This window comes from Phalacrocorax carbo, chromosome 2 (assembly GCF_963921805.1).
Source record: "Phalacrocorax carbo chromosome 2, bPhaCar2.1, whole genome shotgun sequence".
In the NCBI taxonomy this organism is placed as follows: Eukaryota; Metazoa; Chordata; class Aves; order Suliformes; family Phalacrocoracidae; genus Phalacrocorax; species Phalacrocorax carbo.
Genome location: NC_087514.1, coordinates 8,369,118 through 8,657,475, shown reverse-complemented (window position 1 = coordinate 8,657,475; position 288,358 = coordinate 8,369,118). Strand labels below are relative to the sequence as shown.

General features: G+C 41.5%; 1 protein-coding gene and 2 long non-coding RNA genes across 10 annotated transcripts; all 3 read right to left on the bottom strand.

Moving 5' to 3' along the window:
- Positions 1–134,226: 134,226 nt before the first annotated feature.
- Positions 134,227–230,304, bottom strand: ZFAT (zinc finger and AT-hook domain containing). 5 transcript variants are annotated; one of them, XM_064442047.1, is made up of 17 exons: positions 230,214–230,304; positions 229,987–230,089; positions 215,231–215,401; positions 209,289–209,537; positions 198,137–198,310; positions 187,856–188,006; positions 186,116–187,584; positions 184,733–184,965; positions 174,478–174,565; positions 170,433–170,582; positions 168,349–168,522; positions 163,857–163,945; positions 160,910–161,048; positions 152,376–152,494; positions 150,546–150,672; positions 148,288–148,418; positions 134,227–135,458 (listed from the first exon to the last, which is right to left on the bottom strand). In XM_064442047.1, the coding sequence occupies exons 2-17, from the start codon at positions 230,003–230,005 to the stop codon at positions 135,219–135,221; spliced, it is 3,723 nt and encodes a 1,240-aa protein (XP_064298117.1). In that variant the 5' UTR covers positions 230,006–230,089; positions 230,214–230,304; the 3' UTR covers positions 134,227–135,218. The 5 variants fall into 5 exon arrangements, with proteins under 5 accessions (XP_064298117.1, XP_064298116.1, XP_064298120.1 ...); XM_064442046.1 differs by having other exon boundaries at positions 229,987–230,295; XM_064442050.1 differs by lacking the exons at positions 229,987–230,089; positions 230,214–230,304 and adding an exon at positions 229,754–229,846.
- A 3,968-nt stretch (positions 230,305–234,272) lies between these two features.
- LOC135311844 (uncharacterized) lies at positions 234,273–275,239 on the bottom strand. Of its 4 annotated transcripts, none has more exons than XR_010371368.1 (5): positions 274,964–275,239; positions 258,099–258,274; positions 246,341–246,461; positions 239,200–239,350; positions 234,273–237,628 (listed from the first exon to the last, which is right to left on the bottom strand). It is a non-coding gene; the product is annotated as an uncharacterized LOC135311844 (long non-coding RNA). The 4 variants fall into 4 exon arrangements; XR_010371371.1 differs by having other exon boundaries at positions 234,292–236,046; XR_010371369.1 differs by lacking the exon at positions 246,341–246,461 and having other exon boundaries at positions 234,274–237,628.
- LOC135312278 (uncharacterized) lies at positions 265,649–272,376 on the bottom strand. The gene is made up of 3 exons (XR_010371844.1): positions 271,206–272,376; positions 268,416–268,503; positions 265,649–268,046 (listed from the first exon to the last, which is right to left on the bottom strand). It is a non-coding gene; the product is annotated as an uncharacterized LOC135312278 (long non-coding RNA).
- Positions 275,240–288,358: the final 13,119 nt, after the last annotated feature.

The window sequence follows — 288,358 nt, the reverse complement described above, 5'->3', positions numbered from 1 at the left end:
AGGACAGGAAAGTACATACCATTTCAAAACCAGCAAATGTTCTGATTTTAATACCTCTCCTTCAAGTCCCCTCTTTCCCTGAGGTCTGTGTACAAGTACACTGAATTCCTTTCCCTCATCAGGCTTTTATTGCTGAGTCTTACTTCATCTTAAGAGGATGAAAACCTTCCTCCCACCTCCATTAGCAAAATATTTGCTTCCTTTTTGTATGACTTTTCAGCTCTCTCTCCTCTAAGATTTCCTGACTCTGAAAATTATCACAGGCTCTTACATCTGATAAACCCACTTTCCAGGAAAAGAGCCAACCTAATAGTGCTATTGCATTACTGTATTTATGCATTTAAATCTTTTCTTAGCCTTTTTGTTACAAGCTTTCAAAGTTGCAGTCTAATATCACCAAAAAAGAAGTAATTAGAAAAAGAAATAAGAGGAGAAAAGATAAAAAGGAGAGAAATTCATATCTGAAATGAATACTGTAGTTGATGCCAGACTTAATAATCAGTGGATAGTCAAGACGGTCAGAAGCTGCACTTGTCATGCTCACCAGCAGGAAAAGCTCCTCTACAGTCTATAACTCAAGGAAGTAGATCATAAAATCATAGAATCATAGGATCATTAAGGTTGGAAAAGACCTCTAAGATCATCAAGTCCAACTGTCAACCCAACACTACCATGCCTCCTAAACCATGCCCTGAAGTCCCGCGTCTACACATCTTTTAAATACTTCCAGGGATAGTGACTCCACCACCTCTCTGGGCAGCCTGTTCCAATGCCTGACTACTCTTTCAGTGAAGATATTTTTCCTAATATCCCGTCTAAACCTCCCCTGGTGTAACTTAAGGCCATTTTCTCTTGTCCTATTGCTTGTTGCTTGGGAGAAGAGACCAACACCCACCTCGCTACAACCTCCTTTCAGGTAGTTGTAGAAAGCAATAATGTCTCTTGTCAGCCTCCTCTTTTCCAGGCTAAACAACCCCAGGTCCCTCAGGCCCTCCTCATAAGACTTGTGCTCCAGACCCTTCACCAGCTTCGTTGCCCTTCTCTGGACACGCTCCAGCAACTCTATGTCCCTGTTGCAGTGAGGGGCCCAAAACCGAACACAGTATTTGAGGTGCGGCCTCACCGGTGCCGAGTACAGAGGCACGATCACTGCCCTGCTCCTGCTGGCCTCGCTATTCCTGATACCAGCAAGATACGGGAGATCCTGGCTGGAAAGGTTACTGCCATGAGAATATTCTCTGCTACCCATGATTGGCAGGTCTGGCTTTGCCTCCAAACTGCAAAAAAGTTGAATTTTCCACTACAGACTGGGAATATTTAATTTTTAAAGACAAAACCCCTGCAGGTAAGTAGCCCCCAAACCATGAGCCATGTCATGATGCTGACTCTCAAGGCCTGCAGGTCTCCATACACCACCATGTTTTATAGCTTGGTGGAAATGTCACTTTGGATGAATGCAGCTGTGCCTTGAATTCCTTTAATAAAGGAGTTATCACACATGGCACCAACAAAGAGTGTGCGGTTTGAAGGGACAAGTCTAGGAGAACATACAAGGATTAAATACTTTTGCCCTCCTTCTTGTTTCTTATCTCACAGAATGGAAACACAGGAGTACTTAAGTAGTGCTTCCTTTATGATCGTATCAAGACTTGAACATATATGCAGCAATACTCTTGAACACAACAGGGTACCCACCTCTTCTCTCCCCTTTCTCCACTCAAACCATTTGACAAGGTCCAGTTTGGAGCAGGACTCCAGGTAGAATTCAAGGCAGATCCTACTGCAGGAGACTAGATGATCCCTTCCAGAGCTTCTCAGGACAGTCATTCCCACAGATCCCTGTTGGGTACCTGATGGGGCTAGTTCTCACCCAAGGTTTTTGTCTTGTTCCATAGCCCCCATCTCCTGGCTGGAGTATTCCATGCAGTTCTGCCTCTGCTTCCAGTGCTTCCAGTCTTCTGTTCTTGTGGACTCTGAAGGTCTGCAGGACCAGGGGGTTTATGGAGTGGAGAGCTCGCAGTTATTCCTGTTTCCACTATGATTCTCATGTCTGACTTAGAGACCTCCTTTATGTCTTCATTCTTTATTCCACAATTTATGCCCTTTAACAAAAAAAAAAAAAAAAAAAAAGCTGTAACTAGAAGACAATACATGTCAAACAGAAGCCTCGCAAACTGTTGGGGATATGTCACAGTGCATCTCTAAATCACTCCTAGCATACAGCATAACAAAGACAAAACCCCATGAAGCACTTAATGTCTCTGAGTTTCTGTAGACTTCACTACTTTGAAGGATTAAGCCTGGGATGGGCATGTAGCCATGTATCACTCATGCACCATTACTTGTGTTCTGAACTGGAGGTGGCAAGTGGAGACAATAGCCAGGCACCAGTTTGCTTTCAGGCATGCAATGGAAAACTCCATTCCAGTTCCAAATAATGTTCACTTTAAGTTTCACATAGTAATTTCTCATCATAACTTTGCAGCTCATTAGCAGAAGCATTTTCTTTCAAACTTCACTGTATTGTTCTTTTATCATGGTACTGTAATATACAATGTCATGGAGAAAATGGAAACAGAGACATGGTGTAGTTATATAGGGCTACCCAACATAGAAAGTGGTTTTTCTGAATGTTACATCTATAATTAAGCCATCAACCCACCTAAGAGAAATAAAACTGAGTCTTTTAATTAGCTTCTTGAATGGGAACAAATGCTTCATTATTCTTGACCATATCAGGCTGAGAACATTATTAAAGTGTGAAGGCATAATGAACAACACGACAGGAAACACATTAGAGCACATGCAGGAATACATTTGCCTACTAAGCGATCTGCCTAAATATGCCTATCATTGCTATCTAGGAAGGCAAAAATATCAAAGGAAAGAATGAAAACAAAAGGGCAGTATAGGCAAAGCCATAAAGAAAATTATATGAAGTCAGAGGTAGGCAATATATTTTTTGGCATTCCATGCTGTTGAACACTCCAAAAATCAGCTATTCTGCCAAAACTTGTCTAAGCTGTCTAAGAAGATTGGTCTGTGTTTGCACTCAGTACATTTTTTTTAAACTTCATTGTGTCTGCTTTGGCTTCTAGGTTTTGCCTATCTGAGGTATTTAGAAGGAGAACAAGCCTTTCCAGAGGCTGTAGAACAAAACAGCTCAGAGAGGAATTTTGGACAAATTTCTCTGCTCTGAGTCTGTAGGGAGGATGAGTAATCTTTACAGGCTTTCAGAAATCCCTTGGCTAAAGGGAGGTGTTATTCGCTCTCTTTAGAAATAATGGCAAGAGCACAGAAACACTTTCACAGCAGGGAAAACTGGCGGTGCATATCTGATCATTCCTAGCTGGATATGTTACCCCACAATCCCAGACAAAAATGATCTGAAACTCAGACCCAGCAAAACCTGTATTCCTGTCTTTGAATTAAAGCTCATCCATAAGCCATTTCTACTCACCAAAGCTCATTAATTTCAACTGTAATCAAACATATGCTTAGAGAGCTGCATTGCCATGGACTGGAGCACCTGTTAGAAGAAATTCACTGGATCATAGAATTGCCATGAGATCCAGACTCCAGGGTCTCAACTGTGTTGCTGGAGCAGGTAGACAGTGAGAATTTCACACAACTTTCCTTGTTCTGACATTGCTCTGAAACTGCTGGATCCAACAGACAGATCTGCTGTCAAGAGGAGAGGAGGAAAGGATGGTGGGTTGCCTTCTCCCCACCCAGCTCCTCTCCCCTCCCCTCCTCTCTGTCCTGTTCTTTGTCAAACTCCTGCACAGCAGTGTTCTGTGCCATTTGGGTGGACCTGAATTTGTCCCCTGGACATCCAATGCCATAAAATCACACCTGTGCAAACACCTAGGCACCTCTGCATGGGCACAAGCAGAAACAGAGGCAGGGAGAAAGGGTGTTAATTTGTCTCTCAGAACAGTGTTATAGGCCTCTTGCAACCTTCTCTTTTTAATAGAGGTGGTGTAATATTTTGAAACTGAAAGGACTGAGAACTAAAACTTTTAAAGATATAGAGGAAGTGTCCTATTTTCCATTCACAGAGCCATTGAATTCTGATAAAAACATCTCCTGGAAGAAACACAATCAACATTTCACTCCTCAATGTGGTGTTTGTCAGCCTTTGCTCTGGATTTGACGCTACTTCTAATCAGACCAATAACATACACTACCTTCTAACTACAGGAAATCATATCTGCTCTTTCAAGTTGAGAAGGGGAGCATTTTGGTTTTTACCCTTGGTATTTTTACCTATGTAACAAAGACAACTGAAGACAATAATTTTAGAGTAATTATCTCTGCTCCAGTCATGATAGTTTGATTTCTAGCATTCTCTGTTTCTCCTATGTGCTTATTTTTTGTTTGAGAACTTCTGCAATTGTATATATTTAAAATGCAGTGATTTCAATAAATGCTTCATAAAGTTCAAGCAATTTCTCTAAACATGATCTTCATTCCTAATTAATGTAATGGGATAGAACAGTTAATGTATCAAATTTCATGCTTTTGATCCCAAAGGGGATCAGGAGATAAGGAGCTCTTGAAACAAAGATGTGATTTATTATGTGAAGCAGAAAATGGAAATAATCAGATTCATGGAAATGAATTGTGAAGATGATATATGCTGAAAAACAAATAAGATGGGATGAAAAGCTTGAAATGTGCCTGTAATTAGCAGAAAGGAGGGGCTGAAGATTGGAAAAAATATAGTGCCTGGTGTTAGTGTTATTTATTAGCCTTCAGCAACTGCTATCCTGAGATGTGATGAGAAACTGGAAAAGAAAAAATACTCATAACGCAATTCCATTTGAAATGAGCTGGGAAACACTTGTGTTACTGTTATTTTAGTTATTTTTTTCTCCTTGAATTTTAAGTGTGCTGTCTTTCTCTTTTCGCCATCGTCAGATGAAACAAACAACAATATCCTTATGTTCTACAGAAGAAATTTGCCATAAGGAAATTAATCTCTCCTGCATTCTCAGAATTTTGCATTCCATTTACCAATGACTGTGTTGCATTTTCTCTTCTGCCATATGCTGGACCAACTTTAGTATCTCTAGCTGAACTACTGCCCTCCTTAGAAAGTCTGCCTTTTCCAAGTCTTTTCATTGCTGCTCTTCTACTCTTTGTTTCCCCATTCTTTATCAGGTGTCCTTCTTTACTGCCTTTCTTTAACTGTGGTGTAAAAAATCCCAAAGTCAGAATTACACCTTTCTTGTAGGACATGGACAATAGCATGGTATTTCTTGAGTAACAAAACATGGAGGCATGGATAAGGGTCTCAGCACTTTCCCCTCACTGTCATTCAGAATAAGAGTGAAGTAGTCCCTTAGGAGGAATCTCTTCATACTTTCTTACAGGACTTCCTAGCTAAGCTTTTCAAGGTAATTATTGTTTTTAAGGACAGAAATTAAATACCTTAAAGACAAGAAGAGAGAGTGTGATTTCTAAAATGACGTAGTATTTGTCTTTGTCAGTCACAGGCAATCAAAGCATCTAAAACTGGGCATCGAAGATGAATGGCCTTGACTCTTTGGATCCCTGAACTGGTAAAACCCTTAACTGTTCAGATCCTTTTCTCTCTCCAGGCTTTTTACCCAACTCTGATGGGCAGGTAAGGTTAATGGGATTCCTGCACAACATAATTTTTTGCCACTGCAATCTTTTTTGCTGAAAGAATTACAACTCTGTCTCATTTCTGGATCAGGCACTGACAAAGTGTTTGTGGTTGGATTCCAGTGTCCTGTATTTCCTTGCTCCCTCTCTCTCACCCCTAGTGAGGGGAGAACTAATACTTAACTCCTTGGCTCAAAATGAATAAACACCATCTTAAACATATAAATTGGATTTGCTTTATTACTTCTTTAGGAAATTTATCCCAGAACTTCATTCCGATGGTTGGAAAGTTTTTCCTCACCAAATGCTTAAAGCCTGATAGAGAGTATTTGATATAGTGCCAGCACTAGACTTTAGCTTAAACAGCTCATCTCCTTTCCCGGTGCTTATCTCCTGCATTTATAGTCAGCAATCAGATATCCTCCTAGTCTTAGTTTCTGAAATGCTTGAGCTCATTATTCTCCTGTCTTTAGCTAGTTTTCCCATTTCCATGATGACTCAAGAATGCTCTCTGCATGGCTTCCAGTCTGAGTTCACCTTTTTTGACCTGAATGTTGCACAGTACTGCAGATAAGGTTTCATCAGTGCCTTGGACTATAGAATTATTAATTCCCTTATATTAAAGGAAATATCTCACCTGAAGTCATATATTCTTTTTTCTATGGCAGCTTTAGTAAATGATCCTGATCCACAGTTTGTTTCTGTTAACACTTTGCTGTAAGGTCTTTGCTATTGTGGTGGGTTGGAAGCCAGGTACCCATCAAAGCTGCTCTATCACTCCCCTCCTCAGCTGGACAGGGGGGAGAAAACATAACTAAAAGCTCTTGGGTCAAGATAAGGACAGGGAGAGATCACTCACCAATTACTGTCACAGGCACAACAAACTTGACTTGAGGAAATTAGTTTAATTTATTACCAATCAAAGGTCAGGGTAGGATAATGAGAAATAAAAACAAATTAAAACAACTTCCCCCCCCACCCCTCCCTTCTTTCCAGGCTCAACTTTGCTCCCAATTTTCTCTACCTCCTCCCTGCAGTGGCACAGGGGGACAGGGAATGGCCTCCAAAAACGTACATTTATATTAAGTAATATTCCCATCATTTTGCTTAACTTTGTGCTTTTGTGGAATAGCTCATAACCTTCAATATCTGCAGTCCAGCTGTAATTTCTATTCCACCTTCTCTGTGTAACCACAGCCATATTATTATACACCACTATCAGTAAATCTATATCTTTTGTTGCCTGGGCTTCGCATACAGACATCTCATTTCCTTCACTCTCTTCAGCATTGCCAGCTTAGGTATTGCTGTTTCACTGAGTCTGTCACTTTGCAATGATTGCTTATATCAACATTAGTATTTCCTCTTCTTTCAGTCCATCCACACATTGGATTCTTTGGTCCATCCACCAACTGGACTTTTTTCAGTGCATCCACCTCTGTTCACTACTGTATCCTTGTTCACCTGAGTTTCCTCTTCCTTATGACTTACAATGCTGTATGAAGATTACATGAACTTCTTAATCTCTTTCATTGATTTCTTACTTTGAAGGTCTTTGATTTAAGATTATTTCATCGTCAAAGCTCAGTCCTGCCAGCCACCATCCCAGGAGATTGTTTTCTCTATTCCTTCTGCAGACTCCATCATCTGAGAAGATCCTTCTTTCTCTAAATACATCCCAGTGCTCTGACATCTTGTAATATTCATTATTTTAAATATAAATTTATTCTCTGTTTCCTGGAACTGGGGGAAATGCATTGAAGAATGCAAGAAGAGAAGACCTTGCACTTCTTAGATGGTCTTACCCAGGCAGACATTTTCGATCTATTCTCATGTGTATTCAGCAGTAAAATGTGTCCCAATGTTTCCGGAATTTTTCCAGTGTCATGGGAATGTTTTTGTGCCTCAGGTCCTCACCTCATACTGTGGGTTTGACAAACTCTGACTACCAGTCTCACCTGTGAAGAAGAATTTATATTATACTCCTCCTCTGTTTTATTTTTCAGCAGTACATCAGTGTGGGGGAAAAAAAGTAATGAGTAAAAAAGTTCTCTAACATAGCCAGAAAAATACTTTTTTTTTAAGAGTCAATGGACTATAAGAATTAACACTGCAAAGAAACATAAGTTGAAAGATCAGGCAGCAAGACAGAAACATTATGTTCAAACACTTTTTGAATTAGAATTGCACATTATCTGTCTGAATGTGGCTGTGCAGTGTAGCAAGATGTGTTATCTGTTAGAGAGCTATCAGAGATTACTTGAGTCAGCACTGCATCCACCAGCAGTTCTTTGTTTCTGTCATTGATTTTTTTAAAAAACCCAATGCATTATGAAAAATGAGGGGAAAAGAGTTTTGGTGTTTGGATTGGAAAAGGAAATCTAATAGTCAGTGTGCATTTGAAATATGTAAACTCTTTTATAGCTTGAACAGTGCTCAGAGATTTAGATTTCTGGAGGTGATTATGGTGGAAAAACCCTGTACATTTTCTGGACGGTTTTTTTTCCAGGCTGTTAAAATTTGACACATGTATCTTTTCAAGCCTTTAACCTAATGAGTTAAAACCCAACAAAATGGACTTATCTTCAAACCAAAAGTACTGTTCTTACAGATTTTTAGGAACAAGTACTACAGCAAATCTCATGTGAAATGTTCTTATTCATTAATGAATTATTAGGGTGATTCCTAGGAGCTCCCATTGTGCAAGGTGCCATTATCATATTTCCCAGCTGCACTCTGCCACATATCATTTTAACATGCCTTTTATTTCTCCACACTGAATAAAGGTACTTGCTAATGTGTCTAAAAGTATTTTGCAAGAACAGGTACGATGCTGTTTTCCATGCTTTGAGCTAGATAGAAGCTATGTGAATATGTTTACTTAATTTCTGTGCCAGACTTATACATCTCATCTCTGTACTGGCCACAGCTGGTGATAACAGAATTCAGAAAAAAACCCACCTTGTTGACTTCTAATTTAGTGAGTGGCAAAGTTGACACACCAGAAGGATGGGATTTCATCCAAAGAGACCTGGACAAGCTGGAGAGGTGGGCCTGTGAGGACCTCATGAGGTTCAACAAGGGCAAGTGCAAGGTCCTGCACCTCGATAGGGGCAACCCCCAATATCAATACAGGCTGGGGGATGGAGGGATTGAGAGCAGCCCTGCCGAGAAAGACTATGGGGTACTGGGGGATGAAAAGCTGGACATGAGCCAGCAGTGTGTGCTGCAGCCCAAAAGGCCAACTGTATCCTGGGGTGCATCAAAAGCAGCGTGGCCAGCAGGGCGAGGGAGGGGATTCTGCCCCTCTGCTCCACTCTGGTGAGACCCCAACTGTGGTGCTGCATCCAGCTCTGGAGCCCTCAGCACAGGAAGGACATGGACCTCTTGGAGCAGGTCCAGAGGAGGCCACAAAAATGATCCGAGGGCTGGAGCACCTCTCCTGTGAGGACAGGCTGAGAGAGTTGGGGTTGTTCAGCCTGGAGAAGAGAAGGCTGCGGGGAGACCTTATTGTGTATAAGGGGACTAAAGGAAAGATGGGGACAGTCTCTTTAGCAAGGCCTGTTGTGACAGGACAAGGGGTAATGGTTTTAAACTAAAGGAGGGTAGATTTAGACTGGATATAAGGAAGAAATTTTTTTAGAATTAGGGAGGTGAGGCACTGGCACAGGTTGCCCAGAGAGGTGGTGGATGCCCCATCCCTGAAAACCCTCAAGGTCAGGTTGGACGGGGCTCTGAGCAACCTGATCTAGTTGAAGCTGTCCCTGCTCACTGCAGGGGGGTTGGGCTAGGTGACCTAGAGGTCCCTTCCAGCCCAAACCATGCTACGATTCTATAATTCTATGACATACTCCTCTGCTATAGGATGCTGCATTAAAGGTTTTGCAGATTTCAGGTGAAAGAATTATTGAATTTCTTTACACATATTTGAGGGATACTGGTCTCACTCCAACAGTTATTTGGTTTACCCACATATAAAATCTGGGCAAACAAGAAGAACATCCAGTTTCTATGTTTTATCTCCAGGAGTACAATTTACATACTTGTTATTCAGCTTCAAGCAGGAAATTTGTCCTCATAATTGTGGCCTCAGTGAAACTGTTGCATATTTTCACTGAAAAGAATAAATCCTATTCTCAGTGGTAACAAAGTAAATCTTCTGGGAAATTTCACAGACTTGTCAGGTTTTATGGATGGATAATAGATAGAATCTTGTATTTTTCTCTAGAGAAAGAAATGTCTAAAAAAATCTTTAAAGAAAAATGCTCTCTCTTAGATAACTAAAAGCAGCTGAAAAATTAAAACCCTGATGTGATCTTCTCCTCAGGAAAAAAAAATATATTTGATGTGTCTACATTTTATTGCCATAGATATATGATTTACTGTACAATGAGCCTTGTGTGCCACCTTTGCATTCAGCTCCGCTGTTCAAGAAAATAAATTAGATTCCAGAATCTTTGTGCCCATGATAATGGCTCAGTGTAAGGAGCCATTAATACTGTAAATTATACTCACAGCTGTTAGCAGCATGTAAGTATCTTGTTTCCCTTCTTTTGCTTCGGATGAACCTCAATTACCTCAGTAATATTTACACTAATATTTTACTTACTGGGTGCAATTGTCCATCTGTTTCAGTAACAACTGAAGTTAAAATGATTCTGCTGAAAGTAAAGGAATTAGATTTACTTACAGTTAACCTTTCCCAGGAGGTAAGAGAAACCATGTTCATAGTTCTCCTACATAAAAGCAATACAAAAAAAGGATTGTGGGTTGGATGAGGGGACAGTGAGGTGGACAGAGAACTGGCTCAACAACAGAACTCAAAGGGTCTTGATCAATGGAGCAGAGTCTGGTTGGAGGCCTGTCACTAGTGGTGTTCCCCAGGGGTCTGTGCTGGGTTCAGTCCTGTTCAACATATTCATCGATGACCTGGATGCAGGGACAGAGCATCCCCTCAGCAAGTTTGCTGATGATCCCAAGCTGGGAGGAGTGGCTGATACACCAGCAGGCTGTGCTGCCATACAGCGAGACCTGGACAGGCTGGAGAGCTGGGCTGAGGGGAACCTCATGAAATTCAACAGGAGTGCAAGGTCTGTCGTGGTTTAGCCCCAGTCAGCAACCAAGCACCACGCAGCCACTCGCTCACTGTCCCCCTGGTGGGACGGAGGGGAGAATCGGAAGAGTTAAAGTGAGGTAACTCATGGTTTGAGATAAAGACAACTTAATAGGTAAAGCAAAAGCTGCATGCAGAAGCAAAGCAAAACAAGGAACTCATTCACTACTTCCCATGGGCAGGCAGGTGTTCAGCCATCTCCAGAAAAGCAGGGCTCCATCACACATAACGGTTACTTGGGAAGACAAAAGCCATCACTCCCAACGTGTATCCCCTTCCTTCTTCTTCCCCCAGCTTTATATACTGGGCATGACGTCATACGGTATGGAATATCCCGTTGGTCAGTTTGGGTCAGCTGTCCCGCTGTGTCCCTTCCCAGCTTCTTGTGCACCTGGCAGAGCACGGGGAGCTGGAAAAGTCCTTGACCAGTGTAAGCACTACTTAGCAACAACTAAAACATCTCCACATTATCAACACTGTTTCCAGCAAAACTCCAAAACATTGTCCCATACTAGCTACTACGAAGAAATTTAACTCTATCCCAGCTGAAACCAGGACAAGGTCCTGCACCTGGGGAGGAACAACCCCAGGCACCAGGACAGGTTGGTGGTTGACCTACTGGAAAGCAGTTCTGCTGAAAAGGATCTGGGAGTGCTGGAGGGCAGTGAGGTCACCATAAGCCAAGTCTTGTAGCCAAGAAGGCCAACAGTATCCTGGGATGCATTAAAAGGAGTGTGGCCAGCAGATCAAGGGAGGTTATCCTCCCCCTCTGCTCTGCCCTAGTGAGACCACATCTGGAGCGCTGTGTCCAGTTTTGGGCCCCCCAGTTTAAGAAGGATGTGGAACTGCTTGAGCAAGTCCAGCGGAAAGCTATGAAGATGATCAGGGGACTGGAGCATCTCCCTTATGAGGAAAGGCTGAGAGACCTGGGTTTGTTCAGCCTGGAGAAGAGAAGTCTGAGGGGGGATTTCATAAATGCCTCTACATATCTGAAGGGTGGGTGTCAGGATGATGGGACTGGGCTCTTTTCAATAGTGCCCAACAACAGGCCAAGGGGCAATGGGCACAAGCTGGATCACAGGAAGTTCCACCTAAACATGAGAAAAAACTTCTTTCCTGTGCGGGTGCCAGAGCAGGGGCACAGGCTGCCCAGGGAGGCTGTGGAGTCCCTTCCCTGGAGACATTCAAACCCCGCCTGGATGCGTTCCTGTGCCCCCTGCTCTGGGTGTGCCTGCTCAAGCAGGGGGGTTGGACGAGATGATCTCCAGAGGTCCCTTCCAACCCCTGCCATTCTGTGATTCTGTCATTCCGTGAATGTGGCATCTCTAAGAGGTATGAGAAATAATTCCAAGCAAGGGGAAAATAATCCTGTGCTTTACATGTGAATGCACCAGCTAGAAATAGCATTAAAAATAACAAAATCATTATAAAATTATCAACATTACAACTGATTTAAGTGCACTGAGTAATGCTGAGCTGAACTCAGTTTTGTGACATCTAGTTTTATTGGGGGAGGGGAGGGCGGGGGGAAGAGAGAGAGAAAAACACCTTAATTTTTGATCACCCAGACAGGGTACTTGCCATTCTACTGGACTTAAAGTTAGCCTGGGCAAATCAGAACCTTTAAGTTTCCTGCCCTGCTCTTTCACTTGTTAAAAATCCACCAAGGTGCCATGACCTCAGGGGTCAATTTGATACTTCAGTTTTGTTTCATATTTCTCTACCTAAGTGTGCCCATATTTTTTCATGTCCTTTTCAGATATGCTCTTTTTCTTGCATCTCCAACACTGACAGACCCCTGCAAAAGCATCAGCCTCTTCTGAAGACTCTTCCATTCTGATGCATACAGTATTTATTCAAGTCAATGATATCTGATATTTATGTTCTGCTCAGATTAATCTATTGCGTATAAGCTGTCCCTCAGTCACAGGGGGTATCTTCCCTCTCTACTTTACAAACTCTTGGTGAAATCATCAGGCATATCTCCAAGCCATGAACTTCTCAACTCTAGGTGAACAGTTAAGGTAACAGAGTTCATTTCAAGTTACAGGTTTATGGTTTAGCCTCGCGTCACTTTATATTTTGAAGCTTTTATAAATAGAAATTTAACACCTACTGGGGAATTACATATTAAAGGAGGACTGATATGGGTCCCATCAACACTTCGCAAAACATGAATTTTCCCTTTTAAAATTGCTTTTAAGGGTTCTCACCTTAGGAGTTGTGGAAAATGTGAACTGTCCTAGTTTGAGAGGGTTTTGTACATAGTAGTCTGGTAAAGATCTCTCTAATAAAGAAAGGCTTAAAGAAGTGTGATCTTTATTGTTGATTAATTGAAATGAATGAGGTGTTCATGTCTGGCTCTTTCTTCAGGAGTTATAAATTAACTGGAAGGTAACTAATTATGAGTAAATATTCTTTAAATGTATATTATTTCTAAAACGTGACTTCTTTTTTATGGAACAAAGCCCGAGCAAACTTGATCTACGCTTTCCTATGGATGTGTCATTTACTGTTAGGCTAATATAATGTGTTTTCTTTTCATACAACTGCATTGATCCGGAAAATAAATTGGGTCCAAGAGTTACCGGTTTTGTTCTCCCTTAAGATAATGGCTCACTATGAGAAATCATTAACATAGTAAATCATAGTCAGGAATGTTGACACCACAAAAGCATCTTATGTGCTTCTTTTTGATGCAGCTGAGCATCATTAGTTCAGTGATATTTGCATAAATACCTTTATTTTGTGGGTGGAACTGTCCATCTGTTTCACTAAGAACTTAATTACAATGATTTTTCTGAGAAAGACAAAATTAATCTTTCTGAATGTTAACCTTTTCTACAAGACAAAGCAGTCATGTTCACTAGATAAGAGCAACTAAATAGGATCTGATGAAATATTTTGTCTTGGAAAATAAGATGTTCATTAATGAAAACAAAAGCTATTTCCAAAATACAACAAAGGATCAGCATTAGATTTTTAGACCATAATTCTTGTTACATTATCACAGCTTGGTGTTAGTGCCTTCCTTCTTAAGAATAATGCCAGGAGTTGTGATTTTGTTTTGTCATTTAAAGCACATTTAGTGCTAACAGGTATCTTGTTGAGAGTCTCAGGAGGAACCAAGGGCAACAGCTGGTCAGTCACCTGCAAGAGCAGCTCCACCATCTCATCAGAATTGAGGCACATTGATAAGATGACAGATCACCTGTTCTGCCCTTGTCTGAGCTAGATTTTACTGAAAACTCACAGAAATAGTTTGCACAAGTTTTCTTGTGGTATTCCAAGATCATTTTTTCTCTTGAGCGTTCTGTCCTCCCTCTGACTTTCCGCATCACTCACAATTCCTCCTTTTCATATGAACGTTACTCCATGAACAGCTGAGGAAACTGCCATTTTTCGAACTTATCCCTAGATGAATCAGTTGCTGTCAAATACTAGCTCTGGAGGTGTTAGCATCCACCTTCCAGTAACTGACCTGTAATGATGAGAAGGGACCTGTTGCCAAGAATACTTATAAGATAGCTCCTTTTACCCAGGAGATAAAGGCCTTCGTTCTTGGAACTGACAAGTCAGAGTTATAGTTTCATTTCCTTGTGTGTCATCCATTCTGTAATTGTGAAACATTTGGCTTTAACACATGGATTTATTCCATCTCCAATCAAGCTTTGATCCATAACATGCCCTGAGAGCTTGAGTTGCCTCTTGTGTCCAGAACTATTAAATCAAGAGTAACTTTGTTAAAGTTGGTGGGCAGTCAGTGTGGTTGTTCCAGTGCAAAGCAAGTGCATGTGAAGAAGCAAGACAGACATCTAATCCACACCAATTCTGAAAATGTCCTGCTTTAGCTTACTAGCTAAATTTTTTGCATAACTGACATTGTGCAGATTGCTTGAAAGTTCAGTGTTTTCACAGCTGTCCTTTTCCATGTCTTCCACACATCAAAATGTGATAAAATAGATAAAACAAGTAAATAAATAAGTGCATCTAAATTAAGCAGTCTTGCCCCTTTTCCTCTGCCTCAGTACAATGAGGTATATTACACCATGATTTTGCTGATAGTCCTGTCTCTTGTCCAAATCCTCACCAGCGAAGTCTGTTCAGCCTGGAAATCTGGTTTAACTACATCGCACATACCAGAAAGGAAATTTCCCCATAACGCTGTGTTGGGAAGGGGAACATCAATTCAGAAGGCCACGGATGCAGAATACTTGAGGACAACATAACAAAAAGTCTTTAAGTTCCTCTCGTGTTAGTTTATATCAATAAGAAATGTATTCAGGAGAAATAAAAAAATAAAACCTCACCACATTTTCTTCTTGCACATTCCCGTTCCTACACAAAAGTACAGACATGGGAGATTAATGGAGGAGGAGATACTACACTAATGAAAGGCTAGGATGAAATACTAGAGAATAACAAAAGCTCATACAGGACATAATTTATTTTTCAGTGTAATATATTGACACTGCTGCAGATAAAGTGTTTGTTCTGATTTCCATTATAATCTGTTTGCTAATATAATTCAGTTGTAAAAAGGGAAAAAAATATTTTTAATTGTTGCCAGAAGACCCAGCTCAGGAAACCACCTCAAAAAATCCAAGTTTCACCAGTTTAAACCTGGCCCTATGGGCCTACTGGACTCTTCTTGCTCCATACCAGCGTAACCCAAAGCTGAATTCCTTCCTCTGATGTGAAATTGAATTGCTTAGTATGGTAGCATAGATCCCTACCCCAGTTTCTTCTGCAATGTATATATACCCAATCCTAAACTAGCCTCTAAGGACAAAATCGAGGAAGGACCTAACTATTTCCAATTGCCTCTGGACTTCTTGACTCCAAGCAAACACATTATATGCCTTCTGTGACACCTTCCCTTTTTGCTTAGAGAATAATTTCTGTTCTCAGAAGCCACAGTTCTTCAAAATTATTCTGCTCTGAAGATTTTATATTTACAAAATTAGGTTTTGCTCTTTCTTCCTGGTGTTTTAGAGCTTGTATCCTGTCCTAATGCATCTATTTCCACATGTGCTAGCCCCATGTACATTTAGCAATCAACAAAAGTGCTTCAGAAACAGACCAAAATGGGTTTCATATGTCTTTATTTCATAGTCCTTAGCTTCCTGGAAATGTTAGCATTTAACATACCTCTCTATATTCTTGCAATATCTTTATTTCTGCAGTCTTTAAAGTACCTTGGCATCTTCCCCTGGGAAGAGCACAACCTGCCTTGCCCAGCAAGCAGCACCCTAAGAAGCAGTTAGCATTCAGATAGGCCAGGCACTTTTATACTTCTGGATACAGAAAGGTTTCTTTCAGGCGAGTGAAGATTTAACAGTATTTTTTTCCTAGCCTTAAGCAAAAAACATTGAAATTAGTCATAATATCAGTATGTCATTAGGAGAGGAATTGATTAATTGGCTAGTGATAGTAAAGCACTATGAAAATGGGAAGTGCTATACACTTGGTGTTATTGTTATAATTAAGACTGATTCTTTTCACATTCTTTTCTCAAGGCTTACACCCACTGTTAAATTAGCTTAATTTAAGGAGTTACCAAGCATTAACAGAGTTGCATTCGCTGCCCTTATGTGCACCCGTATCCCGTAACAGCAGTCTGATAATTACATTTCATGTAGACTGTAGTAAAATTAGGCTTCCTACATTGCTATTTGGGTTGTTACTGCAAGACAATATCAAGTAACACTGAAAGAAACTGCCCTTTACTCTCCCCATTGCTATTCAGTCTCCACACTCCCTTTTCTTTACTGGTTGAAACATCTATACAACTGTGTGATAAAGCAAATTAGGGAATTGATCTGGTTGGAAAACAATTGTTGTTATTGTTGTTGTTGTTGTTTTTATCCTGAAGACTGGTTAGTTTTCAGCTCTATCTTTGCTCTAAGCTCATGTAAGTTTTGGATATGATCAGCCCAGGAAAGAGGAGAGGTAGCACTTCTAGTACTGGTGGCAGCTTAAAACATATGTTGAACCGCACTGTGGCTCACCTTAACCTGAACTTGCTGTAGGCGAGGAGAACACAAAGCACAGGATAGACACTTTCTTGAAGCTTCCTAGCCTTAGTAACTTCATAGTAATGTTAATCCCTCACCATTCATGATGATTTGGAGGGAGCTGAACGAAAGGTCTCTTATTTTATGCCACAAATTTCTTTAATTATAAACAGTGAGCTCATGAACTCAATATTTTACAGATATTTATTTGAAAATTCATGTTCTTTCTATCTTATGGCATTTGGGAAGCAAAGGCAAAAAAGGATTTACATGAAATCACTGCAGCTTTTCATTGGCTATAAAACCCCTTATTTTAGGTTGTCTTTCATCTTTTAAAAATCAATTATAACTAACAAAAAATTATCCTGCTTATTTTATATATTTAAAAATAAAGGTTCTTTGAGTGAACTTTTTGCATCTTCCATCTGAATTGCTTTAAAATCAAGATTCACCTTCTCATACCGCAAAGCCTGTAGTCATAGGATTCGTGGCTTAAATGATTTAAACCACAAAATGGGGAATTGTATTTGTGGTTTGTCTGAGAAAATGCCAATGACTTTTTAAAAGTTAAAACTCACTTTGGGGCTCTCTTCATTGATTTTAGAGAGATATGGCCTGAAAACTTTGAGCACTCCTAAGTGTCAGACTTACAAGCAAGCTAATTGGTAGAGACCAAGGTATCAGTAGATTATATATACTTCAAAATATTTATTTACACAATGTTTGTATGTTCCTTCCAGTTTCAGATTGTTAATTATGTAAATATAAAACTCCAAGTCTCATCACCACCCTACTGGAATGAATTTAATGTATCCAGTTAAGACACAAATAGACCAGAATCCATATAGTTTTGTTGTAGCTGCCATGATTGTTTCCTGTGAATGCTGAAAGGAATAACTACAAAAAGGTTGAGAAACAGGCTTAGAAAGGTTTAGAAAACCAAAGAGCAATAGCATGGTGGAGGCTGTATATTGACTTACAGCAGGCTTTGCATGAAGAAGGAAGCTCAAAAACATCCTTCCTGTAGGAACAGTAGTGACAGCCCTATCACGAGGTTTCAAAAAGCTGCTGGGTCAATTCTATGGGGTCAGATGGGATCCACACAACAGTACTGAGGGAGCTGGTGGAGGAGGTCACCAAGACACTCTCCATCATTTATCAGCAGTCCTGGTTAACAAGGGAGGTGCCAGATGACTGGAGGCTTGCCGATGTGATGCCCATCTACAAGAAGGGCTGGAAGGAGGATCCAGGGAGTCAGACTGACTTCGGTACCGGGGAAGGTTACGGTTTAGTTCACCTTGAGTGAGCTCACCAGGCATGTGCAGGACAACCTGAGGATCAGGCCCAGCCAGCATGGGTTTATGAAAAGCAAGTCCTGCCTGACCAGCTTGATCTTCTATGACCAGGTGACCTGCTTAGTGGATGAGGGAAAGGCCGCGGATGTTGCCTACCTGGACTTTAGTAAAGCTTTTGATACTGTTTCCCACAGCATCCTCCTAGAGCACCTGGCTGCTCATGGCTTTGAGAGGGGTACTCTTGGCTGGGTAAGAAACTGGCTGGATGGCCGAGCCCAGAGAGTTGTGGTGAATGGAATTAAATCCAGGACGGTCACAAGTGGGGCTACCCAGGGCTCAGTGTTGGGGCCAGTCTTGTTTAATATCTTTATCAATGATCTGGATGAGGGGATCAAGTGCACCCTCAGTAAGTCTGCAGGTGCCACCAAGTTGGGTGGGAGTGTTGATTTGCTTGAGGGTAGGAAGGGTCTGCAGAGGGACCTGGACAGGCTGGATTGATGGGCCAAGGCCCATTGTATGAGGTTCAACAAGACCAAGTGCCGGGTCCTGCACTTGGGTCACAACAACGCCTTGTAACACTACAGGACCAGGGAAGAGTGGCTGGAAAACTGTGTGATGGAGAAGGACGTAGGGGTGCTGGTTGACAGCCACCTGAACATGAGCCAGCAGTGTGCCCAGGTGGCCAAGAAGACCAACAGCATCCTGGCTTGTATCAGGAATAGTGTGGCCAGCAGGAGCAGGAGTAGGGATGGTGCCCCTGTGCTCAGCACTGGTGAGGCGGCACCTCAAATACTGTGTTCGGTTTTGGGCCCCTCACTGCAACAGGGACATAAAGTTGCTGGAGCATGTCCAGAGATAGGGCAATGAAGCTGGTGAAGGGTCTGGAGCACAAGTCTTATGAGGAGAGGTTGATGGAACTGGAGGTGTTTAGCCTGGAGAAGAGGATGCTGAGGGGACATCTTATCACTCTCTACAACTACCTGAAAGGAGGTCGTAGTGAGGTGGTCTCTTCTCCCAAGTAACAAGTGATAAGACAAGAGAAAATGGCCTTAAGTTACACCAGGGGAGGTTTAGACTGGATATTAGGAAAAATATCTTCACTGAAAGAGTGGTCAGGCATTGGAACAGGCTGCCCAGAGAGGTGGTGGATTCACCATCCCTGGAAGTATTTAAAAGATGTGTAGACACGGGACTTCAGGGCATGTTTTAGGAGACATGGTGGTGTTGGGTTGACAGTTGGACTTGATGATCCTAGAGGTCTTTTCCAACCTTAACGATTCTATGATACTAAGATTAACAAACGTATGCGTGCTACCAGGACCTGATTTTCTGCACTGGCAGAAAATTATATGACTAGATAACTTTTACGGGTGGACACTTAAGTTGCATGAGGACTTCAAGTTTCTCAACAACTGGCAACAGCTTTTGAGTATTTAAATTTTGGACATGTGCCCCAAAGCAGTAGGAATAAATCCCTGTGTCAGTACGTCTTTTCTGTGCATTCATCTGCCACATGAGAGTAATTTTGAAACAAATCTCTGGTCACAGGTCAGTTGTTCTTGACTGTGTCTGCAAGAATGCTAAATATTTTGAAGATGTCTTATCAATTTGCTTTGCACAGTGTTTCTTTTATCATGAGTTCACTGGTTTCTCTTTTTTCTTGTGATCTATTGACAACCAAAATGGCTTTACACCTTGTAAAGTGCTGTGAATTAGTATGTGTGAACAACGTGCTATAATTCTGCAGTGCTGAAATGTGTAATATCTTCACTGTCTGGATCCTGTGGGGGGAAAAAATGCCACACTATCTCATTCAAGGCTAAATATACTGAACTTTTAAATGCCATGCCTTCCCATAAAGTGGCAGTATTCCGCTGAAGTTAATAGATCATAGACCATAGAATCACAAATAGTTTAAGTTGGAAGGGACCTTTAGAGGTCATCTAGTCCAACCGCCCTTGCAGAGAGCAGGGACAGCTTCAGCTAGATCAGGTTGCTCAGAGCCCCATCCAACCTGACCTTGAAGGTTTTCAGGGATGGGGCATCCACCACCTCTCTGGGCAACCTGTGCCAGTGCCTCACCTCCCTAATTCTAAAAAAATTTCTTCCTTATATCCAGGCTAAATCTACCCTCCTTTAGTTTAAAACCATTACCCCTTGTCCTGTCACAACAGGCCTTGCTAAAGAGACTGTCCCCATCTACCCTATAGCCCCCCTTTAAGTACTGGAAGGCTGCAATAAGGTCTCCCCACAGCCTTCTCTTCTCCAGGCTGAACAACCCCAACTCTCTCAGCCTGTCCTCACAGGAGAGGTGCTCCAGCCCTCGGATCATTTTTGTGCCCTCCTCTGGACCCGCTCCAACAGGTCCATGTCCTTCCTGTGCTGAGGGCTCCAGAGCTGGACACAGCCCTGCAGGTGGGGTCTCACCAGAGTGGAGCAGAGGGGCAGAATCCCCTCCCTCGCCCTGCTGGCCGCGCTGCTTTTGGTGCACCCCAGGATACAGTTGGCTTATCCTGTGATAGGCTAGGCTAGGCTAGGCTAGGCTAGGCTAGGCTAGGCTAGGCTAGGATAGGATAGGATAGGATAGATCTGTACCAACTTGTAATAGCCAAGTATCTGGTTCTTGGTATGGAGAGTTCATTAATATACACAATTTTAGGCTCTTCATGTATCATAACCTTGATTCTGTTATTTCTCTTTTGGTTATCAGTGTTCATGGTTTAAACTTGGTTGAGTGAAAAAGATCTAGACCCTTCCTCTGATTTTCTTTTTCAGGGCTGTGAACTCCCAAAGCATGTGCAGAAAAGGCTGAGGCACTCTTAAGCAGTATATGCACTACAGTGCTAAGGCAAGTGCATATTGAACATCCACTAAAATCCAACCAGCAATATGGTGACCCCATGGACCTGGTATCCAAACCATGTATTCAGGGCCATTATGACACAGAACACACTGTAGACTCCGGCCTTTCCAAAACTTCAGCTGGAGGCCAGGTGGGATACCTGAAGGTATCTCAGATGGCATTGGATGCCTGTGTACAGAAAACAGAAACAAGCCTTATGCCTGTAATTCAGTGGATGCAGAACTGTTCAGTTCCCTCTGCAGTAGATACCCATTGGTTGGCCAGATGGTGGTCATTGTTGGCCAGATGGTTGGTTGGCCATTGGTGCTCGCTGGGCACCACTGCCTTTGTGGGCCAAGGACTCTGATCTTTTGCCCACATACAGATATCTGAGATGGCCTACCCCACTTGGCCTCCAGACACCCCTGAGAAGGGTGCCGGTCTCCCAGTGCTCCTGTGTAATGTCTTCCTGCCCTTGGTAATGTCTTGGGCATACTAAGGCACCTCAGACAACACCAAACATCTATATTTAGTGGTTATGTGACAATAGTGAAAACTTAAATAGAATCATTCTTTTTATGACTTCTGGCAAGTGAATCCAAGTCAGTTTTATCAGGTGTTTAAAGCCATTGTTTTCTTTGCAGGATTCACAGCTTAATTACTAAATTCTCCAAGGAAGAACGCCGCAGATATAGGGTATTCACTGAGTAAATTATGTCAATGAACATTAATACCTGCTATCTGAACTGGATGCAAGACCTTCCCCTCGTTGCTTACCACTGGAACTGTAAGAGGATGACACATCTGGATCACAGAAAAAAAGCAGACTGGACTCACACCCTTCCAAGTTCAAAGTTCTTAGGAGAGGGGGATACAGTCCTGCCAGATCCCAGCAATGAACATACATACACTAGCTACTGTTTTCCAAAGACAAACATTTTTCCATAGCTGTCATCCTTCCTCTGCTTGCCAGGGCCAGATTTGGTGACAGTAGGTTCTGCATCCTCCTCTTGCTTTTAGCTGTAACCCAGTGGGAAAAAAAACCAAAGTTGTCTGCTTGGGTTAGGTTTGCATCTTTTTTGTCAGGAAGAATACTCAATTATTTTCCTTGTGCTGTGTTTGGTACACAGGTGGTATAAAGAAGCTACATCAATGAAAATTAATGCAAAACCTGAGATGGATAAAAACGCTTTTTATTCCCTACAATTTACTGTAAAATATTATATTTCCCTTTAAGTATTGATCGGGCAAGGTAAAATATTTGCCCATCTTTATTTCCTTTGATACAGTTTCTAAATGACTGTTTAAAACCTCTAAATGATTGTGGCTCTTGACTGAATTCCCAGGCTTGTAATTGCCTGTTTCTAGCATCAGTATTCAGGAATGGGATGGTGTGACCTGGGCAGTCTGGCCTATGCCAAATAGCTCTGAGGTTATACCTATATTGCAGGATAAAGACAAGCCTTAAGAATCAGCTCAAACACAAGAAGTCTCAAGTACTGTGCAATTTCCCTCTGCCTTGCTGTCTATTTGCCTCATTGTTAATGGTGAAACATCCAGGATCTGCTTAGGAGATGCTGAGTTCAAAGATCAACTGTTGGACCCAAGTTTTCCTGCCCCAGGGCATTCAGTTGCTCAGCCTAAATTTGCATTTGAGCATGGGATCGTGGTGGTGTGATAAGTGAGCCTGGACTCATGTGCCATCTTGGAGCTTGGATCTCTGTTGGCATAATCAGAGCATCTTGTACAGAGCAGTTCGGCATCTCTGTGTCTGAGCTGTGATGCTCATGAAAGCCCCTAAAAGCGGCAGTAGACAGCCCTAGTCCAATGTAGCTGTGTGCTCATATGTCATATAGACGTATGTCCTATATAGAACAACATTTCGCCTAAAGGCAATTTTATATCCTAAACCTGCAGGCTTGATTCACCTGTCGTTTATGCCAGGGTGGGTTGACTGATTTCAGCAAACCTTACTCAGAAAATGAGGAGTGAATCAGACCCTCATTCTCTCACTAAAACTGGCAAATCTTTTGGTTGGGCATTTAGTGAATGGTTAGAAGGAAGAAGAGGAACACATGATAGTGTTAATGTAGATTTATAATCTGTTTTATGGTGTTGGTAGATTTTCATGCTTTTTTTAATGCAATGTTATTACCTTTACACATTCTGACACCTGAGTCAGGGAAAGTACATAATTATGAGGCTTTTATATGCATTACCCTTATCTAAAGATAACCAGCTATGCATTATCAAAATTACCATTCTACTACCTTCTTTGGAATACTAAAGATCTTATACCAACAGACACAGTGGAGGGGGAAAAGCAGCTATTTTGCTGTATTTTCTTATTATACCCAGGTTTGGTGCCATTTGAAAGAGCTTATTCAGATAAGAAAATCACACAAAATTGATATGATAAAACAAAGTCTGACATAATCAGAAATATTTGCACTTCCAGCATTTTCTTTCATCTTGATTTATTTCTAAAAAAGAATTCCAACCACATGGAGGGACCTCAAGCATCAGGCTGTGAAAAGCCACTCACGTGCTCTCTTCAGAAAAACCCAGGACACTGTGGTAGCTTACATTGCCTCCAAAGCTTCTCCAGTTATCTTCACTTCCCCACACTATGCCCACCTGACTGAAAAGCCTGCATGGTGAAGCCAGGTGTGCACACCACTGCAGAGAGGCATCTGCTTTTATATAGAGTCATAGAATCATAGAATGTCCTGAGTTGGAATCATCGAGTCCAACGCCTGTCCCTTCACAGGGGACAAATTCACACCATGTCTCTGAGGGCCGTGTCCAAGTGCTTCCTGAATATCGCCAGGCTGGTGCAGTGATGCCTCCCTGGGGAGCCTGTTCCAGGGCTCCACCATCTTCTGGGTGAAGAATCTTTTCCTAATATCCAACCTAAACCTAGCTTGTTTTCCAAAATCCTTCACTCTGCCAGCACTGTTCATGAATGACAGAGGTGAAGCAAAGCCATGTCATCCAGCCAGGGTAAATGTGCCACCTATCCCTGAGTTCCAAAAGTGATAACTTCAACTTGCTGTGTGACAGTTCGTAGGGACATAACTCCTATTTGCTGAATTATGCCTAAGTCTTCTCCATACCAGCAGTGTGTGGCCATGAAACAAGGTGACTGGGGGGGGACTGGAAAAACACAGGTTTGGCTGACAGCTTTGACACATGAACCCAAATAGCGGAGGTGATGAGGATGGGACCCCCCTTCAACAGCAGTGAAATCTTGGATTAGCTGAATGTAGCCATGGACCACTGCTAGAAACTGATTTCAAGTGCTTTCGCCTCTAAGAAATGACAATCTGGAGAAAGGGGAATTGGGGATGGGAGATGAAAGTTAGTGAGTCATTCTCAAAAAGGTTTGTCATCAGTTCGCAGCTATGTTTTGCCTTGACTGTAAGTACGAAATGCACAGCCTTGCTTGCATTTCTGCTGCGCTTTTAAGATCAGGCATTTGATTAAAGTCATTACAGGGTACTACACTCTTTGTGTGGAAAAGCCTGAAGACCTCCCGCAGGAACAAGCCTTCACTCATCTCCTCCCGGTGTCCCAGCATGACAATTATTCCACTGTTGTGCTCTCTACAGAAGACAAATATGTAATGACTTTTGATAGACACTTCAGACAGTATCTCTTTGACGCATGTTCGTGATTCAGTCTTGTCTCCTTCCTTTCACACTTTATTACCAAAGGGGAAAAACTGCTTCCTGGCAGGTTTGTATGTTCTAATAAGACCCTCAATTCTCCTGCACCAGGACTCATGGCAGTAGCAACAAAAGTGATTGCTTTTTCTGATTTTTGTTTTTTATTTTTCAGTACGTCTGGCCTGTCTGAGGCAGGGCTTCAAGGGCACTTCAGGACAGCTGGAAGTCTTAATAAGCCAGAGTATAAAAGATAAATCAAATGCAAAAAGCATTTTTTAATTGCATGCTTGTTTTTGCAATTCCTACTTCCCCCATCAGTCTGACAACATACAAAGCTTTCTTATGGCCCCCCAGATTCCTCAGAGGGAAATAAACATCCTGTTAAGTGTCTTTATCCATGGGTCTGCTGCCACCAGATATTGTCTCATACCATCTTCTAAATTGGAAAAGAGTTAAATCCAGCCTCTTTTTGTGCAGTTGCCCAGCAGGAGCCAGTGTGAAGCAGAGGTGCCATGAAGGGGATGGGAGAGTACATCGGTGTCACTGGAGGGATCGCTGGTCTTCTGGGGACAAAGCTGCAAAGCATCTTCTTGTGGATGGGATGCAGTCAGGCAGTAATACCTTCTCTCTGCTCTGCGAGTGGCCAGGGATTAGAGCTGATGTGCGCTGGTTCAGTGGGTTTCAGCTGTGCAGCGTGTTCAGTAAAATTTGCCATGATAAATCTGTAGCTTCCTTTAGCAATGAGATGTGGTGACTGGGTTTTGTCAGGGCAAAAGCACTTGAAATATACACAGCCACCTCTCTGCATTATATATTCTGTTAAGCAAGTATAAAATTTATGTGCTTGCTGGCATAACCAGATGTGGAAATATGATTGATATTACTTATCTGAGGAAATGCGCTGGAACTGGAGGTGCAGCTGTGTTAGCAATCGCTCTAACAGCTCTAAATTCCAGATCATTTTTCAGATAAGACTGGAGACTTTTATTACTATTTTCCCTTGAGGAATCTGTTTCAATTTAGTTATTCAGTCCGTTCTTTTCAATTTGCCATCTCTTTTCTGGCAGTTTCAAGAACATGGAAGAACATTGCCATGCGTACCATGGCAGCTTGATGTCTGAGGACTCTACTCTTGCCCTGTCTCAGGCAAACAGCTTAGGCTTTGCTCCTGCAGCTTACATGGATGATGTGACCTACATAATTTTGTATGGCACTACCATATGTGTAAAATCTCTCCATGACTGACAAGTGTCTGCGCCTTTTGTTGATGATGATGATATTTTGATCCATTCAGACCACTTCCTTTAAGAATTAGATCTGAGGTGCAAAATCTAGATCTGGATATATAAAATGTCTGCTCTGAGACATACCTCTATGATTGATATGTCGTCTTTGACATGAAAGGGTTTTTCTTCATGTCCTAGACCCAGTCCCACTCAGATTTTGAAGCCTTTTCACTGCCTTCTCCAGATCTTCTATCAGCAATTTACCTGAATGGGCTGGGATTAAATGTCTATTAAAATTACTGTTCCCTGTCTCCAAACAAATGAATAAGGACAATTTTTATGTTGCCCTCATTTAATCAAGGAGTTCAGATTTGGTACACTGGCACTAGGGGTGTCTTCCTGGGGGAGGAAGGACATGCCATGAGCAATAGCTCTATTTTTACAGTTTTTTCCTACCCTGTTAGGGTTCACAGAAGGTGCCAGCCCAGCAGCTCTAAAGTCTTCTCTAAAGACCTGCAGAGCAAAGGTAATTTAATTGCCACAGCATGCCTGTGTACAAGCCACAAGCATCCTCAGCACAGCAGCAAATCACACCTTCAGCACACCCTGGGGACAGGCTGACCTCAGGCTTAGGCAAAGGGACTTTCTGTACCATATTTCAGTGCAGGTGCAGCCAGAACAAGGGGATTTTCCACTATAGCCTGTGTCTTGTGTGATGTCCCTGGCCCTCCTTCAGCTTGCTGGAAGAGAACCTTTGACTTAGTCCTCCCTGCTCCCAGTGAGCTGAGACAGTGTGCCTCAACATCCACCTTCTTTTTAGGCAGAAAACCTATAAAATCGTTGGTTCTTATGTCTGTGTCTCATCTGTGCTGCTGTATTCTATTCTACTCCCAGCACACTAATTTCCTCCTCTTAATCCTTTCAGGTTTTGGCAGCTACAATGCAGTCTTTTCGCAATGCTCTGGCTGCATCTTTGGTACCTTGCTGAGCTCTCTGTCCCACTTTTATGAGGTCCCTGCTCCTCTATCCCTTCTTAACCATTCTGCTTAGCTTTTTCTGCTCCCTTGTCCTCCTTCTTATTTCTATGCCTTTTTTCTCTCTCTTTTCTGGAATTTTTCTTGCTACTCTCTTGCACTGGAATAGCATCATCATTTTGAACAACTTTATTCCCCTCTTTCAAGCCTCCTCCCACCTCCTCATCCAACTCCTCATTTTCAGCCTTACACTAACCAGTCCTCTCCTCCCTGACCTTCTCTCAGGTAAAAAATGGTGTTCCTATTCAAGAAACAGCATTCCTCTGAAAAAAACTATGAAGGAATAAAGAAGATTTATTGCATTAAAAAAAAATCTACAATGCTTTGGAGGATTATGTATTACACCTCCATTTCCAGCCACTTGTTTACCCCTTCTCTTTGGTATTGAAAAGTGGAAACATTTCATTTTTTTCTGGCAACTTGGATTGACATGGTTTTTAAAGGGTGGAAAAACGTGATGGTAGGTTTGTCATAGAAAAAAAAACCTACAAAATGTCATCTGAACGATTTGTTTGTCATGACAATTTCCATTTGGATAAAATACACGCACAAAGGTACATAAAGGTACAGATACAATAAAGGAAAAAGAAACAACCCTCAATTATATTTTTTTGTTCAAGTTTTTACAAATATGGTTCATTCTGACAGCAGTATGGCCCAAGGTATTTTTATGCAGTTTATCACCCCTTTCCTTAACACCTTTTTGTTCATCAGCTCAGATTTTATATTTGTCTTATTTAGACTGTTACAGTAAAGGAGCATGAACTCTCTTTCTCAGTCTCCACAAACTGAAAGATGGTATCTGGATGCTCAAGAATATATGACAATAAACATATTTATTATGTTACATATACACACAAATGACAAATAATAAAGGAGTAGTTTGTTTGTAAATGACTTAGCTTGTCCATCCAGAACACCAGCAAGAGTCCAAATATTTCACATTACATGGGCTGTGAAGCCCTCTGGTGCGACCCTGCACTTGAATATGTGCTTAATCTTATAAGAAATATAAGTGGAAGTCAAGGTACATAAAATGCAGTGGAAGTTAAACATGTGCCTAATTGCTTTCCTGAAATATGATCTCTAATTTAAAAACAGCAGACTAGAAGTAGAAACCACAGTAACCCCTATGCACAGTCGTCAGCCATGTCATTTTAAAAAAGGAAAAAAAACAATTTATAAAACATCTGTATTTTTTCACAGCTACTTGGTGAGCAAAGTGTAGGAAATTCCCAAACATGTGACTGGACTTGCAGGAAGTGATTATCCAAAGCAATAGTGAGTCATCTCAAACGATTAGGCAGAGGCAGCATGTATATTCATGTATCTGTGGTTGATATGATGGAAACAGTACATCTAAGAAAGCACATCTAATATGTTTTTGACTTGGCAGCTGAAGCTTTTCTTTAGCCTCTGGTGATTCATTCAATAACAGGCTGTTGGACTCAGATAAAAAAAAGAATATGAAAATAAAGTGTCTCAAGAAAGGTCAGAGGATCACTAAACAGCAGAGGTAATACAGTGTCAAAGTTACTTGGCTGGAGGCAAATCCACTGATCTATGGTTTCATTTGTTTGATTCCCAAGAGACGTGACCTCTCCTTCCCTCCTCATCCTAATGATGTTCAGTCAGGTTAATTTGTCAAAGTTCTGCCTCATCTGATTCTCCAGAAATAAGCTCTGCATTTAGAAAAGCAGATTCTTCTTCCTCAAAGTCCTGAGCCTGGGTCAAAAAAAAAAAAAAAAATCAGCTTTTTGGTGTTTTCTTAAACATTTCCTTAGGAGCAAAGACTCTGTGAACCACTTAGAAATTAAGTCAATTCATAAAGCCCTAAAAAAGCATGTTTATTTGTGCACAACTCAATGTACTCATGGTACAGACTGTGTGACGTGGTAAAATCAAGTTTTCCAAAACACAGGGACTGTGTAGCTCCATCTGGGTTGTCTTTCAGAGAGGGCACAACCCAGCCCAGAACCAGGAGCTGTAATCCCAGCTGAGGTCTGCAATTATTGCTGATGGTGACACTTGACAAAAGAAGTTTGTAACTCTCTGATGTAAGAAAAGACACCACAACCTTGAGAAAAATGGACTGAAATGTACATCTATTGCTATTTCTGTTGGATGGGCTGGTGGTTTGACCCATTGCTTATTGGGCTGTGTCATTCACTTTAGCCCCATCACTCCATGCTCCTAACAGACCTAGAAGGGTCTTTATCCAAGCAGTATAACCAAGTTGTCTTCCTTGGACCTTCCCTGTCTGTTACAAATTAGATCAATGGAGGAACAAAGGATGCAGAAGAAGGGAAGAAGGACAAACATCAGAGAGAAGAAAAGCAAGAACAGGAGAAAACACAGGAATATGAAGAACTGTAGGATCTCAGCAGCTAAAGGCCTGCCTAAAAATGAGGTAGGACTGGGAGTATGTATCAGGTATTTAAGGGCTAGACAAAACCATTACAAGACATTTTTCCAAACCCCTGACACACTGAACACAGGAAATAGAATTATTTCACTGAAGAGAAATCCACTCACACACAATAAAACCCTTGAACAATGTTAATTACATCCTGTAGAATGATGCCTTTAGGAGTATGATTTAAGCATTCTATACTAAGTTGGCTTTTACCCTTTAAGATATTTTTTACCTTGGGTTTCTTTCCCATTATATGTTCCTAAGAAAAAGAAGGCAAAACTTTCTCATTGTGTTATGAAAAAATAAGATCCTTATTTTTTCACAAGGAGGCAAAGGAGAAGGCAAGAGGAGGACATAGGTGACTCTTGTTTCATTTGAACCAAAAATAAACTTTGTTTGGGGTGTAGATTTTCTTTGCCAGTTGCTTTATGAAACTATACTAACAAAATGATGGGTCATGGGCTCCAGGCTGTTGGGGATGATAGTCCGCATTAATGGGAATAACAATACAGCATGGTTGATTCAGGAGATGCCTTATTAATGTCCAGCAACATTAATAGTCCAAAGTGAAAGACCATTCACTTAAATTCGCTGGTAGGAGAAGGTATAAAGAGAAATTCTTTTGACCTTGAACCAGCAAACGTTTGGTCTGAGTGCAAAGAGAATTTTTAACTGAAGTACATGAAATATATGCACTGTGCTGTGACAGCTGTGTATGTTTAAATAAAAGGAGAAAAAATATTTTTATTGTAAAATAATCAACAGGAAGAGTTAAGACCAAGGCACAGGTTGTGAGGGGTGTGATCAGTGACTAAAGTCTGTTAGGATATGGCTACACTATATGTTTTTCACTTGCTGAAGCAAACCACTGGGCTGAAACAGCAGGTGCCAAAATGCCTGCGTTTCTCCAGAGGGCACCTGAGAGGCCTTATTCAGCATGAAACACTGCAGGATGAGAACCTGCCTCTGCCATGTCTTGCTGTTCACAAGTTCCTGTGTTTATATGCAACCTTGGCCTCTAACAGGTACCAGTCTCCAGCTGTCTTTCTCCTGTGAATAATATCACAAGGCAGAGAGTAAACCAGGCCCTGCTGGGCTGTTGATTGGTATGTAGACTCATATAATATCATCAAAAGTATTAACCAAAACAGCTCTCACAGAAGCTGTGCCCAATAGATCAACTCTCTACACATTGGACATGTTTACAAGGCCGAAAGAGAGGTACAAAATGGACAGTCCTGCCAAATGAAAAAGGGAAAAAAAAAAAGATTAAGGGCAACATATTTAGTGAACATAAAAGTAATATTTACATAATAATAGCATAATATGTCAATGCCATATGACAGGATTTTGAACATCCAGCAAGATCATAGAATCACAGAATCCCAGGTTGGAAGGATCCTCAGGGATCATCTAGTCCAACCTTTCTGGGAGCAGCGCAGTCTAGACAAGATGGCCCAGCACCCTGTCCAGATGACTCTTGAAGGTGTCCAATGTGGCCGAGTCAACCACTTCCCTGGGGAGATTATTCCAATGGTGACTGTCCTCAATGTGAAAACTTTTCCTCTTGTGTCCAGTCGGAATCTCCCCAAGAGCAACTTGTGTCCATTCCCCCTTGTCCTCTGCATGTGACTCCTTGTAAAAAGGGATTCTCCATCTTCTTTGTAGCTACCCCTTAAGTACTGGTACACGGTGATGAGATCCCCTCTGAGCCTCCTTTTCTCAAGTCTGAACAAGCCCAGTTCTCCCAGTCTGTCCTCATATGGCAGCTTCCCAGTCCTTTGATCATCTTGGTGGCCCTTCTCTGGACCCCTTCCAGCCTGTCCCCATCCTTTTTGCATAGCGGGGACCGGAACTGTACACAGTACTCCAAGTGTGGCCTGACAAGAGTTGAATAGAGCGGGATAATGACTTCTTTATCTCTGCTGGTGATGCCCTTTTTGATGTAACCAAGCATCCTGTTGGCCTTCTTGGCCGCAGCAGCACACTGTTCGCTCATGTTGAGCTTCCTGCCCACCAGGACCCCCAGGTCCATTTCCACGGAGCTGCTCTCCAGCCAGGTGGATCCCAGTCTGTGCTGCACTCCCGGATTATGTTTTCCGAGGAGCATGATCTTACACTTCTCCTTGTTGAACTTCATCATAAGGTTCTTGCTGGCCCACTCTTCCAGCCTATCCAGATCTCCCTGCAGAGCAGCTCTCCCTTCTGGAGTGTCTACTTCCCCACTCAATTTGCTGTATAATTTTGTAGTAGTGCCTTGTCACAGGAATCCATGCACATTAACACCTTATATAAGCTCATTTTGGGGCCATCATTCTGAGACAATAAACCACTCTGAATATTTGCCACCAAATAAAAATTTGGTCATGCTTTATGAGACAAGGCTTGGACAGCAGATATGCTAGCACTGACATCTGCAGAATTATAAGCCAACAGCACTCACACATAAAAAGTAAACAACAGCTAACAAGGACAGTATGGGTGACCCACCTGAGGGATGGGATGCCATTCAGAAGGACCTGGAAAAGCTCAAGAAGGGGGCCATGTCAAGGCCAAGTGCAAGGTCCTGCACCTGGATAGGGGCAACCTGCGATATCAATACAGGCTGGGTGATGGAGGGATTGAGAGCAGCCCTGCCGAGAAAGACTATGGGGTACTGGGGGATGAAAAGCTGGACATGAGCCAGCAGTGTGTGCTGCCGCCCAAAAGGCCAACTGTATCCTGGGCTGCATCAAAAGCATCACGGCCAGCAGGGCGAGGGAGGGGATTCTGCCCCTCTGCTCCACTCTGGTGAGACCCCACCTGCAGGGCTGCGTCCAGCTCTGGAGCCCTCAGCACAGGAAGGACATGGACCTGTTGGAGCGGGTCCAGAGGAGGGCACAAAAATGATCCGAGGGCTGGAGCACCTCTCCTATGAGGCCAGACTGAGAGAGTTGGGGTTGTTCAGCCTGGAGAAGAGAAGGCTGCGGGGAGACCTTATTGCAGCCTTTCAGTACTTAAAGGGGGGCTATAGGGTAGATGGGGACAGTCTTTTTAGCAAGGCCTGTTGTGACAGGACAAGGGGTAATGGTTTTAAACTAAAGGAGGGTAGATTTAGACTGGATGTAAGGAAGAAATTTTTAGAATTAGGGAGGTGAGGCACTGGCACAGGTTGCCCAGAGAGGTGGTGGATGCCCCATCCCTGAAAACCTTCAAGGTCAGGTTGGACGGGGCTCTGAGCAACCTGATCTAGTTGAAGCTGTCCCTGCTCTCTGCAAGGGGGTTTGGCTAGATGACATTTAAAGGTCCCTTCAGCCCAAACTATTTTACAGTTCTGTGATTCTGTAACCCCAGGCAACAGTAAACACCTATATAATGAGGACAATGACATAGAGGTACCATCCTCTTTTCCTTTTTTCTAGCATTTAGATTTGGAAGGTGGTTGATTTTTTTTTCAATAGTTCTGGCAAACCAAAGGCAGAATGAACCCTCTGCTAGAACTGCTGCATTGTCATACCTGTCAGCTTTAATGACTGATGACATGGTTAATTTCTGCTGGGTTTCTTTCAGGATTTTCCTGCATCCCTTTCCCTCCCGCTGGCAGACTCCTAGCAAGCTGTCAGAAGACCATTTCTTTGGAGCTTCTTGGGTTCAGCCCAGGTACAGATGCACTAGGAACCACTTTGGATTCCTTGCTCAGAATCAGCAAGCAATCCTTCAGAGTCAAGGTGGTTCAATAAAGCTTTTCACACACTCAGCCTGCTCTCTTTTCTTTGCTTTCAGGGAAACTTGGATTCTTATAAGATCTGCAGTAGTATCTATTCCGTTTTTTTGCAGGAGCAATAACATTTTCTCTTTCTGAACTACAACAGTCCCTAATTTTTGCAGGAAGTATTCTTGCAAAAGCTGGTGGTTTTGCTTCAGCTTCAGCAGTTTTATACTGCTGAAGATGATCTAGGTGGATTTTCTTAATGAAACTTTTTAAAAATGAGAAAGTATACATATATTTTAAATAAAACACCCTTTGACAGAGAGCAGCTGAATAAAACTTCCCTTGATGGAAATTTCCTGATGTAAGTGAGCATATCTAGTCAAAGAAATGAGTGGTCTGTCCCAAGACACCCAATTGCCCACAGGATGCAAGCAATCCCATCTCAAACCCTCACCCACCAAACCATTGGTTGCTCTGGGATACATCTTCTTATGGTTTTCATAAAACTTCTAAACTTTCATCCAGATACATTATGGTTAAATTTCCAAACCAGCAAAGTCTTGTGTTGGGTCAGGGGTTTCCAGACCAGTTTCATTAAGCCGAACTGTAATATACTTGGTCTCCCATGAAGGTGAAGATGCTTGATTACAGATTGTCACAGCTGCAAGCAAATACTCATTTGATGATTAGTCCCTGGCCTGAGATTAAACTAACTGAACAGGGCATGAGAAATCAATGGGCATGATGGGGCTAGGGTACAAGGGGTCCTGGTCAGGCAGCCCTGCACCTGATCACTGTAGTTTTTAGTATGTGTGAACGATCTCCTTCTATGATCAGGAGGGACTTGGCATCTGTCTTGGCATTGGTGGATGAAGCTTGGGAGCTTTCCTCCTGACACCCATGGGGGCCTCCTGCAATACAAAAAGCTGCATTTTCAGTTTGCATTTGCAGGAGCAAATACACATAACACCCGTAAAATTACCCAGGGTGTGAGTGCTTTCCATTTTCCTGCATGTGGTGGATGGAAATTACATATTTGAGGGTGCAGTGTTCTGTCAGATATGAGAGGCTTAAATGTGGTTCAAGTAGAACATGGTGTGCAAGAGATTGCAGACTTGGTGATGAAACTCTTCTGAAATAACAATGAAAGACCATCATGCAAGTCCCTTGATCCCTTATAGCAAATAAGATATGCTTCCACTGTCCCAGGCAGAGCACAACAGCCCTCCCACATGCACCAGATCCCTTTTGTTCTCTTTGAGCGTACTCTTAATAACACATGGCCGTGACATCTGTAACTCTGCATGGATGCCCCATTAAAATACTTGTCTGTAAGGTACAATATATTGAGAAAATAATGCTTTGTCCTTCCCCCTGAAAGTGTAGACAACCTGTGATTCCACTTAAGAAAATATATTTGAGTTGATTGGTACCATTCCCAGCCCCCAGACAGTTTCACTCCATTTTTCTCTGATTGCTTTTACAAGTTTTCAGGCCCTCTGGACACCCACGGTCGTTGAGGAGGGTGATTTTCTTCCTGGCTGATTGATAAGTATTTCTCAGGGTCTCCTGAAAGACGGATCCCCTTGTATTTGTGAAATCTGATTAACAGAGCACTAAATTTCAACTAAAATCAAATCAGCAACACCTGGTGTGAGGTCTGCTTTCTCTTTACATCTGCATAGGTTAAGCTTGATCTGTTGGTCTATTTTACTCCATGGTTTGTTCATTTGTTCCTTTTTATGTACTTTTGCCTGTGCTAGTGACTTTAAAATGATAAATCGACTCCCCTGTCTCCCCACCCCCAATTTTTTTCTTATCTTCTTGTCCTTTTGTAAATATAACTGCATGCACTTTCTTTATCTCTCTGTGGGGCCAAATCTCTTGTCACATAATTTACATTCTTCAGGAGACAGCATTGGTAATGCTCTAATAGTTTATCACCAGACTGATAGTTAACAGCTCCGGCTTTCTTGTCAGAATAAGCCCCTTTTTTTCTCCGTTGTGCCTTTTCTTTGGTTTCCACTTGCCTATTTGCTTGCCTTATTAAATGCAGAGCACTCAATTTCTGTAATATGTTATATTTTCTTCTGAAGAAATCTTGCCTCCTACTGCTTTTTCTTCACTATGTGCTCAATCCCCTTCAATTGTTCTCCCAATTACTATCTCAAATATAGAAAGACCTGAAATGTCTGGGGTACTTCCAAAACAAAAAACACTGTAGGAAAGAAAAGCAGCCAGTGCACTTACTTCATCTTTAATAAATATACACATCTCTCTGTACAAGTGTTTTTGTCAGGCTAAATGCCATAGCAAACCCTTCCCTTTTGTTGTCATTGATGGTAGAGACATTAGCCCAACCTTTTACTGACCTGTGAAGGCTGACCCTGTCCTGAAAAATTCACATTTAATAAACCAGATGGACAAAGGGTAGAAGAGGAAATAAGAAGCAAAAAAAAATTCTGAAGTTCCTGGTTTAGTGGTGGAGCAGGGAATATAAATTATCCACCAAGCCATGCAGTAGAAGTGGCCTTGAATGAGTTCAGGGCTGCCTACATAATATTCTTGGTTTGGACTCTGCATAATCGGAGTGGACGTCTGCATGACCAAAGCCTTTCTGGGTTTTACAAAGGCTGTCAAAATCACCGAGCAACTGAAGTTGAAACGGACCTGAAGATCATTTGGTGCAAACCCCTGCTCAGAGTAGATCCAGTTAAAGCAGGCTGCTCAGAGCCTTGTCAGTTGTTTTACATATCTCAATGGATGCAAACTGGCCTCTATTCCAGTTTTTGATCACCCTCATGGTAAAAACTATTTTCATTATATCTGAATGCAGTTTCCCAAGTCATAATTTGTTTCCAAATTGTAACCTGTGTGCATTCAGAAACTTCTTGTCCTTTCCCTGTGGTCCTCCAAGAGGAGTCTGGCTCTACCTTCTCTACTTCCTTCCACCAGGCAGTTGAAGTCAACAATAAGGACATTGGCTTCCTCTTAACTTTGAATAGGCCCAGTTCTCTCACCATCTCATGAAATGTCATCTTCAGTGATCTTGGTGACCATCCCTTTGATTCACCTTTGTTCCTCGATGTCTTCCTTGTACCAGGTGTCCCAAAAGCTGACACGGGACTACAGATCTCTCACAAGTGCCTTCTTCGGTGCAAGGCCATACTGGTGACTCTTGTTGAATTTGTCATTCACTCTGCTGCAGCTCAGCTCCGTTTCACGAGTGCAGTGAGAACATTTGAAACACACAATGGCTTGTAAGAGAGTATATGTTACTTGCCATTTGATAACCCCATTATAAGCTATAGCCTGTCCTCTCAGTGGCAGAATGCATGTGATCCCACCCAAAACCTGTCCCAGGGCATAGGCCAGTATGTAAGCAGTTTGATTGACTGTGTCATCCAGGGACCCCCACGATTAGGCATCAGATAAACAGAGGATAGCTTAGACACTTTGACACAGGCTAGGTGGTGGGAAAACTTACCTGGGACTTTGAGTTTACTCTTCTGAATGTAGTCCTTATTTTCTGTGTGTTTGAAAGTCTGGATATTGGAGGGAATAGGTAAAATGGACAGAAGAGAAGAAAGACAGTAGGAGACAGGTGAGTAGGTGGGGACAAATCTTGGGGAAAGGTCAAATTTTGATGCATCAAAAGACCAAGCACTGATCCTCCCATCCAGCTGAAAGTGTCCTCAGGCTGTACCCATGCCTAAGACCTATTAATGTAACACACTTTACACTCATCACATGTGAAATATACCACACTGCAACTAACAGAGAAATCTATACTCCTCAGGAGGTTACTGGACTCCAGCTAAGAAACAAAATGGAGTTGGACTGAGCCTACTCAGCATGGGAACAACCAAGATTATGATTGATGTGTTTTCCCCTTTTACTGGGGTCTATCTTCTTTCCAGTTGTTTACCTTGTGAGTAATCACCTTGGGCCGACTGACTGAGCACACTTCATAATAAAATGTTTCTTAAATGGAAAACCATGTCTGAATCATATGTTTAATATTCCTTTCCCAAATTGGCTTTCATTGTAATTTAGTACTCAAACCGCATAAATCAACTGAACATAACAGAAGACATCCATAACAGGAATTTTACTTGTCTGAGTTCTTCTCTTAATCATTTCTGTACAACTTCACTGACTACAGTCAATAACCTCTCATTTTATGTCATGCTTCTTTACGTGTCCTAAAACAATAATTTACAATTTTTACTTCATGTTAAAATAATGATGTTGCTTGGGGTGAGGTCAGGGACCACTGGAATTTTTATTTTGTTTTGTTTTTCTGGAAAAGACACCTGGTTGCATGCTGTGATTGCAAATACTGTCAAGCACAACAAGCCAGTCCAACCAAGTCACTTAAGTACAGCTTCTCAGAATCCTCAGTGAAGTAGAGCCTTCTATAAGTACAGTGCAGTGGAGGTCATGCATGGCATCAATGTGAAACATAAGCACCACAGGAATGTAAAATATGAGTAACTATAAGAAAGCACACAATGACAATACACTTTAAAGACTGAGAAATACACGTTTTACAGGATCTGAAATGTTCTTAAAGAAGGCACTGCTCTCTAGGCTGTATCTTAAACACTGATACATTTGGTAGAAATACCATATATTTCTAGTGGTCCAAATGTGAAGTTATTACATTTCAGTGTGGTGATTTCATGGCTATGTCTGGTGTCCAAGGTTTCCTCTACATTGTCTGAGTACAGAAACACTGCTGACCGAGGAACTGGCTGGAGGGGATCTCTGTGCATGCAGAAGACATGGCGGCAGAGCTCAGGCTGACTGCTAGAAGAGTTGGATGGGGATGTCTCACAAGCTTGTACAGACTTCAGAAAGGTGGAGTCTGCTTGGTGGTGGCCAAAGGGCTCACAGTGTGATGTGACCAGGGTACTCCAGCCCCTGGGAGTTACCTAGCAGAGCAGTGCAGGCATGGCCAAATAGTCTAAGTGACTCAGACTTGCTTTTCAAGGCTGTGAACAACCACACCCAGAAACAGGAAACTCAGAGTAGAAACTTGAACAATTCATAGAATTACAGAATGTCCTGAGTTGGAAGGGACCCACAAGGATCGTCAAGTCCAACTCCTGTCCCTGCACAGGACAACCCCAAATTCACACCATGTCTCTGAGGGCCGTGTCCAAGTGCTTCCTGAATATCGCCAGGCTGGTGCCGTGATGCCTCCCTGGGGAGCCTGTTCCAGGGCTCCACCACCCTCTGGGGGAAGAACCTTTCCCTAATACCCAACCTAAACCTCCCCTGGCACATCTTCCTGCCATTCCCTCAGGTCCTGTCATTGGTCATCAGAGAGAAGAGATCAGCACTTGCCCCTCCTCCTCCCCTTGAGAGGAAGCTGTGGGCTGCTGTTTCTCCAGGAAAAGTCTCCTGGGGGTCATTTAAGCTCTAGTGTCCAAGAACATTCCAAGGGGAGAAAAAGAGATTAAAACACCTAAATAAGGCAAGCGTAGCTTTACCAAAAGCAAGCAGTAGAAGTTCCAATCAAACAGTTGATGTATTCACTTGGGGAACCAACCTATTGTGAGCCTCCTATACAGGCAAACAGTATTTTGACTTCATAATGAAATGATGGAGTAGCAGAAAGTGGTTCTTCAATTGACAGGGAGCATGACAGCTAATTGGTGCAGAAACAGTCAGCAAAAGTAATGTTTCTGTATGATGTAAGATCACTTTGGAGCTACTAAATTAATATGTATTGCTCTTCCTTCAGTGCCTGAGTCGTATGCATCACGTACTTGGTCTTTACCATGAGAATTTTAGTGAATCTAATAACTTCAGCCTTATAAATAAAAATAATCCAATGCCTGAAGGTTATAAATAAGATAGATCAGTATATGCATAAAATTCTATATTAAAAGGCGGATAGGAGAAAATAAGATATGTCTGGAAAAGACTGAGAGACTGAATTTGGGCCTAATATGGAAGGGTACAAGAATAATTCAACCCTGCAGAAAGATATTACATATGTAGTACTACAAAAGACAGAGAGACTGCCAGGTTCAGCTGCAAACAGTTACATGAAACTCCAGCTGGGAATAGGCTTCAAATGAAATTCTGAAGGCAAATGGATCATCCCAACATTTTTGCTCAGAGCCTGTTTTCCCATTGATTTCAGCTGCATTTGGATCAAGTATTTAGAGAAGAATGAAGGAAATTCCAGTTCCTCGGGACAACATGTTGGGTTTGGGGGTGCGACCTGGAGTGTTGCTGTGCTAGAGATAGTGCTCTTCACATCTGTCATCCTCCCAGTTGTAGGGAGGTTGAACTCCTCTAAAACTGAGATCTTAGTGTATTCTTTTGAAAAAAAGAAAAAAGTATGATGTAAGGCTTATCTTACGAGCAGCTGCAGTGGACTTGAACCCTTGTGATAGTATGGCGAACAAGGTGCAGTATTCATGGGAAGCCTGCTGACAGTGTGCCACTCATATTCAAAATAGGGAGTGTTTTGAGTTCCCCCCATCCTTGTTCTTTTCAAAGCCTTTTATACGCAGCAGCCCACTTTTTCCCAAGCATTTCCTTGATCAGGGTTGGGGTGGGGTGTCACATGCACAGATTCTGTCGCTGCTCCTCATCACTGGCCCCTCTGGTAAAGCAAGGTCATTGTCTGGGATATTAGCTGGAAGTCCACTCACTGAGGCAACCTTGGGTGGACCCCTTCCTGGAAGAATTAATAAGCCTTGGATAACACTGTCTTTATATGAACAGATCCATTGGATACTCACTGGTATCTAATATTTTGTGTAGACTTTGTCATAACTTCAGACCCACATCCTGCATCTTCAGAGAAGGCCCAATTTACCCTGAGAAGAAACCTCCATGTGAGGAGTTACTCTTCAGTGAGGACAGTGGGCACCAGTGTGCCAAAGCCCTACCCCGCATGTCAGGCTGACAGAGACTGCCCAGGGCCCCTGCTAGGTAGGACTTGAACAGCCCTTGCTCATCTGGACCAGGAGCTCAGCAAGACATGTCCCAGGGAGGCTGTCATCTCAGAGCAGCCTCCATGGCAGCTGTGACTTAAACAGCACCACAACCTCAGACACAGCACTGGGACTGTTCCTGGTCTCTACTGGTCTGTGCATCTGAGGGGGTCAAAAGAGTATCTATAACACATGGGCACCCAGAGACCTGAGCTCTACTTACTGCTGGGATCTACCCTGCTTCTGGATAGTCATTGGCAGCTCCCTCTGCTTCCTTTTTTTCTTTCTGTTTGATTTATTAACTTCTCAGAGCAGTGTCTGATAGACAATTTCTGGTCTTCAGCAGCCTCAGTAAATCCCTGTGAGAAATCAAGAAGAGCTTTAGCATTATGCACACAACACTTATACAACTCCTCCTCTAGAAGCTTTAAATCATTAAGGCTAATTTAATTATTTCACCAAGTAGTGGGCTTGTCTCTCTTTATGCAAAACCCCCTGAACATTATAAAGACTCCAAGTTATCTGGCCACCTTCCAGTTAATTAACTTAACACTGAAAGAAGTACTGAAAAACAAAATTAAAAGCCATCCAATTTCTAGCCATCCCAATTCCTCACAAAAAGTAATGGCATTACATCTGTCTTCACTCAGAATATGAAAGCTACTTTCATATGACCCTAACTCTGCTTTTTTATTCCACTTTCTCAATCACTACTTGATTAAAAAAAAAAAAAAAGAAGAAGCACAAACCCACACACAACTGGTTTCAGTTAGACAGAGAAATAATACAGGCATTTAATCTGTGGAAATTCAAAGGAAATAATCTGCCCCAGCAGATTCTATCAAAGCTGTCAGACAATAGAGTCCCTGAGCAACCAAATGAAAGGTATGATCAGAAAAACAAGGTGCGCATATTCCCTGAGTGGTCACCTACGTGCCTGAATCCTTGTTGGATCTAGGGGTGCAGGGAATTCGGGCAGCCATGCAGGTACATAGCAGTTTCTTTCCCACGTGGCTGTGAGGCAACTGAGGGGGTGGGCTGGGTGGCATCTATTTCTGTTGGCACCTTGATCATGCTTCTGTTCATGTGTTTCTTGCAGTGGATTTGGCCATATGTGTAAAAATAAGAATACATAAACACCTTTGCAAGGTGGCCATCTCAGCTTTGTTCCTGTACACCTGGTAAGACTGCTAAACTTTATTTCTCAAACTATACTTCTATTTTCAGTAAGATCATGTCCTTTTTGGTAGTATTTTTTTCCAGGATCATGTTTAATAAACATGGGCTTAGTACAGGTAACATAAGAATATAATATCCAAGCTGCCAGCATTATTTCTCCCACAATACCATGGAGCTGGGAGAAAATTGGCAAGTCGAAGAGTAAAAAGAATTATACCTGCTAAAGCTGATATAAGTCAGACTTCCCTTCTCCTGTCCTGGGACCCTCACAGCTAAACTTGATAAAAAGCCAGGGGAATGAAAACTAGACTTAGACCAAGGACAGTGTGTAACGGGCTGCTGAATCCCTCCCCCTCCAGCCACTGGGCTCTGGGTCTTGCTCTGTTCAAGGAATGCAATTTGACAAGTTCAGATTTTAAGAACAGTCTCTCTCTTGTTTTTTAGAAATATCTGCTCCCTCCTGTCCTAGACCACATCCTTGGAGCAATGCAGGACGTGAGTCTCAGTCAGAAAACCCTGCTCTGCCACCAGTTTATTGCAGCTTGCTTTCTGTATGTTGACACCCTCTCCTCAACCTGTGAAGTGTGCACAGACCTTCCTTCTCTCCCTGGGGCTTGGAGAGTGAAAATGGGAATTTGTGCAGCCCCAGGGAGATGTGAAATGGGACACAACCACGCTTGTGAGCAAGGCGCTGGTTTAGTTCTGGCTACATTTCAGTGCAGTTCTGTGCTATGCACACAACAGCGTGGAGGACAATAAAGTGTTAATGCCAGTGAACAGAAAAACCTCCATTTTGCCATTGCACTTGCTTATCTTAGGACAGCTTACAAATAATAAAACTCACATAGGAAAAATCAATATTACATCAAATGACATATGTAAAGAGCTCTCCACAGTCAACACCAAGTGAGGCTAATGAATCATAGAATCATAGAATTGTTTAGGTTGGAAAAGACCCTTAAGATCATCAAATCCAACCGTTAATCTAATATTTCCAAGTCCACCACTAAACCATGTCCCTAAGTGCCACATCTACAAGTCTTTTGAATACCTCCAAGGATGGTGAATCCACCACCTCTCTGGGCAGCCTGTGGCAATGCCTGACAACCCTTTCAGTGAAGAAGTTTTTCCTAATATCCCATCTAAACCTCCCCTGGTGCAACTTAAGGCCATTTCCTCTTGTCCTATCACTTGTTACTTGGGAGAAGAGACCAACACCCACCTCGCTACAACCTCCTTTCAGGTAGTTGTAGAGAGTGATAAGGTCCCCTCACTCTCCTTTTCTCCAGGCTAAACAACACCAGGTCCCTCAGCTGCCCCTCATAAGACTTGTTCTCTAGACCCTTCACCAGCTTCATTGCCCTTCTCTGGACACGCTCCAGCACCTCAATGTCCTTCTTGTAGTGAGGGGCCCAAAACCGAACACAGTATTTGAGGTGCCGCCTCACCAGTGCTGAGCACAGGGGCACGATCACTGCCCTGCTCCTGCTGGCCACACTATTCCTGACACAAGCCAGGATGCTGTTGGCCTTCTTGGACACCTGGGCACACTCCTGGCTCATGTTCAGGTGGCTGTCAACCAGCACCCCCACGTCCTTCTCCACCAGGCAGCTCTCCAGCCACTCCTCGCCAGGCCTGCAGCGTTGCATGGAGTTGTTGTGACCCAAGTGCAGGACCCGGCACTTGGTCTTGTTGAACCTCATACAATGGGCCTTGGCCCATCGATCCAGCCTGTCCAGGTCCCTCTGCAGACCCTTCCTACCCTCCAGCAGATTAACATTTCCACCCAACTTGGTGGCACCTGCAGACTTACTGAGGGTGCACTTGATCCCCTCATCCAGATCATTGATAAAGATATTAAACAGAACTGGCTGCTAATGAGCTACAGGACAGTCTTCCTGCACTATTTGATGCACTCTGAAATGTTATTCTATATGCACAAGTCTGGAATATTATGTCTTTTCATTATTTCTTTTATGCTTTTATCTTTAATTCTCATTTATTCCCTTTCACACCTGAGACTATTCTTTTCTGCAGGAAAAATAAGAACATCTCTTGCTGTCTTTTCACATCTTCTTAAGGAGATACATGTAAGGGCGTGATCCTGAACCACTGAAACCAGGAGAGTGCTGCTGTTGAATGAATGCACAGACACATCAAGCTCGTGCTGCTGAAAGATATATGTGCATTTACCTCTCAGTGATCTTTGCGTTCCATACCCTGAGGCACTCAGCACCCTCCATTGCTCCCAAGTTCAGCTAGAGTTGAAGAAGAATGCCTTTTCACAGATTATTCCTCAACACCGCATACAACTGCAGACACACATGTGTGAAGGACATGGAAACTTTAACCTTCATACAATGCACAACAGAACAAAGATGGGTCTGTAAAGGGTTTGGTCCTCAGAAGTATTTCAGCATCTGAATTCCCACACGTTTAAAATGAGCTCTGTTTTTTTAACTTCATTTTGAAGACTGGTGCCCTGGACAGGACTTAGATCACTGCCACTTTCTGTACTTCTACATGTAGATTCATCAGCCTTCTCTGTGCCTGCTGCTGAACTTTGGGGACACCTGAAACCCAGCAGATGCTTATGTTTTTACACTAACAGACTCTAAAGATATGTTTTGAATATCTTAGGAGACACCTGTTAAAGCACTAAACATGAACCTCACGTCTAAACCCCTCAAGCTTCCCAAAATGTTCCTACACCTCTCCCACCTCTGAGGCTCAGACTGAAAAGTACTCTCACAACAAGTTTATTACTTCAGGTCCCATGTGAAATTAGGACGGACCCACTGTCTCTTTCATCTGGCTGTTTGTTACTTAGAGACTTAATCAAAACATGAGAGACCCACATGCAAATCCTTGTCCTTCTTAAATCCACAGTCTAACCCTGGGTAACAGGAAGATGAGCATAGCTAGGCAATACATACAAGATCAGAGGTCAGGGCAGGGATTTATGTGTAATCCTGGAAGGGAGATCAGCCTATGCTTTCCTAGGGGGAAACGTGGCAGTAAGGTCTAGCAGGCATCTAGGTTCTGAGGTGAGGTTCTGCATGCATTTCTGGAAATAACAAGGGAATTCCAAGGAAGACAGCAAGGCTTGAACTAGACCCAGATCAATGTCTGGGCTTCCCACAGCACAGTGGTGATTTTGTGTACTTAGCCTTGGTGAAAACGGCCTGGAAAATGCAAACTATCCTGAAAGTCAAGAGTCTCTGGGCAGCCTCCAAAACAAAATGTGTTGGTGGATCTGAGCAAGGTAGAACAGTGTTAAATCATTTGCTCTGCATCGATTCCTCTACCATGACATTTACCCACTGCTGAAACAGATCCCAGGACTCCGTATATCACTTTTGCCTAAGGCAAAACCTGCCTCCACAGTGGATGAGCTATTACTGTACACAGTGGTACCAAGCCTAAAGTGATTAGGGATTGTCTGTCCCACTGAAAAAATAAAATCAATGTTTAATGACTAGTTCAGTGTTCCACCAGAGGAAGCCAGGTTCACTCCGTATACAGCAGCTCATACGATGACCCCAGGGCATAAGCAGTATCCTGCTTAGTCTTATTATTGTACCACCCTGTGCCAAACACCTTTCAGCTCAGCTCTCATCTGTCTTTTCTCACTAAATTTCTTAATGTCAGAGTATAAAGACGTGATGACCCTAGGGACCTGTGTGGGGTACACATGAGTTTCAAAGAGAGCTTTGTGGGTCCTAGGGGAAAACACTTCTATTTATTCTTTTTCTGTTCATGAGAAGATCTATCTGTACCCACTGCCCATACTACATTTCCTTTTATTCAGCATCACAGCTCAAAACCAGCTGGGGAACAACAGCATCATTTCTTTATCAGTGCTGCAGAAACGTTCTCAGAGACGAGTGGTTTTGTAAGGGTATCCATTTCTGCTAAAAGGGCCCACAACCCTACCCAGGGAGGCACCTTTCACAGTGGATAAAGTGAACATTAATACTCGATCACACTCACACAGTGGCACACTGCTAGGATTACACCCTGTTCCTCATGGTATGTTATAACTTCCCAGACATTTCAAAGGACGATTTGCAGCTCTGATAATAGTGGGATGTCTGGGTAGAGCACTTTTACAACACAACTAGCAGTTTTTTCTGCTAGTATAATCATCTCTCAGTTGCAATTTTACCAGATTGCATTGATTCCTAGGAAATGTCAATTAACACCCATTTGTACAGAAAAAGCCACAAATTGAAGGGTGCATTTACAAGTGTCTGCTATTCATATTCATTTCCAGAATGTAAGATAAGATGCGCTGTCCTTATGGGGTAGAATGTTCTTTAGTGTTAACTCATAATCCCTGCTGCTTGAATAGAAACAATAACGGAGACCTAAATAACTTCATTTTATGAACTGGCTTCTTTGGCTCCTTAGGGTGCCTTCTTTACCTGCATGGAGACAATGTAAAATGCTACAACCAGGGTGAATGAACAGATATTTTGGCTCTAACAGTCTTGAACACAGTGTGCATTAGGTGTGAGGTGGTAAAATGTCAACAGGGTCTGTGTCTTTTTCCTCGTTTGTTATTGTGATTCAGATTGCTTGTCTCTAAAATATGTGATACAGTTACAGAAAGAGGAAACGTTTTCTGAGAAACTCAAAAATGAGTTTCCCTATTGATGTAGAACCCAGTAAGCCATCATAATTTACATCAGCTGAGGATATAACCCCAAATCTCCTGTAATTTTCGAAGATGTCAGTTTATTCCCCCAGTTTTGTGAGCAGAAGGGAAAATAAAGGAGTGGAGGACAAAGGAGAAAAGCAGGAGGAAAAACTATCTGTTATTTGTAATAAATTGACAGAGGACCTACATGTTTCAGTTTCTCCGCAGGCTTCGGTGTCATGTGTTGGACATAAATGTATTGCAGGTACAGGAATTTAAGACAAATTGCTCCAGTAAAATATTACAAGCAAACACAAGATGGAGAGCAGGCATGAGATCAGAAGACATCTCATCAGAAGTCAGAAGACTCCATAGACATCCAGGGACTGCAAAGTCCATATGCTGTATGTAGGGGAGCTGAAATGGAATGTAAACCAATACAAGAAAAGGAATTTGGTACGATTTTACCACTGTGCTGTTCTTTCTGACTTAGATGGTTCTCTGTTCACAACAGCTCTCACAAAACTAAAAAAAAAAAAAAACTGAAAAAAATTATGCTTTCTTGGTGTTTCTTCCCAGTTGGGCTCATAAAATATCTCTGACTTTCCCCAGTGTATGTAGAGTTGGTTTTCATGTCTGCAATATATTGCATGAAACAAGGGCCAAATGTGGGGAAACAATATAATTATCAGCAGAGGAAACATCCCCTTTCAATGCAAAGTCAACATTTTACAGCAACTAGGAAAAAAGCACCCTTCTCCCTAGCAAGACCAAAAGGGGATAATGCAGAGAGGCATACTGAGCTACCTGCTACTTTGGCCACGAGACCTCAGTTAACCTCTCGACAGTGAGTTTGAGGCTTCACAGCTGCAGTGACGATGGTGCAGAGAGAAAGGCACTCACAGACAGCTGTGGAAAAAAGATCTTTAAAAGAAACTGTGGTCTGTTTATAGGTATGTCTGTTGCTGTAGTAAGGTTTCAGTGTAAGACTTTCAAAATGTGTAATAGCTGCCATCAAGTGCTGGGTATTGTCTAGGATTTTGAAAGTTGTGGGACTTATGGCTATTTTAATTACTAACTGTTAATATGTATTTATGTATTTTATTGTTATTATCTGTCAAATTTTCCTTCTACTTGGTAAAAAACATGTTATCATGTATAACATTAAATGAAAGTTTGTTATCTATATAGTCAATGAATTTTAATATAAAAATGAAATATGCCTCTTCTATCAAAAACTTTCTCCATCCACTGACTTAGACACAGCAGGGAGAGACACCATATTCTCCATAATATTGCTTTTCCAGAGGGTTTTTTTTCCTTGTTTCACATAGCCTCCAAATTAACATGTAAAAGTATATATTTATTTGTCCCCATTACCAGTACTAAAATGCCCAATGGATGTCCATTTAGTGAGTTCCCACTTTTCTCCTGAACTAGGGAAGTCCAAACTCTGCTAAAATAAGATACAAGCATGCCCATTTTCCTCATTCTTCCACAGCTCAGTTCACTTAAGGACTAATGGATAACAATAGCCATGAAAAAATGTGGCTATTAAACCTATCTTCCCTGGAGATGTGGCCATTCTCACATGCCTTCTTGTCACTATTTATTTATTTGAATGTAAAAGGCTCCCTGTACCAAGAACCCAGCAATTCAGATAAAGGATTATTTCTGTAGAAACAGTTTCAGTAGAGGTTTGTGGGGGCTGTTACGCTCAAATGTGCTTAAAAAGTCATAAAATTAAGCAATACATTGACATACTTGATAGTGATGTGTGGGGAAAATAAATTTGGAACTGATACTTTTCCTTGCCTTCAACTCCTCCTATGTTTTGCATTTCTAAAGAAAGAGATTTTACTGGATGAGGACAGAGATTTTCTTTGCCCAGAGACCTATCTCTTGGCACCGCTATGCTAAAAGAAAGGGATTTCTTTTAACTGGTTTTCCACACCCCACAAAGCAGTGTATACATGAATGGTATTTAGAGATTGTTCTATTCATTCTTTAAACTCTTACAGTGGAGTCCTATAACATCTCAGTTAAGTCTCCATATTGATTTCTTGGGTATATCAGGTACCAAAGAAAGCACTACCAAAACCGAACAGTCTGATAACTTGTTGGTTCTCAGCACTCTTTTCATCAGATCACAGAATTAAGAATCACAGAATCCCAGGTTGGAAGGGACCTCAGGGATCATCCAGTCCAACCTTTCTAGGAAGAGCACAGTCTAGACAAGATGGCCCAGCACCCTGTCCAGACAACACTTAAAGGTGTCCAACATGACCAACTCAACCACTTCCCTGGGGAGATTATTCCAATGGTGACTGTCCTCAATGTGAAAAATTTTCCTCTCGTGTCCAATCGGAATCTCCCCAAGAGCAACTTGTGTCCATTTCCCCTTGTCCTCTCCATATGACTCCTTGTAAAAAGGAAGTCTCCGTCTTTTTTGTAGCTACCCCTTAAGTACTGGTACACAGATGCATGAGATGATAAAAGAAAAGTAAATAACAGCACAACAGGAGGGAAAGGAGGTGAACTCCAAAACTGTTGTGAGATTAAATCCACTATTCAAGAAAACAGTTCAGTATCTAACAGGACACTTATCAGTGATGCACAAGAGCGTAACCACTGTTATTTGGCCCAGTCGCTGCTCCATGGGAGCCCTCCATGGCTTCTCCTACCAACCAACAATACAATTCCATCTCCAGCATGAGAGATCATGTAGATGTTCTTTGCCCCATGGAAGTTCTGAAATCCTGGCCTGAAATCGTGCCTGTTGTGGGCATGTTCTCAGTATTTGCTAGGAACGTCCTGTGGCAGACAGCAGAAGGTGTTTAAGCTTCTGGTTGCAATGTCCAAGGGCCTTACTGTACAGAAAAAGCTACTGATCGGTTTCATACAGTAGCTGTAGTCAATGCTGACAAGCTGTTTCTGCAACAGAAGATTGATTAACATGCCTCTATGTAAAAACACCAGTTCTTATCTTCCCAACATTCCTTTTCTCAGCCCCCATTTCAAACACTAACAGGAAAAGAAAAGTAATACATGGATAAAATGAAGATGTTGCATCTTCACCTAAGTATATGCAGATTAAGCAATAAATTGTAGAAAAAATTCCATAGTATAAACACAACAGCCAGGTTTTCTCAGCTTTTCTAGGAATCTTTATCAAGAAATAAATTTGATCTAAATATTCAGAGCTGCTTTGCCAGCAGGGGTCTTTATGCCATTATGGTTGCCTTTAACAAAATCAATTTGTACACTGTACACATTTTAATTTAAAATTGTTATTGTCCTCTAATTGCTTTGAGATTCATTTTGCATCTAGGCAATGACAGTATTACCAATGTTTTTCTTACGCCTTGAAATGCAATGAATGTTTTCTGTAATATTTTCCTCCATCCTTAGGACGGTCTTAATGCACTAAAGAAAAAGCAAACAAAGAAATGAAAAATCTCTAACTAAAGTTGCAGAATCAACATGCGGCACTCATTTCTCATGCAGATGCCTCTGTATTAATTCAGCCCTGAAAAGGTTGGGTTTATGGATAATATTGTGGCCTGTCACTGAGACAAATACAGAGCAATTTCTGGCTGTGCTACAGACGTCTTATGAAATCTCAGGCATGTCTCGTGGTGTGACTCTCTGTTCAATGGTGGAAGATACCATTTTCTTTTTACCACTCCCATTCCTGTATACTGCAGATTTCTCATAGGAAGGCAAAACATTAACTGGGCACAGAGCATGTGAATAGATGCTACATTGCTCTCACTGGGGATTCAGTTGCTACAGAAAATAGTAAGAATAAAAAGTTCTTTTTTTTTATTTTCCTGTCCAATTGCTGAGCCCAAGGGGACACTTGATCTATGCAAGTTATTCATGCAGTTCCATGGGATTTTGTCCCCTTTTAGGGACAGTGTTGCTGTAACTGTTATAGTTCAATCCCACAAGCAAAGACAGACTTGCAGGGAGATTATATCAGACAGCATGATACAGTTGGAAAAAAATATCTGTGTTTCTGAGCACTTTAAGCTTCTCAGATATGTAATAGAAGCAGTCATCTCTAAAACTAGTTACAGGCTACAAAACTTGTAAATTTTTTTGTTGTTCCAATAATCATGGAAAAGGCAAGTGTTTTGTTTTAACAGGGCAGCTGAACCTAGGCATGTGTGTTCTTCTTCCCAGCCTTTTGGAAACACAGTCAGTAGAGGAAGCTCTCCCTTTTTGGGCTATAAATATTGTTTTACTAATAAAGATACATTTCTGTCCTGGCCTCCTGGCTCACAGATTTGTTTCATCCTGTTCGGTATACTTTACCAAACAATTTACCCTCCCTTAGTAGTTCACTTGTCACTGACATTTCAAAATATCAACAATTGCCTGAAGTATACACATTAAAAACCTAGGCATCACCAGACTTTGGACTGAACTCATGTACCAACAGCATTTTAGAACCCAGGGTCCCCTCAGTCAAGAAGGATGACACTTGCATCATACAGTGGAGCATTAAAGAGACACCTACACCAAGCAAACTTTGAAAGCAGAAAACACAGATCCATGTCAGGGCAACTGTGCATCAGCAGGAAAATAGCTCAGGAAAGGACCTCATAATTCATATTACACATTTTACTTAGCTCTGGTAAATTATTGAATAAATATGAAAACCTTTGCAAATTAGACTAAAAAGAAGTGCTGTTTACAATGACATTTCTGATCTCGGCAAGAACGGATCTTAGAGAAGCTGAAGTGGGGACTGCTTTCTCTTGCAAAGCTCACTCATAAAAAATACCTCCTTAGAATGCTAAACAGACGTTTTCCGTCATCACCCAGTATTTAAGTGATTCAAGGCAACTTTCTTAGCAAAAATTATCATTGCGGGAAAGTGGCGATAAATTCAAGGTAATGTTAAAGTTTGCTAGATGGTTGACAACTAGATTAAATTTGCAAACATATACTAAAATAAGTTATTTCTCTTGTTTGTTTTTAACTTGATGCTTAGTGTTCTAGAATATTGCTACCTGTTGTGGCCTGGAGTTTTCTCTTCTTCCTGGAGCCTGATTAGGGATGAATAACAAATGGTCCTTCGAACTCTAACAAAAGACTTATGCGATGCTTAAATGCTAAACTGAAAAACTATGGCCAAAGATGCATGTTCAAACTCACATAAATTTGTAGACACCTAAACATCTGTTAATGGGTTTGTATATGGTAGAAATCCTTTCCCTGCATCCTTTCAATAGGCAATTCAGTGGTGTGCTTGAGGAATATTTAATGTCCATCAATAAGACAAAGCTCTTCACAAAACACTTCAGTATGTTTCCACCAACAAACTGCAGAAAGAGATTACTTAATGTCAAAACCCATGAGGAACAGATAGAACCTGAGTAGCCAATGAGGCCAGGTGTTTGGAAATGGCTTCCTTTTATTCTTAGTGCAACTAACATTCACTAGAAGGCTTTGGTGATCATAGAGAAGATTAGCATTGGGCTTTACCCAATGATTTTATCAGCTCTAAAGGAATCTTATCCAGAAGAAAACACTGTATTAGGAATTGTTGTAAATCTCTCCAATTCTTTTTTTATATATATTATTAATATGATTATTCTTTTATGTGCAGAAAATGAGTCCTATGTGAGTGTTCTCTGAGAAGTAGAATCAAATTATCATCACGAGTTATTCTGGGTTCATGAGACAAAAAAAGAAAACTCCTGCATGGTGGAGGACATTTTCCCCCAAAATATGTATTTTACATTTACAGGAGAGGGATTCGTACTATAGAAGAGGTGGTACTTGATGACAGCATCAGCCAGAAGGAAATCTCAGGGAACACAGCTGTTTCTGTTATGGGATGTCTGGTGACGTTTGACTAGAAGAAAATGGCTCAGTAAAGCAATTAATGCTGAACTTGGTTACTGATGGATTCGGAACATTTATTTCTTAGGTACATGTAGGTTATACATCACTGTCCAGTATTCTAGGCAAAGGACTATATACTAACAGATTTATAATTGCATCAAAGTGGATATTGTTTTGGTGTATCTGAACTCAGCCATTAAATCCTGGGTTTTTTTACTTTGATTTCATTTTTCTATTTTTCTACAATTTATTGCTACAGAAAGATTTCCCTAAACAGGTCATTCTGCAAAAGGATCTGAAATGAGCTGACTAGTTTATTTCATGATTATTATAGAGGGTCATAGATTAGGACTTCTCTCTCTGGGTCCCACAAACATCTCTCTAGACGATAGCAGGTCCACCTCCAACAAGAGCCCTTGTCTCTCAGTGTCACAGCGATGAGCATCGCTCATGCTTCAAGGCATGAGTCTACCCGTACCCAAATGAGCACCTCAAAGATGATTTACTTGTTGCATTCAGACTAGATTCAAGTCAATACTTCAAGGTACATGTGGGCTGTGATTGTGAGATTTTAGGTCTGTTGGGTACACCACAGGGTCTGAGAACAAGCATCCACTGCCAGAATTGTTCTTCTCACAAGCAGTTGTGCATGTAATAGCACTCTCTTGCATGACATGAGCTTAAGGTGTGAGTGACAGTTCCTGTGGGCATCAGTACCATCTATCATGAACCAAATATTGAGTCCATCTAACGGGGAGTCACTAGTGTGCTGTGATTTCTCTACAGTAGCTCTTCTGGGAAATCAGATTGGAGAACAGCTTGCAGGCTTGGTTTTGCTATTTTATGCACGTGTTTTTATGGCAGATTTTCGTCATGGAACCCTGAAACCCATGGGTTTTTTTTAAAGTTCTCAGAGGTTAGGATGTGTAAAATACCAGGGCTTGAGTTTGTTAAGTAACAGAAAATTTAAACAGAATGTGTTTCCATGGAAAGAAGAATCTAAGGAAGATAGTGAAAACTCCATAAAAAGGAGTATGATTTACTTTGAGACTTCTCCTTCTCACAGGGTCATCAGATACATCTTGGACTCTAAGAGGAAATTATATCTTTTCAAAGGACCAAGAAAAGATTCCAAAATTCCAAAACATGAATTCGCTTCTTATACCCTGCTTAACCCACAAGGAAGCTGTAGATGCATGAAGTTAGTTGCATGAGGCTGGATTGCTGGTTCAAGCTTAGCTCAGCTAAGATGGAGAAGAGAGTGACAGCAAAAGACAAAAATTTCAATAGGGAGAATTCAGACATTGCTTTCATATGGTCCTTTCTCATAAATGCAGGAATCCCACTTCTGTTTAAATTAGATTCTCATCCCTTTTTTAGAAGTTGCATCAATGACAGTAGGACATTGTCAGTAAATAAGGCCACAGGGATAAGGACCTAATCTTTAACGTTCTGTTTCTTTTGAAATCAGCATTCAACAATGGTTTATATTCTCCTCTATCTTCCTCTTTTTCATGCTTCATTGCCATGTATCAGATGATCCACACCTAATACATGATCCAGTTTGAAGAGAGAGCATCTCTGACAACATACTGTGTGGTCTGATGATCAAAACCTGGTTTTGGCTTTTTACAGATGGGAAAATCTGATGTTAATAGTCATGACAACAATCGTCATATCAGCTTGGTTGCTACCCTAATTTAGGTAAGTGAACATGTTTGAGTTAGTTTCATATAGAAGAAGAAAACAGCTGAAGTACTGAAGTATTGTGATCCTGCCCCTCTCCTGCCTCTGCATCTTAACATCCAAAGAGAAATTCTGGGGCACTGGAAAATATGGAAAAAGGGGATGATGCCATGGAAACATGGAAACCGTTCCTCACATACACCGTCTAGATGGAACCAGATGGTCTTTTATATTTAAACATAAATAGTTGAACAGCTGCTTCGAAAGCCAAATGTGGACATTCCAAAGAGGAACTAGCAGAGATTACTCACCTCTCATACTCTCTGTACCTTTGTATTTTACTCAGAATATGTGATACTCTGTAGACCTGTTGGTGATTGAAAAAACCCCAAGCTGTTATTTGTATGTACCATCTATAAACTGTTTGGGGCTTATGCAGCGATCAATAGGTGTCTCTGGACCATCTTTGCACAGAGCATCAGACAAGATTAGTGCTCACCTTTGCAATCTGTGCAGTGAAGCAGTTGCCATCAGCAAAGTCAGCAGCGGGGTGGCTTAGAGCACACAGCTACACATCTGGTTGTGAGTAAGGAATATTCTGGCCTAGGACTATGTAGGTTTTAAGTCCTACACTTAAAAACATGTTCAATCACAACTTAAATATTTTGCCCCCTCAGTACAAGAAGAGCACAGACGAACTGGATCAAGGTCAGCTGAGGGTCACTGGGATGGAGCACTTGCCCGCTGAGCAGAAGCTGAGGAACAAGGGCTTGTTTAGCCTGGAGGAGGGAAGGCTTCGGGAGGATCTAACAGCAGCCCCCAGTATCTATGGGGAGGTCATCAAGGAGATGGAGACAGTGGTGCATGGGATGAGGATGAGAGACAATGGGCATAAATTGAAAGGAGAGAGATGGCTGGATATAAGGAGGAAAGCTAAGCAGTACAGCAGGTTGCTGAGAGAATTTTTATCTCCATCCTAAAAGATTTTTCAAGACTTGGCCAGATAAAGTTCCAAATAACCTGGTCTGAGCCATAACTGACCCCACCTTGAGCTGAAGGTTAGACAAGAGAGCTCCTGAGGTCCCTTCCAACCTAGATTATCCTACAACCCTATGATCCCTTTGATGATGCATTGCTACAGAGAGGTACCCAGTCCCAATGCTGTAATTGTCATCACAAACAGCAGAGTTTTGTTGGTTTTGTTGGTTTTGTGTTTTTTGGTTTTTGTTTTTTTTTTCTCAGTGAGATGGTCTTGCAGTGTTTCCACTGCAAAAGGTAACTTCCCCTGCATCCCCTGGTGGGAAGGCATCACACCTGTGTCCTATCACTGCCTTTCTCGAAGTCTCTCTCCCAGCTTAGAGAGGCTTCTAAACTAGTCAGCAGTACAAGGAAGCTTTCCATCTCCCCTAGATGAGGGAAAGTTAAAGAGAAACTCTACTTCATACTGTTTCAAATCACAAAACAGTAGTTTACTATTGTTTTCCCACTTAGTTTTGTAGATTTTTTAAGGGATTCATTCATCATGCACAGAATGGGCAATATTGACTATTTATGTCTCTGATAAAAGCAATTGAGATGAAAAGCAACAAATTAATTGGCTTCCATACAAGGTTTAATTCTCTTGACATGCCCATTATAGCTGTGTGGTCATTGTCCTGAAGAGTTGCGATGGAGTTTAACATTGTCAGGAGGACAGCAAATGAAAATAGCATTAATTTTGCTCAATGAAGCAAAAATGGGTTGTGTCCATTCTGAGGCTGAGTGTGGCTAGTGGTTACTGGTTTCTGAAACTCTTACCTCCCTGATCATTGCAGGTTAATTAGAACCTGGAGACTGGTGCTTCATCACACTCAAAGAGATTGCAAAAGCTGGAGGAGTATATTTAATAAACTGCACTGGAAGTTTATACATATTTATTTCTATCAGCTTCTGTTTGTATTAAAGAATAACACGGTTCAGCTCTGTCTAACCTCACCGAGGTAAGGGTTTGTCTGATGCTGGCACCATGCGCAATTATCAAGGATGAAAATTACTATTCCATTAATTACAGTATTATTTATTTTATTTTTCTTAGTGGAAGCTGCAACCATATTTTTTGTTGCCCCTGGCTGGACTCAGTGTAATTCACACTGTGCGCGTAACGACAAACTTCGCCGCCAGCCTTTCCGGTTCATTGGGAAAGATTTGAGTGTGGAGATAAGGGAACTCAGCTCAGGCGCTGCCTTCCACTGCAAATCTTCCAAGTCCTTGACACTTATTGACTAAAGATCCAAATAGGTAGATCCATTGCTGGTGGCTTATTAAAATAATAAGCTGAAAGGAAATCCCTGTCTCAGTGCTGAAGATTTGTGATCTATCAGCTCTGAGATCTGACAAGGAACTAGAAACAGGTGAGGTTAATATTCCCTACTGGATTTTTTTTTAATAGGAAAGTGTGTTTTCAGTGAACAGAACCAAAGAAAATTATAAAAACTTCCTGTGTTCTAGAGGAATACCACAAATCTTAAAAAAAAAAAAAAATCTATTGAAACATTTTTACTTTTTTTAATTGCTGGCTTTATTGATGGGAAGAAAACCATTTTCCAGCTGCTTTTCAGGGCTCAGGAAAAGAGCTTACAGTTCTGAACTCTGCACCTATTCACAGGATGACGTTGGAAAATTATTTTTCCTTTCAAATTCCCTATCCAAAAAAACGAGGAATGTTGGTCTTCATTGCTTATGGGCTGTTGAGTGATAGAAAACACTGCATGTCTATGAGAAGTGGTTGCTGTAAAACTGGGGAATGTGAAAACTGGATGGTTAAAACTCTTGCCAGACTTGTGTGGTTGTGAAGGATGGTATTGGGTTTTGTTTGTAGATCAGCTATTAAAAAAAAGATTCCAGGTGAACCGGATGTCTAGCCGTGCAGTCTGAAGTTTTCTGAGTACTAGGGCCTCCAGGCATCTCAGTTTTCAGGTTTACAGCCCTATAAGAGCAGCTAAGGAAAGCTCAGACTTCATATTCTTGACATTGTATTCATATTCTTGACATTGTATTCATTCTTTTCCTAATTGAGAGACAAAAACCCCATCTGCCCTTTGGAAAGCCCTCCAAAAGAAGAGGATTAGGATTTGCTTTATGGGTAGAGGAGATGACAATCCTGTCCATGCTGTGTGGTGGCCCATTGACTTATTCTTCTAGACTATGAAGGTTATCTTCCTTTGCATTAAAGAACATGACACTTTTTTTATCTCGAAATTCAAAAAGAGATTAAACTTGAGTGACTACAGCAGGAGCCTTTCCAACTCCAGCAATGTCAGAAAAGTCCATTTGCCTCTGATTTTAGGACTTCCCTAGGGCTGGTTAGTGCAGCTGACTTGCAGACAGGAATACAGAGAGGAGGGAGAGCAGTTCTTCTTCATTTCCTACATTTCTAAAGGCACCATTGCCACCTCCTATTCTAAGACTTTTTTTTAGCACATTATCTCCCCACTTCCTACCTTGACCTACATTCCCTGTCCCTTTTAGTGCACACCATGAAAGAGCTGCTGAAGGCTGCTGTCCATAGGGCATTTCTTATGCTGCTGTGGATTGAAAATAATGAAAAATAATTTTCATTTCTAAATATCAAAGGGAAACAAGTGAATTGTGCTTATGTCAGACTGATGCATTTTATTTTTGCTCCATCCTTGAAAAAAATACAAAGAGTTTATTAATTATAAATGTAGGGACATCTGGGAATGTATCTGATTTATTTTGGATAGCAAGTCTAAGGCACGAATGTTACATAACAAGATCCTGCAGACAAAATAAACTGTTTTGTTATCTTGACCAAAGGGCCCCTGAATTATGATGTTGAACTGCTTATCTTGAAAAGGCCTTTTCTCTCACTGTTCAGGTATGTGCCTCATGTATTGCCCAATTCAAGTATTCTGTGAACCAGAAGCTGTCTCAAGAGTGATGGTGGGAAGGCTTGGAGCTCAGTCTCTTATTTCCTTGTGAAGGCAGTTTATTAAAAGTTTCTTTTTCTTCATTATATTCCTTCTTTGGAATGGCACTGTATCTTATTATCTACACATGCATCACACTCTCCTCCTCTCTGCAGGTACATTGCTTCGTTTATAAGTCAGGGGCGGGGGGGGTTGACCTTTATTTTTTAAACAAGATTTTGCTTTATATTTTGTCCAGAGTAGCATTTTTTCTTAAATAACTTTCACTAAAAAGGAAAGAGAGAGGAAGAGAGGTAAATAAGTTCTTAAGGTGCTTTTACAACCTCAAAATAAAATTAAAGATTTTATTTAGAGTCAAATACAGTTTCATCAGCTTTCAAAATAATAGAATCTTAAAAAGCATATATAATCTAGCTTTAATTTGCCTAGAAACAATTTTTCTATAGGATTTTTCAATGTCCCAAATTGACTGAAGGGAATAATACTCTCCTTGTGAAGAATTACAGAGCTTGAAAGAGGGGAATCACCTGGCATATGTCTCCTTTCCACTCACACAGATGGGACCTGCTGCTCGCAAGTTCTTTCACCTTTCAGTCACATGCCACTATGAAAATATGGACTATGTTTAAAACATTAGTGCAGCTGATGGACACTTTAATGAAGGCTTTTTTAAAGCTTTGCCAAACTGCTTTTGAAGCAGTTGACTGAAATGTCAGAACTTCTCATTAAATCTCCCACTTCAGCTACATCTCTTGCACTTCAGAAAAACCTTTTTCACCACTTCCACTCAGATACCAAGAATAACTTCCTGAAAAAGGTAACTTTCCCTCATGAAGACCTGATTTGTGATATATTCCACAGAGACAGATAGTATTTCGGATTTATGTTTATTTTTTGTTTCTGGGCAGTAATGTTAAGTTACAAGCTATGAGTCGCTGTGTGTTTTTCTTCTTTCATTTTCACAGCCAAAAAATAATTAACTTAGTGAAACTTTTTCTTTGAAATCTTAAACTGCCTTGGTTTCTACTCATGGGCTTGACGACAGGGGCTTGTTGAATGTTTTCTCAGCTGTATTAGTCTTGGTTTTTTCTACCAGAGCTGGCTGCTGGGTGTTGAAGCCCCTGGTACCCATGCTAGATCTAGTTCTGCTCTGCTAGGGGTTGCGGGATGCCAGCAACCTCTGGGAAGAACCTCTGCATTCTTAAAGTTAGGCTGGTTGGCATCAAAATCTCTATCAAAAAGCACCATCACCACCCAGATTTAGGGATTTATGCTCCTCTCTTACTCAGAAATCATCCATTCCAGCAAAGCTTTGCTGATATGGACTTGACACAGAAGGAAAGTTTATAATGTGTGTGTCTATGGACTGCGTCTGAGACAGTTGTGCAATGGCTTTGGAGTTGCTGTTTTCTCCAGTTCTCCATCAAATTTGGGATAAAAATGTTCCATCACTGCTTCTTTCCTTCTCTTTCATCTGTTGACTTGTAATTTCATTTTCAAATATAAACTCATCACTCTCTCCATCCTGGTGACTCATATCCCAAAGTTATCAGATCTTATATTTTAATTAAGACTCCAATCAACAACACATAACCAAAATGAAACCCATTTCCAGCTCCCATGACTGCTAGCACTACATGACAAACAGATCCGTTTTCTGGCACTAGGCAAATAGGACTTTGCATATATATAGGGAGAAAACACGGTGACTAAGAAAGCCTGACTGCTACCTTCTCACTCTCAAGCAGAATTGCACTCTCAAGTCAGAGCCAAAAATTATTGAAAATACTTCAAAAATAAAAATAACACAGTATATTTCTTCCATTGAGCGTTTTGATAGGAAACTACTCTCCTTGTCTCTGAAGACACCATTTGATGACCTTTTATCAATATAAAGCTTCTTTTTTTTAATGCTGTAGAGAAAAAAATATTTATGTGGAGGCAAAGCAAAGGCAAAAACGTCCTGTTTCTTTCAGAGATGTTTTCCCAAACCTTTCCAGGGCAAATTTGCTAAGTTTGTCCATTTTTCAGCCTGTCAACACATCCTTTGTGTTCTAATTGTGCCATCTGTAGTTGTAGGTTTTTACAGTTGTCAGTATTCAAAAGGCTGAGTTTTGCAATTAATTCGGAGAAGGCAAGTACCCTGTAATACCTAAATTTAGGACTAGCACAGCTGAAGGGGAGAGAATACTTGGAATAAATGACATTCAGGAATTAATTCTAAAAGAAAAACATCTTACAGGTTCTTTTGTTTTTCTAAAAAAACATGTTAATGGGCAGTGTTTGGCTATAAAGATATCAAGATAAAACCAGCATAGTGAAGCGCTTGAAGCTGTGAGCCATGACTGTAAATTATTCTTTCCATTATAGACTCAAATGCAAGTGCTGCTATAGATTTGTAGTGTCTGCAAACAGTGAATCTAGTGCTGCATATGTAGGTACCCCAGTGTCCTTCTCACATAGGCTGTGGTGTGCCCATTTTATTCCTTTCTGGTTTAGCCCAACTTTGGAAAATACTAGTGGATCCTCTTGAGAATTATGAAGGCACTGCTTGAGTTTTAAAAGCTTAAAATACCTCTATGATCTGCCAACAAGACAAGATGCATTTATGATGCACTGGACCACTGGACCACGATTTCAAAGCTCAATGGACCCTGCTTATTTGCTTTTGCTTCTGGTTCCCAGGATTAATTATCCAAGGTAGATGGTTTCTCAAAATCGGGGTCCCTTCCTACCGCCAAACCCGGTAACACAATTAAGGTGGTTTTGGGAACCTGCTCTGAGGTCAGAGGAGGGACTGTTTTGGTGGCAGAGCCAATTTAGGCATATGCCAGGTTTGGACCATGGACCTAGCTGTGATGGCAACTGGTCATTTGTTCTCGTTTTATGAATCTCATATTTTGCAAATGCTGCACCTATTTTTGTACCAGGGACACTGTTCAATGTATGTTTGCCACATGCTCCTCTGCACATGGACAGCTGGGAGGTTATAGATTTTTTCTGTGTTTTCTAGTACCCAGGGTTTTTTACTCTGACTTTTGGTGACAAATAAAAGACTGTTTGTATGTGGAATATTTCATTTTCCCTTTTCAGTCCCAAATTAAGACACTGGTAAATATCCAGGAAGGAGACTTAAGTTACATCCACTATGCAGCCACTTCACCTCACACCTACTTTATCTGCTTTAAGGAAGAAATTAGAAGAAACCTCACCCCTCTTACTTGTGTGTGCACAAATGCAACTAATGATTGTCCCACCTAGAAGACAGGAGCCTTCTCTTGCATCAGGAATTCCATTAATTCATGCTGTGGTATCTAGAGTTGTGGACTTAAAAGATTAAACTCTCCTGATGATCTAGTTAGGGCACCCTGACATTGCATTGTACATTTTCTGTTTCTTCCATATATGGAATTATTTTTGTAAGCTGCTCTGGGTCTGAGAGGTGAAGATTTCAATATGTAAGACATGTTGGAATTAACTATTCATCCTTAATATGAAGGTCGGGTAATCCAGCATTTCGCCTGTAACTCCGTTCTTTCATTGTGTTGGATGCACTTAGAAATTTGGGACAGTTTTCTGGATGAAGCCAGCTATTGGCAGGGTGCTGTTATTGAACCACCATGCCCTGAGATGGAAAAGACTTCTCTGGTCATCTGTTCCTTCTCCTTGCCAAGCCTTCATTATTGCATGTCTGGCTTATGTTTTGTTCTGTTTGGGTTTTTTCCTGCCAGGCCACGAGTTCCGAGAATTCTTCCTGGGAGATGATTATTCAGGCTAATAAAACTGTAAAATTAAATTAAAACTGAAACTGTTTGATTATGAAACTTTATGTTTCTCATGGATGTTCATGTGCCTACTGGATTAAGCTGAGGGTCATCAATCTGGACACCACTTTGTGGGCTGAAATGAGAGCAGCACCAGGCGCCTACAGGCTTGTGCTGATCTCACAGGATTATCGCCACCTGGAAGAACAAACCAATGGTTCAGAGCCAGCTCACCAGGTCACCATTTCAAGCTCATCCAGAGAGGCTATAGGTATTATCACCTGATAGCTTTTTGGCAAGAAGATCCTCTACAAAATGAGCTGATGGACTCGGGCCATTCCAAAAAGGTGCTCACATTTTAGAAAAATATCCTCAGATAGCCCAAACCAGCACAAAAACACACACAAACCTAACTCACTGCGGATTACATCTGGCCAGCTATGCATGCCCAAAAACTGCCATCTCCTTATCCAACAGCTAAAGCTTCAACCATGCTGATATTCCCTTTCTTATTATAGACCGGCAAGCTCAGGGCAATGTGATAAAAAATGTGAAGACAGGGCATCATCCAAGGAAGAGGATGAGCTTGGAAGCTCACACTCATTACTGGAGAAGCCAGAAAGAACTTCTGTCACTGTTCAGCTCAGTTGCTTCAGAATCCCATCTTCTCCTAGAAACTGGAATAGGGCAGCCAAGGGTAAATCCTGCAGGTGGAGATAAACTAAGCAAAGATGGTTGTCATGGTATTTTTCTGCAGTCTGTATTCATAGTGTCAGGGACTCAGGGACAGATATGTGGAGGTAAGGACCTTCAGTTCTTTTCCATTTATTTCCCTGTTACAGCATTGCAGCTTCTCTCCAATCTCCCAGTGGATGCAGAGAATTGACAAAAGCTGTGGCATGGCATGGTAGAAAGAGACATCTCGTGGTTCCCCCCGTCGGAGTCCTGTGTCACTGACCCATGGGATCCCAAGGGACCCTTGCACACACATACCAGCACTGCTTCAGCTCTGTGGCTGTATTATTCTAATGTTGCATTAGATATATAAATCCATAATGGGAACCTTGTACACCACTCACTGCATCCTCTCAGGACAGAGATTAATCTGTGAGCATGTTCTGTGTTTCCAAAACCTTTAAAGCTGAGACTCTCATTCAGTTCCTTAGCTTTGGGTATCATACATATAACTTTGAGGCAAGATCCCAAGAGAAAGTAGTACCTGCGTCTCCTGCCGAGTCTGCAGTCTTTGGGGGAAATTAAGCAGAAGACATACTTCAGTCATGGTTCCTAATAATGCAGCCTCTTAACTTTGTCCTTTGATTAAACTGTAAAAAACTCTTCCAGGAAGGGTCTGCAACGCTCTTGTCTTAACAGACCCTGTGGCAGATGGAAAGTTGGGCCTCTCCTGCTAAGCTGAGGATGAACTTTCTAACACCTAACTGTACAATGAATAACATCAGATGCCATTTCTCTACAGCCTTGACAGGGAAGATAAAATTCATCAAAGGTGAGTTATTTGAAGCAGTCTTGTCTAAGCTAAAATAAATGAACTATTTAAGTAACAGAAGGACCAAAGGATTAGTGCAAAGAAACTGGGTGTTCTCTTACTGTGCCAGCAAAATGTGCTCCACAAAATGTCTCTGAGCTCACTGAACCAAGGGCACTCAGGACTTAAGTAGAGCACTCAACACATTGAAGGAACAGACTCTAGATGTGCTCTTTATTAAGACAATAGATTCCAAGGTACAGACGGGAGTATATTTTTTAAAATGAAGAATTCTGAAAATATGTTAATAGCTTCATCAACAAATCACATGAATATTAATATTCATATACTCATTTGTAAAACAATCACTAGTTAATCAAGTTGGTTATCTTCAGACCAGGATGCAAGGATGTTTTGTTTAATCATTTTTTTTAAACTGGTTTATTAATTAGGTTCCCCCAAAGCAAAGAAGCTCAGGTAGTGGCATTGGGATCTGAATGAGTCAGTTCTGAAAAGATCAAGTGATGCGATTTCTTTTTCTTTTTTTTTACCTGATGGTGGTGTTTTATGAGATTGGCTAAGATAGCTCCCTAACAGTAGTGAAAAGAAGGCAATACCTGCAGGGTTTAGGGTATAGACTGCAGGTCCTTGTACAAAACTTCTGAGGTTTGCTCATTACTACCTGATATGCCAAATTATGCCAAAATTAATATTAGTGCACTAGCTGCATATTCAGTGCAAAAAGATCAAGTGAATATTGAATCAAACAGATCAAATACAAAGGAGAATTGTACATGAAAACCGAGAGGCACTGCATTTAGTGAAAGTATCACAGGCTCCTACAGGAACATATCTCCATGTCTGTTTCAAATACATATATAAACAAAACAAATCCTTGTGCTGATATTTATACTTCACAGTATCTTGACACCAGGAACAATTCTGCTTTAAGCAATTTTCCAGGCTTTTTTCTTTCTTTTCTAAATCACTGAAACAGAAGCTTTTGAGTCATGTAAGCTTTACAACAAGGTTTTCACAATGGGTGAGTTGAAGAAAGATTCATTAATTCTTGCACAGGTATATAAACAAATTGTCAGATGTAAAAGTAAATGCTGAGTACATATGAAAGCTATTCCCCCAAATAAAGCTTTTGGGCCCTAATTTTTGGCTATGTACAAAAAGGAATCAAATGCCCAGATCCAGTTGTGAACATACAAACATCACATATGACTCAAACCAAGTGGAACTGAGGTGTCAGAACTAGGAAATCTACTTTGAGTTCACAGAATGATTAAGGTTGGAAAAGACCTCTAAGATCATCAAGTACAACTGTCAAACCAACACCACCATGCCTCCTAAACCATGCCCTGAAGTGCCACGTCTACATGTTTTTTTAACACCTCCAGGGATGGTGACTCCCCCACCTCTGTGTTCTTTCGTACTGGGGGGCCCAAAACTGAACACAGTATTTGAGGTGTGGCCTCACCAGTGCCGAGCACAGGGGCACCATCCCTACTCCTGCTCCTGTTGGCCACACTATTCCTGATACAAGCCAGGATGCTGTTGGTCTTCTTGGACACCTGGGCACACTGCTGGCTCATGTTCAGCTGGCTGTCAACCAGCACCCCCACGTCCTTCTCCACCAGGCAGTTTTCTAGCCACTCTTCCCTGGTCCTGTAGAGTTACAAGGGGCGTTGTTGTGACCCAAGTGCGGGACCCGGCACTTGGTCTTGCTGAACCTCATACAATGGGCCTTGGCCCATCAATCCAGCCTGTCCAGGTCCCTCTGCAGAGCCTTCCTACCCTCAAGCAAATCAATACTCCCACCCAACCTGATGCCACCTGCAAATTTTCTGAGCATCCACTCAATCCCCTCATCCAGATCATTGATAAAGACATTAAACAGGACCGGCCCCAGCACTGAACCCTGGAGAACACCACTTGTGACTGGCCGCCAACTGGATTTAGCTCTGTTCACCACAACCCTCTGGGCTCGGCCATCCAGCCAGTTTCTTACCCAGCCAAGAGTACCCCTCTCAAAGCCATGAGCAGCCAGGTGCTCTAGGAGGATGCTGTGGGAAACAGTATCAAAAGCTTTACTAAAGTCCAGGTAGGCAACATCCGCGGCCTTTCCCTCATCCACTAAGCAGGTCACCTGGTCATAGAAGATCAGGCTGGTCAGGCAGGACTTGCTTTTCATAAACCCATGCTGGCTGGGCCTGATCCTCAGGTTGTCCTGCACATGCCTGGTGAGCTCACTCAAGGTGAACTAAACCGTAACCTTCCCTGGTACCGAAGTCAGTCTGACTGTCCTGTAGTTCCCTGGATCCTCCTTCCAGCCCTTCTTGTAGATGGGCATCACATCGGCAAGCCTCCAGTCATCTGGCACCTCCCTTGTTAACCAGGACTGCTGATAAATGATGGAGAGTGGCTTGGCAAGCTCCTCCACCAGCTCCCTCAGTACTCCCAAGTGTATTCCTCCCAACCCCATAGACTTGTGAGTGTCCAGGTGCTGCAGCAGGTCATAAACTGCTTCCTCCTGGATTATGGGGGGTTTATTCTGCAATCCATCCCTGCCTTCCAGCTCAGGGGATAACTGATCTGACTGTTAAAGACTGAGGCAAAGAAGGGATTAAGTAACGTCAGCCTTCTCCCCATCCTTGGTAGCAATGTTCCCCACCACATCCAACAGAGGATGGAGATTCTCTTTGGCTCTCTTGTTGTTAATGTATTTGTAAAAACATTTTTTGTTATCCCTTACAACAGTGGCCAGATTGAGTTTTAACTGGGCTTTTGCCTTTCTAATTTTCTCTCTGCATGACCTAACAAGACCCCCGTACTCTTCCTGAGTTGCCTGACCCTTCTTCCAAAAGTGGTAAACTCACCTTTTTTCCTGAGTCCTAGCAAAAGTTCCATGTTCAGCCAGGCTGGTTGTCTTCTCCACCAGTTCGTCTTACAGCACATGGGGTCAGCCTGCTCCTGCTCCTTTATGACTTCCTTCTTGAAGAAAGCCCAGCCTTCCCGGGCCCCTTTGTGCTTCAGGTCTGCCTCCCAAGGGACTCTTTCAACCAGTGTCCTGAAGAGGCCAAAGTCTGCCCTCCAGAAGTCCATGGTAGTGGTTTTGCTGACTCCTCTCCTTACTTCCACAAGAATCGAGAACTCCATCATATCATAGTTGCTAAGCCCAAGACAGCCTCTGACCACCACATCTTACACCAGTCCTTCTGTGTACACAAAGGAGAGTTGCTGCTCTCAACCATCCTGGAGATCCCCAAGATAAAATACCAGCTGTCAGTTTGAACCGCTGCCTAAGATGGCCTCAAGCTGACAGATGGCCTAGGGACACGGTTCCACCCTCCACTGTGGTTCTGGCACATACAGAAGGGTGTCTCCATACCCAGAGGTTTACGTAGTCCCAGAAGTATGCTTAGACTTTGTCTACCAAACACTGTAAGAAGGTCCTCACAGAAGGTGACTAGAAAGGATAGTGTTATGCCTCCCATCTAAGTGTTATATAGTAGTTCACCAAGGATGAAGAAGACCATGGCCTGGGGGAATATGCATTCTTAACGTCACCTTCTGTGAAAGGAGCTTTCACTCAGTGGTCCTGGCCCCTGCTCCAAGGACTGCTTGCCTTTGGATATGGTGCTGGGAGCTGAAACTGGATCTGAAAGCTCCCTACTCCCCCCAGAGTAGAAAAGCAGTTTAACCATTAGAAGAGGAGCTAGGACACATAAAACATGCAAGAGCTATGGTCACACTTGTAATCTGCCTGATCTGAACCTTTATGTCATGTAAATGCTTAATGTAGCTGTACGCTTCTATGGGAGAACTTATCTTGGGCCGCATATCTCCGGGACACAGGGCTCTACCCACCCTGGGGACAGTGATGCACAGACATCAATATGATGGATACAAAATGCCCGTTTATTTAACTGCATCACATGCTTATATAGTTCTTGCGCTTCCTGTTCCTGCCACTCCTATGGGGAGGAGTCTATCTTTCCGTCAGAGCCCGTGATCTTCCGGTTGCCAATCCCTGTCTATTCCCCTACAGCTTAACCATTGTCGTGGTATAGCCCCAGTCGGCAACTAAACACCACGCAGCCGCTCGCTCACTCCCTCCAGCCGGTGGGACGGGGGAGAGAATTGAAAGAGTAAAAGTGAGGCAACCCATGGGTTGAGATAAAGACAGTTTAATAGGTAAAGCAAAAGCTGCGCATGGAAGCAAAGCAACACAAGGAATTCATTCACCACTTCCCATGGGCAGGCAGGTGTTCATCCATCTCCAGGAAAGCAGGGGTCCATCAAGCATAACAGTTACCTGGGAAGACAAACACCATCACTCCAAACATCCTCCTCTTCCTCCTTCTTCCCCCAGCTTTATACACTGAGCATGACGTCATATGGTATGGAATATCCCGTTGGTCAGCTGGGGTCATCTGTGGCAGCCGTGTCCCCTCCCAGTTTCTTGTGCACCCAGCAGAACATGGGGAGCTGAAAAAGTCTTTGACCAGTGTAAGCGCTATTTAGCAATAACTAAAATATCTCTGTGTTATCACCACTGTTTCCAGCAAAAAAATCCAAAACATAGTCCCATACTAGCTACTACAAAGAAATTTAACTCTGTCCCAGCTGAAACCAGGACAACCATGTAGTTCTTAGAGGTCTTCATGTTACCCCTGGCAAAACGGTAGAATTTTATCACCGAAGTACAACATGGGATGCAGGTTTTTTCTTTACCATGTGTTTAGTTTTTTTGCTTTGCTTTTGCCCCAATAATAGTTTTGTCCCTGAATCCTGACCAGGTGATTAGGGAGCATTGCAAGGCATGAATTCACAGAATAAACTCCGTTTAGGCTTGGTAAGAGGGCAAAGAGTTTAAGCCTTCCTTTAAAGCATCCTATTGGCTAAGTTTAAGAGCTCTCTGCTCAGCACATGGACCTTTGTGACTCCTGTTCCTGGATGTTTAACAATACCCACACCTTGTATGAAGCCTAAACATCATGAAATGCACTAATGACAGCAGTTTGTATGGAGCATACTATTGTCGCATGCAAACTCATTGGCAGTAATTATCTGGAAAGATGAAGAGGAACAGAGGGTGGATGAGTTAGCTGGCCAACTCCAGCAATATGAAGAAAGTCTCTCTTCGTCCCTGTGGGCCTCCTGCACGGCAGGTGAGAATTCTACCACTGAACAACCAGTGCCCTATAGATAGGTACCCAAAAATTCAGCACTGTGGTGATCATATTCCTCTTTCTGAACCCAGCCACCTTTTCCATAATCTTAGCTAGAACCAAGAGCTAGAACTCTTTCCTTCAGTAAGACAAAATAACTGTTGTGACTCGATAGGGCCCTAAGAAATTATGTTGTTCTCTTTCCAGACAGCCACCAAACTTGTATTTAAAGTCAGGGTGTGATGATGGGTAGAAAGCCACAGGCATGTAACCACTTTCATTTATAAAAGTAAGAAGGAGGTAGAATAATTGCTCTTGGTCACAGGTTGTGTCTCAAAGGCCTTGAAAAGTGACATGCGTATGTATTCGCAGCTCAAGAGGGTAGGAAGGTCTTTGTTTCACCTGAGTGTTTTAGTGATATCTAGGAAGAAAATATGAGCAAAGACAACTCTTGATTCTCAAATCAAGAGAGATTTGAGAGCATGGGCTTTATGGCAAGGTTGATTCGGAGTCGGAGTGAAGCACAGTCTCCAGGTCTTTATCTCTGACCTATACAATTTTGGGTTTCTCTTCCTCTCTTCTGCCTCACTGGAAGATGTCTATTCTGTAGCAGTCATGTAAATACCCTTTCTTTTGGCCCTTGCCCATGCTTAAGCTATTGAAGAGCAGAAGAATGAAGAGGTCTTGATCTAAGAGGTTTGAGAACAACCGAGTTGGATGCATCAGGTTTAATTAAAAGGTTTAATCAAAAATCACAAGGCATCACTCTATTGACTTCACTGGGCATGGGATCAGACCCTATCTGAAACAATGAACCAGAACTCCCAGGATAAATTGTCCTCTTATTTTTTCCAGAATTTTTGCAGGATTTTAAGAGCATTAAGGGAAGGTTACTCAGAAAGCATAGTAAAGAAAAGAACATTGTTGTGCAAGCAGAGATAAAACAGAAGCACATCCATCAATTGAGTATGGTTTAATTAGATGAAACCCAAGATGTATTGGCAATCATTTAAAAAATACTCTGTGCACTGGGGGATGAGGAGGTGATTTACAAACCCATTGTTTGCAAATGCAAATGCAAAGGAAAAAAAAGGCACATAAGCAAAGCTTTGTGCTGTATCCAGAAGCTTACAAGCAATCCAAATTTGGGTTAGAAATCATGATACTAAGATAATCCTTATATTTGAAAAATGCAATGCTTTTAGAAAAGGCTGAAATTTAAAGATCTATTATTTACTAATGAGAAGATAAAAGCTGTTGAATAATAAAGAGGCGAGAGAAGTTTGGGGAAGAAACAGATCTTAGTTGTATGAGAGGGGAAATATCTGTAAAAATAAATCACTATTATTATACCTTACATTTCTTGTGATATGATACAGGAACTGGGAAATAATTTCCCTAAAGGAAGCAGCATATAATTAGTAGAATATGGTAGGAAGTTTAATTCCACAGGGCTACAGTGACTTTCTTCCTCAGAAGGTGAAATTACTAGTGTGTTTTGTGAAAAGAATATAGAAACTTTTCTTAATTTCCTGAGCTAATTAACCAAAAAGGTTGGGGAAAGATTAAGAAAAAGACAGACTCTTCTCAGGAATTTACATTCAAGTTTTAGGTTCCGTCTGTTCCTGAGTTAGAAGAAATAGATGTTCAGAAAGAGCAAGGGAGACTTATTAAAAAGGATTAAGGTTTATTTCTGAAACTGAGTATATTAATGAAAGGTCATGACATCAGTATGAATAATTCACTCCGAAGAGATCTGCCATTTCATCTGGCATGAAAAGCCCCATTGCACAGCCAAGCCTCTCCCAAGTGTGCTCAACATACGGACAACAGTTGAAAATGTTCATAAAAATAATTCTACTGAAGAGATGCCCTTTTGGAAGAGCGATCTACCATCACCACTGTGATAGTGGGGTTTCATCACTTGTCTTGCACACATCAAATAGCCAGAACTTGTTAAGAAAAAGAATATCCTTCTAGACTCAGATATCTCAGTGCAATTAACATCTGAGTTTATATTTCAGTAGTGCAATTCAATTACAGAGAGATTTTATATAGTGTGATATGAAGGGTTTCTACCCACATTCTGGAGGGCTAGAAGGTCAGGACTGTATTATTAAAAAAAAAAACTATGACAAAAACTGATGTGAAGGTTGCAGCCAAGGCACCTACAATGGAGGTGTGAAGCCATCCTTGGGCCATCTCCCTTAGCTTTCCAGTTACAATGGAGAGCAATTTTTCATCCCTGGCTTTTCAGAAAAGAAAGGTCTCTGGCAGAGGCAGAAAAGGACTGAATGAAAGTAAATGAGACAGAGAGTGAACCGGAGCTCTGCAGGAAGACAGTTCAGCTCACGGAAATTTCTACAGGCAGAGCTCTTTAGGCTCCCTGCCTCCTTCACAATGTGAGTGTACTGTGCAGTGCCTCCTTTGTTCCCACTGTGATACAACGGCCGACTGTCAGCAGACAACTTTCCCTTTTGGCAGCATATGTTTTGCTTCAGTTGATTTTTCTGACTAGTAGCCTGCAAACATAGCGGATGCTTATGTTCACAGTGGGATTATAAACTTCCTACTTCCAATCCATTAAGGACAGTCTGTGACAATGAGTGCACCACATCTTATTATACAAATACGCGTAATCCATCAAACAATTCAAAAAAGTAGAACTCTTTAAAATTTGTATAACTGACTTATAAACCCTGTTCACTTTTTGGAATATGCACAGAAGGCGAGTTAACTGAACAGTTGAAAGCACACGATAAATTACACACGAACGAAAGCAGACATGGATGTACAAAACCAAACAGCCCCTCCCTTCCCCCAAAACAGGTATGGGGATTATGCTTGAAAGCTGTAGAGGATCCAACAGTATGTTGTGGGTTATGGCGCTGGATCTAAAGTATTGGAATGAATGTTCTTGGGGATAAAGGGGATTCAGCAATTTTTCATTATCATTAATCTCCCAAAAGCATGTCTTAAGAGAAAAAAATAGCAGCCAGTAGCTAATTAGACATCTGCTTAAAAAAAAAAAAAAAAAAAACAAAAAAAAAAAACAAATACAAAATTCATGTTGTGGGTTTTTTTTCTGTAGATTTAATACATGTGAAATGTGCCAGACAGCAGGGGCTGGAGATGAACGCTCTCTATTTGCAGAGCAAATGCAGCCCCATGCGCCTCTGTTCCAGGCTAGGACAGTTGTTTAACCTTCCCCCAATATGGCCCTTGTTAAAAAAAAATTTAAAATTATTCCTTTTAGGATCGTCTCTTAACAACAAAGTGTTGTCTTAAACCCTTTTAAGAAGAGCAGCCACATCTTGAGGTAGCATGTACGTGTATTACTGCCTTTATCTGCAAATGTAGAAGTAAACCGGCAGTGACATACTTTAGGGCCTGCTATTTCCCAAGCCTGCTAATTCCCATCCACATCATTTTCAAAAAGGCTGTTCCTTTTAAAGAAGCTAGCTCTCCTCCCTCCCAGGTGAATGAAGTCCCAAAGGTTTCAAAGCAAAACACCAGAAATCTTGAAATGTCTGGCAGATCAAGGTGCACATCAGCAAGTTTTTAACTGCAGATGCTGTGAAGTCAATATTGTTTCATGGAGCATGTTGTGGAGGTCTCACCTATCACAGCTACCACTGCTTGGGACCTCTGTAGCACCAAAAGAACTGATCCTAGATGGACACTTTCGAGGCCTCTGCATTCACAAGCAACCACTATACACCCACTACATTTCTTGGGAATGGCGCACCCCACCCTATCTCTGCCTATCCTACACACCAAAAGTCTTAAACTCTCCATCCTAACAATCACATGTGTAAGTAAGTGTTACTATAAAAGACAAAAAGCCCTACTTCTGTTCCTTTTTCGTACATACATAAGCACAAAACGGAACAGCTCTGTAAAGTCGACTTTTTCTACCACGTGAAAGGAGCACCACTGTTGCCTGCCCAGAGGAGTTTACTGTCTAAGGGTTGTACCTGAGATCTAAGGGCGACACCTCTGATGTAAGGGTGAGACATACATATCTAGGTAATATGTAAACTGTTTTGTTTAAGCTGTACTACACCAAGTTAATAATTATCTCCTTACTATATAAAAATGTCTGTATTTGTGTATATAATTTATTTATATATGTATTTCTAAACAAATTGGGAAACATATTTGAAAATCAGGGGTTTTTTTATTTGCTCAAGCCTGGACAATGTAGAAGAATCATTGGGTTAATTAGTATGCCCCAAAAGTCATTAGTATCACCTCCAATAAACTGTGAGGCATTCATATATCTGTATGCCAAAGTTATTTGATGACTTTATTTCAAGAGGCTGCAATGAGAAAAAGAGAAATTACTTATGAGATCAAAACTTGAAATATAAGCTTCGTACCCAGGAGGTAACACTAATCAAGGCCTGATAATTATCAGTTGATTCTGCAAAGTCTTAATTGTCCCCAAGTCCGTGTCAGTTCTGCAGCATCTGCTGAGCATCTTGCAGAGCTGAAATCCTCTTGAAAAGAGCGACTACCCAGGGACTGGTTTTGCCATCCTTGTTGCTGATTTCAGTGGCGCTGTTTGTGAAGTAAGGTGGTGGTGTGAATGAGCTACTTATGCTGCTTGTTTCAGATAAAGAAACTTCTGAGGGAGACTCGGGCATAATTTTGCATTAAGGTTGTTTGCACGTACTATGAAAACTACTCTAGCGAACGTCTCTAGAAGGCAATCTCATCTTTATAGAAACTGCTCGAAGGTATCTTCCTGCAATTCACACTGTAATTTTCTTTGATCTTTATTTTATTTTTCCCTAGAGTGGTTTGCCGAAGACAGATATACCTGTTAAAATATGCTAAGAAAAATGCAATTTGAATGAGGACACTTATCTCTCTGAATACAACGCTGGTAGGACAATGCATCGAAAACCACTGATTGTCCTATTTTCCCAATTCTTCAAAATGACTAAAAGCCTTGTCAATGACAAAATACTGAGCTTGACCTTAAAATTTGTTAGGTGAAAATAAGAAGCCCCCTTAAAAACCTTGCTCCATGATATTATTTTTCAAGCAATGGAAGGAAATCTTTTGCTACAAGTAGCATAAATATGATTGAACAATTTGCTGTGCTGGGGTTATACGTAAGATGAAGTTTGCTTTTAAAACCTTAGCACCAATTATCTTTAGCTATTAATCTTGAAATAATAATAATAATAATAATAAAGTAAATCCAGCATTGCATCACAAATTTAGTGGCTGCAAAAAGTTTTTCACAGTGATTCATAGATTCTCACAGATGAAGACTGGGCAGGACTGTTTGATCAGTTAGTTTGACCTTATCCCACTGTCAGGCACCTTTCACTATTTTACTTCTGTGCTGAGCTCAGTAAGTTGCCTAAATAGTAACTTCCAGAAAATTTCCCATTCTTGATTTGAAGACATCACAGCTGGAAAATCTTTGCAATTTGCTCCAGTGGCCAACTGGTTATGCCGATCAAATTTTATTTTCACTATGGATTTCCTTGTCATAGTTCCCAGCTATTAGGCTACCTGAGGGGAGCCAAAATTAAATTATGCTCTGTAGATGATGGGGGCAGAAATGCTACCATCATGCCGCCACTCTGCCGCATTAAAAACGGGGACATGAACCTAATATTCCTATTATGTAGGAAAATGCCTTACCCAGTAGGCAGCATCCAGAGGTGATGTAATGTTCCTTACTCAGGCTGTTGTTACAGGTATATCCACCTAAAGAAGGCACAAAAATTGCTTCCATTAGTATTCCATAATTTAGACCAAGTCTGCTAATTTCTAAGCCATCAGTACTGGACTGAGACCTTATCAGGCATTCTCTGTGGCCCTTATCTAAATAATCAGCTCAGAGCCACATAAGGACTGAAGTGCACAGGTGCCAAAGAGAGCATCACTGCTGGCCCTTGCTGGGGAGCATGCAGAAAAGTGCTCAAGGGCTGCTTAAGAGCAACAACAATCTGTTCAGGGACAGGAGTGGGTCCTTCTTCTGGGGGTGGGGCTCCATCGTTAGAAAGAGTGGTCCCTTATGAAAGTGTCCTGCTTTTGGCTGGGATAGAGTTAATATTTTTTCCAAGAAACAGAAAGTTTAAAGATGTTTTTAGAGTAGCTGTGCTATGGAGAACAGCAGCCTTTCAAGGGAAATATCACTGCAAAATCCATGGTCACTTCAACAGAGATGACAGAGAAGCAACCCAAGGTGGAGGCATAGAGTGTCAGAAAACTTCTCTGAAAACCAACATGAAATGAGATCAAACCTCACTCGGCTCCCTGAGATCGTTTGGGGCTCACTTTCAGTCCACTGATTTCAATTAGTAGCCTGGAACTAATTTCTCCTCTGATCTCCAGCGCACCTGAGCTGCCTTGCTGGTTTATTGGCCCCCTCTCCTTTGACCGTAATTTTCTCTGGCTGTGGTCCAGAGGGAACATTAAGCACGTGAATTTCCAAATTTAATTATAGTGTTTAAATAATGATACAGAGCATCGATTCCATTTGCTCACAATGGCACAAACCAGCTTTAAGTATTTAACACCTAGGGCACATCCTGTCTCGCCGCCCTCCGTTTAATCACCTTCTGTCAATTAGAAAAATCCCTAAGAGGCTGGTCTGCTTTATACCGTTAGAGAAATTGAATACCCCAGGCATTACAGCAGCTTTTATTTAGTGTTTTATGTCCTGGAGAGAAAGATTTGCTTGAAATGAAGTAGATCGTGTATTTGAATCTTTGTACTGCACACCTACAACTCTGAAACCTCTTGGGTACTGGCACAGTCTAACCTGAGTTTATAACTGGTGCTTTTGTAAACTCTTTTTACTGCTCTGGCTGCACAAAAGGACTCTGAGGTGGGGACACGTGGGTCTTTGCAGAGAAATTAATGACTAGAGGGCTCAGAGCATGTCTGATGCAGTCTGGTCATGTGTTTCACCGTGCCGGGGAAAAGCCCCATCAGGAGTGCCGGCTCCCGAGTGCGTTGCACCCTTGCAGCCCCAGGACACTGCCTGCAGATGTCTGCTCTTGGCCCCCAGGTCCTGCGAGGCCATGGGACTGCTGCGTCCTGGGCAGCTGCTCTGGGAGCTGAGCTAGGCTGGGATGAGCCGAGAGCTGCCCACTCTCCACTTTCGGAGCATTTCCATTTAACTGCAGCAAAAAGCCATCCCAGAGCTATAGACAACAGCAATGCTACAACACACCTATGCCACAGAGCTTGGAGCTTTCTGGTGTAATGAGGCTAAGCAGGATGTTTGCTACTGCACTCATGCTTTCCCCTAAGGCTCCAGCCAGCTTAAATTCACTTGTCCTTGTCATGTTTCTTCACGTCAGCAAATCCATCCCTCCCTCTCTGCCCTAGGACCAAATCACACTGCATGCAATGGCAGGTCCTCTACTCATTTTTCCTCCTCATCCCTGCCTGTTGCTTGTATATAGTCACTCCTAAAGATCACCCACAAAGAAGGTCTTTCTCTGCCGTACCTTTTCCCTGGCTGCTGTTGGCATCTTGCTTTCTGTGCCTTGTCAGTTGTCACACAGGGCACCCAGGGAAGGAGAAGGACCCTGCCTCAGGTCTGACCATGTGGGTAGCACAGAGGAAAGTTTGGTTTGACCCTTCTGCCTCTGAACTCTGTGGCAAAGGTCTCTGATATGGACGTGGCAGGGTTGTACTTGTATCTTCTCCATGTGCCAGTGCTGCCAATGAAAGGCTGGGATGAAAGTGAAGCTTGGGGACTAGGAGGGGAAGGCAGATACAATTGTATTTAAATTTATGGGCTTCCTTTCTTGGGACTGAAATCACAGGGTTTCTAGCCCGAGTTTCCCATACTGACTTGACCAAACAATCCTCTTCTTGTTCACTCTGCCACATTTGTTCAGCCGCTCTCCTAGGGGAGGCTAATTTTGCAGCTTCCTTGAACTGATTAAGAGCAGCTTTACATTAATAACAGTGACCTCTTGACAGCTCTTAATGCTGATTTGCTATGCTGCTGCGGCAGTGATCCCAACACCTTATCCAGCAGTCGTAAGCGGTGGAGCTGCAAATCCGTGCTGCCAACTACAGCCAAGAAACATCCCATCCCTGGTGCCCCGGCTGGTCCCACCAGCCCAGCAGAGGACAGGTCTCTTCCCTCATCATCTGCGGTTGCTAATAATGTCACATCCAGGCTGATGCTGCCCTGACAGCCCAGCGCAGGACTTGTTACACCCATCTGGGAGACAGTTTTCCTCCCTGCTTACTATTCTGTCCACCACCTGTAAGCATTTGCTGCCACAGAGCTTCACAATCAATCTGATTTGTTCATCTGCCCCCCAGGGAGAGATTTACTCACCGCAAACACCTCTTCTTTCTGGCCTTACCTCCTCCAAGATCCATTAGTGTCTCCCATCACTCAGCGAATGTGCCATCAAGCTGCAGACTGCTTAAGATCTGTTTGGCTTTCCTTGCAACTTCCTTCATGCTTTTATTGAATCCTTTTGAACCTGTGCAAGTTTGCTTTTAGCCTTAATGGTTCCTAATGGTTTCTTCTATCTAGCGAGTGCCCGGTGCTCCCTTTGACTCTGCAGTAGGAGCAGGGGGGGGGGCTGCAGAGCTGCTTGAATGTGGTCATGTCCCCTTTTTAGGAAGTTTTACTCCCCATGTGAGGGCAAGGAAATTCCTATCAGATCCAGCTGCTCATTTTTCTGCTGAAAAAGCCTTAGCAGACCCTCTCTGCAATATGTTCAGTTATATCAGTCTGGTGTAGGTTATTCAACCACCCCTATCCTTTTTCCTGAGTTTCTCTGTTATCTAAGACACCACTTACTGGAATTATAGTTTTATCTCTAAGATGAGACAGGTCTTCCGAGATCTGCCTTATTTGGGCCATCACATCTTCATTACAGCTCTGGAACAAGCCATGGAGTCTAAGTGCTGAAATCATGTCCAAATTCCATCTACCACATTATATCTTAGGCACCAAAAATACCTTCTTGCTGATGTGGTATTTTCCTCCTCTGAACCTGTACTCCCATATTCCTTTTTACTAGCTGGTCACTGGTTTTCATACCGGAAAGATTTGGAGGCAGTAAAGAGGTTTATAAGGAGATTTTTTTCCTATGTAACCACTTGCATTTGCAAAAAGATTTTTAATTCTCAAAAATAAATATTAGTAGAAAGGTGGTGGGGAAAGCCATGATCTCGGCTTGATTCATAGCCTTATTCACCTCCTTCCTAAGAATAACAACTCTCTTCCTTTAATACTTTTTATTTAAACTATAGCTTCATATTGATGCTGTCATTCTTACACAATTACTTTCAGAACAAGGGAGGTGTAAAATGTTCCGATTTCACTTGAGGGCATTTTGTATTCACTTACCACTCAGATGTGAATGGCCACACCAGGAGCACCAGCCAGAGAATCACGAGCAAATGCCCACTTCTCCTCCTGCTTCCCAGGGCAGCTTTCCAAGCTGAATTGATAGAGGGCTGTCACAGGGAGCCTGAGGTATGAACAAGCCCTTCATCTCAATGGAGCCTTAAATCTTTAGATTAATGTAGGTGGAGGAAAAAACTTTTCCCAAAAGGCTTAGGCGTGCTCACATCATTTGTAAATGCAATTACTGTAATGGTATGCTCCACTCGGGATAATGTAATTTGCATGAGCAAGTGGTCTATATTTAGTCTAACTATAGGCTATGGCTAAAAGTTGTAATTGTCCTTTTTCTCTGAGTGCATTTGGCACCTCTGCCTTACAAGGACCCATATCCTGCCTGGGCAAATAAAGAAAATAACAGGGCTCCAATTCCATGGGGCAACCTGCAGAGTGTGAGTTACAGCTGCATACCGCAATTTTTCACAAGGTTTTTGCTGGAAAACTTCTCCAGAATATAAAATAGTAGAAAACATCAGACTCGTCTATTACCTTTGAAAAATAGAAGGCACAGACACAGCAAATGAAAACTGGAATATGTGCATATGTGCAAGGCCTCCAGAGGAAAAGGCACGGAGGACTGCTGGGAATCAAATGAGGCTCAGGAAAGTTCTGATAGAAATTTGTGCTCTTGGGAGGAGGGGTAAGAGATGTATATTGAGGAAACCTGCATTTTATTCAGGGAAAATTATATTTTTCTCCTTCGGCCCTCTTCTTTCCTCCCAACCCCACGTGCATTCATTCCCCCTTGCCTGTGAGATTATATATTGAATAGGTGCTGTCATAAGAGGTCAGTTCTCCAGCTCTTTTCTCTTGCAGTGTCCTCCTTACATTGAAGGGGTGGTTTTAGCTGGAGCAGAAGCTTGCACATGTGGTCTCTGTACGGGCTTTCTCTGCTGGAGAAATATGCTGCTTTGGCTTGTTACAGAGACGGCTTCCCACTGAGGCAGAGGTGGGATTTTATCCTCTTTTATTTTTAAGATTTCTTTTTCTTTAACATTACAAAAAGGATGAACTGATTTGTTTTGAAATGCATGAAGCTTTTTATTATTGTTGTTATTTCATAGTCATTTTATGGAAGTTCACAAATTTCATATGAGGTTATTTTTATGTCCAGATAGAGCCCCTGAGTTTTACAGTGTAAGTGATGACACAACTAGCTACAGTAGCAGGCACTGCAACATGGAAAGCCAGAATAAAAACAAAAGGCTATGGAGGCTGCATTCATAAAACAAAATGAGGCAATAAAACAAAAGAAAGCATTCTCAGAAGTTGTTTATTTCATTTCTGATGGCATCAGCTCCCACAAAACAGCAAAAAATATAGACAGATGTAATCTTTTGCTACATAAGGTTTGTCACATAATAAATATAAATACTGCCACCCTCTCTGGAATTGTCTTTATTTGAGGGACCTGGAAAAAAATATCCTTCCTGGGAAATATTTAAAACAGAAGCAATTTTCTATTGTAGAGAAACTAGTAATAATCACTTTGTTTCTCAGTTTTTCAGGGCACTCTAGTGACTAGTGAATTTTGCTTTAATTCAGTAACAAAAAAATTCCTCATCTGAGAGGAGAAAAGACCCGAGACCAGGTATGAACGGTGTTCTACTGCGTGGTTTTGACATGGACCATTGCAGTTTGTCCAAACACAAAGTTCAGAACTAGATGCCCGGTTTTAACTGGTCATTTGTTAGTGCCATAGGTCACAACCTATGGATCTAGATCTAATGCTCCTCAAATTCTGAGTTGTTCAGAACAGTGATTAAACAATATCCCATTTTTGCTGCTGTATCACACACACACACAAAACCCAAAACAAAACCCTTTTTGAACTATTTACTTCGATGTCTGTCAGACCAACAGGTTGGAGGCAGATGCTTGCAACGATCCCACGGTATTCTGCTATGTTTGGGGTTTTTCTATTTATAATGCTTAGGCCACAGAAAAAGAAACTCACTAGAGATATTATGCCACCTTTAATGAAATAAAAAGTATCCTTTATGTGAATTTATGTTCTATATTAACCCAGATTCCTTAGAATGCTGAACAAGCTTCACAGAACAGCTTGAAAATAAATGGACTGTGAGGCACTTTGAAAAAAAAAATGTAGTGGGTGGCAGCGTTAGAAGCCACTAACTGGGACTGTGAAGTCACCGGCCTTTGCCTGCTTAACCAGGAGAACTGTAAAGCTCATAAAGAAAGACGAGGAACGAACTTACAAACTGCTAGGGCTGAAAGCTTTTCTTGTTTAATTACTTAAAACCACAACAGTGAATTGTTAATGGAATCTCAGTTTTGTTCTCTTCTGCAGAGGTGTCATATTAGGCCCGCACCACCACACCACTGAGCACCTCCTCACCTCCTGGCACTGCACTCACGTGCCTAGTCTGTCACCCACAGCTCATTTTTCTCTTGGTTTCCAGAGGTCAGAGTGAGAGTCTCAGTGCTATGTTTGCATGCTTTTAATGTCTGTTGTTCTTATAAAGAGTTATGAAAATGGAAGAAGTTAGAAAAATGGAAGAAATAGGTGTTGGAAATATCCCCTTGAGTCTTGGGGGAAATAGCTGCTTTTTGGGCTAACTCTGTTACGCCTGAGAGGAAGAACTGTTGATCGCATTTCTAGCATGGGAATGGTTTAAAACTGTAAGGGCACCACTCAGAAATGTTTGTGCAAGGCTGCTGCGTTCCTTGATGATGAGGACCAACACTTAGGAGTCAGAGAGGCTAGAAGAGGTCTGAGGGTGCCAGGGTAGCCCACCCTAGCACAGGAGTTTCCACAGGTTGGCAAGCAGACAGTGGTTATCTAAGTGGAAAGTAATGTAAGTGCGGTTAACGGGTTTCAGATCATCATATGTTAAGAAAGAATGGGGTCTTCTAGCCAGCCAAGATACTGTGGAAACTAAGATCAGTGATGGTCCTCAGGTAACACACTCTGCAAGGTGTAAGGTGCTCCTCCAGACACAGGTATCTGCCTTCTGCTGTTGTTTTCTAATTGTCATATAGGGGTCCCCCACATAACGCACAGATTGTCATACTCTGGAAGGTTGAATGTGTCGATATATGTCTGAAAAGAGCATCCAAGACACAGATGCATCTGAATTCTCTGACTGCATGGAGAGGGTTTGACTGTAAAGGGTTTGGAAAGGACAACCTGCCAAATGTTAATCTGTGTAAACCCCTAATTTAGACCGGCAAAGCCATCATTTGTTACAGGGAAAATTTGTTTTGTTTGGCATTAAAAGGAAAAAAATAAAAATACAGATGCTTTGTAGGTCACTGAAGTTCATAACTGCTGAACTGAGAGTTCAGACAACATCTATTACTAAAACACCTTCTCTGTTCATTCTGATTATGAGAAATGTCTTCTTCGGATTAAAGTTACTATTGCCTGGTGCCAGGAAAAGTTATTATGGTAAGAAGCGCACTGCCATCTAGGATGTCTTCATGAACCTATTCTACAACCAGAAGCCATCCAGACCTTCATTTCAGCAGATCAAACCTGAGAAGGCAGTAGGGTTATCTTTCTCCATGGATTAAAGGGTTAATTAGCAGGGTAAAATTTAGGCATTTAATATTTAATCCAGTAAACAGATATGACAGACAGTCAAGTTAGCAAGCACGTACAGCATAGTAATAGGAGAAGGACTGCAATGGAAGGTGTCTACACTATTCCAATCATGTCTTTATCTTGCAGCCTTTCTGACATAATTAAAATTTGTTGGACAATTTATAGGTAATATTAGGTCTGGATAAACACAAGTCTATTAATTATGGTTTCCCATCAGATAAGCTGTCCTCTGTGGTTTGTACTAGTTAACATCACAACATTGTTCCCCAGCAGCAGGCTGCAGCATGTAGACAGTCAACCACTACCCTTATCTGAAACAATTACTTCACATACCGGAGAGTAATGAAGGAATTGTGAAGTGTTTTCCCCTTTAGCTGTAACCAACAATATCAAGAAAGATCAAAGGAAGGCTTTCCCCCAGATGTCACACTCCATTTCCACTTCATTTCCCCTTGCTTGGTTTGATTGATGCTCCAAGCTAAGGAAAAGTGCCTTGTTTTATTCTGAGCTGATTTTCTTTCTCAAGTGTAAACAAGCAGAGATGTGTAGACTGGGTAGCACAGGAAGCAAACAAGCTAAAATCAAATGAAGGCTATCAGAATTAGGGTACACCCTGGAGTCCCATGGGAATGAGAAAAGCGTTATCTCCAAGACTGGCCACCCACACTGGTGGCCTGATAAATGCCCAAAGAGATGGACTATGTGTGACAACCCTATAGCACGTTACAAGTATAAACACCATATTGTGTGCTCCTTCCTGGTCAGGACTTGGAGCACAGCAGTGCCCAAGTCCAGTCCTAACCCTGAGGCACGGCTGTGCAAGCAGGGGGTGGGGAGGGTGCCTTGGAGCACAGCCTAAAAGAGGAGGGCACTGAGGAGTCACCAACTACTGGCATTTCTTTTTGGCCTGGGGATTTGAGGTATCCAAGTCCATGTACCCTTAGGTGCCATTAACACCAGTGGCACAGGACATCCCATGAACCTATAACGACATTTGAGTTTTGACGCAGCACATCCCTTCCTCCTTGATGCTCAGCTCCAACTACATATCTGATGGCAAACACAAGTAACTGTTTTTGTCAAATAACCTATTGCATGCTTTTAAATTATGGCTGGAGGAGGCAGGTGGCCTGCTGTTAACCCAATGATTAGTGCATGTCTCCAGGGACTGAAAATTCATCTTCACACCTGTCCCCAGCTGAGAAGACTCTGTCCTATGCTTCCTATGCTCCACACAGCCCTGCTGTTACTCCACCACAGCCCTCTTGCAGCTCCTATTGGCTCAGCTCAGGACACCGAGGCTTGTGACTGCTCAGAGGAAGAACAGGCAGAGCTGGATCTGTATCTCTTGTGGAGCCCATTGCAAGAGGCTCTTGTTGAGATAACAGTGCAGGACACTAATACCTCTCGGAAAAAAGATTTTCCCTTGTTGACAGCACCTAGTGTAGGTGCAAGAGCAACCACTAAATAATGTGGAATATAATATTAATAGCAGTTAACTAGGAAAAAACCATTAACATACTAGAATCCAATTTCCCTTTGTCATGGTTTAACCTTAGCCAGCAACTAAGCACCACGCAGCTGCCTGTTCACTTCCCTCACCCCAGTGGGATGGGGGAGAGAATCAGACGGGCAAGAGTAAGAAAACTCATGGGTTGAGATAAAACAGTATACTACTACTAATAATAATAACAACAACAACAACAATAACAGTAATGTTAATTATAATAATGATTATGATGATGATGATGATGTAATGAAAAGGAAAACAATGAGAGAGAGAGAGAGAGAGAGAGAGAGAGAGAGAGAGAGAGAAGCAAAACCCAGGGGATAAAAAAATGTGATGCAACCTCTCACCATCTGCTGAACGACAAGGCCAGTCCCTGAGCTGCAATCACTGCACCCTCAGCCACCTCCCCCAGTTTATATACTGGGCATGACATCGTATGGTATGGAATATCGCTTTGGCCCTATCTCTCGGCTTCTTTTGCACCCACCAGAGCATGGGAGGCTCGAAAAGTCCTTGACTAGTTTAAGCATTACTTAGCAACAACTAAAACATCAGTGTGTTATCAACTTTATTCTCATACTAAATCCAAAATACAGCACTCTACCAGCTACTAGAAAGGAAATTAACTCTATCCCAGCCAAAACCAGGACAACCTTATGTCCTACCTGGTGACTGAAGGGCATGAAAAGGGTAAACATGCTTTAGATCATAAAAATTATTATAGATTTCCCTAATAAAAAGCATTAGTGTCATCAGAATCACTTTATATATTTACAAACTAGTCTCCATTGTCCCTTTGCATCTGCTGTGATTTAATTATGATGGTAGCACCAGTCTGTTAATATTGTTTTGAGCTGGCTTAATTTGCCTTCCATAATTTAGGTAAATTACAGGAGGTGAGAAGGGCTGAACTAGTAACCTTATTAGCAAAGAGACCTTCTTCAGGATGCAGACTGAATGAAGGTTAAAGAAAATAAAATTACAACCAAAAAAAAGCTTAAAAAAAAAGAAAGCTAAGTAGTTCAGGGTGAAACTCCCCCGTGTTAGATGGCTCCTCTTATAATAAAAAGTTAATTTACTTGACCCCGTGTTAGAATCAATATTTTTATTAGGGCTTTTTTTTTTTCTTTTTCTTTTTTTGGTCTTCAGGTCAGTAGTTTATTGACAGTATAATATATGAACCTTGCTCAATGGCCATTATTTTTATTTATAGTATTGTAGATCATCCTTCCACAAAGGAAAAAAAAATGTTTCTGAGAATTACTATGTCCAAATTATAGCTTTTCCCCTATTAAAAAAGAAAAAAAATTACAGTATTTGTGGAAGCATTTTTTTGTGTCTCTTTCACTGGTGTAAATGCAAAGTGATCTCATTAAAATGTATGATATTACCTTGGCATAAAATTAATATGGGAGGAGATTTTGACCCATGTTTTTTTGCATAGATTCTGAAGCCTCTGCTACACCAAGAGCTGCATTCACGTAATTCAGGAAAGGATGGGGTCTAATGCACTCTGATTATTCCTTTATCAATTTTCACTGGCAGCGCTAGTCTATACTATTGAATAAGTTATTATGCCTTGATTGATTTTTCTTTCTTCAGACATGAATTTTATATTTGAGGCAATTCCTGTAAAAGAAAGAAAAGTGATGCCACAAAACATAAACCCCAACTTCTCAAAGCAAAAAAGTTATTTGGGTAATTCCACAAAAAAAAAAAAAATTGCGGTAATTTCTTCCTCTACGTTTGACACTTAAATAAAGTCCAGGGAATTTTTCAGTAGAAGGTTGATTTTTATTCCAATTTTCTTTGGTTTTTGTTCCGTCCTCCTCACAGCAGAGACTGATGATGGCTGCTCTCAAGAACAACTGATTCAAAACACACTGAAGCCTGTGACAACCTCACCATTGACCTCCATGAGTTCTGGATCAGGCCAAGCTGAGGTTTGCTTGGCTTCTAAGATTGCTGGGTTCTGTTTTCCTAGGTTTCAGCATGAGGTAGCCAGATGTGTTCAAAAATGAACAGACCCTCCTCTCTCAATGGATGTATGTTTAATTTGCGGCAGACAATTGACTATGAGCGTTTTAACTGAGAACCAAGACCACAATTTTTTAAAACTGCATATTTCAGCTTGTATTTGACAGTCCTCCAATGCTATCCTGGAATTCCTCAGTCTGTTCTGAACTTCCTCTCTCCCTCTGTCTTATCTCTGATTTTAGTAGTTGTGGGCAATATTTAACTCTGCCACCTCTATAGAAAATTGACTTGTTGGCCTAGCAAAATGAAAGCTTGGCAGAGACAAGGCAGCTCACCCACAAGAGGGCAATTACTAGGGAAGGAAAGAAGATGGAGAGCCATATTGTCATGAGAATAAACGAATCAAAGGGGGAAAAAATGGTCAAGACTGCCCTGAACTTAGCAATGACGGCAGCTGCTATCTTTGTTGCTATCACTAGGGAGGAATTCAAAGTACAGAGGCTGTTATACAGTGGGGACCCTTGCTGCAAGCACATGGTAGTAGGAAGAAAAACAGCATAAAAAGTAATTGAACTGCCTATGAACATCTAGAAGAGAATGAAGTGGCAGGTAACTACAGACTTGGATTTGCTATGTCACTTCAGAGCAACCTTACAATGTTTGTGAATGTCTGGACTGGGGAAGAAGTAGCAGGCACCATATATCCAGCCTTTACAGGGCTCTTTTTTTTTTTTTTTTGGACACTGCCTTGCACAGCATCTTCAAAAATTAGTTAGGGAAGCATGGGCCAGCATGATCCCTTCTAGTGTGGGCCTCAGCAGAACTACCCAACTGACGTTAAACAGTAGCTCAATATTTAACTGGGAGAAAGTATCTTGTTCCCACCACCCTCTGCCTTTTACTGGAGTCACCTCATTTTCCTCTCACATCTCTGCATTAGAGGGTGTTTCTGGTTAGTAAAAGAAACCATTTGTCAATTTAAAGCCAAGAAATAGGAGACTTCCATCATCCTTCCCCTCTCCACACAACACGCAACAACAAAATAATCCTATGTACTCTATTCTAGTCTAACAGCATCAAGGATTTTTATGTGGACTGCATTAAGGGAAGCATTATGGTTTATCCTTATCCATGTATTAACATCTTCATATGTAACAATTAACTTCCTCGGTAAAACTGTTTTTGATAGACTTGAATCTGCTTTTCTGACATCATGTCATGGTACTTATATCAATTTTTATATTGTGGAAATAAGAGGATAAGTTCCTTTTAGTTTTATTTTTTAAGTCCTTATTCTGTTTCAGAGAGGTATTTCACCATAAGATTTTAGAGTCCGTTTATTTGGGCCAGGCTGCGTATACCCATAATGGACACTTGTAATTTACTTGGTACCAGAGAGACAAACAAAGATATGCTGTATTTATTCAGGAATAAGACCTTTTTTTAATTATTCAATGCCTGTCCTGAATAAATAATCTCATATGTATCGTTTGCTTTAAGATGGACGAGCTATTGCACCAATATTAAAGATAGTTAAGAATAATTACCCTCCACAATATAAATCACCCTGTTGCTGTGAGGGATGTCACATTGTATGACAAAAATGGGAGCGTAGGAAATTAGAAAGATTAATGTCATGTTCTGATGCTCTTGCATAGAAATTATATATAGTTTGCATTTCTACTGCTTGATCTTTCCATACCTAAGGTAAATTGGTTTATGAAACATCCAGATGCACTTAATGAAAGATTAAATACAGTAAACATTTAAATTAATCTGTCTACTAAGGGCACCCGGAGTCAATACCAGGTTGAGATTTTTAGCATCTTGAGCTAAATTCCTTATTAACGAGAGTTTTATTTCTTCATTTAATGGAGCTCTTCTGAAAGGCATCTGCCATCTCATCTGGTCATAGCAAATGACCTTCCTCTTTGAGATAACTTGAGCTTATTGGATTTTAACTCAAAATCCTTTCCCAATAAGGATCACTGATAAACACTGAAGTTGTCTGGAAAAGGAGACCCCAGTGTGGCAGCCAGTGACTCCGCTCAGTGTATGGCTACACTACATACTATGTGAAGACGTGAAAATGCTCTGCCTGTGCTTTGAGCTGGCCAAACCCCCTTGACCATGTTAAGGTGGCACTAAGCAGACGGAGGTCAGGCCCAGCATTATGTTGGTAGTCACATGGCTTTTGCGTGGCACCTGGGCTGGATCCTGGGGCTCAGAGCACAGGCAGTTCATTGCTCTGAGGTGCTCACCATCATGTAGGCATGGTCACTTTCTGGGTGCATTATATAAATATATGCATCTATGGTTCCTTATCTGAAGTGCTAAAGCCAAGGAGGGCCAAGAAATCTGGCTGGTGTTTGGGATTAAAATGCTGTGTCAAAAGAAATCATCCGCTAAGCTTTGCCTCTGTAATTACAGCTTGCTTCTTAAATACGTATGAGCTGCATTCCAGCATGGCATATCACACCATCTGCCAGATGCTGCCCTTGGGAGAGAGAATAATCTGTAACATACAGGAAAGAGTTCATTTTCCATAATAGTTTTGCTTTTTAGTCCTCATATACATTTCAATTAAAATAAATTCAGCAAATTCCCATGAAGAACATATTGAGTCAAAAGTTTGCAAGTTGCCTCTCCCAGTTCCTTCACATTGAACTGGACTGGTCTGCTGAGTAAGCCTGATCATAATGGGACATGGGTTGATATGGCAGTCAATGCCTAGAAGCTGCTTTGAATTGGGAATTATTTTCGAATTAGGATGCTGCGGCCTTATCAGATCTGCTTGGATCTGTAGTTTAAAGTAAACTGGGTCATTAGAACATGTAGTGTGGTTAATGCTAATGAGCTGGTTGGTTTAATTACATAAGAAAACAACTCTAATCATTGGAGGGTGGAGTTTTTGTTGTGTTGTTTTGTTTTGTTTTTAAAACTGCTAACACCAATGACGCTAATGTTTTCTGTGCTAAACATCTTCTGATAACACGCTTACTATTTATCATGTCTGGTGATAAAACCTTGAAAGTGTTAAAGAGAAAAAAGTAAAACCACACTGAAAAGCTGTGCCTGATGCTGATTTTCTGAATAGAGATATGTTTTCTTACCTCTCTTCCTTGTCAGATGGCAAGTAGTACCCAAAGGCTTCCCAAGCTCAGAAAAGCCATAGAGATATAAACTAACACCCCTGGTCTAGTCTATTTTTAAATGGAGAGAGTGTTAAATGTCATCTGGGAGGGTGAAGTATACTTACAGCAGCAAGTCTAGGCTGTTCACCTTTTTCACTGCATACCCTGTGTAGTGAAGGTCCTTCAAGTTATAACTTACTGTCATCTGATTTTTAGAAAAGTAAGTAAGTAGAAATGATTACGATATTTAAAACTTTAATAATGGGCTATCTGATTCCCAGAAGACACCTTCGTCAGCTACCTGGTATCTTGTTGATGATGTTCATCAACTAGTACACCTGCACTGACACTGGTAATGTTTGTAAACCACATTCAGGCCAATGAAAAAGCTAGATCAGTCACATATAGTCACCTGTACCACTTAATAAATCAGGCCCGTGTGAGAAAACCCATGGAAGCATCTAACATAAGCCATACCTTGGGAATGGATTGGGAAAGTCCAACTAACCATGAGCCCTGCTGAGTCAAAATCAACATGTGGGCAGTTAGGAGGTGACCAGTGAACACAAGCAGAGAGGTGGTCTCACCTGGAAACAAGAAACTGTCACTAGGGATTTTCATCTAACACTGGTGTTCCCTGGAGAAGTCAAAGTATTTGACCTGTTTGATAGCCTAGTTTTCCTTTAAAAAGTGTATGAATCTATTAAAATACCTCAGCAAAAGTAATCTACCTTAGCAAAACCAGCTGCAGTTTGCAGGGTCAGTCTACCCGGTTCTCCTCCTGTGAGGGTGAGCTCTGCCTGGCAGTGCCTCCCTGAAGAGACATGGGCAAGTGCGTGGCACTGAATGCTCAGAGCCCAGATTATGGTCTGTGCCAGTCTGTATCACTGATATTCTCTGAAGACAACAACATTTGCAAAATCTGTGACAAGCTCGGCCTCAGCCGCCTCTCTACGTGACTGGTCTCATCTCTAAATGTAGCATCGTAAAAGTTGTTAAATGCTGCAGACTTCATAACTAAAAATATGAAGTATAAACAGTATGTGCCAAGCAGAATACACTGTATGGGAAGTGTTGGCCACATATGTCTCATAAGGCTTTCTGTCAGAAGGGCATTAGGTGAATGCTAAATACCTCAAGAACAGAGAGTTAAATATTGACCCTCATTTACATTTATTAGACCATATGCTTTGCTGTCAGGGAGCATGAACGTTGCATGCTCCAGAGCTGAGAGCAACAGTCCCATCTGCTAACGCAGCTTCACAGCTACTGACTTATATCTGTGATGTGGACTCAGTACTGAATGTCAACAAGATCTCCAGGACCTTATCAATTTAACAACTGAACCATCAGTGAGAGTCTCATTGTCTTCCAGGGCATAGGCTTTGATCCAGAGTGGGTTTTATAGCTATATAAAATAAATTTAAAGTATTCCACCTTTTCAGTAGATCAAGAGGCACAACAGAATAGATGGAATATTTTATGTAGTGTTTTGGTTTTAATACTTTGAAGGCAAGAGCAAGGGTTAGAAGCTGATCACTGAAGGAATTATGTGTTTTGAAAAATGTTTTCTGTACATCACATTTGCTGCATGCAGGATAGATGTAAGTATATTTTCACTGAAATAGAATGTGCAGTGATATATTTCTTCATTTCAGTCAAACGTAGATGTCTAGTCTGCCATTATAGATGATTAGATAGCTGTATTTACGGTCTGAAATTATTCTTAATAACACCATTGCTTTCAACCTGCTTCTTAAGCTCCAGAAGGGAAATTGGTATTGTGGCTAATTATTTTCAGCAATTCTGAATGCAACAAAACTGCCCACACTGGAATTACATGTATGTCTGTTCATAAAAGCACACACCCCACTGCTATAGAATAATAGGCATTTTTTAAAAATGAAAATCCCTCCTGTTTTATCCATATATCATAAATAATAAGTATATCTGTGATGGATGGTGTACGGAATAATGTCTTACTTTTCTCAGCAATTGCCTCACTCACTTATCTTTAGAATATAGCTCTTGCTAACAGCAAAGAAAGGGACACCTACTTTCCCCCCATGGCCATTTACAAGTAATAGCCTCACACTATTTGTCATTTTCATTGCACTGTGGTTAGTAAAGGAACAGATACTGAAGGCTTATTTCTTACTTGGCATTTGACCATGAAACTCCAAAACTGGAGGGGTAATGTTCAAAGTATCCAGCCTCATATGCTCCCTCTGCAAAGGGGCCTGGTCTGCAAAATCCCGTGGGCTGCACCCAAGGAAGAATGGGTCACCTGAAGTCAGACTTAATAGTCTTCTTCATTGTTTGGGTCTTGGAAGTCTCCAGTTTAGATACTGTTTAGCTTGTTGCCCATGTCCCAGAGATGAGGACAGGACGTAGCACTTCTCTTTCCCTAACCACAGACATGGGAGCTACACACACTGGCCCCTCATTATCCTCTCAGAGGAATGGCTAGAGGGGCTTGGTAAAGCATAACCCGCACTCCTATATTCATTCTGCTCTGTGCTAAGCCAAGAGGAGGATGCTGGGGAGTGCCCAAATTCCCTCATTTGTTACCATAAGAAGGAAAAACAGAAACAAAGAGGTACGGCCTGAAAAACAAAACAAAATAAAACAAAACAAAACACCCCCACCCTCACCCCTCTTCCCCCCCCAAAAAAAAAGCAACAACAAAAAAAACCCCACCAAACCCCACAACTTTATTTTACCTGAATCTGACATCTTTCTGTTAATCAAGTAAAGCTTAATAATGGATGGGTTTGAAAAAAAATGAGCCTCTTTGGCCTGAATTCATCCTTTCTAACATTAGGTGCCTCATATTTAGTTAATTTGTCTCAGGCTAGTTTCAGAGCTTTTTTGGTAATCAAAGGTGTTTCCTTTCCTAAGAGACATTTCCCTGAAGGGCAGTATGTTCCTCTAATTATTTTCCACTGAATGCAGCTAACTAGATGACGGTTTTTCAGAGAGAAAGACAGATGAGATGAGTCTTACCTTCGGGGCCCTGACCCACTGCAAATGAATCAGCAATGGACAAATCAATGCTATTAAAATAATTTGAATTTCCAGTCTTAATAGCTCTTGAAGGTGAGAGAGAAGAGCTGCATAAACTCAGAAATAACATTTCTGCTTGAAATTATGAAGATGCAAAAATGACATATTTCATCTAAGGCACTTGTTCTCATGGAGTTGCTCATTTCCTGTACCTTCCTAACAAAAATATTTCAAGCTCCAATCTCTCCTCAGCACTAAATGATAAGCTTGACAGTAGATATACTGTTATTTTGCACGAGTAGGTGCTGCATTCATTTATAAGGCTTTAAAATAATTCTGTTTAGCAGCTTGATCTAGGATGAAAGCATGTTCCCATTACTTATTCCTAGTCAACAAATACAAGGTATATAATTTACACAAAGAGAGCAACATCTGGCACAATCCTTGCTGCTGGGAATAGTGGAAACTGCACAAGGTATCCCCATTATCCTATCAGCCTAATTTTCCTAAGCTCATTTTAATGAAGCGCAGAAATGTGACTGCCTATTCAGACTCTCATCCTGGGAACATATTGTAATTAACTGCCTGAGCAGCTGTACAGCGGTAGGAGAAGGCTTTAAATTATGTGACTGTGTTGATATTACTTGTGTTAAAATGATTTTGGAGATTGGAAAGGAAGATCTGATTGCCTTTTATGGCAGTGTCTAAAGCCTAAATGAGTTCTGACACCTGAAGGAAGAAGAAATAACCTGCAGATTCATGTCAGCAGTCTGTAAAATGCATTTGGAAGCTTGATCACCGTGACCTAACTTTTACAATTATTTCAGCCCCTCCAGTTATTGTCACATATTTGATTCTCAAATGTTGTTTAATTGATACTGTGAATGTTAGCATAAACTCGATGTCAAAGGAACAGCTATTCACTGTGAAAGCCAATATCTTCATTATCACAAGGAGCGAAGGAGCCACCAATGACTTTTGCCATGAGTAAACAGCAATAGTTCATTGAAAACCTGCGAAAAAAATGAACTTGGAGAAAATATTACAACACTTCATTAAATGAGAGCAAATGGAGTTAGTATGGCAGACAGCTACAGTCTGTAAGGCAAGGATGGGGCAGGCCTTGAATAATACATTTAAGGTGTTAATAGCAATGGTTAAAATACTGTCTTCTGTAGGATGACATAGTAGTTCTGCAAAGCTGAAAAATAGCTGCAAAGCTACCTTTGTTTCTATAAAGTGGACTAAGACATTAAGACAAATTATAGTATAAAGTCCATCATGGTGAATTATCATTAAATGCACTGTGAGCCAAAAGGCTACTCAAAGACTTCTGCACTTCGAGTCCTGTTCAAATCACTTATGTCAATAAAATGAGATTTGAACAGAGGAAGCCTTCCAGGTTACACTCCAACCAACTGACAGTCCACACTACTGAAATTTGACTGCAAAACAGTGACAGCAAATCACCGTGTAAAAACAAGACCTAGCAAGAAAATGTATCCTAGATTTTACATTATGTTTCTGATCTCAGAGTCCTAATCTCCACCAGTTGCCAGACTTCAGCAGTCTGCACCACTCTTCTAACAAAGCCCTCAGGAATGTATGTTAAGTTTTGAACTTGGGCTTCAATTTAGTTTTGTGGGAAAGTTTTATGTGTTCAGGATCAGGCTTCCCCTAGGAGGATGTCATGGTTTAACCCCAGCTGGCAACTAAGCACCACACAGCTGCTCGCTCACTCCACCCTGGTGGGATGGGGGAGAGAACTGGAAGGGTAAAAGTGAGAAAACTCATGAGTTCAGATAAAGACAGTCTAATAGGTAAAACAAAAGCCGCACATGCAAACAAAGCAAAGCAAGGAATTAATCATTACTTCCCATGGGCAGGCAGGTGTTCAGCCATCTCCAGGAAAGCAGGGCTCCATCACACATAACAGTTACTTAGAAAGACAAACACCATCACTCTGAATGTTCACCCCCTTCCTTCTTCTTGCCCCAGCTTTATATGCTGAGTGTGACATCACATGGTTTGGATACCCCTTTGGTCAGTTGGGGTCAGCTGTCCTGGCTGTGTCCCCTCCCAACTTCTTGCGCACCCCCAGCCCAGTTGCTGGTGGGGTGGGGTGAGGAGCAGAAAAGGCCTTGACTCTGTGTAAGCCCTGCTCAGCAGGAACGAAAAGGTCCCTGTGTTATCAACACTGTTTCCAGCACAAATCCAAAACGTAGCCCCACACTAGAAAATTAACTCTATCGCAGGCAAAACCAGCACAGAGGGGATGAGACATACTCCTTCATGTTACTGGAGACATGTGGTTTGCTCACACGTTTGGCCTGCAGAGAGGGTGAGTTGAGGGTGTCAGGAACATGCTTTCCAGTGCATGATCACGGGGAAGCTGTGGGAGCTCCAGGAAAGAGTATGGGAGAGAGCAATCCAGTTAGACATCTCATCTGCCTTTAAGAACCTCTACAGCTGTAAGCCTGCATCCATCTGGAGGCCTAATTCAGTGCAAAGGCTGCCAAGAGGACGTGTGTCTTTGATCCTGGAGCAGAAGCAAGCAAGTCTGTTGCTTAGTAAGGCCTGTGATCTCATGAACTTTTTTTGTTTGCTTCCATCTGTAAAAACAAGCCATTCTTGCAGCTCACATTTATGGATGGCCTTCATAACCACATATCTTGGCTAGATATGATTTCTTTCCATAACTGCTTGTTTGCAAAAATCACTTGATGCGTCTTGTTTAAGAACATAAGGTCTCCTGTGAAGAAAACATTTCTCACAAGCTAGTTGTGTATTGTTCAACGCAGAAGCTTCTGGGCCTTATTAGTGTTATTATTTGTATTTCAGAGAGCACCTCAGAGATTTGAGAACAGTTGTTCTTTGGCTGGAAGAATGGGTTTCCCTATGAAGAGTTGCTTCAGGGACGTTAAAATCGAAAGTGGAAATGCCACAGCACAAAGCACACAAAGCGGCATTCTGACATGATTATGAGAGAATATAAATTACAGCCACATTAGTACTAAGTACTAAATATCAACATAAATATTTGCCTATTCCAGCTGCAGATTCTAATAGAGATTTAGACACATAAGTGCCTAATAGTGGCAAAGCATTTGTTCTAAGAATATGGATTTTCATATTTGTGCTCTTATGAGCAGTATTAATTCTTCATTTGAAGTACATTTGTCTTCATTATTCAGAGTATCCCTTTTCATTAGCACTGGAAATTCAGTCAGAAACATGCTATATTCATTCCACTGATTATGAGCTAAACTACCCTCTTGGGTGAGAAATGCAAAATACATTTATTGTGCTTTAATTAGACCTCTAGCAAATCTTTGGCAAATGGCAATTTCAAGCAGAAGATGAGAGAGCTATTTCCTTTAGTCTCTTGCTACCACGATAGCAGGATGACAGAAGGAGCTAAGAGTTAATAGGAAACATTAACCAAAATTTGCCCTTGTAGCAGCTAGCAGTTCAGCTGCTGTTTCATATTTCTTCCATGACATCATACGCACTTCCAGACTTTCACATTCGTCCATGGCCTTCAGGGAGTGCACACCATGGTAATAAGATGAACTGCTTTTAAAAGATTGTGCTAATACCATCAGGGCTGACACAGCACGGATGCCAGTGGAGGTAAGGGAGAGTGCTGAACTCTTCACCTCTGTTCCTATCACAGGGAGGATGAAAAATGTACACTGTGATGCTGCCAGCATTGCAAGTGTCTCCAGCTGCCCACAACCAGCAACCAGGATCAAAGGCTGGAGAGTGCCAGGGCCCCAACATCCACAGTGCCCAAGGTTTGAGTGCTGTGGTGGAGGAACAGCAATAGGGTCTACTGGGGCCGGGGGAAGAAGGGGTGATGAAATCGCTCCCTTGCTTTTTCCCAGGAAACCTAGGTCTGGCCATCAGCTCAAAAATGCAGTTGCGCTCTCCAGGGATACAGGTACACTGAAAGATTATTTGGCTGCATCGGACCACCCCAGTGGTCCTTTGTGAACTGGCTGGCCATTGATGGGTTAGAGAAACACCCAGCTTCTCAGCCACAATATTCTTTGTCCTAAAAAAGGACACTAGCTCATGGGAAAAGCAGTGACTAAGGCATCACTGAGGTATAAACTCCTTCCCAGGCCTGCCCTTTGCCTGCCCGCTGACTCGGGATGAGTCACTGTCATTTATCCTCTTTCATTTAGATGCTATATCCATTCAGTGCTAATCTTTTAGGGCAAAAGCACCTTCTTAAATGGGTTTGTCTAACACCAAAGATGACTGAGTTCCCTGAGTGCAACTGCAGTGAACAAATAGTATGAAGGAGGCCAGATGGCTGCAGAGTGTAAAAGGTTTGTGCGCTGCATTTTTTGGCCTTTCCAAATAGTATAAACTTACAAATACCAAAAGGAAACAACCCAAAGGCAAAGGAGGAAGGCATGAGGAGGCGGAGAAAGGAAGGGAAACTATGTACTAACAGTGTATGATAAAACACTTGGCAATTCGTCATCTGGCTTCTTTAAGATAAAAAGCCAATATAAAGATATCAAGAGCAATTATGTCCCAGTCTATGAAATACCTTGGGCTATGCTCTAGCCTTCATTTTTCAGCTTATGAAACATCTTGGGCTATGCTCAAGTCTTCATTTTTGATTCTATATATTTGGCATTTTGTATGTTTTGTCTCTTCTGCAAATAATGGATTCTATCATCATTATTAGTTATTATTTTCACTGTGGTATTTATTGTACTCTTGAAGGTATGAGATATGGCCGAAAAGTGACTGGACTGCAGTTGAATGTATTGGGTTTCAAGGAGTTTCCTTCACGTGCCTAATAAAGACATAATTGGAATAAGAGGGCTGAAACTTAAAAACTAAAAAAAAAAAAACCAACCAAAATTTAAAACAACAGCTGCAGAAATTTCTGCCAGAACCAAGAGAAATAGATGATAAATAGATGATAACTCTCTCTCTGGACATTTCGGGCCAATCTGAGTGTATTTCCCAACAACCCAGTGGCCTTGATGACATTCAACATAGCAGGGCAGTGTATTGCTATCTTGGTGTGGGTTGCAGCAAAGGTCAGGCCAACAGGGATCTTTTCTGGGCTTAAAAATAAAACATACACAGCAGGAGAAGTGCCAGGTCTGGAGAGCTGGGAGTCTAAGAAAGCTGTTGTAAAAATGTAGGCCTCTTTTAAGGATTAGGGTGAGGAAAAATACACGCCATGTAGCAATAAGGAGAGCATTCTGTTCATAGGGGAGAGCATGACAAATAACATGAAGAAGTAACAGAAGAAAATGGATCTTGCCTTAAAAAAAAAGCAAACGCTGCCTGTAGGGTATTAATTTATTTGGACAGTACCTCTGTAACCAGTCCTTCTCCTGGATTTAAACACTCTGCAAACAGGGCAAAGGGGAGCTCTCTGCCGTGCAGAGCTCACAGGGTAAATGTGAGATGAGAGGCAACGGGCGAGGAAAATGCAAGGAAACCAGCACACACTGTTGGTCAAAGTGGTAAGGCCAGTGGTTTCAGGAGAGGAAGGGCCTAAGACCGGCTCACACAGCAAACAGGTATTTTAGGGAGGGATTTCAGAGGAGAATAATAACAGAGTAGTTTCAGAGCTGATGTGGGGTTTTCCTCCCTAATGTAAGGGGAAACTTCAGAGGAGGCACAGAGGAGCTCTCCTGAAAGCACAAAGCAAGCAACCAAGCTGATGTGAAGGCCCAGCTGAGGACAGGAAGATGAGGAAGGCGAGGAAAAGGGAAAAAAATGTAAGCAATGAAATATTTTCAGCTAGTTTTTCCTGGATATACTGTAGGCCAGTGAAGAGCATAAGCAGTTGGAAGAGATAATGGGTGTCACGAACAGCGGTGTTTTGAATGGGCAGGAGAGAGGAAAGGGACAATGAACACATTATGATGAAAAGGCAGGTAAATGATGTCACCACAGTGTCGAAGCCAAGAAGGCAGAATCAGGGCCAGATTCAGGGCTGTGGTGAGACTACACAGGCACAAAAGAGGCACAAGAGACAGGCTGAGATGCTAGGTAAGAGACTGATTGCGGTGCAGTCTTTGTGTACTGCTCAGCACAGGATTTATTCTCAAAACAGCTGACAGGACAGATTTGCTCTTTTTGATGTTTTTGTACTATATGCTTCAGGAGTCCTGCAGCCAGTGAGCTGATCCAGCCTCTGCCAGCCATAGGTGGGCCATTGGGTCATCACAGCAAGCAAATGCAGCTCTATTGATTTAAAGATGTATGAGTCTCCTGCTAGAAAATCATTGTATTCAATGGTTTCTTCATTGCATTTAATCATGGGAGTAGGTTTTCCATTATATTCAAATGACATTTTTTTCCTTTTCTAGGAGACAGATGTAAAAGCACATAACAAATGCATGGAAAGAGGCATTTTTAAACAAGGCTGCACAATGGAAGCAAACTTTAATGACAAGAAAGGTCAGTCTGGCAGGTCCTTTTCACACATAGTTGTGCATGCAGAACTTCCTAACTGTTAAATTGCTACTACAGCGGTCAGGACCAAATGAAACCTACCTTTGCTCTCCCCTTCAACAATGCTTATTAACCCAGACAGAAACCTCACCTGCTTTTCTCAGAATAGAGTCATGTTGTTGTTTCTCTGTTCTTCCGGGCTCATAAATCTTGAACTCCTAGTTGTGCCCCTGGAGAGATGGAGTGCATGTCCTTGGAGTATGGTATCTGGGGAGACAAGAGACAGAGACTCAAAATCCCTTGCATCAGGGAAGGTTAAATTTCTGCTTTCTAGGTACTGACTTCTTTGCTGTCATGTGTTTGAACATCTGCAGTGTCAGCCGATGAGCGTATGCATGGCAGAGGGCTCCTGCAACTATAGCACCACAGGCCAGAAGCTCTCCAGGCTCTTGGATGGAATTAGACCTTGGTGCCTAAATCTGAATGTCAAGGAATCTTGAAGATGACATGGGCACCTACCTGATCTGAAGGGGTGACAGCAGAGATGTGCAATGTTTGCATTTATATAGATCTTTGGGGCTGACCAAAAAGACATATAGACAATGGACAATAAGGAGAATATCCAGACAATTGCTATTTTAAAACAGTGGTCTGAGCTGTTCGTATCCAAATTCTGCAGAACATTGGCCTAATTCAGTCTTAAATGCCTTTAATCTTGCCTTCACTGCAATTACATGGTATTGTATTGTGTCCTGCACTTACTTCTGCAGTAAGTTGTTCAGGGACACCTATGTCTTAGGATGGTATCAAAACACATTTATCATTCCCCTGTATTTCCATTAGCTTTGTGACTGTGACTTCCTAACCTGATATACTGCTTCCATTAGCCCTGACACAGACAGTTGATCTGACAGAGGGCCCTTGCCTATCTTCTTCAATATTTTTTTACATTTCTAGATCTTGTACTTATTCTAAGTTTAGAAGATAACTATTTGAATCAGTTCTTTCTTAGCCTATTGTTATTGTTTTTTATATTTAGGTCTCAGTGCAAAGAACCTCAGTCTTGATCAAATCTGTTTCATTTTCTCCCTTTGGTCCTCCAAAACAGTAATTGGATTGTTGTATGAGTTTAGTGAAAATAGCATTTTCCATTTTCTAGCATCAAAGGTCTTCACAAGTATTTATTGATTGCTATCTCTTATGAATCCTTTTTGAAGCAGGTAAAGTCTGTTACATCTCTTTAACCAATGGATAAACAAGCCTTGAGGTTCTTCACAGAGCTTGAATGACATCGTAGCATTGATATTTTTATTAAATTCCTTATTTCACATCAAATTCTGATAAGAAACTTAATCCCTCCCTCAAAAGCCCAGATCTGGACTCCACAGCCCATGAGTTTTACTACCACTCAATGTTAGTTCAGCACATTGCAGTGGAGTACAGACACCACAGAAGCTGGGGCAGAGTACCATGGTCTTCCTCTGATCTGCCCATGCTGTCATGGAGGTGTCAGCAAACTGCTGCTGGGAAGGTTTCCTGGACCCTGTCAGTACTCAAGTTGTGCCTGGGACAATCTGCAGAAGGTGGGACAGGCCAGAAAATGTACAAGAAAGCCTTCAAAATAAGTCAAGGCAGTCACATCCCTCTGCACTCCCCTGTAGTGAGGGACCAAGGAGCTGAGATCCCACCTCTTCATTTGATCACACTCACCTCCTCTGATTTAATAATTTCAATACACCACATGCTTGTTCAGGAACTTTCAAAGTGCAGTGAAACTTGTTGGCCTTTACACAACTGAAATACTTTTTCAGAATGGTTTGAAATGCTTTCTCTTGACCTATTTTGGCACCAAACTGTGTTTCCCTACAAGGCATGCAGCACCTGGGAACCCACCAGGAACCCCATTCTCTGGATGGAGGCACATACCCAGCATGGATATATTCTGGTATCATTTTTCCATGTGAAACAAATTAAGTTTTTTCAGTTTCCTCCAATAAAATAAACAGCTGGGTTGTCCCTTTCTCTTCCTGCTTCAGTTTGTATTTCTTTTTCTCTGGCATGGGAAACGTGAATTCCCATGCTATTCCAGATGAAGTCTCATGTCAGTCTTGTATTTGCTTATGCCCCTTAAACGCATCTTGCCTGGTATTCCTAATCTTGGAAGTACATTTGAATGGATAGTCAGGTATGTCTCCTTTATTTTATATCATGATCTCCCACGCTGCAGCCAAAATTCCTGTTCTTGAGGCCCGGGTGACTTGCATTTCATTCTGACATGTTTTAGGCCGCCTCCACCCTATGGTCATCTAACCCTTCTTCAATCATATCCCTAGTCTGCTCTGAGATGAAAGTGCTGCTTAGTTTTTCTCATAAGAATTTTTCCTAATTTTACCCCTGCTTTTTCTGCAGAGGTTGTTAATGCATGTTTTTAAATATTAGTTTCCAAAGCCAGAGACCTTTTTTCCCCTGTGATAGTTTAACCCTCATCATAACCTATTGTAAATTTTCTTTTTCAATTTCATCCCTGCTCAGTTCACACTTCTTCACTTATATCCAGTTCATTCATTTTAAGTAATAATATCTTACACATCAAGAGAAAAATGCATTTGTTGACTAATTTAGAGAACCTTATCTTATCAAAAAAGACTTCAGCTTATTCTGGGGAACCTGTTTTTGACAAAGTCTTGCAGCATCTTAATTAATTTCTCTGTACATCTATATCTTCCTTAAAAATTTATTCCAAAGTCTTAGATATAACTGGCATCAAAGTAACTGGGCTTTAATTAGACAGTTGGGGATTTTTTCCCACCTACTTTGATAAATCTACTCCGGTCGTCTGATTTGACAAGATCTCTGATGAGATCAAGAGGTATGCAGAGAAACTGTGAGGAGGAAAAGTACTTATCACGATACCACAGGTCAGCTATTTTTCATTAGTCCACTGAAATCCACAGGGCTGATGAACATGGGCTTGTGAATTCAGAGTCAGATATTACAGCCCTGTCCTTAAAGCCACCTTTTTCACAAGATTTGGCACTTCAGGCCAGGGTGATTTAAGAGCCTGCCATCCCCAAATGTCCCTGCCAGATTACTGATTAGGTGTGGTGCTGATTTCACTATTGCCAGTAAATGTAAACCACTATCAATCTCAGATGACTTTAAAACTTCAAGCTGTAAACTGTGCAGGCTGATGACCCAGATTCACAATCGTCTCTGATTTAGCTGCAACAGTTGAAGAGTTTATCTTCCAGGCTGGTAACCTCTTCAGCCACTGCAGGTAAATCCAATGTGAATCAGAGTCTGAATTGCCCTTGTTTTCCCAGTTATCCAGCTATCAATGCACAAAGAGTCATGAGAGTCACACTGCAAATCTCTGCCCTCTCCTCCAGAGGTCAAAGTCTTATCAGAAAATATATGATTCAAAATACTGTGAGTAGACTTCAGCTATTCCGATTGTCTCATCAGGCAGTGACAATATATTATGTGGTGGTGCAGCTGCCCCCTGGCCACTCTCAGATTTCAGGACAAGCCATGCACATTTTGGCAAAAACTCCCATTGTGCTGTTATCTTAGTCACAAGTGCAGTGACTGGAGTGCCAGGCACTCTCTGGGCCATCTGCTGCCTGAAGGGTACACCAGGACCACCCTGAGATAGCAGGATAAACCATGCATTCTTTGGCAAAATCTCCCGCTGTGCTGTTATCTTGGTTGCGAGTGCAGAGCCTCGGGCCCAGCTGCGTGCCAGAACGACGCAGCGCCAGTTGAGGCCAGAACGCGAAATACTTACCAAAGCCAATCATCTCGAGATTCTATAGCGATCCAAAAGTGCGACCTTGTGAGCTCTCCAGGACCACAGCAGGCTGTGTGACACAGCGTCTCCCGCTGGGCTGGGAAGTCTCGCAGGGCAGATTTCGCGAGGGTTGAAGGATAGACCACCGACGATTTTGCGAGGGCGCAAAGGCCTGACTTCGCGAGGTTCACTGACCATCTCTTGATGAACGTCGGCACACCACAGCGAGTAATTAATGAAACTCACGAAAAGGGAAATTTTAATCACTGGTTAACCTCTGTGCATGCGTGTCTGTATGTGCACAGTTTGATTTAAACTCTTTATCTGCCTGTCTGTGTGTATGTGTGCAATTTGATTTAGAGCTGTCCATCGGTCTGTCTGCATATGTGTGGGACTGGATTTAAACCTCACCTGTGCGTATAACCCTGCTGTAAGTTTCAGGTGACCCATGCCATTCTCGAACCTTTAACTAAGTCACTATTTTGATTGTAACAAATTTCATTGAACCACTCTGTTAAATTGGCTGATGCTTAAGAATTATACAACCAAATTTTGTGATCTATCTCAAAACTATTAATAAATCCTAAATTGCTGCTAGACCAAAACCGTGTGAAAAAAACTTACTGCGTGACAATTATTATTAATATTTATAAAAATTTAATCAGATTATTGTATTCCAAGGCCTAGGAAAGAAATACACCAGGAAATAGATCCCTACTGTTCATATTCTAGGGAAGATTCTGACTATTTATTGTTGCAGTTCATGTTTCGGTTGGCAGCTATAGCAATGACAGGCTGAGAGATGCAAGAGCTGTTGCTCTACAATTAGACTGCGCCTTGCAGAATAAGTCTTGGTAGGAGCAGAGAGCTTTGTGCCTGCTGCTGAGTGATGGGATTAGCTCACATCTGAGCACAGACACGATCCTGACATGCAGGAGGCTTTTGAAAATTATTTGGGTCTATTGCAGTAGCTGAGATTTGAAAAGGCAGATGCCACAGGGTACCCGACAGGCACAGAGTAAAGGATCTGGTGGGACATGGTGGCTGTCTACGATGACAAATAAATGCTCCTGGACCTTGAAGTCAAGTGCTACACATCAGCCCACACCCATGCTAGTAAACCAAACAAGGCTGGCACACAAACCACTTTGGGGAATGATCCCTGGACAATGCCAGCTGCTGAACTGTATCCAGGGACTGCTGGGGACTGCTCAAGTTGGAACAGGACAAATTCTTGACAGGGAATGGTCTGGGGATTAACCAGCACAACAGCCACATTCCTGTGCCAAGGAGTAGGCTGGAAATTACAGAGGCAGCCTTGGTATGCAAATAGATGTAGAACTAGTACTTCACAGGTAGGGCAGGAATGGTGACGGAAAGGTCTGTGGTAGGGCTTGTTAGCAACCAACCCTCATGATTTGGTTAAGAAAGTCACCAATAGGGCTGGCTACTCTGTGCACGTGAATCAGAGCACCTGGTCCATCATATAATAGAGAAGTCATGGCACAGAGAAAACTAGAAAGCATGGATTGGCGATGTGCTTTGCTCCCTTCTCAGTGCTGGCACATCCAGGCTGGATGGGGCAGACCCACAGCTCCTGATGCTGGTTTTAGGGCACTGGCTCATGCTTGCTGGCTGCAGAGGACCAGGCAAATTCATTGCCCTTGGAGCCTGAGGTTTGCAAAATATGTCCTGTATGGGTCTATACATCCTCATTGACCCACTCCGCTGGGATGCAGCAAAGTCTTTGGGGTGCATCTCCCATATTCATGTGTATGGGGAAATACGTACTGCATTTTGCCTGAATTTCTCTCAAAATGTGTTGTTTATCCACTGAGCTATCTCACCTCCGTATTAGTTTGGTCTGTTTAATAAATTCCTCCTGAGAAAAACAAAAGGCAATGTTTCATCGTTCATGTGTCATATGTGACTTTCAAAAATGATCTTTCAGGCAACGGTTTTTAATTTGACCTGATTAAAGAAGCCTTTAAATAGGAGTCAACAGGACCTCTGCCATGCACAGTCCTTGTAAACCCAAGAGCAAGTTCTATGAAAGAAGAAAGAACAAAAAGGGGAATCACCTACATGATTCTCCAGTGGAAGTGGATTTTTTAAAAAGGCCAAAATAGGTGCATTTATACATGCAAAAAAAGTATGCATGCAGATATATGGCAAATATTTTCATCTGGCTGACAGTAAAAATAAATAATTTCACCTTTCAAGTGACAAATGACTTCTTATTTGGCAGAGTTGATTAAATCTGTTTTGTGGCTAGAAAAAAAGTGTGCTGCAGTTCACTGATACAGAAACAATTATAATAGATTTGTTTTGCTGATGCAATTCCAGACATGAACTAATTATCCCTTTATGAAATCACATCTGTAAAAGAATAATTGATTTGAATGAGTACAATAGTTGTACATGAGTGAGTACAGCACCTGTTTTACCTCCGCAGTACTTTTTTATAGTCTTTAAAAAAATTCTTAATAGTGGCTGGTTTACTATTTTCTTGTTTTTATTTTATACATATGTATGCATTAACGTGTACATTTCCCTCGTGGGTATATATTTAGACATTAAAATGTTGGGCTTCATTAAAACAACAAATTAGCTTGGAGCACTGCGGAGGCACCCCAGTTTACTTAAATGACACAATGATTACTAAACTTTCTGTTGAATTGTGTTGCTTCCAGAGGCTGTCCAAAGACCTCATACAACATAAAGCTACTCTTATTTTTTTTTCATATCAAGTGGCGTAGTAGAAATGTCTCATTTCTTCTGCCTAATGGATGTTCTGCCTAGAAAGTAGGATTCCGTACAACGGCACATTTCCTGCTGATCCTTGCAAATGCTTTGACATGCAGAAACAGGATATATACTGGCATCCAAATGTCTGAGATAAAGTAGAATAAGGCCATATGAGGGCCATAAGTCCAACAGAAGAATTTCAAGGTATGACATGAGAAATATAGCTAAAGGAATTTACAGCATGTGGTGTGGAGAACAAACACCTGACAGATATGGCGATAAACAATATTTAGAGAATGTGTTAAAATAATGTCAGTAAGAGTAGAAATTCAAGTACGCTATTTGGAAGTGATTGGTGACATATAGTTGTCAGGTGAAGTAGCCAGTGGAATAATTTATATAGGGCAGTACTAACTTGGAACAACTGAGGAAGAAGGCCGTTGGTACTTGCCTATCAGGAGTGACTGAGAGTCTCCCCTGCTGCATCTGTGAGAAAAGCAAAGGCGTTGTTAGGACATATGAGGTGAGATTTTTTCCAGTATATACAGCAAAATACAAATGTCACTGTATCTCACAGCACCTTAGTGTCCTTATTCCTGAAGAAACCTCACCTGCTAAACTCTGAGCCAGTGAGGTCCCACACTCAAGAACCCAAACCAGGCATGGTGAAGAAATGTAATGCGGCTGGGCTGCTGCGTAGCAGGACACTGGGCACACAGGGCTTGCTCAAGCTGTCATGAGAAAAGGAGGGAAGATTTTATTAAGAATTACTTCCTTCCCTCCATGTTTTCAGTTCCAGAGAGGCAGAACTAGGTTAATGCAGGACAAATAAACTGGGCGTAAATATATTTAGACAGCAGCCAGGAGAAAGTTTCTAACTCTCTGAGTACTGAAAGCCTGGGTCACAGACAGTAAACATCCGTAAGAACAGAGCAGTTTTGAAGTACCACTTTCTCCAAGCTCAAGATTGGTGCATCCCTGTGAGGAAGAAGTCAAGCAAAGGAGCCAGGAGACCTGCATGGATGAGCAAAGAGCTTCTAGAGAAACTCGAATGGAAGGAGGAGATTCACAGTATGTGGAAAAAGGGACTGGCCACTTGGGAGGAATACAGGAATGTTGCCAGGGTGTGCAGAGATGCGCCGAGGAAGGTCAAGGCCCACTCAGAATTAAATCTGGCAAGGGATATCAAGGATAACAAGAAGGGCTTCTTCAAATACATCAGCAGTAAAACAAAAACTGGGGAAAGTGTAGGCCCACTGCTGAATGAGTAGGGTGCCCTGGTGACACAAGATGCAGAGAAGGCAGAGTTACTGAATGCCTTCTTTGCTCCAGCCTTTACTGCTAAAGCTGGCCCTCAGGTATCTCAGCCCCCAGGGGTGAGAGAAAATCTGGAGAAAGGAAGACTTCCCCTTGGATGAGGAGGACTGCATTACAGATCACTTAGGCACACTGGATCCTCACAAATCCATGGGCCCTGATGGGATGTTCCCATGAGTGCTGAGGGAGCTGGTGGATGCTGTTGCTAAGCCATTCTCCATCATCTTTGAAAGGTCATGGCGGACAGGAGAGGTGCCCAAGGACTGGAGGAAAGCAAATGTCACTGCAATCTTCAAAAAGGGCAAGTACAGAGGACACAGGGAACTATAGGCCAGTCATCCTCACCTCCATCCCTGGAAAGGTGATAGAGCAGTTCATCCTGGAGGTCATCTCCAGGCATGCAGAAAAAAATAAAGTTTTCAGAAACAGTCAACATGGATTCACCAAGGGGCAATCATGCTTGACCAACCTGATAGCCTTCTATGATGGCGTGACTGGCTGGGTCGATGAAGGGAGAGCAGTGGATGTTGTCTGTCTTGACTTCAGCAAGGCATTCAACTCTGTCTCCCACAGCATCCTCACAGGCAAGCTAAGGAAGTGTGGGTTGGATGAGTGGACAGTGAGGTGGACTGAGAACTGGCTGAATGGCAGAGCTTAAAGGGTTGTGATGAATGGAGCAGAGTCTGGATGGAGGCCTGTCACTAGTGGTGTTCCCCAGGGGTCTGTGCTGGATCCAGTCCTGTTCAACACATTCAGCAATGACCTGGATGAAGGGACAGAGTGTAACCTCAGCAAGTTTGCAGATGACACCAAGCTGGGAGGAGTGGCTGATACACCAGCAGGCTGTGCTGCCATCCAGCGAGACCTGGACAGGCTGGAGAGCTGGGCCGAGGGGACCTTCATGAAAATCAGCAAAAGCAGGTGCAAGGTCCTGCACCTGGGGGAGAACAACCCCAGGCACTGGTACAGTCTGGGGGCTGAACTACTGGAAAGCAGCTCTTTTGAGAAGGACCTGGGAGTGCTGGTGGGCAACAAGCTGACCCTGACCCAGCAATGTGCCCTTGTGGCCAAGAAGGCCAACAGTATCCTGGGCTGCATTAAAAGGAGTGTGGCCAGCAGCTTGAGGGATGTTATCCTCCCCCTCTACTCTGCCCTAGTGAGACCACATTTGGAGTGCTGTGTCCAGTTTTGACTCCCCAGTTTAAGAAAGACAGGGAACTACAGGAGAGAGTCCAGCAGAGAGCTATGATCAGGGGACTGGAGCATCTCCCTTATGAGGAAAGGCTGAGAGACCTGGGTTTGTTTAGCCTGGAGAAGACTGAGGGGGGATCTTGTCAATGCTTACGAACATCTGAAGGGTGGGTGTCAAGAGGATGGGGCCAGACACTTCTCAGTGGTGCCCAACGACAGGCCAAGGGGCAATGGGCACAAGTTGGAACACAGGAAGTGCCACCTGAGTATGAGAAAATACCTTTCCTGTGCAGGTGCCAGAGCAGCGGCACAGGCTGCCCAGGGAGGCTGTGGAGTCCCTTCCCTGGAGACATTCAAACCCCGCCTGGACGCGTTCCTGTGCCCCCTGCTCTGGGTGTGCCTGCTCAAGCAGGGGGGTTGGACGGGATGATCTCCAGAGGTCCCTTCCAACCCCTGCCATTCTGTGATTCTGTGAGACAGATCCTGATCATCAGATCACAGGGATAAGAAACTGTGTGTACCTGTAATAGCAGGAGGCAGAATCTGATGATCCTTTCAGTCTAGTATTCTAGGTACAGTAAAATAGCACAGCTTGATCTTCCAAGGTGCCAAAGAACAGTGACCTATGACTCAGGAAATTGTCCTTATTTGTGACTGACCCAAAAAAATACACAGGAATTAAGCATCTCTTTAACTATTAGACTGAATTAAGAGTTTTAACAAGCACTGCAGGCTAATGTATTTAGTTAACAAGAACTAATTTTCACAATGCAACATTGCATTGTTAATAGGAAAAAAGTCATCACAAAGTGAACTGAAAATACAGCATAAAAGAAACTGAATTTAAGATTAAAATAATAGCATAAATGCAGCAGTACTAATTTTATTGTTCACAACAGAAAGTTAGTGGTGGTTTCTCTTAACTAACAGAAAAACAAGCTTTATATAATCCAAATGTGAAATTTAAAAATGGGCAGAGTTTACCATGTTCAGTGTGTTTATTCTGGTTGAAAGTTGCATTGATTTTGTGTTATCCGCTACTTTCAAGTGTATGCTATTAAAGATGTATGCCATTTTCATGCTGTTGAAATGCTGTGTTATTAACACAGAGGAAGGAGGCTTTGACCTGTACCTTAGTACCAGCCTTTTAAAGGTCCATGAATATCTACTTGCCAATGATTTTGGTGGAACTAGAAACAAAGGTGCCTTCTATCAGAAACAGCTTCCCAAAACAGCAAAAAAAAAGAAAGAAGAAAAGGGAAAAGTTGGTCGTAATTAAATAGGAAGGTCATTCTTTCCATTTTCAAAGCACAGATTCAAGTAACCTAAGAGTTATTAATGGATCCAGCGTGCTGATGATCAAAAGAGAAGCTTGAAAGAAGTAAAGATTTTTCAATACCATGCTGTTTTCATGGCTGCAGGCCTACAGCCATCATAGTTATTTCTTATGAGAAAGTGCAAAGCCAGGTTAAACCAATGAATTTTTTATGGAGAATGTGCTTTCAGTTTTGGAGATATAATGAAAACCAGCTTGCATTTGGCATTACTTGATAGGTGGGAGCAGAGACCTTGGTTAGGTTTAATTATTGGAACTATTTAGATACTTTATGATGAAGTCATTTAAGTCAATTCTAAACAGCTACATGCCGATGATCTTCAATACTTCATTTCCATGATTTACTTGAAAAATTGGATGTATAACTGCCCCACAGCATTGTGTTGTCTATTGGATGTACTGGGTTGAAAATGTAAATTCTCTTAACGCTGCCATTTTTCAGCAGAAAAGCCCTGGAAGAGATTAGACAGAGATTGAAAGCATTGCCAGAAACTTCATGTTTTGACAGCAAATGAAGCAAATGAAAGGAACAAAATGAAAGAAGCAAATGAAAACTCGGTCGCTGAGGAGACCTGCACTGGTGCCAACACGACTGGCAGAGAAGCGCTCTGGTGCAGTGCACAGGAGGATTTCCTGAACTGGAGGAAGATCAGGGGAGTGTAGAGACCCAACAGGAGCCCGCAGCTCATGTGGCAGCAGCTGACAAGACCTGTGCAGTGCTAGGAGCAATGGTGGCCAAGCGCCAACATGTATAAAAGAAAACCTTGGGGAGCACTGTGAACAGTGAAAGCAAACAGGGCAAGGTGCGGCACTTCGGATAGGATTTTGCCTGGAAGATGCGCACAGGAAGGATGCTGTAACTCTGCCACCTTGGCCAGGGAGTAATGGTATCTACCACTGAGCTAAAAGGGCTCATTGAAAGAGCTTCAAACTAGATTTGAAGCGGGGGAAGGGATAACACCAGTCTCCGTAGAGATAAGTCTGGAGGCAGCATGCCAATGTTTGAGGGATGGTAGGCTAGTGAGGTCCCTCAGGCTGCTCCAGACGGTACTGAGTACACTGGGCACATTTGACATGTCCCTGTACTAATGTCTGCAGCACCATAGCCATCTCAGTGGGGGGGGGCGGGATGGAGATGCACATGGTAGTAAAGACATAAAGGGTCTCAATGCATTAGAAACCACAGAAGCACCTGAGAACAGTCCTATAGGATTTAGGGTTTCTTCCCCCCAAAAGGCGGCAGGATCAATACCCCAACTGAAACGCACCTACACCAATGTACTCAACATGGCCAACAAAGAGGAGGACCTGGAAGCCACTGTGCAGCTGGAAAGACGATATTGTTACCATCATGAAAACATGGTGGGATGACTTGCACAACTGGAGCGCTGCAATAGATGGCTACAAGCTCTTCAGAAGGGATAGGCAAGGAAAGTCAGTGGGGTAGCTCTGTATGTTAGTGAGTGTTTTGACCGTCTGGAGCATAGTAATGGTGATGATAGGGTTGAGTGTTTATGGGTATCAGGGGAAAGGCCAACAAGGCAGATATCATGGTCAGAGTCTATTATAGACCACCCAACCAGGATGAAAAGGCAGATGAAATATTCTGTAAGCAGCTGGGAGAAGTCCCACAATTGCTAGCCCTTGTTCTTGTGGGCGACTTCAACTTGCCAGATGTCTGCTGGAAATACAACACAGCAGAGAGGAGACAGTCTAGGAGGTACGTGGAGTGTGTGGATGCAGGATGAAACATAGTGGCAAAGACTGCGAAAAAGGCTGAGGTACTTAATGCCTTCTTTGCCTCAGTCTTTAATGGTAGGACCAGTTATTCCCAGGGTATTCAGCTCCTTGAGCTGGAAGACAGGGACAGGGAGCAGAATGAAGCCCCCATAATGCAAGGGCGAATGGTTAGCAACATGCTACACCACTTAGACACACACAAGTCTATGGGGCCGGATGAGATTCACCCAAAGGTGAAGGAGCTGTCAGAAGTGCTCACCAAGCCACTTTCAATTCTTTATCAGCAGTCCTGGATAACAAGGGAGGTGCCAGTTGGCTGGAGGTTAGTAAATGTGATGCCCAGCTACAATAAGGGCTTGAAGGAGGATCTGGGGAACTAAAGCACTGACCTCAGTGCTGGGAAGGTTATGGAGTAGATGATCTTGAGTGCCATCATGTGGCACATATGGGACAACCAGGTAATCAGGCCCAGCCCACATAGGTTCATAAAAGGCAGGTCCTGCCTGACCAACCTGACCAGGTGACCCGCCTAGTGGATAAGGGAAAGGCTGTGGATGTTGTCTGCCTAGACTTTAGTAAAACCTTTGACACTGTTTCCCACAGCATTCTCCTGGAGAAACTGGCTGCTCATGGCTACAAAGGGTGTACTCTTCAGTGGGTAAAAAACTAGCTGGATGGCCAAGCCCAGAGAGTTGTGGTGAACAGAGCTAAATCCAGTTGGCGGCCAGTCACAAGTGGTGTTCTCCAGGGTTCAGTGCTGGGGCTGGTCCTGTTTAATGTCTTTATCAATGATCTGGATGAGGGGATTGAGTGGATGCTCAGAAAATTTGCAGGTGGCATCAGGTTGGGTGGGAGTATTGATCTGATTGGGTTGTAGGAAGGCTCTGCAGAGGGACCTGGGCAGGCTGGATCGATGGGCCAAGGCCAATTGTATGAGGTTCAACAAGGCCAAGTGCTGGGTCCTGCACTTGGGTCACAACAACCCCATGCAACGCTACAGGCCTGGGAAGGAGTGGCTGGAAAACTGCCCAGAGGAACAGGACATGGGGGTGTTGGCTGACAACTGGCTGAACATGAGCCAGGAGTGTGCCCAGGTGGCCAAGAAGGCCAACAGCATCCGGCTGGTATCAGGAATAGTGTGACCAGCAGGAGCAGGGCAGTGATCGTGCCCCTGTACTCGGCACTGGTGAGGCCGCACCTCAAATACTGTGTGTAGTTTTGGGCCCCTCAGTACAGAAAAGACATGGAGTTGCTGGAGTGTGTCCAGAGAAGGGCAACGAAGCTGGTGAAGGGTCTGGAGCACAAGTCTTATGAGGAGCAGCTGAGGGAGCTGGGGTTGTTTAGCCTGGAGAAGCGGAGGCTGAGGGGAGACCTTATCACTCTCTACAACTACCTGAAAGGAGGTTGTAGCGAGGTGGGGGTTGGTCTCTTCTCCCAAGTAACAAGTAATAGGACAAGAGGAAATGGCCTCAGGTTGCACCAGGGGATGTTTAGGTTGGATATTAGGAAAATCGCCTTCACCAAAAGGGTTGTCAAGCACCAAACAGGCTGCCCAGGGAGGTGGTTAAGTGACCATCCCTGGAGGTATTTAAAAGATGTGTAGATCCAGAGTTTTCACTCACTCCATAGACACCTTTAGCATTCAGTCTTGAACAAATCTGAGGGACACAGCCACTAGTATCTCATAGGAGGTAAATTAGCTGAGACAATTTGTAAAGGGCGGGTGATCTACCAAGAGACTGTGAAGGTCAGGTGCATTCCCAGTCCTGAAAAGATGGAATAGAGAGGACCTGTGGCAAATATAGACCTTTCAGCTTGGCTTAAATCTACAATGAAGTTCTGGATTAAATCATCAGACCACCCATTTGTAAGAATCCAGAAGATAGGGGGTTAGACAAGAAAAATACCAATGTGCCAAGAACAAAACCATTACTGAACATATCTAATTTCCTTACAAAACTATATAGACGTTCACACGGCAGCAAAAAAGTTTTAGATTTCATACAGTTTAATTGGCACAGTTTTGGACACTATTTTCCAAGATGCTATGTTATAAATAAGAAAGAGCACACTCTAAACAAAATCATATATAGTAGGTACAGAAATAGTAGGACACTACCTGTGTTTCACACTAGTGCTGTTCATAGTGTTGTTCGGGACTTTTACCAGCACTTCTTTGCCAATTTGAGAAAAATGCATCGGGTGGGGAGCCATCCTTCTGCTCTGTGTTTAACAGCGAGTCTTTTATGAATTTTCAAATGGTGTGAAGACGCTGCTGAGCCTCTTTGAGAACAAGGTCAAATTCCCAGATGATCCTGACATCTGAAACATGCAGAGTGAAATTCAATACGAAAGCATGCAAGGCAGGAAGAATTCACTGTACAAACACACAATACGGACTAACTCCCCAGGCAGTAGCTATTCAGAAAAGTAGATGGGGGATACAGTGAGTCACAAGTCGGAGCTGAGTCAACAATGTCCTGGTGTGTGAAAAAGCATAAATGATCCTGGGATGTGTGGAAAAGCAGCATGCATCCTACAGAAGATATGAAGCTGCAGACCTTACTATAGACATTGATTAGTATTTGTAGTCATATAAAGGTTTTGCTGGCACAGTAGTGGGAGCAGGTCTTACAGATGATGTGATAGTAGATGAACTGTTTGCCTAAGATAATGCTAAGGAGGTCAGGAGGACATCGAAAGGTGAACAGGCCTGTAAAAACAGGGTAAGGGAGACAAATTTATTAAAGAAAGCGTGTGTGGTGTCCTGTGCCAGGAATGGAATGCGTGCTTTTCTAGATTATACAAAATAACAAGGGATTGTTTTGACCAGTGTGTAATATTAGGTTATATGATAAAATGCTCATTTGCACATTCACAGAGGAGCCATGGGGCACAAGGGCATTGGGAAATCCCCAATACTCCAGTCAGAGACACAAGTTGCTGCCCCAGCCCCTGTCCTGGGAGCGAGTGACTGGCTGAGTGGGAGTTTGGTGGCTGTCCAAGCTTAAACTATCTGTATTGGGTTTGCATGGCAAGGTTTTGGTAGTGGGGGGTTGCAGGGACGGGTTCTGTAAGAAACCATTAGAAGCTTTGCCCATGTCTGATACAGCCCATGCCAGCCAGCTGCAAGACAGACCCGCCGCTGGCCAAGGCTGAGCCCATCAGCAACAGCAGTAGTGCCTCTGGGATAGCGTATATAAGAAGGGGAAACAAAAAAAAAAAGTGCAATTGCAGCCAGAGACAGGAGTGAGAATATGTGAGAGAAACAGCCCTGCAGACACCAAAGTCAGTGAAGAAGCAGGGGGAGGAGGCGCTCCAGGCACCGGAGCAGAGATTCCCCTGCAGCCTGTGGTGAAGACCATGGTGAGGCAGGCTGTCCCCCTGCAGCCCAGGGAAGTTAGCGGTGGAGCAGATATCCACCTGCAACCCGTGGAGGACCCCACGCCGGGGCAGGCGGATGCCCAAAGGAGGTTGTGACCCCGTGGGAAGCCTGCGCTGGAGCAGGCTCCTGGCAGGACCTGTGACTCCGTGGAGAGAGAGCCCACACTGGAGCAGGTTTGCTGGCAGGACTTGTGACCCCATGGGGGACCCACGCTGGAGAACTTTTTGGAGGGCTGTCTCCCATGGGAGGGACCCCACGCTGGAGCAGGGGAAGAGTGTGAGGAGGAAGGAGCAGCAGAGACAATGTGGGATGAACTGACTGCAGCACCCATTCCCCTTCCCCCTGTGCCACTTTGCAGGGAGGAGGTAGAGAATTGGGAGTGAAGTTGAGCCCAGGAGGAAGGGAGGGCTGGAGGGAAGGTGTTTTAAGATTTGTTTTGGTTTCTCATTATCCTATTCTGATTTGACTGGTGATAAGTCAAAAGTCTGTTTTGCCCATGATGGTAATTGGTGAGTGATATACCTGTCGTTATCTTGACCCAGCAGCCTTTCGTTATTCTCTCCCCTGCCTAGTTGAGGGGGGGGAGTGATGGAGTGGCTTGGTGGGCACCTGGTGTCCAGCCAAGGATAACCCACCACACCCATAAACCTGGATGACCACCAAACCATGCCTGTGGTCATGCTGTGAAAAGCAAGACCGTGGATCAATGGACACAGTGCACCAAGAGCAGAAGACAATGACAGCCACAAAAGTACATCTTTCCACCTCATATGGAGACTAGTCTGGGTCAAATGGGGGATGGACGAAGAATGCTGTACTTTTAGTTTCAGCATGACCAGATCAGGTGAGAACACTGCCTGTGAGAACTGTAAAGCCCATATTGCTCAGAGATGTCTACAAGCAGGTTAGATTGTCATCTGCCAGGAAGGCTTGGCTAAAGCTGATCTTGTCTTTGGTGAGTCAAAATTCACTAAAAATCTTATAAGATTCCCAGTCACTGACAGATTGCAGTGAAGACAGACACCAATTGCCTGCAACAGCTTTCACAGAAAATTATGATACAGAAACAATCAAGTAAAGAGCCAAGACAAACTCCTCCCAATGGGAAACATTCCTAATTACATCTGGTTTCAGACCTACATGAGGCACGCTGCTTCCTTTGCCAAAAGCATTTGTGAGCTGTAGTAAATTAAAGCAGAAGTCTCCAAAGTTTAAAGCATGCAATCTACAAAACCATATTTCATGTACATCAAGCACTTTTCAAAATCAATGACAACCATCTAAAGCAGACAAGAGCTCATTCTAAAACTCACTAACAACTGCAATGGATTTATTACCTCAAAAGCACACTGATATGGAAATAACCTTTGATGTGGCATAATATATTTTATCAATTTCATTTCTGAAGAAATACATTATTTAAGCTCCAATTTGTAAATACAAAAGAACAAAATATGTGATAATAGATGTGGGCCAGCAGAAGTATATATATAAGTAAATCTGGCTTTTTTGTCAAGGACTGGAAAGGCCTATAGGAATATGCAGTAAATGCTAGGGCAGCAGATCTTAATCCCAGCAAAGAACAGTCCTTTCTTTAAAGAGTATTTTATGCATTTAAAAAATAGAGACCTACTTCTGTCTCTTTTTTGAAGCTTGTATATCAGAAGGAGAAAATGTTCAGTACCAGCCTCAAGTGAAGTTATAGATGCAGCTCTAGAGACAGAAGTATTAGTAAAATAGCATTACTGGGGTAGGCAACACATAGGCTACTTTTTAAATACTGAGTTCATGATTTCCATACAAAATGATCAGGCTCTGAGTTGTGGAGAGGACTTTCTAGTCCTGTATAAAAACCAAAAGGCTCTAAGAGGTCAGACAGGCGATTAAGCGTTGTCAAGGGCTGCCTGTGAAATGGGCTGAAGTATCCTGACTGATATCAGACACTGAAAAGGTCTCTGCAGCAGGGACCAGACCAGGACCCAGTAATCCACATACTCCACAGAGCAAGGCCTCCCTGTTGTCTGCTCTCCCTTGTGGCTCGGTAGCTTTAGCTGTGGACCAAGTGACTTTTACAGAAAATGCCACATCCAGGTGATGGAGATGCAATTTTGAGTTCTCTCATCCTGGGGAAGGAACTGAATGGAGGTCTCCCAGACTCTGGACATGCTATGGAAAAGCTAGTCAACTTACAGTGTTGATTCATCTCAAGAGAGACGATACGACATAGGTATAACCTCTGCTAGAAGACCAAATGCTTGATCCCACAGCAGACCAACAAGTGTAACATGCATCAAGCACCTGTATTTCCTTTGTTTGTCTCCAGGCTGCTCCCAGTCAGTGTGAAAAACACCCCTCATCTCCTGCCAGAACATTGTTTCAGCCCTGGAGAGGGAGCCTGCTCCCAGAGGTGGCATTTTGTGGAGACACCAGGGCGATCCCTGCCCCCCCGCCACACAGATCTTAATGGATCTCAAACAAACTATTCTAAAAGAGATGAATCATTGCAGATGGGGGAAAAACTAGCAGGCAGTTAGTGAGACTGGGGATGGACCAGAAACCTCGAGTCAAAGGAGAGGTATGACAATCCAGCGGTACAGACACATCCTGGATTGCTGACGGAAATACTTGCTTTCGAATTAAGGATCCTACAGCCACGTGACCATGGGTGGATTTTACCTAAGTGATTTGATGAAGGCAATTTAGGATTAGTGTGGCAAAGCAAGGACCAGCATGGAAGAGCAGAGAGCCTCCAAAAAATCTGCGTTAAACTTGGTCCTTCTTAATTTTGCTCACGAGTTACTTTCATGTTAATATTCTGCTGCAGCCAGGCAAAGCCAGCCACAATGCACAGGGTACCGAGTTGCAGGGAATAAACCTTTTTAGCGATGCCTGGCAGTGAGTTAGGATAAGTTAAAGTTCCTCTTCTGTTGTCACCCTCCCAGGAGAGCGGAACAGTGGAAATACCAAATGAGACGCATAAATGCTAGAAAGTGAGATTTTTAAAGCATCAGTACACTTTTAGTAATCCCAGGTGTTACTAACAGCATCAGTATGGGCATTTATTTTCCCCACGCTGAAACTAGAGTTTTAATCCCCTATTGATTGACGCTGAAGTGCAGGACATACTGCAATTTACGTGATCGATTCGCGTACCTTGAGGGAATCAAGTCATCTGGAAACCAAATTTTTTCTTTCCTCACGGGTCCCTGTTAGATAAACATCTCTGTAAGCAAAATGCCTTCTTCAAATTAAGGGCAAGAGGTCAAATACACTGCTAGCAAAAGCAGGCAGAACTTCAGTGAAGTCTGAGTAGAAAATTTGACCTGATAAACACATTTCCTTAAATTATGAGAATTAACTTGGCTTCAAGAAAAATAACTTTTTTAAGACTGAGAAGTTACAAGATTCCTAACAAAAGATATGCTTGGCAGCACCCAGAAAGCGATATTCACCTATTTATATTTATTAAGAATGCAGGTTTTTTCCCCAAAATAGCAGGTTACTGCAAGAGCCCAATCTAGTGTCCAATTCAAACACCTGGGATGGGCTCTGTTTCTCACAAAGTGCCACACATTCCCCCTACTAAAACCACTAGTCTTCACTTGGCCGTAAAAAGAGAAGCTTGAATATCCCAGACACTTCATGAAAGGAAGACAGGAAACCTGTTCAGAACCCACAGATAAATCACCTTAGGAATAAAGGCAGAAGGAGGAGACAGACCCGGGTGCCTCTGGCGCGTGCGCTCCTGATCGACGTCTCCTTAAGCATTCTCTTTTAAAGCTTCATGTCAAAGTTTCGCCAGTCTCTTGACAAACAGAGTTTTTGCTACATTCAGCCCAGCAGGGGAAAGTGTGATAACTTAGAAGGATGAAACTCAAAAGTATTTCTGGTTCATTTGAAATAGCAGCAGCCATGACTAGGTAATAGAAAACAAAGTTCTGCTCATTGCTGTGAATCTTGACGGTGTCTCAAGCGGGAATGGCAGCATTTAATTTTCCTTCTACGTTTGTCTTGCAGGGACAAAGTGCCTTGGGGAGGGAAAGAAAACGGCTCCCAGCATTCATACCTCCACATATTTATCTATCTGCTGAATGACAAGGCTAAGGACCTGGGGATATAATACATGTGAGCTTTCCGATCTACAGCACTCAAAGCCAAGAGCTAAGTAATTCTGTAATGCAAAGTTTTGATCTGGTTTGTATAAAAATCTGATTTATATTTTCTGATTTAAGTGCAAGTGGGTGGCCATTGCCCATCCGAAGAGCAGGTGGCAGCCTGTCCAGTCCCAAGGCTCGTGTGTTTCTGTCCTGCCACCGATATAGCACCTCATATGAGATGAAGCACGCTGTCATATTATAGAGACACCTCTCTGCAAGCTTCACGTGAAAGTTATTGTGAGCAAAAGATTTGTTATTATAGACACATACACCCGTTCCTTTTTTATGTATTATTGATGGCAGAGGTAGAGAGATTCAAGACTCCCCTGTGCACAGCAGCTTCCCAACAGGGTAAGTTGTAAGGAAATTATTATTGGAAGACACCTTTATAAAACAAGGTAAATGAATCACTTCTTCATCTTCCCCACAGAGAACGACTTTTATATTACACCGTTACAAAGCTCTCTTGTTAAATTTAGCTACAGAGAAGATGATCTCTTTCTAGTCACACCGATGTCACTGGGCTAGTGGTTGGAGGTGGGTGAGGCAGCATTCGGAAAACTACCTGTGGTTCCAAAGCCGTGCTGTGTCGTCGGAATGAGCCTGGATATTTAGTTCAATCCCCTTCTTCCTAAGCAAGTTTTCATTTTCACGCATTCCTGTGCAGCCGTGTCTCAGCTGGGTGTAATGGTGCCAACACTTTGGAAGGAAAATTGCTTTCCATTTCTCACAGTATTTCATGCATAAAGCATCCCTTACAACCAGAAAATGCAGCGGCCTAGCCTGTGCAGCGCAGGGCAGGTACTGAGGCCTCAGGGAACGGGCGGGCTGAGGCCTTTTCTGCTTTTCCAGTCTTAGCCAGGCCAGACCCATGATCCTTACTGTCATGACCCAGGCACTCAGGAATACACTGGCACGGGGCAGGACTGAGAAAAGAAGGATGATATTTCTGGCTGCCTTCTCCAGACTGAGGAGAACTCATTTAATTTTAAAATTATTTGGAAAAAACAGATGGTATCTGAAAATCTAGTGCGATGAAACTAAACTGAAAAAATGAAAAAGTGTCAGGTTTTTTCCATAGCTGGGCTCAGCCGGGCATAGCTGTTCATTTCTGCTTGTTTGTCAGTCAGAATCATACAAAGAAAGGTTTATTATCTACTACCAAGAAGAGTTTATCGTGTCGGTTAAAGTGGCTATGAAAGAGCTTTTGGAGGAGTGTGAAGCTCTATTTATGTTATAGGCAGCATCACAGCAGAGAAGACATATTTCTATTCACTTCTTGTGGGAGATGAGGGTTTTATTTTTTCCTCTAAAAGGTGTTTGTACACAACGCTGTTGGAAGGTGCCAGACAACGCCATAAACACAAATCTTCTGTTCATCTGTCCATAAAACAGCCCAGGCTGTGTCCCATGCCCAAGGGACACCTCCTCCTCCACTTCTAGTCCTGGGGACCAGCAGTGGGAGGGCTGCAGGGCATCATCTCCTCCCGCACAGAGAGCCCGTGCTGCAGCTAGACCATGTGTGTCTCACTCCCTTCATCTCACCCTGTAAGATACAGCTGCTGCCAGCACCTTTTTTGTTAATGCAGATATTTACATCAGATTTAACCTCACTCAGATTTATCAGAGCCTTTCCTTAAACTGGTGTGAAGTTTATTCTTGCTCCTCAGGGAAAGCATTCAGAGCCCAGTAAAACAAGTCCTCAGAATGACTATGAGTATGAACTTAATAACAAAAAATCGCATCCAGGGATCACGGCGGTAGCTGAAAGCATCGCCGATGCCCTTTTCTGTTTTCTCACAGTTTGTTACACTGCGGATGGGTTCAGCTGCCTTTCTGCGGCTGCACAGCGCAGTAGTTAGGAGGAGATGGAATATGTGAGTTATTTTGTAAGCTGAGGATTAGAGAGGGCCAGGAACAAACAAATGCTTGACAGAAAACCAGCATGAACTGGAAGACAGACACGCAGAGCACTTCCCTTGACCCAGCAGAGCACGAAACCGTTCACACCCCGGAAGGGTCCCCACGGTGTCCTACAAACCGCATCTATGGAAATGCTGACTCAGAACTTCCACCTGCCCTGTGCTTTGCTGGCAGCACATCACAAATCATCCCAGCACTACAAGCGCACCTCAGACACAAAGGAGGCGAAAAATGGGCTAATTTTAACCCTTCAAGAACGTTTTCAGGCTGTCAGACCCAAGTTGTGTCTTTGTCAGGGTGAAATAGAAGGAAGGGACCTAAAAGCACTTGAGAAAAAAATTAAAGGCTAGCACAAGCACATCGTTAATTCAAAAAAATCCTGCAGCCGGGTATTAGAAGAGCACCGCTACAAAGCAATAGGTTATAAATCCTTGATTCCCTTAGAAACACTAACGCGAATCATCGCAAGTTTGTTATTTGCTGCCTGCCTACACAGCCGCCTTTCAGTGTGAGCACTCAAGGAGAAATTTCTCTGGACAAGAGAGAAGCAGCGATTAAACTTTAAAAATCCAATTCATTACTTTAACCCCACAATCTCCGATACTTTGCAAAGAGAAAAATTGGTATTGCACTTAGAATTTAACAACAGGGCAGACCCAATCTTGCCAGTTTGAACAAGGTGACAAACTTTTCAGAAAACTTACATTATTGGAAGGGGCTGGGGGGGAGAGAAACCTTACCGTTTGCATTCAGGGTTTTATATAGAGGGTTCTGTAAAGGGAGAAAGGGACCCAAAACATTTACTGGGGAAAAAAACCGTGCAGAACCTGTTCAGAACCCAGGCTGTGTCACTCCAGCCCCGCTTGCTTATTAAATGGAAATCAAAGCAACCAACCCAGAATGCTCCATATTCTGATTAGAAAAGAGAAAAGAAGAGGGGACGGAATTGTTATCACTGTATTTGCAGCATAGCTTGCTGACTTTGTTTCTTTTTCTTATTTTTTTTTATGTGGTAGCTTACTTTTACAAGTGTTCCATTAATAATTCATGCTGCTTCTAAACGGCAGGGCAGCCGCGGCTTCTTTGTCGCATTTCACAATGGCTGAGTGACAACGGCGGCTCTGACTCCAGGCTGCTATCTCTGACTATCTGCCGGGAGAGACACATTGCTGTCCTTCCTTTGTCATTCACTCCCTGACACAGCTGTGACAAATGCTGGCATGCCTTGTCATTCCCTTCACCCTCCGATAACAGAATCTGCCACTTTTCAATGTGCGCCCTGCACTCTTGTCCCCCAGAGAAGAAGCTGTATGTTAATGATGCCTGGTGACGTGCAGGTCTGCTCCGCTGGTTGCTCTTCCTCTGGTTACGTATTTGGACTGACCATGCTTCAAAAAGCACGAACTTTAAATGCTGCTTTGGGATCAGCACCAGCTAAAGCTTGTATGATAATGGTGACTCCAGGGGGTCGAGGGGGAAAAAAAGGCTGTCTTTTTTGGTGAAAGTGATAGGAGACAATGTCAGATTTTAGGACAGAGAATAAAAGAGCACAGATGGAAAGAGCTATGTGTTTTCCATCAGTGCTAAGGAGCTTTTGGGCCTGAGCTGGCAGGGTGCAGTGTAACCCCCACCACTGCTGGAGGCTTCCCAAAACCTCTGCAGGACAGTGCACGCAGGACATGCCGTACACCTTCCGTATGTGCTGAAGGATCACAAACTGCTTTGCAGAGGTCCATAAAGAAAGCAGCCCTGCTTCCTTTCTCAGATGCTTGGAAGTGGTGGGTTTGTTTTCAATGGGCAAGGTGTTGTGGGGATCCCTCTGACTCTGACAGCAACTTGCAGGCCCCCCCGTCCCCCCCCGCAACAGGGGGCACATGCTTGACGCGCTCCGACAAAATTGCTCTGTTCACTTAATGTGCAATAACCATTACAGATATGTAGGCACCTGTTCGGGATGCTGATTCCAGGAAGAGGCTGGGAGCCTTAATGAGTTTCCTAATTTCCAGCACTTTGATCTTCCCAGATAAATGGATGCAGGCAAGTGCAAAACAAGGATTAAGTCATCATAGCTAGAGATGCCAATACCAGTCTATTGAATCCACCATGCCCTTGGAGCAGGCTGCGGCGCCTTAATGGGGCATATCCAGCATTCAACCATCATACCCTCGGCAAACGTTCACTACATGTTGCTATTATAAACACAGGGGACAAGATGTTACAAGGGCATTCTTTTTCCCATGGAGACGCTGAATGCTGCTTCCTTTATCCTTAGCTACAGCAGCGCTGTTACCAATTACCATCACGAAAGGAGAACAGCTGGCACTTGTTCGAACAGAGCGCTCTCTCCAGACCCCACTGAAGCTGATGGAAAGAGGATCTCCTTTCTTTCATTGGATTTTGGATCAGACTCAGAGAGACCTGATGGTTTAGAAAGCGGGGTGTGTTTTTTTTCCATTCCTTTGTTACTTCTCCATCTCATGTTTGTGACTAGAAACCATTTTTTCCAATCTATACACTCAGTGACAGGAGGTTGGGGCAGCATTACCCCCACTATTTTTATAAAATAAGAGATCTTAATTAAAAAGCTGCACAGCGGGGCTGGAACTATTAGAAACCAGAAAGGGAGAAAGAATGAGGCTGAACAGCAAACGGCCAGACTTTTGATGTCCTTTGCACATGATGTTTTTTCCCATTAGAGTACTTTCACGGCCGCTCCACGCGTTTCTCAAAGCTCAATTCATCTTGCACACAGACTTTACTGAAAGGTAATAAGCAACTCCTAGCTAGAGAGTCAATTAACATGTAATCTTTGACATTTTGAATCATCAGCACCTGCCAGATGGGTTTCTCCTTTATACAGGATGAAACCTATTGCTTGAGTGTTTGAGAATTTGTTACATTTTTCCATATTCATCCAGACTGCTAAGTTTTCCAGTCCCGTGGTAGGAAAGGGCACTGAGTTTTGCCTCTGAAATTATCAACAAAACTCTTCTTGATCTCAGGGAGTGAGAAACTGATCCAACAGTGACTGTTGTGAGATCAAAATTTCCTTTCCTCCTGCAATTGCCTTGCCCATTTGGGGCCAGACTTTCATTTTCATACTTGTAGGGCTCTGACCAGTGAGCAGAGGCGGCGTGCCTGGGTGGCTACAGCAGCTGCTGACACTACCCGCCGTTAAGGGTTCCCTCTCTTGCTGTATGAACAGTTCAGCTGCTCCTAAAGCAAGTACTGACCCTGATGCACAACGGTAATATGATCTGAGATTACCTCGTGTTATCAGAATGCAAATCAGAAGTTCAGCAGCTGCTTCACAAGGCAAAAACCTTGGGGAGAGCGTGAGAGGGTGGGCAGCTGAGGATCATCATCTCTACATCATTCCCAAGTTGCCAAGACACAAGGTCCTTTATTTGATCAGTTTTGGCAGAATACTTCAGGTGACATGGCTTAGTGGACAATGCAAGTACCTCAGAAATCAACCTGCAGACTGGTTGGACGGGGACTGTAAATTCTCAGGTGCAGGAAGCACCTACTGCGAAGGACCCCAGCCAAGGTTTCCACTGCTGTAACTACAGAACTATTTAATAATGGTAAATGGTTATCTTTGCTCTGTAATTTCATTGTGTATAATAAAATGGCATCTGTTAATTAATAATACGCACATATCTAAATACAGCAGTCGAAATAAGCTCCATCTTGCTCACCTTTCTGCATTAATGTCAGATCCCCATAAGTCTCAACATGGCTGAGATTCCACGTCAGTTCAAAGAGCTGTAATTATCTGTCCTTGAAAGATTAACACGGAAGCAGGATTATATAAAGGGATTAAACATACACACAAAAATAACATACTAAGTAATGTAAGAAAAATTGTAGGTGGACTGATCTCTGAATCACCTGTGAAGGCTTAGAAGTTGTGAAATGGCCCTGTATTATAGAGCTGCATATTTTCCACCCCCTGTTTACCTATGTAGAATGATTGCAGTAAACTGACACCTGTACCCAGGACTGTTGTGATGATAACTTCAGTTACCCTGGGACACTTGGTAGAAACAGCCACAGCTCTGCAAGTCGTTCGGTTCATCTGAATGTCATGCAAACATACATATATGTGTGACATCAAGTGATGTCTTTGCCATTTTCTCTTAACACTTCTGAAAACCAGGCAAGATAATAGCAACACTCATGAAATAGCGATTACCATCATTGTGTTAATGATGGGCACAGCAGAAAGGCTCGGGCTCAATGAGCTCCGAACTGGAAATTAATTTTGCAAAAGAGGTAAGGAATAAATAGAAGAATCTGAAACCCAAATCCATGAGGAAGTGATTTACTGAAATTTTCTGTGGACTGTATAACCCTAAGGTAGAATGGAATTCAAGCCTTTTAAGAGAGATCTCTGCCACATTAATATGTTCCCCACATCACCACCACAAAGTGGCTCTACCCACTGTAATACGCTGCAGTCAGAAGAAATGGCTCATACCTCAGGTTCACTAGATGGTCAATTAAATCAAGCTGATAAAGCAGATGAATTCAGCCAACGGACAAATTAAGCGGCACAGAAGGTATTGTTGCCAAGGTAGAAATGTAACACAGAGAGCAGATGCAGAGACGCTGCTGTACTCCCAGGGAGTGCTGTGCTGGCCAAAGCAACAGAACGCTACCAGAAATTAATGGCAATACGGCCTCCATGCTGAACAAGAAAGCCGTGCCATGAAATGCATGGCCCAAACATTGTGCTTGATACAAGTAAAAATGAGAGAGAGGGAGACATTATTCAAACGGTAATCCAGCAGGTAAGAGTTTACCATCTTTTATGAAGAGTTGATCACTGTAAAAAGGTTCCCAATGAGAGAAGAAATTAATTGCAGTCAGTGTTGCTGCCGTATAGGCAGAAAGGTCACCAAGGGTCTGGAGCAGGAGCTGCACAGATTGAAGTTTCTATTACACAGTGTTAGACGGAAATGCAGAATAATTACTTTTGCAAGCTTGCGAAGGATTAAACTGATTTAACTGGGATGAACCTAGCTACAGCCCACTGCATCAGCTGTGTGACAGTAATTAATATGCAGATTAGAAAAAAATTAAATAGAGTAGTTTACTTTGCTTTAAGGCAGTATCTTCCTTTCAAAATTTCAGCAACATCTCAGGCCTTAGCATAGATGGATAGTGTGGAAGATGTCTTCCAATGCTCAAAGTTCTTAATTTACAGAGTCAATTTTCCAGGCTTCTCGTTAATGTCGGACAACTTAATTTGGGACTTAAAATTGAAGCTTTAGTTTTACACTACAAATTTAAAAAGTGTTTAGGAAAAAAAATGTTCAAATTACCTACAAATACGCATAATGAAGTTGGGATAGATGTACTTGCTTTGGCTTGTATTTTGTTATTTGTGCTTTGCAGCTACATGAAGGCCACAGAGAGCATTAGACGTGCTTAAATTGTCAAGCTAATAATTCCCAAATATTCATACTGATGTAGCACTCACAAGCCCATCACGCACTAGAGTCCAACTGCTTTATTCAGTCTGTCAGTCAGACCCAAAACCGCATGGGCAGAGCTGGGATGGTTCTAACAGGGCCCATCAGCAGTCCCAGACAAGGCACGGTGATGAGTCAGGTCCAGGATTCACCTAGGGAACGCGGTGAGGAACCGCAGGAGACTGCGCAGGAGGCATGGCTGCAGACAAAGCTGCAGTGTAGGTCTGAGGCCCATCCACGAGACGGGGGCAGAGGCCGGACTGGAGACAAGCTACCTACAGCCAAGGTCCAAGGTCCTTTTAGGAAATGAGGCCAGACACGTCTCCAAAATATCCATGACATTTTCAGTGTTGATCCCAGCTTCCAAAATACTTCAGTTGCCTGTTGGTTTTCTGTTACGCGGACTTAATAGGCGTACTGTTATACCAGTCACGACGTAGGCACGTACTCTTGAGACCCATATTAAGAAAGGAGAAACCAAGGCTGGAAGCCCAGGTTGTGTTACGTACTGCTTGATTTTCAAAAACTTCAGAGGGCATGCAAAGTACTCCTCACCTCTGCTGACCACACCTGGGCATTTAGCTCTGGGCAGTCTTCAAGATCATCATCCTATGAATTTCCTTTTTAAGATTACTAAAAATTCATTTTCAGTCAAAAAAGGAATTGCATCCTTATTTAAGTTGTAGCTAACTGTCACTAACTAAACACTGATATTTCTTTAGCCTCTACTATTTTTTTCTTAGAAAGGACAGAGAAGGATGGCAAGGATAATTCAGAAGGATTGTGGGACTTTGCAGTCAGCAGACAACCTTATTATAAAGACAGCTTCACAAGTTTTGTGTAACTGAATGTGAGAGAGTTACGTCTAGGGAGAAATGCTTTATTATTAGTTGTACATTTCTGCTAGGATAACGTACGTTACCAGTGAGATTTTTAAACTCTCTCTGACTGGCCTGATTTCTTAGAAGCTCACCCCTGCCTACACTACGAAAACAAAAACCATCACGAGGACACGTGGCTCAGAACACACGGCAGCATGCCGGGATCTTTGCTGCCGTTGCCTGCGTGGAGAGCTGTTGCAATGCTCTGTTTTATGCAAATAAGACTTGACCTTTGGATGCTGAGAAACCGGCAGTGCAGCTCTTCAGCAAGTCCTGAGCAACTCTTCTGCATCTATTTTTACAGCAGTTTCATCTCATATTCCAGCTATTGCAAGAGTCCCCCAGCCACCTGCGCCAGGAGCGCCGCAATTACTACCCAGCTCCCACCTCGACCCACCGTGCGGTTGGATGTTTACTTAGTGGCGATGAGCCCCCAAGATCATCGGCATTGGAGAATTAGTTCTGTTGTTTTTGTGCTGATGCTTTATGATCTCTCCATATGCATAGCTAATTTTGTTTTTAACCACACTAGCTGTTCCTCTCAATCTCTAAAACCTCCTGAGAAGCGGTATAATCCCATTGGTTCCCATTGCCATGATCCATGCTCCTAATACATGCAATTACTACATGCATAATTGCCAGCTCACATAGGCTCAATTATTAGTTGCTAAATCAGGTATTTAACAAGTCCTTCTAAATCACTGGGAGGGTAATTTAAACTCAATTTCATATACCCTTGTGGTGTCAGCCTCAGCAAAATGGTTTAGGTTCACTGTAAATCACAGAGTAACCAAGTCTTAGTGCCTTCTGTTTTATAAGCAGGATCTATCGTCTTAGAAGAAGTAAAATCCTTTAATACAGAGAATCCTTTTACATTTCTGGTATGTGGATAAAGCACACTGCTTTGAACAAAGGTTGAAAAATGGACCAAGCTAAGCATTCAGCATAACAAAAGAGCATCAAGAGATCTGAAAGCAGAGCAAAAGCGGCAAGGCACATTCTTCTGAATATATAGCACAAGGGAATCAGCATGAATGTCCAATTCAGATGGATCTTGGCTCAGCTGGGAAATACACAATTAAATGACAATATGGCTTTATGCTGAGCTGTGATGTAGGACATCTAGCATGGAAACCTTATTGATGCCTCACAGCACTCGGTGCCCTGAAGTCTTTGTGAACCAACTTAAGCATAAAGTACAGACACTAACTGCTAGCGAACTAGGCAGTGTGAAGAGAGAAGAAAGTAAAAAAGTTTGTAGCTTAAGACAACACACTTTCATTAATTCAAGGGGTGAGCAGAGGGGAAGAAGCCCTGGTGGCTTACCTATAGATAGCATAAATACAGAATTTTGCTGCTAAACAATCAATATTTTTAAATCAAGACAGACGTACTTCTCTCTTGCAACACTACAAATTTGGGCTTTCCAAGACTATCTCTTAGATGTGAGCAAGCTGTGTTTACACTTGCCTTGGTGTTACACTCCTACCTTGGTATCTACTAACATCTACCACTAGATACCCTCAGCTGCCTCCCTGAGGTTGCCCCATAGCTCTGTGAGCAGAGGGCTTGGGTGAAACTCTCCAATATGCTTCAAGGGGAGTGTATGGGATTAAGGTAATGCTTCGAGAAAATTAGAGGGCTCCTACATGACCTTTTCTGCTGTCAAAGCTATCGAGTAACCTCTAGCAAATGAAGAGAACAGCAGCTGAGGACCACACTGTCTTTTTAGCGACCACCTCTAGGTTCAAAAGTTGACATCTGTCTAGCACTTCAGTAAATAATTTTGGTAGTTTCAACTGCTACTGTCCCCCAGCTGTTTTCTGACCTCACAAATCTATGCCTTCAGAGATATGGGGTAAATTTGGGCTTGTCTTGTGCAGGGACAGGAGTTGGACTTGATGATCCTGGTGGGTCCCTTCCAACTCAGGACACTCGATGTTTTAAAACAGCACAGCTATGCCAGAACAACTTACAAGTACTACAATTTGCAGTAAAAAGTTCTTGCGCTGTGGCAGTGCCCAGAAGGTCAAGTCAACACCCAAACAGAAATGGAAAGCAGCTCCACACTCGTGGGACTGTGCTCTAAATTGACACGGCTTCACATACAATTCATTATTTAAAGATTTAAAATGAAGCCTGAACAGCTAAAACCAAACTCCAAAAAGAATGTCACTGTCTAGGCTAACTTTGTGGCAAGTGAAGGATGGCTGCTTCTGCTCAATAAATGGATCGACCTTTGATCAAAGAGTAAGAGGTATGCACAGAACAACTCCAGAGTTAAAGACAGGCGATAAATCATCCAGGCTTTTTATATCAGTTGGAGAATTATAATATACTGAGCATCACTCTTACCCTATTTCTGTTGAGCCATGAACAGGCTCTTGCTGTAATGAGACAACAAAAGCCACAATGTGAAAACAGCAATGATTTTTTTTTTTTTTCATTAAATTTGGGTGTCTACTACAAGTCCTGAGCTTGTTACATGATGAAAACTGATAATATGATCACAAAAAAGGAAGTTTCTTTATCCATCTTCCATTCCTTTTCTAGTCTGAAGTTCTTACAGCTGCACTAGGACTATTTACGTCCCACTCTGATTCCAGACCCACTCATGAAGAGTGCTCTCATCAGCATCATGTTCTCTTTAAATCATTTTTTGTTTAATTCCAATTCTGGCAGCTTGGACTGGATGGTTCTAACACAAAATATCTCTGTACTGGATGTTAGCTTGCAGACAGAATAATCTAAAAAGCCAACTATCCGACACTTGCCATCACCAAAATTGTAAGACGTATTTTCAGAGAAGAAAAGGTGTATCAGAGAACTTGCATCGCAACAGCCACGTTAACTTTCCCACTGATCAACTGATGTGTTATTCAATTACTCCAAGGATGACCTAAATTCAGGCTCCACATGGTTGCCTGAAGTTTTGTTGTTTCACTAAAAACTGACATGCTACTTCATTCTCAATTTCATGGAGATTTTTTGAGTTGGACCTTTTCTACTGTATCTTGGATTTGAACAAGCTATCTAGCACCAAAAGAGTCTGTACTCTATTTTTAATACTCCAAGCCCATTCAGCTTTCAGCTTCCAGAAAGTATTTTCACTCCTAATAGTAGTAGCAAAATAAATGCTCTCAAGGCTAATCAAAAAGGGGAACCATTTCCAAAACAAATTGTAAAAACATTGACTAGCTCTGCAATCCAGTGGGGTAGTTTGTTCTTTATTCTTTGCTAGCCCATAAAGAATATAATAAATGAATTTTCATATGTGTTCCTGTAAAATACACTTACAGTGTATTGCATTTGGGTGCACGACACAAAACGATCCCTTATTTTCCAGAAGATAACATTCACAGAATCACAGAATGGTAGGGGCTGGGGGGGACCTCTGGAGACCACCTTGTCCAAACCCCGACTTGAGCAGCCACACCTAGAGCAGATCTTTCAACTGAAGAAAAAAACATAACAAAGCCTGTTCTATGAATTCCTACTAATTGTTTGATTTCATTCCAAAACACTAAAGACCTTTTGATCCCTTGTAATTTACTTAGGCTGATAAATTAATTTCCATCTTTTCAGAAAAAATTTATAGCATTTAAAAAATCAGGCAGAGCTCTGTGCAATGTATTGACTGTCATTTCCCTCTTCATCCACTTTTAGCAAACAAGACTATAAAAAGTATTTTTAGAGAAAATAAAAAGGTCATTTATAGCATTGTCAAAGACATTTATTTTCTGTGTTTGTATTTTACTGGCAACCACTACTCACTTCAAGTCTTGCACTGGACCTTTCATGAAGAGTAAGTGGCATAAGAATGAGAGAATATAAGTGACAATTCTGCTCTTATTTAACATCCCATCAATGCCCATCCCATCAATTCCTTCAGAGTAAGCTCTGACAAGCACCCTTCTTAGGTGTGGCTCTGAATATAAAACAGGTCTTATGCCATTTTGTCCTCCTTTGTTGTTATTAAATGCCCAGAAATCTGTAGTGTAAGAGAATCCTTTGAGGTCAGCTGCCCTGTTCTTCCCACAGGCCCAGTCCTAATGTCTGGCTATATTTTACTCAATGCAATAATACAGCAACTCAAGAAAAGAAGTTTCTACTATTTCAGGTACTACCTTTCAAGCTAATAGTTCTCCCCAACAGTATGTTAATAGTGTTATTTGGCCTAATATTTCTTTTGCTCATTGACATCACATCTTTTCATGTTCTTCTATCACACTAAGCCCTGCCCGCTCTCCTCTGGTTAAATCCTTAAATATTGTTGATCACTGAACACATGGGCACTTGGCATCAGTCACCTGGTCAACCTACGTAAACCCAATTCAAGAGAGGGGAACGTACAAAGAACATTTTCAGTAATCCTTATCTCCAATTTCTTCCTGTGTTGGTTTCTGAGGTGTTGTAGGCTGATACGGAACCAGCTGAACTCAGCAGAAAAAACCTCACTGAGTTAAAAAAAAAAAAGCCAAATCCAGTTACACCAAGCTCTACTAAGTGTAGCCTTCCCCTGAAGAAACTATGGCCTGCGGAGAGCCCAGGCGGGAGCAGGGGGTCCCTGAAGGGCTGCAGCCCGGGGAAGGGCCCGCGCTGGAGCAGGGAGGGGTGTGAGGAGGGAGGGGCGGCCGAGAGGGGCTGGGATGGGCTGACCGCAGCCCCTGTGCCCACCCCTGCGTCCCTCGGGGTGGGGAGAGGGGTCAGGAGCATGGGAGCAATGTGTGCGAGTAAGAGAGAAATTTTTTTTATTAAACTAGAATAACTATTGCCATCCCTTTCCTTCATCCAAACAACTTACAAATTAATTTATTAGGCACCTTAAACTTCATTTAGAGAGCAGAGAGAGGAAAATAGGTAGCTGCACTAAAACAAGCAACCAACTCTTGAACTTGTCAGCTGAGGTCCCCTCCTGCACATGGTGCCATCAGATCAGGAATATACTGCCTGGCTGGAGCCACTTGCCAACCAGATGCTGCTGCAGCTGCAGTAGTCTTTCCAGCATTCTTATGTCAAACTTTAGCTTTACTGCAACCGAGGGCTCAGCTGACAAATACCTGTCATAGCCGATGGCTTTCTATCAACGTGGCAAGTCATTCCCATAAGCATCAACATGTTCTGTGCTCTAAAACATTCTGCTGGTTAATCTGCGAAAAGGCGATCAGGGTGGTCATTGGCAGCTCATTCTGAGAAAGAAAAAGTCATTCTGGGATGGTGAGTTTGCACTGTGCTCTGCTTTGTACAGGACTGGAAGGAATTATGTTTACATATAAGCAGGGTTTTTTTATCCATTAGTATTTACCAAGAAACACGTGACGGCTTCCTTTCTCTGCCTCAACCTTCTCGAAGATTATCAGAGAGGAACACAACAGACTTTAACAGAATTTTTTGTTAGGAACATACAAGAAGGGCTCTGTAATTTGCACTGTCCTTTGAAACATGTGGCACTGCTTTTAATCACTTAAAGCCCAATACAGGTAAGTAGAGAACAGGAACACATGAAAGATTGTCTAACCAATTACCTGTACCTTGTGGAATTATAGCAGAGATTAATATGATACTGCATATTTATGTCACAATATTAAGTTTGATGCTCTCAGGATGTGCCAAAATACATCTCTGTGACTGAGTGAACATGAAAGTCTTCCAAGATGAAAAGCTGTCCTCATTTCAATAGGAAAAAAAAAGGCAAATGGAGTAGTGCTGCTCTTGATGGAAATGATGTCCGGTAATGATGGGAAAGCTGAAAATGCAAATTGAGAAGCTGTCAAGCCATGTGCAGTACAACTCAGTAACCTCATTGTCATCATATTACAAAAGGGAAAAGAACACCTGCAGTTTATCACATTATGTGCAAAGACTCTATTATTAGCATTACCTAAAGAAATCACATTTTTGCTAATGATGCATTCTGCAAATGAGTTCATGACTTTCCCTGCTTGAATTTTCAGATACAGCTCGAACGTACCTACAGAAAGCAGGCACTGTAACCTGGTGTAAAAAAAAAACAAACCCCACAAACCACAAAGCAAACTATAACAATCCATACTATGATTTTCTGTACGCTATCTGTTTCACTCAGCTCTGCTATGTGCACTCTGATAAGTCATCATTATTTTCAGATCAAAAGAATTAGAAAATAAAAATCAATATTCCTTTCGATTCCATAGTTGCACAGTCCTCAGTTGAACCACTCTGTTCTTAGAGAAATACAACTCCACATTTAAGCATGACAAGAGAAGACAGACGTGCAGTCTTCTAAGGAGTAAGACTGGTTGATGTTCCTCCTACCTCCATAAAAAATTAGGTATGACTTTGGAAGAAAGTTCTCCCGAAGTGGTTAGTCTCAAGTATTCAGTATGCTTTTATCCCAAGAGTTTCATCTTCAGAAGGGCCAGGTACTTAAAACTTCCTCACTGGGTGAATTTTCACATCTCCATTGACTTTACTGAAGCCTTAACAACCTGGAAAGCCTCCTTCATAGGCAGGCATGAAGAGTTCAAGCCAAAAGGATTCTGCAGTTGAACACAGCTCCAAAAGGTTCCCTCAGGTGCCAAACTCTCTGCCCTCCTGGATCTTAAAATATTTATTTGAACATTTCAATATCTTGCAGTGTTATTTCTGCTACTTTAGTCCTTTCTCTGCTGGGCTAACAGTACTTGCTTATTCCCGAGATGCAGGGGGTTGTGTTATGTGTTTTGCTTTGGTTTTTTAAGTTTTTAAAGCACATGTCCATGTTGCGAGCAAATTTATCGGAATGTGAAAGCATTTTTCTTTTCCTTTATTAAGACTGAATGGATTAAGTGCCATATTCTGCATGGCAGCACTAGGGTGCTGTATGCACTCAGAACTTTATAACTTCAGAAGGAATTTATTAAAACATTTTGAAAACCTCAGGCTTGCATCAATGTCACTTCTGTATTCTTGTTTGAAAACATGCCATTAAAAGCATTCATTTCAAGTATATATATTCATGGAGTGTAATTCCTTATTATAGTAGGAACAACTGGTCTAACACAATGATAACCTCTGTAGCACTCGTGTCTAGCTGTGATTTGATACAACCCAAAATTTGAGGTAAAACAGCAAAGTAGAAGTATGCAGTTCCTTTCTCTCTTCATCCCACGGATTTTGCAGAGAAGTGATACAGATCCGGTACAAAACATCTGGTAGTGCAGCTTCATAGAAGTCAGGATGCTACACCAGCGGGTTAAAGTCACTAGCATCAAGAAACGGAGCTGGGATCGAGAGGGACCACGGCCAGCCACAGAAGTCAAACCACATTAGAAAGAAAGGCAGATCCCATCTTCTCTACTCAGGAAAGAGAAGTTACCCTCTGTGGATATAACAACCTAGCGACATAAAAAATTTTGGAACCTCCATTTCCCAGAGCCTCTCCTCTGCCTTTTGCCCTACGAGGTCCAAATTTTCCCCTTGGTGTACAGATGCTTATACCATTCTGTGACATGAGGTCCTTCCAGAACTGGTGTCCCTAGTTAATTTCTATAAGACCTTTCAAAGAAGTCAGCTCCAAGCGTCATAACCTTACCTTCCATTAAATCAGACTCTGGGGCCACTAAAATTATTTGCAGCTTCATTTTTTCATTTTTTAAAACCTTTGCAGATTCCAAGACCCATCTGCCCTCTGTGCTCAACACTTTCCCAGAGACATTTCATGTGTTCTTAGCTGTGCAGATCAGTTAGACCATCGCTTACTCGATTTATGCATGCATTAGCTTTTAGAGAGTAATATTTGCCAAGCGTTAGCCTCAAGCCAGCATACTCCTCAGGTGTCAAAGAAAGAGGGAAAAACAGAAGATCATATAGTGTAGCAAATGCTAATGAAAATCACCAGTGAGTGGGAAGAATGTATCATCTTCAGAAACAGCAGCTACTTGACTAACTTTAAACTGTAACTGCTTGTCTCCACTGAACTGAAAAGGTCACTTAACCCTCAGAAAAGATTAATTGGATAAAAGGAGTTGAATCTACGCTAAAAACAATCTGTGCTGTTTAGGTGATAACAGAAGCAGAACTTGCCAAGCAAAAGATTTAATTCTTACCTTTTTGGTTGTTCCAAATCCAGACAAGAGACAACTGTGGCCTCTCGAAACAAGCGCCTGGTATAAACAAAGCCCTCTTTGTTTTCTTTACGCTTCTGAAAAAATGCAAGTCTTTCGACATTCACTTTGCAAAGTACAATGGCTTACATTAAAGAGGAAGTACGTATCTCCTCATACTATTACAGATGTTGTATATTCTAGAAAGGAGAAAATGTATTAATTATGGAGGCAGGCAATCAATGTGCAGTACTCGAAACGGCTGAAAGTCCTTCCTGACTCTCACCTCCATTACCTTGCACCTTACACTTCCCAACCATTGCATTTCCAAGCAGAGTTGGGAGAAAAACTGGAACTTAAGAAAAGACCTGAATTGAAAAGTAGTTTTTTAAAATAGAAGAAAAATAATACAGAAAAGTCACTAAACTGTTTATGCTTCAGTGTAGGAAAATGTGATATAACTGGTCAATTATAAGTCAAGCCTTAAATTACAGTAGGTATGCATGGCTGCGACGTACGGGAATTAAAACAAAAAAACCAAAATCACAACCCTTCCTCCAAGTACAGACACACCTCTCAGACAGAAGTACTGACTCTACCCATAAACAATTTACTTAAGAATTCTTGAGGAATGTCTAGCAGGACACTCTTCCATTTTCCCCCCATAGTCAGATCATAATACATTGTTGAACTGATTCAGAAAGGTTTTACGTTAAGAACTTAGCTGTTACCACATATAATCATGGTGCTCTTCCAAATGTGGTTTTAACAGCAAGTGGCCCATGAATATTTCAATAAACTCTAAGAAAACTTTCTGAGACTCCTTTCTTCTCTTTTAGTAAATGCAAAGCATTATTCTTGCAAATCAACACTTCATTTTAACCAGGACTTAGAGAAACAGAGTTTCTTATGGAGATTAGTCAAGTTGATACATTCGGTGCATCAGTTTCTATCATCTTGCCAATGCTATTAAACACTTCACAGCTCACTCCAGGGCAGTGTTCTGGACATATAAGAAATCAACACCGACATCTGTGACCAGCTCCAGCTTGTTACACCAAATAGCAGAAAAGGTCTCCATCCTACAAACGTAACATCCCTGGGGCTTCTTGTGCACTATCAAGATTAAGCCAGAGGAAGCATAGCTACCACTGAAGTCAAACGATTTCCAATTCTTTTCCACTAACAAATTTAAATTCCCTACCACCACAGTCAAGGGGGAAGCTACCAGTACCTCTCTGCACCCTGACTTTCATTGCACTAACAGACACTAACAGAACCCAGCAGACTTCGAAGAGGCAGAGAGCCGACTCACTACATTACACTAACTTAGTCAAAAGCTTTTTTCCACTTTTCTACCCAGAACACCCATAAATACGTTCACACAGAAAGGTCTGACTAGACTTCATTATGCTACTTCCTTGATTAGAGACTACTGCCTGGAGGAATAACTTCTCAGAGTCAATGCAAAACAGTGTTTTTTTACTTAGCTGTGAAAGGGAAGCCAACACTTAAGAAATTAGAGCAGTAGAAGAAAAACATGACAATTTTGTTATTAATTAATAACTTTTATAGCTCAAATTTAAAAATATTAAATCAGAAACAATTCAAGATTCATGAAGAAAAATCTGGAACTATATACATGCATAATTAAGAATATCTAGATTCTGGTCAATATTTACTTAAGTTTTTTGTACAAGTTCTTTCACACAATCATATTTACAAGCATGTCTTTAAAACATATGAACATACATCTCTCATAGCATTTACAAATAATTTGAATATAATTTTTTTTTCAGAAAAACAAAAGAATACTTCATTGATTTGACAGATTTGGTTTCATCATATGGTACTGGTCAGGTATTTACCCAGTGGGATGGGAAGAGTTATCATTATTCAATTATCTAAATAACAGTCACCCTGCTGGTACCCAGAATTATAATATATGGCTTTAAATACCTCCCAAACTCAGAGGATCGTCTCACAAGTACAAACTACAGGCCATCTGTGGTATGTTTCTAACTGAAGTCTTGAGCCTTTTTGGGGGGTTAGATCCACAACTTGGCAAACACATTGTAAGCGTGTACTCAGAAATCAGAAGCTCTTCTAATTAAGAAAAAACAACTCTGCTTCCAGTCAAGTCAAGCACATATTAAGTATGTATAAAATGGGCTATATGGGCTTTTCTAGACATTTTAGCTACCTTTATAGATGTTTTATTATTGTGGGATAACACAGTTTTGAACAGACAATATTTGTGGGGATTTACAAGAATCAAGTGAGAGATCTTCTAAGAAGGGGAAGAATACTTTTTCCTCAAAATATGAACACTTTTAGGAAAAGAAAAGTCTGAGGAGGTTTTGTACATACTACGTCTAAGTTACTGATACAATCCAACCAGTCAGATCACTATCTAGTAAAAAGGTCTCGCGTCACAAATTAACTGAAAATTTGTCAGCTTGCTTGCTTTTGCTAGGAAACAAACCCCAAACTTTTGGCTTTGGCAAATCAAGTAGCCATCTCCTTTGTACAGTGTTCTCTAGAGCTCCTGCACCGATTGTTCCACAGTTTGTTCTTCTACAGGCTGCATAGCTTCCTGAACGTAAACTATGAATTCTGAAGCCTCTCCACCCTGCGTATAGACAGTCACCGTCTCAATTCCCTCCACTTCATCTGATGAGACTACCAGGTGATGCTGTTCAGACAGCTCCACTGAAGCCTGCTGCAGTGTCTCTTGAATCATCAACGTGTGATTGGCTGATTGCTCCTCTTCTTTTACCTACAGGGAAATTGAAGGGGTTACAGAAATTTCACCTTTCCAATAAACACCTGGTATTGCGATGATTAATGAAAACACAGCACGGAAATTAGAAATCAGGTAGTTTTGAAAGAAAATGCCAGTTTTACACAGAATTTGTAGTGAACACTTTTGATTAATAAGTGTATAGCCAGACTGAATACCGAAAGCAGTAATACAGCATCTCAGTTATATGCACAGAGAGCTGCAAAGTTCCAGGAACATAGGTCCTGGGAGACAGCTTTAATCTCTCAGCAGTCATTCATTCAAAACCTCTCTCATTTGAATAAATCTGAAGTCAAACAATTCCTCTAGCAGCACTGAGGTGAGAATCCATCAAAAACCACATGAAAAAACATCTACCGTACCCATTTCGTTCTTTTTCTTCTATTTTTTTTCCTAGCCAACAGAGTGCTCACAGAAGTAAAACTTTCATTGTAAACCTTAATGGCCTTTTATTAGAAAACTGTGAAATGTAAATATTACTGAAATAGATCCCCAAGACCTACTGTTTTTGAGGCAGCAATTTTTACATTATTGGAAGGATAGTGTACAACTGAAAATAACAGAATTTTTACTTAAAGTTTTGCTTCCTGTCAAAAAGAAAAAAAAAACCCAACACAATTTGGTGTCAAATTCCAAAGAGTTCAAACGGCTGTCAATTACTAAAATACAGTACTTACTAGAATTCAAGAACAATTCTTCATTCTTTACCAGATCCATACAAAATTCCTATGCACAGTACTGCAGGCCAGTAACAAGACATCAGAAAACTGTAAGTCATGTGGAGGAAATGCATTCTCTCAAGTGCCAGTGATAAAAGAATGTACTTTTGAGGAGAGCATAGAATTTCCTGATCTGAAAAAGGCATCTGTTAGGTGTTTTCAGTACAATACCACTCTCTGTGTCCACTGAAGAGAGCTGGGATTTTTTCTGGATCATAAATGCCAACCCACCAGCAACCGCAACACGCAGTTAATCAAATCCTCTCTTCCTTCTCTTTTCAGAAAATAGGTTGGTTTTGTTAAGGCCTGTTTCTCTTTCATTTAGGCTTAGCCAATGCTTTATGAACTAAGCTTCTGGAGATAAATCATGTTTATTTCTCACTGTAAGAAAGTAGCTGACTGAATTTGTAGGAGGTCACATTCTCTGTAACAAATACTTTTTTCATATCATCAAGTGCATCTATAAATTGTCCACTTACACAAACAACACGGAACGAAGACAGAATTGCTGGCTCACCTACATCTCATGATGGAAAGCAAAACTCCAGGGTATTTCCAATAACTGTACAAAGTGTAATAATAAGAAGAGAACAAAAGACTCATAGATACCAAATGACTGGATCTCAGTGTACCCTTGTATCTCAGAGCAGTATATGGTGTGCTCTTGGCAGCACTGAGCTCGTAAGTGATTTTGAAAAGAATAGGTCAAACCTGGCGGATTCCAAAGCGTGGAATCTGAATTATGTAAATTAGAAAGGGGCTATTTTTTTTTAATTAGAAGCTGATTCAAAAGTTCTGCAATTCTCATGCATACAACATTGTTTTGTAAAGAGTAGCATTAGAACAATCAAGTTCAAGAGAATATAATTAAGATCAGTATTGCTGCTTAAGAGGGGAGCAGGGGCAGAAGGGAAGAACTACAGCGAAGCTTTCACGTGCGTGTTTGACTCCTTAGAGGCCAGCAAGGAGAAAAAGAAGTTCTATATATTTGTTTTCCTGATGGTCTGTTCTAATTTCATTTTTTCCCCCTAAGCAACAATTGCCATTGCTGTACACCGATTGTTTTAAAACTTTTTTATTCCACGTTTAAATTATCTGTCAGATGAGGATTTCAGAGATGCATAAACCCCTTAGGATTTCGTATCACTTTGAACTTTCACTCAATTCATCAGGCTATACAAAGCTTTTTCTTGAAGAATAACAAGTATGTTCAGGTGTTAAATTATTCAGAGGTCCCAGAGTCAGTACACCTCTAATATATTGATGAAATATATGTGGATTTGATCTGGTGAAAGATTTAACATCTCAAGAGAATCTTGCCATTGTCATTGACCTACTGCACAGGATTCAGATTATAGGGATAAAACTACAGGAATAGGCTGAAGTCCCTTCCACGTTCTGTGTTTTTTACCAAGCAGATCTGAACATTTTAAATGGAAGTTACTTTAAAGAGCTCCTGCTGAAGTTCAACCTCAACATCCTACAGAAGCGGGTGATGCTGGATGCTTGTCTTGACAATAGAGTTTGCAACCACCCTCAGAAAAACTAGTTTATGTCGTCACAAAATATGGGTTTCACCAAAGTACCCTTTAGTAAATGGAAGCTTGAGCCTCTCTTTGAAAAGCAAGGACCTAAATCAAGAAAAGGCAGACAGCACTGTTAACTTTCTGCTCTTGTTCTCTTGCTCCTTCCCGCACACCCTTTTTTTCTTTTTAATTATTAAAGAAACCCAAAGTCCTACTGAAAACAATAGGAACTTTTTGAATCCATACACAGCACTCCCTTTTTGTAACTGTTCTCTCCTCTTTCCTGAGGCTACCTGCTCCAGTGTCAGCTCCTGTGTGAAAGGAAAGGACATACACAGGTCTGCTAATGAAGATCATAACAGGCAGACAAGTCTAATTACTAGCAAATGCAGACAGGAAGCTGCAGTTAAAAATGTTAGGTAATTAAAATCTCACAGCTTGTTACGAATCAGCTCAAAATTACAGCCCTTGATGCTAGAGATCTTCAAACAAATACCCAAATAGGGGTGTCTAAAATTTGGCCTTTTATTTATGCAATGTACGCTAACTTCTGTGTTAGCGCACCATCCGTAATCCTCTGACAACGTGCCTCAGCCAGAAAAATTACACTACATTCGCTAAGGGCTGCAAGAATGCACAACACAGTCTGAGATGAATCTTGTACAGTCTCACTTTAGTCACTCTAAATCAAAATCCATAAATAATTTTAAATATAGTTTTGTGAGCGTACATAAATAACAAAGAAAGGAAAATAAATAAAGCACAGTTGACACGAAAATGAAATGAAACCAGAACCTCATTCAATCCAATAGCAGCAATCTAATACTTGTTCAGTTTTATGTGCTTTTGAAATGAAAATGGCCAATAAAGAAAGTTAATTTAACCTCCCTACCTGACTTTATTGATGTGGTTTTATTACCCTTGTCACGCAGGGTAAAGAAGACTAATGCCATTATTTCTGGTGTTTCTAGCTTCCAGTATCTTTTTTGGACAGCTATCTGTAATCCCTTTAGTTTGACAAATCACCACATTATTTTGGATATTTACATTTCAAATCAGTTCAATGTTTACATGCTGCTGCTTGGTTCCTATTAGATTGTTCCACAGGGAACAATCTCAAAACATTAATTTACATCCCTCAAATTGATGAAACAGTGGGACAGCTGCCATCAGAATGAATGAAGTCACTACACTCAATTCTTTTTATTGGCATCTGAAATCTTTTGAAGAGTAGCATCCAAGACCTCTTTTCTGTTTGAGAGCCAGCTGAAAAGCATCTGGCTGCTTATCCCTTGCTAAAGAATGACAGCAAGAAGCTGAAGCCACACACAGCTGGCGTATAAAATTAATTGGGTACCTGCATAAATATTCTTTACTAGCTAAATGTGTGTCTCACAAAAGCCAATGGGACTTGCACCCCCATGGCTTCATAAGAAGCTCAACATTTCTAAATTATAGACGTTCTTAATACAAATATCCGAGGACCATCCAAATACATGTAAGTGACATTAAAAATGGGTATCTCTTAGAGGAATCTCTTCCTCTCAAAGCAAGCAAGTCTTTTTTAATTTGAGAGAAATTAATTCAAACCATTAAGGAAAATATACTTCTTCCCTTCCCTGAAAAGGAGTAAAAAAAGATATTTGCAGTAAAATGCTAAAGCTGCTTTCTTATTCTAGAGCTCATCCTGAGAAATAATGAATATCTTCAATTTTCTTTGAAGTCAGCAGGAGTTGCAGGTCCATAGTGTTTAAACCAGTCTTGGTGGGCTTGACCCAAAAACCTCTACAGAATCTCTCCCTTGATTTCAGACTGAGTGCTGCCTTTCCATTTACCATGAAGAAGAAAAGTTAATCACAGAGATCTTGCAGGATCTCAAAACCCTACACTAGATTACAGATGCCCCTATTTATATCCTAAATATATCATAAGAAAATATACAAAATATGTACAGAAAGGATTAAAAGGAAAAGTGAATACAACGCATTCTAGATCACAAAGACCACCTGGATTTGTGATGTGCCCTTACGTTGGTGTCTACAAATCTGTCTCTACCATTTTGTTCAGTGCCATTTGAGTAATTTGAACTCTCTCAGTTCTAGTTTACATGTAGATTTATTGTGTGAAAAACACTGTAATTTGATCACATGAACCTCTTTAATGAGGTACAGAACAAAGACAATCTGGCGCACAATAGTTTCAGAATAATAAGAGACTTGAATATGAAAGACTTGCTTTGCATAAAATATAAAACCCTAGCTAGCAAACAAATCTTCATACTAGCGATGTAGATTTTTAATAAGTCTTAGCAACTGGCTGGTTGAATATATCCTGACAGAGAGACTGGCAACTTCACTCATCTGGCAAAATGCTGTATGACCAATTTCTTTCTGAGAAAGTACGGTAACATTGCCATCATTTCGAGAGCTCTAACAGGACAATAATCTTGCTATAAGGTTTTATCTATATGTTACACAGATGACAAGAACTCCACAGTGGCTGAGAAAATGGGGCCATCTGCCCCAGCTGAAACTTTCTTTTGCTGTACCATCACCTTAAGCATCAAATCCCTCCATGTCCTAAAGCAACTGCAAACCTGACAATCAACCTATATATAACTCCATGTATTGGCAAATTTTCTAGATGAACACCAGCACCCACATCATGTAGGTACTAATCAGAGCCAGACTGAAATACAAGATGAGCTGCTGAAGCACAATGTGCAGTAGCCTTTGACATGACAGCCATGCTGATATTATTAGATATTTATTTTTGAGGATGTGTTACAGTATAAAATTCTGTTCTGTGATCAGCTTCAAGCTGATGTGTAATCTTTGCTGTGCATTGCTACAGCTGTCACTGTGAAGAAAGTGACTGTTACCATGGTAGGATTTTACTGGAGCCTGAAGGGATCACAGAATCGAAGGATGAAAGGAACTAAAATAAAGGGTGAAATGCACGGAAATCCAGTGTTTCCTTTAGCCTGATAAAGATCTGCTTAGTTAGTGAAACAGTTGATATACTTACTCTTCAGAGCAAATTATGTAGAAGTCGAGGTTGAAAACAGGTTGCTATGCTTTTCAGGAATAGCATTAACCCTACACTCCAAGCTACAGAGGTAGTAAGAACATCAGTCCTGCCTCTTATTTCTGAATGGGAGAAAGAAAGAAAGAGTTCAGCAGCCAATTGCTGCTCTTTATTGTTCATACTAATGCAGTGTTTTGGACCAGGACCTGGATTCTGTCAGGTGTGCTACACAGAAAAAGTATTTTATGCCCCAAAGGCCTTATAATTTCAATATAAAACAAGAGACAGTAGCAGACAGAAAAAAGGGAGGTGGTGGCGTACAACATAAATGAGACAGTGGTATTTTTGTGAGACAGGCATTCATATCAATATACCAATAGCCTAACCGCACATAACTACTGTCATCCTATTTTTGAAGATTAATTGAGAGAAGACAGTGAGGTATAAATAACTCTTCACTAAAAATCCACATAACTAAGCACAATACGGAAGGAGGCATTAAGAAACTTCTTTGAAAAAAGTAATGAGTAATTAAATCTTCATGGACTGAGCAAAGGTAGGAGTCAAAAATTTTTACAGCTAATGGGAAATGTGACACTAAGTCAGGCAGGAGTAAAAAGCCTTGGAAATTAAAACAAGCTTTTGTGTGATGTGGCAAAAAAGGAACATCAAGCGAATAGAATAAGAGAGGGTGATGTCAAGGGGGGCAGAGAAAAGTAATCTTTGAATTTCTCTGAAAGAATACAAAAGGGGCAAAAACATAATCTGTGAGTGTCAGGAAAAAGACTATCAGAGTTAACTGTAGCATAAAATAACGATGGCTTGGACAACCATTTTAGCTAAGTGGTTGAAATAAGAGACCATATAAAAGTCATCATGCAGAACAAGTCAGCACTGTTTAGCTAATCACCTGCATGCAAGGCCCAAGAATCCTATCTGAAAGGGCCATCAGCTTTCTGGCTTGAATAACAGGAAAGACATCCCATAGGGTTGAAAAACAAAGTGAGCTACTTATGAACAGTTGTGCAGAAAGACTGATATCGTCTTAGTGTTTAATGATAATTATTAGTGATTAATACAATCATCTTAGCCATCTTCGGAGTGAGCTTGAAGTGATGGCTCTAGAGAACAGGAAAACTTTAGAGGACAGATGCAATCTTTACTTGGGACAGGAGAAGACTGTCTAGAGTGGCGGTGTAATTTTGCAAACAGATGCAAAACAAATCAAGTGTCTGTGTATTACTTAGTTACTGGGTTTTTGACTTAAGCTTTTACATGCTAATGCGCTACATGTAAGGTGGCATAAAACTGTCTGTTTGCAGTGCTCACGCAGATATATCGTTCAGAAGAATTACAAACTAAGGAAAAGAACAGGAGTGGCATGGTGAACAAGACCATGGGCACAGGTTAGTTGGTTTTTTGGGGTGCTGGTTTCATTTTGTTAGAACAAAGGCCACCGGCTCTGCTCTCTAGCAGTTCTCTGCATACAAGGCAGTCAGCATTTGCACTGATGAAGATCTCAGTGGCTTGTTCAGACAGCAAAAATAATACCGAGGAAAAGATTTGAAGTGTTACACAATCATCTGCTGATGAGTTTCTCACATCAGGACAATAACCTCTGGTCCAGTATGACACGCAAAACGTATTACAGGCCTAACCGTGGCAAATTAGCAGCACATTTTTTTATCAGTATCTAAATGGAAAAAATCTGAAAAACAGATAACATGCAACCAAATTTAACTGGTTACTATAGTGTACTGATTTGAAACTTTGGTTGAAACTAAGAATCCAAAAATCTACTGCTCTGGTTCAGTAATTTGAGGCAAAAAGAAAAAGCCAGATTTGGACAAAGAACTGTACATAGTTTCTATCTTTTGTTTCAAAGAGATTTGGTATAAGTAATACACTGCATTTACCAAAAATAAATTAATTAAAACAGAAAGTATCTTGTTACCATTACACATTCCTGCTAAGAAGCACTGGAAATGGAAGAGCAAGAACTCTGACAAAAACTGGAGCTGACAGACACAGACCAAGAAGGGGCAACTCTTCTGATGATCGGGTCATTGCACCGAGGGATTCAGGAAATAAGCTTTTAAGCTTTCAGTGATGTTCATACTGTGAAACCAAGAAAATGCACTTTGAATGTTGTCTCGCTGGAGAAAAACTTAGATACATGACACATTGAAAGAATCCCCTCTTCAAAACGTAAGACAAAAGGAGCTCTCATTTCTGAGGGAAATGTTTCTTCATCAGAAACTCTGTATTTAAACCAAACAAATGTTTAACTTGGAACAAACTACTACTTCAGGATCAATTAATACCCTTATTTGATGTACATGCTAACTGAAAGAAATAACTGTACATCAAGGTAGTTTGTAGTTAAATATTCTCCCCCTCTCTCTGTTCTAGTCTACATACAGATATACTGTGTGAAAAACAAGTCCTGGAACACAGACCTGCAGCCACTGTCAACCAAGGGTGGCTGTGATATTGGACTGCTCAGCCTCCAATCCTGCCTTTATATTCAGCATGTGAGCTATGGAAATAGTCCACCTATAAAATAAGGGACTGAACAGCCTCTGCTAGCAAAATCAAAAACCAAATGAAACACTCTCCACCGTAAGGCATGAGGGCAAAAGTATATCTGTAATAGAACACAGAGAGTCAAAAGCTCAAGAAAGTGAAGTGACTTGCACTTTTCCAGTCCCTCCACCTTGCTATGTGCTCTATTCCCACAAAACTGCTTTCTCCCCAATTTCTTGTGTTTGCCGTCCACTATGAACAATATTTCCTGCCTTTGCTAAGCATTTCTTAGCCTCTTTCCTAGTTATTCTTCAAACTTAGCACTCTTTGCTGTCACTTTTTCCCCACCTTGTTCGGTCTTTAAGCAGTGCAGAACAACTCAAATATTATGCCATAAAGAAATATCTTCATTAGCTCTGTCAGAAGGAGATCCAGACCGGATCACTAGTAACTGAAAAGGATTCAGACTGACAAGGATACACTTCTCCTGCCATGCTGTGATCAAAGCTTCAGTGTGGATTTTTGCCAGTCTCAGATCATACTGGTAAAACCTCACATAATTAACTTTTCCTCTTGGGCATTTGGTGTGTATTACATTCCTTAGCAGCTGTTTGTTTTCATAGCTGTCTCGCAACAAGATTTCTCCCAAATTAGATACCAGAAAGAGTTTAAATTTGATAACAGGTTAGTATACTGACTCCCAGGCAAGAATGAGCTAAAGTCATTTCAGTCTCTAGACACAACCTCTGAACAGCCTCATATACATGGCACTGTCACAGCCAACAACAATTCTCATTTCCCAGTCTCAATCCAAGCTAAATAGGGCTAAATTTGCATTTTTGGCATTTAAAATAATAAGCTGAATCCCAGTTCAGGCTGGGATTGGTTATCGCTATGTTGTCAAAGTGTTTTCTTTTTATAAAATCGTTCCTACGAACAAAAAAATGTAGAGTTTCCAAAGTCAAAACTGAAATTTTTTTATTTCTCAACACCCATTTCAGGAGTTGGGAGCTGTGAACAGACTCCCTGATCTTGATTTCGCCTCCTTTTTAACACGTATTCGTGATTTAAGATACTTGCTATAATTTAACAGAATAACACCTCAAACATGGTATCCTTTCTGTCTTGTGACTTAGTAGAAAACAATTTTAAATATATACTAGTCAGATCTAGCTAATGCACTGGCCATCTTGCACTATGCTGGAAAGGACTTACAGACAAAGAGGGAGTTTGTTTCTGCAGGCAAAAGTCTTGCATTAACCTGGCGCACTACAAGAACTGCACACTGAAGGTATCTCAGCACACAGGTTAGGGGAAGTGCTAAAGCAGATACATCTGGATTCACACATAATTTTAAGGATCAAGTGTAAATGGCACTTTTATGGGTGAGAAGTAAGGAAGAGAACAGCTGTGGGAGAAAGTTCCAGGGAGGAAATGGGAGGCAAAGATAGCAATGATATAGTGCAACATTTACAGAAAAAAAAACTTTTAAAATGTTCTAACAATTTAGGATTTTGAAGAAATTTCTTGGTGCAAATATAGAAATATGAAAGCAACTTCCAAGGGCTATCTAAAACTGAGGTATGAAGGTAAGAACGTCCTTAGAGAAAGAGGAAAGAAACCCAACATAGAAATCGTAACAACTACAATAAATGTTGTTAAGGAAAAAAATGGACCCAAGCTGCTAAGCAAGGACTCAGCGAGTCCATTAAAGAACAGGAGTAGAAATTCAGTGACAGATGATGCCGATATATTGCTGACACTCTGAATGAATTTTTTGTCTCACAATCCACAAGAGAAGCTGAAGGTCACAGAAGAAAGTGTGGAATAAATTTTCCAGTAGGAAAGTGAAATATGAACATGTCTTAAGATCACTTCAAGGTTAACAATTAGGAACTCAGCATAATTAAAACCTGACAAAGTCGTAGGTACAAATGAGTGATATCCCACAGAAGGCAACTCAGTACTGAAGAAAAAAAGAAATGCTGACAGTTCTGAATAGGAGAGGATTACAGTCATGTTAATAACATTTGAAGACTTATTTCCTTCAAATTGAAAATGGGTGTGGCTGTAATTCTAAAGCAATCTTATGGGGGGAAGGCAAGGACTGGAAACTAACTAAAGGTGTGTAACAGATCAAACAGACTTTGATAAAACACTCAATTTATATGGAAAAATAAAAGAAAAATTAAAAGAGAACTGTTTAAAAGAGAAATCATCATCTACGTCCCTCCCTTGGTCCTTGCTCTGCTTCCATAAAGCCCACGAAAGGTAACTAAGCAGCCAGTCAGCTGTCAGTAGGCATGCCGCCACCTGATCCTCCCCTGGGAAATCACAGACCTGCACGCTTCTGCACACGCAAAGCGAAAAGTCACTGAGGCTACCGGAAAAGACATGAGTAGGCATTCCAGTACACGCAAGAAATATGTTAATAGAGGAATGGTGCTTCGAGCATCAAATTAAGGCATTAGTAACATCCAGTGTAAATAGAGGTAGCACAAGATCACTCGGCTTGAGGTGTACTTAAATTCTTCACTGATTTTGCTTCTGTGCAACTTCAAGCTAGGGGGAAAGGCTCTTTATATTAACAAGACTCTAAAGGGATGGGGGGGAGAAAGAAAACCAAAAAGAAAAGCAGCAAAGGAATTCTGTGCTCTGAGAATTCAATTTTTGGTTTGATATGGGAGTGGAGCTTGTAGCAGTTTGACATCAGACCAGTGAGAGCCATTGACGTATACAAGGCAAGGGAAAAAGGAGTGATCAATGCTTAGCAGCTTATAAACTGAAAAGGCTAGAAATATAGATTCAAAAGTGAGGGAGAAAATTAATTTGGAATATAAACATTTACTTACAAAAAGCTATCACCAAACTCAGACAGTCTAACAAGGATGATGATAGATTTTAAGATGAATCATACATTGATCAGATTTAATCTGAGGACGAAGGATCACTGAATTTTTTTAATTACGTGTTTTTAAAGTTTAACATACAAATATCAAAACGTAGTTTCTCCTTGGCAGCTGATACTTCAATAGTCACTTTCTCTGCCTTTTAGCAAAAGGGTCTCAAAAGATGCATTTTTAAGGGAAGAACAGGTTTCAGTAACATTGACAGACAGTACAGACGAACACCAATGGCTAATACTGCATTCAACCCTTAGGTAGGTCATACGTATCGCACAGCACGCAAGTTGGCAGTGACTCTACTGTTAAAGTTGTTCTGAAACTGGCACATAATAGGACTAAAATGTCTCTTCTCTTTAATGACTGAATCTAGCTTCCAAATATGGATCTGTTATTCTTCAAAAACCCTATAAACTCTTAGGTGGTTGCTACTCAAAATACCTGTTAAACAGTGCAAATGAACATCTCAAAATGCTTTGTCTTGAAATTCTGCCTTGCCTCCCTGACATTTGGGCAGCAAGGTTAGGAATTATCCAAATACTGCCTTCACAGACTGCGACTTCCCACTTATATGGAGCTCTCATGAATTCAATGTTCACAACACTGCAAAAAACCCCTGAATTCCAAAGTTAGTTCTAGCACTCAGAATAATCAGTTTTGGTTCATTTAAATAAAAGGAGCTAGATAAGCTCCTCAGGAATTTAAGACTTCTCACATACTTTCTTCCCTCATCTATCAACCCCACTGAGTGCAGAGACCCCAGTGAACAATGAACAGGGAAAGGAAAAGCAGAGAGGTGTAATGAAACAGGGGGAACAAATGGAGCTTGGAGAACACTGTGAGGAGAAATGAAAAGTGTCAGCAGCAAAGTTAGCGGACACCTGTAAGGAAGAAACACTGAGCAGAAGTCTTGATGCTTGCACTAAATAACTACCTCAAATTGAGAATTATTTCCTTTTACTTGCTGATTTTGTGTATCTTCTCATTCTTAATTCCTAAAGTGCTTTAGTAATACTGTACATTGCGAATATTTTTAGTGAAAACTATGCTGTACCCAACTTCAAGAAAGATATACATACTTTAAAGTTATTTCTACCAACATCTTGCATGGTTTTGTCTCATTTTAAGAGGAACTTATATTGTCTACCACAAATTACATCACTTAATTATCAGCCGAATCCACCATTTTTCTGGAGAGGGAATTAGTGCAAAAGCCTGAAATTAACAGTTGATCTTACACATTATTTTTTTTTTTAATATTGATCTATATCTTCTGGTCTTGCACAATTTCCCTGGTAACAAGAACATTAACTACAGCTCTTCTCAACCAACTACAACTCAATTTAATTTTTCTTTATTTATCTCAAACGTGGGTGGCCACGCTGACTTTGTCTCACATAAGCAACTGCTGCAAGGAGAATCTGCAGCACTCTTCTCGGAGCTGTTACACGCCTGCAGACCACTTGTGTTGCAACCCTTATTAGAAAGGCAGAGTGAACTCGGACTGAGAAGTCGTCTCAATTGTCCCCAGGGTACGTAACTTTAGGACCCCACAAATCTGTCTAACTTCAGCCACAGGACAGCAGTGCAAAGACTAACAACAATGGTTTGTCTTTGGGTATGGTCCTACCGCACTACGGCTGCAGAGCACACACAGCTGTGCACAAACAGCACCTTCTCAGACTCTTCTGTATGTGGAAGAACGCTGTGCCAAGGACCTCCTGATTCTTTTAGATGACAATAGGACTAAATGCCCACCCACAACACAGGTATGCTATTTTAAAAAGCCTGAAAACGCCTGCTAGAAAAAAAAGCTGTACTATCTCACACGCACGCATATATACGTACATATATACATGTGTATTTGGTCACTCATATTTTATATATGTGCAAAATGTATGCATTTTTATATGTATAAACATGTATGGGTGTGTGCGTGTAAACAATCATACACACAACATGTAGTCAAAAATTAGTTTAGGAATAATTCTATACATGTCTTGCCCAGTGATTAAAAATTTAGCCCTTGCAAAACAATACTTATTTCACAATAAATATATGAAAATGAAATACAGCTTTTATTAGAAAAGAAGAGAGCTCTTACCTGCTTTACCACTGTCACAGTGCCAGGTGCCATGGTAACAACAGAAGCAACTGCAGTAGCATCATGGGTTTCTGAACCCAACTCAATGATTTGCTGCAGGATGTTTACAGCTGTTGGATCAAGTCTTTCACCTTATCAGAAAGACAGTAACCATAAGATCATTACAGTAAAACAGCTCTAAGGGAATGTGAATCTAAGTGCTACAGGCACTCTTTCCCCTCCTGCCTTAACCCTGACTCACAGCGCTGTTTATAAATTTCAAATAGCTCAATGACATGACACTTTAATAATAGATCTATGGCAGGAAAGTATTCACAAAACAATTTGCCCGAGGAATGCATGAATCAGCAAGTGAAGCCACATTTTTATCCCTACTTCAAAGAGATCTAAAAGAATAAATTGAATAAACAAACAGCAGGTACAACTCATAGCAGTAACTGTAAATTAGGAAGCTGCAAGACTTTACAAATCCAAATGTGTATTTGTCAGACATTCAGCTTAAACAGAACCTGAACTCTATACCTATAACCACAACAGCTATTTGGTATATTATAAGCCTGTGTTTACCATCTGTCCGGCCATCTGCAATACCTCTCAACCTAGAAGTAGTACTGTTATCACTGACACGCTGAAGGGAGAAGTTAATTGCTTGAGAGAGCTCATGCTTATCACTTTATAAGCAAGGGATCAGAACATGTTTGCCCCTTTTTTTTAAAATCCTCTTGATGTGCGTAGCCCTGCCAAAGGAAAGGCAAGTTTACAAAAAACCCCGCCCCATATATAGTTGTACTCTCACACTTCTCCCAAAGTGTGAAAAGGAAAGATTTGGATGCTGGGAAATGTCTTTTGTTACGCAGGAATATGAATTCCCCCCCTGTGGCCCACCATTCCCACACCGTCAGCATCAGAGATATGCCAGGAAGGGGAACAAACTGTCAGGTCATGTTAAAACTGTCTTATATTTGCTGTAGTCACTGCTGGAACTAGGATAAATAGAATAAAGCTCATCTCTTAACCCCAAACCCTTACAAACTGAGGCTGATACTGTAATGGGGATCTAGGTCAGATGATTTCATTTCAAAGAGAAAGTAGTTATATAGGTATATTTATATTACAAAGATAACATAGTAGTTATCTATGTAAGAAACAAGTTTATTTGAGTACTTAAAAATGTTTGCTTGCTTGAGTTTTTTTTTCTATTAACTGCCTTTAGAGAAGATACGACTCTTTTTAATACCTAGAGGGAATACACAGGAAAAGTATCTCAAGTTGGACGCACTAAAAAGCAAATCGTTCTACTCTGAAAACTACAGCCTCATGCTGTACTGTTATGTACAGCATATTCCATGATCACATTTATTTTAATTTAAATATATAAAAAAGCTTAAGAAAAGTTTTCAAGAGGTTTTTACTCATTCAGAATTCCCAGTCATTCAAATAAATTAATATACAGAAATTGTCAGTAACACAATTTAATTGCAACATGCTTGGAAATTCCATGAAAAATGGGAGATTTTGAAATATATCTGTATTATGAACTATAAAGAGCACAACAGTAAACAACTGTAAAGTGCTGCCTTCTGAAAGCCAACACTTGCATTTATGCGCACGTGCGCAACACGCATTTATTGTATAAGAAACCAAAACATATGAACACCTACTCTAGTCTCTCATGTTTTAACACTCTCAGAAACCTGGACAATTTTATTTTTCTTCCAGTTTTTTTTATTTCCCACTTAGCAATCATTACCGAATCCCACTCCTGCGCTTCCTCAATCTGATACATTATAGCTTACTTCATTTTGTGCACCATCAGAATTAAGTTTGTTAGCACTGTCTTGGGACCATGGTAAATGAGCTATTCCACCGTGTCACTTCTGCAGTCTGGCTGACTTAAGCAGGGAGGAAAATAGCTAGAGAATTGCCATTAGATACACACCATCTACTCTGCCAAGATAGCTGATTTCACAATATATTTAATAATACAGGCAGGAAATTCCACACACCAATAATAAAGCACAGAACAGAGTGTGGTAAGTATTAATGACGTAAGAATACAGAAATTCATAAAGAAAGGTAATGTCTCATTATTTATCCTCAAAGAAAAATACAACCCCCCAGAAGTAAGTTCTGGACAACAAATTTAATAATTTTTAATAGTTTCACAGGCGATCACATATTGCCCACTATACTCAGAAGAATTAGGTATTTAGGAAAAAAGATATATTTTGTGTTCCAACCTAAAAAAGGTAACTTACCATTCTCAGGAGTATATCTCAGGTTCTGTAATGCAGCTACGGCAGCTTGAGTGCCTTGAACATCTTCTCCAGCCTCTGTGATATGGAGATACTGAGTGGATGCTTCTTCAGAAACTTCAGCAGTTAACTTGAAGACAAAACCCAACCAAGGCATGACTAATCTCACTCTCATTTTAGCAATTCAGAGAACAATGAAAATTCTGAGTTTGAAGGACTGAGTTTTGGACAACAAATATTGTAACAGGAGTTATAGAAATACTGGGTGAAACAGAATTCAAGAAGAATATTACATGGCAGTTGGGATACCCCAGTTTTCTTCTCAATTGTACTTCAAAAATTGTTTTAAGCATGCTAAATTTTCTTGACTTCATTTTTGTTGCACCATTATTTTACAACTAGCAACAGACTTCTATTGTATCAGGGTCTAGTAAAGACCTTTTGGGCAGTATTAATTTATAATGCATGTCCTTGCCGATCTGGTAAAATGCCTCTGAAGTTTGAAAATGGCATTTTGTTTTAGAAAAATTATCCTTTCCATAACTATGTTTTTCAAGACAAGCTTTATTCTATTCCTGCTGTGAGGAAACGTCTTTATTTATAGCCGTTTCAGCAATGGAGACATGTTTGCATCCTGGGTGTCCTCTTATTTTGTCAGGTTCGGGCATCTACTGTGAGAGTGTGCTGAGAATCGTTTCTGAAATGCATGTGGACACAACACCTTGAAGGACAACGTTTTAAAATGCTTGCCCTGTCTTCTTTGAATACCTGTCCATATAGAACCTACTCTGATATTTCTCAAGGATTTAACATTTTACCTGTGGATACTCAAAACCTGTTAAACAAGAACTGCAGGATGGTTCTTCCAAATGAGGCATCAAATTTGTAATGGGGGCTAGACTGCCTGAAATTTAGCACAACAGTCTTAAACTATGGAGGTCAGCCAACTGCATTTGACTTCTGGCTTCTTCCTCTCATTGAACACAAACAATAGCCCACTCAGGCATTGAAAAAGATTCAGCTTGCCAACTGTAATTTTTTAAATAAAATTGTCTTGATAATTCTGTGGTTCTCCCAAAGCTTCTGCCTCTACAGTCAGCTCTGCTCTATAAAAATAACAGTTTTCATTTTAAAACAAATAGCTACACATATGACAGCAGAGAAAAAGTGTGAAAAGCTGAGCCTTCTCAGGGTATCTGCCCTACCATACCCCAAACTGAGAAAATTCAGGTTGTTGGTTTAGTTTTATCTAACCCAGCTTCTTAGGTCTAACTTAACTTTTCTTATGGTCCAATCTTAGCAATACTGTGATTGCCTATATACTTTGGATTGAAGCTGGAAACACAGAACAGATGACAGAAGACTTACTTATAACGGCACCATTTTCTCAGCTGATCAATTTACAAAATCAGTTTTCTAGATTCTAACCTTTTGTGGACCAAGACATAAGCTCCCTTCATTAATTCAATATAAGCGTGCAGCTTTGCACAGCTTGCGGTTAACACCAGTGAATATTTAGCATATAACAAAATTCACTAAGTTTTCCAATTTCACTTTTTTTTTGCTAAAACTTTCACCCTTTCTGCTGCAAATAGAGGATTAGAGCCCTAAGATGCAGAAACAAGCCCTTACAATGTTGTTAATCCTACCAGATATTAAAGCAGTCAGGCTTAAGTGTCATAGCAATGTATGCATTCAAAAGGGACATGAGATCACCTGACCTCCTGATTTTACATAAAGTCAAGAAAACATTTTTGAATACTTCTTATGCTTACTTTTCTCCCTAGAATTTTTTAAAATCTTAGGGGCAAAGCCATGGCAAGTTTCCTTTACCTCCCACTTGGTCTCCCCATCATGTTCTACTAGCTTCATTCCATGCTTGTTTTTAAGATGTCTGTTGAACTCCCATTTTGTACCATAGACAAAGCTGCAAACAGGACACTTAATGCCACCTATAAGGAAACACAAATAAACCCTTGAGTTATTTTCATATAAATTCTTTTTCAAGGCAGTAAGGACCCATTTGATTTGACCCCTTTTCAACCAAGCCACATAACTGTAATTTAGCCATGCATCCAACATAAAAAAAGGGGGGGGGGGGGAATAAAGTAGTTGAACTCTTACAGTGCTTAAAGGGAAGTTTTGGATAATGGTAAGGGAAGGAGCCTGGAACAACTCATATATCTGGGAAGGCATAGCAATCCCACTCCCTGCCTGCGTGCTTCCCTTTGGTGGATGTGAAGCTGCAGGAATGCTGTTCCCGTCTCTCCCCACCTCTAAACCTCTGTCCCTGGGGAACTCCTACCATAGACCAGTTAGAAAGAAAGAGCAGGAACAGACAACTATTTGCATTAGCCTCAGATACAGCATCATTTCTGCAATTAGGTCCCCATAATTAGTATTGGTTTCCCCTCTCAGTAGCTAGATGTTAAGGGAGATAGCCAAACTATAACAGAGAGAACATAAGCTGCAAAATAAATAACAACTTAGCTACCGGGTGAGAACTTGTGCTTGCTTTGCTAACAAACACCATTCTAGAAGTGGTATGCATGTTAGACATCAGAGAGGGGAAAGTTTTTTCAGGGAATAACAAGTTAGACCAACCTCACCCCATTTTTTTCCTGGCCACAAGAAATACTGCAAACCGAGGGGATGCTTCAGCCTGCGCAGAATCATCCCCACAGTCATGATTCTGGTTGAAATTCAAGTTTAGCAGCACCAGTGAAGACTTGTTGTAGTTTCCAATTGAGATTTTTTGCAAGTCTGAGGGTGTCTATGAATGATGTTCTGCTTTAGGCCCACCAAAAACAAAGCCTAGCATGTTTTAAGTAATTCTAAGCTACTGCTTTTGCCCTGTAAATAATCCTTTATTTCAAATCATAGAGTACCTTAGGAACTAGTTTTAATGCCTGCTCCATTACATATCATTGCAGCTTCAACTGTAAACTGTCCAAAAATCTACAAGATGGGTCTCTGACAAGCTTCAGCCTTAAATACCGGTTCCCTGTTGCCTTACAAAGCCCTGGTGTGCTGGCCTTCAGGTCACAATACAGCACCATAGTGCACTCTACTCTTTTCAGTAAGTGCTTGGATTTTTTTTTAAGTGCTTATAAACAACACTGAGGTCTTAATATTTAACATACTGAGTAGTGACATCCTTTAACAATTTTTTTAAAAAATATATCTTCTCTGAGACAGCTGTTCTAGTTTTCTCAAGATTCAAACAAACATTATTAAGTTTTTTGGCACAATATGGCCACTGTGCCAACCAGAAGAGTTAGCAATGTAATGTCATCTTCACCCAACTATCTTTGCTTTTGAGAGTTTCTACTTTTTATGTTAACATCTAAAAATGCAAACCTACGTTTTCTGACTATCTTCAAAATGATGCATAGCATGAATTTAGCACAATGTTCACTGTCTGAGGATGCACCATTACAGGTAGAAAACTAAGCATGACAAAATCATAAGCATCCAATTTTCTACACTAGATTAAACAGCTTTCACTTCTTTTTCTTACAAAAGTAATTTGGTCAAATGTCAGATCTCAGTTGCTTGTAATTATGCAAATAAGTAGTTCTCTTCCCCCCCCCCCCCCCCCATTGAGTAAAGCGGAACAGAAATAATCTGCGTGTGATATATTGTTGCATTAGGTGACCAGAACTCGCTCTGACATACCTAACGGCTGGGGGAGGGCGTTATGCCCCTTTAGGAACTATGCCACCAGATGGCTGTCTCCACATTATCATGGCAAATGATGACTCTTACCCATCATGTTCAAATGCCTCAAATATACCCCCATAAGATGGTTATAAGCCAAGTTCTCATTGCACATAGTCTTTTTTGAATAAGGTGATTAGAACAAGCATTCTGTTTTACAGTAATGGAAACCTACCATATGGTATTCTACCAGGTGAATAGAAATAAACTTTTTATTTTGATAAAACAAAATACAACTACACTCAGTTGCTAGGGTCTTTCACTGATGCATTATCCCTCTACAATTTCCCCTTTTTGCTCTCAATATATTTTAAGTCTTCACCATTATAGCAGATGCTCAATACTCCATCTCTATACAAAACTGAAATAGTTTTCCTATCAAGGAGCTTAACACTCAACACCTCACAAAAGCAAAATACCTTCATTCAGATTAGGACAAAGATATTATCAGTTACATAAATTGAAATTAAATATTCATTTCACAGCGATCTGTAGTATTAGGAAAAAACCGCTGTCATGAAAGACAGGACACTTTTCTGCATTGGTTTGATACTGAAACTATTATAACAATACACCAGATAAATTAAAGCTGTAACTTTTGTCATTATAACTTTAATTAAAGAACAAATAATGGAAGCATAGAATTAAACTGGTTATATATAACTCCACATCAGTGACTTGGTGTGAAAGTTCAGGAAAATTAATTTCCAGATTATTCTTTAAGCAAATTGGTAAGACACAGAGGAAGTCAATGAATTACACACCTTACCTACTTTCAATACCAAACCTGATGTTTGCAACAAAATAATGCACACAAATATTATACAGCTCCACAACTTTTTTCCATTATTTCTGCCAATCACACCATTGACATGTGCTCTGCAAATTATTTATTTATTGGCCTAAAATCTCCGTAAGACAACTATTATTTGATGTTAAAAGAAAACATGTGATGATAGTGGTATAAGAGAACACAGAGGCCACAACTGGATCATCGCACATACACTGCACAAGTTGCTGCACACACACAAATACAAAATTCATCTCCCAGAGAGTGCAGAAACACGTACACAAAGCAATGGATGGCAGGGAATACCAGTGAAGAGAAAAGAAACAATTTCAGGAAAAATTTTATGTGACTTGTCCAGCACAAAGCAAACAAAACTAAAAAAGGAAGCTATCAAATGAGCAAGTAGGCAGGGTCTCACAGAAAAACTAATGGGTAATGCATATATAATAGTCTTGTCCCCTATGCAGAATACATCCAATTCTTATAGTATTTCTTTTCCTTTATTACTTTAAAACACTAAAATAAATGTCAGATCATAGACTTCTATTTAAACAAACAAACCACCCCAAAACCCCAAGCATTTCTCTGATCCTGGCTGATCCCAATTTCTAATATAAGCCCCAAAATTAAATCCTGCTGTCCATCCCTCAAAATGGAGTTGCTCAAATGAGTATGTTCCCTCTCCCATTCTATGAATCATTCATTTATTTATAATCTCATTCTAGGAATCTTGAGTAGAGTCCAGCAGTCTATATTCATATAAATATTTCCAGTTAAGATTATTTGCAATGTCTGCAATGCAGTCAAAAACCAGTTGAGAGTAGAGACGAAAAGATGAGCAAGTGTGAGGCAATTCACTCTGGGCTCAGTGGGTAACTTAGAACAAGCAGAATACAATGCAAATAGATATAGACAGCTTTTATTAGATATTAAGCTTTGTTAGTTTCCCTTCTCACTTTTTTCCCAAACCCTTTCACTTGCTGGTTCTCCCACCTTTTCCTTTAATATCAAAGGACTTGTTTAATATCAGTCGGAAGGGTCTTCTTCCCCTATATGAATACATGAATAATTTTCCAAAATTGCTTTTCAGACCTATGAATATGGTAAGTGGAAACTTGATAGAGGCTAGTCAGGCAACAAGTTGCAATTGCCAGCGCAAGCAGGTCAGAAACACATACCCTGTCATACTGTATAAGTTTTCCACAATGATCTGTGTGTGCTGTGTGACCCAGATACAAAAGATCATCTCATTCCAGAATCAGGAAAATTTTTATTAACTTCAATAGGACTCACATTTATCAACTCCAAATGCAAATCCTAATTAACTCAAGTCTCCCACAAGGAGCAGGTTTTTTCCCTAGTAAGATGCCAAGGCACTGAGAAAAACTGACATTTCTACAGTATGGTAAGAAATCTGCAGGTCTTGTGTTTTTATTTTGAGCCCATGTGTAAGATCCAAGGGATGCAACACAGAGCAGCAAATGGAGCTGGCAAAGGAGGTTGCATGTGGGAAAAGTGCACCTTCTAACATAGCTTTCTTCATGGCAGAGTCCTGATAAAAGGCACTGACCTCACAGCCACTGCATGGATTTGAAGCCCCTTTACTGCTCTAAAACTCCACACAGCAGGTGAACACATAGAAAGCAGGCACAGCACTTGTGGGCACAAGGAATATAAATGCTGTATAAGGAAGGGAAGAGAAAGAAGGATGCAGAGATGGAAAGAACAGAATAGAATATTTCAGCTGGAAGGGACCTACAATGATCATCTAATCCAACTGCCTGACCACCTCAGGGCTGACCAAAAGTTAAAGCATGTTATTAAGGGCATTGTCCAAACGCCTCTTAAACACTGTCAGGCTTGGGGCATTGACCACCTCCCTAGGAAGCCTGTTGCAGTGTTTGACCACCCTCTTGGTAAAGAAATGCTTCCTAACGTCTAGCCTAAACCTCCCCTGCTATCCCTGGTATCACTGGATACCAGGGAGGAGAGATCAGCACCTCCCTCCCCGGCTCCCCTCCTCAGGAAGTGCAGAGAGCAATGAGGCGGCCCCTCAGCCTCCTTTTCTCCAAACTAGACAAGGCCAAAGACCTTACCCGCTCCTCACAGGACATGCCTTCCAGCCCTGCCACCAGCCTTGCTGCCCTCCTCTGTACACATTCAAGGACCTTTACGTGCTTCTTAAATTGTGGGGCCCAGAGCTGCACGCAGTGCTCCGGGTGAGGCTGCGCCAGCGCTGAACACAGCGGGATGGTCACCTCTCGGCCGGCTGGTGATACTGTTGGATGCACCCCAGGATGCGGTTTGCCCTCTTGGGTGCCAGGGCACACTGCTGACTCCTACGGAGCCTGCTGTTGACCAGCACCCCCAGACCCCTTCCTGCAGGGCTGCTCTCCAGCCACTGCTCTCCCAGTTTAGACTTGTGCCCGGCATTACACCGTCACAGGGGCAGAATCCAGCATTTGGACTTGGTATATTTCATCCCATTAATCATTGCCCAATGCTCCCATGTGGTGGACAAAGCTCGTCCACCACAGCACAAATTACAGGCTGTTCTCTCTCATCTCACTCTAATGTCTTCATTATAAAACTACTGCATTCTCAACAACTTTACAGGCTTTTTGTTTCAGAAGTGCATTTATCTGGATCCCAAAGGGGAAGGAAAACTTAACTAGCATATGATTTATTTTATTTGTTCAAAAAACTATAAATATGATCCTTAATTTCATATTAACAGAATTTAATCTCAGGTACCTCTTCTAAGACTGATTATGGACAAATAATGCCTCACAGTGCTCAGATATTTAAAAAGTTAAACAAAGCTCCCCATAGTGCACAATTCTGCCTTCACCAGCATGACTACATGATCATAGAACCATTATGGACAGAAAAGACCTCTAGGATCATCAAATACAACTGTCAACCCAACACCACCATGACTCCTAAACCATGTCCCCAAGTGCCACATCTATGTGTTTTCTGAACACCTCCAGGGATGGTGACTCTACCACCTCCCTGGGTAGCCTGTGCCAATGCCTGACCACTCTTTCTGTAAAGAAATTTTCCCTAATATCCAATCTAAACCTCCCCTGACGCAGCTTGAGGCTGTTTCCTCTCATCCTATCACTTGTTACTTGGGAGAAGAGACCAACACCCACCTCGCTACAACCTCCTTTCAGGTTGTTGTAGAGCACGATAAGGTCTCCCCTCAGCCTCCTCTTCTCCAGGCTAAACAATCCCATCTCCCTCAGCCGCTCCTCATAAGACTTGTTCTCTAGACCCTTCAGCAGATTCGTTGCCCTTCTCTGGACACACTCCAGCACCTCAATGTCCTTCTTGTAGTGAGGGGCCAAAAACTGAACACAGTATTTGACGTACAACCTCACCAGTGCCGAGTACAGGGGCACGATCACTGCCCTGCTCCTGCTGGTCACACTATTCCTGATACCAGCCGGATGCTGTTGGCCTTCTTGGCCACCTGGGCACACTGCTGGCTCATGTTCAGCTGGCTGTTGACCAGCATCCCCCGGTCCTTTTCCTCTGGGCAGTTTTCCAGCCACTCCTTCCCAAGCCTGTAGCGTTGCATGGGGTTGTTGTGACCCAAGGGCAGGACCCAGCACTTGGTCTTGTTGAACCTCATACAATTGGCCTTGGCCCATTAATCCCAGCTGTCCAGGTCCCTCTGCAGAGCCTTCCTGCCCTCAGGCAGATCAACACTCTTGCCCAACTTGGTGTTGTCTGCAAATTTTCTGAGGGTCCACTCGATCCCCTCATCCAGATCATTGATAAAGATACTAAACAGAGCTGGCCCCAACACTGAGCCCTGGGAACACCACTCGTGACTGGCTACCAACTGGATTTAGCTCTGTTCACAACTCTCTAGGCTCAGCCATTCAGCCAGTTTTTTACCCAGCCAAGAGCATACCTGTCTTAGCCATGAGCTGCCAGCTTCTCTAGAATGCTGTGGGAGACAGTGTTAATAGGCTTCAAGTACTGACAAAGCATATATGACCTCTTTAAACTGCAAGTTCCCGACAACTTTCACTGTCTGTGAAAATAATAATAAAATTCTACTATACATTCCTACCCTGAAATTTGTATACACCGATCTACTTTTTAAATTATTCCTGGTTGTTTGACAAAAAGGAAACAAAGAAATGCCACATAAAAATAACACAGGCTCAAACTCCTTAATGTAGTATACATTTCTCCATTATAGTGCAAACATCAAGATCTCAGACTTTGAGTGCCTTTCTGTGTGTCATGATTTCAGTATTATTTTATCATGGATTAATGCCTTTAATAGATAAACGTTCTGTGTTAGATGAATAATTTGGAAATACTATTTAGAAATAATGTCATCTTAGAAGAATTATATTTAATTCATTATCTAATACAACAGCATTTTGGTCTCTATTCTTCTGCAGCAAAACCAGAAACTTTGAATATCCCAAAAGATATTATAATAAGACTGGTAGTTTCAATCAAAAAAAAAAAAAAGGAAAGAAAAAAAGAAAACACTTTCTAACAGTATCAGAAACATAGGAAGGAACTCAACTCTACCAACCATTAAAATATTTTCAACACAATTTAATATTTAATTTGGCTTTCCCCTCTTCTTCCCTACTTCCCCCCACACAAGGCACTAGCAATGAAGGAGCTTTGCACCAAAAAAGGTATCTGACTGTGTACTGAATTGTTTGCTTTGGTTCGCTTGCCCGGTGTGCAACAGCAAAGCTACTCAGGGGAGTCAGACAGGCTGTACATGTTCCCTTTGCTAGCACCCAGACACTGCAGGGAATGAGTTGCTATTTGTGATACCTGTATCAAGCAGGAATAAGGCATCTAGTGACAGTGACCATCTTTTCAGAAGGATACAGGACTTCATCTGGGATTAAATTTATAAACGAAACAGCCAGGAATATCACTTTTTATGCTACTATATAAATATGGCAAAACCTACTACAATCTGATTTTCCCTCCCCCCTGGCATTCCATTAGCTCTGACGCTTAATCTTGAATTTTTGATCCTCCCCCAAACCCTTTTTGCCTTTATTTAGTTTATCTGTGACAACAATTTCTCTAATTGACCAGGTGTATATATCTAATTAGTTTTATTTATCTTTGTGTGGTAGGACTATAAGTTTTACACAGACAGCAGTAACAAGCAGTTATTCTAGGCAGAACGAGATATTTAGGCCTCTACCACAGAAACGTGACGTAGAGAAATGCAGGCCTAGTATGACAGCCTTGAGAAGTAGAGACCTGGGATGCGGCACAGGGGAGGGCAGGCATGGAGCGATAAGAAGCACTACACAAGCTTCGCACTGAAGAACCCACAGCTATAAACAACTCAGAAATGATCAGTTAAAAATACGCAAATCCAGAGCTGGATAAAACTGGTTTTAAGGACAACAAAAATAGTGCTTAATATACATGAAGAGCACCATAAACAGTAAATTTGGATTTAAACTGCAGCTACAGACCAATGAAAAAGAAAAGCGTAAATATGTGTAAGCAAACATGTAACAACGGCCCCAATTTTTTGATTCCTTTCAACATATAGTGACACTTCCCTTACAAAAGGAAAAAAACAAATGAAAATGATAAATATGTGCAATAATGAATAGCACAAGCAAGGTAAATCAAAACTTTGGTTCATCCACCCTTAGAAACCAAGAACAAAGGACACTGAACGAAGGATAAAAGGTGGCCATTTCAGAATTACCAAAAAGTAGTAATGATTTATCACTTAATGCCCAATAAACTAAGGAACAATATCATACAAAAGTTTACCTTTACACCAAGTTTGCTTCAGCAAAAACAAACAAACAAGTCTTATATGGTGGAGATGTACCTTGTTGAATAAGGGCTTCTGCTGCAGGCTCCCCAGAACCTACATTTACATACTCTTCATTAGGATGCTTTCTGTTGTAATGCCTCTTCAGGGAACCAGATATGTTGCAGGAATAGTGGCAATGTGCACAACGGAAAGGCTAGGGGCAAAAAGGAAAACGTTAGAATGTACTTCCTGACCTCTTCAGGATACAGGTCTAGGCTGCAATGTTTTGACTCTGAGAAACCACGTTCATTTCTGGTTTAGGCATCTTCCAGGGAGACCAGCCCAAATTCAATATAAATGGAGGTTGTAACTAACTGTTACATAAAACTTGGTACTTTTTATCATGTGCAAGACACCAGGTATTCTCAACATTGTAAGATTATTACCTACTTTTCATAATTCAGTAAACTGTGTTTTCATAATTGATGATCACAGGTCTGACCACGTGGAGACTTTCTACTACAAGGGAATAACTCAGCTGTTGCAAGCTTTGGTCTGAAAAGGTGTAGTAAGAGAGCTAAAGTAACTGGAGGTACAATATGATTGTACAGACACCCTAATTTAACAGATAACCATATGTGACAGGGTTGATGTCTTCCCTTTCCCTTCCTTCTCTCTCCGACATGCTCCCAACTGCTCCCCTTTCACTGGCACTCGCATTCATCTGACCATTTGGTGACTTACGTTTTAGGAACTAAATTAATTAATTTTTAAGAACACACGACTCCCTTCAACTGACAGGGAGAGACATTTCTAAAGAAAAAAGTTTAGGAAAACAAGCATTTGTGCCTAAAGTTAGCCTTTGAGAATAACCTGACTGAAGTATGTCACAGATCTCAGGAAGCTTGGCACAACCACCAGGGTCCTGGAAAAGAATGCAGGCACCGACCAAAGTCCTGGGGGAAAAGTCAAGTACCTCAGAATGGGATGCAAAGTGTTTCATTCACAGCAACCAGGCCCACCTAAAGCTAGTCAGCAGAAAATGGTTGGTACAGAAACGTTTATTCAGAAGCTGAATTTAAAGCAGGGCAATGTCTGCAGTCAGGGTCCACTGACCAGTACATTCCTGTAAGCTTGTTACTTATGACCTTCCTTCAGACTCCAAACAGCGAAAATAAGGAAGAAAAGTGGTGTTCAGATCCCCTTAACCTTGCAGTTCAGAGGGTACTCCAACATTCAGCAATTCGATTTTTCAGAAAGGGGTACTAACTATCCTTTTCTTTTGCTGAAACGGTCTTTTTTTCAAGGAAATAATCCAGACAGACCTGCTGTGTTCTTGTACCACTCTCTACATACAGAATCACAGAATCACAGAATGGCAGGGGTTGGAAGGGACCTCTGGAGATCATCTTGTCCAACCCCCTGCTTGAGCAGGCACACCCAGAGCAGGGGGCACAGGAACGCGTCCAGGCAGGGTTTGAATGTCTCCAGGGAAGGGACCCCACAGCCTCCCTGGGCAGCCTGTGCCCCTGCTCTGGCACCCGCACAGGGAAGGAGTTTTTTCTTATATTCAGGTGGAACTTCCTGTGTTCCAACTTGTGCATGTCTTGTATGTTATCTGCTGTCAGATAGCAGGATTGCAAATTCATGGGACTTGGAAATCTGATGAATGAAATTATTATTAAGTTGTTTAACTACTGACATTCCTCCGAGTTTGAATGCATGCAAACAGCTGTCCCAGAAGGAGGCAACGTGTTACGAACAGACAGTTTTTGAACTCCTTTTTACAAATACTCCTGATCGACCTATTTTAGTGTTTTGCAGTTCTCTTGATAATGCCTTGAATAGCCACACTTACATGCAGGCTGACAGAGGACTGAAAAGAGGTGCCAAGTCAACAGTTCTGATCCCGAGGTCAGAACCAGCTACATTTCAAGAACTGCATTATGAGTACACTCATCCCGTTAGCCATTAAAGAAGGAAAATGATGCATTTTCATTTACAAAAAATCCTTTTAAAAAGATACATCCACAGCAAAACTACATACTTAAGAAAGAAAAATTATTTGTGCAAAATGTATCAACTCTTTAGATGACTTGCTTCATTTTCTTATATGCCTTGTCTTCCAAAATTTAAACCATGAATCAAAAGACTGTCTTCCTTTCTGCTTTATGGAGGTACATAGTATTGGTACTTATTAAGAAAGGCTGAAGTGTACTCTTTATAGAAGCAAAATGACTTGTTAGATAATGGAAGATGTTGTATATGAAAATAGTATGATGTTTTCAGAAAAAATATGCTCACTGCCAAGATAAAGTGCTACATTAAAATGGACATTTTCATACATACAAAATACTGGATTTTTCTGGAAAAGGAAAGGATGTAATTTCTATTTCCTGAATATAACATTTCAAAATTCATTACATCAAGACGTATCATGCTGAGAACCAATGTGAAATTTAGGAATAAAACCATACTACAATTTATTAAAATAAACCATATCTCTAATCTAAACACTTCATAGAACCATTAACAATCTTCAAAACCCTTTCCAAGACACGTTTCAGATAAATGGGGTATTTTAAAATTAATTCTCTTCAATTTTCTTCAAGTATATGAACTCATCTGTAGTACATTAGACTGGCAAACTTTCAGAGAAAATTAAGGGGGGCAATGAACAGTGATGTATGGGATTTGATTTCCTACTTCCCCAGAACATTTTAAGGTATATAACAGATTAATTCTCTCAGGGACTGACAGTCAAAAAATCCAATCATGTTTGTTTTATATTGCAACATACGTGTATTTTTGGCAAGTAAAGAAACTAATTACAAATTGTCCATGAACGAAAGAGCCCCATCTCAAAAGACTGAATATGAAGTCAAAATTCCTGAAATATTAAAATGTTAAGATGCCATAATTATCACCAAACAGGAAAACATGCCAGATTTAAAACCGTTGTCTGAAGTTCGATGTATTTCGAAATGACTTATCAGTAAACATGATTTATATGTTTTCTTACCTTGAAAGAGACATGTTGTTCCATATGACGTAGGAGCTGTGGTTTTTGGGCAGCTGTATAGTCACATACTGTACATTTAAACTGCTTTCCTGAAATGGGAGCAGAAAACGGAATAACATTTTTCTATTTAAGTTCAGAAAACTACCAATTATAATTCCTCATAAAGACAATTTCCAAAATGCTAAGAACGAACAATGAATGATAACAGAAGTCTGGCACTTGCTCTGCAAAATTTTGGTTAAACAGAGCTAAGAGCAGAGTAAGGATGAAAAAAGGCTCGAGTGGCATCTTTAAATTATAAGCATTAAACAGCCTAGATGCTCCTGGGACAGTCAGTTGGGAAAGAAGAAAAAGAATCGTTATAATGCAGCCTAAGTGGAAGAAGGAAATCACAATTTGCAAAGCAGATCTGGAAACACTTAACATACAGATGATTGGTCACGTTCACATGTTTTTACCTACTTCTGTCCCAAGCACTGGATTCTTATGATTCAAATACTTTTAAATTTTCTTGGGTTTTCCACTTCAAGTTTTCTTGATATATTTCTGGTAGGGTATGACATGACTGATGATTTTTACCACAAGATTTGGTTATGTGTTTAGCACTACTCTTCCAGTACTGACTCAAACTATCATAAAAGGGCTTTCTATACTGGCTTAACCATGGATATAGGGAGAAATAAAATATGCTATAGACAAAAATAAGATTAGAATGGCAAACAATACAGAGGTTTTTTGTTTCGACCGTTCACTTCTGCAAGTTGCTTTATCAACGTCAGACTGAATGATGCCTGCTTGCCTCGTTCATCATGATATTTTGTCTTTTCTCATTGGAATCTCTGCAGTAACCTTGAGACTCCCATACGGTCACACAAGGCAAGAGAAAGCACGTACCGGAACGAGTTCACACTTTAGATGTGGTGACTTACACGCTGGTGGCTACCAAACACTAGGGATAATGAGTAGGTTCTGCAACCTGTTTTTGGAGAGTGCTGATTCATATTTCTTTCTTTTAATTGGGCACAAATTATCTCACAATGCATGGAGTTAAAGTAACTGTTGGACTTCTCCTCTTCTGCATCAACTGTTTCAAAGACCATAGAGTGGACCAGCATAAACATTGCTCTCTCAGGTACCAACCTAAGAAGTCTTTGGAAGATTTGAGACAGTCTCTGTCTCTTGAGTACTTGGCAAGCTTAAAGTCTGCATTGTAAGTAGGTCTTTTACAGATACAGTCACATAAAGTCAATGCCATTTATATTGCATTGACAAGATTATATCTGAATTTTCTTTACATGTCTGTCAATGTCTTTACATGCCTTTCTAGTCAGGCATCAATACTGCAGGTACGAACCCTCCAACCTGAAACCGCAACAATAAAGCTGAAGAACAAGAACTGGAATTTCAAGTAATGAAAGCTGATGCTCAGAACATTCAGTCTAAAATAAAGTCAATATTTTTAAGAGAGGGCATGATTAATAACTATGACACTGCTTAGAAATCAAATGGATGCCCTGTCATATGAAGTCTTTGAATCAAGTCTGCTTAGCCCTTCCTAAAAAGATATACTAAACTTCAGCAGAAATGTGATGCAAAATTATTAGATTAAGTTACACCTGTACTCTGCAAGAGATTGGACTTCGTGATCCTAAGATCATTAGCCCGAGTCCTTAAGACAAGATGGTCAGATTTTGTCATGATACATTTTTAGGATTCTCTAATGGGAATGAATTCTCTCTGACATTTTTGAGAAATATCTGTTGCTGTTTGTGGCTTTGCAAAAGGTAAAACTCACAAACATATTACCATTCTATAGGTTTCTCTTACTTTCCCGACAAAGCATTCTCTCTCCCAAATCTTTTTTTCCTTATGATTTAAAATAACACAGTTTCCTTCCTTCTATACTCTGAGTTTCATACTCCCTTTCTCCATATTTCATCTTTAAAATTCTATCAGTCCTGCTACCTCCAGCCAAATTACAAGGTGTATTAAATACAGAAAGACTTCATTCCTGTATTAAATGCCCATGGATGGCAAACTGTATTTGACTGGCATGGAATAAGTACGTGCTAAAAACTGCTCCAAAGGCAGAAAAAAAGCAGAATGAAGGATGGAAAAGAATAATGCAGAATATCCTGTATTATCCTGAAAAGACCAGGTTTCTTTAGATTCTGGATATTGCTTTAAAAAGTTACAAGCATTTTATACTGAGTGTGAAAGTTTCCATAAAACAGCTAAGAAAAACCTTAAGACAATTTCTGGTATCCAATTAAAATAATGAAAACCAGGTTTCCTGGTTTATTTCTCATCACTAACAGTAATGCACCTGGACTACTACAGAATTGTTTTCTATCATGCCATTCAGAAGTCTGTCTTCTGAAGAAGAATAAAGCAGACAGAAAACTGCTTTATATTCCACTGGTTAAAGTGCCCTTGCAGGGCAAATATTTGAACAAAAACTGCCTGGATTCGTGAGTCAGGGAGACAAGACTCATAAAGAGCGAAACATCTTTCAAATTCATTTATTTGTGAAATAACTGAAGAACGCTAGATTTGTGCTAGTAAGAACTTCTGAAGTGCTGCCACTATAGGAAGGGACACTGGCAGCGAGAAACTGTCAGCATTCAAGAGGCTGAGAGTCCCTTGACAAATCATATACTACATTCCTGGTGACCGACGTTATCTTATTTTTCACAAGCATTTGAAATGCATGAAGAGTTTACTGGGGTGGACTTAGTGAGGAAAATTCCTTAAGACTCCACAGACGGCAAAGGGCATTTTCCAACAGTACAGGGAATTTCCTGGACGCTTTTGGAAGTGTAAAAAGCACAGCAAAAGAACCTAAGTCTTGGGTTCATTTCTATCAGTCAAAAAGGGAGGTGCATCAAAAAGGAACATGCAGTCACCTCAGTTATTGCAGAACATGATGAGAGTCTGAAGCCAGCTAAAAAAGCCTCCTGGTAATAAGACTGCCTCTAGAGCCAAGGTTTCTGTCTGACCTAGCAGTAGATGATAAAAGAATATAGTTCCTTGCATGCAATTAAATGTTTAAAACTAACTTCACACCTTTAAACCAAATCAAGACAAGGCTTGCTCCTGCACGACTACAGTGCCATTCTTAACAGTGCCAAATTTCAACTCAGCCTCAGATAAATTGCAACAATTACTTACACATGTATATATTTTATTCAAGAATTAGAGCTAACTCACAGGTAAAAACCAATTCAACTTTCATTGCTGAATTCCACTATTTGGACATGCCAGATAGTGAAAACAAAACAGAATGGTTTTGAAATGAAACCCCATGCAGGGATTTTCTAACAGCAACATAGAAAGAACCCTTTTTTTTTTTTTCTTTATAGTCTAATTGTGTTCCAAATTTCTTTTTCATTCAGATACAACCTGCCTCCTTCCCCCAGCCAGGAATTGGCTGAGGATCACTTTTGGAAAGTAAAATTGTGATTCTTGCATATGAAGTTTAGATGTATGGGCAGCAACTGCTTGTGATTGACCAAATTATTTCAAAATATTGGAAAGTACTTTTTCAATAATGAGGGATTTACTAACTCATGGTGATACTACAGCAATTTTGGTAATACTACAGTAACTATATGCGTCCTATAATATGTATCATATCAATGTAAAAGGGATCACCTCTTTCACTTATACACACGGATATAAGCACACATATAACAAATAACTATCTTTGACTCAAAGACTTCACATATATTCTGAAGCTGTAACAAAGCCTTGTGCGCTTTCTATGAAAGGACGATGCTAATGAATATGCAAATCTAAAAACTGGTTTAAATGAAATGGTCAGTAAAGAGTGGAACGAGGTTTCACAGGGTTGCATGATGCAAACCCTGTTGCAAAGATCAAGGCACTAAGTCATAACAAAGGTCTGTACAACTTACCCTGCTAAACCATTTACTTCAGTTTGATAATCACATAAAAATAAATTATTGCTGTATCCCAAAACTTACTATAGAAGATATTTTTCTGGATTTGCATCTTTTTTTCTGTTATCATCACAGAAATATTAAAATTACAGAGGAAACGCATGTGCTGCATGTGTGCCTGTAGAGAACACACGCTCAGGCTTGCCACTGCCTGAGGAGACCTGGGGACACAGAGCTGCAGCAGCCTTGCCTCTACTGGGCTACTCCTAACAATATTCTCACAGAAGAAAGTAATAAGAGACTTAACCACAGAACTATCTGTATTTCCAAAGTCCTATTAGGATCGCATAAACGGTTATGAAGCCAACACAAAATTTCAGAAAAATCAAATATTCCAGAGACAGCTGTCTGTCACAGAAATTATTTTTGCAAAGTTTTGAATTATTTCACAAACACTGTCTCCTGGGAATGAACAAAATTTGTAAGTAGCACTTAGTGTTCAACTGAAAAATGCCTGTTAATAAGGTCCTATAGTACAGGCAGTATTTATCACCCTAAAATAAACTTGGATTTAATAAACATGCACTTACCATCAGCAGTATGAAGGAGTTTATGGCTCTTCAAAGTGCCTTTTGATTTGAACTTTTTCCCACACATATCACAAAGGTGCGTCTTCTCAGTGCTGTGACGATTCATATGGGCTTTCAAGTTACTCTTGCTGCGAGTGGCATACTCACAGAGAGAACATTTGAAGGGTTTGACACCTGAAAATCAAAAAATATACTATGAAGCAAACAAGCTGCACCTTTTGATGAGAGGGTGGACATTTGTTTGAAAGAAATATCAGATCATGTGAGCAACATGGACGAGGTCAACATTTCGACATTTGGATTTCTACATGTAAGAAATTTCATCTGTAGCTTCTGTGTAAATGATACTGAGCTCTTGACAGCATCATTTAACTTACTAAGAAAAGGAGGGGTTCTTTTAGAATTAAATACTTCCCTATTGAAGGCAGGTACTGAGTTTAACCAAACAAATACTAATACTTTGGTCTTGGTGTGTCCATCCTTCATTTAAGATAGAATCCAGACTGCCTAAGCTGATGCCTAGCTGGTGTACATATTAAATCTCCCTCTAAAAGTCTTCAGATAACTATCAGTCTCTATTTACTACAATAAAGAATGAAGAAACCTGTTTTAAGGAGGATTGGTTCATTAGGTACTTAATATGTAAGCTGGAGTTAAATGTGCAAAGCTGTGTTTTATTGTTAATTAGTATCAGATTTGCTAATGGCTCACGCGGTAGTACTTTTTTTCCCCCCTCATCCTCAGTAACATGCAAGCACTTACAATTTCACTTCTTTCAAACGGTCTAAAGCATGTAATAGACACACAGTATGTCATCTAGCAGAAAGTCTACAAGAACAAAGTAAATCTTTCAAAGCAAAGTTCAATAAATCTGAACTGGCAGAGTAGTTCAACAGTTTCATGAGGCTCTGGCAGTTTTAGATTGATACTCATGACCTTAAAACTAGATTTACAAGCATGAGGAATTATTGTCTACTTTAAGCAGACTCGATTGCATGCTTTGATTTGGGAATAAATTCCTATTCACCTCCTTCTCCTGCTAGTTAGGTGAGATCGGGTCCAAGCTTGCCTGGCAGAATAAACAAACTGTATCTGTGCAATACAAAAATAATTGCTCTAAGCCTACAATTTTACATTACCTAAACTCCTTAATGGAGTAAAGGCCACTGGAGACGACCACTACTATCGTACACGGGCAGGTAAGCTCATAGTTAAAGCATTCAAACAAATATCCAGTACTAGTATAAATGTCTGAATTATCTGCATGGGGACAAACACTTTGGAACCAAAATATCAGTTTGAGAGTACCAAATCCCATTATCCCCTTTATGCAGAGGGATGGCTAAAGAATGCAAAATAATGCTCAAACACCGTAGGCTATCTGTTCCACAGATTACTAACTGACTAAAGAGCATACAAGTGGTCTTCCACCTGTTATAAAAATAGAAGACTGGAGAAACACAAGACTTTACTGGGCATATATTTTAAGTTCAAGATATTTTTAACCTATGTGTTGCCATATTACTGGAATTTCTCCCTAAAAAGTCATAGATATGATCAGCATTATCTTACGGGTTTTTCATCACCGTGTCAGCTGGCTGCCATGCTCAGCATGATTTAATTAAAATACACCCAGAATGTATATGTATACATCAAAGCAACTGGATTTCAATTTTTTTATTAATAGATTTCCAGACCAAGTATTTTTTGACAAATGTGAAAGAGCAGCAGTTATTCATGGGAAGATAAAGAAAATTACTTGCTTTAAGAGACTGAGCATGTATTTAATTCACTCCTCTTTACTCACATTTATTATAGAATACTGTATAGATGTTTATGAATGAGTTTTGGAAAAAACTGAATTAGAAACTTATTAATTTTATAAAACTTTTAAGTTGTCTATTCATGTTATAAGAGTGCAGTTCCATAAGTGATCCTCAATCTATTAAACTAATTATTTAAACTCTATGGTAGGTTATTTGATTCAGGTATAGCAATAAATTTTAAGTCCTTTTTATGTCACCAAAGCTTGTGTGGAATATAAGACTCATTATATGCCCAAAAGCTTAAAACCAGAGTTTTACCTTCATGAGCCCAAATATGACGTTGAAGGTCTGATCCATTCTTCATAAAATAAAAATCACAGTAGGGACATTTCACAGCCCGTTTTCCAATAAGTCCTTTCAGCTGAACTCTTCTGCCAAGAATCTCAGAAATAGTAGTCATTGAAACCTCTGAGAGAAATGTAAAAGGTAATAAAAACCAGAAAGACATGAGGGAATTTGTTCTGTAAGTAATATTGAAGAGCTAGATCCAGATTCACTCCAACTTTTTAAAAGCTCTGCTTCCCCTACTGCCACTCAGATAAGACCTCAGCAAAGAACATAAGGGCCTTTTTCCCTTTAGGGCTTCTACGATGTTCTGTCCTTTCTCTCCTGATCTGTGGACTCAGTGTCCCTAACTGCCTGGTTAAAACAAAAACAAAAACAAAAACATTTTAAATATAAAAATCTTGGGTGTGCCACTAGCTTAGAAATAATTTTCTAACTATGAACTTCCCCAATAAGCTAGTTTGGTGCTTTTCTCTTCAATATTTTCACAAGACTTTATTCAAGATTTCATCCCAGCTTCCAGATGCCAAGGATCTGAAGACAATCCATTTCAGCCACATCTTATCTTTCTGATCAATCTTATCATAAGAATTATTGATAATCAGCAACTTTAAAGGAAAAAACAGACTCACAGAATAAATGTGACTGGAAGGGACCTCTAAGGTCACCAGCTCCAAGCAGGGCCAACTTTGGAGTTCCACCTTCAAAGTTACATCAGGTTGCTCAAGGTCATATTCAGTCCTGTTCTGGACATATCCAAGGATGGAGATTCTACAATTTCTCTTGGCCTATTCTGGTGTTTGACCACCCCATAGTCAAAATTATTTTCCTGGTTTCTGATCAGAATCTCCTTGCAGCAGCTTCATGTCCCTTCACTGCACAGTTCCAAGAAGATACTGGTTCTGTCCTCTTTTTGATCTCCTGTTAGATAGTGGAGGACAGCAGCTAAGATTCCTCCCCTAGCCTTCACTTACTCAGGCTAAACACACTTGACTCTCTACATTTTTCCATCATACAATCTAATGTTTTAGTTGTCACGGTGAAAAAGCTCAGAATAATGAAGTTTTAATTTAAGCGTCCCAAACACACATAATGAAAACATTGTCAAATGGTTTTAAAACCCAAATCCCATTACTCAATCATTTCAGATTAATAAAATGCTAAATATCACAACTCGATGAAAGTACAGGACTTGTGCAATATAAACATTAAGACATGAGAGCTGACGACTTATGCTCAAAATCTTACAAAATTTGAAAGTTACAGTCTAAACTGATTTTTACCAAATATGAACTGTCATACCTAGTCTCCTGACGATTGGTCCCAGAATGGTATCAAAAATCCTGCCTGAATTCATACACACAAGAAAAACAACCTCAAAAGGGAAAGGTAAAAGCTCATGAACTGAGCAGAGATATATTCTGAAGTACCCGAGAAAGAAAAATACAGACACAAGTCTGAACCCTCATCTGCCTTCTATGGCTTAGATCCTTCATTCATGACTGCAGGCTAGTATGTCTGCTCAGTAGGGAACTGTGAAAGCTGATGCCTCTCAGGACTATTAACAAATATAATATTAAATCAGACAGTGCACAAAAAGGTAGATAATTCTGAGAGCTGGGACCAGAATGCAGGATGACTCCTTCACTGCTGAGTACCCAAATCATTTGGCAATAAAGCCAAGCTCTCTTATCCCTTTGGTTTGAAACACTGCTCTACCAAAGCCTACAGAGATTTTTGTCCCACTGCCTTCATGGGACCAGAATTCAACTCCTATTCTCTGCAAACCTAGAAGAGGAAGGAATACTGTTTTACTATTTTATTTCATACTTTCTACTTGATGAAATAGAAGAGATAAAAGAAGGGTCATGCTGAATGATATTAAGAAAGGAAGGAGAAAGGAGGTCCAAAAATAGCAGTTTAATGATAAATATGAAAGTGTTTCAGTTTAAATTAATTTTTGATATGTCGTTTTAAAATTCAATTCCTTTTAACAGTATCCATTTTTCCTTTCATCTTTATTCTTTTCCATTTACATTCTTAAAAACAATTGCACTCATTCCACTGCATTTCTTCATAGCTTATATCATCACACCACTCACATTTATTTGGCTTGTAATTAAGTATGTTGTATGAATAAAGGATTTCCTCCTGATTACAAGGACAGCATGCACAGGAAAAAGATTTGTGCATTAATTCTCTTCCGTATATCGAAACAGTGTTGCTGCATAACTACTGCATAGGCATATCTTAGATGTAGTATTTCTTTAGTACCATGGAGATATACCTAATAAATCTGGTATTTTGCTTCCAAGTTCTATTCGCCTGCGATGTATGAATTAAAAATGAGGACACAAAATAACAGGCTGTGCACGTTTTCTTTTTTAGCCTTACCTCTACTGTAACCCAGAGCTTAAAAGAACCCACTTTCCTGGATCAAAAAATTTACACTATACTTCTAAAGGGATTCAAATACCAAATGAATTGTTCAAAAGTATTTAAATGCATGAGTTTACTGCATCAGGGCTCCAGAGTTAACTGGTGTTTATGGACCCCAGACACAGCAAACACTAATAATTCAGCAGTCAATGGACCAACAGCAACCTGTAGGGACACAGTATATAACATACTGCTAGTTCACAGATCACATTATTTAGGGAGGCCTCCTATACTCCCTGGCTGAGACAGCACAAAGGCTTTACAGGCACAGCTCTTGAGATTCAATTTCTATGCTTCCTGGGTGACATACCTCCTGACTACAGTATAGCACAGAAGCCTTTTCTCATCTCAATTTGCTGCATCAGACATGTCCCCTGATGTATGACAAGCCCTCCAACCACACTGTTGTAGAGTGGTCTGCAAATAAAGAGCTTTGGTAACTAAAGAGCTGAAGTGGGAGTTACTCTGAAATTAAAGTGAAGGAAACTGTTTAAAACACGGGTCTAGCACTATCTAGTGGCAGTAGGAAGAAGCTACTGCTTTACCCACTATGTTTTATTTCTGAAAAAGACAAGTTATATAATTTTAACTAGATTTATTCCTCCCCAAACTCAGTTTAAGCATGGCCAGCGTTTTCTTTCTTAATATCAAATTATGTCAGGTGATAAGTTACAAGTTACACTGTAGGTAAGTTTAATTAAAATATGTTGGCCAATGCGATCAACTCTCCTTCAGCCACAACAGCAGTGGGCCTTTCTAGCCACGTAACCCAGATACTGAGGAGGAAAGTATGGACACACCAATGAGTGAGATTTAAAGCAGTCCCTGCACCAGTCACTTGAGCACTTCGGCACTGAATTCCAAAGATTTGAGAAAGGATTGTTTTCTCAGGCACAGCACATTGACTTACCGCATTCATTTTATGTCGTGCTTGCACTGATAAACCAGGGCACTAGAATGCACAGTATAGACAGAGTTTGAATGAACTGCAGTATTTAGCTTGGATCCAGCCAGGCTTGTCGGCTGCAGTTTAATACTGGCCATACTATATCACAACTTGTTCTAGTAAGAGCCTTGCTGCAGACTTCAGTGAGCCCTGGAGGTAAAGCCTAGCCACAAAGTAACTGAGGAGACCTAGAGTCAGCTCAGGGACCTCTGCATTCCTGTCAATTACCTACAGACAAATAACGTGCAATAAATCCATTTCTGTCAGTTTATGTGTGGCCAATGGGGATTTTATGTCTTATGGTTGTTACAGGATGTCTATATGCCTAATTCCAAACTCCCCAGTGCTTAATTTGAATTCACCTCGGTCTTCTTTTGGAAGTGAGCTCTTTGCCACATGAAGGCCGATTTCTTAGCACAATTACCTGATACGCTCCACAACACACAAGCTCAAACAATAACTTTTTTCACTCTAAATTCTAATATCTGCAAACCCAATGCAATTCTTACTCTAAAACAGTTAAACTAGACATAGACTCTTCTTCTTTGGAATGTAATCACATTACACTGCTCACTCTAAACCTTTATCCATTTATTGCAATAGACTGAGAAATTTTCCTTGATTTTTTCTTACCAGGGTGATTTGTCTTGATGTGCGATTTTATAAGTCGATCTTCAGAAAATGACTTCTCACAAACAGGACAGGAATAACTCTTTTTATCCTTAAGCGACAAAGAAAGAAAGGAAGAGATTGCATTATCAGTCCTCTGGTGTAATCACTATAGTCATTACTCAGTAATACATGGTTCCCGACAAAGTTATAATTGAAGGTTCAGTTTTTAAGGAAAAAAAATGAAGATATTAATAGTGAAATAAGTGAAGGAGAAATCTTAAAATACTCTAAGCACATCATTAATCCTCATGAACGAAGGGCACCAAGTTACAGCACATGAGAATACGCACAATAAATGTAAGCATTATCTTCTGACTGACTCTTTAGAGAATCAAAAGTCAAAAGATCAAGTCACACAACAGAAGAAAATGTATTTGATATAAGCAGTAATATTCAGGTTTTTTCCATTTTTTTCACTAGTCCACCCTTCTGAAACCTATGGACCAGATCTCATTATTCTGAAGACATCCACCAGTATGTGTATTTAAAACACTACTTAATGGCCTGAACTTGAGAAGAGTTAACAATGACAGCCGCCATTACTTACCTAGTCCCTACATTTCTAACTACAGCATTTTATGTATTACCAATGAAGTATTATACTACTATTTTGATTTTAAAGCTTACTGACTACTCTGGCTTTTATCAGTGTCCCTCACATTACAAAAGATTTAACACCCTTAAACAAGTTGAACTGGACAGTTTTGATGCAATTTCTTCCTACATGCAGTTCTAGTGTAACTGTAATTTTAATGTTTTTAAAAATGCATCTAAGTCCACATTAAAATGTAGGAATTTTCTCCATTAATTGGTATATTACCCCATCTAAAATAACCTTTGCTGCTTATTATATAAATTGAAGAAGTTGTTCTTTACAGAAGTACCAACTGACACAACAGACTGGATGCTTGCATTGGGTTTGTATGGCGAGGTTTTCATAGCAGGGGTCTGCAGGGGTGGTTTCTGTGAGGAGCTGCTAGAAGCTTCCCCTACGTCTGGTAAAGCCAATGCCAGCCGGCTGCAAGACAGACCCGCCGCTAGCCAAGGCCGAGCCCATCAGTGACAGTGGCAGTGCCTCTGGGATAATGTATTTAAGAAGCAGGGGGGAACCGAGCAATTGCAGCCAGAGACAGGAGTGAGAATATGTGTGAGGAATGACTTGCAGACACCAAGGTCAGTGAAGAAGGAAGGCGAGGAGGTGCTCCAGGTGCCAGGGCAGAGATTCCCTGCAGCCCGTGGTGAAGACCGTGGTGAGGCAGGCTGTCCCCCTGCAGCCCCTGGAGGTTACAGTGCAGCAGGTATCCACCTGCAGCCCGTCGAGGACCCCACACCAGAGCAGGTGGATGCCCAAAGGAGGCTGTGACCCCGTGGGATTTGATTTGATTGGCAATAAATTAAGATAATCTCCCCAAGTTTTGCCTGTAACAGTAAGTGGTGAGTGATCTCCCTTCTTTACCTCAACCACAAGCCTTTCATTGTATTTTCTCTCCCCTGTCCAGCTGAGGAGAAAGAATGATAGAGTGGCTTTTTGGTGGGACCCTAGCGCCAACCCACCACAATGCTCAATCTAATGAGTGGGTTATCTACTCACTTCTGCACTGACCAGATTAACATACGACTGGATTATCAAAACAGCACATGGAGTGAAGTCTAGTTAGTCTTGACAACTAGGCAGATATAACCAGATAACATATTTTCTGGTGGGAGATGTGTACCTACCAAACCACTGAGGGATCACTGTAAAAGGCAAGCTGAAGCCACAAAACAGATATTTCACTAGTTATTTCAGGAGGACAAAAAACTTCCTGAAGCACGTGGAAGGAAGATTACTGTATCAAAAAAGAGACAGATCACTGTGTTATAGAAGAGAAATTTGGAGGTAACAGGAGAATAAGGGTCCTGGACTGTATCAGTTTCTGACCTGAGACTAAACAGCATCTCTGAAGAGTGAGAAAAAATATTCAAGGAGGTTATTATTGTCTATATGCTACACTTATACATCTATAAATGTACATATCTCTTACCAGAAAAGCAATACTTGATTTGTTTTCATGGCAAACAGATTTTGGAATATGATGCAGGTATTTGCATTCAGTATCATGAACCTCTGAGAAGGAAATCCCTATGTTGAAGTACCTACAAGTTAAAACCAGAAGTAGCCCTAGAACTCATGGGCTGAAATAGCAATAAATACTTTCATGACAGTAAGATGTGGGATATGAAGGCCTCATTGCTATTAATGTGGCAATGGCACAAGAAGAATTCTGCCTGTGCTGTCAGAAGGTCATTTGGTCCTGTGAGAAAACCTACACAAGGGAGTGGGGATGGCAGCTTCTAAAGGATTACACCCTGAGTAGAGCAAAGACAGTACCTTCACAGAATCACAGAATGGCAGGGGTTGGAAGGGACCTCTAGAGGTCATCTTGTCCAACCTCCCTGCTTGAGCAGGCACACCCAGAGCAGGGGGCACAGGAACGCGTCCAGGCGGGGTTTGAATGTCTCCAGGGAAGGAGAGTCCACAGCCTCCCTGGGCAGCCTGTGCCACTGCTCTGGCACCCGCACATGAAAGGAGTTTTTTCTCACATTTAGGTGGAACCTCCGATGTTCCAACTTGTGCCCACTGCCCCTTGTCCTCTTGTTGGGCACCACTGAAAAGAGTCTAGTCCCATCCTCTTGACACCCACCCTTCAGATGTTCAAGATCCCCCCTCAGTCTTCTCCAGTCTAAACAAACCCAGGTCTCTCAGCCTTTCCTCATAAGGGAGATATTCCAGTCCCCTGATCATAGCTCTCTGCTGGACTCTCCTGTAGTTCCCTGTCTTTCTTAAACTGGGGAGTAAAAACTGGACACAGCGCTCCAGATGTGGTCTCACTAGGGCAGAGTAGAGGGGGAGGATAACCTCCCTCAATCTGCTGGCCACACTCCTTTTAATGCATCCCAGGATACTGTTGGCCTTCTTGCCCACAAGGGCACATTGCTGGCTCAGTGATTGAGTTGGGGCAGCCACCATTTTGGACCCTGAGAATCTCAAGTGAAGAAGGAAGAGCAGAGAATACTAGCTGGTTTTTGGAAGAAGAGATTCAAGGACCCTACAATGCTGACAAAATCTCCTTGAGAAAGAGCTGTTGATTGGCAGAATTAGGGTCTCTCAAATCATATAACCTATTATCCCTAAACCTGCTACTGATGATTTTGGACTTCTACCTGAACACATTACTCAAATGAAAACTGGTAGATTAATTCTAAGAAAACTCTATAGCACTGTTTGCACCTTTTCAAAGACTGGGTTGCAGAATCACATTCATAATTCGGCACATATAAGGAAAACATCGGCACAGTATTATTTAGGGGCTGTTGAGGGGTCATCTGAAATTTGTGGACAGATCTGTCTGTTCCTCAAACTTGCCATATAACTGGTTTCAAAATATACAATAAATGAAGAAAAAAAATTAGTATACTTTTAATGTACAGTTGGGGGCTGCTGGTCTTTAATACTCCTTGTATTAAGTACTTCTCAGTGTGCCCAGAACACTGAGACAAATACACCTTCTGTTTCATAAAATTAAATAGGGGAAAAAAAAAAAAAGAAACCCAACACTCCACTCCACACAGACTACTTTAGGTAAAATGCTATAATTGTGATAGCTTTACATTCTTGCTAATACTCTTCAGGATGGCAAGGCTGTAAGCCTATTCTTGAGAGAAAAAATAAAAATCATCAACAAATACATCAAGAGCTACAGAGCAACACGAAAGTATGGGCACCAAGAAAACATCCTTCTGCATGACGATGGTAGCAAAATATTTCAATAACTAAATAATCCAAACAGCATTCCTCAAGCAGTTAGAAGGTTATCTATACCAAGTTCTGCAGTAAATGATCTTCAAAAGTGGTACCTTTTGTTGTGTAGCAAACAGATTGCGCTTCTGAGCACTGAGTCCTTTCAAAGCGTATCTGTCAAGCTCCAGTCTCTCACAGAAAGCATCCATCTGAAGCCAAGCCTTCCACTGTTGTTTGACCAGGTTGGCACCACGGACTTTTGGAGCTTACATTATTAGTTTTGAATGTTTAAGTGTACTTCTGTCACTGCACTGAGAGCTTGTGACAGTGCTAGTCCTTCAGTGTAATCCCATCACCCTCAAAATGAGGCTTTAAGAAATCCTCTGTTGCAAATGATGCATTTCAGAGCACCCCGGTCACAACACAGAGCTCCAGAGAAAGTCTTCCCCACCACAGCTCTAGCTCTTCAGAGTGCCCTTGTCATAGGCGATGACAGAGGCACTTTGAAGGACTTAGGCTGAGGTTGTAGTAATACCTTCATCACATTCTCAGTGTGCAAGTTTTCCTCTGGTAAGAATAAAAGCTATTTATCCTATGCCTTATCAGACTGCCTACCTTTTAAATGCCTTTGAGGTTTTATTTGAAGGACACAAACAGAAGCCAAGTATCAAGAGACCTGGATCTACCTTTGTTAGAGACCAGCTCCATAGTCCAATCAGTTACTTAAATTTCAAAGTCATTTCCACACTTCCTGAGATTTGCTTAATCCCCCTATTAGCCAATTTGAGAAAATATAAGAAACTTAAAGTAATTCCAAAATAGTTAGCTTTCTGACTGAAAGTACTGTTCACATTCCACGAATGAAGGACGAATTACGTCCAAAAATATTCTTAAACCTGGTGAAAAAAACAGTCTAATACTATCAGAGAATTTTCTTGTTTATGCTACGTTTAATTATAAAATAAGGCCATTTACATAGGGATCACAATGCCTTTCTCTTTATATAAATGAATCAAAATTATGCTACGGAAGCATCAGCTATATTGCATTACCAATTTATAGCTCTCTGAAGAGAATTTTGTTTCTATGAGGCATGTGTTTCAAGATAATTCAATGGGTAGGTATACTAGTATAGAGCCAAGAAAAGTAAAATGAAAAGCCTCTGCATATGTAGCATTTAAAGCAACAGACCGCTATGAAGATTATTTAATGAATCACACAGCACTAAATATGACCTACACTGCAAAACATCAGAAGCATTACCAGCTGTCTATTGCACTCGTCCGTAAAGAGACATCCAGATGACACAAGTATCTCCTATGAAAATACATAGAATACATATGATCATATATTATATGATCTATATGGCAATTCTGCTACTAATTTCAAAAGAGACCATGTGAACTCCTGACTGCTTTGTTTGATTGATTTCATTAACAGTGTAAAATTAAGACCAAATTAGACAAATATGTTATAGAAATCAACAATGCATTCCCCTCCTCTTAGTAGTAGTGACATGATTCTATGAGCAGGAAATAAAACAAAGCTTTACTAAATATTGGTACTCTGAGAGCATTTCCAGTGAAAGTCCCCACAACCCAGTTAACACAGCATTCAACTGTATGATTTCGTAGAGGAATAGAGAGCCAAAGCCTGTTCCTGCACCCACACAGTTCAACAGAAATTTAATTTCTAAGGCCTACGGGAACAGAATTAGGGCCCCGAGTTACACTTCCGAGGAGTGAAGACATCCAGACATCTTCACCACAGTTGTCGTGATATTCAAATCAAAATTTGCAGGAAAGATTCCTGAATTAAGCTGATGTCCTTTTAAAACGCAACTTAGTGGCTATGCACACATGTGAAGGAGGCTACAGAAAAATTTGCAACTGGCTAGACAGACTTCTATGAAGTCTGGCAAGCAGCAGAAATCACAGCTCACAATATGACAAGCACCTGCATACAGTACTGTTTAAGCATTTTCTTATTAAATAACCACTAATAAAAATGAATGGCTAGCTGGCATTCAATATGGACACAAGGACCAAGAACAAAAGCCATTCTCCAACTGAGTGCTTGATCATAGATATTTCCGTTAATTCCTTCCCTTTCCTGTACCTTGCATTCTTGACTACATCGTGGCACTGCTCCAGAGGCAAAGGTATCACAGTGACGGTCTGAAGATGAACACTCTTCAGGAAGGGGAAATAAGCAATCAGAGCTCAAGTATCTCGCTTCCTACCGAAAGCTCTAACTGTGCTATTACACGAAAGGTCAGCAGCATAATGAAATTTCTAAGCATCCTTCCAAAAACAAGAATCATTTACATGCTGAAAAGTACATGAAAGCACATGTAGGCTCCTAAGAGCAAGTGCTGGTTCTGGGTCTGAACTCCGTTTTTACAGAGGCGCTTATCTTGCAGTGTCTATTACATATACAGATTTAACACCAAGAATTGTCATAAACCACTAGTCAAGCCTTAGAAGTAAAAGACAGGTACTGAAAATCAGAGAATATATGCGAAATTTTGGTTTTAAATCAAGCCAAGACCCAATTACCAGACTTCAAAAGTAAATCTTAGAATCACAGAATGTTGTGAGCTGGAAGGGACCCACAAGGATCATCAAGTCCAACTCCTGTCCCTGCACAGGACAACCCCAAATTCACACCATGTCTCTGAGGGCCGTGTCCAAGTGCTTCCTGAATATCACCAGGCTGGTGCCGTGATGCCTCCCTGGGGAGCCTGTTCCAGGGCTCCACCACCCTCTGGGGGAAGAACCTTTTCCTAATACCCAGCCTAACCCTCCCCTGGCACATCTTCCTGCCATTCCCTCGGGTCCTGTTGTCGGTCACCAGAGAGAAGAGATCAGTGCCTGCCCCTCCTCCTCCCCTTGGGAGGAAGCTGCAGACCATGATGAGGTCTGCCCTCAGCCTCCTCTGCTCCAGCCTGATCAAACCAAGGGACTTTAGCAGCTCCTCATATGGTTTTCCCTCTAAACCCTTCACCAAGTTCATGGCCCTCCCCTGGACACTCTCTGGTAGCTTTGTACCCTTAATGTCCTGTGGCTCCCAAACCTGCCCACAGCACTCGAGGTGAGGCCGCCCCAGCGCGGAGCAGAGCGGGACAATCCCCTCCCTCGCCCGGCTGCAGCGCAGGGCCTGATGGACCCCAGGGCACGGCTGGCCCTCTTGGCTGCCAGGGCACACTGGTGGCTCATGTTCAACTTCCATCGACCAGAACCCCCAGGTCCCTCTGCAGAGCTGCTCTCCAGCCTCTCGTTCCCCCGTCTGGGGCTGCTGTGCCCCAGGTGCAAAATCTGGCACTTGCCCTGGTTAAACTCCATATGGCTGGTGATGGTCCAGCTCTCCAGTCTGTCCAGATCCCTCGGCAGGGCCTCTGTGCCCTTGAGAGCGTCATCGGAAAACTTAATTAGAATTCCTTCCAGTCCTGCATCCAGGTCATTAACAAAGAGATTAAAGAGTACTGGCCCCAAGATGGATCCCTGTGGAACCCCGCTAGTGACTGGCTGCCAGCCCCATGTAACCCTTACTGTGACCCTTTGAGCCTGATCTTCCCTGCCCCATCTTCCCTATAACAATGATGTGTAGCCAATACTGAGGCAACAGGCAGCATGCACAGCTTCCACCATCATCCCCCAGGGAATAAACAATCCCAAAGTCAGTGCAAGACTTGGATGGTGCAAAGAGAATAAAATGGCAGTATAGTGTGCAACAGGGATGAACATTAAGCTGCTTTTTAATAACCATCATTTATCTTGTTCACCAAATATGACAGGGATCCAGTTGAAAAGCATCCAGCAACAACGTAACGAAAGACAGGCATTCATACAAGGAACTGAACTGAGATTTTTATATCATCTATCTCTAGGGAAGCTTTAATTTTATTAAGAATTGATTTTGCAAACTGAAATTAACATTAAAGTAGCTTTCCACATTTAACTGTGCACAGTTTGTTAAAGTACTATATTTTGGAATGAGCTGTCCTGTTCAGTGAGGTATTCAGTAAGTAAAAACACCAAGCAGTGGGCACTGGCCAATATGAGAACTGGCAAGTTTAGTTACTGAGTAAATTCTAATACATGAATTTTTCAATCCATTTAAATACTCTAATATATTTGACAGTAAGCACAGTTCTGAAAGATCTCACTGTCACACTGTTTTTAAATATGAAATGCATTTTCTCGGTTCTGTTTAGTACCATGAAAATGATCCTCCTGGTGGGAGCTGTCGGACATTCATCACTCTTGAAAAACAGGTACTTAGGTAAGGATATGGGATATCTAATTTTAGGCTCTTTTTTCTTAAGTAGTCTCAAATATCATTCACACAGATTTTTGCTGTCAGATGGACATCGTAAATATAATAAACTCAAAACCAGCCCAGAAGTATGTCTATTATGTGAGCTTTCTGCACATTTCATAACAAATTCAGATTCTGTTTAAAATACTACAGAGTCAGGGAGCAAAAGGGGGAAAAATGTTCCCTTTCGTGTCACTTGTTTTGTTTCGTTTTTTAAAGCTGTCCTGCAGTTACAAAAGATGAGTACTTAACAAGAGTAGAAGAAGTGCTCCGTTCTGTTACAAACACCTTTCAGGTAACTTCAGCTGTTGGAAACATTGGTCAAGATCCTGCCTGCTGACTACAGAAGATGACCTGAAACCACTAGGCACTGTATATTAACAGCTTTTTAAAGTAGCTATGCAGAAAGAAAGTGTCCACATCTGAGGGAAATTTAATATAAATCCTTAATTCAAGCATCACATTTCACTAGGAAAAGGAAGTGTAGCAACAATATCATAGGACTAAGTGCGTAATGATGTTGCTTTCTCATGTGATTAGGAGGAATCTGTGGTGCATAGTATCAAGGGTGTGTAAGATTTATTTATAAGATAATGCCACCAAAAACCATAATGTTGTGCAAAGAATGAAAAAAGGCCCATCTGTGTGAATACTTCCTTGTTCCTAAAGGATAGGAGAGTGACTGTTGCAATTAACTGGTATTCCCTCATGTGTGGGAATAAGAATAAAAATAAATTCAGGAGAAGGGTAAATCACCTTTAGGAAGTATTTTACTGTATAAATTATTAAAAATCTCGAATTGCAGGGGCGTAGTTCATGCCAATTTTCTGGCATTATCCGTCAAGAATGTTTAATTACAAATCACTTGCTTGTCATTTTATGAAATCCTAAATTGTACTTTATTCAATACCAGCATCTGCATATAAAATCTTATGAGGTCATACGTTCCACCTAAGCACTGCAGATGGCCTTCAGGAAGACTACAGCAAAAGCAGACTAAATTCATTATTCCGGGAAGCAGGCACTTGCCAAACATCCGTTTCTGGAGGTCAGTTTGGAATGGGAAGGAACTTACCTGTGTTCATACACTGTGTGAGTGTATGCACATTACAACCTCTCTGGGCATACACAAGCCTAGAATGTCCTGGATCAACTACACTGTGCAAGCAGAAAGGATCCTGCCACATGGCAGGAAAAGAAGGCAACACTGATGTAAAATAAATAATTGTTTTTTCTTAAACTTCCAAGAAAAGCATGTAAATAATTTCACTTCTAAAAAAGTATCTTAATCAACAATGAAAAATAAAATCTCCTTCCTTAGCTTTAAAATATTTCTTATTCTGAACACCTTAATGTATTTTTTTAAACGTACTTTTGAAACAAATGCAAGCGGCATTGATATCGAAAACATTTTTCCTCCACAGATTATTCATGTGATAACGTTGGATCAGAGCAAGATCACAAAGCAGCGTCCTGCACAAAGAGGGCTTCCAGTCAGGCATGCAGCCCCTTGCATACTCTCGAAGAAAACACGCAGCAGGGCACGTTGCAGAAATAGACCAGACTTGTTTTTAACACAATGGAATTTAGAGCGGGAAAGCTTACTGAATAAGATAGGAGCCTTTTAAAAAAGGATCTCTTCACCCTTGTAACCACAACAGAACCTGATAGATATTCAAAGAGATTGGCTGCAACTAGTTGGAGCTATCTGGAAAAAAAACAATTCTTTTCAACGATTTAGATTTCTGCCTGTAGTAATTAAATGAGGAACATATTTTCATTTTACCACAATCATCTATTTATGAAGGAAGGGAATCCAGCTGCAAGAAATGAAGTAAAGTAACAATAGTACCAGACGTCATTTTACTCTCTCAAGATCCAAAGAATCTCAGAATACTGGGAAAACCAAAGGGCGAAAATGGATATATTCTACTGGAAAATACTACGAGAGGGACCAAATATCTAGTTGCTGTAACTCATGTATTGCCTGCATAGAAGTATGCAGAGAGCACTCAGGTAAGAACTCTCACCTGTGTCTTCAAACATTGCCACACAATTCCAAACATGATGACGACACTGAATTTAGGCAAACATACTGTTTTGTTTGTTACTTACCAGCTCTGTGTGAACTTTAAGATGTGCCTGGAGCTTGTATTTATCTGGAGTAGAGTAGTCGCAATGTTCTGTGGGACATTTCAGCAAAATATTGCTGTGTTTCTGAATGACGTGACGCTTCAGGCAGTTTTTGGTGATGGAAGAATAATTGCACTGGGAGCAGTAATATAAATGTTCTCGAGTGTGTGTACGAACGTGCATGTCATAATGCACTTGGTACCAAAACAGCTTGCCTGAAAATAAAATTAGACATGAAGAAAGTAATTTCTAAACAATTGTTAGTGAAAATTCCAATACCCAGTTTTCCTGTTGGGCAAAATACAGTCTGAATCCTGACCCTTTTGTCTTTAATAAAAACTTGTCCTAAGGACCCTTCACTACTGAAAATATGTTTACAAAACCACTTTTGTCTAAAAAGATTGTGTGTCATATGTCCTGAAACAGACTAACAAGGGCAACTTTAATGCAATCCAATGATGTTTTTCCTAATAAGGAAGTCCTTTAAATCTGTTCTATAGAAGGAACTGTACACTAAGAGATTGTTGATATCTTTTTTACTTCCTTTTGTGTTATTCCTCCCTGAAAGCCTTTCTGACATAGTGGCACCTAAAAGAAGCAGCGCATAGCAATTCATCTAATGTACACTGTTAAGGTATTTCAAAAACTTTTTTTTTGGTCCAAATTTTGATTCCTTTCCCTTCTCAAGAATGAAGGCTACAAAATAAATCCCAAATAGTTTCTTTTCCAGCTATGCAAACACAAAAATTTTCAGTTAGAATGAATGGGAACGGTGTATTCTTCCCACTGTCATAAACTCCGAATACCAATTACAAACAGAACAGTCTTGATCTGGTACTGTGTAATGAAAATTTTCATCTCAAACACTGATTGAGAACAAGTCACAAAATAAATGCCAGCATATGTATCTATTGTATAGAATGCATATTATCATATGTCCGTCCATACTATATGAAAAAGACTCTGAATTTTATACTAAGCTGATAATGAAGCTTAAGCATTAAAGCATGGACTAACTAATGCTGATCACATGCCTACATCTGCTGTGTTTGGCCCTAGTGAAAGTTATGAGGTGGGGAGAGGCATGTGGACAGAAATAATCTAATTCAATCAAATTTCACATCAACAGAAAATTGAGCCTAGCAAGGCATTGCTATGCTGTATTTTCCACTAGTGGGGTTTTTTTTTTGAGATTTGAGTCATTTCACACTGTTTACACAGCCTGAAATAAATCTCACTGAACCCCAGAATCCATACTGAACCACAGAAAAGATACACAAATATATCAAAAACTAAACCAGTGGAGCAGGAAAAAGATAGCCCACTGTATCACATTAAAAAAACCATCATTCTACTACTCCTTACCACAATATTCACATTCCAAGTCTCCATAAACTTTCCTTATCCTCTCACACAACTCCGTGTTCATTTGTCGCTTCTGCAAGCTATCCAAGATCTGCATAAAGGCAACAGCTCCACTCCCGCTGTCTGATGCAGCTGCATTAGAAGCGGCTGCCTGTGAACCGATGGCTGCGTTAGCTTCTGGTGCAGGCAAAGGGTTTGTGGTTTCTGCTGAATTCGGAATTGGTGGATTGCTTGTTTCTGATTCACTGGAAGGAACAGATTGATTTCTCTCTTCGGAGACCGAAAGGTTCTCAGTCACTACATTGCTTTGACTTGGATTTAAACTTTTGTCCTCAGACAGCAAAAGCTGAACTTCTTCACCCTGCTCAGTTACAGAGCTGCAGTGATTAACTTCCTCCTCATTTGCAGCAGAAATTTTTAACTCATCAGAACCAGAAGCACCATTTTTCAGCAGAAAGCAATCTGACGCTACACAGGATTGAATGTTTGGGACTGCTACATCTGTTGTCTGACACAGCGTCTCTGTTGCATTCTCCACCAGAGGATTTTCAAGTTCTAACAAAGGGACTGTATCGATTTTTAAGTCACCGTTGTGTTGACCATTATGGTTTACATCTGCAGCTGTTGATTCACCTTTACAAGCAGATGACTGTGGTGTGTTACTAGCATCAGCACTCATGATAGCCAATTCATCTGCACTTTGTGTTAGCTCTTCGCCAAGGGCTTCTGGCTGGATATCGCCTCCTGGCTCCAGAAGGCAGAAACTTTGATTGATAGAACTGTTAAAAACAGAAGCCTCATGCAAATCTGCGTGCACATCTTTGATGTGAGCACGGAGTCTTACAGAACTGACAAATTTCTTCAGGCACACAGAACACACATAAACAAATGGGTGTTTTCTCACATGAAGTTCAAGGGCTTGGTATTTAGTGGCTCCATGACCACAGAGCTCACAAGCAAAGGGCCTTTCATCGCCATGAACAAGCATGTGACGGTCTCGATCGAGTTCATTTTTGAATTTGCGTTCGCAAATATGGCAGTCATAAAGAAGTTGTCTTTTGCCTTCTCGTGTCATCAAGCGAAGTTCATCAAAAACATCTTTCACTTTTTTATCTTGAAGGTCATGTGTTTCCTTGATGTGCTTGATCAAATTTTTAACATCTGAGTATTTCTTTTTGCAGAAGCGACAGTGCTGCTTGATTTTCTTGTGAACTCTTTCAATATGGACTTTGAGATGGCCTTTGCTGAGACAAGTGAACGTACAATAATCGCAGCTAAACTTTTCCCCTGTATGTTTCCGCATGTGAACGTTAAGGTTGGCTTTGATTGCGCTGGCATAACTGCAGTATGAACACTTGTAAGGTTTTTCGTTTGTATGGATCCTCAGATGTGCTTGGAGGGAGTGCTTAAATTTGAACACCTTGTTACAGTATTCACATGTAAAAATCTTCAGCTGAGTTGGACCCAACCTAAAAAGAAACCAAACCAGATATATTTACAATATCGAAACTCAGTAACGTAATATGTCAAAATTTCCCTAGATATTAAAACTGGACAGAAATGTTTAATTTATTTTAAAAATGTATTCTCCACAGGTTTTTTGAATTCTATAACTTATGCACAGATTATTTTCAGCTGTTCCTTCATTTAAAAGGCTCAGAAAATATTTCAGTTTCATGAAAATGGTTAGGGAAACATTTCAGTCATATTTTGCATTAATATGAAGTTCTTCAAAATCACCTGCTAGATTTCATTGCCTGTTCATATGGAGTTTGCTGAATGGCATATTCTTGATATCCTCTTCGCTGTGATGGGTCTTGAACTGCTGTCTCTGGAGTTGTGGGTTCACTTTCTTGTGGAGCAGCCTCAACAGGAACAATTTTTGTGGCTCCTAAAAGCACGAGAAAAAAAAAGCTCATTAAAAATGTCATACTAAAACGTGCATCATCTAAAATATATAAGTGCAAAAACCCCATTAAACTCTAATCATTAGCTCAACTATTTTAGTTTCTGTTAAATTCATGAGCATAAAATGGTGGCTACACTTCCAGAAGCCATTAGAACTTACACCGCAGATCTGCTTAAGTAACACGCCAGGACTGCTGGTTCTGAGGGTTATTCATGGTGCTTGATGTCTACTGCTACAAGACCCTATATCCAAACACTTCTACCTTTAAAAAGCTGTAACTTTTCAAAATGTAATTTAATTTTTTTTTGCTTCTGCCTCATACTACATCCTTTGAAAACTTCAGCCAGGCTTTTTAATCAGTTCCACAAATAAGGCTGGGGAAAACACGCTGTTTAGTCTATATTTAAAAGTCTGAACACCTTTTCCTTAAACAGATCTTTTATTACTTATATTTTGGGGCATGCTGCCATCCCCTCAGAATATAATAATATGCTCCATGTGCACTTCTCAATCTCTGTTAGAAGCCGAAGTAAAGGGGCTCTACTAAATGCAGTAAGATCAGATTCAATCCTTCAAAGCTTTACCGTTAATTGAGGCAAAAATATGCTTATTTTGAGATGTGGTTGAGCTGAGATTATTTAGCTGGGTGTTCCTCATTTTCTGAACAGTGACAGGAAAAACTTAATGCTGGGCATCCATAGTTGGCATTGAAGGTAATGAAAATCCATATAATATTAATTTACACTGAAAAAAAAACCACAAAGCCTCACGTATATGAAACCAAGCACCCATTAGTGATTGATCCCCTTCATTTTAACTTCTTTGTCTGTCTGTAACTCATCCACCCACATGTTCAATGGGAATGCTATTATCTTCCAAAGTTGAAATTATGATATCTATTTGTATATTTATGGATTTATTCACATATCTATTACAATTATATAAATATTTGTGAAAACTTCATATTCTAAAAAGTACCACAGAAAAATATTTGAAAAAAATAAATTTTGTTTTCTGGTCTGATACTGGAAAGTGAATAGTAAAGGAGGGACCATTTACTGAATAACAAAAAGAACACAAGACACAGAATATGCAGTAGTAGATGAACACCCATCCATCCTAGGAAAAAAGTATTACAGGACCTATAATTAAATACTGTTCTATCAAATACTGGGGACAAGGAAGCGAGGGAGGTTGCACATGAAAATATCTTTGAATTAGAGTTAATAACTTCCAGTAAAACTGAAATTTGGTAATTTTCCATTTATTTTCTTTTTTTGGATATTACATTAGTATCTGATCTCATTTCAATTCACCTGATTAGAAGCTATGGGGAAAAAAAAGAAGTACAATACACCTTTATGACAGAGGAAAGCATTTACAATACAATACAATACAAGAATCAAAAATATCTGGGACACCAAAGTCTGGAAAGAGCCTAGAAAGCAAAAGACAGAGTCAACATACTCAAGGTATTTTTAGCAGATTCTCACTGTTATTCATATATGAGTATATATAACATGAAACACCTGAATAGAAAGAAGAAAGTTCAAAGAATGATGCATGAGCTATTCCTTCAAGAAAAGGATAAAATTAATTCTTGTTCCACTCAAAAAGCATGTTCCGGAAGATATTATTTACAAAATATATGCAGGATTAACATAAAGTCTCTGAAACAACAAGAACAACAGAGCTAAATCACAGAGAGTACACCGTCCAAAGAAAATTAGCTGGTTAGCGAATTACTAAATCTTGTTTCCCAAACAAAAAAACTTTCAGCCTGCAGACTAGCAAAAGCATCAGGAAAAAGGCAGGTAGAGTATATGGGAAAAATCAGTAACAAGTAGGGGTTACCCAAAAATATGTGTGAAAGACTTAGGGACAGTAAGTTAAGGAAAGCAGTGCTGTACACAAGACTAGGGAGAAAGAGGGAGATCCTGTGGGACCTTCACAGTTACTGAAAGTGGGAAGTAAAGATATTTTAAGAAGAGGCCACTTGGAATTATGTAAGGCTATTGAAGCTTCTTGTATCAGATGGGACGTCAGCCAACTCTGTAAATGAACAGACTGTAATAGCTCTGTTGCTCACTGAACTGCCTGGATCTAAAAATGGCTTTTTTGACTACTGTTTTTTACCAATGCTTTCAGTTCCTTACTGAAGGTGCTGCCAGTTGATCAGAACTGATATACCAAGTTTTCAACCTAAATGTTACCAGAACATTATCGCTTCCATTCTTCCTGTCCCTCCCTCTCCCACAGATGCCAGGCTGCCCAACCGGACTGCATCTCCCAGATTGCACCGTTAGTAGACCAGTGAGAGGAGCTTGTAGTTACAGTCCAGGAGATGTGGTTCAGTTGATGGGTTCAGCATAAATAGACATTAGACGCCAGACCAGTGTTCCCATACTTTAATATTTTTAAAACAAAAGCAAATTCTTCTATATTTAGAACAACCCAGTTAAAAGAAAATAGATCTTCGACTGCCCTATATGCATGGCTACCTTTCTCAGGCCTCCCATTTCCTGAATGTCAGACAAAGATCCTCCTTAAATGCTCTGCACTAAAGCTCCTCTGTGCCCTTCTGCCTTTCAGAACATTTAAGCATTTCCTGAAAACACTGTTGAACTGTTTAATAGACTTTTGTGTTACCAGTATAAAATTTTAATCATCTAAATTAGGTGGAATAGATAAGTACTAACTCACCAGGATTTTGCAAACTCGGAGTGGACAGAACACTCCAGGTCATCCTAACACTACCAGCTACATTCCCCATGCAATTAATGAGAGCCAAATATTGTAAAAACCTAAAGAAGATCCAATTCTTCGAATGTACTGACGGAGTACTTGCTCACAGTGGGCCATCACAGCCCCTCATGTTAGGTAGTTACTTCCTACCCTTAGAAGATACGGAAGCATTAAGAAATATTAGATGCCTCCATCCGCTTGGGATGCTGCCTAAGTATGGGGTACTAATGGTCCAGTAGCCACAACAATCACAGCTATATCATAAACTAATTGCTAATGCATATGCCCAGAAAGTGAGAAACTTGCTTTCTAGGCTCTACCCAACCTAGCAGGTAATGAACCCATATGTCCACATCCCAAGAGAATGCCCTCAATATCCATGTCTCTAAATGCAGCCACAGGCTAGGGAAAAGTGTAAGAACAAGGCAAATGGACAAAAGATCTGCTTTTCTATTAAAAATATCATAAGCCAGTATGGAAGGTAAAAGTTTTCTAAACTGTTTCCCTGGACAACCACTTCAAGAAGTCAGAATACACAAATATCAGTGGGGAAAAAGAGGTCAACTGTACTGATCATTTAGTTCAAAAAAATCCTTCCTCCAGCACTATTATGTTTCTATTTTAAATGCAGAATGGACTTTAGTTTACTAGACTTTATTTATGCCTTTTGCTTTCCTCTTTTCAGTCAATATCATCTGTTCTAAGCAAATTTGCTTTAAGAGTAATAAGGTTTGCGTTCCTCATTATATTCTGAAGGCAACTTCTACTGATAAGCATTACCCAGCATGCCTTATCTCTGGCTCAAACTCAGTGATGGCCTCTTTATCTCTTACAGTCTGTCCATTAGAAAAGTATCTTGCCCTTCACTATAGAACTCTCCGATACTTATCAACAGCCTAAAAGGTAATCACAATGGAAGGAATTATCAGGAATGGATCAGAAATAAAACAGGAGACACAATCAACCAAATTCCTACTAAAATCTAACTAAATCCCGTGAACTTCAAGTATGGACAACAAGAAGGACATAGAAGAACTAGAAAACAATAACAAAGACAAAATCAGACTATTTTGTTTGGAAAAGGGACACATATCTCAGAGACCTTCAGCTTGGAAGCAAGATAAACGAAAGAGGAATATCAGAAAGATCTCTAAAATTAGCAACGCAGAAAGAAGTGTGAATAGTCATTCTGTATCTCATAAGCCATGAATAAAGAGCAGTTCGAAGAAATAAGCAGTCAGCACGCTTAAAACAAAACAAAAGAATGTGCACTTTCACCCTGTGTGTAACTAAATTATGGAACAATTACTGCACGATGCTACAGAGACTGAAAACAAATGTATTCAAGAAAGGATTTAGACAAATTAATAGATATGTATTAAATATGATGATCCAGATGCAACTACCAGCTCAATGGCTGTCAAAATCTGGGAGGCTTTACATAACAAGTTTCTTATTTACCTCTTATAGAGATGCTGCAAGCTGCCTTTAGAGATGACTGATCCAACTAGATCAATCTTTAAGCAATGGATTTTTTTTTCTTTTTAAGTTTAAAAAACCCCCATTATAATGTAGATACCTTGGTCTGTAAAGGTGAAATAATTTGTTAAGAGTATGAAGTGAATATTTGTTTCTTACAATCTCTTTTTGAGCAAACATATTTTTTCCATTTCCAGAATATCCTATCGAATGTGCTCCAAACGCATATGACCCCTGCTAAGACAGTTCTGAAAGTGAAACCAACAGAAACTAACCCTACCCCGAACCCTCAATTTTCCCCATGCAAACCCACCCCTCACCCCCAAAATAAAGCTTAAAAAAAAGCAGAACCTTTTAATATTTTTATAGGTTAGCTCACAAAGAGGTTAAACACATTTTAACTCAGACAAAAAAACCGAATCACAGACCTCTGTTTGGTGGGATGAAGATTACTACCCCTTTCAACAGAGCTGGACGTTAGACTGGCTGAGGTAAATCAATCTGTAACCCCATGGTAATATAGACACCTGCTCACATTCAGAGGGGAAAGCTTTAATTTTCCTATCCTTGCTTATTTCCACATTTGCTTTAAATTAACATAAGGTTAGCTTCTCTTCTCTAGCCCTCTACTCTACATGTTCTGTTGCCTCAGAAGTGCCAGCACAGGAGTTTATGAGGATGAAGACGATCAGCGAATGGATCTGGCTAAAATTTACACCATATATACATACATCCTTCCTTTTTCTACATTTATATATATATAAATACATCCTACATATATATACATACATCCTACATTTACACCATACACACATACATCCTTCTGCAAACCCATAATTAGTTTTCTATTGTGTTTTACCACAATAGTAAACATGTACAATGCTCCAAAGGACAGGAACTTGTGGCCAGGGGGTGGGATGGGAGGACAGCATTGCCCCTGGGACAGCAGTCTGTATGTACCAGGCTTAACCGCTTAAGCCACTCAGCTCCTTTGAAAAGGGGCAGCCTCAGTCCTCCTCCTTTCCCCTGAAGAGAATGAATGAGACTCATTTTGTCACCACTTTCCCACTTTCCAAAACTGTGCAGCCTCAATGTCAGACAGTTCAGCAAGCACAACTGGTAGAAAAAGAACGTCTCTGACAGAGGAAATGAGTATGTGTATGTGCATGTGCACACGTACATGTATTTATTTTGCCAGTTTTTTGAATCAGTTTACCACAGGCTGACACAAGCACTACTGCTGGTGCAGGAAATGGGAAGTGAACTGGGAAATAAGAGACCAGCAGGAAAGCTCCCTTGGCAATAGTCTGATATTGAACCTATTCAGGTGTGTCATAAATGCACAACCATCATTCCGTGAGCTACAAAAAATGTCATCTTCAACAGAAAAGTCTGTTACCGGTTTAACAGAAAAGACTGTCATCAGTTACATTAAGTCAGTCCCAAAAGAGTAAACAAAACATTCTTCCACTTCTTCCCCACTTCCCAAAATTTCGATGGGAGAAGGAACCAAGTGTTCATAAATTACAGCACAGGGTACAGCAGCAGCAGAACACAGCTGGCCTTTTACAGAAAGTGGTTCCTCAGTGGAAACTGGGAAAAGAAAAACCTGCACAGCGTTGTATTAAGAATTTGTGGGAAAAAAAATCCAACTCCTTTAGAAATCAGAAAATAATTAGCATCAGGAATTCAAATACTTTGTTATTTTTGTATTATCTTGAGCTCTACCAAAAACCCGAAGAATTCTACCACTGATCATTTTTACAAGAACTTAAACCAACTCCCCCAGTAAAAAGCTGAGTCTTTAAAATATTGCAGGATTCAAACAAAACAACAATTAAATGTTCAAAGTAGAACCTCTCCTTAATCAAACTAATTGAGCATGAATAATACATTGGTTTTAGAAGCCTTGATAATATACCAGAATTTAAACATGAGAAATAAAATACATAAAAAACCCAGAAGACTGAATATTTGGCAGAGTTTACTCACTCGTTCTTAAAAATAGATGATGAACAAAAGTATCTGCCATTCACAATAAAGTATTTTTAGATGTGCATATAATTGTAGTTGTTCATTCTCATTCTTAATTGCAATGCTTACAAAAAACTGCACTGTTTAATCTGATACGAGGCGTGTGTGTTCAGGAACACAGCACTCCCCCTCTTCAAGGTCTTTGGGTCCCTCCAGTTGTAGAACCACAGAATGGTTTGAGACACCTTCCACTGGACCAGGTTGCTCAAAGCCCCATCCAAACTGGCCTTGAACGTTTCCAGGGAGGGGACATCCACAGCTTCTCTGGGCAACCTGTGCCAGTGCCTCACCACCCTCAGAGTGAAGAATTTCTTCCTTACATCTGGTCTGAACCTACCCTCTTTCAGTTTAAAACTGTTACCCCTTGTCCTATTACTGCAATCCCTGATAAAGAGTCCCTCCCCATCTTTCCTGTAAGGCCTCCTTAAGTACAGAAAGGCCACAATAAGGTCTCCCCGCAGACTTCTCTTCTCCAGGTTGAACAACCCCAACTCTCTCAGCCTGTCCTCACAGGAGAGGTGCTCCAGCCCTCGGATCATTTTTGTGCCCTCCTCTGGACCCGCTCCAACAGGTCCATGTCCCTCCTGTGCTGAGGGCTCCAGAGCTGGACGCAGCCCTGCAGGTGGGGTCTCACCAGAGCGGAGCAGAGGGGCAGAATCCCCTCCCTCGCCCTGCTGGCCGCGCTGCTTTTTGTGCAGCCCAGGATACAGTTGGCCTTCTGGGCTGCGAGTGCACATTGCCATGTCCAGCTTTTCATCCACCAGTACCCCCAAGGCCTTCTCCACAGGGCTGCTCTCAACCCACTCCATGTTTGCAACCCAGGTGCAGGACCTTGCACTTGCCCTTGTTGAACTTCACGAGGGTCACATAGACTCACCTCTCTAGCCTGTCAAAGTACTTCAACACCTGCACAGAAAAATAATCTCCCACTTTTAATTCAAACTGTATTTACTCTGTAGCTTAATGCAAGCTTTCACATTTCTAAAGCTGTAAACCTACTACCTTTCATATGTCTCCCAAGTAAACATTACAGAAAAAGAACATGGGGAAAAATCAATGTTGTCTGACTGTTCTTTCTGGGAAGTTAAAAACTAACTGATCTGTTTGTTCAAACAGATTTTGAAGAGATCAATTTAGCAATAATGTACTGAACACGTGATATAAAGCAGCGTCCCAAACCTAAACAGTGCATAGCAAAACCAGAGCAAACTGTTAATGTAATACTCCTAAAAGCATCTTTGATTTAAGAAAGGAGACAGAGTCTGAATATTTCCTCTACACTGTGGATAAAATAGAACTAATTCTTAAAGCCTTCTCTATTTTCCCAATTGACAGAATGCTTATCTGACATCTTCAACAGGATTTTACTGCACTGGACATGAAAAGGGCTATTTCCATGCATCTTCAAAGCAAGAAAACAGGTGGCTACAGAATGCTAATGCTTGCAGAAAGATGACTAAGTTTTGATAGTGCTCAAGCGCTTTTAAACTTTATTTTCAACTTAACTTTAGAGATGTTCCAGCACAGAGAAAGCAGGGAAGAAGGGAGAAATGTTTTATCTATTTATACTCTTCAACAGCAGTCTATAGCAATAACTCTCCTCTTCAGCACATGATAGGTCTCAAGAGAAATGGAATAAAAGACTATGAAAGATCTTTATAAAAACTCCAGACGTTGAAGTACTACTGAGGAAGGGGAACAGCCTAAGAATTGCTAATGACATTAAAATATATTTAGATCATGGAAATTAATGAAAAAATAGAAGGAAAAGCAATGAAAAATAAAACATGACTGTATTAAATTGAATCTTTTTCTTTTGAATCTTCAAAGAGCTAACCACCCTTATAATCTCTTCCAGAATTTCCAAAAACCTGGAAAGTAGGATAATAATTCTTAACTATCTTAATAAAAATTACTTTTTTGTTACACATATTCTAGCTGGGAACTTGAACGTAATAAGATTACTAATTGCCAACCAAATAAATGAGAGGACCTTCAAAACCAGCTGTGTATTGACCATAAATGCCTTTGGTTCATTAAAGCCTTTTGAATATAACATGCACTGTGCACAAATAGCTCCAAAGTTGAAGTTGTTTTAATATTATGAGTCACTCAAAAAGCATATGTGTGAAGAAAACCCAAAGTTTTTGTTGTCCGAGGAAAAATTTTACTAGGTAGTAATTAAGGCACCACTCTCCTCTAGATTTTAATTTCCTTTCATGCATCACGTTTACTACATTTTCTCCACTACCTGTATTTACTATTATTTCATTTGCCTCTTTAGACTAGTTTCCTAAGAAAGTGGGTCTTTGATTGCACTGCCTACCATGTCTTTCCTCCCCTTCTTGAAAATTCTTCTAGTCCTTGCCAGAAATGTAAAGAACTCAAAGACAAAAATTCTTACAAGGTTCATAAAATTTAGCACCTGGAGAGAGGAGACCCCAATTACAGCTCTTCCCAAAAGCCCCATGGAAGGGAGGGTGCATGTATAAATCTATAAACTAACACCTATATGAACTCATTTACTAACACCTACGTGAGCCCCTTAACCAAGCCGTGGCGTGTTCCCCTTTGCCCAGACAAAGGCGTGGAGGACATGAGGGGAGCCTCACGTACGGCCGTGAGGGGAATGGGCAACCAGGGTCGGGGAGAAGTGACGTGTGGTGGGAAAGAGGCAGAGAGGTGGGAGAGACAGTGGGAAAATGTCTCTCTCACACGAGAGAATGGCACCTGTGGTTAGTGAAATGAAGAGGCACAGACCTCAAAACCTCCCTGAAGCCAGGCTTCCACACTTCCAGTGCTCACCAGTCCTCTTGCACCTTCCCCCGTATTTACAATATTGCAAGAGCAAATTTTTAACAGAGCAGTGTGAGTCCAAAACCCCGTGTGATATCTCTCAAACAATGAATTTGAAGATGTTTTTCATTTCCCTTCTAAGCACACAGGATATTTGTAGGTGAGCTCGCCCAGCTTCCTCTACCATCACCACTAGAAATGCATTTTAGCGAAGTCCAAGCATACCACAGATCTCAATATCAAATGATATTAAAGAACAACACAGAAAATCCAGCTAGCTTCCAACCCACAACAATAAAATCAATAAATACATGCTAGCTGTTCTTAGCAAAACAAATATTCAGAAATGTTACCAATAACAAAGAGGAGAACAATAAAGCTACAAAGCTGAAAATAATGCACAAAACTATGAAAAAGGATTCTGTCAGTCAGGTGAGTGACTGGTTCACACAAACAGGCAAATGCAAGTCCAACTCTAAAACAAATACTTTGAAATTATTCCAAAATCCTTTGATGAAAAGGCACTATAAAAATTTATGGATGAAGAATCCTTTAATCTTCATATAGGAACCTTACCTAATTTTCAAATATATATATACATATTTTCTGTCAAACTATTTGTATGAATAAATGTTAAGTTATATATACACTATGTTGTTTTGTGTTTTCATAATTATATTTACATTTATCATAAATATACACACAAATCAAGAGCTGAAATAAGTATATTCCAGAGGAAAAATACTTTCCTTTTCTTTGGTCACTGATTTTTTCAGTTTCTTCTTTATAACTATGCACAGACTAAACATAACTGATGTTAATGCACATAACTACACCCAGGGCCAGCATTTGTCACACCTCTGAAAAAATGTGATGGTAGTTCTAAAATTACGTAGCTGCCAGATGCAGAGATTCTGTATCAAGGTAACCAAATGATTCTAAATATTTTTTTAGATAATAAATATCCTAAGCCTTTCACTCTTAGACCAATGACTATTTTATACAGCGTCAGCATGGACAAAACCAAGCTTGGTTATATAATCGGTGATTCTGATTACCTGGAATGGCTTCATGGGCTGTCAAAACCACACTTATAATAGGATTTTTAGCTCCTGAAACCTGTTCAGTCTCCTTAGTTGAGGGAGTTTTCTCTGTTTTCTGAACTCTGGGCCTCTTTGGAGTTTTTTCTCGCTCATCTTCCTTCCTGTCAAGGTCAACGTCAGAATCATTACCTAAAGAGCAAACATCAAAAAGAATGTAACCATGTACAAAAAGTAACACAGATACTAACACTACAAGAAAGAATCAGGAGAAAATTGTTGCTGCTGTAGAAAGAAATACGTGTTATCAAAACAAGACGTGCTGCACGAGTCCCTAAAGTGGAACTTTTTTCCCCTCTAATAAAACTAGTGTGATACTTATACAAATAGAGAAAACAGACAAAATAAAGAAGAAATCAAAATTTTAAAAATGGACTCTCGGCAACATTTGTGTTTCTAAATTGTCTTGACATTATTGTGGATTTTTGTGAAAATTCCACATACTTTGTAGAATTCCTTATGATTTCACCATTAATGAACAAACTACTTCTCTCCCTTCCCTGTGTAATTGTTCTGATGACTTTAGGATTATTTCTCTTAGTAAAAGATTTGTTATCCATCTTATTTAATGGAAAGTCTTCCAAGAAGCTCTCTGGATTAGGCTCTTGTCACCCCATGTTACTCTGAATCAACAGCCAGAAACATACTTTTCTTTTTCAGTGTCGATTCAAAAAGAATTAAGGTTCAGAACAGTTCTTTGGTTCAACCCAATTCCTGACATGTAACTCTTCATTTTGAAGGCCTGCGCTTCTAAATCATCCCCTAACTGTTGCTGTTCAGAATATCTTCAGCCTCTTAAACTGGACCTGTTAACTAGAAAGCAACGCAATAGCTGTACTGAAAACACTCATCTGAAACAAGGATGAATGATCAGTAATCAGGCAAGGTATTCCTTGAAGCTATTTCTTCTTTAAAGCAAATGAGGAACTTCTTACTGAAATTAAAAAAAGAATAAAAACTGAGGGTTGCAAGTTTATACCAACAAAATTTCTTTATATTAGATGAAGTGGTAGAAAATGCAGGCTAGAGAAAACAATCTTAGCAAATTAAGGCATTATGCACACGTTCCAAAGGTAATAAGTAAGGAAAGCAAAAACTGATGGAAGAAAGAAAATTATAAATAAACCCAGTGAATTTCAGATTTTTTGCTTCCTGAATATCAAGCAGCTGACACGGTCTCCAGAATAAGTCACTCAATGTATATTCATAACATGCTGTAGCTGTTCTACTGAGATAGTGAAATAATATATAAATAAAACCTAGTAACAGCAAAGCTGTGGTGTGTCTAGAGCGTTTATGGCATGCAAATAGCAAAAGCAGTGGAAAGATATGCCACATGAAAATGGCCGTGTTTTAATTCCAGTAATATTTTGTAAATATTCAAACAAGTCTGGCTCCTATGGCCTTACCTTATTGGAAGAAGGGGTTAAAGAGCGCTGGCTGTTCCTTAAATAAAATGAAGGGCACCAGCACAAACCGAAGTATCATAGTTAGGACTGATCAAGTAACTAGCACCTGGATAAACTGCAAGCCCTTTACTAGATACCAAACCAGAAGGAAACAAGATATGTAGCAATTTTAGATTTCTCAGGCATACTGAGGCAGACGTGTATAGTGACGGCTGTTAATGACTTGAAGCTAATTTGTAAATCTGAAATTCATATTTACAATACCTAGAACGAGCAACAACCACATGGTAAACCAAATTCAAACATGGGCAGCAAGCCATCTTTCTATGGAGTCATGTTAGCAATGGCTTTTGCCCCAGCTTCTAGAGTACAGAAAATTATGCTCTGTCTTGAGAACCCCCTGCTTTTTAGTGCCTGCTAATGATTTCTTCACTTTTATTACATAAATTCCCTGATATATGCCTTTTCTCAACTACCTTTTTCTCTGTAGATTTCTGTGATTTTGGAAAATCTTGCTGCTTTATATAGGTATAAAGGGTCTCATCATGCCCCCATTAAACTCCTTAATATAGTTGTAAATTATTGACTGATATTGAAACCATGTAATTCTAACACAAACATTTCTCTGCAACACTTAAGAGGGATATTTCAGTATAAAGAAATATCCCCTTTGATCAGAATCTGCTTGTGCAATGTTTTCTTTTGGTGGGATGAAGAACGGTAGAAGGAAACAAATTCATTTTTCCACATTTCTTTCATGAAACAGCCTCTATTAGTTTATTATGAACAATAAAACAAATCATCACAAATTTCAAAACAGGACCAGGCCACCAACAGAAGAAAGCCTGGTCATAAAGAACCAAAATAGACAAAGAATGTAAGCAGTTTATTAGATCGTTTCCCTGAGGCTACTTCACATACTGTTAAACAACAAAATACAAAATTTAATTTGGTTAATTTCTCTGCTTTTGTTCAGTGGACAGTAAGACTTAGTGATAGTTTTAGGGGGAAAAAAAAAGAGACTTGATATACCCATGGACAAAACTCTAAGTAATTTTTTGCATGTTTTTGCTAACAGAAATGCAGAACTATAGATTCACAGAATCACAGAATGGCAGGGGTTGGAAGGGACCTCTGGAGATCACCTTGTCCAACCCCCTGCTTGAGCAGGGACACCCAGAGCAGGGGGCACAGGAACGCGTCCAGGCGGGGTTTGAATGTCTCCAGGGAAGGGACTCCACAGCCTCCCTGGGCAGCCTGTGCCCCTGCTCTGGCACCCGCACAGGGAAGGAGTTTTTTCTCATACTCAGGTGGAACTTGCTGTGTTCCAACATGTGCCCATTGCCCCTTGGCCTGTCATTGGGCACCACTGAAAAAGAGTCTAGTCCCATCTTCTTGACACCCACCCTTCAGATGTTCGTAAGCATTGACAAGATCCCCCCTCAGTCTTCTCTTCTCCAGTCTAAACAAACCCAGGTCTCTCAGCCTTTCCTCACAAGGGAGATGCTCCAGTCCCCTGACCATCTTCGTAGCTCTCCGCTTGATTTGCTCAAGCAGTTCCACATCCTTCTTAAAGTGTGAGGCCCAAAACTGCACACAGCACTCCAAATGTGGTCTCACTAGGGCAGAGTAGAGGGGGAGGATAACATCCCTCAATCTGCTGGCCACACTCCTTTTAATGCATCCCAGGATACTGTTGGCCTTCTTGCCCACAAGGGCACAGTGCTGGGTCAGGATCACCTCGCTGCCCACCAGCACTCCCAGGTCCTTCTCAACAGAGCCGCTCTGCAGCAGGTCAGCCCCATCCTGTACTGGTGCCTGGGGTTGTTCCTCCCCAGGGGCAGGACCTTGCACTTGCTCTTGTTGAATTTCATGAGGTTCCCCTCGGCCCAGCTCTCCAGCCTATCCAGGTCTCATCGAAAGGAAAGCTGTGATTAGGACAACAGACTTTTTTCCATTTTGCTTGGGATCACATAATGAATTCCTAGTAGGCATATGAATAGAATCCAAACACCCTACACCTAAATCCTCCTTTCTAGCCGTTACAAAGTAAGAGTTAGTCAGTTTGATGAGGAAATAAAGTGGTTAAAACCAAAAGGAAAAAAAAATATTGTCTTTTCATGTTACTCTGTAATTGAATTAACTTCTGTGTACTGGAATTCGACTAAAAACCAGAAAAAGGACAAAAATTGTGAACCACAGAGTTCAGTTTGTTAGTGATCCACACTAATGAATAACTATTTTCTTTCCCAATGTGTCTCTAATCAGGCAGACCAGTTTGCTAGCTCCTTCAGTTCAACCAAGGGTAAAAGCTGTGGAAAACAACAGACCTGTTACAATAAATATAGCTGACTATGACTCTCTGCTTTCAAAACAGAACCCCAAAAAATCTATTTAAAAAGAGATTTTAAGGTAATATACCGAATTGTAAAATAAAAAGGTTTCTTTATTAAAATGTTGCCATTTCATACGTACAGAAACCTTGTACACAAGTGCTTAGCACTAATTATGACGAATATGGCCATGAAAAATAATTTCTTAATATACACAAAGCTTGTAAGTACTTCAAACGAAGGACTGAATCTCCCACCTTCTCAATACAAGCTGAGAACATCCAGCAACTAACAGCACTATGTTCAAGATCTGCAAAGATGCAAGGAAGGTAGTGAGTGCTATGCAAATTTTGTTAACACAAAAAAAGCCCATGCACATATTAGCCAAAAGAGAGAAAATTCAACTGATTTACTGATCACAGCTTCAACTACCACTAAATATTTGTATGAACACACTCAACACTCACACAACACATTAAAAAAAAAAGTCTCTCTTCTCTACAGAGTGGTGAAGTCAGGTTCTAATACTTAAACGTTACAATTTTTTCACTAATCTGATGCATGTTGATGGCAATAGCCCCATTCTTCCCCTTTCTGAGAGGAACAAGCACCTTCCAGAAGCCTTTTGTTGATGAGGAGCACCCGGAGCTGCACACGTTGCCAATACCTTTTACTACAAACATAACTATTTCACAGTTTGTATGTAACCTGAGACTTCTAAAAAAAAGAGAAACAAACAAAAAAAACCACAAAAAAACCCACCAAAACTAACACTCTCCCTCAAATCATCAAACAAACAAACAAAAATCTTAACTCAGTGAGAGCTGCTTTCTTCCTGAACTCTCTACACCAAAAAACCCTGAACTAGAAGGTGTGCTTTAGGAAAGAACAGAGAGGGAGACAAAAGTATGTTTTAATGAAAAACAAGAGCTTCAGCTTTGACCACAGGGCTCAAACTGCCTTTCCATAATATAGGACCACGTCGTCAGTAATTTAGTTGTCTTCTTGGAAAAAATCTACTTAACCGTCACTACTGAGGATTAGAGAGTCAAAAGAAGTGCTTTGCCTCTCACAGCTAGGACAGTTCATCTGTACAATACAATTCTTGTTGTATTATAAGGGAACATCCATAACTGTTTTTAAGATGATTTAGAAGAAAATGGAGTATATGCAACTTAGAAGAGCTAAGCAAAGTTTCTCCAAGCTGCAAGGGTCTTTGCTTGCTCCTAAACAGATTTATTTAGACAAACTGCCTCACTTTGCATCTCCCTTGCTAAGCAGTCAGCTTAGCACTTTGTCAGCTGGCACTTCGATTCAACAGACGAATAAACTAACCTCCTCTATCTAGCGACATGCATTTTAAATGCCTGCTTCTGTTTGTTCAAGAAATACAACGCTGTGCCTGTGCCTTCTAACACGTTTAAGGAATGGTCCTGTCTGTGTTGACGAGTAAAGCTACTGTCAACTCTGAATGAATCACTGCTTTCAGAGTCCCATCGAACTAGATTGTTCACCTGTCCCATGATTCTATCTGAGTCGTTAATTGAAGGTACTGCTCTCTGCATTCGTAATTGGATGTACAACATTTTGCAGGCACAGCTACATATCCCTAACTGGCATGTTTTTAAACTGCTCTTCGTTCAGATTATTATTTTTTTATCCCCTAAACAATGCTGGTATTTCATAGTAGCAAGTGAGTAGCTTGGGGGAAAAAAGTAAACTGGCCATTCAGAATGAACACATGCAACTGCTTCTTCCTGCAGACTGACGTACTACTCACAGAAATAATTCATTTAAATTAGAATCCACTTGATGGCAAAAACATTTTAAACTAAGGCCAGAAGTGCCTTCCTTAACAATTATGCAGGCTCCCAATTCACTAGGAATGAATGGTTCACTCCAGAGAAGAGAATCTGGGCTGTCCACAGCTCTAGTCCATCTTCCACCCAAATCCCATTCCCCAGCTATCAAATGTCCTCTCATACCTGCCAGCGATTCAGGTATGCTGCAGTGTGGGACATGGATGGTGGTCAAAATAATTACCTGTTGCGTATCTCCCAAAACAAGCAAGTTTGGAGGCAGCTGCAGGGGAACAGCCAAAATCCCCAAACCCATTCCATCCCAGTGGTGGGGACTGACCAGCTCCATTTTCTGCCTGGGAGCAGACACAGTGAAGACACGTGGCTGTTCAGGAAGAATCTCAACTCGTCTAGTTTTGTCTTAGGACAAAAAGACCAGATGGCAGTACCTCCAGCCAGCCAGACCCAAATCATTGGCCAAAACTGCCAATTTGGTTTAACCAAATAAAATGAGAAATAGGCGTACACACAGCTGTGCTTAAACCACAGCAACTTTCTTAGGCAAAGAAGGCCTCTATTAAAAAAATATATTTCCTAAGCATGTACATGGGGGACTGTAAGCACAACGGACATTTTTTAGTGCTGTGCAAGAAACTAACACACTTTTTTCTTGCTGTTTTCGTGAATGGACCCACAAGGTGAAGGCAATCATTGTGCATCAAAGGATTAAATCAGATACACCAAGGATGTCAGGAACCAGTAAGGCTTGGTGACTCCTGAAAGAGTGAGAGAACTATCAATGAGTCACTGATCTCTGAGAGGTCAATGTGGATCACTAATCACAGAAGCAAAGAACAGCAGAGGCCCATTACATCCACCAATTATTTCTCTGACCAATACATATTGCAGTTTCAATACAGTTTTATAGTGATTTATTCATTGTAATTTTTAAACGTCCAATATGATAAGGATTTCAACACTTCACTTGTCGATCTATAAAAGAGAGCAAAACATTTTATTACTTGGAAACCTTTCCTAATATTTCAACTTCAGCTCAATACTTATACAATGTTTCTCTCAGTAAAGAATACCACACAGAATAACAATATATACCTTTTCAATATTTATACGTTTAGCATATTTTAGCAACAGCTGAAACACTGGTGTGTTATCAGCATTATTTTGGTCACAAATCTAAAACACCACATCATGAGCTGCTACTAAGAAAATTAACTCAGTCCCAGCCAGACCCAGGGCTAAGTGAACAAATACTTTATTGTTAATCACATGTCCACACAGTGCTAAATTTTGCAAGAAATTAAAAACATAACAAAGTAGTAAAAAAAAAAAGTACAGAAAAATCACAAAAGCATTAGAAAAACAGATAAAAGTGATTTCAAGTTGGAAAGACATGGATAAAAGGGTGGGGAAAAACACCCAGTATGTATTAGGTAAGAGGTCAGATACTAAGGGAGAAAAACTTGCAGTCAAAGCTCCTTATGATCTTTAGCCATTTACTCACAACTACTGTGTCTGAAATGAGAAAGAAGATATTGCAACTGTGGAAGGTTCAAAGACCCTCAATAAAATTCTCCATCTGGGTCTTAGAATTTCAGCAAAGGAGAAATCTCATTAAATTAGAAGTTTCAGTACTCCTTTTCTCATACACACTGAAATAAGTGTCATTTCAAGACATTTTTGTCTCAGGGACAGTTTACTCTAGAAAATGTTTGTATCAACCACATCTAGTCACATAACTGAAACATCTGTTGAACATTATACACATATAAAATAAATACCTGGTGTAATACTTGCAGTGCTATGTGCCGAGACACCACTCCCGGCGCATGATATATTTAGATTCAACACCATTTGATGACAATGAAGCTACAAAAAGATCTCTCAACAGTCAGTAACTGATGACAGAATAACCTGGAATTAAACCAGATTAAGGCACCCACAAACTATGTTTCTAAATTGCCATTATAGACAAAGCTCTAGTTAATACAATTAGCGGAGCCTACAAGCTATTTAGCTAACCCTATGTTCTCCACCAGCTCCCCTAAAGTACTGACTTGATCTTTGCAGAGTATAATTAAAGCTTAGAAAACCTAGTGCATAAACACATACATGCAGACGGGTGCTAGTCTGGAACAGACACCCACCTACAGTGACAATAAATGAAAAGCAAAGCACATAAAGAAAAAAACTTTACTGACAAAACAACGGGCTCTAAACTGGCTCTTACAACACAGGAAAGATCCAGCTGTCTGCCTGAATAGTTCCCTGAAAACGTAAGTCCAATATTCGGCAGTAGTCAGAAAAGCAAACATAATCTGAGGAATAATTAAGAAAAGGGTAGAACAGAAAAGAAAGATTAAAAAATTATGCCATGGTGTAAACCAGAGATGCTGTTGTGTCTTGAACACCCCTTGTAGTTCTGGTCCTCCACCTCAGAACAGTTACAGCAGAGTTGCTGAGAAGAATAAGACTGACCACATGCATAAGCAATTTCCATATAGTCTAGTCAGTCTGCTGCTTAACACTCATACAGGGTAAGAATAATCTTAATGAAGATTCGAAGATTTCTAAATTATGAACATTATGCAAGAGGTTAATACAGCATTATTATTCACTATTTCCCACAGTTATAGAGCAAGGTGGCACCCAATGAAATGAGCAACGTTGGGTTTAAGAAACAAGCAAAAGTAGCAGTATTTCACAAACTATGTAATAATGCTCTGTCGTGGTTTAGCCCCAGTCGGCAGCTAAGCACCACGCAGCCACTCGCTCACTGCCCCCACCGCTGTGGGACGGGGGAGAGAATCCGCAGAGCAAAAGCAAGAAAGCTCGTGGGTTGAGATAAGAACAGTTTAATAATTGATATAAAATAGTAATAGTAATAACGGTAATAATGATGACAATAATAATAATTAATAATTAATAATAATAACAACAACAACAACAATAATAGGAAAATATCGAAAGAGAAATGAAACCCAGGGAAGAGAAAAAAAACCACAAGTGATGCAACCGCTCACCACCCACTCACCAATGACGCCGGTCCCTGAACCGTGACCGCCTCTTCCCCCAGCCAACTCTCCCAGTTAACATACTGGGCATGACGTCATATGATATGGAATATCCCTTTGGCCAGTTTGGATCAGCTCTCTCGGCCGTGCCCTCTCCCCTCCCGGCTTCTTGGGCATCCGGCAGAGCATGGGAGGCTGAAAAGGTCCTTGACTAGCATGACCACAACATCGGTGAGTTATCAACATTATTCTCACATTAAAACCAAACCACAGCACTGTACCAGCTACAGTGAAGAAAATTAACTCCATCCCAGCTAAAACCATGACACGCTCTTAAACTCATTTACACAGAACATCCTGAAAACTGGAAACCAGGCAGCTTTGTAACCCACTTAATTTATTTAAGAGTTTAACAGCTGCCAATGATACAGGTGAAACCTCTAGTTCACGGACTGTCAACAACTTTGACAACTAAGAATCTTGGTGCACTTGTCCAAGTATTATTGGTTTTAAATTATGAACAGGTCCTCATGAAATTACATGAGCAGGTAAAAAGCACATTTACAATTTCATTATTTGCTTGCCTTTTCAATTTTAGACTTTTCTGTTCACATTTAGAAGGTTCATCCATCATCCTCAAAACTTTCTTCATAACAAAATTTGAGTATGGTAACAATTCAACAGCTCGAATTTTAAAGAACATGTTTTCTGAGCTGGTAAAGCAACACAGGTATGACAAACAATCCTAGGCATAGACCCTATTGATCTTGTCCACTCCTCGGAAAGTTTTGAGCTACTCTATGTTATCACATTTTCTGAAAGGATAAAAATAATAATATGCATGCTACTTCTAGCTATGTATTCAGAAACTGAAAAGTTGCCCCAAAGTAATTCATATGGTAAAGTCAGAAGTGAAACGTTTTCCTGTGATGGGACAGTAATCAGTCGATGGTTGAAGACTGAATTTCCCAGATGTGTTCCAAGGAAGAATTATCCCTTCAGGACAAAACCAGCCCCCAATACCTTCACAGTTTGCAGCCGAGGTAGGAAGCTTTGGGAGACATTCTAACTGCACCGGTCGCCAACAACTGAAAGCCCTTGTTATTTGCTGCTCAAGAATGACTTATTTTGCTTGATTGCTTTGCTTTTGTCAGAGAATAAATAAAAAATGTTCCATTTGCCCCAAATTGCGGCTGTTTTCTTTTCAAAGAAGGAAAAGGTTGAGCAATTTACTTTGAAAAATCTGCCAGTGTGTTTTGCAGCAAGACAGACCTAGATAGGATTTAGGAGCTCTAATGAGCAAACTGGTCAAGAACAGTTAATTTGAGTTTATACTCTGATTTCAGATTTCATTTTGAAAGGCATTAGAAAAGGCAACCAAAATAATGCAAATGTTAACTGCATACCTAGCACATACAAAAAGCAAAGGGCAGGGACACTGTGATGTCAGGGATGAGGCAGCTGGAGTGAAGGTCACTATATATCGCTGAAAAATCTTAACACTGACGATAGTAAAAAAATAACCAGGTACTTTATCAGAGCAAGAGTTTCTGTGCTCTGTCAACATATTCTAAGTCCATTTTCATTATTCTTTGCCACAGAAGTTAAATTCTACATCTCACGGAAAGTAAATTAGTTGTAATTGTTGCGTACCATAATGACAGACAGGACACAAAATGGTAATAGAAAACTGGAGAAAAATCAATGGCAAATTTTGTCTACAAGTAGAATCAGCAGGCTATCGTGATACCAATTATAGCAAAAGCAAAAACCTGATTTTAAGGCAAACACAAAACTCACATAAAGTTAGATAACTTGGACAAATGTATTATTTGTACGCTTGTGACATTCTCCTTTGAGCAAAGTTAAATAGGCAGTTGGACTAGATGATCGTTGTAGGTCCCTTCCCAATTGTTCTTTTCTATTCGATTCTAAAACTTGGAGAGGTTGAATATATTCAAATCAACCTTAAAGCTGAATTTAAACAATGAACTCTCATACTCCAAAAACATTCATTCCCATAAAGTTCTGTAAAATTGAAGGGGGGAAGGGGAGAGTTTAGCATTACTTTTTATACAGTAAAACAAGCTGTCCAGAAAAGCAGTCTTTAAATCTATCACAAGACCAGGACAGAATCTAGGTGTCCCAAGTCACATGATAAAAACACCTCTACAGGATTATCCTTCCTCACCTATGTGTGATACCTGCCTATGTGGCCCACCCCACTTCTCACTGGAAAACTGTAATCCTCTTTGTGAGAAACAGAACAGTTGCTTATGCAAAAGAAGCATTTCAGGGAGTTTAAGATCATCATTAGTGCAATAAGCATTTTAACCTTTTTGAAAAGAATTTAAAATACCTGGTCTAATATTATTCTCGGTTTTGCTTCAACACGCTTTGTATGTTAAAAGAAACAGACAATTCAATTCCATTTAAAATTAACACTGGGGATTATGAGTTATTACCAATCAGGTTAGAAGATGGAAATACACTGTTTTACAAGACGCTTCATGTATTTTTGTTGGATATTTTCTTACCTCCATCTCCTTCTTCCTCTCCTTCATTTAAAACAATAATGCAGATATGTTTCCTCAGCTGACGTGTGTTGGAGAACTTCCGATTGCACTTCCTACATTCCAAGCTGCCTGGTGAGACTTCAGCCAGTTCTGGTCCTTCTTCTGTCCCAGGCAGAGTTTCTTCACTTGGAACAGGGTTATTTTCTGCAACATCTTCATCCACACAGAACTTCTTAGTAGACCCTTTTGGTCTGCCCCTTTTCCTCTTCACTACATGAAGAAAAGAAAGTTAAAGTTAAAAAGAAGCTATAATTAAATTCCATGGCTAATTAGCTAATATCCATCTGGTCTTTGAAAAACAGGAATAGTAAATGAAGTTCAAGAGAGAATCCCTAAAGCTTAAAAAAGCTTAGCTTCACAAAAACTTATTTTTAAGGAATGGTATTTGTTGGCATTTCTGCTGGCTGCAAAGCAATCACAGCATTTGTGTTACTGAAATCCGCAGATGTCAAAGTGGCACAGTTTTACAGAAATTACACTGCAAGAACTCTCTAATACTGTGGTATAACTGTATCAGGAGAATTTACAGCGGTTCTCAAATATTTAAAAAGGCTTGGTGGCAACCGCTGGGCAGCTACCTACACAGGAACAGGAGGACTCATATGGGCAACTGATGTATCACCAGAACTTCTGAGGCTTATGACAGTCATTTCATTTCCTTGCTCCTTGTTTTCCTCTTTCCAGGACAAAACATATCTCAATCTACTTTGAATTAGCAATGCCAGGATTAAGTTTTTAACAATGCACGTGACCATAAAGTCCAGCTGTCTCTCTCTGCCCAGCTTGCCACCAGCTACCCATTCACACTCCATTGGACCAATCGCAGTTCAAAGCACCACCTGAGATTAAGAAAACACAGTAACTGAAGCCTACACTGTCATTCATCTGTTAGCACATAACCAAGTCTATCAGAAACATCATCGCTTGGGTAGAAAAAAAGAATCCGCTTAACTGTTAAAAATAAAGTAGCATATTAAATAAATTTAGAAAAACACCAAATACTTATTCCAAGGATGATTAGGAAGAAGTTTTAAATTTGCCATTAAAAAGATTTTAAAAGTAAAATCCTGTTCCCCCATGAACATCTTAGTTGTTTCTGGGAATTTTACACTCATCACAGAATCACTGACCCCCATCTTTACACTGACTGGTATTGGATGCGCAATGGCAATATTCTGGGAAGACATCCTGTGCTGTGCTATGTGATTATGTATGCAGACATAAAAAAGGTACTTCAGAAAGAAAAAAATTACACAAACTATATAAGCCTATTTTTATACTGTTCCTTCACAGGAAGCATTCACATCAGCTTCTCCAAATTGGTCCATTTAATAATCAATTGTCTCAAAAATGTTCATAACATGAGTAGCAGAGAACATTTCCATTTATGAGGCCTTCATGTTATTGTAGAGAATTATATTTAATTAACCCCTTGAAGTTTAGCTACGCAAAACGTGTGTGTGTGTATATACATATAACCAAATTCTACTGAGGCCTGCCATAGTTCCCATAAATTACTTGTCTGGGAGCATGCCACTTAAAAATAGAGGTCCACAGCCAGACCTCCAGAACACTAGGTCCTAGACAACATTTTTTTAAAGCTTATTTTTTAAATAAATAAAGTTGAATAAAAGTAAGCTTAAAAATAAAATAGAAATAAATTCACTGTTAAGCATCTTTAACTCTTTATAGATTAGACTGGAGACCATGTAGATCATGGCATGCCAGCACTATGGATTCCACTGGGCTTAGTGATGCTCAGTACAGTGTTTGCCTCAAAACCAAGCTTTACCAAAATTGATTAAGGAAGGACAACACCCTCAAAGGGTAGGATTTGTCAAAGTTACTTTATTGTATAGAGGAAAATGCAATAAATTGGTTAGACTGAAAGTACATAATAGATTTTTCTCCTCTGGTTTTCTACCCCTCAGCCTTAACTCAAGTACATTTATAAAGTTACACATGTACAAAACATCTTCCATAAACCATTTTAATGTTATAATGGGGCAAGTATCTCTGACTCTGGAAGAGTAGATGTAAGTGATCTCTATGAAATGGCCCTTCTTCTCCAAACCTGTGTGAGTAGCTCAACACAGTCACCTCACTGTTAGCTGTAGCACGATTCAAACAAAAAGTTTGTCAGAAGTCACAAAACACTTGTGCAAGTGTTCACCTAAACGGCCTGAACAAATTTTAATGGCTATGGCAGCATGAATCCTTCCTCAAATGTCAGTATAGAAAGTTTATATTTTACTTAATCAATTACAAAGGTATATGGCTGTATTCACAATCTTCTGCACCAGGTGTTATACAAATATACACAAATAAATCTCATCCACATCCTTCTGTTGTTACCATTATGTGTACACATCACAGCACCTAGGAAGACCTCTTATCCCCCAAGCCCGAATGCACGCTCTAGCTGCATCCTGTGTTCAAGTAAGGATAAGGCAGATGCATATGCCACATTTTTAAGTGTCCTTAATGAGTTAAACTCCTTGGAGAATACGACGATACCCAGACTCTAACTTTCCTCCAGGTTTCATAATCAATAGATCAGGCCTGGAGACTGTGCTGCAGAGAGCATGTATCCCATAATGCAGATATCGCCTAAAATAAACAATCCATCAGTGAATATTACTATTAACAGATGAAGCTAGGGCCACCAATGCTGTCCCTCAAACCATTGCCAATCTGACTAAGCGTAAGCAAGAAAAGGCAGAGAGTTTTGACAAGCACTTTGAAGGAGATGGAGATCATTATGAAAAGTTATGAAAGGAAAGCCTATGCAAAAATGGAGCAGGAGTGACTACAGTTATCAAGTTACACTTGATAAAAAAATTCTAACATCATCCTACCAAAATAACAAATCAACTCTAACTTTGGGAAAGTGGTGTGACTAAATAAAATTCAGCAGAGAGCTCTGCCAATAAAATTACGTTAATGTCACCTATTACTTGCCTAGCATTTTCACAGTACTTATAAAATAATTAATTTATTACTCAGGCGGAACACAGAGCTCCATTAACAACTCGGCATTCACTTGTCTATACCAGCTCTGGAGTAGCTACAGCCTTTACCAATACTTGGAAGAGAAACTATGTTTTCAAAGGACAAAAAGATGTTCATTTATCAGCCAACGAGTACTAAAAGGAAGTTGTAATTTCTAGACTGTCATTCATCGATCACTTCTCCTTCTAGTGACAATAATGAATTACTACAAGGAAGGGTCTACTGACAAAAAATGTTATATTATAAACCTTGAAAATTTTACCTGCTGCAGATTGCATAACAGGAGGGAAAAAATGATGCCTTTTTAAATTCCTATATTCAACTGTGAAATACTTTCTTTTTTTTAAACAGAACACAGAAAATAATTGAATAGGACCTTCAGAACAGACTACCATCTTCTCCAGTTAATCTGTGTGATGGAAAAGAAGATATATTAGAGTATGTCTATAATACGAGTTGAAATCTATGTGAAAGTAATTTACCTCAACATTCTTACTGACAGCAGAAGGCAAGGAGTTGGGCTACATAATCTCAAAAAGGTGGCATCATATGATCATATCAGATGACAAAAAGTATTCACGAAGAATAATGAAAAAGGTAACTTATGAATACAAAACATATGAATGTTGTATTTTATTTAATCAGACTTGCAAAGTTATTTTCTTAAAAGCTGTGTATGTCTAATTTCTGCTGTTTCAGATCATAACAGTAACTACATACTAGTCTCATAAATGTACAAATGCATGCTTATCGTACAACACAGAAAGTGCAGACAGTCCCTGATGCAAATGCAAGACGTTTACAGAAGAGCCTTTCTACTAAAGAGAATATGTTACAAAGTACTAGTCTCACTGTGCTCAGAAATACAGTTTAATGAAGGGCTAAAAGGAACAAAGATTTAAGAAAGGAAGATGCATTCTGCATGCCTGGGAAATTCATTCTGTGCGACTGAAATAAAATTAGAATGGCATTTTGAAGCTTGATATAGATCTGATATTTATTATCTTCTTCTGATGCGCTATTAATTTTAGGCATTGTGTGAACTAATAACCTGGTGCAATTCTGCCTCACCAACCACCTGCCAAGACAGCACCAATGTTGAATACTATATGGCTATTATTAGAAATATCTTTTTATGTTGCTGAAGTTAATATAAGTGTTGAATTACTGCTGGTAAATAAGTTGAGAAACATCACATGCTAATGTTAATGATTAAAATACTCTTTTAAGCATGATATTAAGAGTTTTTAAAGTTTTAAAATTTTTAAAATTTTTAAAATCCAGAAATCATGATGATTAGAAAACCCTAGTAGTTGTGTTAAATAAGAGGTTTGCCAATAGTATAAATCCATTGCTCAGTAAGGGTCTAAAAGAAGATAAAATTATGAAATCTGAATTATTTTGAAGCCATTACTAATATTACAAGGGATTGCAATTCTAACTAGTTAGAAATAGAATGAATGTTACCTTCTTCCACTTCAGAGTAAAATTGTTCTGTATAACTAATTCAACCTTTGGCTACCAGATTGCTTTGTTTACTAGTGCCAGTATGAAAGCAGTTACAAATCATGAATCATGCCATTTCCTTTTTGAAATAGAACTATTAATATAATCTGAGACACAACAAGGAACAAGTTAGACAACTCAAAGCACACCACCATTCCTAAGCCTCAAGAGCCCCATCCACAGGGTCCTGGTTGCTCTCCACAGCTAGTGCAAAATCTTTGGGTTGAGCTCAAAGGGTCACAGTAAGGGTTACATGGGGCTGGCAGCCAGTCACTAGCGGGGTTCCACAGGGATCCATCTTGGGGCCAGTACTCTTTAATCTCTTTGTTAATAACCTGGATGCAGGACTGGAAGGAATTCTAATTAAGTTTGCTGATGACGCTCTAAAGGGCAGAGAGGCCCTGCCGAGGGATCTGGACAGACTGGAGAGCTGGACCATCACCAGCCATATGGAGTTTAACCAGGGCAAGTGCCAGATTTTGCACCTGGGGCACGACACCCCTGGCTGTACAGACAGGTGGGGGAGCAAGAGGCTGGAGAGCAGCTCTGCAGAGGGACCTGGGGGTTCTGGTCGATGGAAGTTGAACATGAGCCACCAGTGTGCCCTGGCAGCCAAGAGGGCCAGCCGTGCCCTGGGGGGCATCAAGCCCTGCGCTGCAGCCGGGCGAGGGAGGGGATTGTCCCGCTCTGCTCCGCGCTGGGGCGGCCTCACCTCGAGTGCTGTGGGCAGGTTTGGGTGCCACAGGACGTTAAGGGTATAAAGTTACTGGAGAGTGTCCAGGGGAGGGCCATGAAGTTGGTGAAGGGTTTAGAGGGGAAACCAAATGAGGAGCAGCTAAAGTCCCTTGGTTTGATCAGCCTGGAGAAGAGGAGGCTGAGGGCAGACCTCATCGTGGTCTGCAGCTTCCTCCCAAGGGGAGGAGGAGGGGCAGGCACTGATCTCTTCTCTCTGGTGACCAACGCCAGGACCCGAGGGAATGGCAGGAAGATGGGCCAGGGGAGGGTTAGGCTGGGCATTAGGAAAAGGTTCTTCCCCCAGAGGGTGGTGGAGCCCTGGAACAGGCTCCCCAGGGAGGCATCACGGCACCAGCCTGGTGATATTCAGGAAGCACTTGGACACGGCCCTCAGAGACATGGTGTGAATTTGTGCAGGGACAGTAGTTGGACTTGATGATCCTTGTGGGTCCCTTCCAACTCAGGACATTCTGTGATTCTACGATATACCCTGCACTGAATGAAATCCAGGTTGGCAATGTACAATGACCATTATAGAAACAAGCTATGTAAATCGCTCTATACACGATGCAGAATCATCATACCACAGGTTTTATTAAAAAACTGAATTACTGTTTGAAAATTACATTCCTCTCACTTTATTCATGTACCTTCTCCATCTTTGTTTATGTTTGTGGGTACTGTTAGAGGTTGGAGCGGAATAATGATGTCATCTGCGGTGGTCCCTTCTTCTGTATGTTTCTCAGAGACATGAGACAGTAGTTCTGATTGATTTGGTGAAAATAAGTTACAAAGCTTGCACATGAAGATGGAATTGATCCCTGAAAAATAAGTTTAAAAAGAAGAGTTAATATTCCCAAGTTTTACATGTAGCCACTGGTTATCGAGACTTCAGTTTAGTTAACACAGCAACTGTCAGTTAATGTAATACACTTAACAGATAGTAATGACCTGAAATAAAGATTGTTACACCATTAAATTAATACATTTGTAGTAAATCCCTAATTGAATTAATTGAAGAAGTGGTTAAACTTCTACCCAGATCCTCACAGGGCAAAAAGGTTCTTCTGGCTCTGATCCTTGTAGTAACAAGACCCAAAAGGAAGCAGGATAGATTTAGACCTTTTTTTTTCCTTCTACCCTCAGACAACATTACAATTTCATATTTTTTTCAAACATCTGATAATATTATATAAAACACTAAGTCTTTGTGCAGGTTTGATGTGTATCACATTGGGATAAATGCAAAATATTTTACCCTTCACAAATTAGCTCTAAAATACAGAGAAGCTGGGCCTCCAATACTGATTTCTGTTTGCGGACCTCGCTGTTCTTTCCTACGTGTACTTAACCTCTCTACTTACCTCACCTAAGGAAGCCTAATTCTCTATTGATCTGTGTAAGTGTTAGAAACAAAGGTCTGAAAGAATTAAATACCATAAAAGATAAAAGGAAACTTTTCCTTCACTACAGTAACGTTTGTTGGAAAATAAATATATTTTAAAATAAATGTATGCTTTGATGTGTCATTTTTGCCATAGCATGTTACCATGAGCATACACTGTGAGCTAAAAATGTTATGTGCTTGGTTTCAGGGGTCGTTATCCTTAGATGTGGCTCTGCCACTAATGAGAGTGGGGAGGAAGGTCAAAACATCTCAGGCGATGTAGAACACAAAATGTTGCCTCGTGACAGTCACAGCTATGCAATCACATCACCCTCCTTTCTTCTTCCAGCCATTCTCTTCAGAGCTGTACAAATACAATGTTTTTTCTTCTTTTATCCCAATATTTGAGAAAAAATATCAGGCCTCATCTTGACCCATCTACATGGAGAAAAATGGGCAGGAATAGGAGGAAGATTTAAGGAGAGGACTTTGCTTTCTAAAGCTGCTGTGATTTGTTTTAATGGTTTGATTTTTCAATGGTCCCTGTGCCCTTCAGTGTCCAATGAAACCTAACAACAATCAGGAACCCATTTTAACAGCACGCTTGTTCTTCAGCTACATATATAGACACCTGAACCAGAGACTGGTTTCAATTGCTCCTCTCATATGTGAGGGACATACGCTCACTGAAATCAACCTGGAACAACCAATATGATTTGAGGTACAAACCAAACCACAGATTAGCCGGGCAAGTACAAATATATTCAAAGAAATTAAGCGATACTTTGTGAACTTTGGGATGGCTCTGCGGGGAAGAGAACAGGGAAGCTGTATTTTGGGACCTGTTTTCAAAACAATCCCAAGCGAAGATCACTACCCCTGTTCAACACCATTCCCCTCCCTTTGTGACACACTAATAAGGTTCACCCCACTCAAGAAAAATCTATCTTTAAGGTGTTCTGAATGTTAAGAACAGCAGAGTTGGCTCTTACAGTTATTTGCACCTGAAACTGTAACAAAAGCATCCTCATCTTCAGAAATAATACAACTGCCTCAAAAATAAAAGGCAGAGTATGCCTTCATCTATTTTAAAATACCTCTGAAAAACAACTCCAATACTGTTCCTGCTGGTTGAAATACTCTATAGCACACACACGAGCAGCTATGCAAAATGTGTAATATGCTCAACCTGTTCTTAGAAGCTCGGTAGGGTTCCTTCTGAGGCATTCTGCTGTCTTGAGCACACACGTGTCTATTTTGATTGCAGTATGTTTATAATGAAATGTTCCTTTGCATCAGTTCCTTTGAACTAGTTCTGCTCTAGTTAGTATTATTGTTTGATTTTAAAAAAAAATTAATGAAGTCTGTTATTGACCCAGCAGATGACAACTGTTCTCTCTAAATGTAAACACACATTTAAGACTCAAACTACAAAACCTCTGAGCATTTACCCAAAGGTTTAACTAACACGGAACATTGAAACATCAGGATTTAGCTGACACTTCCGGTTTGAGCTTCTATTTGCCACTGTTTCTGCTTTCTGACCTGCTAGTTGGTTTCCCTAAAAGTTCAGGCTCACTGTTTTCTGTCGCCTGTCTTCTCCTTCAACAGCTGTAATTGTTGCTCACACACCATTTATCTCTCACTGCTCCCCGTGAGGACTTGGACGGGCAGAAGAGCAAGAATAATCCCCAAAAGTGCCTGATTACACAAACCCTTGTTCAAAGTCTTTCCAAAAACTACTCAGGATTCACACAAAGTGATAAAACCATGGGAAACCATCAAACAGAAGTAAAGCTGGAACAAAACCAGAAGTGAACAGACCAGGTGACAGGGAACTGTGTGAGTGTCAGCGAAGGTGCAGAAAGCATCAAGAGAATATGCAGGCGATGCATGTGCTTTGCTCAGAGGTGAAAGCAAAACTGCGTAAAGAAAATGAAAATGGAGATCACAAAGCAGAGAATAAACAGTGCGATCATGGGCCTCAACAACTAGTTTAGGAGTAAGTAAACGATAATTGATTAACCAGTTGCTAATTAGGTGGTGTAGCAATAGAGCAATGAATTATAGTCAATTAAGTGTAAAAATCAAATAAGCAATAAGTTAATTAACTATGCAGGGAATCAATGATTAATTAGTGAATAATTAATTATTTAGGAAATCAACAGAGCAATTAATTAGACAGCAATTAAATATGCAGAGAAAGAAAGGAGCAGTAATCAAGTATGCAGGTAAACAAACAACAGGAATTTCAGCCAAAACCAATTTGGAACCTTCCATTTGCTAAACACGCTCTGTGTTAATTCATTACCTTCAGTTTGCCCATATAAACTGTTCTAAGCGTACATCGAAATAAATAATACCATTTATTTCTTCTAAAATGGAGAAGTGGCAAATTAAGCTATAACATAAGTGAAGCTATTTCAACTTTTTATTTTTAATTCTTCCAAAGATCTTCGGGTATTTCTTAATTGGCCAATTTTTTTTCTTTATACAAAACATGTCTACAGCAAGGGGAGATTAACAAATGGGTTACTAAAAACAAAGAGAAAATTGCAGACTAGGAAGTAGGCTCCCTTATTCCCAATCCCTTTCAAAAAGCATAAAACAGTACCTGTCCTGTTTCACTTTAACGTTGGAGTAGGGAAGACAGAAAGGGGGAGAAAGAAGTACTTATATTAGAAAAATCACTGAAATTAACAGTATTTAAGGGAATCAGGTAATATATTGCTGTCATATATATTTTCAATTATTGTATGACAAAACCTAGTCCAGAGTTAATTTTAACTAATCATAGAACGGTTTGGATTGAAGGGACCTTTGAAGGTCATCTAGCCCAACCCCCCTGCAGTGAGCAGGGACACCTTCAACTAGATCAGGTTGCTCAGAGCCCCGTCCAAACTGGCCTTGAATGTTTCCAGGGATGGGGCATCCACCACCTCTCTGGGCAACCTGTGCCAGTGCCTCACCACCCTCAGAGTAAAAAATTTCTTCCTTATATCGAGTCTAAATCTACCCTCCTTTACTATAAAACCATTACCCATTGTCTTGTCACAACAGGCCTTATTAAAAAGTTTGTCCCCATATTTCTTATAAGCTCTTCTTAAGTACCAAAAAGCCACAATAAGGTCTCCCCGCAGACTTCTCTTCTCCAGGATGAACAACCCCAACTCTCTCAGTCTGGCCTCGTAGGAGAGGTGCTCCAGCCCCCTGACCATTTTTGTGCCCTCCTCTGGACCCGCTCCAACAGGTCCATGTCCCTCCTGTGCTGGGGGCTCCAGAGCTGGACGCAGCCCTGCAGGTGGGGTCTCACCAGAGCGGGGCAGAGGGGCAGAATCCCCTCCCTCGCCCTGCTGGCCGCGCTGCTTTTGGTGCAGCCCAGGATATGGTTGGCTTTCTGGGCTGTGAGTGCACATTGTTGGCTCATGTCCAGCTTTTCATCCCCCAGTACCCCAAGTCCTTCTCCACAGGGCTGCTCTCAATCCCTTCAGCCCCCAGCCTGTTTTGATACTGGGAGTTGCCCCAGCCCAGGTGCAGGACCTTGCACTTGGCCTTGTTGAACATCATGAGGTTCTTCCAGGCCTACCTTTCCAGCTCTCTGGATGACAGCTTGTCCTTCTGGCGTGTCAACTGCACCGCTCAGCTTTGTGTCATCTGCAAACTTGCTGAGGGTAGACATGATTCCGTTGCCTAAGTCACTGATTAAAATGTTAAACAGCACTGATTGCAGTACGGACTCCTGAGGGCCACCACTCGTCACCAGGAATCAATCAAAAACTTTAATTTTACATAAAAGGTAGGCTAGGGGTTGGGTATTGTTTTGTTTTATTTTTTAAATAACTGTTATCACAAGAAACACAAAGCAAGGAGACAAATCTGAATTTATATGCCATAAATCATTCTAATGCACCCAAAACTTTTCACCACACTTTTCAATGCAGGCAATAGTTAAAAATTTCCATGACAGTCTTTGAAGTCCTGCAGTTGTTAATAGGAACCAGATCACTGTAGTTAAAAACAAAAATAAAAATTCACTGGATATCTACTGGCCTGTGGGATAACGGAGTTGATAGTACACATACTTATGCACCTGGCCAACCTTCCTACAATACATAGCAATAAAATTCAGAATATTAATAACTACTTTTTTCCTTCTAAACCTACAACACACCTGAAATAAACCTTGCTGCCTCATCACCGTCAAATCCTTAACAAGAACTTTCTGCAATTAAAAATCTTACATGTCATTCTTAGACTATGACTTCTGTTGGGGTTTTTCTTTTTTTTATTATTTGTGATTGTATTACAGACAATTAGTAATGCTAAAGGTGGAAGTGAAAAAAAGAATAAAGTATATTAAATGTAAAATATTTCCTGCCATCTTCAGCATATGCAATATCATCTTTATTCTCAGTTTAGTAACTCCTTTATCTCTTAAGTTATACTAGTGTTTGTTTCCAATTCTTCCCCCCTTATTATGCATTTTTAACCCTTCCCTTGCTGTTTCCTGCATATCTTACATCATGCTCTGTACCAGACTCTCTCTTCTCTCTCCCTGTTCCTTACTATGCACTTCCAAGCTTTCAACATAACTACTCACATTAACTTGCACTTCTGTTTCCAACCTCCCTTCTCCTTGCAGGTACAAGAACTTTGCCGCTCTCTGTTGAGACCTTGTAGGAATCCAACAGTGCTTGTTCTTCACTTAAAATCTTAAAGGTAAACATATCTTCCAGGTTGCACAAGATCTAGACACGTCAGAAGTAAAGCTACTGCAGTCTTCATTGGGCATATTATACCGCACGGCTACCGACGCTGTCTTACCGAATCCTGCCAGAGACTCAGATTAGTAAGAAGCTTATCTTTATTTCCAGGGTTTACACCCAGTTACACGACAGAGAAAACCACCATGTCTCTTTCCAGCAGTACTTCTTCCTGTAAAGACACAATTTAAGCCACTGATTTGCCATTGTCTACTCCAGCACAACAGCTAGAGGGTCTCCAGGTACTTAGCCACAGATGTGGTTCCTTGCACGCTTGATCCTAAACTCCCTTTGCTTCTATCCTGTCTACAAGCATATCAAGGTTTGCAAAGAAAGGCCTTATGGTAGTATCAGTTTCTTTACATAACTTGCTAGAATTATTAGAAACACAAACACATGCCTTTGGCTCAGAATCTCGTCCTTGGGACTATTCTCCTTCTGCCAGTTCCACAACACCGGCTCCTTCTCCAGAGCCCGGCTGCATTTCCAATTTGTTGCGAGTGACTTAACTCCCTGCTCCAGTTCCCTGGGCAGCTCGCCAAGAGCTAATGGGGAAAGGTGCAGCTCCATTGCTTCACCTGACGTGCAGGTCCACAGGACTGCTCACTCTTCACTAAGGTTTTCCAACTCTGGAGTAAGTCATGCCATAGCACACAGCATTTGTTACCAATTCAAGTATTAGGTTAAAAGGTTGTTTTGGTTTTTTTTACATACTCTATATGAAAGCTCTTAAAAGCAACTGTATGAAAGTCCATCTTCTGTTGTGCATCAAGATATACAGCCAGGAAACAGAACACCGTGAGACAAGAATGAGATGAAAAACATCAACAAATGAAACAACAAATAAGATTTAGTCTTATCATTTATAAAGGTATGTGGAAGGTGAGCCTGCTTCATTAAGGCTATCTGATCAAGGATATTTTCAATGCAAAGGAGGTGAATAAATTAATTGGATAAATGATGAACAATAACACACAGAGACACAAACCTGGTAGACAAGAGATAACAGACAATGCCAAGGTCCAAAAGTCTACATTACCAATAGATGGGACACCAAGAAACTACAGGCGCAGCTTTGAGAGGACCACCTGGTCTGTGTAACTGGTAAGAAAAGGGAAACAAGAGCAACAGGAAGATTTGAAATACTTCTGGAGCCATCTGTGGGGCTATGTGTATTTGGTTTCCATGACAAGGTTTTGCTAATGGAGGGGAGGCTGCAGGGGTGGCTTGTCTGAGAAGGCACCAGGAGCTGCCCCTGTGCCAGACAGAGCCAGTTCCATCTGGCTCCAAGATGGACCCACCACTGCCCAAAGCTGAGTCCATCAGAGATGTTGGTAGTGTCTCCGTGACAATGTATTTAAGAAAGGATAAAAAACATTGTGCAGCAGATGGGAGAAAGGCATGAGAATATGTGAGAGAAACAGCCCTGCAGACACCAGGTGGTGACAGAGCAGTGGCACAGGCTGCCCAGAGAGGTTGTGGAGTCTCCTTCCCCGGAGACATTCAAAGCCCACCTGGATGCATTCCTGTACCCCCTGCTCTGGGTGTGCCTGCTCAAGCAGGGGGGTTGGACAGGATGATCTCCAGAGGTCCCTTCCAACTCTAACCCGTTCTGGGATTCTGTGACACCAAGGTCAGTGAAGGAGGAGCAGGAGGAGGTGCTCCAGGTGCAAGAGCAGAGATTCCCCTGCAGCCCGTGGTGAAGACCATGGTGAGGCAGGTTGGCCCCCTGCAGCCCATGGAGGTACATGGTGCAGCAGATATCCACCTGCAGCACATGGAGGAGCCCGAGCCCAAGCCCAAGCAGATGGATGTGCCTGAAGGAGGCTGCAACACACAGAGGGGAGCCCATGCAGAAGCAAGCTCCTGATAAGAGCTGCAACCCGTGGAGAGAGGAACCCACGCTGGAACAGGTTTGCTGGCAGGACTTGTGACCCCATGGGGGACCCACACCAGGTCAGTCTATTCCTGAAGGACTGCACCCCATGGAAGGGACCCACATTGGAGCAGTTTGTCAAGGACTGTCTCCTGTGGGAGGGACCCCACGCTGGAGCAGGGGAAGAGTATGAGGAGGAAGGAGCAGCCAAGACAAAGTGGTCCCAGCTGACCACAGTCCCCCTTCACCATCCCCACCTCCAGCCACCGGAATGGGACCACCGCGTGTCCCAGGCGCAGCTCCCGGGGAACGGGGGTGAGTGAAGAGAGTAAGGGGCTCAGCAGCTGGACTGGGACCGCAGGTCACAGACTGTGTGCCTGGTGCCAGCTGCTACGCAGGGGGACCAAGTATCTGCATCTTCCCCAAACCTGGCGCGTGGGTGTGGTGTCCTATCAGATGGACAGAGGGGCCGTGCGGTACCTGGGGGACCCATGAATGTGCCTCCACTTGTGAGCCTAGAGTGCTGCAGTGTGCCTTCATCAGTGACTCTCTATCTCTACCTCTCTTTAGGAGGGCTTGGCTGTCTCTACTCATATTTTATGAGAGTCCTATATGAAGGTGCTGCTGAAGGCAGGACCTCCCATGCTGGTGTCTCGTGCGTGTGGTGTGTACAGAGCGTCTCAGGGATTCATGCTCAGCTTTGCTGCTGGCTGAAACTGCAAGAGGAAAGGCAGCAGCCATGTCCATCAGCCCACCACACAGACTCCCCCCAGGATACCCCTCAGAATGCTCTTTCTGATCTTTCTCCAACAAGTTTTACTTCCTTAAGGTATGCTACTTTCAAATCTCCAAGATCGCACCTATAAAAACAGCTATGCTCAAAGACAAAGGAAAAACAAATCCTACAGTCCCACCTAAATATGTCTCAGCACTGGACTACATTCAGAGATAACTGCCTAAAATCCAGCACTAATTTCAAAATATTCCTAAGATAATTAGTTATTCTTATACGAACTCCCAGTACCTAACACTTTAACAAGGCCTAGAACTAGCTAACACAAATGGTAGAATTCAATCAGAAACAAATTGTTTGTACCAGCAGAGCATAGCACTGCATTGCTGTTCAATAAGCTTATTTAAAAAAATATATATATGTATTTATGTTGCTTCAGTACCCGAGTTCCTCACTGTCTTGCCACTGCTCTCCGCCTGCACTATGTTATCTGGAAATCTGCAATTACTAGATCACTGCTCGATTAACTACAAGCTGTCTTTATTCAGTGGAGTTAAATTTTCCATTATAATGCCAAACAATGTAATAATATGCTAACATGAGAATTACTGAGAAAATACACGGGTTTCTGTTCAAGTCTCAAGGGCAATAAAAAGTGGGCACATTTCTTCCAATAAAACTAAAGAACTCTTCATACACAGGTGCTGAGTGTGTGAGATATTGAAGTGTCTAAGAACAATAAAACAAGACTTTTCCTTGGAAGCTTTTTTAGGTAGAAGTATTGAAACAATGCGATAACAGTTAATATGAGAGCAACATGTAAAAAGCCAGCAATTGGTGTTTCATACAAGCAGTATTATTTCTCAGCAAAAATGGTTTGAACTGAACATGAAAGAACTGGCACACACAGTAGAATGAATTATGATATCCTACACTAATGTCAAAAGCATTAAAAATATTTTTCTTAGACATCAGATCTTATTCCTCTGGGCATGTTACAGGCTTTTTCATTTTCAATGCTACTTCAAATATAGGAAATTTTCAAAAACATGTTATAAAGTATCTCTGATTTTTATTGCTTCACTGGAGGGACACTTTGTTTTTGTTGGGATTTTTACTTAAAATGTACTTTAATCTGTTTAAAAAAGAAAACATTTTTAAAGATACTGTGAAATGTACAATTATGCATTTTTAATACCTTCAAGTAATCAGTACTATTTAATCATTTCATTAAAGTGTAAATAACTGCCAGCTGCATTTTTCTATTTTACAAAAAAGGATCTTTAAGTGTGTGTAAGTTTTCATTACACACACTTTAACCTCAGGAGGCTATATTTAGGCATAGGTTTATTCCCTAGGCCTCTTCTTTGACTTTATAACATTTGAGTTATTTTAGTAAAGACACTGGTACAAACTGATTTTATTTCTCTTTATTCGGCAGAATAAAAAAATTTAAATAAATCAGTATTTGTTTCTTGCTATTTTTTGTATTTTGATTCATTAATAAATTAATATGCAGGATTATGGCATATCTCCAAATCAAACACATTATCCTCATTAAGTGTTAAAAAGAAAAATGTGTGTAAAACCTGCCGCTATTTGCTACCACTGAGGCAGCTGCATCACAAGCATCCCATGTTCAGAACTAACAAATCAACTGTACTAAACGCAGCAGGCCAGAGACTCTAGAAAGCTATTTTAGTGCCTCCTTCATCTGAATTTGAGATCAGGACGATTTAATTATCGTTAGTTAAATGTCACAACCATTTTTTTATTTAACAGTAATAAAGTAAGTTATGTCAATGTTGATATAAGATGCACTCCTGCAAAAACTAAAAGACGATACTAAAATCAATACCACTTAATATGGTTTTATGGAAAACCTAATCATATACATTCAACATTTTTTCTAACAAAGCCACAAGTTTAGTTTACAAGGTAAACTACATCTATAGATGCTCTTGGACACCTCAGAAAGGTTCACAGTATATAAGATTAAATTACACTGAAGTTTGTGAATGTTTCTGATTAAGAAATAAACTGCATTTAAAAATCTATACAATAAAAATATACTAGGACAGGGAAAACAAAAGCAGGGGGAAAAAAACCACTAGCTGAGGTGCTTGGGACATGAATGCATGCCGGTGCTGGTGTGAGCAGAATTAAGCTAATAGTTTCGTGTATACCTAAGGGAACATTACAGGTTGAAAAAAAATACAGAGGAGCAACAGGCTTCATCCAACCCCAAAATTAAGAGATTATCAAAATGTTTTTAAATTAAGGACTGAAGGATAGGTGACAAGTGCAAAAGGTCACAAAGAGCAAGGTGATTCATATTGCAGTATAAAATCATGAAGACTATTTTCAAATGAAGGATGACACTGAAGTTAGTACAATTCTAACAGGAAACAACAAAGAAGAGTTGAAACAAATTGTTGGGTTTGTTTTCCATTTCTTTGAGTTGCTTTTAAAAAGATAAATCTACATATTACTACAATAATGCAAGAAGCCTAATAAGGTGTCAAAACCAGAACGCCTAGCTGTAGACAAGGATTATTAACAGACATGCATTCGAACAATTTTCTGAGAAATATGGTTGTAATGACAGTGGGACAGTGCCACCTCAAAATATTGAGGACAGAAAGTAGGATGCATTGTTTGTGGAGCAATGCCATCTGTTAGAAGCAGCTTAGGGTCAAATCTGATTAACAGGCTTTTTTAGCAAGTAACAGAATCCCTGAGGAGTGAGGAGTGAAATACTCACATTGTACAGAAAAGTACAGTGTTAGGACCACGTTAGCAATAGTCTGACCACAGGTAAGAATGACTGTGACACACTGAAGGGCACAAAAGAGGTTACAAAGACAAACAACAACTGTAGGCTTCAATTACCCGTATGCAAATTGGGAAATGTCAGGTCAGGACAGGATGATGCCAAGATTTAATGTTTAGACACCATTAGTGACTGCTTCACCCAGCAAGCAGTCAGGGAAACCACATGAGGAGAAACAGTTCTTGACATTATCAGAAGTAAAACACAGGACCACAATCAAAATTACACATTCTGTGATTAAAGCAGCACTCAAAAATCCTTTAAAAGAGTGATAAGAGCCACACGTTTGTGTGTAACTTCAACAATGTGAACTATATAAAGACAAAAAGCATCCTTAACAAAAAAAAAAAAAAAACCAAACACAAAAAGGACTAAAAAGGTTTCAAGAGGAGTTAAATCCCTGAAAGCAGCATGGAGGCTGTGTAAAAGCATCATATTTGACGCTAATGATCAAGGAAGATTCTAGAAAGGGGAAGAAAAAAACCTAGCACAGCTAAATAGCAATGAAAGGAAGCTTTAGTAGAAGAAACGATCTGTATAAAAGTTAAAGTTTTGTCAAACAAGGAACACAAAAAAGATTGGAAATTGTGACAAATGTAAAAACACACCAAGGTGGGTCACTGAGGACAATTTTATCAACTTGAAAAATAAAAAGCAGAACATAGCATTTTTTTAAAAACACCTCAACAGTAACAGGCGTGAGAGCCTGTAGTAAAAAGTAATCTGTGTATGGAGAGGCCCATCAAAGAAGGTGAGCCTGTAGCAAAAGAAGCTTTTCAATTTGCTGCTGCTCTGTAAGGGTTTGGAGAGGTTTTCTGTGAGAGATCTCTCAATTCTGGCAAACACTTTAAAAACAGCCCGAAAACAAAGCTAAACTGCACTACTCAAAACCAAAACCTTACAGATATTATAGAGAGTCCTATAAAAAAAAATGGTCCTATAACACATAGATGTATAAAAACCAGAAAAGATTACTGCTGCGAAAGTCCATACTGGGCTTCCATCTTTGGATATTGTTCCTCTACTTGAAAAACTAAAAAACTAAAGTAATATTAATAATTAAAAAACAATCCTTAAAAGATACAACGATAAGGACAATCAACAACATGGCACAGGTCCATACAAGAAGCAGTTAAATACATCTGAATTTTTCTGCCTGGGAAGGATGGAGCTGGGGGGTGGAGTAAAGGCAAAGTGTAAGATGAAGAACTATGAAATCGTGCGTGTCATGGAGGAGTTGACCCGCAATGATCCCTCTGAAACCACTGCCTGCTCTTTTCAGTTGATCTCTCCCCACACTGGAAGAAGCTAAGAACATGGAAGGAGGCAGTTCTTCATATAACTGTAAGATGGGAACACATCCACTTGGAGTTAAAATTCTTGGAAGGGAAGTCCATCAAGAACTCATGAGTGGGAAGACACTATCTGGGGCTCAGCAAGCCCGTAAGAAGGCCTAAGAGCATATTCTGGACAAATACTACTGTGTGCTTGCCCTGGTCTTGCACTTCTCTATTTAGACACCCACCATGAGTCACTGTTAGAGACACAATGTGTCAGGATGACACAAAATTAAGATCCAGATAATATATGCTTTCTTACATTCCTTCTAAGTCACAACAGCAGCACACAATACAGACTTTAACACAGCTCAGTTACTGCGGCATTCAAATATTACAGCATTTCACCAATATCACACAGTACCTCTAAAAATCTCCATTATATTTGACATAAAGACATCACTATCTCCAATACAGAGGTAGCAAAACAGACTAATAACAGGCTACATCAATGGGTTGGATCAATTTTAGATGGTTAACCTGAGTTACGGGAAGACTAAGTACCCAGATTACATTGACTTGCTCCAGATTGTCTAAGATATTACCAGAAACCAGAGCCTGCCTCACGCCCCAACAGAAGGGCACAAGGCTCTTCTCCCTCTTCTTCCTCTGAAGCACGTCCTCACACTCTCATTATAACTAAACATACTGTATTTAACTTGTCTGTTGATAGAAACTTGAGTTTAGAGCTACTGAAATTTAGCTAATGAAAGCAAATAAAAGCATATGGATTTTTTTTCTTTTACACACATCAGCTTTACGAACATTCCTGGAAAAAGTTGGAAGTTCTTCAAAAGAAGACACTGCCTACACACGCTTATCTCGGCTAGAACACACAAAATTCAGAACTGGATGAAAAATGATGTTCTAGTACCTGCAAAATTGATTTATCTACAGCAGTTTAGAATAATCAGGTTATTAAACATATAAAAAACCGTATCTTTCCATCATAAAAAAACGCAGCGCCTTAATATATACACTTAGAGTAAGACTTTGGGTTTTTTTCATGTTGTAAGACCGCCCTCATGTGGCTAAATGCAACACTGTTGAAGTGACCACTAAAACACACCGTCAGACAGCGTGGTAAAGCCTAAGCCACACCACCAGTTACTGAAAACACCGGGCACCTCTCAAATAAGCACGAACTATGTGATTAGCCATCGGCATCAGGGTGCCCCGGCTGCAATGCTCTGAACCTGACTTCTGGAAGCACACTTAAGAGAAATGTATCTGCCAGATACAGCCAGATGCAACATCGGACATACTGGACACTCGTGGCAGTTCTGGGTTCAATTACCCTCAGAACATTTTTTTATTAAGACAAATATGCTTGAATAAATACGGATTTATTAGCGGCAGTAGTAGTAACAGTAATAAGAGAATTAATTTCTTATCTAAAGTTGGATCGGAAAATATGATGGAGTCCTGGAATGCTTTTACAATAGTACTTAAATAACACAGCACCTGTTATTCTGCTAGATAGATACAAGCTTCCTCCTGATAGCGCTGTCCTCTTTAGCATAAAATTCTGTTTGAGCTGTAAACTCGTTGTCTGTAAACACGCCATAGGACAGCCAGAAATAATTTAGGATTTTAAAAATTGAAATGTCATCTCTGGGAACGACAACCAAAAGCCAAATCTGAGTATGAAGGGTAATTAACTAGCTCTAAATTATTGCAACATCGCTTCACAAACTCGTACTGCGAAGAACACGCGGGGACTGTGACATGCCGAAAGCACACGCGCGATATTACCGTGGCTGTCACGTCTGTGTAACTTTACTTACGCGTGTAATCCCCGTGAAAGCCAGGCCAACATAAGGCACGTAAGGACTGAGATGACAGCGCAGTGGAAGCATCTAACTTTAACTTATCTCCCTCCTGCAGCTCAACTCAGGCTCTTAAGCTAAAACTATTTACACAAGCTGTCAAGGGAAAGCACGAGCGTTTTAAATCCAGATGTGCACTGCATGAACACGAACAGCAGGCAGCCCGGCAGCTGCTCCCCCCCGAGCGCTCCCCGACCCGCTCCCGAGCAGTCCGGGCTCCCCGGGGCCGCCCCAGCCCCCGGCGCCCCCCGGGCACCCCTCGGCGGGACACGGCGCCCTCCCCGGCGGGGAACGCGCGCAGCGGCGGCCACGCCGCCTCCCCTCAGGCGCGGGGCGACTCCGGCCCTCCTCAGCCCCGCCGGGGGCGGCCTAAGCCCCGGCAGACGTCCGGCGCGCCTGGCGGGCATGCCCTCACCGCCCCCCGCGCCCGCCAGCGACGACGCCGTGATGGCGAGGCCGGGGTCGCGGCGGCCGGCCCGCCTGCCGGGGACTACTTCCCTTGCGGATGGAGCGGGAAGGAAGGGACCTGCCGGAACTACTTTTCTCCCACCAGCCCGGGCGCGCCGGACCCGCCGTAAGCGGATCCGTGCGCGCTCCCCCGCCCTCCAGGCCCGCCGCCCTCGGCCGGTCCCGCGCCGCCCCGCTCACCTGCAGCCGCAGCCTCCATGACCGCGGCGGGACGGGACGGGGCGGCACGGGGCGGGTCGGTGGGGCGGGAGGTGGCGGCAGGAAGCCAGGCGGCGCGGCCTGGCTGGAAAAGGGGAGGGGGAGGAAAGGGAAAAACAAAAAAAAAACCACTCCTGCGGCGGCGGGCCGGGCTCAGGTGGCCGCGCCGGGGCCCCGCGCGCCTCCCCCTTTGGCGAGCAAAATATTACTTTAACGGGCGGGGGCGGCGGGGCGAGACAGGCCGGGCGGCGCGTTATGGCGAATCTGCCGCGTCCGACACGGCGGCTTCTTCCTCAGCGGCGTCGCACAGAGAGCGCGAGGGCAGGGAGGGGGCGGGGCGCGAGGGCGGGGGGGGGCGCACGCACCGCCCAACGGCTGAGCCGCGGCCGTTGGGCGGCGCCTGCGCAGTTGCGGTGTTCGCGTCCTTCCCCTCACGGCGCCGCGGGACCGCCTCGGGCCGGGTGTTCGGGGCTGGGAGCCCGCGGGTCGGTGCTTCGGTGCATGGAGGCGGGCGAGAGCCGTCCAGTCACCGGCCTGGGCGCCGCTGGCCCCAGGCTCGTCCCGCTGGGGTGAGCTCTCCGTGCCCCGGCCGGGAGCAGTCCTTTCCCGCGCCGGGACCCTGAGGAGGGTGGGTCTGCGACTGTTCGCACTGACACAGCCCTGCCCTGCTAAAGTCGTTTTCATTTATCACCGATGATAGAAAACGTCGTGATGAACCTGGTACATCTGCATATTTACAAGATAATTGGACAAGCTCAGAGGAAAATACAATTCCCACCATATTTATAAACCCATAAGCAAACATTGATGACTTGTTCAGAGAATATTTAGCCTCGTGCCTAAGACCGTGAATTTTATAAGTTTGTTTTCAAAAAGTCTTATATTTGCCTTGGAAAGCAGTATACCAACTTGCATCAGTAGCTTGGTGAATCACATAATCTTTTGATCCAGCTCCCAAGTTATGAATTCGGTACTATTCACTTTTTTTTTTTCAATAGAAGCCTGAAGACAGGTACTTCAGCGACATGGCATAACTAGTGCCACTGGAATACTCATGAACACCCACTTCTGCCTCAAGTTTTTGTGTTTTACTTCTACATTAACAATCACTGAATACCAGTTTTATCGCATTCGCTCTTAAATCATCATAAATGCTGCATGTATTCAATATTAATGACTTTAGTGTTTAATTCCATAATGTCTGTTGCTGTAGTTAATTTCAGTACAAATGACTGTAGGAATCTCATTATCCTTCCTAAACATTAACAGCATTTTTTTTTTTGACACACTGCAGATGTACTCAATTAAGTGTAAAGAGTAAAAACTGTGAAAACAAGAATTCATTTCAGTATTAATTACAGTAATAAACCTAAATAATTTCCTGTTGTAAGAGAAATAATGCATACATATTCATGAAGAAATAGCCTATGAAAATATTTTTTAAACATCCATGCTTATATCTCACTGTGATGAGTAAAAGCCAGCCACAGGCAGAAGGCCACAAAGCCTGTATCTTTCTTAGTCCAACAAAACAGTTTTTAACCTAGAAAATAACTATGCGATGATTCACATGATCAAGTCCTGACCCCCAGACCTGGTGCACCACAGCTCTCAGACGGAACCGCCCCTGCCCTCGCTGGGGCATCTGACCACTTCTGCCCTGCTCACTGTGATGTTACTAGTGCCTCACCAGTTACCAGTTACCCTACCAGCCCCAAGGGCAACATGGTGATCCTCCTGCCCTGGTGGAAGCAGCCTCTCGCCTCCACCCCGTCTCAGAAAGCGGTGGGGGCTCACGTCTGCAATTTTCCGCTTTTATTTTCTAGCCTTCTCTGCCAGATGCTGAAATAATGAGGAGCTTTAGCCTAACAGCCGGCCTCACAGATTTTCCCCATACTTTATTCTTGGAAGAGTCTTTTAGCCTGGACAGAAACATCCATCACATATAGGAGCTCACTTGAGCAAACGCCCTTGCATCAGATATAAAAGACGACAGAGAACAAAGTGCATCCCTGTGGCCAGGAGGAAGGTGGGTCCCTGTCACTCAGCTCACCGGGACCTACGGGAAGCTGCAGTCAAGGACCCAGCGGGGTGGGAGCGTGGAGCTTTCTGACAGAAACACGAGGGTCTTTACAAATGGAAGCGTGAGCGTTGGGAGCAGAAGGAGCCGAAGAAGGGCACTGGTACCACAGCACCTCTGTGCCAGCCCCTCAGCACGCTCAGGTCAGGAAAGCAGAGGGCTGGCAGCACCCAGAGAAGACACGAAGCAGTAAATGCGCAATAAAGATGGAAGGACGTGCATGCTCAGACATTTGCCCCCTGTGAAAGGAAGGGATTGTGCTCTTTTTAGGACATGAGTAATATTCATCCTTACCTTGGCATTGAAAGAACATTCTCTGGTCCTTGAGTCACCAAGCCTCACTACAGTAAGTAGGGTGGACTCTTCTGCCAAGAAACATACTCGTCCTGAATCTTTCACACAGAACCCCTGGTTGAGCATCAGTACAACACATGGTGCGTTAGTTTTTGCATACAGTTGTTTCACACAGTTCTGCTTTGCACAATCGCAAGCCTGTGTAAAAGGCCACGCTAATGAAGGCTTGTTTTTACCAAAGATGAAAAAATCAGAGCTGGAATCTCTGAGCTTTGGTGTCTGGCCTAGTCAAAATGTTCTGGGAGCTCTGTCTGTTGGAGGTCAGAAGAGAGGGAGAAAAGCTGTCACTGCTGGAGTGCCTGGCCAGGTCACAGAGACAGAATAAAGCCAACTCTTTACAACTCTGAATCACTGTTTCCACAGCTTAAACAAAAATACCCTCAAGTTCTGCCAGAAATTCCACCACGTGCCGTCACAGTAAAAACCCACATAACTCATCCCCGGCATGAGTTCAGATGAGTTCATACAGAGCGGCTGATCTGGCTGACGGGGTAACTAGCATCCGGGGTAAGTGCCCTCTCAAAGTGGACAACAGAAGATGCCAGGACACAACAGGGTTTCAGTGGTGTCTTCTGCAAACAGAGGAGTGACAGTATTTGTGGATATTGAGTCAGGCTGCTAAAGGCAATATGGCCTCTACACACTCCTTCCTTCCCTCGCCTCAGGAGGGAATCTGATCCTCTCCTCCACCCGGCTTGTGTCTGGCCGCTCGCAGGTAAGCTCCTGCACACACACGTGTTCAACAAACACAGCTACCAGCCCCCTCTCTGCATTCCACTGAGCAGTTCCTTGCTCTAGCCTCCATGTCTAGCCAGTATCAGCTGACTTCCCCTTAACCAACTCTCCTATAATAATAATGAAAAACCCTACAGAGTGCTGGAGAACACAAAGGTCACATACAGAGCAAGTATTGCGTAGGGCTTCAGCCTGCTTCTGGAGCTGGAATCCACGACGAGAGCGCAGATGCCCTTATTGTGGGCACAGCAGGTACCGGCTCCTCCTCCCAGTGATGTGGTTTGGCTTTATTCAACAAACAATAGGAACAGCACGTTACTGAAAACGTGTTTTCTGGGGTGTGAAACCAAGCGTGGTCTACTTCACTGTTCAATCCAAGCGTCCCACAGAATTAAGTTGTAAAATCAATAAAATTTGGGATGAGTAGTGCCTTGTACAGCTCTCATTGCCCTTTGGTTTTGCATAAGCTGTTTCTGGGAATCTTCAACCCCGCAGTCATAGACCGCATTCGTGTAGGATCTCCGACGCATTTAGCATTGTTGATGGACCTGACCTGGATGTCAGCAAGGGCTACGCAGCAAAGGGGCCTGGCTGTAGAATGAGGCTCTGCCTCAATGGTTACAGAAGCTGGAAAATACTAAGAAGAAAACATGAGGTTTTGTGAAGGGAAAGTAGGAATAGATTTTTCAGGAGAGAAATACATTTCTCAAAGTATTCATTTCAAAATCATCATTTATGATTTAGAGAGACTGTTCATTAACTGTGGCATCCTCCTTCTGTGGTTGCTCACCAGGGCATCTTACAGTGTGCTTTGAAATGTACCATGTATTTCTATAGCTGAAATTTTTAAGCATCTGTGTTTAAATATAATAATTGCTTTTAAACCCCCTCACCCTAGATGTCTTATATTGAACATATAAAATTAAGGAAACTTTTTACCCTCCACTTCAATGCATTGCCTTCCCTTTTTCCCCCCACAAGCATTTTGTGAAAAGCTGTTTTCTGGTGAAGAAGCAAATCAACAGAAATGTCCCATAAGCACCCACAAGAGAGTTAATTAAGCCACAAGGAGGATGCGAAGCTCTATATAGGACACACACCAAGCACTGTGTAATCGCCTAAATGAAGCAGTAGTCCTGTGAGAGAAACTAATAAATTATGTGATCACAGACCTAAGGATCTGTAACAAACAATATCAGCAAGAGGATAAACACAGAAGGACACCGGCAGCCTTGACTTTGACACTTAATGAGCTTCCAGTGCTTCATTTTCCAACCTTACTGATTTGTATCATACCAGTATATTTAAGAAAAAAATCCTTTAGCATTTTATGAAGTCAAATGGATAAAACATTCTAACAGATGTGCAGAACTCAGATATGACAAACCAAATACTGTAATAGATTAAAAAAAAAATCTTCAATTTTGTGTACGCTTGCTGTGGAATTGAAGAAACCAACCCAAAACATCTGTTGGGGTTCTTTATTCATGCAAGGAATGCTGCGGTAGATACACACTTTGCTGCATGTGAGACAGTCTGAGTCCATCACCTTCGCCTCCAACTCAGGGACCTGTATCGCCATGTAGGGAACGGGTTTTGTTTATTTTAAAACTAAAAGGACCATTGTTTATTTAATGAGAGCAAAGACTAAAGTTTGGTCAGTAATTAAGTAGTTCTTCCTGGGATCTGCAAGTTGTTTTCCACTAAGGGAAAACTCTAGCCATGTTTACAGCTGTGGTGGTGTTCAGCAGTGTCCCTTTAAGGCAGATTCTGGGAGAGGACATGAAGCAGAGCATTCTCAAAGTATTTTAAATATATAATTTAGGGTATACCAGGTATATAATTTAATGTTTATTTAAAAAAATCTGAATAAAAACATGGATTCCTCCAAAGAGAAACTCAAAGCACTATATTAAACAAAAGCATTAGGTGCTTAAAGCAACTTCACCTTCTTGTGAATAATACTCCCCCTTATCCCCATTCCACCAGTTTGATCATCTGTGTGGCAGAAGTCAGACCACCACACTGCAGGTCGAAGAGGTGTCTTCAACGCTATTCAGCACAGATTTTTTTACCTCGCTTTTATTTTCTCATCGATTTCAAAGAGAAAACAACTCCAGGTGATGCTGTGCACTTTTGGAAGCCCTGCTTAACAACGCAAAGGAGGTGAATGCTCAGAAGTTATAGGAGGTTGTTTTGCAACTAGCTTTATGCTTAAGACAAGTTGTCATTGCTTTACTGTAAACACTTAAATATTTTTTTTTGTATCTGTCTGGAGTAACTGTATCTGTAATTTTTATCTGCTATTTTTAATGTGGAGTTCTGTGTTTAGGACTGCATAATTGCTGTTTTCTTGTTACAGAACATTAACTTTATTGCTTCCAGTAATAACTTTATAATGAAAATGCTAATAAAAATGGGGCAGTGCAAACTGCACATTTACAAATCTCTCCAGAGCTTAGTATGAGGCTTATCATAATTCTCGCCATCTCAGGATTCTATAGTCTACAGATACTGGTTACGCTGCACAGTTAATTTAAAAATTATCTCCTGCAGGCCTGAAAGGCAACAATTATAAATAACTTCAGAAAAAAAATATATACGTACTAAAATCACTTCTAATAAACAGATTCTGCCTTTCTCAGTGTAGCAATATAATAATTGGAGGACTTAGAAATACCCTGTATTAATCACATTTCTGCTTGCAGGTTTATACTGTTTAATCCTATTTCAACTGTACAGCGCGTTTTTCCTCTGCGAGGTGATGTCAGACAATCCAGAGACGGCAGCACAGCTGGAACACTGCGCAGATTTCAGCGGTGGTTTTGCTTGTTCTTTTAAGGACTTTGGGGATTGCGTTCTCGTACAGGCTCCTGGGAGACAAGAAATGATATTTTAAAAATGAAAGTTAAGAAGAAATGTTATGTGCTGTTCCTTTAGTCTAGTACAAAATGAATGCCGTGCAGCTGGGCTGAGATAGAAGCGTATGTGAGGAAGCAAACTTTGCCAGAAGCTTTTAAAAATGTAGCACTATCAAAATAGAAGATTAATTTTATTTGTGATGTATAAAAAAATATACAGTGCAACATCCAAACAGCACCCTGATTTCATTCTCTTCACCTCAAAAAAAAGGTGTGCCAAATAGAAAAAGTAAATTCCGAGTACGAATAGCACATTCTCAATACCACTAAGAGACAGTGGAACTGAAAAAGGCACAGAGACAGGTGTAGAAGACGGACATCTTTGTTACCGTATTCCCGCTGGGAAAGTTGCCACAGCTCTCCCTGAACAGCGAGCTATTTATAGGAGAGCAGAGAGGAAAAACAGCACCAACCATGCTGGCTTTGATTTAACTCTACAGTAGGAATCTGACAGCCAAGATTTACCCAAACTGCAAACCGTACAAATTTGACAGTTCCTACGTGATTTGTATGATTTCGATTTGATTCGCCATTGCATCACGTTTGGCTTCAGCAGACTGCTGCTCCGTTCTTAATCCTCATCAGTTTTCTGCAAGATTAGCTTGTCATTAAATACTTCGTACCTCCCTCCTAGGAAAGTGGGAATCACCACCACTCCCTACCTAAATAATTTTAGTTCCTCCAATTAAATAATACATATATTTTTTTTTTACATGCACACCCAAGTACCCACATACACTTTATTTGTGCTACTAAAATGCACGTATCAGACTTTATCTACCACTGGTGGTTTTTTTCCCCCCCAGTAACCTTAAATAGAACATGATACGCCTTCATCTACCCATCCAGCTCAGTGGGTAAGGCAACCCTAAGTTTGTTCAGAACTCACTGCTTCCTTACTAAAAATGTTTTAAAATTACAAGAAACAGTACACATGCATTACTGTGTCCCAGAGAAGGAAACGGGAATAGTAATAGGGATTTCCTCATAAACAAGTAAGAGGTGGTTAGTCTCTCCTGTTTACAGAAAGACGACCTTTTCCAGTAAAAAAAATATCACTGTTAGTTATAAACTGACAGCTGTCTGTCAGCTACATGGAACTGAATATTTTTAAAATCAAAGACATCTGCTTCTCATACAAAATCACCACAGAATTCAGGCAGTCTGAAAGCACAACATTCACCATCCCTATTCTTTTAACTACATTTTTTACATAAGATGGTAATTAAGGAAAGAATTTCCCATTCCTGGGGATCAGAGATGGCACCTTTCCATGTCCTCAGCTCACAGGCAACTCCCGACCCACTTTCATTAGCATTTGAAGTCAACTTCAAGCAGTAGCGACTGAGACAGGGGCACACTTTCCTCTCCTGGCTCTGTATGGACAAGTATGCTAATATATGGGAAAGAAACCTGCAGCTGAATTCTTCAGAGCCTGTCTGCCCACAGCTTCTCAGGGTCTTCAGAAGCGTCCAGACTTCCCCACTGACTGCAGAAGGAGAATGATGGGACTGCTGCGACCATCTAAACAACACTGTAAAGGAACGTGTGCCCACTTATGAAACCAGGTAAAAAAAAGTTGAAGCATCTAACTTGGTGCAGTGTCGGTATCGTTGATTTGTTCATTAGTCTTTGCATATTACATTGCAGCTTCCGCAATTATGACAGCCTAATAATTCAGTCTTTGACATAGTTAATACTGATGACCAAAAAAAAAAAATCCTTAAAAAGGGAAAAAGCTAAAAATCCTTTTCCAGAGTAATATTGCTTGACTGTCAAAAAGTCCTATCCCCACCTATTCCTCCTTGTAAGGAGCAAAGAACGGAAACACATGCACTGCAGGGTGTTTGGGGATATCTTAACCAAAACCTCTCCATCTCTCTTACAGATGAGTTTTGAAGGTAGTATGGAGATTAAAACATTCTGTGGTGTAAGGAAAATTTACAGTTTTCCTAAAATCACAAACATTGCTCATCTTTTGAATACTCCACCTACTAAAATGTAATGACAACACTGGACTGGACTGTCTACAGGAGGTCTGCGTAAGAGAAGATGACTTCATTTCTCATCTCCACCTAGAGGCTCCAGTTAAATTCCTTACTTGGTATGAGCTGTTTGAATTTCCTTTTTTATTTCCCCTTCAGTTCAAGCTAGTATCCTGAGGTGTCGTGCTGTAGTATCTCAAAACCAAGCAACTGTGTGTTCTACCTGGGATTGTTCTCTTGGCCGTGCTACCAGCGTTTTCCTGGTCCAAGAATGATGGGTTTTTTCCCCCTCCTCCCCGATACAAATTAAACACACTCAAGTTTTTAACTCCAGTGCTCTAATGACATAATTGCTTAGATTGGAAAGTAAAAGATAGGTTTTGTAGCTTTCACACCAGAATATTTTGCTTATTTTTGGGGTGTTCTTCAGGTCATTTTCTGTTTTAACAATCAGTGAAAAATTAAGCTTTAAAGGTTTAGCTATATTTCTTTCTGCCTCACTTCTCTTTCTCTGAAAGAGCAGCACAGTTGCACAATATGTGAAGTGCCGTCCCTAAAAACCATCTGCTTAGTCTGCGTTCATTAGTACATCACATCAAGGGCTTGGGGTTTTTTGGGGGGTTTATTTTTGTAACACAGACACCGTTACTTAAACATCTAAAAAATACACGAGTTCAGTTTTCATGTTCATACAGGGAAGCCATGCTAATAAATTAGTCATCCCTGTCATATCTCAGCTGTCAATTTTACAAAACTTGTTTATGATTAAACCCACTTGTGTTGTGTACACTGCACGTGCTTTACATGACTGTTTACATTGGCTCATATTTAGTATCTCCAAATATGTTCTGAACCATAACTGAAGCCTGTTTTTAATCTCATTCATATTAATGTAAGACAGAAGAAAATACCTTAGAAATCAGCAAAGTCACCCAGATGTAATGGAATTTAATGGAGTCAGAATCTGGCCGTCAGTCACAACTACTGCTGAGTGATTAAACACTCTCAAGTCAGCACTACTATTCTGCTCTAAAAACAACCATCAAGTCTAATTAATAGACATGAGCTATCACTGAGATCAAGGCATTGGGAGCCATTAGTTTAGTGTGACCTCACTTACCTATTTTTCTAGCAGAAAAGCTGCAGCTCAAACAAAAGGATTTTATGATATCCCATCTGGATGGAGGAACTTTGTCCTAGGACCAGCAGAACCTTCACGTACCTTGCGGTTCCATGCAGAGGCCGTGTCTGCAAGGGCTTCAGGACCGAAGCTGTCGGTGAGAGGTCAGAGCTTGGCACAGCGCAAACCTCCATGTGCCCACAGTCACACAGAAACAAGCACTTCAGCCCTCTCCCTGCCTCCTGAGAGGCAAGGAGAGCTGCTCATCCCGATCACTGGGCAAGCCCAGGTACTGATCTTTTGGCCATAAGGGCAAACTGAAGCCTGCCGTGCATGGCTTTGGGGAAGGCTTGGAATATCACTGTATCTCCCTCTCCCCTTTCCCCCAAAGGAGCTGGATGCCTACCTAAAGGCTCCCAGCCTGGCAATGAAGGTCTGTAGCCCTCCCTGTTCTACCTTGTCTGCCTTTCCCACCCACTTCCTAGCCCCTCTGACACACACTTCCTTCCTTCCCCTGACGATCAGCTTGGAACTGTGGAAACTCAACTTCTCCCATCTACAAGCCCATACAGATCCCTCAACAACCCTTCTCGATAACCTCTCGTAAAATACATGTAATGCCCGAGAGATTCTCCCGTTCCTCCAGGAGGGAAGCAGCACCACCAGCAGCAGTCCAGCAGAACGCTGCGACATGGCTGCAGAAGGTATTGTCCTCATTCACCGAGGTGTATCAGAGCAACAGCAGGCAGCTGAGTGTCTCCCCCAGTCCCTCTACGTTAAGGTACGATGATGACTACAACTGTGGACATCCCCAAGCTTTCTTTTGGAATGTGCAGAATTGGTTCCTTCCAGAACAGTCATCCCCAAGTTTTAAGATCATTTTGCTTTGGGATCACAGAATCACAGAATGGCAGGGGTTGGAAGGGACCTCTGGAGATCATCTCGTCCAACCCCCCTGCTTGAGCAGGCACACCCAGAGCAGGGGGCACAGGACCGCGTCCAGGCAGGGTTTGAATGACTCCAGGGAAGGGACTCCACAGCCTCCCTGGGCAGCCTGTGCCGCTGCTCTGGCACCCGCACAGGGAAGGAGTTTTTTCTCATGTTTAGGTGGAACTTCCTGTGTTCCAACTTGTGCCCATTGTCCCTTGGCCTGTCATTGGGCACCACTGAAAAAAGTCTGGTCCCATCCTCCTGACATATTTATAGGTATTGATGAAACCCCAACTCTGTCTTCTCTTCTCCAGGCTGAACAAACCCAGGTCTCTCAGCCTTTCCTCATAAGGGAGATGCTCCAGCCCCCAGTCATCTTGGTAGCTTCACCTTCTGCTAACCCACCAAGTGGGCTCCTCCTGCTGCCCTAGAGCCCTCTAACACCGCCCAAGCAATGCCACTATTGCACCCCCAGGCAACAGAAACCCCCCCACCATCACCCCCAGGCATGCAACACATACCTCAGTTTCCTGACCTGGGAATGCTACTCCAGTGAGCTACAGCACAGCCCCCTGGTGTCAGACACTTCCTAAAAGCCAATGAGGGGTCACACACCCACGTACGTGTCTTATGATGGGGCACTACACAGGTGATGGAGGAGATCCACAGTCAACTGCTACGTAGTGCGGATCCAGCCAGCCTAGAGGGCACAGCCCTGAGCGTGGGGGGTGCAATATTTTGGGTGGTGTAGGAGAGCCAGGGGGAAGGAATCACTCCCTGGGACAAGTGTATTTATCAGCATAGATACAGCCTGTACGTTGGACAGATCCAAGTCTTGGCCTATGTCTTATATACGGGAGGAAACTTTTCTATCCCTAAACCAAAAGCCATAAAACTCCTCCTAACCTTACACAACAGTTCAGATGCACAAAATGTACTTACTTGCTTGCAAAATAAAAAAAGTATTTATTAGAAGAGGTATGAGGTTTAATTAAAATACTTCTAATTACTGCTTCATCAGCTGAAGTAGTAACTAAGCTAACCTTCTCATCAGCGTAGCCCTAGAAGAACCTTACCCTCACTAGATCTTGATCTGTCTTACCGCCACTAATATACACAGTCTTTATGGTACAATACCTTAACCTTACACTTTAAGCAGTCAAAATAAATAGAAAAAACTTTAAGATTTGTATGGAAACTAACTGTGATCTGTTCAACATGCAATAGGATGTTCTAGCCTTAAAAAAATAAAGCTGAAAAGCTACATTGAGAACTTCACGCTTACCATGAAACACAATCCAAGATTAAATATTTATTGTCTGCTATGAAAAAATTGAAAGGGCTGAACAAAATTTGTTTCCTGAATTCACTGGTTAAAAATAGGAACTTTTAAGTGCAGTCGCAAAACCTCAAAAATGTTCAGAAAGGAGCAAAAAATTTAGAAATCTGGGAAATGTGTGATGCACCAAAAGCCTACAGAAGACCAATCAATTTAGCTGATCAAGAGGCAAATAATCATAACAGAGGACTTACATGGAAAAGAGTCCTCACAACTTTTCAGCTTAGTTTTCGCTGTTTTTCTAATAGGAGGAAGCCAGAGATAAACATAAATGTATATTTACTAGTGGGAGATGTCTCATAGCTGCTACAATTCCTGCAGAACAGCAAAAGGGCTATCTCAGAGCAGCACCTGGCCCTGATGAAAAACCCAGCCTTATGAGATCTGACACAAGGAGAGTTTTAATGAAGGTTTCCAAGGGTGACGAGTTCATTTTTAACAGATGTTCAGAAGGAGCAACTCCAAACAGCAGCTGTGCTCAGGACAGTGGCAGTAAATAGATGACATTATACAGATGGGCTGCTTGTGTGTGTTGTCACATCGTGATTTACTAGAAAATAAATATAGAGTTTCAGTTTGGGCATGAAGCTTTTTTTTGGGGGGGAGGGGGGTGACAACAGGGGACATTTTTGCCACGTTTTTTAGTATCTTAGTTTAAAAGAAATGGGCAAACAGTCTACCACTGTTTTTTTTTTTTAGTCTACTTATATTCAATATATTTCAAGTAAAATCAGATCCCATTTTTGCTTCCAAAAATCAGTTTATAGTATGGTCAAATATTGATTATTAGATATCTTGAAGAAATGAAGTTTTATTCCATTTTACAGTGAAGAGACATATTACTTGTTCTCTCCCCACCAACTCTGTGTTTAACTCTTGCTAGCCAAAGAAAGGTTATCTAGCAAAAAAAATTTCTCAGGACTAAAGTTACCAAGGGTGCAATTTAAACTATTCCTACAAAGTATTTAAAATCTTTACAAAATGTTAAAGTGCTCTTGTAACATTGAGAATAAATTAGGAGCGAGTTTCCCCGCACTCCTGCATTTGCGAGTCAGCTGAGTAGGTCTGTGTCAGTGTACATGATTAACGTGGTGATGCTGACAGTTGGACTTGATGATCTTAGAGGTCTTTTCCAACCTTAATGATTCTATGTCTAATGTACTTAAAACCAAAAGTGATAAAACAATCCTCAGAATACTTCCTTTTGCTTAATATTTTGTTATATCTCTGTCATAGAAGTCATAACGCCACCACACATCGGCAAAACTTCAAGTGGCAGAAGATAAAATTTTCCATTTAGGATGTTGATTTTGTAAAATACTATTTTCAGGGCTACTTAAGCACCTAATTACTTTATAAACCTTGAGAATTTGGGATATTCTCACCCAGTTCACTTTCATCTTTATATATATATATATATTTATATATATATATGGGTTTTTACTCAAAAAGTTTGGATTCTTATGCTGTGTGAAGTCTTCCTGTTCTACATAATATGAAGGCTGATTGCCATGTGTCCTGAAACCCCTGAGCTCAGGCTCGGTCCTGTGTAATGTTTGTTATAACAATTTACTTGTCAGAGATGGGCAGTTTATTTTCACAATATCAGCGAAGCTTTTGGGCCTTCACAGAAGCGTTCTCCGTATTAGAGGATTTGGTGAATCCTCTTCCCCCGGACAACACCATCTGTTGGACTTGCCTGGTATCTTTCCACACCTAAGAAAACACCGAAGTTATGAAGCCCCTAGAAGATACCCTTGTGAAATACCCTGAGCTGCAACCAGCCCTGACAATGCGAATGCCTTAAAGCATAAGCCAGTACGATATTCCCTTCTCCACGTGTTTACACCTCAGGGTGAAGAACAGGCTCCGGTTAAAGCAGTGAAAAATTATGTACCTGTTCCTGATACTAGATCTAAGCAAAGGGAGCCTGAACTTACTCAACCCTTAGAGATCACGGCAGTCTCACAGTGGCCCTTCAAAACTGCATTCAGACAGCTGCCTCTAACAAATTTAGCTGCCAAGCAGAAAAGTTACTTCCTACAGAAGAAACAAAAAAGGAGAGAGATCCTTGTGAATATATCTGGATCCTTGTGAACACTATCCAATGAACCTGGTTCACTGGATAATCCCTTCTTCTGCTTACTGTCTACAAATAAGGTTTGTCCTGTAGAAACTCTGGCAAAAAAAGGACCTTCGTGCCCCTGTCCATTGAACTTGGAGGATTTGCTCCTCCCTTTACTGTATTCTCAAACTAAGGCCACCAGAGACACTATCCCTGATTTTGCCTTACTGTCACTTGCTTCCCTGTTCTCTTTCCTTGGGAGGGAGAACTCTTCCTTTATTTCTGAGGGGACAAGTAGGAGTCAAACACCAAGAATTCCTTTACTGCAATTAAAGGAACTCTGTGTTTCCTTCTGCTTCCTGAAAGGAACCAGCTGGAACGCTCTACAATTTCTAAGTCTGGACAAAGCTCTGAACCTTAATTTTGTGAGTGGATTAAAAAAAAAATTAAAGGAACAATACTATACCTCACAAAATAAATATAGATTTGTCATAACCATGTTGTTCTGTTTGCTTGCAGTGTCTTTTAAACATGGCAATCTAGAGAGTCCCAAAACCTCTGATCCTAACAATGAGAGTGCCGAAGTGTTTTTATTTTTTTTCTTGGAAAAGATTGACAGGGTCCCGTTAAAAAAATTCAAAAGCCTAGCAATTCTCATTTTCCAACACTCAGTTGGAACTTTATATGGCAAAATTCAGCAAAACTAAAGACATCTCTGCATTTTAATGTCATCCCAAGAAGTTAAGACAAAACCAAAAGTCTGGTCCAGCTCTCCCTGGAGTGTAAACTGGCTCCAACAGCTTTGCTTATGTACATACTATAAATCCCACTTACGCGTAACTCCCTTGTAGAAAACAAGAATTTCTCACATTATTGAAAACGCAGAGCAGACATATTAACCTAAGTGAAGCATCTTCCGAATGTTCCCAGAAAACAAGTCTCTACACATTTAAAAATGACAGGTTTGGTGGGGTTTGGAAGGTTTTTTCTTTGTTTTGCTTTGCTTGCAGGTTTGTTTTTTTTTTTAATGGGAGGGTGTCTTTGATTTTTAATCAGCTTTAGCAAATAAAAATGGGAAGCAGCAGTAAATTTAAGATACAAAAAATACTTGAATTCTCTGAAAGAGAACAGGTTACTTCAGTTAAGACAGGCATCATTGGATATTCTTCCCCTTTTTCAGCTTTTCCAAGAGTTATGAAGCGCTTTTTCAGTTTGTAGCTCAGCCGTACCTGCTGCTCTGCCTTCAGTGAATTCGGTGTGTTGAAGCAGAAGCCAGCAGATGTTCTCGCGGCCTCGGCCTCTAGCACCAACACCACGCACGCACTAGTGCCTCTGACCTGAACGCTCTACATTAAAGTACCCTTTTTCCCCGGCCTCCCCAGGAAGATTCCTCCTCCTGATAAGGTCCGGTTTGCTTCTTGCTTTCCTGCCACTATCCCATTAACACTAGCTTTTTCATAGACTGTAATTTATGCAGGAAGGGCTGGGGGGTGTTTCTGTGTTTAACAGCAGAAGAAGGGTTCCGTTAACGCTTCCCTGAAGGCCACCGTATGAAATTTGCGTCTCCGGCTGACAGGGGTAGGCCAGTGAAACCCCTGGCACGTGATGCAGCTGAGCGGCGCCTGCGCCTGGAGAACCAGAGTAGCCGCAAAAGTGGAAACACTGGGTGTATGTAATGGCTGCACTGCAGGGAGGAGGAAGGAAGCACCCCACGATAGCTACAGCAGGCAGTTTAATAGACAGACTTCATATGTAGTGGGTATAAGAGATCGTATTTCACAACATGACACTCAGCTGTAACACTTCCATTGACTATTAATACTAAATAAGGAGAGATTTGCTAGCTTACAAATTCCTTAAAGTATGAAACATCTCCAAAAATAGGATTATTAACATATCCCATTTTCTATCAGTTAGTAGACAGTCAATTCAACTGATTTATAAATATTTGAAGAAATTTATTTAAAAATGCATTAAGCTACACATTTAATGTCTATGTTTTCAGCATGTTTTCCATAACCTTAGATAAACGGAGTTCCGTTCACAAAGCATCTTTCACCCCTGCCACCTCCCTTTCTTTCCCATCAAAGATAAAGCTTGCGTAAAGCTTGGAAAAATAATTTTCCACTTTATTAAAAAGGCAGATTTTTAAGATAAAGCCATATTGTTTACAGGAAATTATTTCTCCTCTGAGAAAGCGATGTTATCAGCCAACAAATGATCCAGACTGACATAAACTACATTTCCTTCGTTCTGCTTACAGGGCCCATGCACTGTTTCATGGGTCAGGCTTTCCTCTCTTAGGAACACACACGTTGGAGGTCTGCTGTTCCTTAACACGGGGGAAAACACCCCACACCACGTAACTTCGAGCTTTCCTGCACTGTCTGAAGAGACTTCAGCATCAGCGTTGACTCTTAATACTCAACTAATATAGAAACACGTGGATTCAACAGTGAATCACGCGTGTTCTGTGGAAGTTCTAAGTTGTTTTTACACCCTTATTCACCACGCACAGAACCCCTATAAAACAGGAACTAAGCTGGTTAGAACTGGCAGAGCTGGGTAAGAGGGAGTGCACCGAGTTACGGGAAGAGCAATCTTCGCGAACACCGCAGCAGACAAGAAGGGTGGGTATCAATGTACTTTTAAATAAGCATTTGGATTTTTAGCACAAGACAAAAACAGGAGGAATTAAACAGAATAGTAAATATGTGTTTTCAAAAATTGCCATGAAAAAAACACTAACTGTGCCTGTGCGTTTTTCAGGAAGAAATTTAATTTTTGACTAACGCAAGGTGACTTACCGTTGCTGCAATACCTATGCAACACTCCCGATCTTGTAAGTCATGCACACTGTATCCTTTTCCCGGCTATTTATCCAATTTTGTTTTATGCTGTCACTGGCGCCATGGGATTATGACTTATCTGTTTAAAAAGCACCAACACAATGGAAGAAAAAAGCGAACGTGATTTAACAGAGCTTCAAATTCTGCAGTGTTATTTTATGCTTGGAATCTTTTGAACATGTATTCCAGGTTAGAAGTTTAACTTCTGTTTTAATTTAGCACACACTAGAATGACAAACATTACCCAATAAATACAGCTGAGGAGAACGAGTACAAGAATTAGTCTATTTAATTCTCAAATTAAGACTTTCACAGAAACTAAAACAAGTTAGCAGCTTACGCAGTTACAACCCCCGCGCGTGCAGCCCAGCACGCGGATGGACGCACACAGGCACAAAGCTCATTCTCCTATCAAATCCTCACTAAAAGCCCCAAACACCCCCAATAGTTTGGCTTACCTGTAGAAATTTCAGCTCACGATACTGGTCCTGACACCTTCCCGTGAGTGTCTTGTCTCCCTTAGGAGGGGCCAAAACTACTTGAAATTGTTTTGACGAGAATGTCATTATAACCTACTCTACCACCCGTTTATCCAAGGAGTGGCTAAATGAAATTTAAGTCCCTAAACCTGAAACCAGGTTTGCAAATCCCAAATATTAAAAATACATTAATTAAATTTCAAGCTTCAGTAGGCTTTTTGTTTCTACTAATTTTAACATTTTACTCCTACTTCATTTCTTAGTATCCCATCAAAACCAGCCACAACTGTTCTCTCTACAATAAAAATAGTAAGACTCTAGTTTTGGTCATGGTTGTGTTCCCGCAATACGAGTTCTAGATCTCAAATGCATTTAAAACAAGCCTGCTGAAACACCAAATACACATACACACCTGTTCAGATTATCTCCTCACTATTCACGCTACCAGTTAGGTCCAGATAGAAGCAGTTGCTCAAAAGATAAATCTTTGTACCTTTTGCTTGGTGATAATGTTTATTTGAGGATTTTTTCCTTGCCATCAAACCTTTTTTTTCAATCACTGCACAATCCCACGGCTACATGCGGCGCCACAGAATACACCAAGCAAGGGAACAGGTCCAGACTGAGAAAGAGCAGCGAGTGCATTTCACTGCCCTCTCAGTGATGTAATACAGCGATGTGCACACACTGCACGTCCTTTATATGAGCAAGGGTAGAAATCCTTAATTAAACAGGCCAAGAGCATCTGCCAACGTTAATCACCACCCAAGAGCAGAGCTGCAACACGGTACAGTTTCACAGGTATGTCCTCCTCACCTCTGCCCGCCTCCTCGGCGCTTCTGCCCTGCTGTCAGAACCTGACGCTCCCAGAGCACGGCAACTCACAGCAGGACGCTTTTCCAGAATGAAGAGACACACCGGCACCCTCCAGTGAGGTTCTCTCAGACATAGTTAGGGATGCCACAAGGCATCTAACTCCGGGGAACAGAAAGACATGCCGGTTCTTTTCCAGAGGTAACCTTTTCTAACTACACGATCTCTCCTCAGAAGGACAACTCGCACCCCTCACACTTCCACAGTTCACACCAACTGGAAAAGTCAATGCATTAAACAGATGCACTAAATCAAAAACCGCTAGAACTTTTTAGGTAGACTCCTACACACAGTAAATACATGCTCGTGCTGCGGTGGTCACACACTAGACCACTGCGTACGTACAGAATTTGATGCATTTACTTGAATGCAATTGTTTGCAGTGCCATATATTACCTGCAACCTGCCCACAAGGACTTCTGCAAGTTAAAAAGGCCTCTTTCATTCTTCCACTTACAAAAATATTTTGAGTTCTTTTTGAGCAGTTAAATTTGGTACTTAATATTCTCCAAACGCTGGAGCCATGCTTCACCTAACGCATCCATCACTAGTAGGAACAGGAGATAAGACACGATGTAAGAAGAGCTACGCAGAAAGCGAAAGATGCTCATCTCCCTCCTTCCTCTCCTATCCAGGTCCTTCCCATCAGAGTGAGACGTTTCTCATTTTGTTAGATATAAAGGGCAATAGAAATGGTTAAAGCTTTGTAGTCTTACTACTTTAATGAACTGTTGGTTTGGTTTGTTGGGTTTTTTTTTAGCATCATGCAATGTATCTATTCCTCCTCTGTCAACAGGCAAGGAGATAACAAGTCATAAATCACTGCTGCAATTGAGAATTGAACATTCAATATACGATTCTGGATTATTTCTCTATCATCAGGGTATCAGAAGTTACTTTTCAAGCAAAGATGTATTATCACAGTTTATTTGCAATTAGAAAAAGATACAGATACCATCACTTAAAGACTGCTTCACAATAAACACGTAGGCCTTTATACAGCAAACATAAATCATGAGTTGAATATTAAGACATTTCTGTAAATACATACTACTGCCACAGAAATTAGAGTATTGACAACGCAATAAGCTTATTTGAATACTACTGAAAAATAGTATTCCGTTCTTGCCAATGTCACTTGATCATTGAGGAAAGCTGCCTTTCCAAGTCAGTTGAAGTAAACATCCACCCCCCAGCCCCACCACTTGTTATAGCTGAGTGTAGGATGTTTACAGGAACTAAAAATTAGCTTAACAATATAAATACAGCATTGCCTTTCAAGATATCCAAAAATGAATCTGCACAGACATACCTCAATATGTGAGCTAAGATTTGTACAACTCTAAGGCACGTGCAACGCTTATTAAACCTTACTAACGTTATGAAGGTGGAACAGATTTTTAACATTTAATCTGCTAAATATCAGGACACGGTAATACACACGTACAGTCCCTGACACTGTAGAGGTACATGAAGAAAAGCAGGAGAATAGTTTCTCACAGCCCATGGAGGTCAGCATTTTGTTACACTTACCTGCCAAGGTCCTTGGTGCTCAAAGCAGACACCTTCTAGAAATCTCAAATTCAAATCATTTTCAAAACAGAAACTCAACACCAAAATATATGTGGGAGATTAACAGGGTGGTACAAACCGGATAACAACCCTCAAAGGTGTCCATCTCAAACTGTTTATACAAAAATAAACCTTTGTGGTGAACATTTCAGATTCCTTCGGGTGCTAAATTTTACAGCTTTTGTTGCTACTTATGTACGTCTCCCTATTTGTGCTGTTTTTTCTTAAACTAATTCCCATTCCTCCTCCAGATCTCTTCCACGGTACTGCTATTATTTCAATCTTTTTCATTCTTGTTTTCCTCCACATGGATTTCGCTACTCAGAAATACAAGCTGTTGTAACAGCAAGAGAGTGGAATGCTATTACTTTGGCTGCAACATCTTATCTTAGATTTTACAGGTATGTTTAAGGTCTACAGTCTCAAACAAACAAGACTTCAGCAGTCTGGGAAAAGCATACTTCAATGAACTCAATCAGCCAAGAGGCCAAGCCTCAGCCTTCTCAAAGCTCTTGTCTGAACAGGTGTTTTGCAGATTTACTGGGGGAGGAACCACAGCTGCAGTTTATCTCATACACAGAGGAGGGGCAGAAGCCCTCCAAATGTTTAACAGTTGTTCTTTGTATGAAGAAAAAACAGGAGCTCAAGCATTTCTGCTGAACTCAGCTGCAAGTTCACAGCAAGGGAAGACTGGCTTTACAGAGGTCAGTCTAAAGTCACTGGGGACTTTGATGTATTGTTTTTAAGCGGTCATAAAAACCTCTCAGAGGAAACCCACAGGCAACTAATCCAGGCCCCGAACACTAGTCTTCACAGGCACTCTGCTTGCTCGGCAAGCAAAGACCTTTGTGTGCCTCCCTAGCTTCCGTCCCCAGAGGTAACTGCATGTTGCACCTGCACGCGCAGCGTATGACAGCCGCTCAAAGTTACTGCATGCCCAGTTTCGCTGCTGGCCTCTGGACCACCAACCTGGTATTTTCCTCTACTTCAAGATTAGTGCACTGCAACACAGCAGAGACCAATCCATGACTCTGTATGATACAAACAACAGTCACAAGCCTCACGTGAACAAGATGGGTAACCTGCTTGTCCATCACCAGGCTGACCTGTCACGTCTGCCTCTTCCATTCCCAAAACTCACTGTTGTAATCGTGGCCCTCTGCTGCCTAATTCTGCAGCAGTGGCTTCAACTCCTCCCCGCCACCAGCAGGGCCGCACAGCCAGCACCGCAAGTTCCCATCCTCCCTTCCCAGCAGTCCCAGTACTGCCAGCTCACCTGGAATGACAGCATAAACATGCACTTGGACAACACTTTAAGAGACCCCACCTTCTTCAGCTGCAAACTGCAGCCATGTTTGAGACATATTAAGATGTTCAGCACTTTGTATTTCATGTATAGAAAATGGAGATCTTTGTATTTCAAACACTTGCAAATAAACCTCAAACAAAAATGCAGAGTGTTTTAAAAACGTATTTATTTCCTGCAGTTACAAGCCACTTCAGTTTTTCTCATGTGAAGACATGACAGCTGTGTGAGTACACGCATTAGATACTTGTACAATATAAATGTACGCATGAGTAAAATTCCACAAGACTGGACTGACAAACTGCACGTGAGCTAAGCTTATATAAAAGGCATTGTTGTTATCTGCCATGTGGCAAGGCCAAGACAGTGCTAACAAAAATGTCTACCAGATTAATTGTGAGATAACATGTTTACTTTGATCATTCAGAGAAGTTTGTTAACAGAGAACACTTCCTTTCTTCTAAGACCAAATACTATATAGAACTAGGAAATGCTAAATAAATACAGCAAAGAAAGCTTGGAAAACAACTACCAGCAACTTTTTTTTTTTAAGAACTCAAGATCTGTAGATTCTGCTTCAAAGTCCTTTTTATAAATACACCTACATGAATTATCAAGTCAAACAGCCAATATCTAAAAACCCCTCTGATTTTAACGGAGATTGTATTAAGTGTACAATTTGCTTTAAAAACAAATCTGTAGAGGTGCTAAGCAATGGATTGGATCGATAAGTGAGTGACCTCCTGCCACCACACGTGTTCCTGTGTTGCCAGACAGAGCACCCAGGCCACAGAAACAAAACAGTTACGGTCACGGGACCGTGACAGAACAACGGCTGTCCTTGGTTCGCATTTGGCCATTCACTGCCTGCTTTAAAATCATTACCTTTCTAACGCTTGTTAGGATATCTTGGTCCTGGGGAAGCTAGACCAATAGTTTTAATTCTGATAAAGAGAAAATATTTCACTTTAAGTATCTGTATCTTTGGACATAATCTTGCTTTATAGAATCACTATGGCAAAGTTGAACAAATAATACCAAGGTACTACACTATCAAATAAACAGTTTAAGTGTTAGGGAATAAAAAGATAACATTTTGGGAGGGGGAAAGAATGGAGAGCTAAAATAGTGCAAGAATATTTTCTGTCGTAGCAGCAGAAGTTACTTGCAGAGGCCATTCCTTTAAAAACAGAAGGCTAGAGAGAAACAAAGGGGAAAAGAAATCCCTGGCAAGATCCAGGAAACAGCATGTGCGGTTCCCACTGAGAAAAGTGGGAAGCGCTGAAGCGTTTTTGCAGGTAGCTGTCCCTGTCGGCGTGATTGCTTTAAGTTATTTTAGAACTGAATCAGTGAAGAGTTAATTCTGAAGCGGTACTTTCAAAAGCTGTTATTTACATGAAATATAAACCTTTGTAGTGCCATGGTGGGGGGCAGCACAAACCAAGACGAGGATACCACAGACAAGTGTGTACGCTCTGCATTGTTAGTGCAAAAATACCTTCTGTGTCATATTTTTTTTAACCTTTATTTTGGCCTGGGTTATATCCAGCTTCCAAACAATTGGAGCACCACCCACTCGTAAGGGGACTCAGAACGTGAATTTCAGAAAAACCAACAAAAAGCAAGGCACATCAGATGAAATGCCTGCGAAGTATTTGACAGCATTTATAGTAATTTTTCCTAAGAGTCATAAGGAACAGAAGCTGCTAAAACAGACAATTCAAAAAGCAAGTCTGGTTTATGGATAATTGTACAAGAAATTAACCACCACTTGCCGTTATGTTCCAGGGAAGCATAATTCCCTAGCTCATACCACAAAGCAGCGAAGAACACTGTTTTGAGTGATATGTATGCAACTGCTTTCTGTCTCCATTTCGGACTGGATTTCAAGAAGCCACACCTACACTGTTAATAACAATCAGGTTAATTCATTGGAAGGCAATTCAACGGTGTCTGTAGCAAGTGTTAGATACATGTATGCGCATATGTATTTATGACAGCTTTTCCTTCTGATGTTGTCCAAGAATAGCCAGGTGCAGCAAACATCTGACTGAAAGCTAGAACTGCTACAGCTTCCAGTCGGGGATGTTTACAGCAACAGACTACTACACATCACTGCAACTGTCCAACAGTACGGAGCAGCCGGGCACCTTCAGGGGAGGGGAAATAAAAAAAGAAAAGATTTAAGACAAGCTTCTGTTACATTCCAACCATTAATTGTTCAGCTAATTCTGAAGAAAACCTTATTTTCACATTCAGTAACAAAAATACAGTTCTAGATTCTCAACTTACATTAAATCAAAGTTTCTAAATACAACATATTAGAACACAAATTCTCAATTTTCAGTATATATTTTAAGACCTCTTCAAGTTCAAATGTATTTTTATTTATATATATTCTATATTTATTTATAGAATATTTATACTTATACATTTATACTTATACATTTAAAATATATTTAAATACAAAAGATTATTTTTTTAAGAACCCTGGACCTTCCTTGCCCATACCCTCATTCCTGGAGCTCCCAAAACCAAACGGACTTCCACTTTGAACATACTATGAATTTTGCACATAGCTATCCTTTCATGATTATGTGTATTTTAAAATAAAGCTATATGCAGAATTAAAGACGGTAGCAAACCAAGCCATGTTCATTATGAAGAAAATATCAGAAACAGAAATTTGACAGAACTCTGAATTTACTTTCAGTGTCAGAATCCCACCTGATCAGTTTAAAGCTCTATTACAACCAACTAATTAAAGAAAACCCATACCCAAACCCACGTATCTTTGGGTGAGTGTTAAAGGAGAGAGGCAGGGTGGGAGGGAAGAGTAGTACCAGCCTCAGAACAGAACCATTTTACTTCCCATCTTCAACAACTTACTATCAAAACTCCCACAAGACTGCATTCTGTTCTGCAACAATTAATTTCCTCCAAGTTAAAAGAACCTTTACAATATTAAAAATTAATATTTACAATGCATAACACTTAGAGGAAATAATTTAATTTAAAACCAAGTAATTTAGTAAGTGAATTGCCCTGAGTCAGTTATTGCATATTCTCCTAACGCTCAGATTCCACACTGCTGTGCACAGAGGTAATCCAAAAGTCAAAATTCAAAGGACACCTGAGGTGCTCCTGCTGTTGCTGAAGCTCCCCCCCTCCTTTGCGATGGACGTGGAGGGTCTAAAACTGCTATCAGTGGTTTGTTGTGTTTTGGGTTTTTTTTAACCGTATAATTCTGGCTTGATCATATTCAAATAATACTTATATCCTTCATTTTGTAGTTTATAGTGGAATGTCCTTCTCCTACTAACAGAGCTGAAAGCAGATTGATTAGTCCCATTTAGCAGTCTTCGTCCCTTCAGAAATAGAAGAATTTTGCAAGTAGAAAGTTTTCTACTGCCAGATTATATGTAGGCTTCAGCAATTTAAGGTTGCTTGTTCTGGGGGTTCTGTTTAGGCCTCCACAGCAGCTCGTAAAAAAAAAGAAGTTATGACAAGGAGTTTAAAAGTGAAAAAACCCTACAGTATTCAAGATTTCTCAGTTACAGAAATCCAATCACATCCAGTTTTCAAATAAAGGGTTCCTCCTGAAACATGAAAACTTGTTAGTAGTAAGTGAATTTTGTTATTACAGCAGTACGCCAAGATTAACAAGGAAGCTGCACGCAGTCGCTATGGATACCATGCTGACCTTCATTATTTTTGAGAATAAATAGTTAAAGAGCCAGTGGTCATTTGCAACAAAGGCCTCTTCAGGCTGTTCCAAAACTAAAAATTCCTATTTTACATTGGAAAGAAATAGGCTGTTTCATGCAGAGGTAGGCACATGGTATTCGACTAATTAAGCTGCTGAGCATTAAGTTGCAGTGAACCATTCCTCATACTGCCTTCCTTTAACACTTCTTAAGGATTAACGAAGGTTACTACAATGTCACCTGCCCAAAGAGAACAAACTCCCCACAACCAACTTTTGTTTTATCATGTAAAACATCACAAAATAGCCAATATACATGACAAGGCAGTCTCTCCCTGCTTTGTCAAACTCACTGTCAACTACAAATACTTACACAGCATCTTACGAATCGATTATATTTGTATAAAAGGACTTAACATTTTCATTTCCAAATGTGGTGTTAGAGAAGGTAGAAGCATTACAGATCACTGTGTACAACTACATGCTGGAAAGATACAACTTCTGTAAGAGTTTAGTCAAAATTGAAGATGCGTATTTATTAAAAAGTATCTTCAGCTATTCTCCCAAACACTTTTTTTAAACAAACAGAAGTAGACAACATGCTCTAGCTTTTGCTGAAGGCACTGCCCTCATTTTCATAAATCTCAAAAGCACTGAAAACCAACAGGATTTATTCTAATGTCATCACGAATATTGGCTGTTGGCTTCCATTAATGCCTTTAACTGATTTTAAGAAGAGCAATAAAGTTACCATTCTTTGAAGTAAGAAATCCCCTCCTAACGCCACATACAGAGAACATACAGAACAAGGTTAAACTTTAAGACTATATGAAGTGCTTCTGACACAAGAAATTTACCTCGCTGTCATTTTCCAACAGCAGCGTATGACCACCTGCCCAGGAACTGTTCTTCACCCATCGATACCCAAGAGTAACAAAAAAGGTTTAATACACCACCATCACGATACCCAACATTTGTGTTCATTCAGTTTCCAAAGCAAAGCCATGCAGGCCACAGAGATTTACTGCCATTTTCCCAAGCCTCAAGCATTATTTTACCATTCACACTGAACTTTTACTGCACCTTACACGAGCACCTTGAGCAAAGAGTTCAACAAGACAGGAGGAAGGGGGGGAGGAAGGCGAACGGACAAGGGTGAGGAGACAAGCAGCCAAAGAGGGCTTCTTCCTTCTCTCTCCTCCACATCTTAAGACATCCTGACTCTACAACCAGCACGACCACTATAATTCATGGAATCTGAAGCCTCAGTTGTCACACAGAAACAGTTAAATATAAAAGGAGTCCAAGGAGTCAGTCTGTGCGTGCTCGTGTGTATTTTGGAGTCAACGTCTTGTCAATCAGTCCATCTACCCGTCAGAGCAGTTTAGCCACAGATGCCTGATGCAAGGAAAAAGATGACCAGAACTGACAGAGAGAGACAGATGCTCACTTTTGCTATTTTTTTAAGTCATGCATATTGACCAGAACAGAATTGAGAATTGAACATCAAATCCTAACTATAAAAGGGATTCTTGAACTGCACACAAACAAGTAGTGGGAAGAACTTCACAGTGGAAGTCAACAGAGGATTCACTAATTTCCTAGTAGTTAAATCTGGATTTTAAAATTCTATAACATAGTATAGTCATTTTAAAGACTAATGCTACATGAATGGATATGCTCTCAATATGCTCTTTTCTCCCTCCCTTACAAACTCCTCTTATGTATAAATCTAGGCAAAAAAAAATATAAATCCAAACATTTAACAGATTCTTTCCCTTTTTACCTTATAATAATATACCAAATATACCAAAATATTTAAATACAAACCAGTTCCTCTGATACAACAGTTAAGTAGCCAGAACAGATTTTATATTAGAAGTCCCTATTTTTATTTTTTTGCCCTTTTCTTTGGTGGGGGAAGGAGGGATCAGGGAGGGGAGAACAATTCCTTTCACTAGACAGTTTATTTCTAAACTAAATGCTCAAAGACATTTACCCAACTCTGAATTATTAAGTGATTAAATTCTCACCATTTTTATACATTTTAAAATAGCCCTACAGTTCACAAGCATTTTTATTTCACTTTCAGGGATCACAAAGAATAAATGAAGCTATTTGCCGTGGGTCAAAGAGTGTGCCTGACTCAGCATTACATTTTAAGAACTGTAGCTTGCAGCTCACACATAACCCAAATCACATCATCTCCTATAGCACTTAGGCAGTGAATCAGATGGGTGTTACTGCCTTGAATATTGATTGTACATTGTAGTGAGCTCCTAACACCCACAGAGAGCTCACTGTAGCACTACAAGTGGTTCATGCATGATGAATTATGATGAAGTAGGAAGTGTACATAAGTAGTTTTAACATCACATTTCCTGTGTATTTTCAGGAAAGCGCACACTCTGCTTCTTTTGATCACTAATACACGTGTAGTACAACAAGCAGTTCTGGTACAAGAGGGAGCAGCGTTTTTCAAAATTGGGCCATGAATTCTAAAACAATGAAAGAGACCGAATCTAACACTACCAATTCTAAAGAGAAAAATGTCTTACTATTTTAAAAGTGTATGGAAAAGCATGAAAGTAGAATATTACTAACATAGCTGAGACCAAATTTAAGTGAAGGCTGGATGCATATGCCATATATAACCATTTCAGAAACACAAACACCTGGAAGTCTGTGTTGGAAAATAATATTCTTATCTGACAAAATGAGACCTAAGGAGGGTGAACTACAGAAAAAAGGTGATGGTGGGAGCCAAAATAAAGTTCAGATTCAAAAGGGGCTCTGCCCAATTGCCCCACATCTGAGTCTGAACAAAGTTAGAACGAAATAATAAATTTAGTCTGCTATGCCTAAGAACGATGTCAGCAATTAGACATCCCCCTCCCCACCACCACAGTCTGGTATTTCTCAGGCTGAGTAACACAGCTCGGCCTGAAAAAACCGCATGTTTATTTATGGAATACTATCTGGGCTCTCCATTAGGTGGAGTAACATACCCAAGAAGTTGTTCAGCCACATGAAGTTTTTATTTCAGGTAACTTGGGAAGTTCTGCAGTAATCGGTCATCTCCACAGTCACCCCAGGGGACAGGAAGCTGCTAATCAACAATCATTTTGCTTTAAAGTTGAACTAAAACCACCCAAAAATTCATCTACCTCACTAAACTTAACATAATGAATTACCCTCATAAAAATCCCAACCAAGAGGTTAACCTGCAATCAAGAACAGAAACAGGAAGAAAGAACATTAGCACCCTTAATTGTATTTCTTTTCCTCAGAGCAGATATTCAGCAGTTTATACTGCTAGATGATACATACGAACAGGCACTGCTATTTTTGCTTTTTCAGATTTTAAACTTTTCTAGCAGGATAGCTACATCGCAGTGCATTGACCATAAGAGAAAACTGAGCAACTAGAACTACAGACTTGGGAGAAACATGAATACTCCGAACGTATTAGGCCAGATTTCACATACAGATTCGATCCCTTTCCTTATGTTCCCATAAATGTAACTCCTCCTTCAGTTTTACCAAGAAATTTTGATTATACAACTCAGTGGGTTTAACATATAACTCAATACTGCTGTCCACAGTACAGTTCTAGTGTTATAGTTTCACCTATTTACCTTTCTCTTACAGGAAAGGAATTTTTGCTTCATTCCTGGTAAAGAGCTACACTGAAAGTAGATTGTTTAATCTGGCATAGATTCTTGGGAGATACTTAATCAGAAACTATTCAAATAATCACTTTAAATATTTTACAGCTACCTCTGCATGACATGTCTCCATGTCATCCTCAAGAGTATTCCAACTCGTGCCTAGAGTCTGCCTTTTCTTCTTTCAAGGTAGCTGGTGTCTCTGGTCCAAGGTGACAGAGCTGCCTGTAGAAAATGAGGTCTTTTCAAAGGCATCCTTTAAGCGTAAGATTCAGAAGATCCTCCAATCTGAAAAATACAAAGAAAGTTCACACTATTGAATATACAATAACTGATCTGATCACTCTCTTAAAGAGTGGAAGACAGAAGCCAGAGGACAAAGCCACAACCCTAACGCTTGACAAGAAACAGAAACAAAGAATACATTTAATAGATGTTCTTTGCAGTAGTATGAGCTCTACCCACAAAAAATAACCTAAATAGTAAAGACTGAACTATTTGTATTTCCAGTAACAAGTTTCCTAAAATGCTGAAACCTTCCGTGCCTGCCGACTCAAATATGGCCCAGCATGAACGGAAAAACGTCCCTAAAAGACTGAGACCAAAAAAAGCTGTGTGTCATTTGTTAGGCTATGTTGTTTTGTTGGGGGTTGGTTTTGCAGGTTTTTTTGTTGTTGTTGTTGTTTTGGGTGGTGTTTTTTTTTTTTTTTGAGTGGGTATCAATTAAGTCTGGTGTAGCAGACTCGAATCAAAGACACATTTAGCACACTCCTTCACTTAATGACTTTTCACTCGCATTTGCAATTAAAATTCTCTGGTGATATCAGCTGCCAACAATAGTCCTTTGTAACACTATGATGGAAACAAGTTGAGAATTGCAGAGAGGCATTCATACCACCAAGCCCCTTTGCTTACCTTTGCTGAACAAGGACACATTTGGATAGCTGCTAACAGCAGCAGTCCAACAATTAAGTCTCCACCATATTGCTAGATGGCTGGAGAAGCCGGCAAGGGCCAGGGCACCAAGAGATCTACAGGCCATAAAACATAAATGTTCCTATTTTAAAGGTAATACTGTGTGAATGTATTCCAATCCTTGCAAACAAGTACAGTCACAAATATGACAAATCCTGGCATTCTCACACTTAATTTTGGTAATCAGAGTCTAGAGACTGTTACTGCAGCCTGTAGATTTTGGTGAAAGTCGTGTTGCAACAACGTATTTCCCCTGCTGTATAAAGTGAGCTCAACTCCTCCATTGCAATTAAATCCTGAAGGATATCAGACCGAGAAGTGATCTGTACACCGGTAACAATCCTAACCTTGCTCCCAGAGCATATACAGATTTTTTTAATTACTTCAAAAGAAAATAAGCTGAACCCAGCAAGCATGCAAGTCATGAACAACAGATAAGTGCATGGCACTTGGTTTTACAAAGCGCCTTTGTCCTTATGCACAAGTTTAAAAAGTTAATTATTTGTTTTGCAATAATGCCCAAGAGACCCATTCTTTAAAGTACACATATACAGCCTGATTCCACAAAGGAAACAGTCCACACTAGAACGGCATGCAGTCATGGCACCCGCTTCAGGAACAACCTCAAAAACAACAAAAAACATAGAACATAAAAAGAAGTAATACAAAAGACCTTTAAACTAGTCTCAGAATGATTATCTCTATTTAAAATGTAGATTTCACCAAGTTCTTTTCAGAAAATAATTTTCAGGATTTACTGACAGTAACTGGAAACAGACATAACGCACTGGCAAAACAGATCATTTTGAAACCTTATTCCATATTCTCAAATCAATCCTAAATTGACCCTAATTGACCCTAATATAACCCTAATAAATCCTAGGGTGAGACGAACATACTTAGAAAATTACTACTTTCACAGCCTCTCTCTCAAACACCATTTCCTCTAGAATCAAGCCACCTCATTCAATAATTTATATTACAACAAAAATTAAAATAGACTTTCCTAGTCTGTAAATATGCCAGGAGTATATCTGACAAATTTGAGTCATGTTTCCCTACTTGGAGCATTGTAACAGTTAGCATTTAGTAATTGAACTAAAGAGGAGACACGGCATTAATTTTTTTTTTTAAGACAGAAATTACTTTTAGCAGTTTTTTCCTTAAATCATGAAAATAATCTTTTTCTACTGACTGTTAGAAGTTTTGTTTACCAGCTACCAAATGCATTAGTTGTCTTCTGCTAGTCTCTATACAGCATTCCCAGTATCATCTAGAAAAAAGTGTTGTTGCATTCACAGAAAGTTCATGAGAAGCACAAAACCCACCATACTCATGTCTGAGAAAGTCAAAAGAGGAGGTACAGAGTACCACCAACTTCTGGCAGACAGATGGTGCACATCTACTTGAAAGTAATTTTTAAAGATGTGGATGAAAAGTTAACAATGAAAAGTTAAAGGCTTCTCAAAGGCAGACAGTACCCAACCCACCCAACATGAAGAGCTGGGGGCTACTGTGATGAAGGTTGAACGGCGCATGTAACATACTTTGACTTTACTATGGCTTCCAAGACAGCCTCCCGAACAGTCTCACCTGGGAGCGGAGGAAGCCCGAGCTCAGTGAACAGAAGGGGAGCTGAGGTGGGAAACTGGCTGCATCTCTGTCACACACAGCAGCAACCAACGGCTGAACATTCAGCTGGAAGCTGGCAAGGGAGGACCCCGAGGGCCAACACAGGGCTCCAAGCACACTCATCACCAACCAGGAAGATGCCACGGGCTCCACCCTCAGCTAACTAGCAGCTGGTGGTAAAGTGGAGGTGGGCAGAGAAGCAGAGGGGGCTGACACTGTCAGTGGCAGTGCTTCTACCAACAGGCAGACCGTGATAAACCCAAGCACAGGGCCAAAAGAAACCTCATCAGGTTCAAGAGGGAAAAGGGCAAAGTTCTGCACCCAGGGTAGAAGAACCCCACGTATCCGCACAGGCTGGGGAGAGCTGGCTGAGTAACAGCCCCCCTGGAAAGGGCGCAGGGGCTGGGGCAGCAGGCAGCTGCAACAGGAGCCATCCTCTCACTGCAGGACAGGCAAACCACAGATGGGACTGCGGGGAAGGGATGTTGTCCCTTCTCTGCCTGCCGCTGGCAAAGCCACCCTGCAGACACCGCGTGCTCCGGTGAGGACCCCCACTTCAAGGGGGTGCTGAGGAACCATGGAGGGTCCAGCCCTGGGCTACCAAGGTGGTCAAAGACCTCAAGGGCATCACCCACAGGGAGAGGAGTTGAGGGAGATGGGCCCGTTTTCTCTGGCAAGGAGAAGGCTGGGGACCATCTAAGAGCTCTCCACAGCTACCAAGATGGGAACTATCAAACCCCAAGTGCTTTCTCAGCACTGGCAGACAGGATAAGAAAGAGCAACGGCCACAAAAGGCAGCACAAAGTTCAGGAGGGTGGTGAAGCCCAGGAACAGTGCTCCCAGAGAGGCTATGAATTCCCTGTACTTGGGGGTATTCATGCTTCGTAGGATAAAGCCATGGCTGACCCCACCAAGTGCTAGTTAGAGCCCTGCTTTAAGCAAGTGGTTTGACCAGAGACCTCCAGAAGTCTCTTCTGACCATTATACTTGCAACTCCATGATCTCATTAATTCCTGAAATACACTTCCAGCAACTGTAGCCTTGTTTATATAATTATCCTCAGACATGACGAGGTCAATAAGTCTTTGGAAAAAGAATTATCCATAGATGACATCAGTACAGTCTTTCCTATAAATAGGCAGGTGTTATCAATAGACTACAGTGCTAGCAGCTCCAACAGTTGTGAAGTCACAAATACATAATGTTAAGACTATTTTATTCAGCTGGTGTCAAATATTTTGAAAAAATGAGCTACAGAGAAAATAGAAATTGAATATCTATGCCTGCTGAATTTAAATATGCTGCCAAACTCTGTCTCACATCACCTTTGTAGATCACTCAATGTTCTTCCAGAAAAAAAAAACCACACCTTCAAGATTATTATTTATGTCAGTATCTTGAAGACCAGGCAATACGCAAGATATTGCCACTTAGCTTGCTTGTAGAAGCCTTGAAAAAGGCAGTAAAATGTCTCCCACAACAATCTTGAACATGAAATTTTAAAAATGTCACTCAAGCAATAAACAATGATGCCCTACATTTTAGACTAGTCTACAGATTTTACGTGTCTATTTTTCCCTAGCAAGTCTGTTTTGTTTCCCCCCAGTATTAAATATAGCTTTTCAAATCATAATAAACTAAGTACACAAGATGGACAGTATGACCCATCACACTACAAATGCAGAGCTTTAGTGATAATCAGGATTAAACCAATTACAGTAAACAGTTTGGGAGTAACTTAGGAGTAGAAGGACTGGTTCCTATAACTCACTCCTAGGGCCACACAGATTAAGCAACAATTCAATGCAATAGACAAAACAGCTCAGTGAAGGGGAAATCTAGGTCATTCACCTGATGTTATAATCCTGCTTTTTGGGTACTTTTGGTCCAGTGAACCTTGAATTATCTCATACTGTCACTGAGTTTCAAAATAAGAATGAAAGGTACTCAATTTAATTGATAAGACTAGTAGCTAAAATGAACTCTCTTCCTTGGACTGGAATTTTTCACACCTTTTGGTAAACTACCCAAATTTATTATTAAAATTAATGTATTAATTAAAAAACCCACCAACCAACCAGAAAAAAAAAATCTATGTCTTAAGGGAGAAAAGACAGGGTCATCAGCAAAGAATGCCATTATCCAGCCTGTAGTGATAGGCATTCTGGAGATAACGCACAGGCGTTCCAGAAGTAATCCTGAAGCAATTTTTATTAGCTGTATTTTAAGACACAGAACCTAAACACAAATTTTATGCATGCCTGCAAAACACGGAGTAACACATGAATGCAACAATTACATGCAGCTGACATCTTCGTCACACCTCAAAGAGAAAACAACTGCGCAATACGAACATCATTTAGTGCAATTTAGTATTGCTTTGTAATTATCTTAATGAGGGTGGCTGTTGTGCAATGATCATTCTGAAAACATGAAAAGAATACTCACACCACAGAGCCTGACTACTGGTGCACTTTCAGCATGTTTACATTGAACATGGTAAGAGCATTGCAGCAGAAGCCCTGCTCTCTGTCTTCCAGCTGAGGGATTCCTGCTTCCTCCACTGTTACAGGACTTTTATAATTTCATGAAGCAAGTTACTTGGACAACCACTATATTAGCTGCAAACTAACCCTGAGGGGAAAAAAAAAAAAAGATCAGTTTTCTGCTGCAGCAGGTAGCTGGTCTCAGTTACCGGATGGCAGTACAGTCCTTCAGACCGAAAAGAAGGTGGTACTGTATGGGGCAGGACTACCTGTATTCGTGACAATATAGCGTTAAATCAATTAGGTGAATTGTTTAACCACAACAGGAACCTTTCCCCAAGGGCCCCCCAGAAAAAGATAGCAATACTTAAGACCTCTGGCATCAACCTTCTGAGCAGGGAATGCTAATGTGAACGAGCTGTATATTTCAAAGGCACAGTAGCTTTACTACTTCCACGTCTTGCAACAGGAACCTGACATTTGAAAAAAAATACAGCAGAGGAACACCACTTTCACTCGGCATCAAAGCTCACCCCAACTGGAAGTCTGAAAACTGTCCTTCAGCATTTTCTGTTAAGGCTGCGTGTTCCCGCAGAGCTGTTCCCACAGACACCTACGGCAAACACAGCCAGCAGACCCCACCTCCTCCGAAATCAACTGAGCAGGACTTACATGGCAATCACTTCTCCTAAATGCTGGAGGGCCTCAGGAGTCTGTCTTATGTTACCGATGCTCCACCTGCTGGTATGCGGGCAGCACAGATCAGTCCCGAAAGCATCCTGACCTCGGAGAGGCGAAGACAAGCCAAAAAAACCCACCCAAAAATAAACAAAAATGTTTCTGAGTAGTCAGAAGCATCTAAAGCACCTAAGGCAAAGCCTTCCCTGAAGAACCTGGCAGTATAACACGTTTCTGAACACTAATATTCCTGAAAAGTATTTATGAAAACCTCCAACCAAGGATGTGGTTCAAACCCCCTTCGGTGGCTGGCCGGCTACTCACCCATTAACATTAGTTACTTCATTAGGTCAAGGGTATAGCTCTGCAGAAAAGTTTGCCTGAGAGATGCAAGCCAAGCCCAAAAGTGGAGCTCCCACACAAACACACCATTAAGTCTGGAATTTCTACATTATAAATTCGATTTTATCAGGATTTTAAAGTGAACTTCACTAGTGCCCAAAATAAAATCTCATTAAGCCAGGCACCTCCCCAAAACAAATGAGCCGAAAAAAAAATTAAAGCTGCCCACCTCATTTCACATTTACATATGAAAAATAAAGTGTTTACAAAAATAACAAATAAGCAAACATGTGGCTCTCCATAAGAATCCTGCCATACTCGGTGCATGAACCAGATTATGTTCCCTGAAAGAGGTTTGAAGAGAAAGTACCGCAGTCCTTAAGACTTATTTCACCTGTTGAAAGAGCTGAAAGGCATCTTCATTCAGCTTTCCACAAGGGCTATCACCTGTTTCAACTGCTTTTTTTCAGCCAAAGAAACCAGGATAGGTAACCAAAGAAAACTCCATGGTGTTTGGAGATGGACTTAGCTTGTCAGTCAGCTGTTTTCCTCAACCTCTTCTATGTTGTCCCACACTTGCAGGTAAACAACTTACTGAAAGCCCTTTTCACAGACAAAGAATAGAAGTAGTGGGTGTCTAAGTGACCAACTGCAAATTCTCAGTCAGGTTTGCAGAACCATATGTCAAGCAGAGGTCAGTGGAGACCATATTAGCTCAAGAGAAACGTCGTAAAAACATCAAGAAATTCCTTTAAGGAATCAATTCAATTTAAAAAGAAATAATGTGCAGTTTGTAATCTTCTTCCAATATGAAGAATTATTACCTAACTGGTATTAAAATAATAAGCATCAGCCACAGCGTCTTCAGAACAAATGTGTTCTGTGAAAATAGTTAAATAGAAGTTAACCTGTACAGCGGGACCAATGAAGGTACACTTAAGGAAATGCTGCAAGTACAGGCTTCCACTCATTGTATAAAATAAAGTACAAACAACAGACCAAAACTCACTGTCCCTCCACAAAGCCATAAAAAGTCAGCTGCCTCAGGCTCCACTTAAACACAAGAAAGAGTATCACAGTTAGCAATATTAGTCAAGCTCCATATGCAAATGAAATATCACATTTAATCTTTCAAATTCCAACTTAACTACAACGCTATTTAAAAGTAGAACTCCTCACACTAATTACATTCTCCAACTTAAAGCAGTAACTTAAAAGACAGGAAACATCACAGATTTATCAATAACCTGTACACCACAGTGCTTCTGTCTCCAGTGAACTGAAAGTCCTATCTGTGCAAAGATAACCAGACAGCTAAAATAACGTCTTGATTCTGCAGGGGATGAAGAATTACTAAAGCAGAAAGCCACATAGTTCAGATTAACAGCATATTATAAACTGTCTAAACTAATAAGGAAAAATCTGCAATAATAGATTTGTAGAATACCAGTAAATTGACAGAAAACCAGTATTTACCTTTTCATTTAAGGCAGGTGACTTAAATATTCCCCTTTTCACAAAAAATAATTAATGATTAACAGTCTGAGAATTGCAGCAGAGGTTTTGTTTTATTGGGATGGCTGGTATTTTAGGAGAAATTTAAAAGTAATACAACGCATAAAGCAATTCAAGCTGTGTAAATAAAGATCTTCTGGCTTATATGTAAAATAAGAAACAAGTCAGGTATCATTCACCGCAACAATAAGGAACTTCACATTGAAATTTGTGTTGTGTAAGGAAGAGCAACAAGTAAACCAGTCCTTCTCCCCGATACTGTGGTGTGCAACTTCACATTATTACACAGCACCACTGCTTCAATCAGTTTGTTAGAACCAAGGAATGTTTAAGTACATAGATTCATTTTACTTTCCTGAGATTTTACTGCTTCTAGTTAATATTTGGCATAACCTGACTTTTAGGTGAACCACCAGCTTAGCAGTTCTTGATCCAACTAGTGTGTTTACCAAGACAAGTCATTTAGTCACCATATGCAAAGTGAAAAAAACTCACTGTAAAATTTTTATTAGGCTTGTGAACTCAAAGCAGTCACACAGGCTGAAATCAATGAAAACTACAAGACCAGACAATCATGTCTAATCACATAATACCTGACGATATCAACTACATTTAATTTGTAATTAATAATATTAAAAGCATTGGATCAGATGCAGCAACTCATTTTTCAAGTAACAATAATTGAAGAAAAAAACCAAAGGAGATGGAAGAGTCAAAACAGACATATATGTATTTTAAGCAAAGAAAATATCACAAGTTTCCTTGTTAAAGAATGTCTTGTACCACAGCCGCTTCAAGTTTTGAACATGGCACACTGTTTGCTGTTATAGTTTTCTGCTATAAAGGCTAGAGAAGCAGCATACCAATCTTCATAAAGCTCCAGAATTCACCTTAACTTTCCTTGATATTTCCTTGAAATACTCCCTTGATATATTCAGAACAGACGAGGGACAGGTTGCAGAAGAACTAGCTTCCCTGATACCAGAACATTCACCATGTTCCAGTGACCTGAAAGTGCCTGATCCTGCCAGCAGGCAGCTTAGCTACCCCACTGCAAAGGGCCATGTGAAAATGAAGATGTCCTTGACCTACAGGTAGATGGGAGAGTTAGGCTCATAGAACCACCGCCAAGAAAAACATTCCTAAAAACACTGCCTTTCTCTTATTAGGATAAAGAGCACACCTGTCAAACTACTATTAAAAATTAGTTAGCTGTAGTATTTCTTGTCTTAACATAATTTGATGGAAAAAATGTGTTTACTTATCCTATAAATGAGTGCAATATTGATTGCTCTTAAAGTTTTACTGGTTAAGATTACTGAGCAATAATTTAAGATAAGCAAAACTCCAACAGAAGTAGATTGAGGGGCAATGATGAGAAAGAATATTTATTTATAAGCACGAGCCACATATAATCAGATCATTTAGTTACAAAGCTTATCAGCAGTGCTAATAATATATCCCACATGGTCTCTATAAAAAGCTAAAGATACTCTCACAAAACATCAGGTGAACAGTACACACTAAGCATATGAGTATGTTGTAAGAATGCATGTTAAAATACTGATGCATATCAAATATGGACCAGTGAGCCAGCACGATGAATATGGATAAAAAGAGAAAGAAACAGTCTAAGCACAAAGGTGCCCATTTCCAGGAAGAGCCATGAACAACACAGCTTTTGCGCCCCCAGTCAGAGCACCAGTCAGGATGAGGCAAAAGAACGGAAGATGTGATGGAAAACTCACAGCAGTTTAAGTTGAAAACTTAATGAAAGCTAACACTGACTCTCCAGGTCGTACAGCTGAGACATGCCTTAGAAATTCTAGGTAACAAGAGCTATACAGCCAGACAGGTCTTCATTTGCTTAAACCAGAACAAGATTTTTCAGTCTGTTCTACTTTTACCCTTTTGTTTCCAATTTCTATCTTATTAAATAATCCTGCCCTCTATTTTACTATTCTGTTTGCCTGGAACTGAGGATATGGGGAAAGGAGACAGTTTGGTGAAGGTTAAAAAATAGAAGAAAAACTCTGCGCCAGCAGCCCTGAGCAGTCTGTACCCTGGGATACAAGGTTAGGAAGCTCACGCACTAAGGAGCATTTTTCTGCCAAGCTGCAGAAGGTGAGCAGGGCATCTTCCGCTGCCAAGCATCAGCTTCGGGACATCGTACTTTCCAGAAGGTGCCAATTTGAGCCTTTTCTGTAAGTTATCAACAGTTCACAACATACCTCACCACTCACTCAAAACTGTGAACTCACACTGTGATTTCTGTGTATCAACGTACTCTGTTAGTGCGCTGAACACTCCAAATGATGAACTGCGCAGTTTAAGATAACACATTTGGAAAGAGCTCAGTCTTCAGGAATACTTAGAAACATTTTCAACACCAGAAGAATAACAACCCTGCATTCGGCTGAACTGTGCTGTATCTGCAGAGAAAACAATGAAGTGAATGAAGAAAGTCCTCTGAGGCTCATCTGGCATTTTGATTTATTATACTGAAGATAAGCCTCCAACATTCAGTCCCCATACAGCTCTGACACAGCAAAAGATTTGTTTTGGACTAACTCATTTTATTTCTATATTCTTTATAGAATATGGCCACATTCTTACAAAGTCCACTAATACCTCTTTATCTAACATCATGTCGATTCAGTGTGAAATGTAAGAATTGAATAGCCTTTCAGTAGTTTAGCTTTCCCATCCCCACAGGATTCAACATGCCCTGAGACATGAAACAATCTTATCTAGGGCACTTCTTGTGAATATTTTAATCTTTTTGCCTTTATCTTTCTAACCTTGATTTCTGCAGAAGTGTAGACCTATTTCCCCTCAACCTTCTTGTGCCATTAAAACTCTCTTCTGGCGTTGTTCAGACTGAGGCATCTAAGAAGACAGCACACAGGAGCAATCTGATATTACCGAAGGGTAACTTCAGGCATAGAAAACTTATCTGTACTAGATAAACTCTAAACTACAAGGTAGGCTGTGCTGCTTCTCAGCAAGTGCCAGCTCAGACAAGGCAATGCCTCTCTATTGGGTAGTAGGGCATTCCACTGCTGTTGTAACTTATGGAACTCCCTAAAAAAGACAAAAGCAGCAACATTTTGAAACAAATATGAACAGGAAAGACTGAGATTGCTATTGTACTGACAAAGTTACCAATAGGCTGATCAACAGGATCTCAATACACACTCTTCCATGTGTATGCCTTATTATAAATCGAGATTATAACCTTTTCAAAGCAAAAATCAGTGGGGGAGGAGTTTTTCCATTTCTGGATTTTTTTGTGGGTGGGGTATAATCCTTAGCATTGTGTTAGCTGTTACAGGATCAGTCAGTCATCAGTACAACCATCCCTTTGTTCTTCTTTACATTCATTACTCCAGTAGTGCTTCCAAGCAATAATCTGGAAAAGATCACTGAGCCAGGCAATGAACAGTTAAGCCAGACAGCTACCCAAAATGTTTTCAAACAAACTAGATAAAATAAATTATGTAAACAAGTTATCACAAATACATCTTGCTACTTTCCAGACCATTTCAGGGGAAGAAAACCCCAATCAGCCAAACCAACAAACAAAAACTACTGACACACAGCACATCCGTATTATCCAGGCACTAAGATTTTAGATAATTTAAATATTAATCCATGTTATGCACGCCAAAGATCTGAATGAACTTGCAGGTGAAGCCTATAAAACTAACAGTTGTTTTTTTTTAAGGCTCTCCAGTCCAGACAGTTCTGAAAGCAGTGACCTTCCTACTCAACCCAGAAGTTCCCTCTGACAACAGCAGGCATGCTATCACCATTACAGACATTTCCAGCTACAAGATCTTTACCTCTCTGTTCCACAGATCACAACCAGAAAAATCCCCATCATGTTACCTAAACCAGAAATGCAAGCAGCATGCAAGCAGCAGACTTACTTGCACAGTCTATTCAGCTTGTTCTCAATCTGATTATTCACCTGTTTTGTACTGGCTGCCATCTGCCCACTCTTCCTCCTGTCTGTCTCCAACACAGACTTTGTGCCATATCATAAGCCTTTTTTTTCCCCTCCTTTTTAGCACCTTCCTGCACACTTCTTCCAGGTCACTGATACATACAGTGAACAGACTTAATTGCAAGATTGCTCCCTGGGGCTCCCCAATCATTACATTTCAGATGTACTCCAATGGAGAGAAGGTATTGCCATGTAACATTTTAAAAAACCTATATACTTATTTCCTGTCTTTAAATGTATTTATATATGTAAAATATGTATGCAGATAAATTCTACATAGTAAATATGTAGATAAATACATTGACATACATATTTAAGACAGGAAATAGATTCAAGACCAAGTCAGCCGCTACTCATGCTTATTTTCCCATCTGAACTGCAGCACAAGCACTCATCACCAGTACATACACACAAGAGTAAGCACGCAGGTATTTTTATTCTAGGCAAACAATCCACTGCTTCATGGACCTTGACAGTTGTCTATTAATTCTCTGGCTACTAGAGCCAAATCTTATCATGTGTTGAAAAGGACACTAGGATTAATTATGTAGTTTCAATCTGGCCCTTTTATTAGTATCAGGAATGTTCGTTTCCTAAGTTGTACATGACAGTCGCTTAAAGCTCCATCTGGCTTTTTTGATTTATACCAGGAACTTCTGTGCTAAGAGTTCATGAATATATTAACTGCATTGATTTTTTTTCTCCCCTCTCCTAAATGGGGAAAGAAAAAGTTTTCAACAAAACGCTGAAGTACAAACGAACCTGTAAATGCCTGTTAGCATTTCGAAATTTAAGAAGTAACAAAGAAAGACTCTATGCTTCCTTACATAAGGAGGGTTTGTTTAAAAAAAATATGTAGAAAAATAAATCCAAAAGAGCCTTTGCTTTACTCTGTCTGCCACTGACCTTTAGACCTGACACCCACTGCATCCTGTGGGAAACTTTTTCCAAGAGCCAACTTACTTATAAATATTTTAGCAGATTTAAGCATCCAGACTACATTTTATTTGCCTGCATCTACAGAATGAAAAGGCTACTGAATAATTACAACATACATGTGGATTCACATATATATCTGTAAAGTAATAAAATATAATGGAATCTTGAATATGCTACATGTAGGTGCTTTTGAAGTATTTTTTTTTAAATGAGGTTTACTTTTACAACTGCTACAAATGCTCTAAAAAGTGTACTGCTACATTGCTGTCCATTTTCCTGCATATGGTTTTAAAACAGATTTGCATGTCCTCCAAAAACAACAAAAGCACTAGAAAAAGCCATTGCATTCCTAGATTTGTGTGATAAAAGCAATACTGATAATTCAATTCCCCTCTCGAAATGAAAATTCAAGTCCCTCTTAGATGTTTTGCCAATAAATTTCCTTAAACTCTGCAAGAACAGCTCACTTACAGGAATTTGTTTAGCTTTCAAGTGTCAAAGCACTGCACCTGTTCCTTTTCAGATAACCAGTCTCCTTCCCCAACCTTATATTCCCCTTGTTTCCCCATTACAATAAGAGATCATTTCATGCAGCATGGAACAGATCACTTGTTGAAAGTCACAGGAAAGATTTCTTCCTTACTTCCACGGGCCTTCCACATCAGCACCCCCGTCCAGGTGCGCCTCTCCTCCATGCCAACCCTTCTTCCCTCTGTACGTGGTTCCACTGCAGAGCTATAGATCTTGTACCGTCACGTACATGACTGCGCTACATCGGTGCGCATAAGGAAACGTTCCCGCTGTTCAAAACAAGACATGGAGCCAGACAAGGACAACCAAGTTCACCAGACAGGTAATCAGGAATTTGGCTCCCCCACACTGCTAGAGCACTAACAAAAGAAACTACAGTATATTTAAGAAACTTTTTTTTTTTTAACCGGAACATCAGATACTGTTCAAAAGTGCCCGATTTACTTAGACTATAAACATTGTGTTAATACAGGATTTTATGCCAGCAAGTTTCAGCTAGATTTAGCAAGCATGAAGAACAAAAGGAATGTTTGTTTTTGAAAGCTTATAATGGAGGGTTTGCTTCAGTTTCACCCATCAAGTGACAGTATCGTCATTAAGCATGACTAAACGCTAACTACAAGAACAAGTTTAAAGCTTCAGTATCTGAAGGCACAATTCCTCTCCAAGACCTTGTAATAAGAAATGCACTGTAACAGTATATAAAAGCCTTTTTTTTTTTTTCAGTCTTAATATTATCGAAGCTTCTGTTGAAACTTTAGTCCTTTGGTTTTTATGGTTGATTTATCACCAAACATCAAAATTGCATTAGTGGTCCATCTATGTACGATACAGATCAAAGCGTCTGTCCAGTAAAACCTCTCTCTCACGATTATCTCCACAGCCATATTACTTCACGGTGGTTACAGTTCCCATTACGGAAAGGAGCAGGAGGATGAGCTGCGTCTCACTCCGAGTTACTCCTCTGATGTCTCCTAGGAGGACAGTATTATGCTCCCGGCATAGATCTCTTTGGCATGCTCTAAGAAATTTGCATGTAGACATTTGAGACAACAAGCAACTAGTACCTATTCAGCTCTCAAAACCTACAGTAAGATAACGCCAATGAATTTTCATGCATGAGAACAGCAGGACAGGATGTAGAGTGCAGGCTTACATAAGACACAAGGCACTGCTGGGAACCAACAGAAGTGAATAGCATAAATGGCTCAAAAATGCTGATGTCACTCGTATATGTTTGGGCTGCACTGGCTTTCCATATGCCAAGTTTCTCTGATCCTAAAACTGGCCTTTCTAACTGTCTGTGAAGCCTCAGTTTGCTCTGTTTTACCAAGATCTCAAGAAAGAACTTGCTTTCAAAAGCCCAGTTTCTTCCTAACAGTAAGATGACAGATAAAGAATAAAATCCGAGAAGACTCTACATTTACTGTAGCACTTATAAGCAAGAATCTAAAGAGATCAGAAAATGTAACAGAGAACTGGAAAAAGCATGTAATTATGTACACAAATACTTGCTCCTAATACTTACTGAAAAAATAGTTCAAGCACAACTTATCTGTGTTAAAATATGACCTCTGCAAACCTGCTAAGGTCAATGAGACACAGCGTAGTTACTCAGCAAGCCCTGCTTGCATAAATTAGAGACGCCTAAGGGTAGCTATGAAACCAGGTATTTGAGTTTTCCAGGGCACCTACATATTATGAACTAACAATGAATTACCATTTTACCAGAGCAGCTTTCAGTTTTGTTAATGGGCTGGGGGTAGAGGGGGAAGGACACAAACTGAACAAATGCGCTGTGCTTACCTCTTCCTCAACACATAAAAGCTTTCCTATTTAATGTTAAAACTGATTATGGAAGTTTCGTATTAACTTGAGTAGACAAGTGAGAAACTATGATCAAATTACTTTAAAAAAAAACCCTAAGATATTAGTCAAATAGTGCTTCTTCCTGGTGTAGCCTTCCACAATAGATGGGGGGATAGTCTAGCTGCACAAGTTAGTATAAAGCAAAACTGCAAAGAGGGAAAGCTTGGCTCACTCCGGTCAGTGTTCACAGCAGCAGCAGCAACTCCCAGCTCTGCGCCGGGCTGCTTTCACCTGTTACCGCAGTGGCTGCATGCCACTTCAGAGCAGCCTGTGAACCACGCCAGGAAACTCCTTCACAGTCCTCGGAGTCCTCTATTGAAGTTTTCGCTTATGGCATACTTAGGGTATTTGATTTTCTGTAGACAGCATCATATAAGGTGAGAGGGAAAATACTGTTCCTAAAATGGAACTACTCAAGTTGATGTTTTATTACGCATGTAAGGAACTTATTGTGACTCCCTTCAGTATTTTCTTGCAAATACAGAGGCACCCTGAGACAGCATCAAGTTAATGCAACAACCCAACCCTGGCAAGTACAACTAAATTGTATCACAGCAAATTACAAAACAATGCCAGAAGCAATTTCTTCATCATACCAAGTATATCTGAACACCTCTCTTCCAATTCCCTACCAAACCACTAAATTTAACGCCACGTAGCTCAGAGAGGTCAGCTAGCAGAGATAATCAGCACATTAGAAATGCCAATGTTTCCTTGGCAGTGGAGGAGAACATCAGCTTTGTTCTACGCAAAAAGAAAAAAACCAACAAACTATTTGTGCTGTGGAATGGCAGCTCTTTGAAAGCATATTAGAGCACACTCTTCATAAAAATATGAAGTATAAGGTGAACACACAGTGCAGATGATACAATATCACAGGTTATGAAATTACTTTTTGAGCAAGCACCTGCTTCCATCGAAGTGTAGCTACTACAGGAAAATTCTGCAAGCAGAACACTCACATCCTGCCTACAGCCCCTACACTACTATAGTAGAAATACCACTATCTACCTGTTACTACTACAGCAGATAAGCATTTTACAGTCATTAGTATATTTATTAACAGGACATTTTTGGAAAGCACCACTATTCCTGACTCATAAGCAAATGGAGGACAGACGGAGAAAGACTGATCCAAGGTCACAGAGTAAGTCTCTGGTAAAATAAGAAACTTCACCTGGTTTCTTTCTATTAGCGAGTCATTGATGCTCCTCCAAATATTTCTTTGAGCACGAAGAGACAGCAGACTGCCTGTGGCATTCAAACTCTACATACTAACAGCAGATTCACTCCAGGGTTTTCTTAACCAAAAAAAAAACCCAAAACAAAACATACCCAAGGGCCTTGTTCTGTACTATCACAGAATCCTACTTCGGCACTGGGCTGCTATGGGAAGAAAAAGGATGCGTGTATCTATACGTGCATTTTATTAGGAAGTCTGCCTCGTTTGTGATCCAGCTCTCTCACTGAAGAAAAAGACAGTCCTTGAATAGTTTTACTCCGTCATGCTACAGACCACCGGGCAAGGGCAAAGTGCAGGGAGGAAGGGACAGTGCACCCGGGAGACACGTTATGCAGAGCCGGGGGCCGGGGCGGGGGGCAGGAGCCCCGACAGCCCACCGGGGGGCAATTCTGTTTTCAGGTCAGCGGGGTCAAACGGCGAGGGGGAGACGGACACACACACACGGACCGACAGACACACGGTCCCCGCGGGCTGCGCGGAGGGAAAGGGACCCGCCGGCCCGAGGGGTGCGGGGGCGGTGACGGGTGCGGGGCTCCCTCCCCGCCAGAGCCCCGGCCCGCCCCGCAGAGCGCGGGGGGCGGCGTGGGGGCCCCTCCACGGGCTCTCCCGCACCGCGGCCGGCGGCGGGCTGCGAGACGCCCCCCCGCGCCCCGGGCACCCCCCGCTCCAGAGCCCCCTCACCGCCCCAGCCCGCGACCTGATCCCGCCCCCGCCCGCCTCCGCAGCGGGGAGCCCCGCCGGGCGCCGCTCGCCCGTACCTGTGAGGGGAGGCGGCGGCGGGGGGCGGCCGTGGGGGCCGGAGGGGCTGCCCCGGAGGGGGCTGTCGCGCCTCGCCTCGCCCGGCCCCGGCACGGCCCCCCGCTGGCGGCCGCCGCCCTCGCTCAGCCGGCGGGTCCCGCGGAGCCGCCCGGCCCGGCTCGGCCTAGGCTCGGCCTAGGCTCGGCCCGGCCCGGCCCGGCCGCTCCTCCTCGCCTTTAGTTTGACCTTTTCCGTGTCTCCGCTCGCTGTCCCCGACACACTTTGACGTCACTCCCATGGCAACCAATCCCCGCCCCCTCCCACCTCGCGCGCGCGCTGCCCGCCCCCAGCATCCCCTCCTCCCCCCCGCCTTCTGCCCGCACGCACGCACGCACGCCCGCACGCAGGCAGGCAGGCATGCGCGCACGCGCCGCCGGGAGAGGAGGGGCCGCCTCGCTCCTGGCCAATGAGCGTGCGCCGAGGCGCTCCCGCCCCGTCCCCTACGGCGGCGCGCGCCCTCAGCGTGCCGGGTGGGCGGGGCGCGCGGGGCGCGTGGAGTGCGTGGTGCGCGTGCTGCATATTGTTCGCCGGGTGGGTGGAGTGGCGCGTGCGTGGTGTATGTGTAGCTCAGGCTGCACGTGCCCGTGCTGTGCGTGCCCTGTGTGGTGCGTGGCGTGTGCGTGGCGTGTGCGCGGTGCGTGGCGTGTGCGCGGTGCGTGGCGTGTGCGCGGTGCATGTGGTGCCTGGGTTGCTCCGAGCATGGCCTGTGCGGTGTTGGGCGTGTGGTGCCCATCGCGTATATGGTGACTGGGGCGTGTAGGGTGTGCACAGAGTGCATGGGGTACACGGTGCAGGTGGCGTGTATGGTGCACACCGCACGGAGTGCGTGGGCTTTGTGGACCACGTTGCACACTGGATGGATGGGTGGTGAGCTGCGCACATCACTCATGTTGTACCCTGCGCTGCGGCCGCCACCAGCATGCGGTTCACCACTTTGACCCCGCGAGCCCTAGAAATGGTCGTCAGCGATGCAGGAGGGAGGGTCAGCGGTGGAGCACGTGGGAAATCGTTGCGTGGGGGATGTTGCAGTGGGAGCAGAGGCGAAGGGACGTGGAGCAGGGGCGGGAGGAATGCTGAGCATGGCTGCTGCAGAGCCAAGGGCGGAGCAGTGTGTCAGAGCGAAGGCCTCTAGTCATTCAGTGGAAACATCAGGGTGAAAGAGGGAGGACGTGTTCTTTATCACTCCTCAGTGGCGTGAATCCTTCCCCCCTCTCCAGAGGGAGAAAGGAAACGATCAGGGGGCTGGAGCATCTCCCTTATGAGGAAAGGCTGAGAGACCTGGGTTTGTTCAGCCTGGAGAAGGGAAGACTGAGGGGGGATTTCATCAATGCTTACAAATATCTGAAGGGTGGGTGTCAGGACGATGGGACTGGGCGCTTTTCAATAGTGCCCAACGACAGGCCAAGGGCCAATGGGCACAAGCTGGATCACAGGAAGTTCCCCCTCAATATGAGGAAAAACAACTTCCCTGTGCGGGTGCCAGAGCAGTGGCACAGGCTGCCCAGGGAGGCTGTGGAGTCCCTTCCCTGGAGACATTCAAACCCCACCTGGACGCGTTCCTGTGCCCCTGCTCTGGGTGGGCCTGCTCAAGCAGGGGGTTGGACGAGATGATCCCCAGAGGTCCCTTCCAACCCCTGCCATTCTGTGATTCTGTGATTCTGTCAAATCTTAACACGCACGTTTAAGTGCTGCCTTTTCTCTGCACACACATGCACAAGCCAGGCTCGTGCCGTCAGTTTGCCAACTCCTTTCCATCTCCAGAGTTCTGCCTCACCCCACAGCGCTTCAGCATTCCCCGAAGACCAAGCAGCTTCCCCACGCTTGCAGCACGTCCCCATCATTTGGGGAGCACGTGGGCAATTGCATTTACTTTCACCAAAATACTTGGCACAGATATCAGATGTGTAATATGTGTAACATATGGAAGGCTGTGTATCTCAATGCCTCAGTAATTTTTTTATGTGTAAGTGCTTTGCTTCAAACACTGTCAGCTGCAGAAAGTTATGCACGCACAGCGTGCAGCTTGGGTGAGGTCCGTGTATCGGGCTCTTCGGGTTTGTACCTTGATCCACGAAAGGTGTATGCATTAGCAATACGTTATATGTTGCAGGCTCCAAGTTGAGACAAGTATGCAGACATTATATTTCAAAGCACTATCAATTAGCGATTACACTGCGTTTTTCATCTACCCTACATGCAGAACACACTGCATGCTTTATATGTGCCACATTTCTGTCAGAGCTCCAGAACGACAGCGTCAAGCGATTTTTAATCAGAAATATTAATTCAGAAATACGATTCAATATTCATCAGGAATGCATACTGAGATGTATTCACCAGACCCTTCCTGGAGGTGGGTAAAAGGGCACGGATACAGATTCCCTGCCTTTGAGACGCGTACCTTTCTCCCAGAGTATTAACGAACCAGTTTAAATTCTATCACGGCAAGACCAGGATCTGCACTGCAAATTCATACGTGGCCTGTGTCTTCCTCATTTGAAGGCAGAGATCTAATAAGGAAGTTATTTTAAAGAGAGCTGTTTAACGATCACTGGAGTTGTGACATGGCTCATTCCTCATCAGCCCAGCTGGATTTAGTGATGTATTACCGGCTGCCAGCAAAACACTCAGATTGGGGGATATTCAGAGTAGGAGCATTCGGGTGGAAGGTGGCTCTTGCATAGGTGCAGCCTGGTGTGCGCGGGGCCAGGTGTGCGCGGGGCCAGGTGTGCGCGGGGCCAGGTGGGCGTGGGGCCAGGTGTGCGCGGGGCCAGGTGTGCGCGGGGCCAGGTGTGCGCGGGGCCAGGTGGGCGTGGGGCCAGGTGTGCGCGGGGCCAGGTGTGCGCGGGGCCAGGTGTGCGCGGGGCCAGGTGTGTGCGGGGCCAGGTGGGCGTGGGGCCAGGTGTGCGCGGGGCCAGGTGTGCGCGGGGCCAGGTGTGCGCGGGGCCAGGTGGGCGTGGGGCCAGGTGTGTGCGGGGCCAGGTGTGCGCGGGGCCAGGTGTGTGCAGGGCCAGGTGGGCGTGGGGCCAGGTGTGCGCGGGGCCAGGTGTGTGCAGGGCCAGGTGGGCGTGGGGCCAGGTGTGCGCGGGGCCAGGTGTGCGCGGGGCCAGGTGTGCATGGGGCCAGGTGTGCGCTGGGCCAGGTGTGCGCTGGGTCTGGTGCTGACCCGCCCGGTGAGGGTAACGCCGGCCTGTCCCGGGCAGCCTGTGCAGAAGCTGCTGGCTTTGCACAGTGGTTCTGGTAGGTCGCAGCCCCACTGGAGCTTGCTTTTTGATGTCTTTTTTTCTTTCCAGCCTCCAATCTGCAAGCCTGACTGTGGCTGCTTGCAGGGCTACGAAGGGGATGAGTTTGTCCAGTCAGCAGCAACCAGGAGCGACCTTATTCTAACATAACAGGCAACCACCGGGGCCAACGTGACTCTCGGCCACTGCGGTCTGCATATTAAGACTCCAGGACTTGCACCTTCATACTTGTAATGCTGGAAAACTGCAGCATCTGTGTTACTGATCCCCCAACAAAACCTCTCTTGAGGCAAATCGGGGAAGACACTGAACTGCAAACTCCTGGGAAGGGCATAAATGAAAATTCCACCAGGGATATGTCAATCAACACGTCCCCAGGGAAGTCGTTTCCTCCCTGTACATCTCCTGCTGTCCCCCAGTTAGGCGAGGAGAGTACTTCCTTTTCTCCTGGGGCATCAAACGGTGTAACCAGGGCTTGTGTGCCATATATTGGGGCAGATAAATACAGTCCTCAGCATGAGTAATTTCATATCAAATCCACTTATTTGGCATTTTTATCCATGAGATCTTAAAAAATGCCGAGATAAGCCTGTAATGACTAATTGGACGTGACAAAGAGGCGATGGCGCAACAATGTAGGTGAGGGAGGAGATGGAGAAATGAATCCTGAGGAAGAATCTGGCACTCGCAAGGCATGAGAGAGCCAGAGCTCATCGGTTCAAATATAATCTCCCAGAAAAGGAGCGGGGCGGGGGGGGAAATCAATGTCTCTCCTTCTTGCACAGACAATACTGGACTCCCGCGCCTGATTTCCATGAGAAAGGCTACTTCTGGCATTGACATTCTGTGGCATCGTGTCCCCACCACAGACCTCCTCCTCAATGCGAGGCTGAAAGAGGAGGGGAGGAATAAACTGTGCTTTGCAAAAGGGCTGGAGCTGCCAAAGAGGCCCATGGAAAGCGAATTGTGCAATGAGGGAAAACAGGGAGAGAGGACCCCTGCTCACAGACGCGGTGAAATGCCTGCCGAAAATAAGTGGGAGGAGGGCTAAGAGGCATTTGATGCATTCATACAGGCGTCGAGTGAGCGCTAGTTTAGAGCGAAATTGTTGACAAGGACACTGGTATAGGGTTGATTTTGAATAGTGAAGCCGTTCCTTCATATGCATAACATGCATAAGCGCTGCTGATTTCAAATCCCGGCTCACACAGAGTTTTTATGAGTACTTTTCATTCTTAGATCTTGGAGGGCTTTACAAAGAAAAGCTATAAATAAGACAGATGGGAGAATGAGGAATAGAGAGGGGCTTTTAAAGGGCTATAGATTGTTTAAGGGTTTCTGTGTATAAGAACTGGATAAGAACTGTCATTTTACTGAATATAAAATATTTTGCAATGACACACTGTGCCAAATTGTGCATAGATATTTATGTTATTAAGGGAAAGTTTTGTCGTGCTGTGTACAAATTGCGTCTAGCTAAGCTTTTGGAAAATACAAAAAGAAAAGCATTTAATGTTAGATTTTAACATAGTGTATGAATGTTTTAGGCACTTTTAAATTGAACAGATCAAAGCCTTTTATTCCTAAATGCCAGAAATCCAGTGATATTTGTGTAACTATGTAATTTGACCTGTCTGTTTTACATGTTCCCAAGGGTTTATTATAGGCAGCTTTCAAATTAAGTGGGCTGGAACATTCGATGCTCTCTTCCCTGGTTTTCAAAGCCTGCGCAGAGCCCATACTGTGTGACTGACACTGCTGTTAAAGTGGTAGCATTTTAGTTTTAGCACAAGGTACACAGCGTGGCGAAGGAATGGATGTTATCCTGGTCCTGACTCCGGCTCTGCCACTCCGAGGCAGCCATTTCATGCCTGCCTCCTTCATCTTTCCCCTCTGCGTAACTGGGTACAATATTTTCTTATCCTCCACGGTGTCACAAAGCTTAATTAACCTTGAGAAAAGGAACGGGTAAATTGCAAACGACAGGGACAGAGTGGGGAAGGCTCTGGCAGTTTAAGCGTTTCCATGTTCACAGCCACCTGTGTGGGGCTGTTTTACCCCCGATGCTCCGCAGCGCCGCAAACTTGGCAAGCTTGGGAGAGTCTCAAATACTTTCCTTGTGTTTGAAATAACATTATTATATAACTGGGAGGCAGCCATAGGCTGATGGCTCAGTTAGCATTTTACGCTGCAATCCTTTCACCCAACGGTGACCTTGTAACCGGATAATAAAAGCCATCTTCCACTCACAGCTGCACCTGTGCTGCCACCGTTTACATCGCAATAGCACTTAGAGGCCCATTGTATAAGGCACAGAAAAACTGTCTCTGTCAGGAACAGACTGAAAGTGGGAGGGGAAGCAGTAACAGAAGCAAAATGTTTGTCTGAAGGTCATATATCTGAAAAGTAGCTCCGGCGGAAGAAAAACTCAGGTCTCCCAAGTCCCAGTACTATACCCCGTGAACAATGGCTGTTAGGGAAAAAAGGACATACTTACTTCTAGGAATATAAATATAAAATGCTGGGAGATGACAATGTCTGCAGCAGGGTCTGTCCTTTGTTTATTATTCTGGCTGTAGAGGTGCTTGTCTGGTAGTTTTGGGGTTTGTTCTTTGTGGGTTTTTGGTTTTTTTTTTAGACACTTCAGGCAAATATTAAATTGCAATTAAATTGTTAATGCCTTCATGAGAGGCATGATTTTATCTGAAGTACATTATGATTTTCCTAATAACAGACCCAAAGGATCAACATTTGTCTTTCAGATTATTCTTTGTTTGAAAAGTTAATTGTTCCTGAAGTAATGCTTGCTGGTTTTGCAGTGGTCTTTTGTAGATCATGAAACAATGATTCTTCAAGTCACATCATCCTGCTTTCTATCCGTGTGTTTCTATGTCACTATCAGCTCTGCTTTGGTTTGATCTAACCAGATGGTATCTCACAAGATGCTAGACATGAATATTTCATACGATTTAGAAACTGTTTTGCCTCACTCTTCAGCAGTAAAATGTGTTGATTTAAGACTTTCCGCAACTTGAGATACTTTCTGGCACAGTGCCGTAACTCAGGCCAAAGACAGCTGACCATTGTTGTCCTCTCACAATGTGGGAAGCAAAGGATGTTTTGGACCGCTGGAAAAATGGAGCCAAAATTTTCCTTTAGAGAAAAAACAGCATTTGTCAGGCAGCAATCTTCCACTCTAGCTGTACTTAGGTTACATTTTCTGCACATAATGTGGAAAGTCAGAGGCATTAGATCAATGCAATTTTTGATCCATCAAATCAGCAGCCAAGTTAATCTCACATCTCTGAGCCAGTGAACCCTTTGTTTTCATTCAAAGTTTGTCTTATTTCAGTTTAGGCCATTTGTAACACTTTTCTTATTTACACTATCAAAGTCTTCAGCCACTGTATCCTGTGATATAAATCAATTAACAGTCACCTACCTTTATCATTTTTCACTCAGACTTTGCTTTTGCTCCTCTTTGGAGACAGGAGTGTTTGCTTTTTTTCTAGGTCTGTGTTGTTCTTCATGGATAATCAATATCGAGTTGCAGGTGCTGCACTGAAGCTCTGGAGCTTGCAAAACCAGCTTACTGGGTTTCTTCTGCCACACATGAACATTTTTATTTTAGCTTCTCGGGGGTGATCCAGCTCCAGATTAAGACCCACAGAGCTTGATTCGGTTGCCCACATGTAGAACTTCAGTGCCATTTAAGATGTCCTAGAGGATTCTGCCTAACCTCCAGCCCCTGCTTCAGGAGGCCAAAAGTCCACTGTAGATCCTATGTAATTTCTGCCAGTCCCGTAAATACATCTGAGATACCCTGGGGCATCTCCAATGACACTTGACACTTGCAGATCAATTGCTTACATGTAAGTCTGTGTGTGTGGGCATCTACCTCTGAGCTGCATGGCTAAATTCCCATTAGAGTCAGTAGAGGATAGAGAGCATCCAGTTGACCAGAGCTTAAGTGTCCACTTGAGGGTATAATTGTCATGCTGCTCTGCTTGACTTACAGATGACACATTTTTCAGTGCAGGATGTGTTTTGCTCTTCAGTGAGCATGCTGACAACTGATTTAAATACCTTCCACACACCAGACAATGGCCACACATAGAAGGAGCCATGTAGCAAGGGACTGGGGATCTGGGACTTTTTTTCTGGCTGGAAGGCTGACACCTCAAAAAGGAAGGCAAATTCGCAAGTAAAAATTCTCCTTAACACAGCTGTGCTTCTTCTCTGTCCCCCAACACATGCAATGTATATCTGCTCTTCTTTAATTTATGTTCTCCATTGTACTGTACTTGTGTTAGGCACACACACCACACAGAATCTGGTAGGTATAGATTCCCATGTAATACCAATTTGCAGGTAAGTAGTATCAACCCCTCTTCAGGAAGACATGGGAGGCAAGCAGTGAATGGTGGTGGAAGAAGAGCTGGGAGTTGAAGTCAGAGATCCAGGATTATGGGGAAGATCAAGCAGGTGTAGCACAGGGCAGAAGGAAATAAATAAGGGGGAAGTGTGAGACGGATGGGAGACCATGGAGATAAAGGAGAAGAGGGAATAACAGGTATGCTGCTTCAGAGGCATGCTGGAAAAAATAAAGGATAAAGCACAAAAGAAGGCGTTGGTCCTTTGGCTGGACTACAGTGTCTCCCCAGGACACCAGGGGAACAAAGAAGGAACAGTGTTGTGATTAACAAGAAATTTGTGAAAGCAAAGGAGAACAGTTAGGCTGTGTTTACTAAAGCAATTGCAAGAGCAGTGTCATTTTGCCCTGATGACAGAACAGCGTGGCGGGGTGCAGCTTCCCTGCCCTCCAGCACACCTGCTCCGCAGGGCCAGAGGCAGAGCAGCTCCTGGGTGACTGAGTCCCATCACTTGCTATTACAAAGACACATGATCTGGTTCAAAACCTGTCAGAAAAATAGTTTGGATGCCACCCCTCAACACACTGCAGCTATTAGTCAGCCTTAGGACACCCCTAATCAGCTGGTTAGAAATCTTCTGGACTAATTCTTTCCTGAGCCAATTTATACCACTTGTTTTTGCACCAGAAATGGCTTTTCACTTAAATAGTTCTCCCCAGTGTTTCGCTCCCTGCTGTATTTATAGAAAGCAGTCATGTTCCCTTGCAGCCACTCTCCTGCCAGACTAAACAAGACTAGTTATGAAACAGGACATTATAAAATAGACTCTCCATTCCCATGGTCCTTCAAAAAGCCCTTCCTTTCACCTAGTCCACACTGAATTTGTCTTTTCTGACCTTGGTCAGTCAGATACAATCCCAGTTTTTCAGAGTCTGGATGGATGGCAGCGTTTGCTTGGGACCATAGCTGCACACCACAGGTCTCCGAGACCTGCTTTCAGCCTTGCCAGTAATTAGGCACTTATGGCATCCATAGCGGCTATCAGTCATGGTCCCTACGTCCCACTTCTGCTCCTCCCAGTGGAGTACTTGAGGGGATATGGGTTTTCAGACTCAGCCATTCCCCCCAGCAGAGGCAGGACTCTGCAGATGCCCTTACTAGTGGTAACTTGCCTCCAGGGAGGCAGTGGTTCCCACTCGTCCTCGCTTCTAGAAGTACAGAAACACTTTGCACAAGACAAGTTGGATTCATACCTGTATTTAAGATGGAAGGTCTCCTCTCTGGCTTAGTTTTGGATCTGCCACCTGTGTCCAAACCCCAAAAGCTTGGAGTGCACAGGGAAAAGATGCTGCCACACAGCTGAGCAGCACTGCTGGTGCTCTGCGAGAGATCCCAGGCCCACCAGCCCTCCAGCAATTGTAGGAACACAGCAGTAGTTGCTCAGCTATATACCTTTGCTGTAAGGAGGATTCTCTGCTATACTTGCCTTGAAAAGACAGCCATGGGATTTTTTCTAAAAAGCAGAACTAAACAAAACAAGTGTTCAATATAAAGAAGGTGTGATCCCGCAGGTCATCTATCGTTATGATCCCATGAACTTTCTTTATACCACTTTTTATCTTAATTGCAGTTTTCCTGAAGAGGACTTAACCATCAAACTCCTTATTCCAAACATGGGGACTCTTTTGCAGTCACTGCAAATATTCTGCCTGACTTATATTAATTTCCATACTTATCAACACTAGTCAGCCACATTTTTGTTTCACAGCTACTACAGTCACAGAATCTTTGAAGTGTAGTGGTCAGAAGAGACTTCTGGAGGTCTCTGGTCAAACCACTTGCTCAAAGCAGGGCTCTAACTAGCACTTGGTGGGGTCAGCCATGGCTTTATCCTACGAAGCATGAAAACCCCCAAGGACAGGGAATTCATAGCCTCTCTGGGAACACTGTTCCTGGGCTTCACCACCCTCCTGGTGAAAAAGTTAGTCATCGTGTCCAACCTGAATTTTCTGTGCTGCCTTTTGTGGCCATTGCTCTTTCTTATCCTGTCTGCCAGTGCTGAGAAAGCACTTGGGGTTTGATAGTTCCCATCTTGGTAGCTGTAGAGAGCTCTTAGATGGTCCCCAGTCTTCTCCTTGCCAGAGAAAACGGGCCCATCTCCCTCAACTCCTCTCCCTGTGGGTGATGCCCTTGAGGTCTTTGACCACCTTGGTAGCCCAGGGCTGGACCCTCCATGGTTCCTCAGCACCCCCTTGAAGTGGGGGTCCTCACCGGAGCACGCGGTGTCTGCAGGGTGGCTTTGCCAGCGGCAGGCAGAGAAGGGACAACATCCCTTCCCCGCAGTCCCATCTGTGGTTTGCCTGTCCTGCAGTGAGAGGATGGCTCCCGTTGCAGCTGCCTGCTGCCCCAGCCCCTGCGCCCTTTCCAGGGGGGCTGTTACTCAGCCAGCTCTCCCCAGCCTGTGCGGATACGTGGGGTTCTTCTACCCTGGGTGCAGAGCTTTGCCCTTTTCCCTCTTGAACCTGATGAGGTTTCTTTTGGCCCTGTGCTTGGGTTTATCACGGTCTGCCTGTTGGTAGAAGCACTGCCACTGACAGTGTCAGCCCCCTCTGCTTCTCTGCCCACCTCCACTTTACCACCAGCTGCTAGTTAGCTGAGGGTGGAGTCCGTGGCATCTTCCTGGTTGGTGATGAGTGTGCTTGGAGCCCTGTGTTGGCCCTCGGGGTCCTCCCTTGCCAGCTTCCAGCTGAATGTTCAGCCGTTGGTTGCTGCTGTGTGTGACAGAGATGCAGCCAGTTTCCCACCTCAGCTCCCCTTCTGTTCACTGAGCTCGGGCTTCCTCCGCTCCCAGGTGAGACTGTTCGGGAGGCTGTCTTGGAAGATGACTTTAACACTTTAACTAATCTTTAACACTGAAGTCTCTCACCCTGATGTGGCCACACCTTAGCTGGGTGTGGTGGGTTAACTTTGGCCAACAGCCAACACTGCTTCCACTCCTCTCTCACTCCCCCTCTTTAGTAGAACAGGGGGAGAAGAGAAGTGAGAGAGAAAGGAAGGATGATGACTTCCCAATTGCCATCATGGGCAAACCAGACTCAATTTGGGAAAAATTAATTTAATTCATTGCCATTTAAAACATATTTGTCTATTGAGAAAAAAAGGCAAACATTAAACCGACACCTTCCTACCACTCCCCCTTTCCCCACTCCCACCTTCACCCCTTCCCTCCCGACCCCTCTCCCCAGACCCCTCTCCCCACCCTGAGGCGGCAGGGGTGGGGATGGGGGCTGCGGTCAGCCCATCCCGGCCCCTCTCGGCCGCCCCTCCCTCCTCACACCCCTCCCTGCTCCCGCGCGGGCCCTTCCCCGGGCTGCAGCCCTTCAGGGACCCCCTGCTCCCGCCTGGGCTCTCCACGGCCGCAGCCCCCGCAGGAAACATCCCCCGGCTGCGGCGTGGGGCCCTCCCCGGGCTGCAGGCGGGGTCTCTGCTCCGGCGGGGCCTCTGCAGGGCTGCGGGGGGTCCCTGCTCCGGGCCTGCACCGCCTCCTGCCCTCCTCCCCCTCCTCCGGCCTGGGGGTGCCTCTGCTGCTGCTCCCTCCTCGGCTTCCTCCTCCTGTGCCATGTTTTGCCTTTGGCCCTTTCTGAAGCCCGTTTCCCCCCGGCGCCCCCAGCTCGGCTGAGGGGCCCAGCTGTGCCCTGCCGTGGGGCCGCTGGAGCCGGCCGGGACCGGCTGTGCCCGGCACGGGGCAGCCCCGGCCTCTCCCCACACAGACCACCCCTGCAGCCCTGCTGCCAACACCTGGATGTGGCCAAACCCTGCCAAAAGTGACATGCTGGGCTGTTTGCCTTTCCTCAAAGCTGCCCTTAGCTCATCATGTGAGTCTGGTCAGGCAAGATCTGCCCTTGAGAAGTTTTCATTGACTGTTTCACAAGTGGAGAGCATACAGAGGAAAACTTACTTAGAAAATCTTTAACACTGAAGTCTCTCACCCAGAACATCCAATTTTCTCTATTTTAAAAATTGATTTTCTAATTTGTCTTCTAATAAAAACAAACTCTTCATAGTCTACTCTGTTTTTGTGGTTTGGTGTGCTCACTTTGAGGACACTTTGCAAGTGGATCTGCACTAAGGCTTTGGCTCCGCTCTGGTCCTGTTGCAGAGCATCAAACCTGCCATCACATCTCACCCTTGTCACACCTCTGCTCTCCTGCTACACATGCCAGAAGGATTTGGCTGGAGATCATTATAGCCTTTGCTCACTTCTGATTCCCCTCCACAGTACAGAGTCATATGTCTTACTGAAAACTGAAAAAAAATAGTTCTTTCTGGTTTTAGACTGTAATTAGATTATCTTTAGTTATTACTCCACTCTCTCTGCTGAGTAGATATGCTTTTACCCTCTTCTTTTTTTAATTAAAAGACTAGAAATCTTTTACTGTGATGTATCTTTTGTCTTGCTATGTTAACTTTTATCTCTAATGTTTCCCTAGACCAGAACAACATCTGTGTACACCACGGAGGCCATGGTTCCCATCATTTTTTGATGAATGGACCTCTACCAACCTTCAGCATTCCTCGCAGAACACCATGCACCACTATTACCTAAAAATTAATTGGAAACATTATTTGAAACATTGCTTAATGTAGCTCCAGAGACTGGCTGTGAATTAATTACTATGGCTAACGGTACCCCATCCAAATTTCTTCTGAAAACCCTCAGGTGCTGAGGACAGACTGGATGGGAGTGATCCAGAGGGAGTGATCCAGCCCCAGCAACTGAGCAGTGGTCCTGAAGTGCCATGTGTGATGCTCTGTTTTACTGTATCAGACCCCTGCTAATGGGGATATATCAAATATACAAAACTTTTTGGCATCAGCCATTTCCCCAAAGTCTCTTTCTTTTGTAGGAAGTGGTTCATATTCCTTCGTTTACCTACTTGGATAATTATTTCAGATCTCTGCAAGCATTGTGTTGGTTTTTCTACAGTGATCAGTGAGGCAAAATCTACAAAATAAAAAACATTGGGGTCATTATCTTGCTCAGGGCTGACTGGCATTGTTGGCTACCGTTATATTTTTAAACTTCAACCATCTGAAAGAGGATGGCCTCATCCAGACTGCACCAGCTCTTGCATGGTGTGCAGGAATCGTTTGGGAAAAAGCTATCTGGCTGAGATAAAACCATCATCACTCTTCTCACATTGTAAGATAGGGAGGATTCAGCCCAGCATCCTGGAACGTTCCCTGCATTGTTCCATCCATTTGTATGGGTGTAACCTGCATGGCAGCTCTGCTGATTTATGGTAAAATAAATTATGTCTTTAAAAAACAGGAGAAGGGAGGACCCACAACTGTAAATCAAACTTTGCAGCTCTGGTACTTGGAAGGATATTGAAATTAATTATTTTCTTATCCCTAGAGGATAATAAGCCTATGAGAAGCAGCCAACATGGATTTGTTAAAAATAAAGCATATCACATTAATTCAGTTTAGTTCTTTAACCCAGTGGATAAAGGCAAAACAGTTTTGTCTTGGCTGCAGTAAAATTCTTAGCAAAGCCCTGTAAAATGCCCTTACTGACAAAGAAAACTGGTCTAGATGAGCGCTGCTTAACCCAGACGATACCCCACATCAACAGACAAAGTCCAGCACATCAAGTCCCTGAGGCCACTTTCTGTGATGAGGCATGAGGAAGCCTCCACCAGCTGGAGGAAGACATGTGCTAAAATGTCTGACGAGG

What these genes read in the sequence shown, in the direction of transcription:
- ZFAT (XM_064442047.1), bottom strand. An exon ending in AGAGGAAGAAGGAGATGGAG is followed by an intron (nt 198,311 to 209,288) that starts GTAAGAAAATAT and finishes TTTGCTCTTTAG; the next exon opens with GTAATGATTCTGACGTTGAC. An exon ending in TTAAAGTTCACACAGAGCTG is followed by an intron (nt 174,566 to 184,732) that starts GTAAGTAACAAA and finishes TTGTCGCTTAAG; the next exon opens with GATAAAAAGAGTTATTCCTG.